Raw genomic sequence first — 214072 nt, forward strand, 5'->3', positions numbered from 1 at the left:
CTTGAGTTATGTCATTCAACTACTATCAGTACTTTTTGTTGGGTGTTTATTCAAAACAAAAGAAATGGTTGTATTCAAACTTGTATTGTATCTTCAAACTATTATTTTGTATTCAGTGTTTATACTAAATGTCTCTGCCAAAGATCTTTGTCAAAATATTGAATTTGTTTATTTTAAGTGTATGTTAAAGCAACCTCAATATCATAGTTACCATAAAGGAAAGATTGTGATTTTAGTTATATATTAAAAATGGTCAATGCTGACTCGAGCCACAAGATTTTCTGTCTTTTTATCTGTCCCTGATATCAACAAAGTATTTAAAGTATCCTAAACTAAACAACACGTAGTATTCAGAACACACAAACCCTGGTCTCTTCAGAGACTTGTTCATTGATTTCAGATTTTTCAGAAGTATTTTTGGTATTTTGAGCACCACAAGCTGAGAACCATTTAGTCCCATTAAACTGGAGAGAAGGCAGACATCTCTACGGCCAAAATCTCCAAAAGTCTGCAACTGACATCTTAAAAAAATCTAGGTGGCTAAATAGCACTACAAGCTAGGCAAAAAATACCTATTTTTAATTTTGGTCTGAAGTATCCCTTGAACTTTACTTCACCAAGCCAAAAGATGGCGGTGGATGACTTGTGTTATAGTTAATTTCCCACATTGGTTCCAGTGTATGTGTAACCTACATTTCTCTCTTGTTTGGTACACGTGGTACAACGCATCAGAATGAGGATATGATATCATGCCCTGAGACGCCCCCGCCCTGACACAGCAGGCTTGTGAAAAGTATCCAAAAAGCAGACATGCTCTGTGCCATGTTAAAAACATTTTCGTTTCATCTTTTGGTCATCAGTTTCTACTTCTCAGGATCTTAAATTTTCTTTGATGATTTGGTGCCATATTTGGCCTTAAGGCTGAGATCTTAGCTGTGTTTGCTTTGCTTGCTTCTCACAAACTACTATCACTGAGCAGGGGGAAACCGCATATCCCTCCATTTTTTCTTTTCTTTTTTTTTTAATGTGTGGAATTACACATACATTTTCCAAGTACACAAACACATGCTGCCTTGATATTAGGCCCATCTTGTAGAAATGCCTCTGTGACAGAAACGTTGCAGGTACCTCTAACTCACTGATATGTCCTCTCTTTGTTTGACCATGTCCTATTTATATGTGCTACTGCAGTGGTCTACCCCCTCAACTGGGTCTGTCGGCATTTGGTGAAAACACACAGAGTAAGAAATAAAGCAAAAGGCAGGACTTGTTATTTGGATGTCATTCCTCCATAAGAAAAGCACAGGAACTGCCTGGATTTTGCTAGTATGAAAATAAAATCTGCCATCTTTTGAGTCTGCAGAACTAGTGCCGTGGTTGAGCCGACTGCAGTACTTCTCATACAGTCAGTGACCTGTACTTTCCCAACCTCACGCTGTGCATACATGCCAAGAAGCCTTACTTGGAGAAAGGTTACAGAATATAGTTATTTGTCATGAAACTACACCCTCTGCTGGTGGACTAGAGACATGACCCTTTTTTTTTCTTGCAGATGGCAACGATCTTTGACGTGCTGAGGGAAGTGTGAGCATTAGAGCAACAGTCTGAGGTCACATTGAGATTAGTGAACACTGAATTTGAGGGATACTTTTAGATTAGTTTTATTCCTATGGGGATAATGAGCGCCCTCGGTTTGTCCATCTCTCATGTTGCTGCGCATGATTCAGGAGCCTGCTTTTTTCAGAAAAACAGTGTTGAATCCTAAATTTAGAAAACATAACAGAGAAACACATTCTGTGTCTGTTTGTTAGCTAACCTGTGGCTGTTTGGGATGCCTACATTTATGGTAGGAAGTGGTAAATAATAAAAAATGCAGCTCTGTTGGTTGGCCTGCATTATACAATTATTACTATGATTCAGAAGTAATCTTTGTTTCTCAAGTTATCCTCTCAAAATACAAGTATAAGGCTCATTGCAACATAATTAAGATACAGCTGAAGCCTACATATCACCTCTTATATTCATAATGTTACTTCAAAAGGACTGAAAATAATAACATGAAATACTTGTGATTGGGTTTTTGCTGTATGTGATGAACATATACCACTAGTCCCAACCTTTCAGAAAAATCAACAACAAGATGATGAGAAAGCAACAGAAATGAAGATGAATGTGACACCAGCATTTTTGTCAGCCAACACTGGTAGGTTTGCTCTAAATAAACTGTACCACACGTCCTGGGGCTTTATTAATAACGTCATGTCTATGTGTTTCTGTGGCCTGTCTGTCAGTGTGATTCACCTCTGATGCATGTGGTTTTCCTGAAACAAAGTTCTGCAAAATGACACTTCTACATGTCAAAGTCCATGTAGGCAGATACACAAGTGAAGTCTGTAAAGGGCACTCGCAGTGTTCAGCTTCAACATGGCCGGACGCCTGCTGTTACTCGTCCTCATGTGTAAGTTAAACCTGCTGTCAGTGTTTTTGATTGTAAATGTAGGCAGTTACACACAGATACAGATACATTTTATTCACATTTTATTTAATTTGTAAAGTCAGCCAATTATTTATCAGTATTGCAATGTTTCATTACACTTTTATTTCAGGTTAAAAGATATACAACATTAACTGGTGTTTACTGTTTATTATTATATCAAATGCTCAACAAATTTTCTTTTTTCAACAGATTTCTTTTCTGAGATGAAAGCAGGTTAGTCCCTGATTTCTGATATTACTTTTCATGGCCAGGTGCATTATTATCACAGTGTGGACAGTTTGGTATAGTTTGTAATAAATTAGAGAATTCTTACACATAGTTTGGCTGTACAGTACTTTTACTCTGTTTTCTATGCTGTACATTAAATTACAATTGGTCATTGAGATTTTTATTGGTTTAATGCAACTGTTAAGTAAATGATGTAACAAATGTTTACCTCTAAATTTTCAGCTCTACTTCCACCTAAACTGACAGTGAATGCATCGCTGATCACAGAAACAGACTCAGTCACACTGAACTGTCAGCCTCCATCATCTGTTTCTGTGTCCACGTGTTATTTCCACTTTGTAAGAGAAGGACCTGCCAAACCCTTCTCCTGTCTGAAGACACTGACAGGAACTGAGCTGCTGCAGATGTCACATCAGAGTTCACCTGCTGAGGTTAAAGTGACATGTGTTTACCTTCAGTATACTCAGTCTCCAGAGAGTGACACGTCCTCCATTATCATTCGAAGTAAGTGAACACTGCTGCTATGGACTAATATCAGGATATTTTGCTACAGTATAAACACAAACAACAAAGTTTCTCTTAACATTGGGGTGAAGTTCAAAAGCAGATTTGGAATAGGCATCAAATTTATTCATCCACATACATTAAATGCATGTTATCATCATAATTATTTTTAATTACATTAAATGCATGTTATCATCATAATTATTTTTAATTACATTAAATGCATGTTATCATCATAATTATTTTTAATTACATTAAATGCATGTTATCATCATAATTATTTTAAATAAATGCAATTTTCAGTTAATCCAGTATATGCTTAAATTTTCAGCATCTCGTCCACCTAAACTGACAGTGAATCCACCGGTGATTGACGAGACAGACTCAGTCACACTGAACTGTCAGACTCCATCATCTGTTTCTGTGTCTCAGTGCTTTTTCTTCACTTTAAGTGGAGGAACTATCAGCGACTCCTCGTGTCTGCAGACACTGACAGGAACTGAGCTGCTGAAGAATTCACATCAGAGTTCACCTGCTGAGGTTAAAGTGACGTGTTTTTATACTGTAAAGTTTGGAAACACAGATTCTCCATCTCCACACAGTGACACATCCTCCATCACCATACACAGTGAGTGACTGTTTCTACTGATATTAATATGAACTGATACAGTGTGAGCACAGGAAAAGTAACATGGTGCAGTTTTTCTGGTATGAATTTGTTTTTAGATGTTCCAAACCAAAACGGAGAGAGATTAATTATTTCTTGATATCAGAATATTTGTTATTCTGAGTAATGATAGATTTGATTCACATTATTGTATCTAACATTTTACAAAATCAGATAAGTCACATAATTATTATTTCAGTTGTTAAATATGTGTGTGGTGTTTTAAGAGTAAATATCAGCACTGTTTGAAATGACGGACCAGTCTTAATATTTGACTTTTTATTAATCTTTTTGTAGTTCAAAAACCAAAACTGACTCTTCAACATTTTCATCATGACCACGTTCTCTTCACTTGCTCTCTGCCTGGATCTGCTAATCATGATACGAGATGCAACCTGTACTTTGGAGAAAACAGTGATCCAGTTGTTAAAACAAATGTCAGGAGGGAAACAACAACCAATCAGTGGATCTGCCAGTTTTCTGTCACAACTGATGATTTGCTGAATCGTCTACGTTCAGTTCAACAACATGATGCCAGCTGTGATTACAGTTTGGGAAGTGAACCCAACTCTTTGTCTCCTCGTAGTGATCGATACAGCTTGACTGGTAAGTCAGAGACGATATGAATACACAAACTACAGTGCTACAACAAAAGTAAAAAAAAAAAAACTCTATGAAATCAAACAGATGCCAAAAAATGACTCACAAGGGTCCATAATAAAAACTTTTACTTTTTTGAAAATTAAATCAAAACTGTAGTCAACACATCAAAAACAAACATATATAAGAAAATATGTATATATGTTTTTGATGTACATATCTATGCAAGTGGCCACAATTGTAATAAAAAGAGTCTGTGACTGCACAAATACACTGACAAATTAATTTTTTTAAATCGTAGATATTGTGGAAAAATTAAGCAAGACACAGACGACAGCAACATTTGCAGGTAGGATGTTGGATGTTATATTGGATGGATATATGGATGGATGGACAAACATTTAAATATGAATCCAGAACATTATCACAGATCACTTACTATATCTGTTATTTTAAGATTTAAGATATTTTTATTTACTCTGTCTGACAGTGACCAGGCCTCATGCCTCCACTCCTGTAACTCCTGCAAAACAAACATCAGGTAACAGAGTTACTGATATATTATGTGTGACAAATAATATGTGTTTCTGAGTATTATGACTGTTTTAAAAGTTTCTTTTCTTCATTACCAGGTCGGCCTGCCACTACCCAAAGTCCTTCTGTAACACCACTGAAACCAGCATCAGGTAATTATTCAGTTTTTCAATATTTCACATTTGATATATACATTATTTAATATTCACATGTAAAACATCGAATATGTTTATATAAAGTGATTTGCTTAAATGTCAGTCAAAATACCTACAGAAGTGATGGCTGCTGACTGGCAGGGGTGGAAGTAACTAATTATAAATACTCAAATTACTGTAATTAAGTTTTTTTGGGGGGTACTTTTTATGAGTAGATTTTCAAGTCTGTACTTTTACTTGTACTTAAGTATTCATTTCACCATGTAATCTACTTAGTTACATTCACAATCATAGTTGAGAACTGAGAACAATATGAATTAATATCCAAACATTTCATCTGCATTTTTGTAGCCAAGTATTCTGATCATAAACCAGCCAATAAAAACAAAGACATACAACTGAAAAACAAAATAAAATGCTCTGCCAGCAAACATTTGGAGTAAGGAAGCTAATGATTAATAATTAAGCAATTAATTGCCATTAAGAATTTACTCAATAAGAAATGTATTCATTGATGTTTAATCAATAGTCACAGAAGTGACTGCACCTCATTTGATATTGTTTTGTCTGGTGGAGCCATTTGTTGAATAAGGAAACTTAAACTTTGACTTAAAATGAGAAATAAATGACAAAAAAATGTGTTATGTACCTTATCAGTTATTAATGATTAATCAGTTGTTAGCATTTTCAACTATTGGTTTAGGAAAACACACAAAAGTTACACCCCTAGTTTGGAGAGGTGACTGTGACATCAACGGTTTAAAGTAACTAATACTCTGAGTAGTTTTTGAGACAAATACTTTTACAAGTACTTTTACTTACGTATATTTCTAACACCAGTAGTTTTACTTGTGACTGGGTCATATTTTAGCAATGTAACAGTACTTGCTAAGTACTTGTGCTTGAGTACAGATTTTAAGTACTCTTCCCACCACTGTTGACTGGTTACTCTGTGTGTGATGGACATGCAGCTGCTTATTCATACATGAAATCAAACCTCTTGTTGTGCAGATGGTGGCCCACAATGTTCAAGTAAAATAAAGTTGTTAAGCAGCACTTGATAAACTTTTGCTGCATAGCAGTTGTGCCACTTGTCCAAATGGAAGACAAGATATAGCTCTAATGTTAATGTTTTTTTTTTCTTACAAGAAACAGATAAAAGTACGACCCCTGTGACTCCAAAATCTGGCAATGAAATAACAAGTACTGTAGACTAAAGATAATTTTCCATTATGTTGCAATAAAATACTAACATGCATTAATTTGGATGTTTCAAAAACATTTATGGCCACGGACTGACAAGGACCAAGTTTTGGTACACCTGAAACTAAAAACGGAACAACTCCACTGAAAACCACTTCAGGTGAGTAAAGTATGTGGCTCCTCACCACTTCAGTTCAGCAACTAAATTATGTTTGCAGCCTAATTTACTCAGTAGCTTTATATCAGTGACATAGCCATACTTCGCTTTACATTTTATGTTTGGTGTGCACTGATATTGGTAGTTGAAATACTGTAGCTATGCACAGTACATGTCTTCCTGCTTTTTTGTTAATGTTGTGAGAAGTGAAACTGACACTTGTTTATGGCTTCTGTTGTTTCAAAGCAGAAATGTGGATATGGAAGTTTGCAGCAGTTGCTGCCGGTTGTGGAGTGACTGTAGGCGTCATCTTACTGGTTTCAGCACTACTTTGTAAGAAAAGAAGAACTGGTGAGAACTTTTTCTAATAAAATCAGAATGTAGTTTTATTTGAGTATTCCCAGACACAACCACACAAATCATACAGGCGCTAAGAGACACTAGTGACGTAATTGGCCATGATGGCAGACAGCTACTGCAAGCTGAAGGGCTGAAGTATTTTATTTTTCTTCAGACAAACTTCACCTTGTGTATACAGACTGTGCGATATACTGTATTAGAATAATAAAGATCAAACTAGATTTGAACACCTACTGTTGGAGTGAAGGAACAAATATGTTTGTAAATGTGTAATAATCTTCATGAGCGGCCAATCTTCCTTTCTGCTTGCAACCACTTAACAGAACATGACCATGTGCTGATAGGACAATTGCACAGGTTTTAGATCCCCCTGCTGGCCGAATAGCCTCACTAATCTACACCTGAGGAAACTCAAGGCAGCTATATCACCATTCAAATGCAGAAATAGTAATTTACAAAGGTAAAGAAAAATATTAGAATGACATTTAAAACAAAATCAATGAGGATAGAATAAAATTAGATAGATGGAAATATAGATAGATAGACCAGAAGTACAGTTACAGGGCAGTAATAAGTTGTAAGCTGCCTGAAACGAAACAAAGAAAATAAAAGTGCAGTACACATTTCAATTTCTATTTCTAAATGGCTAAGGTTAGGGTGTATTTGAGTTTATCAGGAAGTTGGTCTCATCTGTTTGCAGCATAGCAGCTAAAAGCAGCGTCACTCTGGTTTGTGCTGACCTGAGGTGGTGAGCGACGTTAACCCTAACGCGCGCACACACACACACACACACACACACACACACACACACACACACACACACACACACACACACACACACACCCTGCCAAACTAAATGTGAAACATTCATCTGATTGTGTCTGTGTTTCTCAGCAGTAGGTTCTGAGGAAGTGAAAAATCAGGAGGGCCAAAATGAAAATGTAAGTTGGACAATATTAAATGATAATAACACTGACTAATAAATAATTGTAATATAAAGAGATGCTACAGATGGTTTCTTTCTTTTCCCAGTTTGAGACGTACCATTTGTACTCCACCATTCCTGAGGAGCCAGATGCACCGGCCCCGAAGCATATGGTGTACAGCACCGTGCAGACACACTGAAATGCAAAATGTTTTATTCTGAATAGAGAAAGAGAAAGCAGACAGCCTAAAGAAATTTTAAAATATGAAACCTTTTGTTTAAAATAGACTAGTATAATCAGACTAATGTTAGCAGAAATGTAGATATGGAAGTTTGTAGCAGTTGCTGCCGGTTGTGGGGTGACTGTAGGCGTCATCTTTTCTGGTTTCGGCATTACGTTGTAAGAAAAGAAGAACTGGTGAGAACTTTGTCTAATAAAATCAGAATCTAGTTTTATCTGAGACTAATGTTTGACAACTGTAATGTCTTTTCCCAAATCAACCAAACTAGATGAGCCAAACAAAGGTTTTCCAAGTTTTATATCCAGATCCAGTTTTTAAGTTAAGTACAATTTTTAGATCAAGACTGAAAATGTATTTAGATTTTCCTCATATATATATAACTGTAGCAAAGTTCACTTTATTCTTGTTTGTACCTTTTGTTTTGTTTTCTGATGTGCTTTCTGTTTAATGTTGATCATGTTTTTTAACTGGATATATATTTTTTCTGATGATGCACTTTTATGATTTATGCAGTTTAAATAAATTTACATGCATGTGCTGCTTACTGCTACTGTACATTAACTTTAATAATAATGTATGTATGTATAATTAACAATAATTCCATACTGTGAATTGATTTGTATTATTCCCATAAGTCTTATAAACTTATATGAATAAATGTTCCGTCTCTTAACTATCCTTTAGCTGCTTTTTCATCCAGATAAGTTGCTAAACAGAGAGTTAATTTAAAACCCTGTTAACCCTGAACATTTTTTAGTAATATCACTGAATTCCCTTCTATGTCTCAAAAAAAAAAAAAAAAAAAAAAAGTCTGAGTCACTGAGTCACAATAAAAGCTGTGTAACTGTTAATAGTCTAATGGGGAAACTAAAAGTGGAAATAAAATGTAAGGTTAGTGGGAAAATACAAGTCAGAATTGCATGGGGTTATTTAAAGATTACAGGTTGTGTGAGTTGGAGGAGACTCACATGAATGCGAAGTTGGTCTGAAGTGTCTGTGATGAAAAATAGCGATTGACAAAAACTGTGTGTGTAGATATTAGCTAATTCAAAATGATCTTTTTAAGTAAGAACCTGAACTAGTTACCATATTTGAATATTTAAACTTACCTTTAGTCAAATGAAACTGTTGGGCTTTAATGGAAGTTCAGAAATACGAAAGGTGAGACTATAAAATATTCGTGGTTATAGGTTTTTACTTTATGTTATGTGCATGTACCACTAATCTTGCTGTTGAACAAGAAACAAGTACAAGTAACAGTGAACAGACTTTGTGAATGTTTTAGCCAACACTGTGGTAGATTTTATCTATAGTACATATGGTACCACATATGATAAAGTTTTATAAATAGTGTCACGTGTTTCCGTGGCCTGTCCATCTGTGTGATTCTCTTCTGATACTTGTTGTGGTTTTCCTGTGTGATCTGCAAAATGACACTAATGTACGTCAAAGTCCATGTAGTCAGACACAAAAATGTAGCTTTGGAGAATAATAGTATTCATAGTCTTCATCATGGCTGGACACCTGCTGTTACTCGTCCTCATGTGTGAGTTATACCTCTTGTCAGTTACACATCAATACAGATACATTTTATTTGCATTTTGTTGAATATGTAATGTTTGCCAGATATGTATTTTATCAGTTTTCTTACATTTGTATGACAGGTTGAAGTACAAAATTAACATTAAGTGAACCTATGTGTGGTTTTCCTGCAAGCCTGTTTTGCAAAATGGAGTCTGAGTAGTCAGACAGACACGTATCTTCTTTGGAGGAACAGTCTCAGTATTCAGCTTCATCATGGCTGGACGCCTGTTGGTTTTCATCCTCATGTGTAAGTTTAACCTCTTATGGATTTTTTCATTATTAATGTAGGATATTGCAGACCAATGCAGGTTCACACTTACATGCAAACACAACATTTAAACCAATATGTTTCAACACCACACTCACACTTTGTCTTTTTTATGGTTGGTGATTTTATATTATATGTGTTGTTTCTCTGTGTTTTATATTTGTAAACTTACTTAAAAACAAATTTCCTCATTGAGACAAATAAAATATCTTTAACTTGACTCCTACCTCTGATTGACAGAATTTAACATCTTTCTGCATTGTGTCAAAGCTGGTAATGAGTTATTATCACATCTATTTACCTTGTTAACATATTGTATTTTCAACAGATTCCTTTCACAAAATTCAAGCACAAGGTCAGTCTGATGTGTTATCTTTCATGTTATCTTTCATGTACAGCTATGCCGTCACTGTGTTGAAAGTCTGTTATTAATTTGACTCTTTTTATTTGTTTGACTCTACAGTAATATTTTCTTTACTTCCTATACATTGAATTACAATTTCTCATTAGGAGTATTATCATATTGATATGCCTGTTAAGTACGTTTTATAACATATGTTTATATGTTTAACTCTAAATTTTCAGATCTTCTTCCACCTAAACTGACAGTGAGTCCAGCAGTGATCACAGCGACAGACTCAGTCGTGTTGAACTGTCAGACTCCATCATCTGTTTTTGTGTCTGAGTGTCATTTCCGCTTCACAAGTGGACCTGCCCAAACCTTCTCTTGTCTGAAGACACTGACAGCGACTGAGCTGCTGAAAATGTCACATCAGAGTTCACCTGCTGAGGTTGAAGTGTTTTGTTTTTACATTATAAAGAGTGGAGCGACATATTCTGCATCTCCACCGAGTGAGACGTTCTCCATCACCATAAAGAGTGAGTGAACACTGCTGCTATGGACTCATTTTCACAACATGTTACAATATGAGCACAAACCACAAAGTGACTCTCAGCATGGCAGTCAGGTCTTCAGAGGAAGTGCTTAAAAATTTTAATTTTGGGCATCATCTGCTGTTAAAAATGTATCATAAGAAATATTTTAAATTAATTTTTAATTAAATTCTGTTATTTAAACCTATATATGCTTAAATTTTCCGCTCTTCCTCCACCTAAACTGACAGTGAATCCAGCAGTGATCACAGAAACAGACTCAGTCACACTGAACTGTCAGCCTCCATCATCTGTTTCTGTGTATCAGTGTCATTTCTACATCGGAGAAAATGTCAAAATCTTCTCTTGTCAGAAGACACTGACTGGAACTGAGCTGCTGTTGATCTCAAGTCAAAGTTCACCAGCTGAGGTTAAAGTTGAATGTTTTTATACTGTAAAGATTGGACAGGCAACTTCTCCATCTCCACACAGTGAGACATCCATTTTTATTGCAGCGTAATTCACAGTCACCTAAGATAACTTGAAGAATTGTCATTATGAATCATTAAGTTGAATGTTAAATCATGATGACTGAGGTGTGACACAAAGACTTCTGTGAATGTGAATTTCCACACTGCTACAACTTACAGCATACTTGATAGCAGAATAGAGCTTTGTCTTTAATGACTTTTCATTAATCTCTTTGTAGGTCAGAAACCACAGATGAGTGTTCATCATGAAGATGATCCAGTTATTTTTATGTGCTCTCTGCCTGGATCTGCAAGTCATGACACAAAGTGTAACCTGTACTTTGGAGAAGACAGTCGTCCAGTTCAAACAACAACCATCAGGTGGAAAACAAAAAACAATCAGTGGATCTGCCAGTTTTATGTCACACTTGATGATTTGCTGAGTCGTCTACGTTCAGTTCAACAACATGATGCCAGCTGTGATTACAGTTCAGGAAGTGAACCCGACTCTTTGTCTCCTCGTAGTGATGGAAGAAGCTTGACTGGTAAGTCAGATGACATGAGTACACATGTGACACTGACACTTACTGTGAAATTAATTGATATATTCAAGTCACCACAGAATGTGTACATTCAAACACCACTAAGTATGTCTCCTCATTTGAGTCTGTCTTTAATTACACACACTGTTGTCAAAACAAAATTGGCTTTTAAAGCTATAACAACCAGAAAAAGCCTAAACTTTGTTTGGAGCTTACCTATAGTCTCCTCATAACATGACATCAGTTCCATCAATGTTTGACCCAAGTTGGCACCAATGATTGTGTCATTTGAAATTTTAGAATATGATGCTCTGACATCAGAATCAAGTTAATCGAGGACAGTGATGGACTTTGACCAAGTCATGGTCTGCCTGGTTTGACTAATTATATTGCAGAATAATTTGGTTGCACATATAATTTCTCAAAGGTGAAAAAACTTAAGTGATAAAGATATTTCACAGGATAAACTGACGCTGTAAAACTGCTGATAGCGTTACATGAAAAGCCCAGAGACCACTAAAGTCTGTGGGTTTCATCCTAGTAATCTAGCCAATGTTTTGTTTTTAAAAAATTCAGTTAAACCCAAGAATATCAACCTCATGGTGGTGCTAGACCAAAAGTCAGGGGATCACCAATGTCATTTGGATTCATCCTCTGGAGATCTTGACTGTCTGTACAATATTTAAGTTTAGACCAAAGTGGACCAACTGACCGACTGACTGACCAAGCTTGTGCTGAAGTGGTTGCACACACACGAGAAACAGCAGAAATGTTAATTTATTTGTACACATGAAACTGACAGAAATCAGAAGTCCCTTTCCTTTTACTATAGATATTGTGGGAAAATAATTGTGTGTGGCCCCAACACACAACAAGTTTTAGGTGACTGAATGAAAGGATGATTCAGCAGCTTCCATTGCCATTTAGCATTTTTACAGTTTTGTCAGTTTGATAATTACTTTTGATGCAGATTACACTTTATTCCAAGTACTGATTTTATTATAGTGTAACTCTCAATTACCTCTGATGACACAGACCTATCTTTATATTCTGTATTTAAATATGTAAATAATTTATTTATTGGCACACACAATAAATTGACATGTCTAAATCCATCTTTCTTTCTTTCTTCTTTCTTTTTTTAAATTGAAGACATTGTGGAAAAAGACTCAGACATGACACAGACTATGACACTTACTATGACCACAGGTAAGACGTTTTATATATCTTAATAGCAGTCAAGACCATCACATCTTTTCTATAAAAGGTTTTAATTATTTTGTGTGTATTCTTTCATTAGATTTGACAGTAAGCAGACTTGGCGCTGCCTTTGTAACTCCTGTCATTCCAGCATCAGCAAACAAAATAATAGCTGTATTACGTGTGTTAATCATAAATTATGTTTTGTTTTGTTTTTTATTGCTGCCTGATCAAGTGATTGCACAAATCTGTTGTCCCACACTCTTGTCTACTCATGAACAGACACGTCCCAAAATAATATCTTTTATTGTAGATATGGCAGAAGTCGAGTCACACACAACACAGACTAAGTTAACATCTACTATGATCTCAGGTAGGACATGATATACATTTAAAGAGAAATCCAGAACATTGTCACATCCCACTTATTTGTTATTTTTAAGGTTTTAAAATATTTTATTCATCAGGTCAGACAGTTAGCAGTCCTTGTGTTTCCACTCCTGTAACTCCTGCAAAACAAACATCAGGTAACAGAATTACTAATGTATTAAAGATGAAGTTAGTGATTCTGGTAAAAGACAGTTGATTGTTGAGTCTTATTCCCAGGTCATGAAATAGTGATATTTTTTAAATGAGACGCAACAATCAATTATTTTTCTGTCCTGTGATTGGCCAGAGTTTCCTTTTACAGGTGAGATTTATTAAAGCCTGAAAACAGAGTCAAGAGGAGGAGCAGAAGTCTAGTTTTCTCTCAGATCACTTGAATTACTAGTACGAGTATTCTGAGTATCACTGATAGTTTTATCTCTACTTCTGTAACATCAGTGAAACCAGCAGCAGGTGACATTATTATTCAAGCTCTCAGTGATGTTTAGAAGATGTTGAATATTTGTTATTTTTAATGTTAATGTTTTTATATCTTTCTTTGCTGGTATAACTCTTACAGCTGCAGGTAGTTTGACCTCTGCTGACACGACTCTTCTTATGTTTATAAATGCTTTTGACCAGTGAAACTAACAGTTTTGTCAGACTGCTGGTGCATGTAGAGATGTAAGATGCCACAGGAGTTAATAGCAGCAAGTACAGAAAACCAATTTCCAGTTGAAGTAATCCTGCACCTAAATGCGCAGCTATTGTATTTTGTTAACAAAAACCAAAATAAATATTAACTGACAAACTGACATTGTTTTATTTTTGAAATACTCACTGGAACAGCAGGATTTGCCTTACAAATAGTTAAAAACAGGTCATTAATTGAGTCTAGTTTTTCATATCAAATTATACAGTAAAAGAGGAATTACCATTAAACAAATGGTGCTAAAATTTTAAAGCACATTATTATTAGGACGATAGGTCCTCAATGAAACTGTTGTAACAATAAATGCATCTGTTCTGCATTAGTGTTGTGGTCGTGGAGATAAATTTGTGAATTTATTCAATCCTTTATGTTAAGTGTCAGTGTGCTTCTCTTATTGCAGAAACAATGATATCGATGATCGGAGCAGGTGTGACTGTGGGTGTCATCTTGATTGGACTGACACTTCTTTTTACTCAAAGCAGGACTGGTAAGAATTAAAAAAATATTACCCTAAAATTATTTAGAGTATAAGAATATTTCATGTACCTTCACACTTTACACAAGAGTAACAATAAAATATTGACCTCACATGTTTATTTGAGTGTTTAATTTGAAGCTGCAGTCATAGCAAATGTTTTCAGCTAAAGACAGCTGACATTATTTTCTGGGAACAAAACAGAAGAAAGAATAACTGCTACACTAAAAATCAGAGTTTTGTTATGGATTACTGAAGATTCTTGATATCAATAATCACTGATGGATTATTATTTGTTTGCATTTTCTAGAAAAATGTGTTTCCAAGAGGTAAGAAATCATACTTCTCAAATATTAATTATCTTGAGTGAGTACCAGTTGTGTATCTTCTTCTTCATAATTTTTCTGGTTTACATCCATAGTGTCAGAAATTCACTGGTACAGCTGCAGACTAGGTGCTTTGCTAAAGGGCACGTGGGCATTTGGCAATGAACCTTGAGGAACGTTTTGAAAAAAATCCAAGCAGTAGCAATTATTCCTCTGGACAAACTGACACTCCCAGAACAATGAAAACATGAATTAAATTCAAGCAAACAGGATTCAGAAATTACTGTAAACGGTCACCCAACTGCATTCTTGAAAAATCCACAAAATGATACAACAAATTTCAAAAAGAGGCATATGAAGGAGGATAAAGCAGAAAGGTGTAGGTGTTCACTTGAGTAATAGTGACTATAATAGTGACTCCATCTCATAATTTACCAGCAGAATATAAGATTCAAACCTTTCATTCACATCATTTAGCAAGATTAATACAGCATATTCATTTGGAGATGGGAACTGTGCTTTTGCTTTCCTCTATAATAACAGACTCTTTATAAAACATGTTTCTTTTTTTTTTTTTCTTCTTTTTTTTTGTTTAGACCAAAAGCGAACATCACTGGTAAATCAAAAGGTAAGTTGCTCATTTTAATATGCTACAATGATCATGCCAATGCAGCATCACGGTTTTATCAATGCTTTAATGTTTCATTCACAGTTTTTTATCACAGTGTATTAAGTTGCTCTTTGGTTTCTGTTTTAGCTGGCAGTGAATATATGGTAAGTGTTACAGAGAGTGGTGATATAACTCCTGCTGCCATTAAAAGAAGTAGGTTTTTCTTCATGCAGTGATTATTCTGTCTTAGATAAGTCTGCTCTCACTCTCCTCTATCACTTTATGAAATATTTTCCAGGGTGTTTATGATGAAACCTACAGCATCATCATCTATGAATGAAAACTGGTGAGCTGCTTTTTACTTCCTGAATGTAGTATCAGACTCTCAGACAGGTTGATTCACCACTTGGTGGTGCAAATTCTTGTAAAATGATAAATCTTGATAAATGCACAACATGGGCAAACAGGTACACTTCCCTGAGGGCAGTTAAGTGATTTATGTTTCTTTGTTTTCATAGAGTGACAACAGCAGCAGCTCAGAGACAGCAGCCACATCAGCCCTGACAGATACAGTGTGCAGCACTCCAAAGTCAATTTGAAATACAGTGTTTTCTCTTGCATTTTTTTACTTTCCATTTTACATTTGCCTTTTACATATATATAATTACATTATTTTTACTTTTTATGTACAGGTTAATTGATGATTGTACTATTTAGATCATTATCCTAAAAGAGCAGATATAAGAATGACGTAATGATTTGACTGAAATTCATTGAACTGACTGAAACATAATTTAGGTCAGATGATAACATGTAGAATGTGTTTCAGTGCTTTAAATAATAAAAACATTATATACAACTCCTAAAAAAGTCTCATTAATTTCAAAAGTTGAAGCTCAGGTTTATGTTTATTTTATGTAGCTCAAACAATAAACATATTTGTACCAAAGTGCTTTAAACAAGTTGAGTGATTCACAGATTTACCTCACGTGCATAATTTACAAAATGGTTAAATGTGTGGGACAAACGTGAAATAATTTCCACTGATAGCAGACCAAGGGTATCATTTCCAGGAAACTTACCCTAATCCTACCTATAACCACTGTTTGGCCAAATCCACACACACACTTGTTTACCTGGATCACTTTTGCAGACAATACACAGGCTTAAACTCATTTTATTGACTTACTGTAACCATATCAAATGATAACAAAACAGAAATTAACAAATTTAATCATCTTTCTTCACAGTTCAGCCTCCAATGTGGTTAATTCAATCTCAATGAAACACACACTAAAACTTTTAAAATGATGTTAAGTGTGTTGGTTTCTGTGATCTGTTAGTGTGATTCGGCAGTTGATTCCCAAGAAGCTAAAACTGTTCACCTGCTCCACCTCAGCTCCTCTAATGTAGGCAGGGCTGTGTGTCTTTGTGTCCTGTGTCTGAAAATCATCAACCAGCTCCTTGGTTTTGCTGACGTTGAGCAATATTTTTTTTTTGTGCACCACCCTGTTGGTGTCTTCTGTGGTCTCATCTTTGATGGTGGTGTCATAAGCAAACTTCACAACAGAGTTTTCTCAATGTTGGGGGTTGCAGTCAGGGGTGTATGGCGTGAACAGGAGGGGGCTGAGCATGCAGCCAGTTGCAGAGATGTACTCAGGCCCAGAGTGTTCAGTTTGTCAATCAACTTCATGGTGAGATCGCGTTGAATGCTCAGCTGAAATCAATAAACAGCGTTCTGATGGAAGTGTTGTTCTCCTCAAGGTAAGGTGAAGACTGAGTAGAGGACAGTAGAGACGATGTCCTTTGTGGATCTGTTGGTTCTGAATACAAACTGATGAGGGTCCAGGCTGGCTGAGATGCTGTTCTTTCTGTGCCGGAGAACCTGTTTCTCATAGCACTTCATCAGAGTGGTGTTGAGTGCCACATGGGCATTCAGACTATACACTGCTAATAGGTGTAAACTATTGTTGAACAAGTTTTGTCAGTCATTTGGTCAACATATCGTAATCCATCAGATCAAAACAACAAAGTACTTACAAAAGTGAGTACTGAGATGCAGGAACAAAGCAGCACCGGTACAAATAAGTCAGAAGTGGCAAGAAACACGAGGGGTCAAAAGACCGTTTGTGGTAAAACCAAAAGATAACACATCAAAAACATTGTGAAAAATGCCTCATAGCAGAGGAAAGCTGTGTACACAGTATGTTTACAGTTGAAGCAGTTGGTCTGTAAACAGACAGGTTGGGTAATAATTTTACTAATCATGTTCTTTTTTTCCATTTGAATAAGCTGCTTGTTTCAGGGGTTTATTTCACACCAGTATGACTGTCTGACTACTTGGCCTCTTGGAACTGTTCTCTTTAGTAATATCACTGGGTGTCCATATTTGAGGACAAGTACAACCAGGAAAGTAATATAATATAAAAAAGAAATAATAAGGGAAAAAAGTAAACTGAGTACATAAAAGCTGTGTAACAATACATGACTGGATTTCATCTTATAATCCGGTCTCTGTAGCTAACAGTAACATTCTGGAAAAGTAGCTGTAACAACAGTTTGCAGTCTGTACTACAGTAATCTAATGAAGAATTGGACCTGAGGACTGCCAAACAGAAAGCTAACCTATTGCTAATTTCAGCTAACATTACATCCAAGCACCTATGAGCTAGAGAAGACAAAAACACTAACCTTCATAATCAAACAGGTGCCCCTCAATGAAGAATTTGTATCCTTTGTTGAGTTTGGACCATGTAGTTAGCGAAAATTTGTCAATGAGTCACTGTACATCATTTAGCTGTATTTGTGGTGGAGGTTTGAAAGATCTGGAAAACTCCATTTCACCGCTGGCACAAGCATCCCGCTCTGCCAGCAGAAGCCAGGAAGTCAGCATGTAAGAAAAGCTATTTACAAAAATGTCAAAAAGCTCCCTGTCTGCATGCACCTTTGAGATGATCCCTATTCAGCTCCTCATGTTATCTCTTTTTTTTCAAGTCAAACACAGGATGTCCAGTATTACTGAACTTTTTGGGCATTTTAGGGATATATTGTCAGTGCACATCTGAATAATTCATTTGTATTTGTTTACAACTGTGTGCAGCTGTTAGCTGCTTGTTAGATGTATTTAACTATATTATCTTATTTATGTTCAACTGAAACCATTCAGCTTTAATATAATCATAAAGTCACTTCAAAGACACTAAAAACAAGACGGTGAAATATTTAAGCTTGGGTTTTTTCTTTATGTGATGTACATGTGCCACTAGTCCTGGCATTTTAGAAAAAGCAATGAGTAAAACGAACAATAAGAAAGAAAAGAAAGCAACAGAAATGAGCAGACTTTTTATGAACCAGTTAGCAAACACTGTGGTAGTTTGATTGAACTATATCACACATACTGGGGCTTTATAGATGTGTTTCTGTGGCCAGTCTCTCTGTGTGATTCTATTCTCATGCTTTTGAGGTTTTCCTGTTCCGTAAAATGCCACGTCTACATGTCAAAGTCCAGGTAGTCAGACTAAGAAGTGTACTCTGTAAAAGACATTTGCAGTATTCAGCTTCATAATGGCTGGACGCCTGCTGTTACTCGTCCTCATGTGTAAGTTTAACATCTTTTCTGTCATCATCTTTTTCTAGGCAGTTACACACCAATACAGGTACACATTTTGTTTGCATGTCTGATTAATATGTAACATCAACACATTACGTGTTGATATCAGTATATTTCATTACACTTTTACATCAGGTTGAGAGAAATACAACATTAACATGGAGAGTTTAATATTTACTATTGTATCTGTTTCTATTCTCCTATAGGTTCCTTTTCTGAGATGAAAACACAAGGTCAGTCCCTGATTTTAAAAAAGTTTTCATTGGCAGGTGTACAGTTATCACAGTTATCACAGTATATGTAGTTTTATAGTCTGTAGTTAATTTGGTAATTGTTACACAAAGCGTGCAGTACTTTTTTCTATTTCCTATACACTGTACATTAAATCACAATTGCTTGTTGGGAATTATTGTGATAACACTGTCTACGTCAAAATTTTCAGCTCTACTTCCACCTAAACTGACAGTGAATCCATCGCTGATCACAGAAACAGACTCAGTCACACTGAACTGTCAGCCTCCATCATCTGTTTCTGTGTCTCAGTGTTATTTCCACTTTGTAAGAGGAGGACCAGCCAAACCCTTCTCTTGTCTGAAGACACTGACAGGAACTGAGCTGCTGCAGAAGTCACATCAGAGTTCACCTGCTGAGGTTAAAGTGACATGCTTTTATATTCAGTATACTCAGTCTCCAGAGAGTGACACGTCCTCCATTATCATTCGAAGTAAGTGAACACTGCTGCTATGGACTAATATCAGGATATTTTGCTACAGTATAAACACAAACAACAAAGTTTCTCTTAACATTGGGGTGAAGTTCAAAAGCAGATTTGGAATAGGCATCATATTTACTCATTCACATACATTAAATGCATATTGCATTTAGAGTTATATCATCATAATTATTTTAAATAAATGCAATTTTCAGTTAATCCAGTATATGCTTAAATTTTCAGCATCTCGTCCACCTAAACTGACAGTGAATCCACCGGTGATCGACGAGACAGACTCAGTCACACTGAACTGTCAGACTCCATCATCTGTTTCTGTGTCTCAGTGCTTTTTCTTCACTTTAAGTGGAGGAACTATCAGCGACTCCTCTTGTCTGAAGACACTGACAGGAACTGAGCTGCTGAAGAATTCACATCAGAGTTCACCTGCTGAGGTTAAAGTGACGTGTTTTTATACTGTAAAGTTTGGAAACACAGATTCTCCGTCTCCACACAGTGACACATCCTCCATCACCATACACAGTGAGTGACTGTTTCTGCTGATATTAATATGAACTGATACAGTGTGAACACAGGAAAAGTAACATGGTGCAGTTTTTCTGGTATGAATTTGTTTTTAGGTTAATTAATATCAATTTCCAATAAAATGCCACGTGTTGTTGGAGATGATACAGATTATGATTTATGTTAGTTTGATTAATTATTTGTTGATATCAGAATATTTGTTATTCTGAGTAATGATAGATTTGATTCACATTATTGTATCTAACATTTTACAAAATCAGATAAGTCACAGAATTATTATTTCAGTTGTTAAATATGTGTGTGGTGTTTTAAGAGTAAATATCAGCACTGTTTGAAATGACGGACCAGTCTTAATATTTGACTTTTTATTAATCTTTTTGTAGTTCAAAAACCAAAATTGACTCTTCAACATTTTCATCATGACCAAGTTCTCTTCACTTGCTCTCTGCCTGGATCTGCTAATCATGAAACGAGATGCAACCTGTACTTTGGAGAAAACAGTGATCGAGTTGTAAAAACAAATGTCAGGAGGGAAACAACAACCAATCAGTGGATCTGCCAGTTTTCTGTCACAACTGATGATTTGCTGAGTCGTCTACGTTCAGTTCAACAACATGATGCCAGCTGTGATTACAGTTTGGGCAGTGAACCCAACTCTTTCTCTCCTCGTAGTGATCGATACAGCTTGACTGATAAGTCAGAGACGATATGAATACACAAACTACACTGCTACAACAAAAGTAAAAAAAAAATCTCATAAAAATTAAACAGATGCCAAAAAATGACTCACAAGGGTCCATAATAAAAACTTTTACATTTTTGAAAATTAAATCAAAACTCTAGCCAACACATCAAAAACAAACATATATAAGCAAATGTGTATACATGTATGTTTTTGATGTACATATCTATGCAAGTGGCCACAATTGTAATAAAAAGAGTCTGTGACTGCACAAATACACTGACAAATTAATTTTTTAAAATTGTAGATATTGTGGAAACAGAGTCAAGAAAGACACAGACGACAGCAACATTTGCAGATAGGATGCTGGATGTAATATTGGATGGATATATGGATGGATGGATAAACATTTAAATATGAATCCAGAACATTATCACAAATCACTTACTATATCTGTTATTTTAAGATTTAAGATATTTTTATTTACTCTGTCTGACAGTGACCAGGCCTCATGCCTCCACTCCTGTAACTACTGCAAAACAAACATCAGGTAACAGAGTTACTGATATATTACGTGTGACAAATAATATGTGTTTCTGAGTATTATGACTGTTTTAAAAGTTTATTTTCTTCATTGCCAGGTTGGCCTGCCACTACCCAAAGTCCTTCTGTAACACCACTGAAACCAGCATCAGGTAATTATTCAGTTTTTCAATATTTCACAGGTGAGATTTATTAAAGCCTGAAAACAGAGTCAAGAGGAGGAGCAGAAGTCTAGTTTTCTCTCAGATCACTTGAATTACATGATGCTTAAAGACTATTATGGAATTTTTGCCCAGTGACACCAAAAATATCTGAGTATTATGACTATTTTTAAAGTCACTTTTCTTCATTAGCAGGTTTGTCTGTTGGTACATCAAGAATCACTGATAGTTTTATCTCTACTTCTGTAACATCAGTGAAACCAGCAGCAGGTGACATTATTATTCAAGCTTTCAGTGACTTTTAGAAAACGTTGAATATTTGTTTTTTTTTTATGTTAATGTTTTTATATCTTTCTTTGCTGGTATAACTCTTACAACTGCAGGTAGTTTGACCTCTGCTGACACAACTCTTCTGAATCCAGCATGTGGTGATGGAAAAACAGGTAAACCTCATTTTTAATTAATGCATTAAAAATTAGTTCAAAGCAGGTCATTAACCGAGTCTAGTTTTTCATATTAAACTGTACAGTACAGGAGGAATTAATCAACACTTTACAATAAATAAAGATACCATTAAATAAATGGTGATAAAATTTTAAATGTGATAATTAATTTTACAACAAACAAGTAGTCAATAAAAGACATTACATGAATGCATGTGATCTGCAGCAGTGTGGTGGTCGTGGAGATGCATTTCTTCAGTCCTTTATGTTAACACTGTCGGTAAACACTTGTTAATGTCTTCTCTTAATGCAGACAAGATGATATTGATGATTGGAGCAGGTATGACTGTGGGCGCCGTCTTGCTTGGATCAGCACTTCTCTTTTCTCAAAGCTGGACTGGTGAGAATTAAAAATATTAACCTCAGCTAAGTTTATTTGAGTCTTTATTCTGAAACCAGCTGCAGCTAAGAAATATGTACATCAATGAAAGGAAGTTGACCTTAGTTTCTGGTAGCAAAACCCAAAGGAATGAGTGGTACATTCAGTATCTGTGGTTTATTATGGATTTTTTGAAGCTTCCCGATATCAATAATCACAGTTTGATTATATTTTTTTTGTATTTTACAGAAAAATGTGTTTCTAAGAGGTAAGAAATCTTATTTCTCAAATATTATCAGTTAACTTGAATGAATAACAGTTATACAGTTTATCTCCTTTTCCAAACAGCAGTGATAATTCTGCAGAGAAAACTAACACCTCCAACACACTGAAAACATTAATTAAATATTCAAAGAAAGAGAATTCAGAGATTGGTGTAAACATTCATCACACCAGATCCTTGTAAACTGATAAAACTTAAAAAAAAAAAAAAAATAATTAATTTGTAGATGTGACTTGTGCTTTTGCTTTTATTTTCACTGAAGACACACTATTTCCAAAACCTGTTTTTTCCATTTAGACCAAAAGCAAACATCACTGGTAAATCAAAAGGTAAGTTGCTCATTTGAATAAACTACAATGGTCATAACAAGGCAATATGACAGTTTTATGAATGCTTTAATGTTTCATTTACAGTTTTTGTCACAGTGTTTTAAGTTGCTCTTTGGTTTCTGTTTTAGCTGGCAGTGAATCTATGGTAAGTATCAACAGAGAAAGATTGGTAATCTCAAAACTCTTGTGTCTACTAAAAGGTTTTTTCTTCATGCAGTGATTATTTTGTCTTATTTAAGTCTGCTCTCACTCTCCTCTATTACTTTATTAAATATTTTTCAGGGTGTTTATGATGAAACCTACAGCACCGTCATCTATGAGTGCAACTCTGGTGAGCTGCTTTTCACTTCCTGAATGTAGTTTCAGGTTCTCAGACAGGTTGATTCACCACTTGGTGGTGCAAGTTCTGCTAAAACACTTACAAGTGGCTGGAATTTGAACAGTCATAACATGTTATTAAAAATACAAACATGTAAATGTGTGTATTCTCTGAAAAAGTTTTTATTGCGTGTGAGAGAAATTAAAGATGCAACTTTAATATCCTGAAATAATAATAATAATAATAATAATAATAATAATAATAATAATAACAATAATAATAATAATAATGATAATAATAATAATAATAATAATAATAATAATAATAATAATAATAATAATAATAATAATATTATTATCATCATTATTATTGTTATTGTTATTATTATTATTATTATTATTATTATTATTATTATTATTATTATTTCTTGTTAATCATGTACACGAGTCACTGATGGCTGTGTTTCTCTGTTTTCATAGAGTGAGAACAGCAGCAGCCACATCAGCCCTGACAGATACAGTGTGCAGCACTCCAAAGTCAATTTGAAATATTTTTTGTTCTTGCATTTTTTAAACTTTGCATTTTACATTTACTTTTTACTTCTATATTCACTTTTCAGTTTTTGCTTTTTTTATGTAAAAGGTTAATTGATGATTGTACTATTTAGATCATTATCCTGAAGAGCAGAATGACGTAATGATTTGACTGAAATTCATTGAACTGACTGAAACATAATTTAGGTCAGATGATAACATGTACAAAGTGTTGCAGTGCTTTAAATAATAAAAATATTATATACAACTCCTTAAAAAGTCTCATTAATTTCAAAAGTTGAAGTTTGGGTTTATGTTTATTTTATGTAGCTCAAACAATAAACATATTTGTACCAAAGTGAGGAAGGTGAGTCCCCCTGATGTGACTGTGTTAACAGAACAACATGAAAATTACAACAGAAATTATGAACAAATTAAATCACCTTTCTTCATAATTCAGCCTCCGATGTGGTTGATTTGATCTGTAGATATTGTGTTATTGGGACCCCCCCCCCCCCCCCCCCACCCCCAAAAAAAAAAAAACCCCAAAAAAACAACAACAACAACAAAAAAGCGCCCCTTAATGGCTCATGGGGCTTTAGTGCATATTTTAATTTAAAAACTGACTCCAGATGAAAATATCATTTGTTAAAAATGGTTCTAAAAGAAAAGTTCTGACAAAAATCTCAGAGGATCCCTTGGCACAGGTGAAACTTCACCTCCCTCATTTCACCATCTTTTATTTAAGTTAAGCACAGGATGTCCAGTATTAAAATAAATGAATAAAAATGTGTCTGTGCATATCTGAATAATGTATTCATATTCATTTATATGTTTAATTAATCTTAAGGTTTGTTCAAAAACACTAAAAACAAGACTGTGAAATATTTAAGGTCATGGTTTGGAGTTTTTAGTTTCTTGTGTTATTTTTTCTTACCTTCCTTCTTGTTTGTGGTTTCACTTCCTGTCTTTGTTTTTCCCTCTTTTTTTTGGATCACTAATTGCCCATGATTAGTTTCCCTCTGTATTTAATTATCTGTCTGTTCACTCCTTGGCTGCCAGTTTGTTGTTGTTTTCGGTGTTGAGCATTCAAGTCCTTTTGTGTGTTTTCCTTGTGCGTGTGGACTTCCATCTTGATTTTAAAGTTTATATTTTTTGCCTTTTTGTGTTTGGACTGACATTTGATCCCATAAGTCTGTTATCTATTTTCTGTTTATTAAATATTAAATTCTTTGAACTGCTACTGCACAATCTGAGTCTGCATGCTCAGGCCAGCATCTTGTTTTTTTTTAACCTGCTTGACATGTATAACAAAAGTTGGGTTTTTCTGTATGTGATGCACATATACCACTAGTCATTTTAGAAATGACAAATAAAACAAACCATAAGAAAGACAGTAAATCAGCAGAAATTCTGAACATATTGAACCCGTTAGCCAAGTCTGGTTTGATCAGAGTGTGTTATGTTTCTGTGGCCTCTGCCCGGGGATTTCACTCACGGTGCTCGTTGTGGTTTTCCTGTTCTGCTAAATGACACCTTTTATATGCAGTCAGACAAAGTGTACTCTGTAAAGGACATTCACAGCTTTCAGCTTCATCATGGCTGGACGTCTGCTGTTAGTCTTCCTCCTCTGTAAGTTAAACTCTTCTCTGTTTCTTTCATTGTAAATGTAGTTACACACCAATACAGGTACACTTTATTTGCATGTGCCAGATTAATATGTAATGTTATCTAATTATGTACGGGTATCAGTATGTTTTAGTACAATTTTATATCAGGTTTATAGAAATACAACATTAGCACGAAGAGCTTAGTATTAACTAATACATGTGTTTCTCACATTTTCTCCAACAGATTCTGTTTCTCAGATGAAAACACAAGGTTAGTCCCTGATTTTTAATATTAGTTTTCAACTAATGTTGCAGTGTCAACTAATATATATCATATGTGTACCTCTAAATTTTCAGCTCTTTCTTCACCTACACTGACAGTGAATCCACCAGCGATCACAGAGAGAGACTCAGTCATATTGAGCTGTCAGACTCCATCATCTGTTACTGCATCTGAATGTGTTTTTCGCATTGTTAGAGGAGGAACTGCTAAAACATCGTCCTGTCTGAAGACACTGACAGGAACTGAGCTGCTGAAGATGACACGTCAGAGTTCACCGGCTGAGATTAAAGTGCTATGTTTTTACACTGAGTCAAATTCTCAGTCTCCACTTAGTTTTATGTCCTCCATCATCGTACACAGTGAGTAAACAATGCCACCATGGACATGGACATGGATATTTTATGGTCTTGCTACAGCGTGAGCACAAACAACAACGTGGCTCTCAACATGGAGATCGAGTCTTCAGAGGAAGTTTTTTTTTTGTAAATTTCAGTGGGTATCTTCTGACATTATAAACATATGCTTGAATTTTCAGATCTTCTTCCACCTAAACTGACAGTGAATCCACCGGTGATCAGAGAGAGAGACTCACTCACACTGAACTGTCAGACTCCGCCATCTGTTTCTGTGTCTCAGTGTCATTTCTACACTGTGAGGCAGGAAACTTCCAAAGGCTTCTCTTGTCTGAAGACGCTGACAGGAACTGAGCTGCTGCAGATGTCAAGTCAAAGTTCACCTGCTCAGATCGGAGTGAAATGTTTTTACACTGTGAAGATTGGATACTTACATTGTCCCTCTCCACACAGTGACACATCCTCCATCACCATACACAGTGAGTGACTGCTCTTCTCATTCTTTCACATGATGTCAAAGAGTTAGGGTCATCATAGAGTTATCATAGTGTTAATGAAAACTTAGTGACAAAGTGCAAGATAGATATATTCATCATAATACAACACAGGGTTGTATAATGGGATTAAATTGTATTTCTCTTTTTTGCTATGTATGAGAATATTATATACAAAAAATATATACAGCACATTGATTGAATAAATAATAAGTAATAGAAATAAAAGTAAAACAAACTATATGACCTGGTACAGGATTTTTTAGGATTATTTTTAGGATAATCTGTAGCTATTGTTTTTATATTTGTCTGCTGTTGCTTTTGTTTTATGTTTGCTTCTTTCTTTAAATGCAGTTTCTGTAATGTTTTAAACTATTTATTGTCCTGCTTTTAGCTTTTGTTTTTAATTATCTCAAACGCAATTTTAATGTTCTTTTAATGTTTCTATTTTAATACGTTTTCAAGTTCTGTAAAGCACCTTGAATTGCCTTGTGTATGAATGGTGCTATATAAATAAAATTGCCTTGCCTTACAGTGATGAGGATGAATTAGTCTCACAGCCTGAGGGAAGAAGCTGCTCTTTAGCCTGGTGGTACGCAAGTGGATACTTCTGTATCTCTTACCAGGTCTTGGCAGTATGAACAGGCTGTGGCTGGGGTGCACACTGTCTTTTAGTATCCTCTGGGCTCTGTGTAGGCACCTCACCTCCCTGATATCACTAATGCTCAGTAGATGGCTACCAGCTTTGCAGAGTCTTTGCATCTTGGGTTAACTAGACTGTGGCCCAGGGAGTTTGCTCAAGAAATACAGCTGTTTCTGAGCCTTAACCAGGGTGGAGATGTGTGATGTCTGTGACAGGTTTTCTGTGATGTTGATTCCCAAGACCCTAAAACTGTTCACCTGCTCCATCTCAGTTCCTCTGATGTAGACAGGGTTGTACATCTTTCCCTCTTTTCTCCAAAAATCAACAAATCAGATCCTTGTTTTGCGGTTGGTGAACAGTAGGTTCTTCTCTGTGCACTACTCTGCGAGACTGTTGATTTCCTCCTGATATGAAATCTCATAGTCATCTGAAATATGGCTGATGATGGTGGTGTCACCTGCAAACTTCACAAAAGTTCTCTGTGGTGCCATATTTCAGGTGGTTTGAAAGGACTGAAAATTATCCAACAACTTCCATTCCCATTCAGCATCTCTACAGATTTGTCCTTTTGTTGTTGTTGTTGTTGTTGTTGTTGTTGTCATATTATGGTTTATTCTGAGTAATGATTTATTACAGTGTAACTCAGTTACCTAAGATGGCACATAGAATTGTCACATTGAATAATAAATTTGCATGCATTTTAAAAATATGATGACTAAGGTGTGACAGCATGTTTGAAATTGTTGCTAGACTATAACATACAGTGTACTTGATAGCAGAATAGTGGTTTGTATTTAATGCCTTTTCATTGTATTTTGTAGGTCAAAAACCACAGATGAGTCTTCAGTATTTTCAAGGTGACCACGTTCTCTTTACTTGCTCTCCACCTGGATCTACTACTCATGATACAAGATGTAACCTGTACTTTGGAGAGGCAAGTAATCCAGTTCGAACAGCAGCCATCTGGAGGAAAGCAACCCCAAAACTCAATCAGTGGATCTGCCAGTTTTCTGTCACAACTGATGATCTGCTGAGTCATCTACGTTTGGTCCAACATATTGATGCCAGCTGTGATTACAGTTTGGAAAGTGAACCCAACTCTTTGTCTCCTCGTAGTGATCGATACAGCTTGACTGGTAAGTCAGAGACGATATGAATACACAAACTACATTTTAACCTTTATTGTTGCAAGGTAGATTTAAGGTGGTGACATGGTCAAAGTAAACTATAATAATAGCAGCTATACAACACATAAATACAAGAAATTTGACGGTCAGTAGGTCATTTCTCTGCCAAGCGTAACCCCGGGGAAGATCAAGTGATGTTGCATGTGTGTGTTTGAGTGACCACCGGGATGGGGCTACTGTCCGTGTCCACAGCTAACCTCTTTTACTACTGGACCCATCAGCTCAATACATTTTGCCCACATTTATGACCATATGCTCAAGGACTTCTCATGGTTGCAGTGATTCACAGTTTTTGGGAAAACTATTTTATCGCCTGAACATATTCTAAAAAAAATTGAAAAGGCAGCACATTTCAAGTCTTTAAGTGACAGCGATAAAAAATAATTTACAAATGTTTCCAAATGTTTAGTAGTGGATCTGGACATAAGTGAAATAAGAGTATTTTGTCCTCCGTCAAGTAATAGTTAACCCAAAAATGAAATTTCACTTAATATCAGGGCCGTGCAGAGACCTTTGGAGGGGCAGGTGCTCAAAGTTAAAAGGGGGCCACGAATTTGCTCCATGGTGCTGATTCATAATCTGCCCTATATTATTTGTAGTGCTAATAATAAAGTAAAAAATAGGGGTGCTCCCATAGCTCAGTTGGTAGAGTGTCACCCCCATGTACTGAGGGTATTGGTCCTCTGCAGCGCTCGCTGGTTCGATTCCCACCTGTGACCCATTTGCTGCATGTCATCCCCCCTCTCTCTACCTCCTACAGCTGAAGATATGACAGGAATGTTATATCTTCAGCTGTACCTATCTAAAAGGCAAAAAGCCCAAAAATAATAATAAAAGTAAAAAAATAATTAAATATATAGAAATCATGTATTTAAATGTATTTGTGCTTTTATTCAGTTTGACTATCCACTTTGTGCAAGACAGCAAGGTTATAAAAGTTATATATTTTATATTTATGCATATTGTATTGAATTTGTGTGTATATATACAAATGTTATAAACAAGTACTGATATGTTTAAATGAGAGGTTGAGAAAATCACAATTCAAATTCTTCTAATTATTATTGTTATTTTTGTTGTATTTATACTGTAAGAGTCCAGAATTATGTGAATATGCATGTACATTGCATAGTTTTAGTGAAATAACAGTCTATGCCTCATTGCCTCTAGAAACAGAGGAAAAACACTGCAACTCACTTGACAGTAAAATGATACATCTCTCTAATGCACTTTGCTCAACTTATGAGGGTGTGTGCAGAGTCAGACACACACACACACACACACACACACACAGGATGCTCACGGATCGTATCACGGTTTTGAGTAACGGATCGGATAATTTTTCAGATCAGCAAAAAAGAAAAAAATGGTGGGATTAGGGTTAAATTATTTAAAAAATGCACTTGTCTTTGATCTTTGTCTGTCTGTAATTATCACCATAGTTATGTAATGTAACAATAATGATAATAGTAATGATAATGGTAATAATATTAAAAACTTCAAACGTATGCAGTGCTGTATGTACATATATTAGATCACTATACACTGTACAGTATAATACACAACTACGCTCTGTAGTCTGGCTCAATGTCCCGCCTACAGCAGCACATCTGATTGGTTAGAAGTCATGATCAATCAGCAGACACACTGTGTCACAGACGGGATGAGTCAGAGCTGCAGCGGTGAGCAGAGAGGAGCTGTGTAGAAGTTAAGACAGCTGATATCACCACAGTTTCAATAAACATCACAGTTTTATGATCTGTTTCTTTGGTGATAGCAGAGTTTCATCAGTGAAAAAAGGTCTGGATTTCATTCAGGGCGATGTGACGTCGCTCTTCACAGAGATGCGCTGCACACAGCAGCATCTGTCCTGTCTGCAACTCTGCATTGAGATTTCTGGTATTATAACTTATATAAAAGTAACAGTGGGTAAAACTTTGATGCTCACATGTGGTCCGCGGATCACACGCGTGCCGAACCGTAGAGGTCGATCGGCATGGGACACGGATCAACTGCGATCAGTTGCTTAGCAGCGCTTAGCTACAGGGCACATCTGGGCACATCTGGGCACGTCAGGGCAGTGAGGGCACGTCTACGTGAATCATGTGACCAACCGAGGGTAGATCTGAATTATTGTTATTTTGTTTTATTTATTATTTTGGGCCACAGAGACAGACTTTCTCACACACACACTTACATAAAACAAACAGACAAACAAACAAACAAAAAAACACTTTGACAAAAGGGCACTTTGGGCATCAAGGGGCAAAGGGGCAGGTGCTTCAGCACCCTCCGCCCCCCCCCCCTGCACGTGCCTGCTTAATATCTACTCACCCCTGTGCTGATGTGAGGATGGGTGAAGATCCAGTTCACAAAACACTCCTGGAGCTTCAGTGAAAAACAGCGTTGCAGCCAAATCCAGTACAATTGAAGTGAACTGTGACCACTTTTAAAATGTAAAACATTTTTAAATTATTTTTATACATATAATTATTTAGAATTTCATGGAATGATGCAAAATGGAAACGTGTGCTGTGGCCTGATGAGTCCACATTTCAAATTGTTCTTGGAAACCACGTTACAACAGTTTGACATTTTAGGAAAACCGTTAGAATACTCAACCGGCTTGCCTGAAGTCCAGACCTGTCTCTCACTGAAAATGTGTGCTGCATTGTGAAATGCAAAATACAACAACAGAAACCCTGCGCTGTTGAGCACCTGAAGTTGTAGGTCAGGCAAGAATGAGAAAGAATTTCACTTTCAAACTTCAACAATTAGTGTCCTCAGTTCCCAAAATGCTTACTTATAGTGTTGTTAAAAGAAAAGATGATGTGTCACAGTGGTAAACATGAATTGACCCAACTTTGCATGCATCAAATAAACATCTTGTTATTGCACATAAGTATTGATTTATTACAATGACAGGTCCAATCCATCTTCTTTTATTGCAGATATTGTGGAAACAGAATTAAGCATGATCCAGACAACGCCAACGTTTAGTCTGACCACAGGTACGACATGCTACACATCTAAAAGCCAATCTGCAAAACCACCACATATAACACTTATATATTTATAATTTTAGGTTTTTTTCCTTTTTTTTTTTTTTATTAACAGAGATGACTTTTACTTCTTCCACTCCTGTAACTATTGTTAAAACTACATCAGGTCAGAAAACTTCTCAAGAGCTTTTTATAAAAAGTGAATGTTTTAATTGAATATTTTTAAATGTACTTTAGTTTGCTCAGCAGGTCAGACCGTTGATACCTCAGGCGACAGTGGTACTTCTGCTTGTACTTTACTGACATCAATGAAACCAGCAGCAGGTGACGTAATTACTGAAGTTCTCAATGATTCAACCTGATGTTTCAGAAAATATTGGGATATTTTTAATGTTAATGCTTTTATATCTTCTTTTACTGGTATGATTCTCACTGCTGCTGTTTGACCTTTACTGACACAACTCCAGGCTCTGGTGACGAAATAACAGGTAAACCTAATTTTTAATTAGTGTATTAAAATGCTAAAATGCTTTCTTGGGAATGTTTATGAATGCTTTTGACTGTGTACTGTGTACTATGAAAAAAAAACCTAAACTGTTAGTCTGTCTGTTGGTGCATATAGAGTCACTTCTCTTCTTCAGTCAATGCTTGAGTTTACTGTGACGGCAGATAATGAAGCTCGAAATGTAAACAGCAGACATGAACCTGAGGTGGTTTCCCTCCCAGTTGTTTTACTCATTAAATATAATTTTGAACAGCAGGGTGTGTCTTGCAAATAACTAAAAACAAGTCGTTCTTTGATGCCTAGTTTTAGATATCGATTTGATATTTCATTGTACAGTAAAAGAGGAATTAAACAACACTTTAAAATAAATAAAGATGCCATTAAATACATGATGATAAAATTTAAAGCAAGTCATAAACAAGTAGCCAAAAGAATTTTAGAACTCAAAGGAATAAGGATGATAGATCCCCAATTAAACATCAGAAGCATATATGCATGCAGGCAAGTCAAATATTATGTAGCAATCAATGAAAAAAAAAAAATATAATAATGGAATTTGAAAAAAGATGTTATGAAACCAGTGAAACTCTACATCTATACCTTCAGTTTTAACACTTTTCCTTGATCATTAGTTGAAGAGAATCATAGTATATGACCTCCTCTTCTGTAATTTGTTCAAATGACAAATTATTGATGCCATTTTAATTAGTTATTGCACATGAATGACAGTAGATTAATTATATGTCAACTATGATTATGTGAATATTTGCTAATGTAAATAAATTATTTAATTATTACATCATTAAGTAGCGGTTTAATTACAACATTATACCAGTAAGAAATTACCATTAAAAAATGGCAGCACACAATAAATAATTAAAAACAGTAATGTAGAAATAAATAGTTCTTGTGTCCCAACATTTCCTCTCTCAAAACCCTCATGATGAGATTCATAGTTTTGAACCTCAACTGTCATACTGGGGGTTTTATGAACATTACTGTCCCTCATGTCCACCAGCAGGACTCAAAGCTTTTAGTCTTGTGCTTTGCTCTACTGTGGTGATTGCAGAGATGAATTTGTACATATCTTTAATCCTTTATGATAGCAGTTATTAATGTCCTCTTCTCTTAATGCAGACAAGATGGTATTGATGATCGGAGCAGGTTTGACTGTGGGCGTCGTCTTGCTTGGATTGACACTTCTCTTTAAACAGAGCAAAACTGGTAAGAATTAAAACTTTCACCTCACTGAATTATTTTGAGTGTTTATTCTAAAAGTCGGCAGCAATTGTAGGAAATATTTAATGTGGCCTCATGTTTTTTTTTTTTTGTGACAGTGTATTAATTTGTGATTTGGTTTTCTGTTTTAGATGGCAGTGAATATATGGTAAGTGTCAACAGTAAAAGAGTGATGATTTCAAAACTGCTTCTACTAAAACTTCTACTGTTTGTCAGCAGGATTATGGAAAACTACAGGAACAGTTTTCATGAAACTTGGTGGAATTGTGTAACATGGGCCAAGGAAGAACCCATTAAATCAGGGGCAGATACTCAAATGATTTTTTTTACTTCCATTTACACTGCGAGACAGCTCATTTGGCCTTAGAGGAATAAATATCATACATCTTTAAAATCTGTAGATAGTAGTAAACTTCAGTGGTGACAAAACATGGCTGTTTGTAGCAATACAATAACTCCATATCAGAATCCACATTCACAGGTACCAGGACTCCTCTCAGGTAGCCTGCACATGTAGATGCTCAAACTTCATAAAGAAAACAGTTTTGGAGCAGTCAGGGACGGCAGTTTCATGGGAAAACAACTGTAACAATGCATTTTTTTTCATGAACTAATGTGTGGTTATGGAAATCTAAAAACATACATATCGTGCAACTGATTATACTCTTACTATGTGAATTAACACTTTAAATGTAGATTTGTCCAACCTGTTTGTAAACAATTGTAGTACAGTATTTTGTTGTGTCTCATTTGCAGGCCGTCAGATACCGATGTTCTGGGTTGATAAAGCAACCTGAGCACAACAAATGAGAAATATAGGCAGAGGACAGGGTCTCTGCAGCACACATTAAAAAGTGGTCATGAGTGATGACTGAAAGGGATTATTGTTTCTGAGTGTATACATATTTTTTCAGGAAAATTGTACTTATTATGCCTTTAAGGAAAAAAACAGGAATTAAGGAAAAAACTCCACACTTCATGAGAACAGACAATAATTTGGGCCAAAAAGTTTGTGTTGCAGGTTTATATGTTATAGAAGAGAGGTTTGTGCTCTGTGAGTGCCCTTATAGCTCTGTTTTAGATAAGGCTGCTCTCACTCTTTGTTCTCTCAATTATTTTATGAAATGTTTTTCAGGGTGGTTATGATGAAACCTACAGTATCGTCATCTATCAATGCAACTCTGGTGAGCTGCTTTTCTCTTTCTGAATGTGGTATCAGACTCTCAGACAGGTTGATCCTCCATTTGATGGTGCAAGTTCTGCTAAAATGCTTAAAGGTGGCCAGAATTTGAACATGCATTAAAATACTATCACAGGTACAATCATGAAAAAGTGTATTTTCTAAATATGTACATATTGAATGCTTTTTGTAAAGCACAGGAACAGTTGACGGAAATACTTTATTTGGCTTCACATTCTTCAATGAAAGTACTTGACTTAACAATTGACAATAATAATCCCTGTTTGAATATTTTATTTTATTTTATTTTGTTGCATTTTCTAGGAAAATATTTTTCCAAGAGGTAAGAATCTTATTTCTCAAATATTATCAGTATCTTTTTTTCCCTAATTGCTCTGGTCTACATTGACAGTTTCAGATATTTATTCAGGCAGCTGCCCAGGACAACCACAGTCCTCTTCTGACTGGCATATTTAAAACATAGATTATAAGAAATAGAATTCATGGATTACTTTAAATATTTATCACACTAGATCAAGGTCAACAAACTGACAAAATGTCAATAAAAGGCACAAGAAGGAGGAGGCTGGGGTGCAGGAGCAAACTGCAGCAGAAAGTAGCTGTTTGGAAATGTGTACTGTGTTTTTACCTTCCTCTCTAATGAAGAGTCATTCTTTACAAAACCTGTTTTAACTTCTTTCATTTAGACCAAAAGGAAATGTCACATGTGGTAAATCGAAAGGTATGTTGATCATTTGCATAAATTACAATGATATAAATGTAATATGACAGTGTTATTCATATATTAATGTTTCAGTTTTGTTTTGTGACAGAGTTTTAAGTTGCTCTTTGGTTTCTGTTTTAGATGGCAGGAAACATATGGTAAGTGTCAGCAGTGAAAAAGAATAGATTTTTCAAACTCTGTCCTCTACTGAAAGGTTTTTCTTTCATGCAGTGACTGTCTCCTCTCACTCTCCCTTCCGTCTATCACTTCATGAAATGTTTTTCAGGGTGGTTATGATGAAACCTACAGTATCGTCATCTATGAATGCAACTCTGGTGAGCTGCTTTTCACTTCCTGGATGTAGTTTCAGGTTGATTCACCACGTGGTGGTGCAAGTTCTGCTAAAATGCTTAAAGGTGGCCCGACTTTGAACAGTCATAACGTGTACATTACAGGTAGAATCATGAATATGTTTGTATTCTGATAAATGCATAAAGGTGTCAAACATTTACAATTCACTGAGGTCTGTTATGTGTGTTTCTCTCTTTTCATAGAGTGACAACAGCAGCATCTCAGAGAAGCCAGACACCAATACAGTGTACAGCACTACAAAATCAAGCTCAAAAATCAATACAAATATTGCATCTTTGTTTTCTAATGTACAGGTTAAAAGATGTTTACATTGTTTACATCATGAGACATAGAATGGTGTTATATTTTAAATGGATGTCACTGATTTGATAGAAACTGAACTTGCATGTGTATTAATAAATAATAATAAAAAACACTGTATACAACTATTTAAAAGCTCATTAATTTCAAAAGCTGTTGTTCTGATTGGTTTTATTTATATTTCTCTTTAAAGGTGCAACAAGCGATTCTAGAGAATGATAACTGATTGTTGAGTCTCATTCTCAGGTCATCAAATATCAACACTTTGGGGTGGTGACTCTACAAAAGTGTTGGCTATGATCCTCAACAATCAACTTTCTTTCTCCAGAACTGCTTGTACCACCTTTCAATGAAAAACATGTTTTGTTTTTTTATGTGCTAGACAAGTGCTTTTCCCAAGAGGAGTGATTCACACATGTACTTTACATGTACACAAATGAAAAGAAGTAAAAAGCAACTACAAAACAACATTTCACACAAATGAAAAGAGAAAAACAGCAGTGGGATACATACAGTCCCAATGTATGAATGTAAGGGAATAATCGTTTTAGATGACTTTTAGATTTTTAGACATTTTACCAACTAGAGGAAAAACAAACAGCTTGTGCAGCACAATTTAGGTACAAAATGGTTAAATGTTCAGGACAAACATGAGAAATAACTGGTCACTTAGAGCAAACCATGAACATAAACAACAACACAGCAACAGAAATGATGAATAAATTTAGTCATTTTTCTTCAGAGTTCAGCCTCCAATGCGGTTGATTAAATCTAAATAGAAAAACTTTTACTTACTTACTGCTTTAAAAAGGATGTCTTGTGTGTGTGTGTGTGTGTGTGTGTGTGTGTGTTTGTGGTTGGCTGTTAGTGTGATTCACATTTGAGCTAGCTGTGGTTTTACTTGAGAGCAAGATCAAAAATGCACATATGTGAAAGTCCATGTGGTGAGAGACACAAGTATCACCTCTAGAAGATTCTGGACAGTCTCAGTCTTCAGTTTCATCATGGCTGAACACCTGTTGTTTGCCTTCTTCATGTGTAAGTTAAACCTCTTTAGATTTGTTTAATTATTAATGTAGGATTTTACAAACCTACATGACATTATGTATCAGCATGTTATGCCACACTGTTTACTTGTAAACTTATACTGGTACTGCAGTACATTATTAATGATTCTAGTTGTGTCTATTTACTTTGTTAACACATTGCATTTCCAACAGATTCTTTTCTCGAGATTCAAACACAAGGTCAGTGTCTGATCTGTTATCCTTCATCTGTCCAGCTGTGCTGTTATCACTGTGACAAGTTTATTACAGCCTGTTATTAGTTCAACTATTTGTCGTGCAGACGATTGTACAATATGATACAATATGTCTTTTTTTTACATTTTCTACATTAAATCACAATTTCACATTAGGATATTAATGCAGTCATTCAGAATTTGATATAACATGTTTACCTCTAAATTTTCAGCTCTTCCTCCACCTAAACTGAGAGTGAATCCATCGCTGATCATAGAAACAGACTCAGTCACACTGAGCTGTCAGCCTCCATCATCTGTTTCTGTGTATCAGTGTTATTTCCACTTTGTAAGAGGAGGACCAGCCAAACCCTTCTCCTGTCTGAAGACACTGACAGGAACTGAGCTGCTGCAGAAGTCACATCAGAGTTCACCTGCTGAGGTTAAAGTGACATGTTTTTACCTTCAGTATACTCAGTCTCCAGAGAGTGACACGTCCTCCATTATCATTCGAAGTAAGTGAACACTGCTGCTATGGACTAATATCAGGATATTTTGCTACAGTATAAACACAAACAACAAAGCTGCTCTTAACATTGGGGTGAAGTTCAAAAGCAGATTTGGAATAGGCATCATATTTACTCATTCACATACATTAAATGCATATAGTAGTGGGAAATTTACATTGTAGAGTTATCATCATAATTATTTTAAATAAATGCAATTTTCAGTTAATCCAGTATATGCTTAAATTTTCAGCATCTCGTCCACCTAAACTGACAGTGAATCCATCGGTGATCAACGAGACAGACTCAGTCACTCTGAACTGTCAGACTCCATCATCTGTTTCTGTGTCTCAGTGCTTTTTCTTCACTTTAAGTGGAGGAACTATCAGCGACTCCTCGTGTCTGCAGACACTGACAGGAACTGAGCTGCTGAAGAATTCACATCAGAGTTCACCTGCTGAGGTTAAAGTGACGTGTTTTTATACTGTAAAGTTTGGAAACACAGATTCTCCATCTCCACACAGTGACACATCCTCCATCACCATACACAGTGAGTGACTGTTTCTACTGATATTAATGATAGTGTTGTTTATTATTTGTAGCCCTTGTACAAAGGAAGAGGATATATAGTTCTAATGTTAATTTGTTTTTGTCCCTTCAAAAAACAGATACAAGTATGACCCCTATGAATGCAGAATCTACTGATGAAATAACAGGTACTGTAAACTAAAGACTCGTTCATTCCATCCAGTAGCAGGACTCAATATTTTTAGTCTTGTTACGTGGTGGTAGTACAGATAAATTTGTGCTTGTCTTCTTCATGTTAACAGTGTAGGCGGTCTCATTAATGTCCTCTTCTCTTAATGCAGACAAGATGATGTTGATGATCGGAGCAGGTGTGACTGTGGGTGTCGTCTTGCTTGGATTGGCACTTCTCTTTACTCAGAGCAGGACTGATAAGACTTAAAAAATATTAACCTCACCAAAGTTTATTTGACTGTTTATTCTGAAATGTGGCTGCAGTTGCAGCAAATATTTTATGTTGCTTCAATTTTTTTTTCAAGGAAAAGTATAGTTTACATTACGTTTCTGGTACCAAAACTAAAAAGAATTACTGCTCCATCCAGTGTCCTTGTTGTATTATGGATTAATGAAGTATTGATCACGCCAGTGTAATATGTGTTATTTATACTTTTTTTTCCATCAGCATTTCTTTTCATTGTTTATTTTGTCATTGTGTAAGTGGCTGTCTGGTTTCTGTTTTAGATGACAGGCAATATATGGTAAGTCTCAAACAGAGAAAAGTTGCTGATTTCAAACTTGTGGGTCTGTTATTTATTTATTTATTTATTTTCATGCAGTGATTATTCTGTCTTAGATAAGGCTGCTCTTACTCTCCTTTCCTTTAATTATTTTAATAAATAATTTGCAGGGTGGCCATGATGAAGTCTACAGTATTGTCACCTATGAATGCAACACTGGTGAGCTGCTTTTCTCTTCCTGAATGCAATATCAGATTCTTAGACTTCTTCACTGGGGGTGTGTAAATTCTGTAGAACTCAAAGATGCTTAAAAATGGCCAGAATTTAGGTTGCACCTAAGCACACAATGCATACTTTGTAACAAATCAAACAAAAATTAGGGCCTTTATTAGACCCTTATTTGATTTTTATTTGAGGGTAATTTGAGACAGATTACAGTAGGGCTATACTGAACTAAAACTAAACTGAAATCACTGCTGACCAGATCTAAACGAAATACAAACTGTAAAGCTAAAGGAATATTTCATCGATAGGTGACTACAGAGACTTGTTGTAATGAATATATATTTTTCTTTTTGCTCTTGCTTGATAAATTGTAGCTCCCTGCTCTATTGCCACAGGGTTTGCAGAGATATCTGGGCTGCAGGTGCTGCTGTCAGTTGTTTATCGTGATCTGTCAGATTTAGCTCTTTTTGATAAATACATAAAGAAATCACAATTTTCATTTGCATAGCCAGTTTCTTATGCTGGTGTGCGCTTGTTTGTGGTCATTTTCACAGACGGATCTGTTGTCACGAGTTTGTGAGAGACAGAGGAGTTGTGTCTAGAAACAGAAACAACAACTACAAATATATCACACAGGGACGAGGCTGGTGCTGCTGCAGCAGATATCATTAGCATGAATGAACCCACTGGCAGATTCAGGCTGTCTGAGAGGCACAGGTGAAAAAAATAAAAAGGGCATCAGACAATGTGGCATTTATGGTGAAACATCCTTGATTTTTTTTTTTTTTATTATGTGACCTAAAATACAACAACTACTACACCTCTGTAACTGAACTGCCTACATAGCACTGCGCTGTATTTTCTCCTCTGAAAGGGAAGGGAACCATGTTTCATGCATTGGAAGGGCCACCAAGAGGACATTTTTATCAAGAACTGTCAACTGGAATGGATCTTCATGGATGGATTTCAGAAAGTATTTGATGCAGTTACATATGGTTCAGTTCACATGGCTCACATCTACTAAACAACTATTGAAGAAATCAACAGCTTGCATTGAACAAATGTACAAGACCTAAAACTGAATGTAAACCACATGTGGCACACCACCACTGCACAGAGACAAAAATAACCTTTTTGCAAGCGTATAGTCCTTTTCATATTTAAGCAAACAAATCATGTGAAGAGGGACTCTAGAATTGTTCTCTTAACAGCTGGTTTATTTTATTTTGGCTTAAAGATTAAGTTGAAAGTTTAATGCTGTCCAACATGCATTATTCAGAGAAACATATTATTATTTCTACTTTGCAAAACTGTGCCGAATTTAATTGGCAACAATCTTATTTCTTGTGTTTTTCTTACTTATAGGTTCTGAGGAGGACAAAAGGCAGGAGCCTCAATAAGAAAAGTCTGACATCAGGGGCAATAAGAGATACAGTATATTTGTCTAAAATTTAAAGATATATATATATATTTTATTTTTTTTTCCCAATCTGACACATACCATTTGTACTGCCAGGTGCAGACACACACAGAACTGTAAAATTAAACCAAATTTCTACCAAAGTTTTAAAGCCAGATCCAGTTTTGAAGTTGTGGTGCAAAACAGGCTCCAATTCCCATTTTAATTTAGCTTGTTTTAAAAGATCACAGTTGAAAATGTTTTTTTTTTTTTTTTTTTTAATATGTAACTATAACAAAGTTCATTTTATTGTTGTTAGTTTGTTTTCTAGTGTGTTTCCTGTTCAATGTTGATAATATTTTTTGTAACTGGATACATTTTGTCTGAGATTTCTGTGACTATGTACTATGAATAAATTTACATCATTATGCAGTTTACTGCCACTGTGCAGTACATGCATTGTCTCTTTTGGTCTCATTATTCGTGGAGATTGAAAGCACTGATACCGATACCAGCATCGCGTATCGGTCCGATACTTTCCTCACATACTCATACCTTTAAAACTACTAGGATACCCCACACCCGATACCATGTCACGAACAGTTGCCGCTCGATACACCACAATGTAGAGTTCAAGGTGTTTTCTGATGCTTACCCTCTTTTTTTGGACACGCCATCATCATCAGCGAGAGGCTCGCTGTCCCCAACATCATCCACTAATGACCACAGCGACTTTGGAAAGTGGATGGAAAAATTCCATGTAAGTCCATGTAAAACTGAAATAAATGCACAGAGTGCACCTGTAGACCGCAGCCAGCCTCTGTCCAATAAGTGCTGGCAGGTGTAAACTAGTTGATGCCTCAGCCAATTAATCTGAAGATGAAGAAAAAACACAGCCGCCCTTTTCTTTGTAATAAGCTGCTACAAATTCTCTTTGTGAACTTATTCCTCACCAAAATGGCCTGACAGCACAGTACAGGCGACTTCACTCTTTGGGGCTCACAGCAGGTAAACCAAACTGCTGCACATGGAACTACACTCATACCTGTCCCCCCTAAACAATGACAGGTAGGAACTAATTAGCTCTTCGACAAGAGAGACATGAAGAAGAAACAAAAATATAACACATGGAAATATTAAAATACTAGGTAAATGCTGTAAATGACAATGAAATAATTATCATATATAACACCATTTAAAATAGTAAACTTAATTCTGCAAGTCCATAATAATGTGTGAATTATTATACTGAAATATATAATACACACAGTAAACTGCACAGCTTAATACGGAACACAAAATCAGTAAAGTAACATACTACAAATAACCTAAATATGTCATGTGTACAGTAACTATGGTTACACTTGTAGCACGAAACAGCAACAATGATTTGTTACATTTAGAAAGTGACCATCTAATGAAAATAAAACATGTTTTAAAAGTTACTGTAAGAACTTTAATTGCATTATTAAGTACTTGTATTGGTACTCGGTATCTGCAAGTACCCAAATGTAAGTACTTGTGCTCGGTCTGAAAAAAAAATGGTATCGGTGCATCCCTATACTAAAGTGATAATTGTGTTATGCAGAAAAGTGGGTTTGTGAGACTGCAGCTGGACAAAGAGCATAGGATGATACTTCTCAGTGAGGTGGCGTTAGTTTACCTTTCTTGGTTTTCGGGGGATGATAGTAAGAGTTGGTGTAATAATGTAGACCAGGCAGCTAAAGGAAAAGTTTTGCTTTGCTCAAACTAAGAAAACAGGCGAAAATCAAATGAGGCATTCTTGGATGAAATGATAAACTTATCCAGCCAGGGAGCAGGCTGATGAGGCAGAAGTCCAAAAGACAGAGCACAGGTTCAAACCGGCAAGGATCAGGCAGCAAACAGACAAGGACCCAGCAGGCAGAGAAAAAGGCTGGAATAAACAGCAGAGACATTAGACCTTCTGACTGGAGTTTTTGTATGTATTGAAAAGATGAAACAGCTGCTGTATATCTGTGAAAAACAACAAAGCAACAGAAATGATGAGCAAATTTAATGATCTTTCTTCAGAGTTCAGCATCAAAAGCGGTTGATTCAATCTACAGTAAATAAAACACAAATACTAGATACTTCAAAAAGGATGTGAAGTGTGTCTGTTTCTGTGACGTGTCTGCTCTGTGTGATAAACCTCAGATGTGAGCTGTGGTTTTCCTGAGAGCAAATTCATGTGCAAACTAAAATATCCATGTAGTCACACACAGTCTCAGTATTCAGCTTCATCATGGCTGGACGCCTGTTGTTTTTCATCCTCATGTGTGAGTTAAACCTGTTTAAATTTTCTCTCAGACTACAGCAGTTGAGTTAGTATTACCTTCTAATGCAGGTTATACCACACCACACTTATATTTTATCTTTTTAATGATTGGTTACTTATTAGTGAGCTATTATTTCGTCATATTCATCGTCATATTTTGAACAGAGTTCTTTCACAAGATTCAGAGCTGTCACTGACTTTGTTGTGTTATGTATTCTTATTGCTTGTGTTGTTGCTCCATGCTGTTTATTTGTAAACATATGATTAAAATGCATATAAATAGAATATATATTTGATCTTGATCTTAATCTTTTCTTCCACCTCTGCCTGACAGAATTACACTGGGTGGAGTTTTAGTCTTTCTACATTTTGTTGAAGGCATTAATGAGTTATTATTATGTCTATTTATTTTGATAACATATTGTATATCCTCTATAGATTCCTCTCATGAGATTCACAGTCAATGATCTGTTATCTTTCACATGCAGCTATGCTGTTGTCGTGTACAGGAAGTTTATTATAGTCTGTTATTAATCTGACTAATTTTGCACACAGTTTGGCTGTACAGCATATTTTTCATTACATTCTCTACATTGTATCACAATTTCTCATTAGGTATATTATCTTTTTCATACAGTTTGATATAACATTTATTGCACTTTCACATCAGGTTTAGAGAAAAAAAACATTAGTTAGTATTTACTATTACTTCTGTTTCTTTTGTTAACACCTTTTTTCTCCAACAGATTCTGTTTCTGAGATGAAAGCACAAGGTTAGTCCCTGATTTTTAATATCAGTTTTCATGGCCAGGTGTACTGTTATCACAGTATGTATAATTTAATATAACATATACTAATAACATATGTGTTCCTCTAAATTCCAGATACTTCTTTACCTAAACTGATAGTGAATCCACTTATCATCAATGAGACAGACTCAGTCACATTAAACTGTCAGACTCCATCATCTGTTTCTGTGTCTCAGTGTTATTTCTACACATTAAGTGGAGGAACTGTCAGTGCCCCTTCCTGTCTGAAGACACTGACAGGAATCGAGCTGCTGAAGATGTCAAGTCAAAGATCACCTGTTGAGATTAAAGTGAAATGTTCTTATTCTGGAATGTCTGGATCTTTAGAGAGTGACGCATCCTCCATCATCATTTACCGTGAGTCAACATCTTACCACAGTACAAACAACAGTGTAGTTTTTAACATGGAAGTTAAATCTTCACAAGAAGTGTTGAAAGAGTTTTAATGGGCATCCTTTGCCATGTTAAATTTATCATTACATTTTTCTTTTTTTTACTGTAAACATATTCAATTTTCAGTTATTCAGTCCAACATATGCTTAAATTTTCAGCTCTTCTTCCACCTAAACTGACAGTGAATCCACCAGTGATCAGCGAGACAGACTCAGTCACACTGAACTGTCAGACTCCATCATCTGTTTCTGTGTCTCTGTGTTATTTCTACATATTAAGTGGAGGAACTGTCAGTGCCCCCTCTTGTCTGAAGACACTGACAGGAACTGAGCTGCTGAAGATGTCAGGTCAAAGTTCACCTGCTGAGGTTAAAGTAAAATGTTCTTACACTGTAAAGGTTAGAGAGTTAAAGTCTCGATCTCCAGACAGTGACACATCCTCTATCACCATACACAGTGAGTGACTGACTGATATTGGATATTGATGTGTGTTGTGACAGAAAAATGGCATCATGTAATATTTCATGTGTAATTGTTGTTTTTTGAAGGAGAAAATGAAGAAGTAAAGCCTGAATTAACAACCTCAACTTCCATTAAAATGCCAACTGCTGACAAAGGTAATTCATATATGATTTTTTTTAGTTTGATTGTTTTTCGACTCCAAAATGTTTGTTATTCAAAGCATAATAGATTTAATTACACATTATTAAAATATTTTACTTTGAACTTGCAGGACACAGATGAAATAAATTATTATCTGAGTTGTTTAATAGTCAAACATGATGTGTACGGTGTTTTGGTGGTGGGACCTCTGTAGATTCACACAGACAGTACATCTGATGGCAGACTAGCACATTATGTTTAATGACTTTACAATAATCTTTTTTTTTAGGTCAAAAGTCACAGAGGAGTTTTGACCACTTTAATTGTGACCATGTTCTCTTTATTTGCTCTCTGCCTGGATCTGTTAATCATGACACAAAATGTAATTTGTACTTTGACTGTGTAAATTAGACTTAAATTACAGGACAACTGCACCATCAATCTGTTTTTAATTCTGTGTGTTTGAAAAGTTGAATTGTGGCATCAGAATCAAAATGGTTTATAACTATGTTCACTATATATTTATACAAGCGTATTATAGTCCATGCTCTGTATTAAAAATGTGTCCAAAGTACAAATACCCATGGCTGTCCCATACATTTAGGAATTTTATCATTCCACATATTTCTTCTCTCACTGTAGGTATTAAGAAGACAGAGTCAAGCAGGACCCAGACAATGTCAACATTTAGTATGACCACAGGTAGGACATTTTACATATATAAAGGAATATCAGTCCAGAAAATTATTACAAAACACTTCAGTATCAATTGTTTCAAAAATTTGAAGAGGTCTTTGTCTTTTTTTCCCTCAGGTCCGACTGTTAGCAGGTCTGCTGCTTTCACTCCTGTAAAAGTAACATCAGGTAACAACATAACAGGTGAATAAAAACAAAGTGTGTCAGTTATTAACTTGACATTTAAGACGTTAGTTAATCACAAATCATGTGTATCAATGTTGTTTGAAAAATACTTGATTCGCCATGTTGGTAGGCCAAGTACTGCCTCTGCTTCCCTATCACAAGTAAAACCAGCATCAGGTGATGTAATTATTCAGTTTTACAAGGGAGGAAATGTTAATATGTACAATACATTCACACGTATAATGAAACGTTAAATTTGTTTTAAAAGTGATTAATCTAGATGTCAAAGTACATACCAAGGTGATGGTTGCTGGTTGGTTACTCTGATAGTGTGTAATGGACATGCAGCTGTTTAGGTGAAGTGAGACTTGACTGATGTGCAGATGAAAGCCTACATTTTTCAAATAAAATAAACTTGTTTGTTTATTATTTGTAGGCTGTATAGTTATTGTGATTGGCTAACAAAACAGAGGAGAATCCAGGTCCAGTTACATAAAGGTAGAGATGAGGGTGTGTGGGGGGTGTGGAGATGGTGGGGACTATATATTAATGAATCCCTGAATACTGAATGAAAGCAGGTGTAGAGCTATATGTAAGCCATTTTAACAGGTATTTGAACTTATTGTGCAAAAACATATCAGACACAATTTATTACTTCTTGCAGAACAATTGATATCATTTAAAACATGACTGGAGGTGGACTTTGATATGTGTGTATGTGTATGTTTGTGTCTTCAAGAAACAGTTACTAGCATGACTCTTATGAATCTAGAATCTGGTGATGAAATAAAAGGTAATGTCGACAAAAGAGTCTACTCATTGCATCAAAATGTCAACATTGCTGTGGATGCTTCAAAAACAATTGTGGTTGTGCACTTATTAGGTTCAAGTGTGGGACACTGTAAAAAGAAAATAAAAATGTAATGCAATGATATATACTTTTCTGCCTATATCCAATTGAACAAAGACAAGATATTTAACTGATAAACTTTATTGTTTATGGTACATATACACAAGTGAAATTCTTTCTCATTCTTGTTTGAAATACAGCTTCATGTGCTCTACAGCCCGGGGTCTCTGTTGTTGCATTTTGTGCTTCATAATGCACATCACATTTTCAATGTGAGACAGGTCTGGACTGTTCGCAGGTCAGTCTAGTACCTGAACTCTTTTACCACAAAGCCACACTGTTGTAACGCGTGCAGGATGTGTTTTGACATCGTCTTGTTGAAATAAACAGGGACGTGTCTGAACAAGACATCGTCTGGATGGCAGCATATGTTGCTCCAAAATCTGTACGTACCTTTCAGCATTAATTGGGCCGTCACAGATGTGACAGTTAGCCATGATGCCATGGGTACTAACACGCCCCAGTGCCATCATGGATGGTGGCTTCTGAAGTTCAATCTGGATGGTCCTTTTCCTCTTTAGCCAGAAGAACACAATGTCCATGATTTCTGAAAACAATCTGAAATGTGGACTTGTCAGGCCATAGCACACTTTGTGTCAAACCATCTCAGATGTGGAGGTCAGGCCCTGAGAAGTTGGCAGCATTTCTGGATGATGTTGACATATGGCTTTCTCTTTGCATGGTAGAGTTTTAACTTACATTTGTAGATGCAGTGACAAATTGTGTTTATTAGACTGTATTACAGGTGACACATTACAACAGAATGGCACTGTAAACTAAAGGGAAATCACATATCTGCTACTTGAAAAGCCTTCTTTGTTTTTGGTGCTCACTTGGTGTTTACTGGTGGTTTATTGGTGGATGGAAACCTGTTATTATACACAGTAGATGTCTCTCTGCTTTTGTTAATTCTGTGAGAAGCAAACTGATAGTTGTTAATGACTTTACGATTGCTTATTTATGGCTGTTGTTGCTGTTGTTCTGTAATGCAGAAACATGGATATTGAAGCTTGTAGCACTTGTGGCTGGTTTTGGAGTAACTGTGGGCGTCATCCTGCTGATTTCAGCAATCCTCTGGAATAAAAGAAGCACTGGTGAGAACGATGTCAATTTATTTGTCTAATGAAATCAGAAGATATTTTTAGAATGCCTAATGGGGATGTGGTTTATAAATTCACACATACTGTTTAATAATGTAGTATAGAATTTCATGATCTAAAACCCTCCCAACAGTTTGTCTCTGATTATTAAATGCATTAAGGCTCTAGAACAGTGATACTGACTTTGTGGCACATGGACTAAATCTGGCCCTTTTGTAATTTACAATGGAAATGCAATAATAATACTAATTTACAATGAAGATGCATTTATTCACAGTGTTTTTCACAGGAAAGAGGCACAGATATATCAGTTGTATATGACAGAATAAACTGTGGCTGTGCAGTAGAATCAGACAAGTGTTAGCTGAGCAGGAACAAAGTTACACAAAAGTGAGGACAATTGATCACATAAATGTGCATTTCATACTAAAAGAGCTTAAATATGCTATTCATTCTGTCCCTGGTTGTAATAGGATCTAGCAATGTTTATTGTTGTATTAACTCTTTAAAATGTTACTGAAGCTTTTACAACTAAAGTACAGTTGCAGTTACTATGCAGTAAAATGCCTGATTTATCTGTCAATCCTTGCACCAAGTTGATTTAGTTTATGTGTTAAGTTAATTAATCAGTTAATTTGAAAATACAGAATTTCAATTAAAGATGAGTTATGAGCCTTTTAATCTTGATTCATTTTATCTGATAACTGATGTTATTATAATGTTTCTTTACTAACTGGACCCTGGCCATGTGTGATTTTGCAAAAGTGACCGCAGAGCAAAGCGAGTTGAGTGTCCCTGCTCCAGAGGTCGCATTTTTAAAAAACACTGCATCTCGAGATTTATTCAGTTTAAGAGGGTTAAGCAACTACTCAAAGGATATATGCACCTTAAAAAAAGGGCTACTACTTTAGCCAGATACAAGGAATTAGCCATTTATACCAAATACACTTAGATTTAGAAAAAAGGCTTTTCTCTTTGAGAAAGTTTTTAAAGAGTCCAACAGCATTATATGTGTGTTAAACCGAATACCAAAAACATATGGGGAAGAAGCTGGTGAAAGGAGCTATAACACATGTGTATTAGCAGAACATGAGTGGAAAGTGTCAGGTTATAATGGCTAATAGCCACACAGCCAGTGAAAGAGCTTCTGATGATGAAACATGACTGAAACTGATTATGGCAAACAGCTACTGCAAATTACTGACTGAACTTTTTCATTACTCTTCATTCAGTCTCCACAGTTGAGCTATGAACAGAGTTCACACAGGTTATAACTGCTAAAATAACTATTGTGGAAATCAACAGTTTGCACAGAACAAACACACAAGATCTGCATTTCAACCCGAAAGTAAAACCACGCGTGTGAGACCAACACTGCACAGAGAAAAAAAGATAACCTCTTTTGATTGTGTGCTACAGTCTTATATGGCTGCTTTATTTTGTTTTAGATAAACTTTATGTGAGCACATTAGATCATCAGGTTTTTTAATTCTATCACCTCTACTGAAGACTTTTAGTTTTAATCACTTTTTTTTTTCAGTTTTGGTTTGTGGGCCGGGGGTGTTCAGCTTTCATTGGATACAAGTAGGGGAGGCTCCAAGGAAAAAAGGTTGGGAACCACTGCCATAAAGCACTACACTTCAAAGTAAACTATCATCTTACAGTGTGTTTTTTCATGAGCAGGTTCTAAGGAGGTGGAAAGGCAGGACCCTCAAAAGGAGAATGTAAGTGTTAAAATTAATTTTTGTTAACTAAAGCTACTTTAAAAAAGTAATTCAAACTACAAAGTCACATGCCATCAAAAATGCCACTCAATTGAGTTTATTGCAAAAAGTTCCCATGAAATACCCCACTATTCATGGGAAAGTGTGAGGAATGTCACCTTTGATTGTGAATACAACATATTTTTACCATTATATATTTTAATAGATGCTAAGATGCTACTGTTGGTCTTCTTTTTCTTTTCCCAGTGTGACACATACCACTTCTACTCCACCATCTCTGATGAGCCACAACCTGCATCAGTCCAGAACAGTGTGGCGTACTGCACCGTGCAGCCACACTGAAACGCAAACCGTTTTTTTTAATTTTGTACAGTGATTACAGTATCATACAGTGATTTGTTAGTGAAAGCGGACAACAACAAGAGCAAATGTAAACTTTGTGTTAACGTTGCCTGGTATAATCTACAGTTTTACAGCCAGATCCAGTTTTTAAGTTGCAATGTTGTTGCAAATGAACTTTTATAGATCAAGATTGAAAATGTAAAGGTTCACTTTTCTCCTGTTAGTTAATTTTTGTTCTGTTTTTGATTGTTTTCTGTATAATGTTGTTCATATATCACAGTCCTCCAATAATAGCACACTTTGGGTTGCTCATATAAATTTTATATTCTATATAAAACATATATGATTATATCTTTTATTTTTTCAGTTTAATGCCTCTTCAACTGTTCCATGTCACAAACTGCTCCAATGAGCACGATCACATTGACACACAAACACACACACACACAGACCTAAACTATATTGGTGGGGGCCTGCAACTGACATAATGTATTCCCTCATCCTTTACACTAACCCGATCCATCTCAAGTGTCTAACTCTTGCCCTCAAACAGCCCTTTAAACTTGTGAGGTTGAGCATTTTGGCCCTACAAAGCTGGTCGGATCCCATAAGTATAGTAGGCTTCCAGAAATACACACACTGAGAAAATATGGGGAAAAAAAGAAACTGAAAAATAACACCAGGGGTAAATGGAGGAAGAAAAATACTTCTTTGTGTTTATTCATCAGCTTTCTTAAACATGAGGTTAAGAGTATGTGGTCACTTTGACAAATAATGACATTATATCACTGTAACATTCTGTCATCTTCTTCATCATGCATCTTTAGCTCGTCTGAAATGGCTTCTGCTTTAAAACAAGGAGAAACTGGCAGAATAAAGCAACTTCAAATGTTCTGTTGTCTCTCAGATTTTTTTTTTACATGATTCATATTATTACTGACATCAAAAAGAATTTAGTTACAAAATAAATTTAAACTATTTAAAGAAGAAAAACTATGATGGCACTGTCAATTCTTTTTTAGCAATTTCTTGCCAAAAAATATAGACCGCTCTGCAATATTTCCACATATGACAAAGTGCATGTTACATTCTGCAGACTTTTACATTAGCCTTCATTTTTTTCACACAACAATGAAAGAAACATGTTTGATGTCTTACTATCATCCTTTGCACAAAGAACCTGTTTTATATTTGGACAAGAAATACCTGTTCTCCCTCTGCAGGCATTCGTATTTACTGTTGACAGACTGCATTGCTTTCTCTTATTTAACTTCAGCACACATTCAGGACAATATGACAAACTGTCAGATTTGCAATGCTCTGAGCAAAGCCATCAAGCACTCCCATTATTCTAATTTTTGTTTTTCTGCACCACATCATTTCATGTTTTCTGCATTAATGGATGTGAGTGTCAGTGCTACAGATAAAGATTTTTTCTTAGAGCGCTGCCTGTTGCAGAGGTATGAGCAAATTCATTTCTGATTGGCCATGTTCTCTATATGTTTATAAGCATCTTCTTGTTGATTTAGTCCTTACTGATGTCCAGCTTTGCTGCTAGTGGTCACCTGCTGATGGTCGCTGCTATCAGAGGGAGCAGAGCTGCTGTTAGAGCACTGGAGAGGCGTGTTGCTGAACCACACTCCATGGCATTTTCCTGCAGAAGACACAGAAATTTGTGATACATGAGGAGCTGTACAGAGTATGATATTATTATTATTATTATTATTATTATTATTATTATTATTATTATTATTATTATATTTTTGTTTAGTTTATTTTTCAATGCTGGAGATGAAAGTGTGACAGCAAATCCATAGTTTCTACATGGACATACACATGGATCATTTTAACAAAAAAGAATAAATAAATAATTGAAAAAATAAATACATAAATAAATAACTAGAGATCCAATAGTTCGAGCTGTAGAGTCCCAAAGAGATGTTGTCTAATGATAATAGGATCCATTCATCAGTTTATGGAGGGGCCTTCACTTTAATACTAATAATTTTTTAGGTCAGGCCTAAAAGCAGAAGTCTTCTCTGAGATCTGATGACATTAATTATTGAATCAGTATTTATAATTAAAACATAGGGTGGAACACGACTTCCAATTATATCTGACTATTTGACCAGTTTGATTTTTCCCCTTTAGTTTCTTTCTTTTTTTTTTTTCTTTTGTTAAAGCAATATTTCTGCATTGGTGGCCATAACTACAGACTAACTAATTAAAAACATTCTCTTATTAGCACCTTTAAATCACTAACATGCTTTATCTTGTTTGTTTAATTCATACAAAACCCAAAGTGTGAAAGTTGCGTTTTTTTTGTGTTGGACTGTTTCTTGGACTTTTGCCGTCACCATGAGATTACCAGATAACCAGTGGACAAACCTGTTAGTCACTGCACCTGGTCAAAAAATATACTGTATAACCACAGATGTAGATAAACACTTGTATGCAGATAAACACACATTTTCATACCTCAGGGTGGAAAGGATGACATGAGTCAGGCTTCTTTCTGTCCTTCTGAAACTTCAGTCTGTCACATTTTAGTGACTCGTTGTGTTCAAAGGTGTCAAGGATGTAAAAAAGTGATCGGGACATGTTTATAAGTTTATAGCTTAACCAACTTTCACACAATTCATTTAGCCTGAAGTGAAACTTCAGTGGTGCATCTTAAAAAAATCATCTCTAAAGAAGAAATAAAATCATTGTCAGAGTCAGTAGCTCACTCACTCAAGAATTATGAACTAACTAATCATGAACTGAAAAAACTTCTTTGAGAAAAATGTGTTGTGTGTTTCATCTAGAAAGGATATACATGATCTCAATGGGATTCATGGTCACTGGAGGAGCACTGCTGCAGTCGCACTTATTGTCCACAACAACCATGAAGAGGTTGCTGCTGGGAATCTGCTGTATGACAAACGATCTGCAGCCCAAACAAAGACAGATACTGGAATTAAAATGTTGATATATGAAAAGTAACAGACTGGAAATCTTTAATATAGATAGCATCTGTTAGCAAAGAGGATAATTAAGTATTTTGAAGTACCTAACACAACCCTCACAGTCGATGTTGCCTGTTGTTTCTTTGATGGTGCGTTCAGAGACAAAGGCTGGGTATTCTGTATCACATGGCACCATCATGGTTTTACCCCGAGGTCTCTGAGCTGAATGTGAAACAAAACAAGTTTAACTGAACTGCACAAGTTGACAAAACCAGAGATATACAAAGTTTTCCAGCTCTCACTCTTATACTCTCACACACAAACATACATGAAAATATTTATCATCAACTACAGTTACCTTTAACTGAAAGATCGACATTCCACCAGCTGTACAGGTTGAACTCTAGCAGAAAACTAAAGACGAAAACATAAAAATCATATTAAAACAAATGTCTTCAATGACAATTATGAGAAAATATTAATTATTTTGAGTTACCCCAAGGATAAGCATTAGTTAATTATTAATAATGTCTTCAGAAAAGAGTATAAAATAGTTTAGGAAGACATTTATTAACATTTAAGCCCATTAACCAAAAATAAAGAGTATTAACTAACCATTAGTAAATGTATCTTGTTACTGGCAGACATGCTGAGTTACTATTATTAGTAGCTACTTGATAGGATGTAATATGTAGTTGAGTTATTAAACTGAAGAAACCAAAAATATTTAAAAAAAACAAATCATCAAAAGGTGATGAATATCCACTTTTGTCTCCATCCTTCAATTTAAAACTTGTTTTTGATCTTAGAAACAACATCAGTTATAATCTGATTATAACTCTTATAAAGAGCTATCACATGATGTTTATCATATCATGTCATCTCTGGGTGCATATTATAAACTTTTTACATTTGTTTTGGTTATTCTTACATGACAAGTTCAGTCAGGAGCCACTTAACAACAGAGAAGGGCTGAAAGAGAAAGAAAATCATATAATGTTAGACTGAGTCAAAAGTCAAAGTAAAAATAATGTTTCAGGTTGTTCTGTTTCTGTTCTGCAGTATGCTGATGTTCCACCAAACAGTGCAAACAGTGTTAACCACAAACCCTGAGAGAGGTATTTACGAGGTATCTACGAGGTATCTGCGAGGTATCTATGAGGTATCTATGCTGATGATTTTAACTGTGGTCAGACAAATGTTAACGTACAGTTGTCTACCACAGAGGATAAAATTATTGCTTATGTATAATGTCTCTATCTTTAAATCTACCAGCGGATGTTCTGACACTTACGTCTGATAAAGTGCGTGCACTGTCGCTGCTCCCAGCGTACTCTTTGCAAAGGGCCTGATAGTCATAGAGCGTGATCCTGTAACACAAATGCGGCAACAGAGGTTGTAATAACCATTAAATATGACATGTATAAGAACAAGCTTTTAAAATTATTAAGGTTATACTGTGTCTTGACCTTTTGAACGACCCCATTTGGAGAAGTTTGTTCATAACAGCACCCTCCACCTCTCCAAAGAAGAGCCCTGTCTGAGAGAGAAGTTATGTCAAAGCACACAGGAACAAAAAGTGGCTTATTACTAAATAAGTTGTTTAAGTTTAAAATTTTCACAGACAAATTACATCAACAGAGAAAAAGCAGATGCAAGCTAGAGCTCCTTGACATGAGCAGACAGACAGTGGCGAAGGAAGAAGTCAGATCCTTAACTTACTGTAAATAAAAGTAAAAATATCACACAGTGAAAATGCTCAACTACAAGTATGTCAGTGTACTACTATTATATATGATGTTCTTGGATTAATTAATTACTGCTGCATTAATTTGTATGTTGAATTTTGTTGCTGTACATGTTTCAGGTTGAGCTAATTTTTTGGTTTGGGCAGCACCGGCCAGGAGTTTGATTTTGTTCTCCATACTTATGTGGGTTTTGTTTGGGTGCTCTGGTTTCCCCCACCATCAAAAACATATATACTAGTTCAATTATCCAGTCAGTATCCCTGATCAAGGTCCTAGCTTAGAACTAGAGTTGGTCTCCGGACGCAGCACAGTAGCTGCCCATTGCTCCGAATCCTAGGATGGAAGGTTAAATGCAGAGAATAGTTCTCACTCTATATTGTGGTCTGCATGATTGTACATGTGACAGTGAAGACCTTTATATTCCATAAGATCATCAAACGTTTGCAGTATTGCTGTCCTGTGAGAACTATGTATCTCTAAAAAGTCAACTTTTCATGAGTTCAGAAAACAGCTCTGTTTTCAGCTTTGTGACAATGCATCTTCCATTTAATCCAAGAGGTTGGGAAGTTTTTTAAACCATCAAATAACACTTAATTCTTCAGGTTATCAGAAAAAAATTAAAGTACCACAGAAAGTAAGTAACCTGTCAGACGAATGTACTGAAATAAAAAGTACAAACTTTCCCTCTGAGATGTAGTGGAGTAGAAACATAATGTTGCATCATTTCTCTACTCATCTACCTTGAATTAGTACATTTGTGCAGGACTGGAGAAAATGTGCTTAGTTACATTCCACCACTGGACAGATATTTAAAACTTTTGAAAACTTAAAAAAAAAAACCCCACAGATTCTCCACAAAAATCATATCATACTTTGTAAAAGTGCCCTAAAAGTTTTTTTTAGGGCTGATGTTAAGGTAAGAAACAATCTTTTATGATGTTTGTCTGAAAAGTCACACAATTTACATTTTACAAGGTACTGCACGCTACAATGCAAGCACTTATATTATCAGATTGAAACATTTACTGTATATAGAAGTAGACTTTTATATAATACTTAATATAGAGCTCCTCTATGTTTTGTCCTACTCCCATCAAGATTTTTCAACTTTCCCTTTTGGAAGAATGGCCCAGTGCTGCTCGACATATGTTCAAGATTTGTGAGAAAAAAATGATGGATAATTGAAGCATTAATAGTAAATAAGGGGCATGTGTTTATGTGTTTATGAATATTTTGTTCATAGGTAAATAAACATGTATACACAAACATACACACAGTACCTGAGATTGCTCCTCTGTGACAAGAATGAAGCCATTGTTGTCAATGAGATAGCAATTAATGTCCTGCGAGACGGGTGAATAAAGAGATTATTATTTTGACAAAAAAAAAACCTGGGGTAAAAAAAAATCTAAATGCAGACTATGACTGTTCTTACCTCATTATCACAGCTAATGCTACATTTTCCATCTAGAGCTGTACACTGAGCACAAAACACATCTAGTTCAGTTTCACATCAGGAAGCTAATTTTATCATAAAACATGTTGCAGCTTTTTTTTTTTTTTTTTTGTGTAGTTACCTGTCTGCAGGCGGTCCAGAACTTCCTCTGAAAGAACTCGAGCTTCATCTGGATCCCTACAGCTGAGCACAAGACCAAGAACATAAGACACTGCACCATATCTAAAAACAGGTGTTAATATGAAGATAATAATGATACAAAAGGTTGTTTACCTGCAACAATTGGAGACTTTCTGTCATCGAGGAGCTGAATTGCTGTGCTGGCTAAAACCACACTCTTATTTTCTAAAGCTGAAGAGACGGAGCAGAAATGTTCAGGTTACACTTTCTGCTCACTAGATGGTGCTCTTTACCCAGCAGCCCCACAAGAAAACTGCAGTGCCAGTTCATTACTTTACAGTAATGGAGTCCAGTCAGAGCTTTTTTCTACAACCAGATGACTCTAATAATTCTGAAATGGGTGCTATGATTAGACATCTCCAGTTATGATGGCACAGCCTGAGTGTATGCAGTCATCATTAACAGAGGAAAGGTGGTAAATGTCCTGGAGAGTGACGCTGTATTCTCCTCCTCTGGCCGGCAGACTGAACGTGGGCCACATTAACTGCAGAAAAGCCGTGAGGGAGGTGAGCTGAGCTGTACATCCTATCAGTGGAAACCAGTAAAAGCCACAATCCATAACAGAAAGAGGGACATAGAAAAAGACTGATTAAGATGTTAAAATGCTGAACGACTAAAGCAACCAGATGGATTTTCAAACAGTTCCTTATATAACACTGCACTCGATAATTGAAAGTACATTGAGAGTAACTTGTGTAATGTACGATGCAGATAATTTAGCAGCAATTGACTAGTGTAGTTTTGTGTGAGCTCAGGGAAATTTTATTTTGTACGCTCTTAGAAATATGGGTTCCAAGATGGTTCTTCCTGAAGGGATGAGGTTCTACCCAGAATCATTTGCTTCTGAAGAACCGTTTTTTTTTTTAAAGACAGGGGTCGCCAAAGGTTCTTTCTAAGACTAAGGGTACCATTAAGAAATGATTTTGGAAGAAAGATTTCTTCAAGAATTGTTAAAGGCATGAATGTTAAAAGTTCCTCACCCTCAAATATTCAAAGTCTTTCAAATGGCATTTTTTAATATACATGTATCTGGACAGGCTACATTTCCAAACATTCCTGCTGTGCTTAACTGAGCAGTTTCTGGTCTCATCTCGAACTCCTGGGTCGGTTCTTGTTAGCACCCTTAAAAGGTACAAACAGTTAAGGACAGAACCCCCAGAGAGAGTTCTGGGTGGAACCATTACACCACAGAGTTTTCTATAGAGCCCCGTGAAAGGCCTCCAGGTGGAACCTTTAAAAAATGGTTCTTCCAGGAACAATAAAGGGTTCCCCCCTATTGTTTCTTACTGCCTAATAAGCTGGTTCTGTTTAAGATCCTTGTAATCAATGATGTCATCAACAAACTGGTTGGTTCTAAAGGAAAACTTGTACTTGTTGGGTCCCACAAGGAACCAACTTTTAAGGTTCCCAACCAGTTTATTTCTGGTGGAAATGTTTGGAATGGTTTAAAACTGGGTGCTTGAACTTGAACGGGACCAGATCCATGTTGGTGGAAAAGGCCTGCCAGGGAACAAGCCGAAGAACCCTGTGTAGTTCCTGTGGCTGTGTTGTGCATACCTGTGCTGAAGGGGATGGAGTAGACAAATGTGCCGGGGACCTGCTCTGCCGCTCTCTTGTACCACAGAGGGAAGTGATCAGCATTAAACACACCCTCCTTGTCCTCGGCTGTCAGGAAATCTCTGAGGAAGTACACAGAATGAAGCTGAGGCGATGAGCACAGGATCAGATTCATCAAGCACGATCATGGCCGCGCCTTGAGCTGTAAGTACTGATTAGAAAAATGTTGAGCAGCGGCACTCACTGATTGGAGAGCTGATCGGCGGGTACAAACAGGTTGGTTCTCGACAGGCCAGTGCGTGTGCCCAGGAAGGCGATCTCTACTCCTTTGTCTGAGTTCCTGTTGGCGTAATGCAGAACAGTGCCGCATGAAGACATCTGTACATCTTGTCAGCTATACATAATTTAGGTTTTTCTTTTAAAAGTATAATGTAGGAAATTCATGAATGTATTCACACGGTGTGGCCATTGCTCATGTAACTGCTCATTTAACTGGATGTGAAGAGCTAAGTTCTTGACGCAGCTTAAATAGCACTCATTTGGAGTGAGACTGTGTGATGTTGCATCTTCTCAAACCTGCTTGATTTTCTATTTATTCATTTCATATTTGGGGTTTTCATGGTTTTGTAGACTTGGGTCTTTGGCACCGTCATGATGTTTGATATTTTATGGACTGAATGATCAAGTTTTAGTAGAACCAGTATGATTTGTCTGAGATGTTTGCAAATGCACCAGGAGGATTTCAGGACATCAAATACTGACATTTTGGGTTGGTTAAATGTCCCAAGCACAGCAAAATTATTACAGCATAAGGAGGCAGAGGATTTGATCTCTACAGATACCCACTTCTAATGGGTCATAAGTGATTATTTAAAGATATTTTATTTATTTGAGCGTATGCATAATTTCTTTGGGAAAATGTTGCATGTTATGTCTTTAATAACAACATAATAATTGATAGAGTAATCAAAATGATCATAATCATTAGCTGCAAAACCTTATATGGCATCAGACATGCATTTTAAATAGGATTTTATACAACCTGTACATCAGGACATAATAATAGGATATAGACTGTTAAGGGATTGGTTCATATTTATAAAATTTGTCTTAAAATAGCACTTACATTTCGTGTATGGCTTCAGGAGTTCAATTAACAAATTGAATTAACAAATAAAGTTTATATATTCCAAAGTTATGATCTTTAAAGTAAAAAAAAAAATCCTCCCTACACCAGAGCACAGCAAGAAAAGCACAACGGTGTAAAGTACAAAGAGGGAAATTCATACCAAAAAAAAATGCAATTTTGGAAGATAAACTTTTGATTCGGGTCACGGATGAAGTCACATATTAACGTCTCCTGAACTGTGAAATGCATTTTTGTACAGAATGAGGAGGCCTGTGGATTTTGTCATCCCCACATCTCTTGCCACTGGTGGACACTGATTGCCCTCTTGAGACCCCCTTGGATGCCCCTATGGTAGATAAAACATGACAAAGTGCCCTCTAGGATGACCTATTGCCCAACACAATGTGAAAAAGTGCCCTCTGGGGTGCCTTTGTGTAAATACTGCCCTGCACACTAGAAGACTAGTTGGCCTCTATGTGTCTCAATGGCTAAATTGTTTCTTATGTGTTTTTATTACAAAGGTGTAATAATTATACAACAAACTTTAAATTACGTAAGAAAACTATTGTAATCTAAATCAGAGGTTTGAACTGTGTCATCATAAACACACATACAACACCGAGGTAAACACACCAAACTGATTTTTTGATAGTGGGGAGGGCAAAATGTTCTTACTCTGACTTGTTGAGGGCCAGTCCTGTCCAGTAGGCCTCCAGTGGAGCAGTGACCACAGCGTCAAACAACACCTCCTGGATCAGCTCTCTGTCACCTGCACAATGTTGCAGACCACTTTAAGAAATACATTCATTTTGACCCGTAACATCCCAACATCTGTTTCTTTAGAATTTCTCTTACATTTGAGGTGCGGTCTGCGGCCTGTCATGTAGAGCTTGATGGCTTGAATCTGGGTCAGGTGACGGTGTTCGTGCTGCTCCTCTGTGTTGCAGTAAGTCCTGTGGTCCAAACAGAGCCACACTGTTACATCACAGGCCTCAACATCCCCAATGAACACAGAGGGATAACCTATATAACGCATGAATGCCCATTCCCATAACCCCAGCGTTACCATTCATCTGCCAGGGCGACATCTGGCTGTTCCAGATCACGGAGCCCTGAAAAACACAAGTCAGTAACGCTTCAGCAATGTCAGCCTGGGAAGACTGATACAATAAGTCCTCCCAAACAAGCAGGTCAGAGTGACATGCATCTCACGTTATTCCGGCTTTTGTTAATAGAGTAAATGACAGAGTTGGAGTGACATACCGGCTTCAACTGACACATTTCCTCTGAAGAAGTACTTTCCGTGACCTCTGGAGAGAGCCACTCCAACGCTGGACACAAACAAATAAGAGAATCAACCAGTGAGCCCACACTTAACTGTAACCGAGACATAAACCGACAGAAAGTTGTTTTAGGAATGCAATAAAACTCCTTCCTCCACCTGAATGGTGTTCCTTTGATGTCAGTGTAGTAATAGTCATTGTGCATCTTCAGGACACGTCTCTAAAAGAGAAGAAAATGAAGTGCAGATGAGATTTGCTCCCTCAGTCTGGAGACAAGAGAGAGAGAGCAGCCCTGATCTGATAGTGAGACACTAAACATCTTTATCTGCAGCCTCACCCCTCTATCCACTGTCTTCTTCACCTCCATAGAGAAAGTCCCTGTCCTCCTGTTCACCATAGCGTTGCGTAGCTAAAAGATAAAGCACAAAAAGAGGCACATAGAGCAGAGGAGTCAATGCTGGGTCATTGATCCAGCAGACTGTGTATGGCCGCCATTTTACCGGGATACAGAGTCACACCTTGATAATTGTTAGACCAGTCTGAACCAACAATAATTTATTTAATCAAAGTTTATTTCTAATAATAATATTTGTTATTAGATTCAAACGTACCCAAATAAAATGAAATAAAAATGAATAATTCAAGTGCTTTTGGGGCCTAGTAGCTGTAAAACAGGGTGAAAACCATTAACTTTCAGCTGCTCTGTATTCCTTAACAAAATTTTACATTGTTTGCTAGTTAGTTAAAGCTAACAAAATGTTACATTATTTGCTATAGGAAGCTATGAAGTTAATGTTACATTGTTTGCTGGGTAGTTTAAAGTTAAAACACGGTTTGATCAAGTTTGAAAAATTCTACAAAATTTACTGGTCAAAGTAATGAACATGTAATCCTGTAATAATGTGAAATTCAGGCAATGCGTCAGTTGCAAAGTACATATAGTGTTTCATATAACACACAATGCATTTGCACTTAAGATACTATACATTAAATATTGTTTTTTTAGGGGTTTAACACGTACAATATCATCTTTGTCTTCCCACTCCACCTCAGAGAGGTCCACGCTGCTGTAGTTGGGCTTCCTCCTCTTCTGACCATCTTGATACTGCACACAGGAAGACAATATACACCATTTAATGATCCCTTTTGTGTAATGACATTTTATTTTGACTACATGTTTAACCACGCCTTAAACATGTCTGCTAATCTAGCCTGACCCAACTGTGAAATCTGCATGTGACGCATAATTTTCAAATTGATGAACATGATAAAGATATAAATCTACACAAAAAAGCTCTTCTGTAATCTGTCTTTTGTGTTTCAGTGTTAAATGAAGACTTGCTGTATGCTCTTATTTATCAAGCCTTGTTTTGGAAGTTTTGCTGTGTAATTATTTAACAAATCATCTGTGAAATTAACACTGTCAGGTAAATTAAAAATAATTAATATGATTGATAGGATATCCACGCTCAGACAAGTCAACAACGATGCATTAAAGTGTACATGTCAAACTTTGCTACTCTATGTCATGTGGTCCACACGAAACAAGAAAGTCAGTGACTACAACCACAGCACAATTTTAGCCACAAAGAAACACTCACAGAAAACCAACACAGACCAACACACACACACACAGTTGCACAGAGAGGAATAGCACTAACACTGGCACACACAGATCCACTAGCACAGCCATAGCTCCTGAGGAACCAGCGTTCCCAGGGCGAGCGGCTGTGGTCTCTGCCAGTGAGTGTTAAGTTACCTCTGGGAAATCTCAGGCCAGCCAGCCCTATGAGTGGCCTTTATCCCTGCATGCATACATCAAAGGAAAAGGTGGGGATTACAGACTATACGAGCCCATGTAGCCTCCTAACCAGATAACACATTTGCCTCTGTGTGCACTCGTTAATGGAGGCGTTCAGTTCATCATTTCCGTTATGCATACAATTGCATGGACAAAACAAAAAAGAAAAAACAGGGTAAAGTCAGGGAACGCTATGAGATTAAAAGTAAACTGGGTTACCAAAGGTCTGAGGTCCGGGTGCGTCAGGATGTAGCCGTTGTTTGTGATAGCAAACGCGTACCCATGGATTCCTAACTAGATAAACAAAATGAGATACATGAGGAAGTGATTTTAAAAAAATGAAAGTCCATAAATTAATTTATTCAAAGAAAAGCAGAAGAACAGCTGATTGTACCATATGTTTGGGGATGAGCTTCATCAGCTCCTGCAGAGGGATGTCTGTTCCTACGACTCCCAACAGAATACCCTGGTTTTTCTGCATGAAGAGATTCAAAACACACATACACAACTTTAGATGAAAACGACATGAATATTCAGTCCCTCAGCGGTGGTGGGATAAGGACTCAGATCTGCCTCCAAAATATTTCAGTACAAGTAAAAGTCCTGTGTTCAAATTCATACTCAAGCAAAAGTACAAAAATATTATCAGGTAAATATACTTTAAGTATCAAAAGTGAAAGGATGCATTACATTAAAAGTCCCCTGTCACTGATATTTTCAATTAGATTTGTTATTTAGTTCGGTTGTTTTTCTGTCAGCATTATTATGGAAAAATTTCTGGCCTGAGATTCAGTCTTTAGTTGAGTCAGCAGTGCTTTGTCTTAAAATACGCTGCAGGATCCTTAATAGTTTTGTAAATACATCCAAAGGATGCATATGGAGTGGTAGTGCTTGCAGATATGCTTTACTACAGGCTGCTGGAAGTCTGTGCTAGTTATTATATGACATGATTAGATTGTTAATACTGATTGATCAATGTGTAGCATTTTACTGTAGTAGCTGATCAAGGGGTAGCTAGTTTTATCCATTTCATATTAAAGTAGGTAGTTTAGTCCAGAGTTTCCCAGAGCTCCTCCACAGGGTCACAAGATACAAGATACAAGATACGAGGTGAAAATAAAGGAAAATTCTGCAACACAAATTTACAGGTTTTTGTACTAAAAAAGAAAACTCTTTTTGCAAAAACTTTTTCTGCACTTTGTAATGTCTAATCTGTGTTTTCTGTGAAATACTTAATAATTTTACCTCTTTTGAACAGTAATTTAAATTCCATAAAACCATCTGAGAAGTTTGGAAGTCATAGACAAATGAAACATGACAAGGAGCCCCAACTAGACACGGAGGTCTCAAGCCAAAAAGACTGTGAGCCATTCATCTTATCTTTAACAATATGTTGAATCCTACAACCATTAATGTAGATTATTTATCTGAAGATTAACAAATAACTATAGCTATGCAGTGGAGTAGAAAGTAGCAAAAAAAATGGAAATACTCACATCAAAACTGTACTAGAGCAAAACTTTACTTGAGCAAATGTACTTAGTTACTTTCCAGCTCTGTCACTCACAGTTTCATTCTTTGTGCTGAAGACGGGCATGGCAACTGTAGTCATCAGGCTCGGGCCGGCTTTCTCATTCATCTGAAAAAACAAGGCATTTCTAACAATTGAACGATGCTATTTTAGCTGAATCATCTTTTTAAGAGGAGCATCAGTATGTTCTCAGTAATACTGTAAACATCAGTCACAAGCAAAAACTACACAAAATAGAAAACATTTAAAATATATTGTGTGGCTTTAGGTTTACTCAGAATTTCTTAATTGCTGCATCTCATAAATTGTGAACAATAGCCAACACAGTTACACAGACTGTATATTATACTTCATATGTCTTTAACATTTAGACAAATAGAAACTCCAGAGTTTTGTCCTTCCACTGCTACTGCAGCTAATTCAACAAAAATGCTAAAATGATTGTAGTTATTGTGTTAATCAGTCTATGTTTTCCTAAACAGAACCACTAAACTACTCAGCAAAATCATTTGTAAATGTTAAAAGAGCAGCCATGGATATGTTAATCAGTGCTAATCTGCAGCTTCAGTACAGTTACTAGTGAGCAGACAGCTTAACTGACAGGAGATTCAATTAAAATTTCCAGATAGAAAGAGAGAAGCGTGACTTATTGAGTGGAAAATAACAGCTTCAGGACTTGACACTTACTAAGCCAAAGGTGGCTATAAATTAAAGTAAAGAACACATAATAAGAATAACTAGATCTAAACACAGAATCACTATTTAAATGTAACAACAATTACAAATGAATTCCTGCAGAATCACATAAGGTCACAGCCTCTCTCTTGTCAAACTGAACCGTGTGAGTGTGACGGCCTCAGAGGAGGAGACGAGGTCAGCTTGGTAAGATGAAGGCTGACATAATTAAGCACATGAGCACTGTTAAAGTAGGTCTGCTATTCCCTCACCTCATGATTCGACACAGCTGTGTGTGTGTGTGTGTGTGTGTGTGTGGTTGATGTCCATTTATGTATGTGCATGTGTATGAGGCGAACGAGCTGTGAACTGCAGTGTGTACTAGCGAGCTTGACAAAATGAAGAATGGTTGGTCCTTAAATTCATCACAACACACAATGGAAGTGGAAACTGGACTGCTTCAGTCTACACACACACACACACGCAGGTAAACCCACGGACGCCTCACCACCTCCTCCACCACCCTCTCTCCCTTTTCTCTCCCTCTTTTTCTTGGTCTCTCCTCCAATGTCAGTTTTATTATGGGCTTTAGGAGATAAAATGCAATGATCCACAGAATGATGAATGGTGTGTCTGAGGCTCAGATACAAGAGCACACACTCCAGAGGACAATCTCCCAAGCCTTCTGTGTGTGTGTGTGTGTGTGTGTGTGTGTGTGTGTGTGTGTGTGTGTGTGTGTGTGTGTGTGTGTGTGTGTGTGTGTGTGTGTGTGCATACAGGAAAGAAGTACAATAAATGCTCCCCCACTGCTGCTGCCCCTCAGAGAGAAGAGCCTCTTCTCACTTTAGACTTTCAAGGAAATACTAAAGCACAGTGTTGAAAAGCAGGGATAATGAATAGCTATTTAAAGGGATAGTTCAGATTTTTCTGAAGTGGTGTTGAATGAAGCACGTATGACAGCCGACATGTCCCCAGTTTGTAGAATCAGTACCAGTGTAGGAAACTAAGCAATTTACTGCTGTGGACAGGGTCAGCAGCAAATATATTTTAGCCACATAAAAAAAAAATAATGGCAGTTATTTGTACACTATGTTTAAAATATTTTCACAGCTATACCGAACCATCAGACATACTTTTCTGACATGCAACCTCTGTAGAGAAGTCAAATATTGCTCTCTCCACAGCACAATGGACAGCACAGAACATGAGAGTTGCTGGTCCACAATTGCCTTGATGAGTTTATTGGTTTGTGTTATAGTGTGACTGTAACTGTCCAAACACAAACACCAAAGTAACACAAACAAAATAAACTGATTTAGCAAAAGTGTAGTGCTATTTATTCAAGTACTGGAGTGCACCTATAATGTGCACAGGGACGCACACACTTAAATTGTGGTTCATTTCTGATCTTGTAGCCTAACTACTGTTCCTACTGTGGCAAGTTCATACACATTAGTCAACTATAACTGATCATATGATCAAATGTTAGACTAACTTATGAAGAGTTTCATCATGTTGAGAATATTACTCTGCAGTCAGTCCACGAGTGTTCTCTCCCTCTCTCTGCTGTCTGCATCACACTTTTCTACTCAAAAACAAAACAGCTAGAAAAAAGACGCCTCTCACTGGAAAAAAAAAACTGCTCTGAAAAAACTGTGTTCTGCAAGGAAAAATGACTGTTCTTGTCAAAAGAGATAGCAGTTGGCTTATATAACAGTCTTCTGGTGCAAAAAGCTGTCTGGTGGCAACATAAAGCTGTGAAAATATTCTAAATATATAGCGTACACTTGAACTGATACTGGGGGTGTGCCATCAACTGCAGGCAATACCCTTACTATGGATAAATATCTCACACAACCCTACTTCAAAAAAGGCAAACTATCCCTTTAAGAGCGCAAATCACTTGTGTTTTATACAATATGATTCACATTTAGTCTCAGTGGAAATCTGCACATGAACTCCTTCCTGAGCCCAGTACATAACTACTTCCTAGAGCATCTGGTCAGTTCTTGTACAACGAGACAACAAATAAATGATGTTTTAGTATGAATACGATGCTAACTGAGAGCATAAAGATCAGATTACACATAGATATTTACCTTATAAGCCTGAGAAAGCTGAAATGAAAGAAGAAACACATAAAGATTGAATCATCCTCTGAGTTAAGGTCTTCACATTGTGCATCGACTTGGTGGACGCAGATGTACAGCGTGGGGGGAAGATCCATGCAGACTAATGATGCTCATAATGAGGAATCATCCCAGCAGCATGAAGAATAATGACGAGACAGCAGATGCACACATGTGCACACTTACTGTATGGTGCGGGGTTAGAAAAAATAACATGAATGCAATATGATGTAATGCAGGATTACAATGCTTACAGTGTACTGTACTGTGTTGTACATTAAGGTTTCCTGTTATTTTGTCCAAACTCTGTCGAAAGCATGTTGCTGTACTATACCTACAAACATGCAGCCTCACTCATGTAAAAAAAAACCATAATGAGTAATGAATGAACTGGTAATGAGGACTAATAACTTAGACAATCAGAGGAAGTCCTATTACTGCCTCAGAAATGAAGCTCTCTAACATACTTACAGCACTGTCCACGTAAGCTTCTGTCCACACTGTGTCATGCTCGTGGTCAATGACCTTCGGGCGGCTCATGACATGTAGATACCTCATTACGTTCTCCTGAACGTCTGCTAAAGTGGAGATCTGACTGAAATACCCTGCAATTAAACACACATATATTAACCTAAAATGATGCACAGCAAACACCTCTGCCACAGTGATCTGTTCTGTATATGGACTTTTTAAGATCACACATCAAAATGATTTGGCGAAATCTGAAATTACAGCATAAGTAGTAGTTTAGCAGTATAGTATAAGTATAAGCAGCAAACAGGACCATAGCTCTGATTTTAGAAATACTGAAGCAATATGTCCATGCATGAAACCAAAGCCTGCTCAGACATCAATGGTCAATACTTCTTTGATCACAAATGAAAACCAGAGAGCTTCCACGAATAAAATCTCGCTCCTTGCCCACAGATTCTGCATTCACCTATCAGCAAAATCTAAGAAGCCATTATGCAGAACGGCCTCATTTAGTGTGTTATTGTATATAAACCTGGTTGATTATTAACATGTTAACATATAAGCAGCATTTTAAAGTTATAGGCAGGTGGTCTCTATGTGCAGGATCTGAAAAATATCTGGCTTTAGTTGTATCAAAAATGACAGACAACAATACATGTCAACACACACCTCCCCTCCTCCCAGGGTATTCAATAAATACGCTGAGAGTGATTGAGTGAAAGCAAAGAGAAGATTGCAGCAATGGTCTCCAGGTTTGGTTCATTTTTCAGTATAATGTACAGTATAACATCCAAATAATTTGAAATATGCTTTAATTGTGTTAAAAATGCTACACAATGAGCCTGTAACTATGACTTCACCTTTGCACACCTTTCCTGTGGGAGACCACCTTTATGTAAGCCAAGTATAACTGTCTCCAAAGCCAGGAGTTGCTGGTCTTTCGTTGCACAATTAGTTAATTTGTTTGTGTTAACTGTGTGACTGGGGTTTTAAAGGGTCACTTCGGATTCACCAAAGTCACACAATAACACAAACTAATCAATCGAGGGAGCAATAGACGAGCAACTCCTGTGTTCTGTGAGGTAAGATTACCACTTTTGCTAATGGAGTCTGGAGGTGTCTAACAGCAAGGTGAAGTGGTGAAAATATTCTAAATATAGCGTACACTTAAACTGATATAGGTGTTTTTAGGTGGACCTTTTTTTTGGTGGATAAAATACATTTTGCTGCTGACCCTGTCCACAGCAGTGTATTCCTTCCTACACTGTTGATTCTCGAAACTGCAGGCATCAACCATCGACTGTACGTAATACGCTGATTATAGATAAGTAGTTTTACTTTATACAACCCAACTTAAAAATGCAAATAATCCCTTTAAGCCTATGATATTATGCAGTCTTAATCCACAAAATAACTAGACCTGGTGGCTGTTAAATAGCAGAGAAAAATGCTCAATATGTCTTTCTGAAATGTAGCGCTGTATGTATGCACTAATGTACTTTATTACTCTTCACGCCTGCTAATGTCCCCGACATTACTGATCTGTACTGAACCACAGTGGAAACAGGTTTCCAATGGCTCAGCTGAGAGCGACACAGGAGTCATTTGACTTGGTGTCAGCTCCTGCTGCTGCTGACAATGCTTCATATTGGACATGTAAGGTTATTCCACAGCGGGGGTCTGCATGGGGAAGGATGTTGGGGGCTAGTCTCCCCACAGTCCCTCTGTGATCTGTTTTCCTGGCTGCGACTTTCCCTTCCAGAGGGCACTCATCCAGAGCGCTGACACGTGGGAGCCATCAGCAGCGAGCAGCCAAGGGGGAGACACTCTGACAGGAAGAGGGATTAGAGCGGATTGACCTCTGACCCCCCCAAGTGCCACTTCATTGCCTCTTGGCAGAAAGAGTCTGAGCCAGCACATACACACACGAAAACGCACATAACACACACATACACAGCCAAACCACACGGATACCCACACATCCTCCACCCATCATATCACTCTGCAGAAACGCCACATCAGACCGTACTCAACAATGTGACAGTCGCTGTCTTGAGGAGTGTTTATCAAAAAGTCTCAAACCTTTGTTGGCACAGGCCATCCATTTGAGGTTATCGGCAAACGCAGACTCTCGTCCAATCAGGTAAGGGAATATTCGCACCTGTGCAGAGGACACATGGATGTCGACAGTTACAAAGATGGAAGGATTAAAAAAACATGCAAAGTGATTCGTCTCCTCAGTCCTTTATCATCCTGTCCTGATTCTATCTGGCTTTGCCGCAAGAAGTCGCTGCATGTGTTTACATACTCATTAGGAAACACTGAGCATGAAGCTGCTTTTACACCCGTTGCTTTTCATTCTTTACCTTATATTCAGTCCATCTTCCTAATATACTTTAGTGTATTAGAAATATAATTTAAGAATAATTTGAGAATACAAAACTTATTACAAGTATATTTGTACTTTTGGTCTTAATTAAAAGTATATTTAATGTGTACTTCTAAAAAATGAACTAAATAAATGTCATTAAGTTAAATTTCCATGTCTTAAAAAAATAAAGTAATTCTGCAGTACCTAAAGTGGTATTTCAGTGTGCTTACATTAAGTATAGTTTATTATAAGTGCATTGTAAATTACACATTAGTGTACTTTTACTAAGTATACTGAATTGCAAATAAGTATGCTTACAAAAAGTGTTTTTCTATATAAGTTTATTTAAAGCTGTTCTTCAGTGTACTTCGTATGAGTCGCATAACAAGCTAAACTTTAATTTCATTAATCAAGTAAGGGCTGATGTCATTATTAATAATAATTAATAAACCCTGACAGGGTGATGCAGATCCTTGATGCAAAGCATCAAAACAGTCTATTATACATAACATCATCTGCTATACAGAAATAATAGACCTTAGAATCCTGTAATTGACCAATCAGAATTGAGTATTTACCAAAACCATGTAACAGGCATATTAGTACCTACACAGCCATATACTTTAAGTGTACTCAGTATACTTGTGGCTGTTCCACTTTAACACATAAAAGTTCACAAAATACACTTAATTGTGCTTTTCTACAATCTAATATTCTAATATTCTAATATCTAATATACTATCTGATGTACAAAATTGGTTCTTTGCAAATAGAAAACTTAAAGTTAACTAATCATTTACACATGTGAAGTATACTGAAGATCAGTCAAACTGCTAGTGGACTCAAGTATGTTAAACTTTAACATACTTTTATTTATTATTAAGCAGGGTTCGTCAGTATTTTAACAGTATTTTTTTTTAGTTTGCATTCTCTGCAGTTAAATTATTTTCCTTTGTTGGGGGTTGAGGGCATGTTCTACTGTCCTTTTAAAGAACGCTGTGTGACACTTTGCCAAACCTGCACGGCTCATTGGCTCCAGATGCTTTGCTAAGCATAAAGCATATAGAAAACACTGAATGGCTGCCATATAGCAGCCCTGAGGGTGTATGAAGGGGGGTTGGGGTTGCCTGCCAAATACTGCCCTGCACCCTGCCAAACACTGCCAACACACATATGCTTGATAGGACTGAACAAAAGCCCCTAAGCTGTTGTTTTTATTGCTGTGTGAGTGGCACAGCAGTCCATTTCATTTCAATTGCATTTAGGTCTTACAAAGGGAGGCTAACAAAAGATTTTAAAGCCAGCGTTGAGTCCAGCAGTGGGGGAACGAGGACTTGAATCTCTGAGAGCGAGCTGCTTGTACATACTCTGCCCTTGAATGCAGTTAATTTCCCATGTTTTATTCCTCATGGGGGTAAATACTCCACTGTAATATGTCAACAACACATCGAAAAACATCGTATTGACATGGATTTTACATTACAGAGTGATGAGTGGTGATGAAGTAAAAAACCAATTCCTCAAAACGTCAAGACAGGAGCTCCACCTGACACACAGTATTAAAATGTACATCTCTCCCTGCTGGACGAGAAGTGCAGAGCAAGCAGAAACTTCAGGAAAAGGACATGTTTAACATTGAAAATTAGACAGTGTGTGGAACAGAGGAGAGAGAGAGGGACTCACCTTTCGTTCTGGCCAATTGTACTTTTCAAAAACGTCGTCATACATTTCAGTCGCTCCATCAGTCACAAGCATTATGGCCTGGCTGCACACGCTGCCACGTCCAGTCTGATTAAACTACAGAAAGACAGAAAATACATGAAGATATACAGTAGAATCCCAAATCATATCTGAGTTGTTATTTAAACATTAAACAAACAGAGCCAACTCTCTACATGATGATGCTGTCGCTGCAGCCATCAGTCGATAAAATACAGATAACATCTCAGTAAATAAAGCTGAGGAGTGTGGAACGCTTTATTCTGATGCCAGAAGATGCATCGCAGTAATTAAGTGGTTTATTGACCTGTAACAGAGTGAATGTGGAGAGAAAGAGGAGCACGTAGTGACACGATCACAAGATAAAACCTGCTGAGCAGCACTGCTTTCAGATCACACAGGCCGAGCATCATCATCAGGAGGCCCTCACAGCTCTCTCACACACAACATGTTAGAAAATACAGTGGTCATAGTACCACATCTGGTTTCACTGTAAATGACAATTTGTTCTTAATGAATTGGTTAAATAAAGGTAAAGTTAAATAGAAAATAAAAATAAGATACATTCATGTCTGACAACTGTTTCACAACTGCAACAGTATTTTTGGTGTCTTAACATCCTAACATAACATTGCGTAACCTTGTCAGTGGAAACAGTGCAACACGTATCTTTGAGTTTCTGCTGTCTGAAAGCATCCTTGTCTGCTCTGCAGTGTGAGGGTGTGACATTACACAACAGTAAACAGAGAACTGGTGTGGAGCTGTCAGTAAAGCTGAACTTCAGTGAAGAAAATAACAGCAACAGAATGAAACTCTTCATCCAGATATTAAAGATCAGCTAGATTCAATCACAGTGTGTGGCAAGTGCTCTCAAAGCTATTCAAATTATATGACACTGAGTCTTAAATTATGTCGAACATTAGTAAATATTTAACTGTAAAATATAACTTTTTTGTTCAATTGCCTGTAGACTATTTAGGAAACGTAAGATCTGTGACTTGCCATAGAAAGAAAAGCACAGTCTTACTTACTTCCTTCCTTCTTTACACCTGTGCTTTTATATGTGAAAATGTCCTCTGTGAATAGTCAGTCCAGTATATGCTGTCCCTCATACTGTCCAAAGTCAGCGTCCTTGTCAAGCTCAAGAGGTGATTGGCTGACACTGAAGGGTCAACATGTGGGCAATAAAATGTAGCACGTGCTCTTTTCTTTCTTTTCTTTTTAAGCTGCTGTCTCTGCACCTGTTTCTTTTCCTTTTGCACCTCTATGCCACACATCCTACACAAACATGCATGTCTTCATTGCTAATTTCAACATACTATTGTTTTGTTGTTTTTTTTTTACTTACTTGGACTTCCATGAGCCAGAGGAGTGTAGTGTCAAAAATCATTACTGAAGATGTTCGTGCTTCTGAGTATCTGTCCTTTGGATAAGCTTTTCTGTGTTGGTTTATTATGCCATTTGTTTCAGCATTGTAAGTAAATCGGAATTAGTGAATATGTATGTTAATGGTAAAAGACAAAATCAATAACCTTGATCATTAAGTAATTGACGTTGATAAAATCTAATCAATCCTACGCCCTGGTTGTTTGAGAGGTAAGTCAATGCTCTCGTTCTAAAATCATCCAGCAATGAGGGAGGTGTCTGACACATTTTGTGATGGTAAATTATTTTATTAAAAGCTCTCTGCTTTGTGATTCTTTCATATCATTGGCTTGTGATTAGGGAGGCTTTTTCTCTGCTGCACTGCTCTCATTCAGCTGACCTAGTCTGAGTGTAAAAATGGTGCAGCGCTCTTCAAGTGTTTCCTTTTTGATTTGGTCTTTGATAGGCTGTATTCTGACTTCATTCACTGGGCAATGGTGTAGCACAGTGAATTTCAGTAGTAGGCTACTGGCTACCTGATTACCATATTCATTGCAGGGCTTTAATTAATCTGACAAATGCAGAGGTAAAAGCTGCGGTCCCTCAGCTTCAGCGGCGCAGCCAAAGCTCGCCTGAAAACAGGGAGATAAAAGGAGTGCGGCGTGGCTCCTGGCCTTATCTGCTTTGTGTTCCAATCAGCCACGTTATTAATCATTGACATTAATTAGAGCCATTAATCACGCTTCAGAATAGATGTGTCTGTGTTTGGAGGGCGGAACAGGGATAGCACTGGAGCGTTTCGACAGGCGACACACCTCCCAAACGCTCCAATATATTTGACTAGAGTGTGCGACTTTTTATGATTAGCTGGGAACATGCAGAGTGTTGTACTTGAACACTTTCTGTCACTGGAAACAAATGTGGCTTGTAAAATGAAAGTTTTCCTAATGTTTTGGTCAAGTGGAGTCTGTCGATTAAATGAAAATAAAGTGCAGTTGTGATAGAAGGGCATAAATTCATTATTTTCATGTCACATGAATCAATAAATAAATGAATCATTTCGTGAAAACTTATGAATAGTCAACAGCAATGTCGGATAATCAGTAAACAGTAAAAAAGAATTTAGTTGATCTGTTCTGGGATACATTAGGAGATTGATTATTCCACAGCATCCCTATTAAAGTGACAGTGACAGATACAGAACAAGCTCATATAACACTGTAAACAATTAATTTTAAACAGCTTACACACAAAACTTTTAATGTGCTCAGTAACTATTTTTGAGCTGGTTCGACTTAAAAATGTAATTTAATTTAAGCTCAGGTTGACACATTAGTTTAAATGCTTATTTGAGTTTTGCAAAACCAGTTGAATTAAGTTTACTAGGGGTGAGAAGATTGATATAAAAAAAAATATTGATTCTTCCAATACTACATCTTGTTTTTGAAGATCAGTTCTGGCATCAATATTGTACCAAAAAAGGGGTCAGTTTCCATTTCTCTTATTTGCATTTTACCATATGCATTTAATCAAAGCGTAGAACTGTCTGTGCAAACAATCTGATTAGTGCCTGCGCTCTTTGCTTCTCCGTATTTTTAGAACTCTTTCTTTATTTCATTAAACTATCAAAATATCTGATAATATATAATAAGTGGACAATACATGTTGTAATTTGTCTTGATTTAATTTCGCTGTATTGGCTTTATAAATTTGAGAAAAATGAAATCAAAAATCAATATCATGTTGACTTAACATAAAAATATGTCAATGTCCCAAAGGTTGTGTGTTTGTGTTAAGTGAACATAAAGTTTTCACGTCATTTTGACAGTCTTGAACATTTGTGTGGACTGTGTGGATTTTGGGTCACGAATATATTGGTGTTTACGGTAAAATTACTTTTCTGTACTGGAACTTACATCATTCAGGATTGTGAACGCTTCGGTCAGAGCTTCACCCAGCAGCCCGATCCCTTTGGCAAACAGCTTGTCCAGATGTTCACGGAAATGCTACCAGATAATGACAGAAGGAAGAGAGAACGCTTTAAAACATTATTCACACCAATTCAACTCGATACAATCCATATACATCCATCATGTCAGTTTGATTGTGACTCACGTCTTTATTGGTTCTGTCGGCTCGGACCAGCGTGCCATTTAAACAAGGCTCCACATAGTGGATCTCCTGATTATACTGAGAAAATAAAAACAACACTTTGAGAGAATGAGCTACAGTCATCTAAAATACTATTACAGACAAACAGGACAGAGAGCTAAAGGAACAGACACAAATATGTACAGACACAAACTGAGAAAAAGTGACAGTTTGGGTTAACTAAAACTCACTGCAATGATGTTGAAGAAGTCGTCATCTCCAAGTGTATCTAATATGGAGGAGACAGTCTGTCTGGCGATGGTCAGTCTCAGTCCTTTCATGCTTCCACTAACATCAACTAAGATCACAACATCCTTAGGAGACGTTGCTGCCTGAATGTACCTGACATATAACAGATTAAATATCACATTTTAATGCCTTGGCTACTGATAGGGAAAGCATGAGAAAATAAACTCTTAAGAAAATATTATGAAGAAGCAACAAGAGCAGAGTGTTTTGTCTGGTACGTAAAGGCTTACCACTTTCTGTTTCTACAGTCAAAGCCAATGACACCATGTTCATCTGGATGCCACTTCACTCCTGGGAAATAGATCAGGAAGTCAATTCAGAGAAAGTATATGAGACAGAAAACAACATTTCACAGCGGACAAACACAAGCACACTGACACCCAATATCTGAAATATAAAGATAACACAGGCCTGTTAGCTCCAGCTGTGACTGGAATCTCTTTTGCACAGTTTGCAACATTTGTACAGGATTTTTACACTTACAGCAGCTTAACTATTTCTAACAGTCTATAAATCTTGCACTGTCTTAGCAATTGTTTTGTACAACCCTGGATTTGTTGAACTATCCTGTACTGTCTGTTAGGTTTGTGTAATCTCAGTCGGGTCTGTGTAGACTCTTTTGTAGTTCTATGTAACACCATTATCCTCGAGGAACGTTGCTTCGTTGCACTATGTACGAGCTGAATATGGTTGACAAATCTATAGTCTATCAGTCAAGGCAATGCACCATGCTGTTATATACAGTATACTGTATACTGTAATGTTGTATGTATGTAGGTAGGTATTTGAAATTACCACAAACAATTTACACATTCACAGGGAGGTTACCAGAAAGGCTGTATATTTGAGAGACTTTGGCTTTGCAAATTCTTGACCAGTAATTTTTGTTTTGGATGTACTGAACTCTACAGTCAGTTGTGAAAGAAGTAATCAGATCCTTCACTTAAGTAAAAGTAACAATACCATGCTATAAAAATACTCCATTACAAAATTTTGAAGTCAAATTTTGACTTACGTAAAAGTACAAAACTATCAGAAGTAAATCTCTGTCAGTGCTGTATTATTATAGCTATTATTAGATAATTCTTATGCAATCAGATGCATGTTCTCAGTCCCCTTTTTTTCCTATGAGAAAGGTGTTCATACATGAAGATTATTATGTTTTCTTCAAGAGTTAGAACAGTTTTGGTTATTTCACATGAGAGGTACCTGTATTTTTTTGTTGTATTTTTTGTTTCTCTGGTTTTCTCACTGGTTTGAAGTAAGGATGAACAGTTGGTGTATTTTTTTTTGCTCATGTTGCCAAGTCACTGTCAATCAAATCTGATCAAACGACTCCACACCACCACAATCCTCATGAGAGTGTTGAACCCTTCATGAAATAATAATAACTACACATTTTCTTCCAAACTCTAAGTGTGATTGCTGCTTATTACCTCTGCCAATGAGGTTATGTTTTCAGATTGGTTTGTGCAATGTGTAGCAGGAGGAATCCATTGAATTTTGGAGCAATTTCTGATGCATAGGACAGATACACAAATAATTTTTCACTTTTGTTAATACTGCGTGATGAGGCAGTTGGTCTTGGCAGCTGCTCAGAAACAGACATTCGTTCAGTGAGAACCCACTGAGCCAAAGAACAAGTGAGAGAACTGGCAGCAACGGTAACAGCGTATAAAGCCAGAATATTTTCACATCCATTTCTAAGGGTTTATTTCAACCAAACCAACCAACCGTAGTTGAGCTACAAAAATTCTAACAAAGAGGGATTTGGTGAGTTTTGTTTCTGTCGAGTCTGAATAAACTGTGTTTTATGATGAGTTAACAAGGCAACTAGGGCATCTGGCCTTATAGGAGGTCTGTGTTCTCTGAGTGCCCTTCTAGTTTAGTCATGAAAATCTAAGGTTCTAGAAAAATACTTATGATTATAAACTTGGATTTGAGAGGTTTTAACATGCAGACAGTACTTTAATGTAACTGGTGAAGGTGGAGCTTTAACTGCTTTATGTACAGTATACTATTGATTACTTTAATCCATAAAAATGCCTCATATTTTATAAACTGATCATATGTTTTGTATGTTAAATCTTAATTTTAAAGGTAACTGTAGTGGTGAAATAACTGTATAGGGGTAAAAATCAATATTCGCCTCAAATTTAATGGAGTAAAAGTGGAAAGCAGTACAAATACTCAAATATGACTTACTTGACTAAATGTACGTAGATATTTTCCACTGCTACCCAAAATATAAATTATATATATCAAGGGCTCTATCTCTTTCAGTATGATCAAAATAAGAAGCCAAGAGGAATTCAGAAAACTGTGTTTTTCAGATATTTAAATTATGAATACATAAATACAAAAAAGGGTATTGAAAACCCTGTCAAAAGAAAATCTCTCCTTTATGAATTGCTCCTGACAGATTAAACATACAGAGTCCATATCTGTATGACAGTATCGTCAGTTGTATCTGTGGCTTCTCTCCAGCACTGCAGTGAGCTCACCGCCTGTTTTATATCATTGTAATGGTCTGATGACTCCAGTTGGATCCAGCAGCCATGCCATGTTCCTCCGTCCGACTGTGGACCCACACTGACAAATTCAGATTAATTACAGTCTGTATATATGCATCTCTCTGATGGTCTGTAAAATTACAACATTAGCCAAATTACCCTTTTAGTAATTCTAAATCATTTGTTCTGATCTGTTTTTTTTCCCCCTGCGCTGACGGCTGATGGCTCCCTTGAGACAAGCCTTTCTTTTCCCACACCCACACCCACACACACACACACACACACACACCCACACACACACACACACACACATAAGCACACACTGACAGACAGTGAAATAGGACATCATTGACAGCATTTACCAGGATACTGTCTGAAGAAACCTTTGGCACTTCCGAAGTACTGCCAGATCAGTGTTGGGTCTCTTTCGAAATTATCTACGAAGACTTTATTGAGAGCCTCGGACCAGTAAACTCCGTTCACTATGTCAGGATCTGAGGAGGAGGGCCAGAGATGAGCATAAATACATCAAAAAGCATCTTGTTTCAAATTACAAATACTTGTATTTAAATAAAAGAAAAAAATAAAAATAAGAAAATGTATTTAAATTGTCATTTAAAATACAAATATTCATTCTGTACAAAGTGATGTCACATTTCAGGTAGGCTGTGTGGCCAAGTGGCAAATCAGGGTATCTTGGAGGCAGCAAATTCAATTTATTTATGTGTATTGTTAGATGGTGACACAGTTCTTTCATCCAGGAAAACTGGGGTTTGAGTCTAAGTACTACTTAACCAAGTAGTTTTGGTGACTAAACCAAATCAAGCTGTAACCATTTAATGACATTAAACATTAATTTGATGTGACTTATGTCAAGTGACTTTCATCACATTGCAGGAGCAAAATGTAGCAATTGCACATGCAAAAATGAGTACTTCAGTCTAAACACCAAGCTTGTATATTAAATAGGTTGAAATCGTATTTAATATACAATCTGTGGTTGAAATGAGTTAGTTCCCCCAGCCCCCTCCTCCCCAGAGTCGGGGAAGCTCCGGTAGGCTGCAGGAGGACAAGATGAACGAAACATTGTAAATTGATAATTGTAAGCATCAACGAGCCTGACACTGTAAGTTGATCAGCTGTTTATAAAGGTCAGTTATCTGTCAATGTAACGTTAAGCCTGTTATCTTGAAAAAAGTCCACTGCTCTGAAAATATACACTCTGGGTTTGAGTTTGGTGACCGTCTGTCTCACTGCCTGCCAGATTTCATTAACATATTCTTCAGTTTAACAGTTATAAACATCTATTCCCTCTGAAAGATTATTAATGATTTCTTCCGACTCATAAACAGACACTAACTAATTCGGTGAACATCCAGCATTAATTCTCTCAAACTCTAATTGAGGTGAAACGAGCAAACAAATTTTGAAAGTGGGGACACAGTAGCCATAGCATTGTTGTCAGAGAAGCCAGTATTCTTAATATCTTTACTTGATTTCTGGTGACATATCAACCTCCTTTAAAGTCTGGCATGCCTCTCCAACCAACCTATTACATCGTTAAGGTGTAAGGACATGTTAATTTCTAGCAAGTATTATTATTTGCCAGTTCTAAAGCATATATGTTTGCTAACTGCTTGTGTCTTTCAGTAAGCTTGCCTTAGCTGCAATACCTGATCATATATTGATTACATGGCTTTATCTTACAGGATTCCATACAACAAAGCTACTGGTCATGAGGAATACAAATGAAACACGGTAGTAATTATGCAGTTATTTTTTTTTTTCAGTTTAAACCTGGTGATGATAATGTTTCTTCTTGTCTTGTCAGAGAATAAAATCACAAAAATTACATTTCAAATACATAAATACAAGCCCTTAAAGTATTTTGCTATAGATTACAAGTTATTTTTTTCTGCCCAGCAAAATACAAATTACAAAATACTCACAAAAGTAGGTAAATATGTATTTTAAATATATTTAATTGAAATATTGCCTACCTCTGTGGAGGGCAAAGACACAGAGAGGGAAGAGAGTGAATTAAATGGTGATAATGATAATCATTTTGGTCAACATTACCAAGTGCACAGTTGACCTTTGTCCCTTATTGACCCCCCCTGAAGGAAATACAATGCTCTGTGACTAAATCCTCCCCTCCCCTCCTCCTGCTGAACGAGCCTCCCTTTGTGCCCCTAACAGAGAGTTATGGGAAGTCCATTATAGCCAAACAAAAGCAGCCTTGGCAACACACAGTGAGAGGTGACATGCTCCGTTATAAAACAAGAAGCTAGCGTATGACAAACATCTTTCTCATCCCCCTTCTCTGCACTCCTTCCAGTCTCTTTGAGAGGTCTGCAGTTGCTTTCTCTTTATGTCTGGACTCTTATCGATCCCCCACAACTCCACTTCTCCCAGCCTGTGACACTGATACGGCTTCAGCTACCATTTCTCACTTTCACCACCCACTTCCCCCTCTCCTCTTCCTCCTCCTCCTCCTTGTTCATCAGCTCTCAGTAAGACTCACATAATCCTGTTTGCATGCCGCAGGCTGAGCTCTCACCTTTGTTGTACATGTTGGTGGGCACCTGCACCACACTGAGGCTCAGGTTGACTGACAGGTTATTGAAATGGTCGTTGGGCTCCAGGAGGAACTCTCCTCCCAGCTCCACATTATTGCCCATCTCGTCCACTTCATTGATCAGCACAGCGTTGAAGTATTCATACTGAGGGAAAGAGGGAATACGGCAAATGTTAACTGAAGCCTGCAGAGACCTGAGTGTGCAATCATGACCAACATTTTAGCTAAAAAAAAACTATAATAACAATGTTGATATTAATACTTAAAGGACAGGTTCACATTTTGACAAGGCTATTTTATAACACCAATCACATGCTGTGTATTGAACATTTTTTTCTTTTTTGCTGTAATCATTCAGAAATATGAATTATTCTGGGATTCTCTCAGTTCACTGTCAACTGTCAACATTGTTTATGTTGCTCTTCTTCTACTTTTGCTGCTGCTAATGTTGCAACCTGTATGCAGCATGCATGGTACACTGTAAAGACGTTTTGGACATTGCCAACAAAATATTACCCCATTTCAGAAGGGGTGACCAACATTAGAGGTGCCTATAGATCACTTCTGACCATTAGGACCTTATATTATTATATTATAGCCTGATCAATTTCTCTTGTGGCCCTCCATGAAAAATAATTGCCCACTCCTGCTGTAGACCCTCAGAAGAGTAAGGAAAAAGAACTCCTTTAAAATTAATAAAAAATTTAGAGAGTAATGGACATTGCAATAACAGGTCTTGATTCATATTTGATGAGCACTGCCTGGTTTCACAGTTCTGTCAGAGTTTCATGAGCCTGCTGCATTGCGCTCAAAATGTATGACGTGTGACTTTTCGTGTCTGAACCGTTTATGTTCCTCTCTCTGTCATCATATCAAACCCGCCCCATATTAAATACGGTTGGCTTGAGCGGGAGGGTAGGCAGACGTATCTGCCAGAGCAAATGAAACATGAGCTTGCAGATTTGTCTGGTTCTCAGGCTAACACCTCAGTGTCAATACTAGAAAATCAGTCCTTGTTCTAAAGTTCAGTCAAAGCTAAGTCTGAGTAGTTTGAATTAGCCAAAGCGAATGGATATTAACCAAAGTCTAGTATGAGACTGATGAGTTGATTGATTTTCCCCTGACACAGTTGCTGCGGAGGAAGTATAGTAACACAAAGATGGTGTCCAGGACTGATTTTGTCCACCGCCCAGAGACAAGGACACCACAGTAAAATACAGCTGGGATCCTCATGAAATATTACAGCTATCTAACAAATGGTTAAAACTATAAACCAGCACAAAAATTACAATTAAGCTACCAACATGAAAACCCTGTGTCTGACAGACACTAAAAAAAATCACATTTGCACAACGTAAAGCAGCAAACTTAACAGATTACTCAGTCCAGGCTTCATGGAAAATGTGAGTCACTACAATATTTTCGTTTGAAGCACCATTTTGATCCGTCTCCCTTTGCCCTATTAGAGTTACTGCATTATGCTGTTAATAAAAACTTTCACTTTCAAATGACAGTATAAGCCCTCTAGTGTTTCAGTAGACATTCATCACACTGTGAGGTGGTGAGAAACATAACATAACAATTTGATTACTTCTGTGATGTACTTTAATAGTAAAATAAATATACATTTTAAATTTATGGCTTGTTTTGTTTTTTTAAAAAATCTGTTTTAAAATGTAAATTCACGATGTAGTTTGGTGTCACGAAATTTCTCTTTTGAGTCTCAAGCTGAAAAGGTTTGGTTTGCTTTAAGTGGCTGGACCAGTTTTCCTCACACAGATAATTTATCAAATGCACAGTTATGTGTGCTTAGTGTACTTATGTCTTTTGAGCATTATGAAACATCAGATTATAAATCCTAAAATTAGATTTCAGAAGAGTAAAAAGGACAGAATAAAGGGGTGCAAGTATAGTGTCAGAACAGAAACAGTAAGATAATAATAAGAAAATAGCATGACTTCTCACTGTGTGGACATATCACATAACATGTTTAACATTATTTTGATATTGAGGCTTTTGTCCAAATTAGATTAGCTAAATTATTTCCCTCACATGCAAATGCTATTTGGCAGAAATTTGGGGTTCAGTGTTTTGTGCAGGGAAACTTCAGCACATGGACAGGTGGAGGCAGGGATCAGTGTACTTGCTAAAACTATGGCCACTCAGTTTGTGCAGGAAATGTTTTGTAGAATCCTTTTTACTCAGTCACATTTGTCAAATTGTGCATAAAGCACAGAAGTTATAATTGTCGAAGAGGTCTAAAAGGACCTGGACTTAATAACTGCCAGTGAAAAGTCTAGCCTCCCTGAACTGAAACCCAACAGTTTGTCTGTCCTGTCCTTCACTGCCTGCTGCTGCAGAAGAAAGACTACCTCATCCTGTGTGAGCGGCCTCTCTGTGGCCTCTGGTCCTTATTGTCTGCACTGAGAGAGAGGGAGGGAAGGAGGGAGGGCGGGAGAGATGGGTGATGGACTCTACAGCATCACACTCGGGGGAGGCCGCACGGGCATCACCATCAAGCAGCCCCTGACAGCTCATACCACGCCTGAGCAGCTCTCTGACGAGCTGCGCCGGGGTGGAGGGGATGAGGAGGAGGAGGGGGAGTCGGGCTGCGGAGGGGGAGCAGCAGGGGAGAGAAACGTGCACCCTCAGCAGAACTGATAGTGCTGTAGAGAGGCACGTTAACCACCAGGGTTATTACTGTAGAGCAGGCCATGGGACACTGCAGCTCTCCGAGACGCCCCACTGACTCTTACACCATCACTGCAGTTAGCTGTAGGCCCCACTGCAGAGATCTGCCCTCCATTACAGGCTGCTGGGCCTTACTGTATAACCACACTCCAGTATCTGGAGATGGTGGCTCTCAATAAGCTTTATTCCCTACACTGAAAGCTTTAACAGGCACTGACTTGCACTGCAGTAGTTATACGTAACAGCTTCATTGAGTCCAATGTAATTTGTCCTAAAGCTGTCTACTTCCCTGATCATATTGTTCATGAGGACATGTTGTTTAAAATGTTGAGTTATAGTAATATGTGACTAACAGAAGCTTTCATCATATGAGCAAAATACACTCTGCTTTAAGAAAAATATTTATAACCCTGTGGCATTTTGTAACAGTGTTATAAAGTGCTGTAGGAACGCCTGCTAAAACCCAGAAATAAGTTTGGAATAAGGTTGGTGGTTAACACAAAGTTAAAAGCTTTTCATGCTTTTTCTGCAACATAAAATGCATCAGTAAATATCCTGTTCATAAAACTTGAAGCTTTTACATTGCTTAAGAAAAACAGCCACTAACAAGAGTCTAAATAAGACAGTAACACTTTATAATAACCATCATTAATAAATGGTAAATTAATTGTTAATTAAACTTAAGCTTAGTTTTAGTTATTGTATATAAACATTCAAATGTTTATATATGCTTTATAAAGCATTTATTCAGAAATTGTTACCTTTTACAAACATCAGTTGCAACTTCACAATAACCATCCAGATAATGGTTATAGACAACATGTTCTCACTCAATTCAATTAATCAAATACAGTAGCTTGTTCAGTGGTCTTATACACTTCAAACTATGAGCCCATGCTTCACATTCAAGTTAATAAATATGTAGCATCCAGACAGACAAAACAAAGGCCCAAAAAGTACTTGACTACTTTAGACAACAGAACTACTGCCTCAGGTTCAGGAAACAAAACTTCTTGAGTAAGTGGAGTAAAAGATCATGTTCTGGATTAGTTTGCAAATGTATGTAACGTAACATAATATTACATATTCATGTATGTAATGTAAGTTACATATGTAAGTGCGTATGTTATCATCAGCTGCAGCATTATAATAGCCATCAAAAACAAGCTAATTATTAACACTATGTTTTACAAAGTGTTACAAATATCTGGTCCATTGCTCTATGATAATGATTTCTTAAAGGTTAACAAATCATTTGGTAATAATTAACAAATACTTAATATTGTTTGTTAACAGTGAATAAAGTATTAACTAAAGTTTAATTAACTATTAATATACCACTTATACAAACAAAGCCAAACACTAGTCACATAGTGGTGTTGATGTGATGTGTTCTGTGTTGGTGTGAAGATTATCTTGCTCGACAAAATGTGTAAGTATCATAAACTTTTGTTTGCTGCAAAGATAACTTTCTGCAAAAATTGAAAATCCGATGGAAAATCCCACTGGCTTTTTGTCGAGTGATCCAACATGTTGCTAACTCCCAGGCTTGCCTTCAAAACTGTGTCATCCCTGCAGCACTCCATTAGATCAACTCAAATTATTATGATGCTTATAAACCACCATGAGAGCAACAGGCAGTTAAAAACATAAAATCACGTGCATTTAAAATGATTTTTATTTTTTTTTTACTTCAAATGCTTTAGGGGCAATCGCAAAAGCAGAACTTTAGGCCTTTAACTTGAAGCTTTACAAAGTTTTGGCAGAAAGATTTAAGATTACAAGCAAATTTAATGCAAAGCATTTTAATTCTGTTTTTGTGCCTTATTTATAAATATGTGAATTAAGATTTTCATATTTCTGTGTTTGTTATTTTTAAAAAACTGTCAGAGGGTTTTTCTAGGCCCACATAAATGCTTAAAGTTGAAAGCAAAAGCTGTGTTAACAAACACTAAACCTAAAACTAAAAGACATATTGCAGTGAATAAATTTTCTGAACTATCAAGCAGGTTTCTGTTGCACCATCAGACCTGATCTACACACCCTTGAACCGCGGACTGCACTCTGGGTCAATGCAAAACCCCTGACTGTCCTGACATGCAGCAGCTGAGATAAGAGCAGCCGGCTTATCTCATTGTGGTCAGTGAAATGGTGCGTGAAAAATGTGTGGTGTCAGGGGAGGCGAGGTTGGCTAAATGATGCCACAAGGAGTAATATCATGACATCACATCATTATCGCAGGTGGATATTGAATTTTCCTTATTATTTTTTATGGCCTTTAAGATGAAATGGCTGTGTGGATAGGCCTCTGCTGTGTGTCAACTGCTTGAAAAAAAAGTTAAAATGGCTTTAACTTGTTAAAAGTATACAAAAAATATGTGACATATAATTCTTAAAACACACTGATGGTTGGGATGATGCTATTAAAATGCAGTAAAGATTTGTCTTTGGTAAAATATGAAAAGTAAGCAGTCCAACTGATGTTAAGTTTGCAGAAGTATTTCAGTAAACCATGTTTGTGACAAAAATAATTTTTATTAGGAATTGAATTAATGCTGGTATTTTTTATATTTAGAGTCCACATATATACATATCTATGTATATATCTATGTAGCATTGTAAACATTGAAAAGATTGAAGAGCATACAGTTTGTTTAAGAGGATTATTTACATTATTGGATTATTTATCTATTAGTGCTGCAACAAGTATTTAGTTAATAATTGATGATTGAATTAATTGTCCACCACTCTGATAACTGATTAATTGTTGTTAGTAATTTTTTAAGAAAAAAATGTTCAAACTCACTGGTTTCAGTTTCTAAAGTGGGAATATTTTCTGGTTTCTTTATAGTCTCTGACAGTAAACTGAATATGTTTGGGCTGTGGACAAAACAAGAAATTTGAGGACGTCACCTTGGGCTTTGGGAAACACTGATCATATAATTTTCAACATTTTATGGGCTGAACAACTAATCAATTAATCAGGAAAATGATCAACAGATTAACTGATAATGAAAATAATAATGAGCTGTAGCCTTACAGCACAAATTACTCTTATCATCACTGGTGGAAAATGTAAACCTTGTTTTCGTACAGTAATAACAGCCCAAATATATAAGTGTATTGAAAATTAGTCTCAGATCTACACAAATCGTGTGCAGTTTTGAAAAAGTGTGTTTCTGTAGCTGTTTTAGAAGGACAAAGCAATATAGTAGATTTATTAAAAACTAAGTAAAGTATTTTCAAGGACAATAGTTAAAATAAATAGGCTTTATATATGCAATATATTTCCTCATTAGTTGGAACATAGTAGTTTTGTTTTCGTTTTAAAGGTACAATCTACCTGTCTTGTTCAGGCTGTGTGAACAGCAGAGGAGCGGGCAGAGAACAAGGTGACTGAAATGTATTCACATGATGTAAATGCTTCTATAAACTGTAAAGTGCTGCCGTTATTTCACTGTTTTGTTGCTCGACTGGGTTTCCAATCTCGAGCCATGAAAGTGAAACAATGCGCCGCGCAAAATAGTTCCATTTATCTTTGTCCACTGGACGGAGACACACACACACACACATACACACACACACACACACACACAGCTAACAGACGACAGAAATACTGCATTCCCTCTGCAGACTCGGAGGAAGCTCAGTGTGCTCTGGAAATCCGCAATGAGAGACGTTAAATAATGTCCTGAACAGAGTCTGAGCACACGAGCATGTCCTGTGAAATATAATTAAAAGTAGGAGCAGCGCAGGCCGACTTCTTCTGTCTCCCATTTCTCCTCTCTGCTTCTTCAGTTTGCATGACCACACACACCGAGTCCAATACAGAGGACTGTTAGTACTTTAATCAAAAAATATTTTACCATGCAGTTCAACCTGCAGCACGGCCTTTCATTCTGCGTGAAAAATCGGACAATCACCGTCTCTCTGATACTGTACAGCTATTCAGTTACTGTACTGCAGCAGCAACAACAGAACAGACCTGCTCATGATTACATTTAAAAACAGTCAGTGTGAGTTATGACAAGCGGCGCTACAACCTTCAATATGTGCGGCATTGCTTATCAAAGAAGCATTATGTATCAAAGCGCTGACAGGACATCAGTGTGAAGGACGAAGCCAGCGCAATTAAAGACTTTTAGGGCCTATTACCCTTCTCTCACCTTGCAGCCGCTCCTCCCCAGACTGTCCGGCTAAAAATGATTCATCCAGCTCTAACACAATGACACACCACATTTTTTCAATAATTGTGGTCCATCTTTTCTTTTTCTTTTTTGTTCTGTTCTGTTCAAACCTCACCTGCAGGTCGGGATTTTCTTCGTGCTGATGGTGCGCTTCCTCTGCTGCCTCCACCAGCCGCTGAGAGGAAGGAAAACGATGGTTAAAGAGCTATTGCACATATTAATATGTTTAAAAATAAAAATGCATATAAGGCCGTAGTCCTTTATAACGTATATGCAATATTTACATTAGACAATACACATTTTTCTTTAACTTCCAAAAACTCCTAGAAGTTTTTCTACTCCGCTGCTCTCAATATTTCTCAGACTTGCTGTTTGCGCCAAGGGAACGAAGGAAAAAAAGGAAGAAATTACTTTTATAGTTTCCTTGGCTGGCGCGTTGCTCTGCTTCTGTATTATTTCCAGATCTCAACAAAATGTCATTCAGTTTAAGAGGAAAATGATCGAGGAGCATTTCCAGGCTTTCCATTAATCTTTGGATGGAATCGACAGCTCGTCCAGCAGCTTTTGTTTCAAGTTAAACTCTATAACAGGATGAATGTGTTGCCAGAATAACTGTTAGGCTCTCTCTTCCTGGCAACAATTCTTATATTATTTTTAAAGACGAAAATATGCATAAAAAGTGGGACACTACTGCTGTGAAATGATTGATGGAGGCAGGTTGGAGCGGGGTTTCACGCCGTGCGCCAAAGCAGCGATAGCTTCTGTAATAACTCGATTGTGTAAAATGTGCTTGGCTCTGTGTTTCCGATGAAATGCCACCTAAACGGTATAGAGTCTCTCTCTCGCCTTCTGAGCCGACCAGGTAATTAACATCTGTCACATCTGTCAAAATAACTGCTATATAAACACAACGGAGGCGGCTGAGCGGCGGTGGACAAATTCAATTGACCTCACGGTGAGTTTTCGTGTCGTCAGCAGTCGGCAAATAAAATATAATAACAAAATATTATGAAATAAATAGATTTTTCTGATGTAGGTGGAGAGTATCTATAGTTTAGGCCTGTGCGTTATTTTCCTTATTGTGAAATGTACCTGCAGCGCTCACATCCTTCACCTTCACCACTTTATTGAGGTCACCGCCTCATTTTTAAACTCGCTTTTCAATTTGGAGCAAATTTGATGAGGTCATCATATTAGGATTTGTCACACCTGACACTGTATTTCATTTTATTTATTTATTTATTTAACAACAGACAAATGTGTGCCTTTCAATTATTTTTTAAAACACTTTATTGTTGTTATTATAAGTTGCATCAATCCGTTAGATCAAATTAAGCGCTGTCCTAAGAGTGTAATTTATGGGCCGAATCGTCATGAACTGTCGCACACATGGGGATCAGGCGGGGGGAGATAAACGTTATCATTTCCCAGCAGTCCCTGCGAGGTGCAGCATTAAAAATGGTAACAGGCTCAGAGGAGCTGAGGTCGCAGACAGGCTGCTGCTGTGCGCCTGACAACAGCTCAGACCTGGACTGTAATAAATTACACGTGAGACAATATTCCTGACGGACCTTTTACACCAACATGCAGTAGAGATTTGATCTTTGGACATTGATTTTCCAACTGACTAATCAGCTCAATGTGGGACTGCGTTAAAATTAGGCCCATTGGGATGGAGAAGGACCTTTCTTTGACTTTTTTTTTTTTTTTTTTTAAGTCTTCACATACTTATTAATATTTTCCTTTGGAGTCTTACATTGCAATACAATCAATGCACAAAAAAAGAAGGGGGGGTCCCACTACTTTGTGCTCCAGTATTATGCAGTCTTATACAGACTCAATAAGAAATAATCAAAATTTAAGCTAATATTTTTGACTGAATATAACCATAATGTTGAAAAATAAAAAATACTGCCTCTGGTCTGCACAATGTTTTTGAACAGCCAGATAATGGTAATATAAAATAAAACACTACAACAACATTTTTCTGTATTCATACTTGCAAATAAATGTTTTACAATTTGAATATTGAATACTGGACATGGTAAGCTGTTACGATGCATTTTAGTACAAACTGCAAGATTCAAATAATTTCTTCAAGATTTTTCCAGAGACCTCCACAAAATTTTGCTGTAAAGGCTTTCATGGGGACTAAAAGGTCAGTCAAGGCATCTCTCATTCTGCAAGACACCCTGTATTTCATACCATGACCATGATCCCCCCCTTATATCTCAAAATAATATAACAGTGTTCCCCTATTTATGTTAATAGAAACAATTTTCACAGTCTCTAAACCACACAGTAAAAGAAGAGTTAGTGAAACTCAAAAAATGCTGCATCCTTTTTATTAACCAAACATTCCTATCAGCAAGAATCACTGCAAGGATGAGGGTCTGTAGCCTCTAAAATAATCCTAATAAAATAAAGATTTATTAGATCCAATGATGTTAGCTTGTTATGATCAGACTGTCCACCATTATTAGGCCAAACACTGGTGCCTGATAACCAGATGTGTTGGGGACTCGAAGGAGGCTGTCTCTTCTAGGCAGTGTGTCAAACAGCTCACCATTAAATACAAAAACACTATTAACTGCTACTTTTTGAGTCTTTTTGAGTCACTCCCCTCTAGTGGGAGGCTGCGGTCCATCAGGACCAAAACCTCACGTATGCCATAAGAATAGTTTTTTCCACAACTGCAGCTGGTCTCACCAACATAGCAAGAGTCCCCCACTGACACTGACTCTCATCTCTCCACACCCCCGAACAGACACTACATGTTACAACTACAGCTTAAGTCTGTGCCATCTGGCTCAATGTGTTACATTAATGCACATCTTTTTTGCATTACTATCTCGCACATTTAAAATATTGTTATATGGTATACTGTGAACTTTAGCACATTCCCTGGAGAATACATTTTGTGCACAGTCCTGCACAAAATCTGTGCAGCTCTTATAACATTGTACATATTTTTACTATATTTTCGACATTTTCCACATATTGGCAATTTTCTATTTACTATTTATGCTTCTTGACTTGAAATTCTTCTGATTTCTTTGCTTTTCATCTGTTTTTATATTTTTCTACTTATGTTTATTGTTGTGCATCAAAACACCAGGGTAAATTCCTTGTATGTGGAAAACCTACTCAACAATAAACCTGACTATCATAGTACATTTTGAAAAAAGATCCTCACTTAAGAAAAAAGAACAAAAAAAGACAACCCCTGCTCGTTTCTGACTCCCCTCACCCCCTCATTCAACCCCTCTAATAATTCAATAATGTACAGTCTCTTTCCCTCTAAAAATAGATTAAAAGTAATGGAATAAAATGCTTTTGTCAAACATCTGTTATATTTTACCTACCCTGGTGGCCTCTGCTTTTTTCCGAAACACTTCCTCCATCTTCACAGCCAGGTTTTTCACCAGTTTCACACCATCAATTTCTTCCACTCTAACTGACTTTTCAAATTCCTTATATTTCTGAAAACAACCAGAAACAAACATGAGGGATAGACAGAGGGAACAACTGTAAATGTTATAATACTGACTGGAGGAAAACATACTGCAGACTGACTGAGCTCACATGGTTGATTAACACATTATGAGTGTCTCATTAATAGGACAGGAAACAAACATTAAGATCATCATCTTTTTCTTTGTGAGTGTTTGTTCAGCAACATTTTAGAGCTCTATTGTTTCACTGCATCCCTCTCCAGAGAGGCGGGGAGTTGTTAAACAAGGCTTATAAGCCGTCACATGTTGGCTGACAAGCTGCATGCAGCCAGTCTCAGATGAACGCCTGATAAAACCCTCGCTGCAACACACAATGATTGATAGTCTTTATCCGGTTTCAGTCATTGGCTGCACATGCTGCTTCTTTTCTCCCTGATTGGCTGGAGATGGCCATGCTGGGTGGCCGCGGGGAGGGTCGGGTGGGCGGGGCTGGATCTGAAGGCTATGCATGGTAAGAGGGTAATTGAAATGGAGTCAAAGCACAGGAGAAAGATAATAACGTGTCAAGCTTGGGCGATTCTGGGTAATGAACTACACCTCACATAATGCTGATGCTGCTGGATGCACAGGACCTCCAGTGATACAGAACAAAGCCCGCCACAGCTCGGAGGAATATAACATTACATAATCCTACCACACCTGCCTGGCGTACACACACTCACACTTACACGTCAAATAAAAACAAAAACCTGATCCTCTCACGCTGTCCAGTCAGCCACATCTCACACACTTCCAATAACCTTATCTAAAAATAAACATAAGGCTTGTAACGTGCATTCAAACACATTGTGCGGACACACAAAAACACACACACACCAGTACATGAGGCGACAAATTACCTACTGAAAGGAAGAGTGTGGGCTCGCACTGGAGCAGAACAGTTCATTTCACGCCTGTCCTCCTCGCCTCAGCACCCCGTGTCCCCAGTCCCCCCCCAACCTCCCTTCCTCCTCCCTCACACTCCTCCAGTCATCAAGAGGAGGTTAGGCCCCATCCATCAAAAGCACTGATCATGATTATTGATTAGGGTAATGGCCAATGCAGGAGTGAGGCCTGCCTGCCTGCCGGGAGCCTGCCTGCATGAAGAGCCCCAGTGTTTCCCTTTCCTTTTGCAGAAATCTTGGTAAAAATCGGGTAATTCACCATAAAAGCATCTAATGATCAGCCTTAATGACCAGCCCCTAACGACCCGTCAGTTCCCTCACAGCTCACTGCTTTGTGCTGACTGGCTTGGACACAGCTCTCTCCAGACATGCCTCCATGAACAGGAACACAAGCAAAGTGCTTACATACACACAAAAAAAGGAACAAATCTGCAGGGCATATTGCAAAAAAAAAAAAAAAAAAATGTTTTTGTATAAAAGATGAAATGCATCATTTTAGCCACAGCTTCAGCTTCAGTTTTATGTTTGAGCTTAAATCAGTTGCTGTCTATATTTCAAGACACTAAGAGAGACGTAACAAGCCATACTTTGTATTAAATTAAACAAAAACTATAATTTGTTCTTTATTAGACAGTGTTAGATCCTTTATTACACTCTTATTAGACTTTATCAGAGTGTATTTACAGACACATTTCACTTTAGTTCACAGTATAGCAGTAATATGTCCCAAATGACCCTCTAGCAACCTTCTAGTAAAGTATAATCAGGGTCTAACAGTGGGAAATAATTCAATTTAGTTTACAGTACAGGTCTTATTATTATATAATAAGATATATAATAATAATTATTATTATTATACAAAAAGTATAATAAGGGTCTAATGAAGCATCTAATTTTGCCTATCTTATACTTTCTTATAGGATCATTGGGGGCACATTACAATACAACTGTACTGTAAACTAAAGTGTATTGTTTTCCACTGTTTGAGTGTAATTAAGGACATATTTCACTTTAGTTTACAGTACAATTCTATTGTAATGTGTCCCTAATTATCCTATAAGAAAGTCCATTGAAGGTCCAATGATGGGAAAAAAATACACTTTAGTTTACAGTACAGTTCGGTTGTAATGTGTCCCAAATTACCCTTTAACAGTGGCAAATAATAGACTTTATTACATGCCTTTGTGAAATTCTGATTGGTCAGTTAGAGTATTCCTGGGTCCATTATTTCTGTAGAGCAGGCCTCTGCCATATATAACAAACTGTTGCCGTGAAGACTGTTGCTATGGACACAGTGTTGATTATAGGCCCTAGAGGAAAATAATTTTGAAATCCATAAAATCATTTCAAAATTAATATTTTGTGCCTAATTGTTGCTTTTTTGGTAAGTAACTATGTGATAAGCATGTTAATGTACAGTGAGCAGGTCATTATTGTGAAATAAACCCCAACACTATGATGCAGGATCCCTTACTTAGTTTTCAGTACAGTTCTGTTGTAATGTGTCCCAAACGATCTTTTAAGAAAGTCTAATAAGGGTTTAATAAAAGGTCTAATACTAATAAAGAACATGCTATTTCTAGTTTTCCTCTAATTTGATACAAAATATGGCATGTTAATTTTATATGCGCACTGTAAAATATAGTGAAACTTTGTTTGTTTGTAAAGAACTTTCACCTCAGTGCAAGGAGGTCCCAGGCTTTGACCCTGCTGGAGCCGCTTTCTAATTGCAGTCTGAACACTCTCCCCATATTTGCGTGGACTTCCTCTGGATGGTCCGCCCTCCTCCCACAGACATGCAGCCGAGCTTTTAGGGTTAATCCTGCTGCTGCCCTTGACGGAGGTACTGCCCTCAGAGCTGGAGTTGGACCCCGGACGTGGCGCTGTGATAGCCCATAGCTCCTAAAATAGTGGGGAAAGGTCAAATGCAGAGAATTAAGAAGACTGACAGGGGTTCGTGTGCTGACTTAAGGGAAGAAAAGAGTTGTTATAGACGGATGGGTCACAGCGTACCATGTTGAAAATTGTCTATAGGGCTGGGCAGTACGGCTTATAAATAACATCTCGATATTTTAAGGCTATCTGTGATATACAATATCTCAATATACATATTTTCTCTAAAATAACACAACACAAATTCTCAAATATTGCAAACATATGATGATCTTGTAGAATGTGATGCACTGCTGTCTGACTATCCAACCACTTGGTAACATGAATAAAATTAAATATCACAGTATTTCTTGCCAAATACATTGATAATACATTGATACAAACACATTGATATTGATACTGACTGTAGGGATGATTACTGGGGCCTTAAAAATGAGATTTATGATAACTCATCATTAGTAAAGTGGATATAATGATGAAGCAGAGCAGCTATAACAGTCTGGTAAACTCAGAATCATTTCTGCCATATCAGAATATAACAATATACAAAATCTGAGATGATATCTAGTCTAATATCATATCAATATATTGCCCAGCCTTTGGATGCCATGTTAACTGAGCAACCAGAAAAATAGGAACCACTGCCCGTGGTAATGCAGTCCTGTAACAGTTTAAGTCAGTTGTCAAGGAGGAGTTGAATTGAGTCATTTTAGAGGCAGATCTTTGTGGTGTTCTTGAATTAAAATGTATCATGAAAAGGTGTCTTTAGCATTTTTTTTTCTCCTGTGCTGCATACGTTCTATCTGTGGGTTTGCTACTGTGCTCTGACTGCCTGGTGCATCATCCTAGATGCATCTATTAATCTAAGGAAGAGAGGGTCACACCCAGGAATATATCATTTAATAAACTTTCACTCTGTCGTATCTGGCAGTAGCTTACACAAAACATTTGAGAGCTGAAGGTCATCGAATGATATATTGCTGAGTGCGACCCTCTCTTCTTTATATAGATCCGTACTGTATATGTAAATGTGATTAACACACCTCTCAGTAAAACGCAGCTCAGTTTAACAAAACACCACAAACTACACTTTCACAACATACCAAAGAGCTGGATCAACATGCAAACAGCTGAAAAAGAAAAACTAAAACTGGACTTTCTCTATAAGATTATACAAACTGCAGAGTGACTGTATTATAGTATATTCTTTAAAACCCATTATTTAAACCCAGTGGTGTTCTTTTCCTAAACACAAATTTGAAGACTAAACAAAGGCAAGCATTATGCTCAACCTGATGAGTCATTTTTTTTAGTGCTGAGTAGACGAGGACTGCAACTAATGATTATTTTCACTATCAATTAATCTCCTGATTATTTTCGCGATTAATCAATCATTTAGTCTATAAAATGCTCGTCACAATTTCCCTGAGCCCAAAGTGACATCTTCTGACTCTACATTTACTATCATAAATGACAAAGAAAAACAGCCAATCCTTACATTTAAGAAGCTGGATCCAGCAAATGTTTGATATTTTTTCTTGAAAAGCTGACTGAAAGGATTAATCAATAATAAAAATAGTTGACATCTAAGTTTCTTTTGATTAGCTGAATAATTGTTGCAGTGCAAGAGTAGACAGACAAGAGATCTGAGACCTTTGAGTCTATGAACTCATTAAAAATAGATTTCAGTTACATAAAGGTTTGTTTATGGATCTATATTTCTGATTATTATATCAATGTTTGCATCTGATAACTAGCTTTATTTAAAAAAGCTCCAATTTCAGTGAGATTTAATCACAGCGTCATAGTGATTTCAGCATTTGTTAATGTTGAGCAACAGGAATTCATGATACATTCTGCATTAATTTATGCTTTAATAATCATTAGTAATGCAGTAGTTCAGCCTTATTTAAGCATATGATTTGTACCCTTACTGTGAAGTGTTACTGAGAGGGAATATTAATTTTATAAATGTACATCTTCGCAAAAGTGGTAACTTTCTGTGAAATCTTTATGCTTTTTGTGACTTGTGCAGTTTATGTCCATGTTTTTATTGTCTCTTGTATTTTCTTTCTCACCTCTAAAATCTAAGGAAATCTAAGGATATAACCAGACATCATTACTTCATTAGGTTTTAATATCTTTTAAAATGCTAGACATGAATGTAAGGTGTTTAACCTTTCATACATCTAAATATAAATTTAAAATCAGACTTAAGACATACTATAAGGATGCTGAAGGGCTCTTCTCCATTCATCCACCTGACTGGATTCTGACCACTGGAGGCCTGTGAACACAGAGCCCACCTTTTGCATCGAGTGGTCAGAAAGTTAAACTCACTGCACTGGGTCATTGCTCACTCTCACTCTCTCTCTCTCTCTCTCTCTCTCTCTCTCTCTCTGGTTTCTTCACGTGTTCCTTATATCATAACCCCCCTCACCCACTATCGAACCCAGCCACGCTCTAATTCAATTTGTCTCCTTGTCGCATTCATATCCAGAGGTTGAAACTCTTGACTCCTGAGAGTTTAACTGGCGAGATGAGACAAGAGAGGAATCAGAGCCGTGGTTAATGGGCTGTGTCGAGTACAAACACACATGCACACACACATGCACACACACATGCACACAAACATGGAGCTCTGTCTCTGCCAAACACACCTGAGTCTCCTCTAAAATAACGCATCAGCATTCAGCTGAGACACTGAAATGTCTCTGCAGCCATTAGAGAGGAAATACAGCATTACAGCCTATAATGTGTGTAACAACATGACCATCAGACAAAGAGAAAATGCATTTACATTCACACAGGACTGGGAAATATGAAGAATACCTTTTGCAGTAGTTGGGATCCAGAATATTTTGCAGAAATAGATTTAATTTCTCCACCAAATGCTGAGGCCCAGAGCTTTACGCTAGGACAGAAAAAAAAGACATTTAGGCAGCATTCTCTTAAACTTCCTGCAAAACTGCATGTAAAAAATGTAAAAAGAAACACATAGAAAGGTAAGAGATTGAATTAAATAAATGAAAATAACATTTAAGTTGTCCGAATTTAAATATGGTATTTAAAGGAACACATTTGACACCATTTAATAAGAGTTTGTGCAGCAGTCATTGATGTAGTTTTAAATCTGTTATCTCACTTTCTCCTCACTGAATACATCCTGTCCTCTCTTCACCTCTGATGTCTTCAATCTCTCCTCAGCTGTCATTTTTTAAAGCTTTATTTCTGACACAATCAGTCAAGATTATCATCAAGGCCTGCTGTCCCTGACCTTCACTCTCCTGACAGATGATAGCCTGTAATTTTGATGATCTATACTGTAGTCTTCTATTAAACTGTAAATGACTCTGACGAAGCGTGGCTGCATGGTACTGTACCTGAAATATAAAACAAAGTTGAATGTGACCGTCCTACAGGAGACGCTGCTTCAAGTACATTGTCAAGATTCAAAAATTTAGGCCAACTAAATTTTTTACAGTATGTTTAAAACAGTGTACTTAAAAACAGTTTATCAATCAGTTAATTCCTCAAACTGGAATCATTTGATCTCAGTTGATATTTTGTTTTTATACTGGTCGATAAAATCTTATGTACTCAGGATGTAATATTGTGGCTTTTAAAACAAACCAACCAGTTAAAGAAAATGTCTTGGTTCATATCTCTCTTCTTATAAAGGTGTGTAGTAGAGCCTGTTTGACATCTGACATCTGATCTTGGGAATTTAGAATTTAAACCTCATCCTACCAACAGATTTAACATATAAAAAAACTTACTGGGGTCACTGGGGACCCAAAGGATAAATTACTGTAAGAAACAACAATCACAGCAAAATATTAAATTATTTCTTCTCTAAACATTATTATTTATGTAATAAAAAAATAACTTTGGCATGAGTGTTATCCGGGATGAGATGAACTATTGGAATCTGCATTCACATCTTTGACTTTTTTGACTATTAGCTATTTTGAGTTTTCTTTAGTCTTGAATTGAAATTATTGAGGCAGAACCGGGAAACAGTATAGGTTTTCCTAAAGAAAAGGTTTTGCAATGTAATTCTTCCAATCTGCCGCATAAAATCTGACTTAAAAAAGAGAAATGTAGTATATGGAAATTGTAAATTGGAGTTAATGGTTTACACATCTAAAGGCCTGCAGAACTCTGAATTCAACAGTAACAATTTACTGATATCAGAAAATTTAGCAAAACTAATAAAAAAGACCTGCTCTTATCAGTTTGAAATAAAAAAAAAAGATTGAGATGAAAGATAAAAGATTGAGATTGCCTTTAAAAATTAGACAGAAAGTCTATAAAATATAAAAAGGTATGTATTACTTTTGCTAAACCATCTAGGGGAACAGAATTAGTTATTATTTTTGACTTATATCACATTCAATTATCATCGTCTGTTTACTGATTGTATGTAAGGAAACTACATAATAAAGTAACACAAAATAAATGATAGGATCATTTAAAAAGGATGGATTTAGTCTTAACTTCTTTGGTGAATCATTTGAACAAAAGTGTTTTGTTTTGTTTTGTTCTGGTTTTTATCTCTCCACCTTCTGTGAATTTTTTTCAATCATGCTGCTCATTTGTTCAAAACCACATCTTTTTTCCATCCACCAATATATGACTCCACCAAAAAGTAGGAGTAAAACTTGTAGTAAGGCCTTTGTGAGGAAACACAGAGGTCTGTGGTTCAGTTAAAATCCACTATATGCTCAGTTAAATGCAAACAACCAAAATAAAGACGAGTCAGATGCATTCACCGAGATTTTCACCTAAAATCCAAGCTTCCTCTGCAATTATAGCCTGTTTAAACCTCCTTAAATTGATCTAAATCTAAGAGAAATGCTGCACCTTTGATGGCTGTATCTCCTGCCTGTCAGAAACCAGCACATTAGTTATTTCCACGTGAAACAAAAGTTGCAGAGCAGCTTCTCACTCACACTGACAGAGGGATCCCTTGCTGGGACCCCGACACCTCCACCACATTCAACGAGCCGCCGAGGATCCAGAGCAGGAGGAGGCAGCTGCTGCTGCTGCTGCTGCTGCCGCTGCACATGTGCGAGATCAGGATCCTCCAGTTCCCCAACATCATCCTCATCGTTTTAGAAAAATATATAATCTGTACAGTAAAATAATCCCGTCCGTCCCAGCAGCACCGTGCTGTGCTGGACTGACTGCTGGACCCCGGTGCACCGTCTCTAACAGCACGTAGACTACTGTATATGAGAGAGAGAGAGAGAGAGAGAGAGAGCGAGAGAGAGAGAGAGAGAGAGAGAGAGTGTCACCCCCCAGCCTCCATCCTTTCCTCCGTCTTTGTAAAGGGAAACCCCTCAGCCAGTCGACTCTCCGCTGCAACAACCACGGAGCTTTTTATTCTTATTCCTGGAAACGCTTTTGCAACGAAGCCCGAACAGGTTGAGGAGGTGAAGTGTGCAGAAAATGACCCCTGGAGTCATTTAGGGGGTTCCTTTGTTCAGTTTTCAGCTGAGGGGAGCAGCATAGACAGGTGTATCGCCCTCTGAGCTGAAGAGGACAAAACATTTCACCTGCAAAAGGCTCAAAATTAAAATAGTGAACTTCGGTGTCTCCTCTGCGACGCTCTCCTCTCTCGTGTCGGCTGTTGTAAAGTTGTTGCATTTTACGCTGACGCTGCATTATACTGCACACGCTTGATGTAACCTGTACGGTCTCCAGTCTCCATCCTACACACTCAAAAATCCCCGTGAAAGTGTGTGTTTTTCTCTAACTGAAATTTGACCATGTAGTGCATTACGCAATGCCATCTTTAGAGCACAAATGTTAAAAGAAAAAGCACAGACTAAGCTAAAGGCAGATTCCTGACATAAAATGGCTCTGTGGGCGATAATGAGACTGCAGATGTTTGATGAAGCTTCCGCACCGCCAGCAGCACAATACAAGAAGGAAGAAAAACAGTTTATGGTGGCAGTCATTTGGGTTTTTGAGACACTGAGTTGAGATAATGAAACAAAAACTACAAAAATGAGATAGCGACACACGTTAATAAGTAAATCTTTGAGCAAAATCTCCTGATAACTTTGCGCATTCGTCTATGATTGGCTGAAGTTTAGTAATTTATCACTTTGGCCAATGACGTCACTCAGCAGCAACTTTTCCAAATGGGCTCTTGACATTATTCCAGGAACTGAAGTGTAGTGACGTCAAGGAAGCCAGTTTCCACTGGTAAAAACACATGGTAAGTAATATGGTAAGAAATCAAAATTATGAGGAAAAAGTCGAAACTATTAGATATATCATTATATAATTTCTGCTTTTTCATTTTATAATTATTATCCGCCATGAAATTTCTTTTTCTTGGTATGATGGAAGTGCAGGGGCGGGAAGTAACTTACTACAAATACTTCGTTACTGTACTAATCTTTTTTTAAGGTGTCTTTACTTGAGTATTTATTTTTTGACACCTTTTTATTTTTATTGCCTACATTTTTACAAAATGTCTGCGTTATTTACTCCTTACATTTTCAAAACAGTCTCGTTACTTTACGTTTAATGCATTTGAAGGGATGTATTGATTACTTTTTACTTCGCACCATTGTTTTCTTAACATCAGGACCAATTTTAGGACCGAAATGGATGGAACAAAAACACATAAGTTGATTCTTTGGACTTACGTAACAAGACGAAAATAATGATGTAACAAGACGAAAATGACATAAGACTCAAATGATGTAATATGACATAACAAGACGAAAATATGATACAAAGAGATGGAAACAACGTAAAAGACAAAACGAAGTCAACATAACAAGAAAGACGTAAAAAGGAAACAGACAGAGGGAGACTCGAAGAAAAAGTGAGGTTCAGTTAGCTGTGCACAGAAACAGTCAGTATAAAAGTCTTTCAGTGGGCTTCTTTTTCTTTTTCTTTTTTTTTTGTTCTTTCTTTTTTTAAAACACAAGTATCTGTTCTACTTGAATAAATAATGTGCGTATTTTTTGCCACCTCTGTGGAAATGGGCTTCCATATGAATTAGTGAAGGAACAAGTCCTAACTCCTCATATATGACGACATAAAGTTTTGGGTTAGTGCGCCAAATTCATCAGTAGCCTACTTATTATAAAATAAGAGCGGAGCCACCACCGTCCGCTTCAAACTGCTGATTAGGAAGCGATAATGTTGTCAGCAGCAGGCGGGTTGATGCACCACCCCTCCACCCTCCTCCACCACAGGATCTGTGTTTCGACTTGAGGCTTTTATTAGTTTAGTAATTGCATCGTACATCAAAGTTGTGAGGAGCTCGTACTGTCTGGGACGTGCCGATAAGGTGCCTGCTGCATGTTGGATGACGGACAGTATCACCCGCTCTCTCACAGCACCGCCTCCCTCAATGCTTTAATTAACTATCGACGGCAAATAAAAAAAAAGCACTTCTCTGTCACGATACTGAAGAAACTCCTCTGGTTTTATTCACCTGTTACCTGCTTCCCTCGGGGTCTTTGCACCAGCCTTTACGCACCAGGATCCAAACCACGCTCTCCATTTGATTGGATTTCTTGCATAATGCCCTGACCTCCACCCACACAGTGCAGTAAGTCAAATAAACACATTAGTGAGTACAAGAGTATCTTGCTGCATTACCAGTGACTTGCAGTAGATATTTTTCTGCTTGTGTTGTTTTAATCTGCGCATTTGAATGAGTTCCAGCAGCTTCCAAAGTGAGCACATTTTAATGAGCCCCTCCAGACATCTTTTAAGGCCTATAAAAATACTCTTGTTTTTTTTTCTCACACAAAAATCTAGAATTTCGTTGAGTTCCCCTTCTTTTAAACATGCACAAGTTATGAATATGAAAATATTTTTCATTTACAAAGTTTACCTGCTGACACAAGATGTTTTCAACTCCAATAAAAAGTCCACTCTCAGTGTATGTGTGCTTGAGGTTCCAGTTTTCCACATCATGCTTGTGTGAGCTGCATACTGGATAGAGATGAAGGTGAAAACAGAAACACTGCACATACATCATTCAGCACAGTGGAGCTCAAACATCCAAGAGAAGGAACAATGAAAAGAACACATATTAAAACTACAATTTCAAGGAAGAATGTACACATAACGCACTGTTTATTTTACACATATCAACTGCAACTTGCATATTTGTACCATATATTAAATTTCTATTCCCTTGAACTAGAATGTGTTTATTTTTCTCGTGTTTTGTAGTTATTGTTGTTGCTGTTGTTGACGATGTGGCCCTTTTGTTTTGTGTGTTTAATGTAAACTCTTGCTGCACAGCAAATTTCCCTGAGGGGATGATAAAGATAACTGAACCAAACCGAACTGAGAAACAACTGAGTCTGCAGACACTTGCTTCAAGCCTCACAGGCCTTCAGGTGCTCTCCATGGTGCTGAAGTCGATGTGCAGTGCAGCATCTGTGTCTGTATGTTCTAATCTCACACTTAAAGGACCAGTATGTAGGATTTAATGGCATCTAGCAGTGGGCTTAGAAGATTGCAAAAACTTTGCTTCACTCTCCCCTTTCTAACACGCAGGAGAAACTTGTGAAAACGCAGAAGGCCCTCTTAGAGCCGGTGTTTAGTTTGTCCTTTCTGGGCTACTGAAGTAACATGACAGTGCAACCTGGCAACCTCCATGGAAGAGGATCCATGTCCTCTGAAAATATAAATGGTTCATTCTAAAGTGATTACACACTAATGAAAACACACCTGAATATGGATTTTACACTCCAGTTCTGCCATAGTCTGTTAACAGAGCTCCCTAAATCTTACATACTGTGCCTTTAATACATTCTGTATCAAGCCTCTCAGGACTGCAGGTGCTCTCCATGGTGCTGAATTTGATTTCCAGAGCAATATCTGTGTCTGTATGTTCTCATGACACCTTTAAAGTATCAGAAAACCAATCCCAACTTAAGATCAACTTAATAACGTTTATTTCTGTGGCTTTCAACGATACCACATAGATTTCATCAGGAAATGGAGTTGTCGTGGAGATGAACCTGTTGACATGCAAGCTCAGCAGCTTTTCTTAATCCGCTGTACTTTGAGGACTTCTTGTCCATGTTTGCTCAGTCTAAGTCCATGTTTCGCCTTGTAAACAATAATTTGACAAATCAAATCAAATTCTAGGTCCCCTTCTTAACTTTTTTTTTTTGAGCTTTCAACTGGAAAAATGTTGGATCGTTTAGTTGAACAAACAGATAATGTTCACACTTACAGAAGCACAACAGTGAGCCATGTGAACGTAAATAGGCCTCAGTTTTCAGAATTCCAGGTCCTTCATCATTTCAAATAAATCAAAATGACAGGCTTTGTTCTGGACATAAAGTTTTATAATCAGAGCCAGACTGCTGCTACTGAACTCTAAACCCAAACAGTTGTAATCTCTGTCTTGACTTGATTGGACATAAACCTCTTAGAAGGTGAAACACCGGGCACCTGTTGTCATGTTAAGTATGGGGGCTTAACCTCACCTTGTGCCCTCAGCTGTGGGGGATTTAGCCCACCTACAACAGTAAACTTATTCTCATCCAGTGAACTGTGACTACAGAAATATTATAGCCCACCTCAGTGTCCAGACGTGTATATTCTTCACTGGTAATATACTTGCACAGTTGTCATAGTCAAGTATGTGTGAGGCTCATATGCCTTATTATGTAAAATACAGTTTTTATATTATAATTAACCATGCAGCATTAAAATACTGTACTTCAGTCTTGACACTAAGCTACAAACATTAGAAGTGCACATGTAGAAGTACCTGTATCTGTTTTTGTTGTTATTATTATGTGCCTAACTCAGCATGAATCTGACTCAGTGTTTGATAACATGTTCAGTGGAGACTTATATACAGCACAATGCAGTGATCAGCTTAACCTGTTACTTCATCATTTTGGGAATACCAGTGGGGTTAAATGGGATCTCGCTGCAGGAACAGGTACTTGCCTTTCTGGATGAATCTTATCTTATTATATAATGCTGTCATTCATATGCAATACAGATTATGCTTATTGACTTAATTATAATACTGCAGGGAAGGGGCGAAGAGATACAGAGATGCATCAGAATTATTGATGTAACATTGTAGTCTGCATTGTTGTTTTGCAACTCATTGACTCATTAAATGACTGCAGTGTTGCAGTGTTGGTACAGGTCGGATGATCTCTAATAGGGTGGAAGTAGCCACTGTAGTTACATGTAACGGTGTTACGCAATTTAATTACAAAACTAGAAAAGGTCACTCAGTAGAGTGCAGATTCCCGTCAGGTAGCAGACGGTAAAGGACCTACTGCACTATACATGTGTGATTCCAGTGAATAATTTCCAGTGAGAAATAAAGCTGTCTTCATGTAGAGACTATCTTTACAGAGGAGGACAGAGGACTGATAGAGAGCTGTACATTATGATGTCACAGTAACACTGACCTTTGACCTCTTACATATAAAATATCATCACTTCATCATTTTATGTGATGACTTTTGACCTTTGGCCACCAAAATATACACAGTCTTTTGTGTCAAGTTTGAAGAATTTCCCTCTAGGCATTCTTGAGATATCACGGTCACAAGAACGGGATGACCTGAATGCTCATGGGAATAAAAACATGAAGGCATAAAAGTCTTTTGGTCAAGGTTTTCAAAATTTTTGAATCAAAGGGGTCCTTCAGCATACAGTCATAAATGGCCACAAAAAATTAGGACCATCAGTCCCATAGATTCAGTATTTAATGACATTTCACATGCAAAAGGTCAAAGAACAATTTCACCATGACATCATAATGTCCAGTCCACGTTCAGTCCTCTGTACTCCTCTGTTGTCTTAGTGAAGACAGCATTTTTCTCCCTGAAAAATTTTCACTGGAATCACACATATAAATATAGTGATAACTTCCATTTTGAAAAACAGTACACTTGATAACTTTTAATAAATTCTTTCAAAGTCTGTGCTATATACATTATATGAGTCTGGGCAGACATGGATGTAAACTGCAACTTCACTGGTTAATCCAGTTAAATTATCAATTATCAATTGATGATCAGTTTAACATCACTCCTGTGCCAAACTAAGCATTTCCCATCTAGCTGCATATGTCTTGTAATTATACAATTGTTGCATCTCATTTACAGAAGGTCAAATACTGACATTTTGGAAATGAGACTCAACAATCAATTATCTTACTGACCTGTGATTAACCAAAGTCTCCCATCATGGGTTAGATTTTCTAAAGCCTGAAAACAGATGCAAAGGAGGAGGAGCAGAAGTCTAGTTTTCTCTAAGACCACTTGAATTACATCATGCTTAAAGCTTATTATGGAACTTTTGCCCAATGATGCCAAAAATAAACTGCCTACCCCAGCTTTAATAATTCCACTGTGCACTGATGTTTTCCAGCAGGTTTAATTTCAGTCATTCCCCATGTTTGTATTGATAATGTAGGAAAACAATACAATCATGCTCATCACCATAGAATTTATATATAGTATTTCAAATTACCCATAAGTATGGTCTTTGTGTTCTCTGGTTGTGCCATGATATTACTTTTAGCTGTTGTCTCAGCTGCAGCTTGTCCACCACCTGTATCAAGAAGAGAGACACCATAGTTATTATCATAACTACATGATCGCTCTTATTTTCTTGCCAACGCTGATTTACCCGTTTAAACTCCCACTGACCCCTGGTTAGTTAAAGGAAGACAAGAAGGAGAGAGAAGGGAATATAATGTATGAAATGAGAGAAAGAACTAGAAAGAGATCAACAGCCCTCATCAGTCTTTTCTGTAGTTACTACATGTTGTGACACACCTCCTCTGAGCATTTCTCAGAAAGCTAAACCAGCAGTTGGTTTATCCCTCTGTGAGGTAGGAGAGCTCAGTGAGTTTGTCGTTTTTTGGGCACTTGTGGATTAATCCTGTTGAGGAGCACTGTGGAGTCATCCTGTTTAAGTGCCTTTTCAATCAAGCAAAAGGTTAAGGATCAAGGATCATCATTTGGAGGAATTACTGGAGGACTTATTCTTAGACTCGGGGCATCTAATCTCAGCTGTCACACTTGGGTAGTGAGAAATTGAACATCTAGTGGCTCCAGGACAAGAAGACACGATCTGACCACTTTTTAAAGCTCTGCATCCATGCAACCATCTGCTTTTTACCCAAATGCTTCCATCTACCTGGGCTCACATGGGGAGCCCCCTCTGTCACGCACTGGCTTCATCATCCTCTCCATCATTATGGCCTTTTTCACTGGTCCAGCCATCATCCTCAACGCTACAGTGATCATTGTGACTCTCATGCACAAGCAGCTGAGGCAGCCGCTCAACTACGCTCTGGTGAACATGGCTGTGGCCGACCTGGGCACGGCCATGACCGGAGGGGTGCTGGCTGTAGTCAACAACGCCCAGGGGTACTTCTCCCTGGGAAGAACAGGCTGCGTGATGGAGGGCTTTGCAGTGTCCTTGTTTGGTAAGTGAAAAGAGGAGCACAGTAAAGGTTATGTATAGTTTTAACTGTTCATATTATTACTGAATTACAGTACAAGATGAATATATTTTCCTATGTAAAATGAGGAGTCTTTTATTATTTTGTACCCAAATTTTTGGTGGAACTTTATTATAAAGTAACAAGCTGTACTTTATCACAAACTGATCAAAACTAGAAATAATATGTTTTTTATTTCACAGTTTTGGATTTCATTTATACGACTTTAATAGAAGGTAATTAGGGACAGATTACAACAGAACTGTACTGTAAACCAAAGTGAAATCACATTTCTGCTTCAGCCCCATTTCAAAAATCATATGTCAACCAGATCTATCAAGTAAATGCCCAATTATATAGGCAGAAGAAAATTTTGTGGATAGGTGACTGCACAGACTTATTGTATTCCTTTGGGCAGATAATTTTAGAATTGGATTTAATCAAAGAAGTAGGCTTCATTCTATAAGTAGCAGGTTTGTGATTTCACCACAGTTTGCTGTACAGTTTTCTTGTAATGTTTGCTAGATAACAGTAGGAAGCACAACACTTAAGTTTACAGTGCAGTTTCTTTGTAATGTGTCCCAAAATATCCTCTACTAAAGTTTAATAAGGGTCTAACAGTGAAAACAATACACTTTAGTTTACATTATGGTTCTGTTGTAATGTGTCATAAGTTGCCCTTTAATATGATTTAGTCTAATCAGGGTCTTATTAGGGTATAACTACTGAAATTTCTTTTTAATTTTTATTTATAGTATTTTGTCATTATACATTGAGAACGAAGGGAAACAAAGCGGTTTAGCAAACATTTAGTAGAATGGCACATTTTTTCACTGTTCACGTTATTTTCATGTAATCCTAGGCATTTTATTTCCATTTTCATGACACTGCTTCTCCCTGTCCACAGGCATCACGTCTCTGTGCACAGTTGCTCTGATCGCAGTAGAGAGGATGTTTGTTGTGTGTAAGCCGTTGGGGCAGATAACCTTCCAGAAGACACATGCGCTTGGAGGTATTGCCTTATCATGGCTGTGGTCTCTCACGTGGAACTTACCTCCCCTGTTCGGTTGGGGCAGGTACGAGCTGGAGGGTGTCGGGACGTCCTGTGCACCAGACTGGCACAACAGAGACCCTAATAATGTCTCCTACATCCTGGCTTACTTTGCAGTGTGCTTTGCTGCTCCTTTTGCCATCATCATAGCCTCCTACTCAAAGCTCTTATGGACATTACACCAGGTGAGTATATGTAAATTTGTGTAGCAAAACTTTTCTTCCTCTTTGCTCTCCCATTAATCAAATCAGACTTATCTTGTAACTCTTTGGAGGGAGCCGACCCTAAGTTGGGAACTACTGAACTAAAGTACCTCCTGTAACTGATTATTAAATTAATCTTTTTGTGCAACACATTTGTTTCATGCTCTACTGGAACTATGTTAAATTGCATTGTCCCTATGAAATAAATTCAAAATAAGAAATTTAAAGTTAGCTTCACCCCGTCTATCACTTTTTTCTACAGAATGAGTGCTTTTATTTTTTGTTTTTTTTTTAAAACATGTTATAGTGATAATACTTGTAATGGAGTATTTTTGCATAGTTGCATTGGTACTTTTAACTCATGAGTATTTCTTCCACCACTGATCACAGTATACAGATGTATAGTTTGCCTTTTTGCAAGCAGCCCTGGGTCATTTGTTAGTTTTCTGCTTTGTAGTTTACCATTTTTGATCACTGTGCGTACAGGGGACAGGAGACATAAGAAGAGATTAAGGGTTATGACATGCAACAGTGGTACCCCGTCAGTACTGAATCACAGACTTTGCAGTCTGAAGAAGCAGGCGTTCATATAAATGGCATGTTCTTAAAAACATGGAGGGATGCTGGTATCTCTAAAATACAAGATCTCTTTTTAGTTGTAACTTTTAAATCAGATTCACAACTGAACTCAACCTTCCTCAAAAACAATTTTTCCACTCTATACAATTGAGGAGTCCCATTCAATCTATACCAATATATAATCACGGTCATTGTTCAACCACTGAGAGCTTCTTCTCCAAGGAGGGAAATTCTAAGTTAATGTTTGTTAATGTTTCTACTATCAATATTAAACCATCTGGGGGGAAGATTTTAGGTTCCACGTGGAATGCAAAGGAAATTCCACTTTCTAAATCTACATTATTTTTTTAATGGGATTAGCCTCCAATTATTAATGTAGGCACAGACTTTGTGGTGTCGTGGTATGAATAGGCCGATGGACCCCTAACTACTTACATTCTGTGTTCCAGGTATCACAGCTGGCTTGTGTAGAAGGCGGTGCAGTAGCTAAATCAGAGATGAAGGTGGCATTCATGGTGATCCTGATGGTCCTGACATTTCTGATCAGTTGGTTGCCGTACGCTGGCCTGGCCATGCTGGTGGTCTACAACCCTGATGTGGAGATTCACCCTCTGGTGGGCACAGTGCCGGTTTATCTGGCCAAGAGCAGCACTGTGTACAATCCTGTCATCTATATCTACCTCAACAAACAGGTACTGTGATACCACATACACACAATGATTGAATTTAGGCAGATATAATGAACAAATTGTAGGGAAAAGCTTGTTTCTTGGCTGTTTTGGGATGTTAGCACCATCTAGTGGTGGTGATAGATCTTAGGACAGATTTTCAGTACAGGAATGTGTGTCTCTGTAGTAACTGTGGTGTAAGACAAAAAAAATCAGCTGACTACATTTTAATGCAACAATAATCCTGAATGTTTTTCAGTAAATATTGTCATTTTATACACATATTTTAAAATGCCTTCTTGATCAAATTTCTTTATTGATATTTTTTAAGACTTATGAAAAACAAAACATTGTATGTACATTATTGTTTATTAAAAAGTAGTTTGACTCCCCTAAAACACTTTACTTTAACCACCTCTTACACAGCTTTATCCATATTTAATTAATGGTGTATAACACAATATAATGCAGTTGTAAGTAGCTATAAGGACATTTTAAGTGTTTATTAATGTACAGCATTTGTCAACAAGTGTAGCTTCTCCAGGGCCTGACCAGTGCTGGATTTTTGGAACTGATGCCAATACTGATATTAAGAAGTAAAAAAAAAATTCACCTCAGCACTGAAACAGTGAGCTTTTTCTTGGTATTTTTTTTTTTTTTAATAATCAGCCTATGAATAGTAGAAACACAAATAGAACAACTTGAACTAAGAAAATTATCAAATATATAAGAAATGGTAGCTATAAAAGTAACAAATGAAAAACTAAAAAAAAAATGTTCCATAAAAAATAAATAAATAAATAAATAAATAAATAAAATAAAATAATAATAATAACAACAGACAACATTTACACCAATACCAGTGTGACTGATATAGATGTACTAGGCCAATATCAGGCCAATAATATTGGCTGACCACTATATTGATCTGGCTCTAAACTTAAAAAGATGTATTATATGGGATTTATTTTTGTATGCAGAATAATTCACATTTTATTGACTGCTGACTGTTGTCTGAATGTTAATACATAAAAAAGAGACAGGATATCTTGTCTTGGCTGAATATTTTCTAGACTGGCTCATTTTGTGTTCTACAGTTTCGTAAATATGCCGTCCCCTTCCTGCTGTGTGGGACGGAGCGTTTTCTGGAGGATGAAGTATCTGAGACAACGGTGGAGTCAGCCAACAAAGTGTCACCTGCCTGAAATGTACACACTCCTACAGCAATCCATTAAAAAATCCTTCTGCCTCAAATGTGTGTATTCAGTTTTGTCACCTGTGACACCATCAGTGAAACAGTGTTTGAATGTTTGTGAGATGTTTTGTGATTTTAAAGCAGACGGGGTTTCTTTAGTGTTATGGATAATTCAAATAAATGAGTAAAACAGTAATTCAGCGTAAGTTTATTCAATGATGATCAATAGAAAATAATATATCAGTATCGATTCAAATAAAGTCAAGGCCAAAATAAAATGAAAAATACAAAAAAATGTATTGATACAAAACCCAGAAGGTTATAGTAAAGCGTTTGCTACTAAGAGAAATGATGTTTACTGAATAAAAACATTAAGGAGCAAATATCAAGACTTTCAAGTAGAGAACATTACCATGGGTCTTTCCATACTTTTGTACATATTTTACATTATCTTCTATTTTAATACAGCTTTCATAACATTAATAGTTGTAATAGTAATTATAATCATAACAATATGAAGAAAACTAAGAGAAACGTTCAAATCAATATGTGCTTCTCTGTAAACTGGTACTTTAACCATTTCATTTTTTTCCTGACCCGCGAACAGAGAAACAGTGCACCTTGAAAATATTTTTTAATACTCTTTCATTCCCAGCATTGTAAGGTGAGGTGTAAATGACAAATATAGATTCCACTAAACCATACACACAGTCACAAAAAGTACAAAATTGTCTCACCTTAATACACAAATCTGTTTAGAAAAAGGAGAAACAAAAGCACTATACAGTTACTTGTGCAAAGACAAACAGCTATGTGCTAATATTTAAATACCATTGGTATAGACTGAACCAAATCATTATTTTCTTTTTCTCAGGAATCCCTGACATGAGGTAAAAGTAAGTTCTTTTCATCTTTAGTTTAACACAACTTTTAAAAGTGTTTACAAAATAATGCATATCTTCAGTTCATCAGTACTGTAATTGCTACGAATAGTACAATGTGCCTGTTATGTGCATTGGTCCTTTTATATGACGATAAATCAACAAAAGGACTAGAACACATTTTTTACTCACAAACAATTCAAAGAGCCCTTTCAATGTGCACACAAAATGGAAAACCTACATTTTCATGACAGTATTCGGTTGAATTAGAGTACAGTACGCACTCGCCTACAAATCAAACACTCATGAACAACAGATCACATTAACCCTAAATATCCTTGGTGCTAATTCAAACTCGTCATGGTAATGCCTGAAAAAGCCCACTTTAGTTTATTTAATCCCTTATCCACACTGAAATAGACTGATAAATTGATAAAAAGATATTTTGTTGTCTTGTGTTCCAACTTGTGGGCTTCAGTTGCTCCTTTTTATGCATCCAGGGTGAGTTTTTCCCTCCTAGATTCATTAATAAACATGATTAGGGGAAAAACACAAAGTCCAGGTTCAATCCTACCTAATCTCTTCCAAAGACTCCACTGTGGGACACACTGTGTGACAGACAGGTAAGCTGAGACAATGATATGTTGTCACCGTTGCCTAACGAGGTATACTGTATGCAGGAACCAGGCAGGCTGAGAGAGAAAAGGGGCGGGGGGTTCGTATTGCTTAGCCTCTCTCCAGCATCCTGACACCAGGACACCCTCTGTCCTTCCACCTACAAACACCGACACGTTGGACTGTTTCTGACCTTTGGATGTGTGCATGTGTCTCCTGCCACCTCACACACTACATGAAGGCTAAGATGTGATTGCCAAGATTCAGTACAAAGGTTTAATGGAATTACACCATGATCAACAAAGAGTTATGTCATGGAAAATCCCAGCACAAGCTATGAGAAGTATGAATATATCCCTGTTATTACCATCTATCAGTTTTTCTTTCTTTTCAGCAGCAAAAAGGCATTTCAGTAGGGGCTGACAAAACCTAGGTTTGACTCTGAAACCAACTAAAAAAGCAGCATTGTTAATGCACTATGCATTTTAAATTCTTGTGCATGCCCTGCACAAAATATGCAAACAAATGTGTTTGTCACATCTGTATAAAATTTCAGCACTGGATCCTTGAGGCTTGCCTTCTAAAAATGCTCCTTTAAAGGGGGCTTAATCTTATGCAACTGGTGTTGGTGTAATGAAGTAACACGTGTACCTCTATGCTAAGAAATCAAAGCCATTTGCATATCTTGTGCAGTAGTGTTGTCACACAAGCAGAACCTCTTAAAAATGTTGTTTTATAGGCAAAATAAAGGGTGCATATTAGCAAAAAAATAAAAGGCAAATGAATATCAGAATATCGTCCCTAATAAAATAATGCAAGTCTGCTTTTTATAGCATAACAGGAGTCACAAGGGTCCATATTGCTGATCTTTTAAATGATACATAATTACAAAATATAGAATATCTCTTTACAAAGTTTCTTTTGTTATATAATACAATTTACAGCATATCAACTATGAAATATTAATCAGGCTATTCTAAAAGTTTAAAATAACCTGCCTGCTAGTGCATTTATCACAAATGCTTTTGTCGCTTCAAAAGTACATATCTCAAGTTGAATGATGCTATAAGTAGGACAGATAGTTCCTGCATAATCTGGTACAACTCTACTGGTGCTCTTCACTTTTTGACTCAGCTGTAGCGATCAATAAACGCTCTGTTCTAACAACAAAGGGATCAGGTTCGACTAAAGACTACGGGAGGAGATATGCCTTTCTATGCTTGCATTGAAAACTTGCATGATATGCCAAACCTTAATAAAGTGACCGAGGTAATGACATCGTACATCTGATTGTCATCACCCTTAGAGACCCGCCCTCCAGAGTATCTCCCACCTCTGCCAATTGGTCCATCTTTCACTGGCATCAATGTCCTCATCTATGATTGGCTGCAGGCTGAACCGAGGCCTGTGACCAGAGGGTGCAGTCAGTCCCTCTGTGCTCAGCAGGGATGTTATCTGGCTCTGTGCTGTCACCTCCTTCGCTGGCAGGTGGAGAACAATTAAATGAACAGGACTTATGTGTCTCTCTTCTTTATGCCTTTTCTCTTCAATGTAAAAGGCACTTCTTTTGGTCAGAGCCAACAGATGCATTTCATTTTTTTTTTAATTTTCACTGATTTTTAGTCTGATAAAGTTCTAATTTGCAGATTTCTCCAGCCACTGCTATAAAGTCGTGATGCAGATCATCTCATCTGCCAGGTCCTCCTCGTAAGGAGCTCTCGGTTCTGTCTCTGGCTCCTCGTCACTGTAGCTGGCTGCCGTGTCCTGCAGTTCATAGTCCCTTGGAGTCAGAATGGGGAACACATTGACCCCGTTGACGCCTGGGGCCATCCCTCCGTTCAGCAAGTGACTGGCTGCGCTCTCCATCTCATCTATCGTCATCTCACATGCATCTGCTATCTCGTGCTTTGTGGCAGCGACGAACTTGGGGTCCTTTGCGTATCTCCCAAGCCCTTCTGATATCAAAACCTGGTTGACAGAATGTGAGAAAAAATATGTTACGGTGTATCTCTGCATTCTTGTTTCACTTATCTTGCTTGTCACATTTTGTTTTGCAGCATGAATCTAAAAAGGTGCCAGTGAGAGAAAAGTATTTGGCAGTATTGGGGGTAACTGCAAGATCTACCGTTGCCTGCACCAGTCACCAGAGGAGACTCCGAGGGTGTGCTTTCTGCATTTAACAAAAAGGGCAGCCAAATCATTGTGCTTTGCATTTTATTACTGGCTGTGGAAATCGCACACACAACTGTATTCTGTATGCCACTGCTAAACAGTCATCTCTGTATGTCTGCAGGCTCTCTCATTGGTTGTTTTTTATATATAAATCTATTCTTGGCCTGGTTCCTTCTTATCTGTCTACACACATGTGTAGACACATACTCCCATAATATTCTAGAAATGCTGGTCCAGAGAGTGAGAACAGACTCAGCAAATATGCTACTCCTTCATCCTGGAATAATTTATAGAAGGATCTGAAATGGCTGAGCTGATCACTGCAGGGCAATTTAGTTTTTCAATGTGATCGTGCCAAAGTTTTTACTGAAATCGTTTAAGAAATCGTACCTGCATCATAATTGTTTTGTCGTTGACCTTGTATTCAATATTAATTGGATACTGTGGTTTCACTCATTTGTTGTGTGACAGTTTTATATGTCTGTTTGTATTGTTGCAGCTTGTAGTGTCTGTCTGTTTCAGACAGATATTTTAGTCAGGTAACTGTTCAGTACCATCAGGATTTATCATCAAAAAAGTTTTATATCAGTCGGCACTTCACACACGATCCCCCTCTCTCCCTCCTCTCTGCTGTCTCTCTCTAGTTCTTCATAGTTATGATAAATCAACGGGGAGTAATTAAGTATTTAAAAGTACACAAATGGCACTTGGAGCAAAAAAAAAAAAAAAAAAATCACACACCACCAAAGTGTACAGTAATATTATGTTTCATGGCCATAAAAAGTTTTTAAATCAAGTCAGCACATCTGTCCATATTCACATGCTCTCTCCCTCCCTCACTCTCTGCTGCGAGTATTTTTTTTTTTTTACCTGCTTACAGGTGGAGCTAAAGCTCAATCACACTTGCTCCTCACATCCATGCCTTTTTTTTATTCCATTGAATTCTCCCCAAACACGAACTGCAGCTGCAGATAAAGAAGCCCTGGTCCTCACTCACGTTCGGAGTGCGAGCGTCAAGTCAGTTTGACATGTGTCAAGATGCTTCCAGTGCGTGTTCTGCCATTTAGAACAATGGGTGCACTTCAAAACACGAGCGTCAGATGCCTTTAGTACGTTTTGGCCTTAAGGCTTGGAAATATTGTCAAAGGAATCAAATATCTGACAAAAATGTTTTGAAAAACTTTGTGTCCAGCATTATAATCACCACTTTAAGAGTAAATTGGAGACAACATTGGTTGGGTGAGTGTATGTGATTTTAAAAGCTGCAGTTTGTTATAGTTTGTATTCAAGTATATGTTTTGAAAAGCCTATACTTTTATAACATTCAACAACACTAGCATTTTATCAGGCACATCTCTTCTCTCCCTACATCCCAACCAAGCCCCAAACTCACCGCTTCCACAAGGCTGGTGGCACTGCCCCTCTTCTGGTGGTACTGGTTGTGGTACTCAGGTGGCACCTGCAGATGGACGGGCGAATACGTCCTCTGGGAGAAATCGGGGTCGTCTGTGTACCAGGAGCTTTTGCGCACCGACACTTGGCTGCTAGCAGCGCTCTCCCTGTGTGGGTGGTCCACGCGGATGAGAGGGGTGTAGTAGGGCGACTGGTCTTTACTGGCCGGTGTGGCAGGGGGAGTGGCCCAGGAGCGGGTGGAGCGGGTCGGGGAGAGGCGGTGGGCTCTGCTGGAGTCCAGGCCTGCTACAGCCATAACCTGAAGGGTCAGGAGAGACAGATGATACAAAGTTGATACACAGCTGTACAGGCAGTACAGTTCTACTACTCCACTACTAACTACAACTGCTACTGCTACTCCAGGGGGATGCATGCACAAATATTAGAGGGAAATGAAAAGTCTGTTTCAATTTAGAGACCGAGGGAAGTAACAGAATAATGTGACACAGTGTTCAAGACAATGTAAGCGAGCAAAAAGTATAGATGAGACGTGTCTGTGTTACCTGGTGCTGCATAAGGTGCAGTGGTAGAGCAGTACGCTGATGTGGAAGCTCGTCCTGGCTACTTTGTCTGCGCAGACACTCAAAGTTGAAGGATGGCCTCCTGTTACCTGAAGTGAGTCAGGAGTGGACCAGTGAGTGACCGCATGCAGGAAACTTTGACAGCATGCAACGCAGCAAAACACTCAAGGAATATGAAAGTGGGTGAGTGGATAAATCATACAGTGAGTGCAAAGTGGCTTCTCATTGCAGCAAGCACTCAAGGCACTGAAACTAATATTTGTGTTTCTTCTTAGTTATATGCTGTCATACAACCTATGCTAGCTACATGAAATGAGAAATACATTTAATTTTTGAAGTGCATTCAATAGAGTGATGAAAAAGAAAACTGTTTTGTGGCATATTCTATTGAGACATGCATATGTAACAGTCCACAGCTGGGCTACAGCCTAAAAATAATCAGCCAAGTACATAATGTGTCATTATCTAAATGTTGATATGTCATCATATTTGCTCATATTCTGTTTAATTAAGATTTACTCTGAGTGCTGGCAATTATATTTTAATTGTGTGTGCAGTGGGGTACAAATCCCTGGAAGGAAGGAGGGGACATGTCCACCCCACCTTCTAAAAAACATGAAGTTGTCCCTGCCAATAAATTATTTATAAATAAATTGTGTAATTGAAAATATTTATCTAATAGAAGCCAACTCCTCTTTTGAAATAATTCACACATAAACAATGTGCACGATGACAAAACACTGGCCAGGCCAGGCAATATGTGCACTGTGTGTCTGTGGCAAACACTTCATCACGGGTTAGTTAATGATGCTACTGAGTAAATGAGGTGTGTTGATTGTGTCTGTAGGTCAAAGCACATCAGAAAACAGTATTTGTGACGATGTGAAGTTTTTACTTTGAAAAAATACGGCACTACCATAAAACATCTGCTTTTATTTTGGAGGTTTAACAGTCTGTCCACCTGAAAGACCACTGGTAGTAAAGGGCATTTCAATGTGAAAAATTCACATAAATTAAGCTGACCTATGTTCTAATAATGAATCATATAAAAACCAGAAAGTAAAACCAGAAGTGGAACTAAATCCGAGCTGTTTTCTCCTTCTCTCTGCTCCTTGTAAAAGTTCTCTTAATAAGCACAAACTGCAATCAATATAGAGTCAGCAGCTACACCCCTCTGTGCTCCGCTTCACTACTCCTCTGCAAAAAGTAAGTCCAGGGCAAAATGTCACCACTGTCCTCAACTAAATTATGAGACCTGAGCCCTTGTGTGTGCATGAAGGATAAGAACCAACTGTCAACTATGCATGGAGTAAGGAGCAAATGTTTAAATTTGTCATGACTTCTCATGTTATGTGGCCTCTGCGAGATATTTTTGCATTTTACAGTATATTACTTGGAAAATTGTGAGTAGACACATATAAGGTAAACTGAAGAGTTCACTTGCAAAAACAGATAAAAAAAACTTTCTTAAAATTAAAAAACAAGACCAGTTTGACTGATATTTCCCTGGAAAGCACAAAACATGACTAGGAATCTAAATAAAAAACAGACATATGTGTTTTTGCAACTTATACTGCATGATACACCAAGGTAAGATACCTTGAGGCGTGGCAGGAAGCAGCCGTCTCTTTGGTGACCTCCGTGAATCGCGGTAGAGAGGCTGCTCGTCATCGTCATAGTAACTGTCTGGGTGATGGTAACCTTTGGGAGTCTCATACTCTGTATCACTGTTCTGATACCTGTCAACATATAGAAAAAAGATCTTCATGTGTTTCCTACTCTGAGCAGGATACAGGTGCATATTAATTCTGCTACATGAGCTCAAAATGCAGTCAGTGGTTATACCTGTCCCCTGACAGCATACTGTCGTCTTCATAAAACTCCTCCCCACTGTAATACTCCCCAGAGAAGCGGTCTTCATCAAACTCCTCCTCCCTGCGGATGGTCGGGTGGCGTCCATCTCTCCCATGGGACCTGATGAGAGGTCAGGGCACAGGGGTCATACTGTGCACGATGCTGCTGTTCAGAGGGGTTACTGGAATAGGGCCATGCACTGCCATGCAGACGCAAGCCTCCAGGGGGCAGCAATGCGACTGACCACCCTCATGATACGCATTAACCACAGCCAAACCAAGACAACAGGCAGCATGTTTTGGGCTGAAGAGTATCACTCTGTCATCTAAACATCCCATCCACTGTGTGGTCCTTCGTTAGACTGATTAAAACACAGATCGCTTCTGCTTAGAAATCGTGAAGTGAATTAAACTAGTGGAGACTAGTGGTGCGATTTTTAATAACATTCTCATACACTTTCCATGTTTTCAAAGAATCTGGGTCCTTCTTCAAAGCAAGCACGTCACTTTGACACATGCATAAAGCAGGGCTGTTCTCAGCGATATGCTGGCCACTAACATTTGCATTACTTCTCCTTTTACTTTAAAGCATCAACACAACTGCATCATAACAGAGGCAGCTGATAACCTGACTAAATAACTGGCCAGCATATAGCACTTCATAACACTGACTGAGCAAGGATGCAACCATTCACTGATCCAAAAAACCAAGTCAAAATGAGACAAACATGAAAATAAAATCCTTCTTTTGCTGTTGAGACATACTGCTGGAGCCAAACCTAGAAAAACAACATACCTAACATAGGTCTCATAGTAGCGCCTTCTGTCCCAAGAAAGCAGAGGGATGGTTGAGAGAAAGCATTTGGTTAGGAAGGAGAAAGGGAGGAGAGAACACAGAGAAAAGGGCGGAGAGAGTGTGACACATATATATCATACAGTATATGAATCATATACAGCATTCTCATATATATGCATGAGGAGGAGAGAGTGTGATGGCAGACGTTGACTCCAGTGTTGGTGGACAATTCTATTTTCTATTTTACAGATAAGAGCCAAACTAAAAATCATTTCTCTTTAGTAAAGTGGCAGCAATGAAATTGTCCCCCAAATTTATTGGGCACAAGAGAAAAACCAGACCCAACACTGGAGCAGCTGACTAAACAGAGCATGGTGAATCAGGAGATAAGTGTACAATTGGTCACTTATGAAATTAACTGTCAGCATGAGAGTAGGCTCGTGATCCATTATGGAGTGAAGGGTTCATGATAAAGGTTTGTGAAATGAGAAGGTTTGATAAGAAGCTGGGTCCTGTTAGTGGGAAAAAAAAATACTTATGCAAAAGATTATGTCCACAGAGCTTCTCTCTACTACAAGCACTTAAGGCAAAGAAACTAATACCATTTTTTTGTTGTTTCCTCAGTTATTTGCTATCATACAGCCCAAGATAGCTGGATTAAAAGAGAACATTTTTTAAATCTATCTATTCTAATTTCAGCCTAACACTTACAGAGAAATCATTAATCCATATCTAGATATCTTGAAACTCCTAAAACTGCCATCACATGTTAGCTAATATGAAGCTGTAGATTCATATTAAGAATACCATACATATATTAGCGTGGTATCAGTCTTATCATCTAACTCTTGGCAAATGTCAGACTAAATGTTAGACAAGTTCTATAAGAAGGAGTCAAATTGTTTATCATAATCCATAGCTGGGTACTTTGAACTCTTAACACTGTCTGTCACATGTTATCATTGATGTCATCACAAGTATAATAAGTTATTGTTAGAAGACCTTCCTAATTAGGAAAAACAGAAATGTAACATATTAATTAATGAGCTTTAGAGGTGCTTTTAGGTGGACTTAATTACCTTTTAACAGAGCCAGGCTGGCTATTTCCCCCTGGTTGCAGTCTTAATGCTAGGCTAGGCTAACAGTTTCCTGGCTGTAGCATCATATTTAGGCTACCATACAGACTTCTTATCTCTCACCAACTCTTGGCAAAAAAAGTGAACCTATTTCCCAAAATGTCAGACGAATTCTATAAGAGGAGGTCAAATAGAATGTTTATCATAATCCATATCTAGATAATTTTTCTGTCAAATGCTGCCCTATGAAGTATTTTCGATTTATTATTTTAAGTTATCTCTTAACTATTTATCTCTTCATGTAAATTATGAGAAAGCCTTGCTCAGGAAGACTGGAGACAGTGGTAATCAGATAGTCTCTAATGTAACAAGATATATAATGAGTTAATTAATGGCTTTCAGATGTACTTTTAGGTGTTCGTATCAAGGTTTGTAGCAGGCAACTGGACTTGAGAGAGTTCTTGAATAGAACTCTATCAAGTCCAGTTGCCTGCTACAAAGCTTGATACGAATACCATGACATGGATGACTGAGAATATTCACAGACACCTACTTTTAGGTGGACTTTATTACCTACTGTCAGAGCTTGGCTAACCTTTTCCCTGTTTCCTGTTTTTATGCTAAGCTAGGCTAACCATCTCCTTGCTGTGGGTTCATATCTTCAGTACGCACATGAGTGGTATCTATCTTCTCATCAAACTCCCTGCAAAAAAGTAAATAAGCCTAGTTCCCAAAATGACTAATTCTATGAGAAAAAGAAAAATTCGATGTTTTTAGTTAAAAGACACAAGAACGATCTTCAACAAATTATATAATTTTACCATAGAGAAACTCGTGGCATATTGGACTTCAGAAATAGAAGGGATTTCTTTCTTTCATCATTGTTTGCGTTAAATTTTTGACCCTGCTGTCATTTATTAAACTAATTGTAACATGAATTTGTCATTACTGCCCTACAGATCTGGCATGTCTGTTCTACAAATAATTTCTCTCCGCATGAATGTGCAGTCTTGACCGAGTGATATATCTTGCTTTCAGTGTTAAAGCTAAAAACAACTTGCTCTACAAAAAAAAATCTGTCATCACTGTGTTGGAAATACCTTGATGTGATGTCACTTTACATGTTAAGTTCATATGTATTATCTAAATTTGACAGGATCAGGGACAAGAACACACCACAAAACCAAATGTGCTCAGAGATCTCACTCTACATCTATTATTTGAACCATTTCTGCAGCAGATCAACAGGCTGATAATCAGCATGTAGATACCTTTGACCTTGGGGTGTCCGCGGCTTGTCGTAGTCGTAGTAGGTGCTGCGGAGACCCGGGTAGCCATTGGGAGGCGCGTGTTCATAGTAACGATGGTGTCCTCCATTGGGCAGACTGGACACGTTGGCATTGTTGAGGTTGATGTTGGTGGATTTGGGAGACTTGCCATAGGAGTTGTGATGGCGGTGGTGATGGTGGTGGTGGTGATGATGGTGATTGGGGTGGGACATGGCGTTGGCTCGAGACAGGCGTCCCACCGGCTGCTCCATGTGGGCATAATGAGGAGGTGGCTGCACCTGTAGAGGCCGCTGTGTGGCGTTGGTCTGATGGCCGTTGGATCGCCGATGACCACCGTTCATGAGATGGTTACCAAAGAGTCCACCGTTACGCTGTGGAGGAACGCTCAAAGTAAAACCACCAGAGCTTCTACTTCATACAAGGCAGCAGAACAAATGTGCTATTGATGTTAAGTTTTCTTTTCAGAAATTAGATGAGCAAAAAGAAGTTCAGAAGCTGATTTCATGGCACATGATGAGAGCAAAATGAATGCATTGTTTGTAGTTTGTTTGAATTGAAATGGAAGAAAAACAAAAGAAGCCAAAATGAACAAAAAGCTACGTGTAGTAGCAATATATAGATAGAGATAGTACATATACTTCATATTTAGCTGATTAATATTTCATTTACTTTTACTTTAGCTTTTTTTTATATGTACATTACCATGTAAAACACCAATAAGCAACTTTACATGTACAATATTTAAATTTTAGCCACAAACATTCCTCCTGTCATGTAAAATTAAATCAGTTACCCTATAAATTTCCTCGTCTTCCTCTGGAATAAAGTCTACTAGCTCGTCATCTTGCAGATCACATGATATCGCTCGGCGAATTTCGGGCCCGATATCATGCAGCGTGCGAAGGCCAGCCTGTAACCATGACAACAAGAGGACTAAACGCTACAGCGGGGACCTTCATCTCACAACTCAACAGAAGGAAATCTGACATCAGCACAGTCACAACCACCACACACACTGGGCATACACACACCTGTGTTGGAGTAATGCACCTGACATTTACAGTACTGACAGACTGTGGGAGATGAGAACACGCAGACAGACAGATGTGCTCTCTTGAATGCAACCTGCTGGGGGAACTACTTAGCGGAAATATCTTGTGCAGCATCCAGCTGTGCTTTGTCTCACATATGCTGGAGTGAATGCGATAAATTATTATTTTCCATCCTTTCCTTCCCTTTGTAGGTGTACTTAACCAAATTGGCACAAAAGATACACAAAAATGTCATTGTAAATGAACTAAAAGCTGGTCATGTTCACTATCTGACAAAGATATATGAGGATTTTTGCTGCCATCAAATGGGGTCATGTTTACCGTGTTTACGAGAGTAATCCATATGAATGTCCCCCTCTTGTGGTATTCATGACCTCTCAGTTGTGTTTGGTGATGTTCTCAGAAATGGCGGAGGCAATAAACTTAATTTTTCAGTGGATGGCAAGTTAATATATGTATACAATTTCAGTCATATATGTTTTCTTAGTGATTTTATAAAAAATAAAATGGGAAAATACTGATATTCTCAGCATCTTTTCAATATGCCTTTGCATTTCTTGCGTTACATCACCTGCTCGCCTGCTTGCTAAATTATAGCCTCTGTGGCTTCTAAACACAGTCCTGCCGTCAATTTTGCTGTTGCATAGCAGCAGTGTTCCCATGATTTAACCACTTGAATGTCAAGCATATCATGTTCACCACTTCTCAAGTAGTAATCACAAGCTCATCAGTTGCATTTGAAGGCAGCAATATTGTAACCATATATCGTAGATCATAAGGTAACAGAAATGGTAACAAGCTTTGGATGTGAATTTCATGAGTGGATGAGTGACTCGTGATGCACAGAAAACACATGAAGTGATGGCTGGAGACGATGACACACGCTTAACATCAACATCTATGATATTTAAAGATGCAGAGACACAAAAAAACAACTTCACACATTGGAAACATATAAATCACAGATTCATACTGTACACCAAGATCATGAATGTCCTGCTGGATCATAAACCATAACATTAGCACAATTAATGATAACTGAATGAAATGCACAAAGACATATTTAACAGACAATGTTCATAAATCCATGATTTCAGACAACCTCTCTTCTCTCTCTCATAAATAAGTAACACACAGACACTGTGGGACTCACCTGCAGAGCGATAGCTGTGTTGTTCTGGGAGGGGTGAGCACCCACCAGGCCTTCCTCTTTACGTTTCTTGAATTTCCTAAAGTAGTCCTGTATCAGGAAGGTGGCATAGAACTTCCCCACGGTTACCTCATCATCTGAGTGAACAGACCACACAAATGCTTCCTGTGTCAGCAGGTCACTACACACAGCACCCTGGGAGAGAGAAGGAGAGACTCCTCTCCTCCCATCCACCGTCCGTTCTCCTTAAAAAAACACTGTGGGTCCATTAGGACCGCAGACATGTGAGGCACTCTTCAACCCCAATCAATCAAAAAATGTTTTAAATCCAAATTATATACATCCATCTTGATGGTGTATATACTGTACCTCAGTATGCACCACCTGAAAGATCCTTCGCTGTGTTTCAAAAAGAACAGAAAATCAAATATTTGCTACAACATCTTCATGTTGTGTTTGAGCATCAAAACTGAGATCTTCTACACTATATGTATGTTTGATTTTAAACTGAGTACACAGTATCTGTGTAATACTATAATATCAATCCATTAATGCTGAGAGTGACTGATATTGTAACTTCTCTGTCCTGTTTTCCTTAATGTTGGGCTACTGATGACGAGGACAGAAAATAACATTTATCTTAAACAACTGCCATCTTTTGACACTGCTTTGGTTTAATTTCTAAAATATTTTTTGTTTGGAGGCAGAGGCTGTATTACAGAAACTTCTCATATTGAGTCTTAAGTTAAAATAGGATTTTGCCCAATTTGGTATTACAGAAGCAACTATAAAAATCTTATCTTACTTCCTACATGCTCAATCTAACATCGCTTATCAACTTTTATGTCTGTTTCCTAACAGCCAATGCTACGTTTCTCATATTGTCGATCTAAACAACATATTAACCATGGGTTTTTCACATTGATATGTAACATACTGTACACCGAAACATAGAAAAATGGAGCAAAAACAACCACAGACACTTAACTTTAAGACAGATGACTTAGAGGTCTTGGTAGCATCAGTAAAGAAATCCAAATATGTTTTTTTTTTTTGGTGGGAAATTTAAAACTAGGTGGTCTAAGATAGCAGACAGAGTCATACTTGCCAACCTTCCCAATTTTCCAGGGAGACTCACATTTTTTATTGACCTCTCCTGGTTTCTCCCTGGAGTCATAGTTCCCCAATATTTCTTAAAATTTATAACAGACTTTCACATTTTTTCCCTTTTTGTTACTGTATTCTTTTTTTTTTTTTTTTTTTTTTTTTTTTTTACTGAATTCAAGATTCTTACAAAAAGATTTAAAGAACACAGGATATGTTTTGTGTTGACACAAAACATGTTTTTCTAAGACCAACCTAATTAACATGCCCTTAGAAAAACATAACACTTTCTGTGTTATTGTAATCACATTTGAAATTGGACTAGATAACATCCAACCTTGCTTGTGCAATACACATCTTCATCACCATCATATCTTAGGAACTGCTCATCTGCAATGTTTTTTTTTCCTAAATTAAGTCCTAACCCTAATTGCCATGGTTACAAAACTCTAAAAGTTGGATGTGCAACTTAGGAAGTTTCTGTAATACGGCACCTGGTGAGTGTATAGAAACAACTTTTTTTCTGTTGGAAAATGCAATTTAATTTGCTACTTTAGCACATGCAAGCAAGCAGATCTACAGTATGCGTCATACATGTCAGTATGTTTGTGTAAATTCATCGGTTTATTCTCATGTATGTGTGCTAGCCCGTATATAGTACTTTAAACTTTGAGTGGGCATGTTTTTGCATGTATTTTTGTATTGTTTTAATTTGAAGAGTGTTAGCAGGAGTGTGTGAGAATCATTCTGAAGCAGGGGTCTGAATCACTTTGAACAAGCACGCTGGGGACAGAGATCGGAGAGAGAGGCAACACTAGTTCCATGCCACCACCCTAAAACAGAACTGCTTCAGAATATTCTGAAGTGCCTCAGAGTTTTGGATACAGAGATATAAAAGTGTGAGAAGAAAAAGCTGTGGAAGCTCAAGCAGTGAGAGAAGGACAGAGATTAAGACAACAGAGAGAAATAGAGACAGAAGAGAGACAGATAAAGAAGGAACAAGAGACAGAGAGATTAGTGAGAAAGACAGAGCATGCTCTTGCACAGTGGTCTACAAGGCCATGCAAGCCCAAAGCCCAGCGGACAGTCAGTGGCCTCCATCAGCATCCAGGCCAGGAGGGAGGAACACACATAGATAGGAAAGACACTGCTGAGGGGGCAACCAGGAGAAGATGAGCAGAGCAGAAACAGCACGATATAGCTTTACTTGTGTGTGAGATTTTATGTGTGTGATGGGAGTTTTTATGTCAGGATATAGTAATTATGAAAAAGCAGTTTGGAGCTTCCTGTAATTTTATGCAAACAGCATGTGGGCAGCATATGGTGTGTGTGTGATTCTGTACAAGCTGCTCTACTGGTGTGTGTGTCAAACTGTAACAGAAGGACTACGAGGTGTACTGTGTGTGATTTCATGGATAGACACAGGTTGATTCCACTAACCACCAGCAGGGGGCACGACTTGATCCAGCAGCTTCATGCTGGTTCTCTTCCAGATTTTCTTGATGACGGCTCGCAGCTCTTCGTTGGCCTGCTCTAGATTACCTGCACCACAGAGAGACAAACGTCCCTGAGAAACCAGCACTGCAGTTCACAGCCATTTTAAATCCAGCCAAGCTCATAATTACAGGTAACAGAGAACAAAGAGTGAATGCATCAGCAGATAATCTTTTTTTGGAGCAGAACAGTGAGGTTCATACCTTCTGTTTTGATCTTCAGGGCGGTGCGCACCAGGGCAAACAAAGTGGCATTGAACATGACAGTGCCGTCACTGTTCAGAGGCATGTTCATGGCAACCAGCCTCTGAAAGAGCAGAGAAGGTAGACGCTTTTAATATGGTAGAACAGGATGGCTTCATGATCAGTATTCTGTGTGCATTTTGTAAATGACTACGGATGTAACAATATATTCAATACTAAGGTATTAAAAAAAATAATGTGACAATAACTCCTGTGATATTACATGATTAATTGTTTGATTTTTGTTTTTTTTTTGTTTTTTTTGCCAAAGACAATTCATGCCAATTTCTTGCACGTGCTTAAGCCATGGAAGTATATATTTTTTTTATTCAATTTTATTGAAGAAGGAAAGCAGAAGCACTTAAAGTTAAAAGGAAAAACACATTTTATATAAATAAATTATGCTGTACACATCAGACTTATTAATTAATAAAAAGCGTTCTAAATTCATCGTATTTCGTGTTTTTTTTTTTTAATATAACAATAACCATCGTATTATGGACCTTTTATCATGGTGTTATTGTACCTTGAGGTCTTGGTATTGTTACATCCCTACAAATTAGATAATAAAAGAAGCAATGAGAAGAGACCTTGCATGCGACTCTGTGTGGACACAGTTTGCCGAAGCCGAGAGGAGGCTGGATACGACGGAGAAGTGTCACAACATCCAGATGTTTAATTCTGCCCCTATGTGAGAACAAAACAGATGTAAGATGTTAACCATCTATGTAAAATGACTGCACAGAAGCATGAACGTGAAATACTTTTGGATACTGTAGGCAATAAAGCGCATACTTTGCCTCTGGGTCATACTCTGACCAAATTCTCTTGAATTCATCAAGGTGGTGTGGACCAAGAATCGACCAATCACGTGTTAGATAGTCAAAGTTGTCCATGATGACAGCCACAAACAAATTGATAATCTGGAGGGGCACAAGAAAGTTGACATGCCTACATTTGTTCACCGTCAAGCACAATCACTTGGCACAGAACATTTTTTGAACTGAAGCAATCTATGCAGTAGCTTAAAATAAATGTAAACTACAAAATTATAGTGTAAATATTGATTATCAGCCACTTTAGAAAGGGCTATGAATGTGAGTTTTACAGACTAGATCAATAAATAAATATAAATAAATAAAAATATTAGACATACATTTTATGGCATTAATGGTGAGCAATTACATTGTACTTTATTGGAAAGGATGATTCTGTCTTTCTTGTTACTCTTAAGAGATTATGGAGAAAAATGGTTGCTTGTTGAGTCTCATTCCCAGGTCATCAGATATTGATGCTTTGAGTTGGTCACTCAGACTGACCTGGGAATGAGACTACCTTTTTCCATAATTTCTTACTTCACTTTTAATATTGAGTTATGGCAGTTTTTGTAAACCACTTTGTTAAATTCTGTCTTATTATGGGGAGCCATGTTGTTAACAGAATATCTGGAGAGTTTCATGGGTCTCAGTTATACATGATATGAATATGTAGAGCTATGTTATTGTACATTTATCATACTGTAGGAATGACATGCATGCAGAGGCTAAAACTGAACACTATAAAGTGAACTATTACTAGGCCAAACACTGATTCATGTTTGTGTGTACCAAGAAGGCGCAGAGCATGTAGAAGGTGATGAAGTAAACTATTGCAAATCCACTGCCACATGTCATCTCCTCCCCGGGGTTGTAGTCAGACTCTGGGTCGCACAGTTTCCCTGGCATGCAGGCCAACATGATCTCCTGCCACGCCTCTCCAGTGGCACATCTGGAGAACAGACAGGGTCAGAATTAGGTTTATTGCCAAATGGTCTTACATATACCAGGCCTTTACCTTTAACATGGTAAGAAAGTAAGAAAAATAGGAGAAAGATAAAAGCAGGTAGAACAAGTCAAGAACCTGACAGACACAAATAAATCCCTCAACAAGTAACCCACAAAAATGTAAAAACACAGTAGATCAGTTTCCTAAAACCCTTCACACCTGAAGAGAAGCAGCACAGCCTGAGGGAAGGTCTGGAAGTTGTTGTTTCTGTTGATGTGTGTGCCGTCCACCATGGCAATCTTTCCAAACACCTGAAGCACAAATATTGGTCATATGAATTTAAGTGTGACCTTATCAACACAGGTAAGACATTTGATGACACTTTAATCGAAGGAGTGGGCACAAGACCATCATTACACTGTCGTGAACATTTCTGAGACAAAGTTGACAGTGTTTGAGATGGCTTTGTCATGACAACTTGACTTACCAAACTTAAAGAAAATGTTAAAATCTATGTTATAACATCACATTATACTGTCATATGTGGTTGGTTTTGACACTGGCTGTCATGAGACTATTAGAAGTGAGTCATGAATACTGACTTCAAGTAAAGTGGTACATTTTGGACTTGTCATAAAGATGTCATTATAAGTTCTAAGGCCAGTTTGACAAAAGAGCACAGCACCAAGGTGAGTTATCTGATAGACAGACAGCAGTTAGCTAATTTACTTGTTACTAAAGTAGGCTAACCACTGTCTGCTGTTATCTCTAGCTAGCATTAGCTACAGTAGTAGCCTTGGAGGTGGTCACCTAATTATGTGACTCAGCCAGGGGTACCAGGAGCCAAACTCAGGAGCAAGAAAACCACCTTAGTTCTGTATTCCCTGTCATCAAACTGGCCACCATCAGTCTCGGAGACTATAGTTGGTCCTCGTCCAGCCGGGATGTCCGGTCCAGCCAGAGTCAGCTAGATGCTGATGCTGCTAGCATGGCGGGGGAAAGTGCCACACAAACAATTCAACAGAGATGAGAAGGAGGTGAGACGTGTCACTCCTCGCTTCAGTGGTTCTCAACATTTTTTAGTCACAACTTCCCGAAAAAATCAGGTTAGTGTTCATGACCCCTGCATATGAAAGCTACCAAACTCATTATATTATCGGTACAGGTGATGTAATATGGAAAAATTTGCCAGCCTAAAATACGGCTCTCATTTTTATTAGTGTTTGTGTTTGTTCAGAACATGGTGTTTTATGTTGGTAGGTGTCATTTATATGCTGTTTAACAGTTTTAACCATTAGATAGGTAGCTGTTAGATTCCTTGAGGCCAGCTGTATTTTGTAATTTGAGTGCCTGTCCCTTATGTTGAATGTCATTAAGGCGCTGACATTGCTGAGAGCAATGTTATGTTATTTTATTCTTCACAACCATCTGGTTGAGAACCACTGCCTTAATTAACTCTTCATCAGCTCCAGAAAAACAATGTAATTAATTCAGATTGCTATTAAGACTTTTTTTAAACGGAGTGCATCCAGAAAAGCTGTTTTTTAATGAAACATAATGACAACAGTGTCATGACCCGGGTCACGAGGGAATTTGTATTGTATGGCAGTAAGATTTGTTCTTGGTTTCCATCTCCTTGCCGGAGGATGATGTTGTTCTCTTGTTTGTGTTTTTTCCCCAGCATGCCGGTGTTGGCTGTTGATTGGCTTGGAGACCGAGGCTGTCTACTTTAAAATGGCACCTGCCAGTATCAGCATCATTCCTCTGTTTCCTGACTCCCAACCAGGCAGCACCACGCTGTCCAAACCATTCCAACTGCATTGTGCTGTTTTGTGAAAGCCGGCATTGTGATTAACTTGTCCTCTTCTCAAAATACAAATACCTTCTAAAAAAGAAGGCAGTCCTGGAAGCTGCAGGGCATGAAGCCCATTTGTTTTTAACTTTTCCCTCTTCTCCTGTTTATGTTGGGGAGTCAGGTAAGATACCTGTCTTTCAGTCTTATGCACACCCATTCAAATACAGCCATTTTCTGTCACATTTATTGACCAACCTGCATGCCAATGACAGCGTAGATGAAGAACAGCATGGCGATCAGAAGAGCAACATATGGCAGAGCCTTTTATGCAAAAGAAAGGAAAGAAAGCAGATTAATATGAGTGACTTTAATATTTCCCTCAGTCACTGATCAGATAGTTGTACTACGCCTGCCTCACCTGGAAAGATTTGATGAAAGTCCAAAGCAGGGTGCGAATGCCCTCCCCTCTGCTGAGGAGCTTGACTAACCGCATGACTCGAAAGAGACGAAAGAAGGTGATGGAGATGCGAGCACTGTCCTCCGTGTTCTGTGGAGACACAGTACAGAGTCAGAGGACAGGAGGACAGCAATGTATATAGTGGACACAGAGCATCTGGCTGTGCTTTACAGGATGAAGAGGTCTGAACTGAGACCCCGGAGCCAGATACATATGGGCCGAGACAGCAGCACTGCATCTTTATGTCATGGAAAACTGCACGTTTAGAGCATTGAATTTGAGTATTAATTAGTTTTCCTATCGATTAGAAGTCCAAAGCATAGTTTTTCTACACAGCATGTCCAAAGCTGTTTTTGACATAGCTGCTTTTGACATTTTCTGGTCAAAATATAATGAAGGAGAGTGTCTTAAGCAGTGTAGCTGCAGCTGATATGTTTCTGTTAGTCTGCGTCCAAAGCACTGTCAGGAGCCCTGTCACTGTACAGACCTACAGGGGAGGAAGCAAGGAGGCAGGCATGCTGGAGAAAACCTTGCCATACTTGACAGGACACATCTGCACAAGCATGGCACCCTCAGTCCAGAGTCACTGCATGCGGAGTCACAGTGGGGCCAACCCGAACGGGTCGGCCGGGAGGTTCACAGAGCAGGTCAGAGCTGAGTGACCTGATCCCAGGGGTCATCCATGGGTCACTACCCCACTCAAAGATGGTGGCAGAGACCATGTAGCTGTGTCAACAGTACAAACGTGAGGAGCGGCCCTAAACCGCTCCCACCTAACAGGACACACAGCGTCACGTTTGAGTGACACACTCTCCTTAGAAATAACTCCAAACATTTAGGAAAATGAAAGCAATTTTTTTGAGGATATATGCAAAATGATCAAACAAAACAAATGAGAGAAAAACTGAAAAAGAATACAGAGAATGGAAATCTTACCATGAGAAAATAAATGAAACAGAAATAAGCAATAGATCATAGGAGATGTTGGAGACAACATAAAAATACTAAACAAAGAAATGCAGATCTAAACATGGCCCTAAAGGGGGGCGTGGAGCATCTTACCCCCAGTTCATCCACCTGAGGAGTCTCCGTTGGCTTTAAAATCAAAGACCTGTGTTAATGACTTGCACAGAGGCTGCAGGTCTCACACACATTGGGGCCAAACACGTAAACATTACATTTGAAAAGTCTCAGTCAAGACGTAGACAGAACAGAGTCACTACTCTTCTCATTGACGGGACAAAACTGTCTTATCGTTTCACTATGACGAGGACAGACATTTATGTATCACTGTCTATGTACACTTAATATAATGACAGACATAAGACATTATCTTAACACTTTAAAAGACTGCTACACAACAGGTTTACAGCTGAACATTCTCTATGTGGGACTTGTCAGACTGACGAACAACATGAAATTACTTAATTACTTAGCAACATGAAAGACTGGCACACAACTTTATCACTCCCCCGGTGTGATGGTCATTACTGATGGACTGATTAAATGGATTGTATGGTTGAGATGTCTTTGTTGAGCTTTAGACAATGTTAATGATAAGCTAACTGACTGGCATAACAAATGTTATGAATTCATGTCATGATAAAAGCACCATCTCCTTTTCATACAAAGCCTCGACTCATACAGTTGGTAATTATTGTTTTTCCTGTATATCAACATTTAGACTTCAGAGTCAGGCAGGTACACATCAACATATAAAAAAGCATACATTGTGTGCATCATTAAATGGATTGTTTGAATCATTTCAAGTGGTTTTCTATGAAGCACTTATCCATAGTCAGTGTATTGCCTACAGTAGATAGCAGTCGATTAGCCCCAAGTTTGGAGATGCAGAGAGGAGCACCGGCATGGAAGCAAAGCAATGTACTGCTGTGGACAGGGTCAGCAGCACAATGTGTTTTAACCATTTCAAGAGAAAAATTGGCTCTCTTCAAGCGGGTGTTCAGTCAGTGTTGATGGTAAATGTAGTCATAAGCAATACATTCCCCAGTGTGTGCTATATTGACCAGGAAAGCTGAGTCCTCCTGCTCGCAGGGCCGTGGTGGCAGTGCCTACATATACCAGAATGCCTTGGGTGTGAGGTACTGACTCCCATGCACATGTTGCTGTGTATCACCACCTCAGTTTATAACTATTACGATGTTGGCCAAAACATTTCATGAATATTTTCACCACTTGCCTTCAGATAGCCAAATAAGCCAAACATTGCTCTTACCTGCTCAACCAGTCTCCACTGGCGAAATCAGTAATTTCCAGAACATGTGAGTTTCCTCAATCTGCTAGTTTGTTTGAATCATTCTGTGACCTTGGTGTTTCAAAATATTACCAAGTCACACATTAACTACGATATTTGGCTTATATAATAATAATAATGGCTGTCTGACAGCAAGGTAAAGTGGTGAAAATATTCTAAATATAGTGTCCATTTAGACTGAAACTGAATTTTTTAGGTGGATGTTTAAGTGACTAAAATATGTTTCGTTGCTGATCCTGTCTGCAGCAGTACATTACTTGGCTTCCATGCTGTTACTGCTCTCTGCTTCTCCAAGCTGGGTCCATGTCTACTGCCATCCACTGTAGGTAATACACTGACAATTGATAATTACCTCATACTACCCCACTTCAAATAATCTGAATTATCCCTTTAAAAGCACCCATCAAAGAAGTGGAGTATATGTAGGACAGCTGCAATCCCACTCTCCTCTGGGCTGCAATGATTTTATGTCAACCAAGTATTTTGAAAACAATGGTTTTTCAGTGGCTGAAATGAAAATGCTTGAGAGGATTGAGCATAAAAAATAATTTGATAGTCGCTCACACAAATCCACACCCATACACAGTCATTGTCTGCAATTCATGTCATTGACAATAATAAATTATAGAATATCAGCAGTATTCAGCGAGCATTTGTACACAGAGAAAATCCAGGTGCAAAATAAAATAGAAACATCAATCATAGTGGTGGTGGTTAGACACAACCTGTATAATGATAATGTATTTTTTTGCAAAAGGATGAGATTAACTCAGCACTCGTATCAGAAGGCTTAGCACTGAAAACAAAGAGATACTCCAGACAGATATGGCTTCATTCAAATCCCTCAGCACAATACTCATCAAACCGTAAGTATGAGGTGCAAAATGAGCAGAAATGATAAATAAAATGTAGAATTAGCTTGAGGAGGTTCTTTAGGTAATCCTGGCCACAGCGTTGATGGAGCATGCGTTCAGCATTGCCACGTTGCTGGGGAAGCACTGCACGCACACGCAAGACATTTGGATGATGAGGAGGAGCCGTTGGTGAATTCATAGCAATGCAGCAACTCATGCATGTCAGTAGTGCCCCGCAACAAGCAGGGCATAGCAGGGCGCTCTCACAGTCCGGTGCAGAAAGAAGTGAATGAAAAGGAGAGAAAAAGACAGAGGGAGGAGGAGGAGACCAGAAAGAGACACTAATACTGGGATAGAAAAAAAAAAGCCAGACAGATTGAGTCATACTGAAACAGGAAGAGAGGAGAGGCAGAGAGGTGTGAAGAGGGAGTAGAGAGTTACTGTTGGAGTGTTCATGCACCCTGACTGGAGTCTACACACCTGCACTACACATGAGCTCCATTCTGAGCTTTAAGAGCTCACTACAGGAAGACAGAACAAAACACAGAGACAATCACTCACAGAGACACAAACACAAGATCATCAAAGAACCTCAGACTCAGCTGCATTAAACCACCATCAGTGAAAACGTACAAAAATAAGGACTAATTTAGCGTCGTCTGATCCGCTGACGAGATTTCAGTTCACAGATTCTTACCTGATAACAGTACGGCGAAATGATGCTCAGACTTTTACTTTAATTTAACGACTGTAACTGAAGCCATTACACTTTATCTAAAGTGGGCACAAGACTGTCATCACACTGTCATAATCATGTCATGACACTGTCATAACCAAATCATAACATCTCTCATGAACATGAAGGAATCTTTGTGGAAAATTTATTACTGTTGTCATTAAGTGTCATTCGCTCGATTATGTCATTTTTAACACAAAGCTGAAATTGTTGGAGATGTCTTTGTTAGGATAAGTTGACATTATCAAGACAAAAATGTATTTGTTATGACAACTTGACATTAATCAAGATCAAAATACCTTTTGACATAAACCAAGATGAAAATGTCTTTGTTATGACAAATTGACAATAACCAAGACAAAAAACTCTTTGCTATGACTACTTGACATTAACCTTTTTTAAATTTATTATTTATTTATTTTTTAAAAGAAAAACATCCTCTGCATGCAAAGAATATACACTTTGAATAAAAAAAAATGACATAATTGACGGAACGACACTGGGATTCATAAAGATTCCTTCATGTGCATGACAAATGTCATACATGGTTATGTCAGTATTATGACATTCTTATGCACACCCCTTTAAATAAAGAGTTACTCTGAAGCCTAATTTACTTTTTAGTTGCTGAAAAAGCATCTATTTCTATCTAGTTCATACCATGACATATCTGTTTTACCTCATATTGATGCATTTAAATCAACCATCTGTGAAGCTGCACAACTACACAACTTTAAGGAAAGTTAAAAAAAAATGGCATTTCAAAATTTTCATTATGGTTTTCAGCTTTTCAAGTATTGACTGAGTTTTACAGATTCTGCATTAAAATTGTCCTTAATGTTGTGTAGGATGGACGTTTCCAAGCTCTGAGCTCCAGGGCCATTCTGTCTGGAGGATAAGATCGAGGGGTTATGGCAAGAGAGAAAGGGCAAACTTCACAAGGCTCTATGGAAAAAACTGACCGGAGGGGAATGGAGCGGGTGGCCAAGCGCCATCTGCGAGAGGCGGGACATGGAAAGGACGTTAGGGGATGATGTGAATGACACCTCCCAGCATGCATTGGGAGAGGTCACAGTGGTCAAGTGAGAAATTAAACAGCTCATGACTGGGATGGCAAGCAAAAAATTAAAATGCAAACCAACTGTAGATCAGCTATTACCAATGATTGAATGGAAAAAGTTCAATATCTGATCTCATCAGTTTGCTGCATGACACAAACAGCATCAACCACATGCGACACAAACAACAAATAAATGTAAATGATGGATGAAAAGTGCCTCACAAGAACCACTATGAAAGCTCTTGTGAAATCAACATCATGTCCCCAACATTCATTACACACATTCATTCATTCATTCATACATACACAGCACAACTTGAATAACAAACTTTACACATGTAAAAAGCACACATGCATAACAATAATCCACCACCACCGTATGTTTTAAACAAAGTTAGTGCTTGTTTATACACTCATGCAGACGCACATTTTGGAACACAAACTGGGAAACACAGAAATCATGAAATATAACTCCAGAAAAACAGCACTGCAGCTCAGACACCAGAGCACTCAGGAGGTGGGAGGGGGGCAGGTTGAGCAGCGAGTCTTTGGTACACTGCACTTCTAAAAAGCACCTTCGTCGCCATAACTATTCCTCAGAGCATTCCTGGGGTTTTGGACTACAAATCTGACGACCTTTACCATTTTTGTACCAGTTGAACTCAATTCACAGCACCAAAGCCTCAAAGCAGATCACTGACATTTTGTCTTTTTTATGTGTTTTTGTGAAGAGCCAAGCTGTAACGAGGAGAGTATTTTTGTAGTTGGTTGTAGTGAAGTAGTAATCCATTATTTTATGGAGCCTTGACATGAATTTTCAAATCGACTGACTGACTTACTTGGAGCAATACTAAAATAAGCCTTCCTTTTAAGATTAAATCTATGTGTTACTGTTCAACAAAATTACAAAAATCTATTTTTGCCTGAGTCAATAAACATTAATGTCATGGTTTTGGGTTTTAGTTTAGTTAGTTCCTGTTTTATTTTGAAGCACTTGCCTCTCCTCTTGTTTGCTTCACTTCCTGCCTTTGTGTTTTTCCTGCCTTTTTCGATTACTGGTTAGTTTCACTTGTCCATGAGTCTCTCCCTAGAGTACAGTGTGTGTTCATCTTTGTCCCTGAGTCATCATCCTAGCCACTGTCCAGTGTTTCCCCCTGTGTTGAAGTTCTACTTTGTGGGAGAGACCAAACTAACTCAAAGAAAGTGCATACCCAGTAGTCCTTGCATTAACACCTGCCCCGACTCTGACTCTGATTGGTTATAACCTTCCAGGACTGGGATATGAGAGCGCGTTAGCCATGGCAGCTCATGTTTATGTTCCCAGTATTGTCTCAGAGTCTGGCTGCCCTTATCCCTAACCCTACCCAGACACAACTGATGCATCCTTCGTGGATTTGGTGGAGGTAGGTGCCATTAGAGCTGCAAGCTTTGAATACAGGTAGCTGGGTTGTAGATAGAGATATGACTTGGTGTAACATACTTCCAGGGTTATGGTTGGGGTGATGTTTAGTTAAGGGGAAACACATATCAACTGGGAGACTTTGCACAACACCTGGAACAAAAGATATCTGCAGTTGTGGCTGAGTTGCTCTCCTGCCAATCATAACTAGTTTGTAGCAACATTTAGCATCATAGCTAGGCAAACATTAGCATTTAGAAGGCATAGTCAATCACAGCAGGGTGGAGTGTGTCTTCCTGCAAGGCATGTTGGGTATGCACATCCAGAGAGTAAATTCAGACCTCCCTCTATTTTTTTGGACTTTCTGCCTGTTTATATACTTTGGATTTTGTCTGTTCCTTTGGATTTGCTTGACTTTGATGGACTGATTCTGACCCAGGGACAGGTGAAACTACTCATTATCCAAAAAATAGGAAACACAGAAAGGCAGGATATAAAACAGCATAAACAAGAGGAGAGGCAAGAACTTCAAAAAGCAAAAGCAGAGACTAAACTAAAGTAAAACCCAATACTAAGACAATTAGATGACCAATTTAGTTTTGAATCCACTGTACAGGGGTCCCGAAGATAAAGTTGTTGTACACAACAAGTTACACACAGAAAACATTTTTTTTTTGTTCATTGTCATACTTGCCTCTACAAGTTTCTATGGAAACAAAACGAACAAGAGTAAGAATTAGACAACCACATCATAAATCATCCTGGTTTGAACCAAACACAGGCCTCAGTTCACAAAGAAATGTGAGAGACTCCTGTTTTTGACACTTATTTTCACTGCCAAATCCAAGGGTTAAAAATCAGCATGTTCATCACAAAACTTTCTCATGATTCCTGCAACAAACAGTACTGCAACACATTGACAATAAAACATTTAGCATAAGCGAAGTTCCAACAAGTCAGACTATTCGAATAATTCAGGGTGAATTTAGTAGTAATAACAGCAGGACATGAATGAAGGTCAAACTGAAGCTTTACAGAATAAGCCAATGACATTTCAATAACTTTCTACAAACAACAATGCTAAGTTTTACCATGCAAAGTACCATGACAAATATGGAAGTTCTTACTTGAGTTTTGCAAGTAACATTATAAACTGGAGATTAAAAATGAGCAGACTAGAGAAGTGGTTTCACATCACTCTAGGCTCCAATAACAGTTGAGCAAGCAACCGACAGAACCTCGGTCAACGTTCTCCTTTCCTGTTCCCTGTACTTAAATTGGCTATATAGAAAAGAAAGCCAAATGTTGAAGATGGTCAAAAGACGTTGCTGGGTGACCAGTAAAAGCAACATACTGTTAGCTAAATGCTAGCTAACTGGCAAGCTAATCTACATCAATTGTTAGCTCTAACTAGCTAGTTAATCTATATAAATCGTTAGCTAGCTACAGCTACATCTTCTAGCTAATGTTAGCAAAACACTAGCTAGCTAGCTAATCTACATGAGTTGTTAGCGAGCTAGTTAGCTAACAATTAGCTAATTAGCTAACTTAAGATGTGACCATATATGTTGCCTTTATAGTTCGTCCAGCAACATCTTCCATCCATCTTCAAAATTCGTTTTTCTTTTCAACATACACAAACCGAGCACATAGCATATCTATGTACAGGAAACAGGAAAGGAGAAAGTGTTCCGCTGGGTACCAGTTTGCTCAACTGCTATTGGACCACAGAGCAAAAGGGGAATGACTTTTTTATTCTTTTGAAGGCCTCTAAAACAAGTTTTAAAAAAAGAGAGAGGAAAAAAACACTCCTTGATTAACCTGCTCTTTAGTCTTGTCAAGAGAGAAGTTGACATTTTCAACGTCCTCAAGACAGAAAGATTGGGAACCACTGCACTAGAGATTTGGAACTACTGCACGGCACTATTAAATTTCAATAAAAAAATGTCTGCCAGTTGCCATGTGGCTTTCCTGTAAGGCTTCAGTTCAATTTGGGAGGCAGAAAAAAGTAGTACTTACATTAACTTCAGTGATAGCGATATCAACGACGCTACCAACAACAATTAAGGCATCAAATGTGTTCCAAGCATCAGCGAAATAGTGCTGTTAATGCATGGCATTACATGTAAGGGTAAAGATGGGAATGAATGAGAGAGACCGTGAAGAAGACAGATGATCAGGGAAGAGCAGGAGGTAAAGAGGGTACGAGCCGGGGGATTTAATGAAATGACAGGGTCAGGGGAGGACAAAAGGAGAGAAAAAAGGAGATAAAGTATTAAGAGCGATCAGACAAAAAGCCAGAAATCTGAGTCCTGCTGTGGAGACCTGCAGTGTGAACTGAACAGAGAGAGGTCAGAGAGCAGCGGGACTCGTTGTCGCTGAGCTTACTTACATCGATCTCACTGAGCACAATGTCTACTATGCTGCCAATCACAACCAAGGCGTCGAACACATTCCAGGCATCCCCAAAATAGCCCTGAGTGAGGTGGAGCGAGTGGTATGCAAGTTGGATGTGAGATCAGCAAAAACAAAAAGTCTTTACTCTTACATTGAAATGTATACAGATGTTATCTAGTCATTTAAAACACACGGGAACCCCTGCTGAAGGGTTGATGATTGTAATGCGTCAATTTATAAACTGCTGTTGAGGATCTGTTAACACTAAGCTTACATGCAAAGACACTGCTGCCAAGAACTTCACAAGCAGTGAGGACTATTTGACTACAAACAAAGAACAAAAGTCAGCACTGCACCCCACACTCTGTCTCTTACTAGCATCCTGTCCTTCTTCTCAACAAACAGCTGTTGGGCAGCAGCACAGTTGAGGGGGAAATTTGAAAAAAAGGAAAAACATTCACTGACTGAATCCACTTCTCCATTGAAAAACAGTTGCAATAGTTAAACATTTCGTGAAATCTGCTTTTTTGCTCATTTGCAGAAAGTTAAACGACAGCGTGGAAACCACTCTCACATCCATCTACTAAATATGAAGCCGCAACCAGGAGTTAGTTAGCCTAGCTTAGCATAAAGACTGGAAACAGGCTGAGCCACCATAACATGGCCTTCATACATATCATCATATTATAATGCCATTATCACAATTTTTTTATCATCAAAAATCCAAACATTATGACGACATATCATGAACAATATGATATGGCACAATCCTAGTTTTATGTCTTTGTGCTAGGCTTAGCTAGCTGTAGCATAATTTCAACAGACAGATGTAAGGTTGCTACTGATCCTCTCATTTAATAACTCTCTGTAATGTTCTTAAAGTATTCCTGTAATACAATAAATTAATCTGCATTAATAAATGTACACTAAAGGATCTGTGTGTTTATCAGTATAGCATCTATTTTAGTTAGTGTCCATTTGAGCTCTGCTGGAAGAGGTTGTCTGTGAAGGCATTTGCGGTGTGACTCACCCTGGGTTTGAAAGCGATGAGTTTGAGAACCATTTCCACAGTGAAGACAGCAGTGAAAACCATATTAAGAATGTCCATTACATAGTTAAAGAGCGCTGACTGGCCATAATGCTGCAGAACAGAGACAAAAAGGGACAGTTAGAGGAACCTGAAGAAAAGGGAGCTGCTATTATTTCAAAATATGCTCTTTATTCATTTTAGACAAAACAAAGATTCTGGTCAAGAAGTCAAAAAAAGAAAATAACACACCTGCAAAAGTAAAACAGTAAAAAATTAGAAAGAATATTTAAAAAACAACATTTAAAGCCAGTAAGTGTATAATCTTTATGTGATAAAAGTTTAGTGCTTGTTCTTAGCGGGAACTGCTGGGTCTCTGTAAATAATATAAAGAGTAAAGTCTAGACATGTTCTATATGAGAAATACCCTAAGATAACTTCTCTTATGATTTGGGGCTATATAAATAAAATGGACTTCACTCTACCACACTGTTCTTCAAATGATTCTGAAGGTTCAAGTTTGAAGAAAAGTAAAACAATCTGGGTGAAAATTGAGGGTGTTTGGATTCAGTCCATTAATCTCAGTGTCCTTGGGTCGGCTAGCATTGATGTTACATGGTGTATTTTTTGACATTACCACTAGATGATGCCAAAGCACACACAGTACCTAGGCAAAAATTGCACGGTAAATATGCATGAAAGTATGGCAGACAGAAAACTGTTATTTAACTTGCTGGTGACAAAATAACTTTTTTAGAAACTAAGTGGTTTAGTCGAAAATGTGTTTTGTCATATGACTGCACTCAAACTAATGTTTGATACTTCCTAGTCTGGACTCAAATGAACTTCAAAGCAGATGTTTAAACACATATAATATATGTACATATAAAGAAAGCTGCAACGATAGTTGATTAATTGATTAGTGGTCAACTATTGATAGTCGATTGATTGTTTTGATTTCCGGATTCTCTGATTTCAGCTTCTCAAATGTGAATATTTTCTGGTTTCTTTAGTCCTCTGTGACAGTAAACTGAATATCTTCGGGTTGTGGACAAAACAACTAATCAATTAATCCAGAAAATTACTGACAGATTAATTGATAATGAAATTAATCATTAATTACAGCACTAATACTTGTATACTTGCTGTCAGGTATAATCTTTTGAACAGACATTTAATTTTAATTTTCACAGAGCTGGTTGGTAGTGTAGGTACAGTGTAACTTCTTACCTGTACAGCCAGACAGAGCGTGTTGAGCATGATGAGCACAAACATGATGTACTCAAACCCAGTGGAGTTCACCACATACCAGAACTTGTACTGGTACGGGTTCTTAGGGATGTACCTCCTCAGTGGACGTGCCTTAAGTGCGTACTCAACACACTGACGCTGCACAGAAATACACAAAAACACACTTAATACTCCCATTTGAATCCAACCTGAACTGCGTATATGAGCCACAGTTAGTCTTTCCATGGAATAAGTCTCTGTAAATAAATTCTGTAAATAAACCTCAGAGAAAAAAAAGAGATTTCAGCACTCAACTTAGAATATTAGATCAGCCTATTTAAAGTTCTCCTAAACTTCTCTTTAGTTTTTGACCTAATACACACACAAACACACTGCATCTCCACACACACATTTTGGGAACCTGCTGACTGACCTGGTTCTTGTCCAGCTCACAGTTTTTGTACTCTTTCTCTCCCTGTTCCTGAAATGTGACGATCACAAAACCTACAAAGATGTTCATCATAAAGAAAGCGATGATGATGATGTAAATGATGAAGAAGATGGAGATCTCCACACGGTAGTTGTAAATGGGACCCAGGTTCTCCCTGTTGGAGTCGATAGCCTTGTACAGTAACCTGAGAAGAGAAGAAAACAGAATGCATTTGATGCCGATTCTCAAAATACAGACATCATCTGTGTTTTACTTGAGTATCTCTCTTTGTTTTTCAACTTTACCATATGGTGTTGATTATACTGACAACTGACTTCTCTTATCATTTTCAAAGCTTTAAAATGGTATAAAAAGTCTGAATCTTACGCAGGCCAGCCTTCAAAGGTGGACACAGTAAACAGAGCCATCATAGCCATGAGGACGTTGTCAAAGTTGAAGTCGCTGTTGTGCCACAGTCGTTTGTGGATGGTCGGCTGGTTCACGTCTCCATCCTTATACAAGATGTAGGTGCCTCTGTATGAACATGACATGGAGCATGCATGGAAGTTAACACTGAAACTAGGACGGTAACTGGAAGTAATTTTCTGTGAAGGAGCAAGATGAGTAAAACTAACTTGCACTCCTCTGGGCTGGACTTGGCTTCATCCGTGCAGCGATAAAACTTTCCCTGTGGAGGAAAACAAAACATTTTCACTCTAGAAATGCCTATTTTAAAACTCTGGCCTCACGTGTAATATTGATGTTTTCAGCCTCACTGCTGCTGACCTTAAACAGCTGCACCCCGATGCAGGCGAACATGAACTGCAGCAGAGTGGTGACGATCATGATGTTACCGATAGTTCTGATGGCCACAAACACACACTGCACCACGTGCTGTAAGACAGAGACATGCAAACATTTACACATTGTGATATCCATACTGAACTGATTGTGGTTATTATTGTGGACAAGCTGCAGGGTGACTTTGTGATGAGGTCTCACCTTCAGGCCTTTGGCTCGGTTGATGGCCCTCAGGGGTCGAAGCACACGGAGAACCCTAAGAATCTTCACCACCGAGATGGCAGAGGACCTGAACAATGAAGACAAGTAGGTGAAGTGTTAGCTGAAAAGCAAGATGTTCTATAAAAAAGACAAACAAACAACTAATTTGGTACTGCAGGAATTTCTCCAAGAGCCCAGCGAATGATTTCAGGATCTTTACTTGCTTTTCAATCAGAGAAAGCAGTAACTAAATTAAGTTTTCTGCCATACCTCCTGGTGCCAAAAAAGATCCTGTTCAGGGTTAGTACTTTCTGCTGGGTGGGAGTTTGCAGGACTGACCGTTGCTGACTGTTCAAACATCTTGCTGCTACAACTTGTTTACAGCTTTATTCGCACAATAAAGAGGCACTGAGTGCTGCTAGAATCAGTACTAGGAGAAGGGTGAGCAATTTCTTGTAATATTCACTGAAGACAAGCAAAGTTATGTTGTTGTCTTCCTGACTAATGTAAAAACATGCATGCAGCCATTCATTACACACATTCAAACATCAGAGTACAAATGTGCTGTGGTTTTACAAGTCCCAAATTTAATGGTTGTTCAGACGCAGAGGACATACAGACAAGAACGCTCCAAGGAGACTTTTCGTTCCAATGTTCCAACTGTAGTTTAGTTCCTATGGCTCCATTGTTCCTGCAACTATTTGGTCAAAGGTGAATGGATTAATATTTCAGCTATCAGTGATTGGTTGAAGTCCAGCGCTGGTTAGTTTTTTTGGGGGTGTTGTTTTGGGGGTGATTTCTGTCATTCATTTTTGCTGATTTAATGGTCTGACAAAGTGAGCATCACTGCTCAGCTGCATGCTGTCATTCAGTGGCACTAACCAAGACTCGGTGAGTTTTATTCTGTTTCTGCTGAGTTTAAATATGATTCATGAGGAGTTAGCAAGGAAATTAGTTGAGTAGAAGACAAAACCTTATTTTCAGATGTATGGTTGAAAAGACTATTTCCTTCCTTGATATTTTGCGCACTTGTTTTTGGTTTATTTATTGGATGTAGCAGCCAGTTGTTACAATGTGACATGCCTAACTGAAAACGAAAATGTGTCTGCGTTTGTTTGTGCTCACTGGATGCCAAAGGAGACGAGGGAAACCCCCACCACCAGCAGGTCTAGGAGGTTGAAGTAATTCCTACAGAACGCTCCTTTATGGAGGAAGGCTCCGTATGTCGTCATCTGAGGAGAGGACAGAGGAAGTTAGAGGAGCAAATGACAAAGAAAAAAAACCACACATATTTCATCCAACACACACTGGACACACACAAATACAGAGTTACACTTACGCTCCACACTTGAGAGGACACAGACACACGTACTGCACAAACATGTTAAATAGAAGAACTATTTGCTCACATACATCACTTTCAATCTTGCACACGCGCACACTTCTCCACACTCTTTTAGATCACTCTGATTTGGGGTGGCGAGCTCAGAGCAGTGAAAACAGGAGGCTAAATCTACCATCGCCACCCCCACGGCCCTTAACTACATGAATGTAGTAGTAAGTCATTCATTTCGCAATCGACTATGGGATGAGGCAATAAAACATGCATTTTGTTGCCACGATGTCAGGGATATTTACTACCTGCAAGAGCTCTATAGTTATAGTGATTGGAAAGTAGAAATGGCCTTACTGTCACATTCATGTGGACCGTCATCTTAAAGCACATTCCATTATGTTCTTTAATAGTTCAGAATAAAAAGGGGAAGCAGCTCCCAATTAAAACTTCAGAGTTCAGCAGGCAGAGAAGAAAAACCAGCCAAAATAACTCTTCTTCAAATAATAAAAGTAAAGGATTAATTTTCCGAGTGTATGTAAATGTGGAGCCTCGCAGAGAGACGGAGAGAGGAGGGTGCTAACCAGGAGCATCAGAGAATGTGAGGAAAACTCGATGGGCTTTTTGGCTCCTGTTTAACTCCACATTTCTATGCACTCAGTCAGGGAAAGCAGACTGAACCATGCTCGGCAGGAACATGGTTGATTTTGCCCCCTCTTTTATGGATAATCTGAAGAGCAGTCAGTACGAGAGGCATGGAGTCAGCTTTGACTGGAGTTGACTTTACGTCTTCCGTACGCCTCCCTGGAGATGACCTCAAACTCAACTTCAGCCAATGCCTTTGAAAAATGTCTGAACAGCCCATTAAAATGTGTTGCATCGCACAGAGGGTTGCATCATGTTTTCATATCTGCATCATCAAAATCATTTCAGCGATGACTGCCCCAATGACGTGACACCCATGTGAGTAGAATGTAATGCTGATGTGATGTTTCCTTCCCCCAGCATGAGTTCTTTGATTAGTGCAATTGAAACAAATCTTGTGTTTGTGTTTGTGTGTGCAAAGTAGCAGATCCAATATTTAGTTTTTGCTTTTTTTTTTAAAAGAGGTGCCATGAAGAAAAAAGTAAATAAGAGAAAGGAAACAAACAAGCCAGGTTGTACTGAGTGGCAGGTGACACACAAGGAGAGAATGCAGCAAGGCTCTCGTTGTCATTTAAGGGGTTACCTTCAATATGATCTCAAATGTAAACATACTAGTGAAGACATAATCTGCATAGCCTAGGACCTGGAAGGCAACGAGACGTTTGGAGTGTTATTGGGGTGAGGTTAGTCACAGCACGGACAGGGGACACAGGGCATTTACCTTCAAAACGATCTCAACAGTAAAGATAGCCGTGAAAGCATAGTCAAAGTAACCAAGTATCTGCAAAAAGCAACGTAGATGTTTAACAAAGACAGTTAATCATGCAGATTCATACATCATACAGTATGTCAACAAGATGAATGAGAGAGAAAAACATTTGAAGGTTTTCTGGAAAGAGATTGTTAGAGGAAACACAGTGCATTTAAATTACATGCAAAAGGTATACACTGACTAGTTCTCCATCGTTTCTTATGCAGTATATATCATTAATCAACTAAAAGTCAAATATAATCAGTATATAATCAGTTTGTATAATCAGTACAAAGCACTGAAAATGAAAAACAAAGATCCCTGAAGACCCCTGGGTTGTTTACTTTACAGAACAGTACCAGTGTTTTTGCTTATTTAAGCTCATAAAATATAAATTGCATATCTTTAACATTATTGCAAAGTGTACCATAAGTTCAAACCTGCCAGATAGCAAAGCATGGTGTTCTCACCAAATTCAAGCATTGTTTAATCATTTTCAGGCTGCATTTTCAAGATTTTCCAGGGCCTTACAGATAATTTCACCTCTTCGTCACATTGAAATCAGTGATAGGAGAAGAGATACAAATTTAGGAAAACACAACAAAGTCTGATTTTTCAATATGTGCATGTGTCTATAAGCAGATGTTGCATCCCTTATAACCTGGCTGAGCCAAAATAAAACAATCACTTGACAAATACATTCAGCTTCAATAAAATCTTTACTGCTTTACTACAGCCTCATGACGACCTACACCAGAAGTTGACTAGCAGACTAACATAAAACAGTAAAATAAATCTAGTAGGTTACCCCTAAAAATGTTATACATTATGCTACAGTCTTCAGAGAGGTTTGAGTAGAGTGAAAGGAAAGGAGGGTGAAAGGAAAAAGTAATTAGGATCTCTGGCTTATTTTACTTCTTTATCTAAAAGATGATTTTAAATAACAATAAAAACATATTGAGTAAAAAGACTGTGCCAAGACAGGTTGATTTATTTCCAATACAGTACAAAACCCAATGTACAGACAGTAGTTTCACGTGAAGTACATCACAGTGAAACAGTCGTTGCCTTATTTTTTATTTATTTACTATTTTTGGTGCATGTTGTGTCCTCAATGAGTTAATGCCGACAACATCTTTAAAAACTCTCCTTTATGGTGCATTTAAGGACAATCTGACATCTGCGATGGGTGAGTCATCCGCTAAAAGCATTGCATTCATAAAGCTATGTTGCTGGAAAAAAAACAATTCCAAGAGACAAACAACATTGTCAAAAAGATAATGTGAATTTGGTGCTGTAGTTTCTTGGATTTAAAAGGCTGCTGTTGACTACCTAACCCTTAAATCATGAAGGCTGGAACAAGCCAGCATGAGCAGGGTCATCACATGTCGCCATTAAGTTTGGACAGCCCATATCTTCGAGCATTTATCCCCGTGTCCTGACAGCAACAGTCTTTGTCCTGGTAATTACAATTGAATGAATGTTTTTGAGAATAAACTGCAAGCAATCTTTTTGAAATGTGTTGTCGAGGACATGATAGATTACATAGAGGAGAAGAAGCTCTAGATTTTCTCTTTCTTAATCATCTGTTCCTCCCTTTGTTTCTTTTGACCTCACTAAGAACTGCAGCAGTGGACAGAAAGTGTCAGCAGAGAAATTACAAAATCTGTATAGGCAGATTGATATTGTGCAGACTCGCAGATGCAACAGATAAATGCTGCTGAAAGCATATAATCGACATTTCTCTGAAAATAAATCAAATGCATTCTTTGTTGCTTCACATATTTTTGTGTGTACTGAAAAACACTTTAAACCTGCTTAGACAATGTGGTTCACAACCTGCACATCAATTTAATCAATTTAATATTAATAATAATTTTATATAATTCAATAGTATTGTAAAGTTGTAACAGTGGAAGCTTGTTTTGCTGTCTTCATTAGAGAGCCTTGTTTTTTTTATCGACCTTGCCTGTTGATGTGTATAAAATCTTCCAAATAATTATAATTGTTTGTTGTTGTTTTTTGTTGCTGTTGAAGAAAGTGTAAAAATAGCATTGCTTTTATGTAACAAGGTGGAATGTAGCAAACAACAACCTGCAATAAAAATATTCTAAGTAATTAAAAGTATGCAAGTTATAATAAATGGGCTAAACATGCAAAACCACCGGTATGGTCATTTAAAGGTACGACACAAAAAATTATGACACAACTGCATCTCAAAATGCTTAACTACACTATAAAATAATATAATAATGAAGTGACTTATCAACTTATCTCTGTTAGTTAGTTGCCATAAATAAATTTCTATTGAGGGTTAATGGACTTACAATATTGCGAGCTGAGAAGTTTCGGATTGGATCCTCAGCAGCGAGTGAGACGGAGCTGAGCATGATGAACACCAGGATGAGGTTGGTGAAAATGTGATGGTTGATAAGTCTGTGGCAAAACACGCGGACCCTGGAGGACAAAGGAAACACAACACAACCAGAGAAAATCAGTGTGATATAACAGGAAGAAGAATAAAATATAATTTAGTTCATTTATACGATGCTTATCAAGACGAAGTGACAAAGTTCTTTATATGATCGAATCAGGATTAAAACATTTCAAGAGTGAGGCACGTGAAATCATGCTACTGAAATAATATCAAAATGAAATAAAAATGTAGTATGAAGTAACCCCTAGAGTTAATGAATGTTTTGAGAAGTGATTTAAAACATTTACAATAATCTAAGCAAAGTAAAGAAATAAAAATATGGATGATCTTCTCGAGATCAGGCCTCCTGTGTTTATGTGTCCATACTGTATGTGTAAATGGAGCATGATGTGGTTGTGTTTCGTACGGGTTTGTGCTGCTGAAGATGAAGAAGGCGCTTCCCTCTGGGATAGGAGTGATCTTCTCCTTCTTTACCAGCTCGGAGATGACCGGCCGAGGCCCCGATGGAACTTCAGGATCCTCTTCCTCCGCTGCTGTGTCGTCGTTGTCCTCTTCTTCCTCCTGACAGACAAGCACAAAGTGTGTCAGTCTACATATATATCACAAACTGTAAAGATAAGCTGCTGATACCTAAGGATACCTTGTCATCTTTGTCATCGTCCTTTTTGTCCCTGGGATAAAGAGAGGGAGTGTTATGCATGGTAGAGTATGAGCATTAAAATCTCTAATATTTCTAATAAATAACATATAAATAATATTTGTCACGGAGAGACAGACCCTTTCTTGTCTCCTTCGTCTGTGTTAAGAGACTCTGCATCTGCCAAGTTGTCCACAGCGATAGCCAAGAAGACATTCAGGAGGATATCTGAGAAAGGTGTTTAGTAAAAGACAACTGCTCTGTAAAAGCACTGATTCATATTCTACATACATCAAATGTTGAATGTAGGTTCTCTCATGCATTTGCTATTTCAGCAGTTCAGTGTTTTTGTATCAGTGATAGAGGATACAGTTTCCACAGATGAAGAGGATGATGAAATAAAAGCAAACGATCATGCCGGAAGACGAAGGGCCTCCGTACGCCATGATCCCATCGTACATGACAGCGTTCCAGTCTTCTCCTGTCAGGATCTGAAATCAATCATAATATTTATTTTGTGGGAGATGACTCAGCAGCAGTGTGTCAAGCTTAACGATTATAGAGGGTATGTGTTGACCCTTTAGCACATAATACAACCCCCCTAATCCCAGCTGAGTGGCCACAATAAACCTGTAACAGCTGCTACAGATGGACAGAGGTAGATGGATGTGTGTGATGACATGTGGCAAAAGGCACATTTCATGATGCAACTAACTTATATTTACACTGAGGTAATAAACCAAACAATTTTACAAATTGTCAGCAAAATCAAAATCAGTGGCATCGAGACAGCTGATACACAATTAATTCACTTCACTTTTATGTTGTTGGTCATTGGTGATTTTATTTATATACGCCTATTTTTTGTGCACATTACAGGCCTGATTATTCTTTATTCTTTACCTGTATTTGTTCAGGTTTGTTGTCATTGTTCTTAGCTGTATGTAAGCAATGAAAACTTGTATTTAAAGCTCCCCCATAATTCAAACTATGGTCATAATCTTTTGTCTGTATCGGGATGTGAATACCTGAAACACAGTGAGGAGGGCTTGGGGAAAGTTGTCAAAGGTGCTCCTTTTGGTCTGCGTCTCATCAAAGTTGAACTTTCCACCAAACACCTGCATGCCTAGCAGGGAGAAGATGATGATGAAGAGGAAGAGCAGCAGCAGCAGGGAAGCAATGGACTTCATGGAGTTGAGAAGTGATGCCACCAGGTTACTGAGAGACTGCCAATGACTGCAGAGAAACATGGAGCAGGAGAGGGAAAGAGAGCCAGGTGATTCATTGAACTCCACACATACACACTGGATACACACACACACACACACACACACACACACAGCATGACAACGGTCTTACCGTGTGACCTTGAAGATCCTCAGCAGGCGGACACAGCGGAACACAGAGATACCGAGGGGAGACATGATTTCCAGTTCGACCAGGATAGTTTCAGTGATTCCTCCGCACACCACAAAGCAGTCGAAGCGGTTGAACAATGAAACAAAATACGCCTGCAGCCCCAAACTGTACATCTTCACCAACATCTCACATGTGAACAAAGCGAGCAACACCTTGTTGGCCACATCTGACACACAAAGAGAAAAAAAGAGAGGAAATTAAAAATATACAAATTACTTGAGGGGAGACTTATGGTGACTGATAAGGGAGAAAACTTTGGGCAATAAAATAAATGCATGATTTACAGAATCTGTTAAAACACTCAGATCATACACCTCTGGCATGGCTGCATAAATATAATCACTACACAAAAACATAGCTATTTAATACATTAAATAAAATATAAATACAACACAAATATATATAATATATATATATAAATTGTTCACTCATACTTTAATCATATTCAGTTTAATCTGCATCTCATTCTAAATCTTCATCAAAATCGGTGGTGGAAAGTAAATATGTACATTCGGTTATTTTGAGGTACTTGTACTTTACTTAAGTAGTGAGTATTTTATTTGAATATTACTTCTCTTCTACAACATTTGGGGGGCAAATATTGTACTGTTTACTGTACTTCTACTGCACTGCTTTATGTCATAGATAGACAAATAGTCCTCCTCCACCGCACATCAAAATACATACAGTAATAGAAAATCATGATACATTTTATTAGCATTCATAGTAAAACACTGAACATGTTCCATAATCCATCATCATGACATGCAATATTAAAAATCCTTTATAATTTTGGTTCTCCTTGGCTCATGGTTGAAATTTACACCTAATTTCATTGAAATTTGTTAATATGTCTTTGATATCCTACAAACTAATGAAAGAGAAAAATGAGGTAATTAATCAAAAGGGTTTTCAGCTGCCACCAGCAGCTCTACAGCTCGTTCTGTTGGTTGGTTGATCGATCGAGCCACAAAGATTTCCCCACCCTAGGAGGCTGAAATTGGGCGTGGAGGTCAAGTGTGTTTGTGTGCAGGTGTGTTTTTGTGTTAATGCTGATTGGCTAAAAGGAGGGGGGCTATGGGAGCGACCTCTCGCAAAAAGGACCATAACTTTCGAAAGGGATCCACAAACTTGCACAAGACTTTGTGGAAAGGTGGCTCATGAGCCAAAGGACAGATGATTAGCTGTTACTGCCAGATGACATAAGAGGGGTGGCAGCGGTAGTGACCAATAAGAAAAAGGTGCATAACTTGTAAATTTGTAGAAATACACTCACACACACAGATAGACAGAAATGCACAGACACACACAAATACCATTTTGCCACATTCACATAACTCCTGTGTGATGTGCTTTTTTTTGCAATTTTTTGCAATTTTTATAGACTAAACAATTATTCATGAAAATAACCAGCAGGTTAATCAATAATGAAAATAATCATTATTTGCAGGCCTAATATGCATAGCTGTACAGGATCGAAACTATTGCAAATTTAAGACTTTGATGTGTTTGTGTCGGTCTGCTGAAGTGCTGTTCATACCCTGCACTTGTGTGAGCCACAAAGGCTGGTTATAATGCTCTGATGATATGGTGAGAGTGTTGAGGAACACCAGGATGATGACCAGCCAATAGAAAGGCACCGATTTGACAGCCAACCGGCACTTCCTGCGGCAGAATCTGTTCCAGCGGCGCCAGCGCCGACTGTAGGAGAAGAAATCAACGTCAAGACAAAGAATAACTGTTGTGCAACTCTTTTACTCATAAAATGGTTTAAAATAACACAACATCTGGTCACATCGATAATACTGTCTAAACAACAGAATAAAAACATCACCTCAGTGTTTTCTTGTTTTTTTTTTAAAGGAAATCACTACAGTTTGTTTCCATTAACAATAAGAATGCAGAGGAGTGAAGGGGGAACAGCCACGAGGGAACTGCATCAATATATTTTCTGCAAGTCATACTGTACAGTAAATGAGCTGAAAAAGACTGCGTAAGAGTATTCTCTAAAAATACCTTGTGGTACATGCTGACTTTAAAAAAGCTGTTGATTTATCGTCCCTGGTAAAGTCTCATTAAAATACAGTAAAATGAAAGCAAAGCACTTACACATAAGAATCTGTATATCTAATGCAGGCACAGACCCCTATGGTAATAAGCTGTATGCATCATGCAGAGACACAGACTTATTAATATACTGACCTGAACTTTGACTTTGAAATTTTTTGACTGAAAGAAAGAAGAATTAGTCAAAGTTTACAAATGCAGGCTGCAGCAGAGGTTGATAGGAGCATTGACAGGTTAGTGGGGTTAATTTCTTACAACATAAAACATGTCTCACTGCAGAGGTCTGTGGCATTACAGGGTAAGAAGACAATATGAGCATGTAGGTGAGTTGTTTGCTTTAACCATGACCATTGTTCTTTTACCACAGATCAAAAGGTAAAGAAAGTAGCATTTAGAGGATAAAATGTGACATGAGAGTCTGACAGGCTGAACTCTGTAGCAACAGTCGCACCACAAGGGGCAGCAATCTGATGTAGGGAAACTAAAAGTAATAAGAGTGGCTGTGTGTTTGAAAAGGCTTGTGCGTTCTCACCACAGAGGTCCGCAGCACGGCGTCTTTTCATCCTCCCCGTTTTGATTCTCAGTGTTCACGGATTCTGTTTCGCTGGCTGGAACGCTCGCTGCGGCAGCAAATAAAGCAGACATTTAAAAAAAAAAAAATCATATGCACTTTGCAGTGGCACAATATTCTTCAGATAAAAAACAGTGCTGTGCATCCCAGGGGGAAGAAGTAGTGTGAAAAGAAATAAAATGGAGGCTGCCTGCATCACATCAGGCAAATCTGACAGGCAAGAAGATACACTAAAGGAACATACTTTAAAAATTAGTGAAGCCAAAAGGGATTACACTCCAAAAACATCCAAGTGCATCACAATTATTTCATTGTGATTTTAAAAGAAGAAAATTAGATTGCACTTTATTTTACAGTACAGTTATAAGCAATAAGCCATACTTTGAATCAAATGAGACAAAACCGGGGTATAATATGTTCTTTATAACACAGTATTAGACATTTTTAAAACCCTTATTAGAGGATTGTTAGATTAAAACAGAACTGTACTTTAAACAAATTACCCTCTGATTAAGTCTAATAATGGTCTAACAGTGGGAAATAATACAGCTCTGTTATAGTGCACCCCCTACTTTTACTCTAATTAAGTCTAATAAGGGTCTAACAATGGGAAATAATTCACTTTAGTTTACAGTACAGTTCTGCTGTAAACTGTCCCTCTAATGAAGAAAATTACAAAAACATAATTTCTAGTTTTTGTCTGATTTGAAACAAAATATGGCTTCTTACAGTTTATTTGTGTGCTGTAAAATAAAGTGTGACCGAAATGTTTTGTTGAAAATCTTTCATCTCCAAAGGCACGCTGCAGCTGCGAAAGTTTCGAGCTCACAGACAGGAAGGAGCTAAGCGCTGTGGCTGTGCATCACTGTCATCATTAGTATCATTTACCAAGTCCTGAAAGGGAGCTGACATGGGACAGGCGAGTGGACAGCTGCTCTATGAGGGCTGACTGATGCAGACAAAGAGGAGCAGAGGGAAGAAGGGAGCAGGCCGAGGAGGACAGAGCTCTTAAAGCTGGCTCTGAAATGCTACACTCAAAGTACTGGCAGCGCCGTGGAAAGACTGTGTGTGCAGACAGATGATGATTAACTGTGTGAAACGTCTCGGTGCTTTAACTCGTACGAGGGAGCGTGGTGTGTGCTGCCACTGCTTAGCTTATGTAGACGTGTTGGCTTTGATTCCTGAGTGGTCGGACAGCCCTCAGCTCTGAAAATAGTGCTGACTGCTGGAGTAGTGATCTGGGTTTAGCCCTGTTTCCTATATTCATACTGAGCCCCTGCTTTTGAAATAGGACGTGCAAAGGAAATGGGGCGTGCCTGCTATCAAACACAGCTGTATTTCTACTCCATCTCAAACCCATTTAATGGGTAAACACAAGGCTTTTTTTCTATTTCTGACCAGGAGACAGTTGAAGAAGAAAAAAAAAAGTGAGGAAAAAAGGAGAAAATAAAAAAAATTAAAAAGGCTGTGATGCTTGGACACAACATGTTTAACACAATAGTAAAGCACAAAGTGATGAGGTAGTACAACAGGCTACACACACACACACACACACACACACACACACACACACACACACACACACACACACACACACACACACACACACTCACACACACACACACATAAACACACACACACACAAGACCAAGAGAACACTGAAGGGAAACCACAGGATTTACCATGAGTGTCGGACGACTGGCTGAACCACCCAAACCTTCCTTTCTTCTTCTCAGTAAGGTCAGCCAGAGTCACCCCTTCATGTGTAATGCATGCAAGTCCATGCATTCAGACACAACGGCACAGCAGAGGTACATGGGGGGCGAGAATGGGCTGCTATCAAAATGGGTCAGAGCAGACAAGCACCACAGGACAACAACAGTATTCAAAATATCAATATCCAACAATGACAAGAGCAGCAGGAGGAGCCACAGGGGCGGCAGACACTGAGGAGGGCAGAAGAACAACATGGAGAGCTGTTAGTCACTGGAGGCGCCTGCAGGTGACGAAGCCCTGTACTAACATGCTACAGTGCCATTTAAAGCATTTGCATGTTAACATGTCAATAGGGGCTCATGTATCATCGACGGACACCAAAAGCCGGGATGGATGTTGAAGTAAAGCAGCATGGACCTGCCTCCTCACAACACACAACCTCCACAGCTTCAACTCTCACTTCATGGTAAATGTTTGCTGCAATGAAAATTATAAACTTAACATCTAACTGTACACATGAAGTCCAACCAGAGGGAAAGACAGGTGGGAGAGGCAAAAGTAAATGGACAGAGTACATTAAAGATGAGGGGATAATTTAATGAGCAGACAGAGAGCAGAGATCCTACGCTCCAGCTATAAGGTGAATCAGTCACAGTTTCTCTGTTCTGCATCATGTGTGCTGCTGCTTATATAAAGAGGATTTGGATTAAGACTTTTTCTACTGCTCAAGTAATATAATTTTTTTTTTCCCATTTCCCTTCTCAGATAAACTCTAGTGGTGCTCACAGCATGCTCCACTTCCATCAGTAACATACATTGAGTGCGAAGATAAAAAATGTACAGCTATGCTTCAAACACCTTTCATGTGCTCATAGTGATCTTGAATCTCTTAGTTAACACATGCCTCTACATCATATTGATATTACCATATATTGATGTAGATATTTATTACATGTGTTGATAATTTTGCAATGTTTGGGGAAAATTCATAGCCAGGAAACCAAACAAATCTGCTGAGCTCATGTTTTCATTTGCTCTGGCTGATACATCCGGCCCCACTTCCTTTCAGACAGAATTCAATCAGCCATCGATCCAGTCAGGCCAATCATAAGCATTTTTGTTTTTTAATATTGGTTGGGGTCTATACGATGATTGACAGAGGAGCGTCACCTGTCCAGACTTGAGAAGTCACATATATCACACATTGCACTGCTCTGATTGGTTGTAGGTCTATCCATTTGCTTCCAGTAATGACACCCAGACTGCAATTACAACTGTGGGCAGTGTGGTTAATCCACAGATCTGACTTGCTAGGACATTCTAACTAATAGAAAGAGAAACACAGGGTAAGAGAGACGCTGTGTTTGCATTTACACACAAGGCACAGCAGCTCAACTTCACTGATTATTTGATTCTGTTTCTTCTGAACAGTTTCCTCTGTCCTGTCAAGTTTCTAACAACAGTTTTTAGCTTCTCTTCTTAAACTTTAACAGTATTTGCTGCAGTGACATTACATTAGAGGTGTGGGTCTCTTCATAGGAGAAAATAATATATTTGGGAGGTGGCCGATTTATCCTATTGCGTCCGCAGGCTTGAAAATTGAAAATGAATTGAAAGGTTCCAGAGTAATTCACATTTGTGCACAATGCCAGACAAGAAAACTTCATCATCAGTTGTTACTAATCAATACTAATAGTATGAGAGTTATTTTGCAATTACCTGAGCTTAACTAACCATTAAATTGCAGCCACATTTGATCAAACTGCTTCATCTACTTCAGCTTCAGTAAGTGATTTCCTACAATACCCAGAATGAGTTTTGAAAACTTAATCAGACCCACAGAAGGCTTGAATTGAATTGTGTTGTGGACTACTAATGCTACTCTTTGTAGGGAAGGTTGAACTTCTCTCCTCTCTGGAGGATTTTGTTGAGAATGACTGTTTCAAACTGCAAAAGTCAGGATAAAAGAATGGAACACTTGAGCGTGATGTTTTATATTGTCGTCTCTGTTTCCTAATTAATATCCTGTGTATCGGTGCTACATTTGTCTGATGATTGACCTGGGGCAATAAGAGAAATAGGGTGCTTTACACTCAAATAGACCGGGGAATGAAAGGGAAAGTGCCTATTCTGTTTTAAACAGTGTTAGTGGATAAATATTTCTCCTCCAGAGAGAAACAATCTTTTAGCTAATCCACTTTTTTTCTGTTACAAAACTCCCACCATGACATATTATAGATTTCTGGAGTTCAAACTCTTTCATATGCTGATTATATAAACAGACCTAATTATAGTTGCAGAAATCACAACCCCCTCAAGCCAACAATAAAACACACTGCTGGATATTTATCTTAATGTGGCAGGAACAGATTCGATCAGCTTGCCGTATCGACGGGCGCATGTGATGCCAGTGCAGCAATACTCCTCGCTGCATGGTGGAGGGGGTCGGGCGGGAGAGGGTGCTTACGGTTGCGCTTGCTCTCCTCATCGGCCTCATCCTCGTTGTCCGGGTCAATGTCTTCAGCCTGAGTGATCCAGTCCAAGTAACCCTTTAGATCTTCCTCCAGCTGCTGCTTCTCACGCAGCTTCTGGAAGTCTCCACGAGCTTTGGCCTTCTCTCTCTCCTTGGAGAACTCTCTGCAGATGCACACAAGGACAAAACATGCAAACGCACACATATATAAAGAGGTGCATAAATGACCAAAAACACACCAAGAGACACTCACTTTCACAACAAACAACAAAAAGATTTTTTTTTTCACACAAAATAGAAGTAATACGAAGATGATATCCTGTATTTCCTGTGTATATTCTCTTTGCCCATATTGTATTCTACATATTCACACACTTCAATCACAACCTCTCAGTGCCTTGTGTGTTTTTGTGAACCGTAGCCACTGGAGGGAGATGTACACCTTTGAAAGACAACAGCACTATATTTAGAGCCAACAGTACAGTAGCTTATCCTTCAGGCAAACATCTTAATCATACACAAAAGGCAATTTAGGTAGACAGATGGTTTCAAGAGACATGCAACATTTATGCAGCATCTAAATTCATACATTATATTAAACAGTGAGTGTGGAAACTACAATATGTATTCAGAAGACAGGAGGTTAAATATTCAGTGCATGCTGAGATGTTGACATTAGCGAGAAAAATATGTATTTAAGCTGTGATAGTGAAAAAGTCAAACAAAAACAAAGAAAATTGATGCCATTTGTACAACAGCATTTAGAAAGTTAATGCAGATAAGAAATGATGCCGATCTAAAGCAGCCAGCAAGATTGAAAATTGTCTGAGTTGATCATTATGTTAACCTTGTTGTTTTTTGTTTTTTTCTTAAAAATCAAGCTTTGCTGGCTGGTCAACCATCCAGAGTTAATTCTACTGTAATACCCCACCCCCACCCCACAGAGCTGGGAAAGCAAACTGGGGTTTGAGAGAGCTTAGGAGCGCAGAGGGAGTGAAGGGCGAGGAATAAGATTAATTTCTCTCTCAGGAGGTTGGGTGGGTTGAGGATGGGGTGGGGGGAGGAAACGCTCACTTTGCAGTTGCCGTGGAGAGGACGTGATAGTTTGACGTCAACAGAGGTCAGAGAGAAACGCCTGAGAAAGAATATGCATTTATCTCAAGGTTCTAACGCAGAATAGCCAATCACAGGTTTGATATCTTAATATTTTTGTATAAAAATTGACAGGACTGTGCATTTGAGTGGCTATAAAATAGGCCTGGGCAATAAAACAGTAGTGGTATGTATCAGCGACAGACATTTCATCAATAGCAAGAAAACTGTTCAATAAAAAGTTCAATAGTTTCATTTAAATGCAATAAATGCAAACTGCCACAAAAGCACATAAAGATTATGCTGAGGCTCATAAACAGGTCATAAACTTGATATTCCTTGATAATGGAGAATGCTACAAGTGACACTAAAACAGTCAATCATTTAAAAAGTGTGCTGTTCAGTTGCACCGTTGAAATGTGGCATACAGAAGCATGAGGTGCGAGAAGATGAGTGCAGACGGTGAGGAAATTCTTGGGTGCAGATCACAGGCTAGAATGGAGGGGACGCATCCACCCTAACGCCTAAAAAACAGGATCCACCCTAATGAATTATTCTGATATAAATTATGTAATTGAAACTATATGTTTAATAGAAGACGACTCCACTTTAGAAAGAATTCACTCATGAATACAACACTTTTTGAAGGTTTTGTTTATGTCCTTCAAGTATCTATCCTGCTCAGTGATCTGAACAGCACACATCACCTTTGTCTGATGATAACAAGCAATATGGTGCCAGCCCAGAGAATTTGTGTGGTTAACTAGTTAATAGTTAGTGTTCATTCGTTCATTCATTCATTCATTCATTCATTCATTCATTCATTCAATCAATCAATGAAAAAGTTAGGTTAGTTAATCATGTTACTGAGTAAATGAAGTGTGCCTGTAGATCAAAGTTAATAAGAAACGAGTCTTATTGATGGGTAACTAAAGTTTTTATTGTGAAAAAATATGGCCCTACCATAAAACACCTGCTTTTAGAATGGAGTTTGGTTTTGACAGTCTGCCCAGTTGAAAGACTGCCCAGAACAGAGGGCATTTTAATGTGATTAATTCACCTAAATTGAGCTGATCTACTTTTTAATAATGAACCTTGTGAACTGCATAAAGTAATGTAGGAAGTGGAGCTAAAACCGACCTGTTTACTACCCCTTTTGGATCATAGTAAACGTTTGCATAATAAACACTTGAGTAAATTATTTGAAAAAATGACAGTATGGCAGTTTTTCTATTTAAAAAAAAAAGTCTATTAAGTCTATTACCCATGTGCCTGATAAATAAAGTGGTGAAATTCAAAATAAAGTGGTTAAATTCAACGTTTTTTCTTAAAAATGATCAATAATTATAGGTATCAACTGAAACAAAACATTTTATTGTGATATACTATATCACCCAGCCCAAATTACTAGCCAAACATAGGAGATATTCCAGTAATTCCACAAACCACTGCATACATGCTTTGCACACTGCAGACCAATAGTCACTGCACACGTTGCCTCTTACCCACTGAGTACACCCAACACAAGGTTCAGAACAAAAAAGGAGCCTAGTATGATCAGGCTAACAAAATAAATCCAAGGTGTTTCCCATCCGATAGCGTCGTTGACCTACAGGAGCAAAAAGTAGCCGGTTAACAGACAGAAACACAAAGAACAGAGAACCTCCAGCCTGAAACCAGGAAGGAGGCCTCTGTCTGCAAAGAGAGGAAAATGCTTACCCGCTCAACACACCCAAAACCAGGTTAAGAACGAAAAAGGAGCCGAAGATCACAAGACTGACAAAGTACACCCATGGAAGCTCAAAGCCCATAGCATCGTTCATCTGGAGGAAGAAACGCCATCACAGTCGAAGAAGAGGAGCAAGAAAAGAGGAAGAAAAGAGTGAAATAAACGGTTAAAGGTAGAAACTGTCAGAAAAGAAAAGGAGATGCAGACAAATAGAAATCTTGTAGGAATACTAAACGTGTTGTTATTGTCAGTTGTTTGATGCATTCAATCATTTAGTCAATCAATCATATTAGAGTGATAAGAGCCGCCTGAGGAAATGATCAGCAGCCTCATCATCAGAATGTCACTCACATTATTGTTGTGTGTCTGATCTGAGTAGACATTTAAAGCTGAAGGCGTGTGACAGTTGCAGGATATTGAACTGGGAGGGCAGGGCGGGAGCACTCACCCAGTACAGCACGTCTGTCCAGCCCTCCATGGTGATGCACTGAAACACAGTCAGCATGGCAAACAGGAAGTTGTCAAAGTTGGTGATGCCACCGTTGGGACCTTGCCAGCCTTCCCTGCACTCGCTGCCGTTGATGGGGCATTGGCGCCCGTGCCCTGAGATCGCACATGGAGCAGGTTCCTCCTCTGCTATCGCATCTACAGCGAGAAAGGAAAAAAGGAGAAAACTGTTGGTGATCATCAGGATCTGTTAAGTAATTCCTAAAAATGACTGAATTTAAAGTAATAGATGATTTCACACAAGGGCCTGAAACCACTGACAACCTCAGACAACTGGGCTGGGACCCCACCATTAGGGCATTTCCATGGGCATTTTTGCCCTGCCGAGTCACTGTGCTGTACTGATTTGCATTTCCATTACTCCCTTTAATGCAATGAACTGTACTGAGACATGTTATAAATGGACCATCTCAGTAGTGGGGCCAAAGTGGGCCTGACCCTACTCCAAGCAGGTTAAAAGTGTCTGTATTTTCAGCTTCTAATTGAATCTCTGTGGGTTGAAGTTTCATTTCTCTCTTGTGTTGTTGTTTCTACTTTGAGGTATCTGCTTTATTTTACTGTTTCTTGTTCACTTTCAGCTGGATAGGAGTCGGGTTAAGTTACTGCTGATGACAACTCGGCATCTCCTGATTTTATAAATAACTGGGGCTCTTATTGTGAAGACTTTGCAGAAAATTAAGCATGTTTTTCCACCGTTTTACACCTGCTTGACTCATTCAGTGGAAAGGCTGTAGACTGCAACCAGTTTAATACAACTGGCCTCATCCCATTCTTCAAACCTCATAGAAGAACCTACAGTGGCCATGAAACTCGCACACAATGTGAAAGGCAGTATTTAGAGCCAGTGTTTGGTTTGTCAGTTCTGGGCTACTGTAGAAACATGGTGGCCTCCATGGAAAAGAACAGAGCCCTCTTAAGATATAAACATTCTAAGGCAACTAAAACCTAACAATTCTTATTTTCAGGTGATTATACAGCAACCATAACATACTTGTATTATATTCAATTTTTTTTGCCATATTCTTCTTACACATTGCCCCTTTAACTGTGGATCCTGCCAGCATAAACACCTCCTATGAGCAACAGCACGTTACTTTTTCTTGACCTTGAGACAAGTTTCAAGAAAGGTGGACATCTTTTTATTTATCATGGAGTGTCCCTTCTCATGTGCAAGGAGAGAGCTGCTGTTCTGCATTAAAACATTCTCAATCTGTATTAGTCTAACGAACATGCAGAGCAGTGCCATGTTAAACCAACAAACACTTAATTATTTTTTATGCAAAGTGTCTAAGCAGCCTGGCCAGTGGCCACCAGGTAATTTGAAGAGCCATAAAGTACACAGGCTACATCCATAATATAGGAGTGTGTCTGTCTCCTCATGGTGTTGCAACTAGAAATACACTTTTGATGTTTTAATCCCTATTTGAGACAAAATTATTTAAATAAAACTGTGTCAACCTGTCTTGATGAACTGTTTAAAAAATCCTCTGCACACCTGTTGAGACGGGCTCACATGCTGTCAGATTAAACATGAGGCAGATTTCACCTTCAGAATCAAGTCGAAATGCATCTTGATATTTGTTGAAAATATGATGATAGTAATAATACTAGTAATAACACACAGCCGTTTTAAGGTCAGGCTAATTTCACCATGAAATGACTGCTTGTAAAAGTATTGAAAATACAAGATATATAGACTAGAAAGTTGACCTGATTTTATATATAAAACAGATAATGAAGAGGACCCTACCTGAGCCAGGAATATAGCAGGTTGCGTGCATTTTACCGATGAAAAGCTCCAGGCCGATAATAGCATAGATGATGATGACAAACAAGACCAGTAGGGCGATGTGAAGGAGAGGGACCATGGCTTTAATGATGGAGTTCAACACCACCTGTAAACCTGAGCAAGGAAGAAAATACACTCATTATATGACGCTTGGCTGTACAGGCGCGTGCATCGATGTACAGTAAGAAAATACAGCTACAAATCTCACAAAGTCATCAGTCATAATCCTGTTCTTATTAAACAATATTAACTGTTGCGTCTCCAGATGCTCCAGAGGTTAACCCTGCATGATCTTGTGTGATGTGTTTACTGTCTAAATCCAGTTAAGAACGCAGGTAAGTGGACAAGCTCACATTTATTTAATGAATGATCATTACTGTGTAATTATTTTGCAGATTGTTATAAGTATAAGTCTAGATGGTTCATAATATTGCAGGCTGACAGCGTAAATATAAAACGTTAAAATATTTATCAACAACAGCTGTGCACATACAGTATGCGTGCAATGTAGCCTACTGTATGTTTCTCCCACAAGAAAAAAGACATGTTTTTCTATCAATTTGATCCCTGTTTCAGTGTATATTTCAGTATATTTCTAGGACCGCATATAGTTGATAAATGTGTCAGAAGTGTTTACTCTGAGTTTGTTTGTTTTGATTACATCCTCAGCTCATGTCTCTAGGGCGCTGATGTAGATGTTGAATAGATGTTTTTGAAAAACAGTCCTCAGGGATGGAACATCGACCATCTGGAGTCATCATGTGTAACCCTTCAACCAAGACTATTATAAAGTGTATAAAATACAGTGAACATGCGGTGCTGGGTTGTACTGGGTTTTCACAGGCTGCCTGTGTGTTGCTGTGTGGAGCTCAGTAGTTACTCACTGGGTACTCCTGAGACCAGCCGCAGGGGTCGCAGCACACGGAAGGCTCGAAGGGCTTTAACATCAAATCCACCTGGCTTACCCCCGTGCCCGTGCATTGACGGATGGCTACTTTCTCCGTCACCATCTCCCTTCTCCTCTTTGGTCAAAAGCTCCAAGACAACACTGAAGAGTCTGTCAGAGAACAAAAAGAAAGAACCTCTATTAGTCTGCAAAGGATAACATGCTAATATCTGTATCTGAGCTGACATGTTGTATATTTCATGTTCCAGAAGATCCTAATCTCATGTTTAGTCCATTTTCAAGGACAGAAATGCCAGATATTTAGCACTGCCAGCTTCCAAATGTGTGGATGTGTTATTTTTATGTCATGTATGATTGCAAACTAAAAATCTTTGGGCTTTGGACTGTAAAATCGGACATAAGCAATTTGCAGATGTCACCTTTCACTCTGGAAAATTATAGTAACAACTAACCAAGAAATCAAGAAAATTCACAAAAAGTTTGCATTAGACAGTGTCTTATTTTCATATTTCAACAGAAATTTTTAGTAAACTTGTAACACAAAAAAATAATTGTCACTTCAACTGAATGTGATTTTATTTACTCTATTCACCTGTAGTGTGTGACAAAATGTATGGAATTTCACAGTACATATCTTTAATTGCCTTTTCTTATTCCAATCTATATTCTGAAGGGTTTTAGAGAGGGGTCTGTTCATATATCATTCACAGCCTGATTTATATAACATTAAGGCAGAAATTGTTTTTTTTCATGGCTGTTGACATTATTTCTGATTTATGGAGTGATTTGAAGTGAGTGCAGTTGTTTTATGGAGTCAATAAAATGAAAAAAGAAACTTGAACCTGGCTTTATCCAATGATCAGATGTCTGTTCTAGAAATGTATACAAATCAACACATATTTAATTAGGCAATTAATAATTTGCATATTTGAATACAATATTTCTGAGAACTTGTAACAAAAAAAATCTTAATGTAAGTAATCATCTGGGGAAGTTTAACAGTGACATCTATTTTTTTTAAACCATAATCACCTGTAGTGTCTCCCATTAATATTCTAATACCTACTCTCTTAACTAATTGTAAGAGTAACATATTATAGTACATTAACCAGCTGATAAGATGGTGGTTTAAAAAGGCATAAAGGCTCTAAAAACAAGCTGGACGACGAGCTTTGTTTGCTTTCTTGGATGTTCTCTCACACATTAGTAATATCATTCATAGGAGTCTTGGTGGTTTCAACATATACCTTTAACAGTAACTGAAATATCCCGATAGAATTATTTTTTTGGACACAGATTCTGTCACAAAGCTTTCTGAGACTTGTCGAACTCATAATTTGCTTTTATTTTACTGTGTTTGATCACTCAAAGTACAAATAAGCTGTGAAACTATAATGTAATATGTGTCATCAGTTTACTTTACAGCCACCCACAAACCATACTGATATCACCAGGATACAGTTGGATTAATACAACAACACAAACTGTATATTAAATACAGTGCATGTTAAAAATTGGTCACTTAGCACTGTACTGGTAGGTTGCACCTGTTTTAAGACCTAAAATAATAATTGCCAGTTATTTATTTTCATTGTAAAACCAAGGGAAATATTGAAAGTGCACAATTAAAAGTACATAAGCAGCATATATGTGCATACACCAAACAAATGTAATAAGAATTGTTCCCTGCTGTCGTCACAAAGTGAAATCAGCGGTGACCGAATGTCTCACCAAGAGAGAGGACACTTCATTACATTCAGTTAAGACGTTCCTCACCTAGCCAAGAGGGGAAATCATCTCGACACATTACATCAAAGCTGTGGACTGAAAGCAGTGAATGAAGCTGCCGATAGGGGCTGAAGGAGTTCTGAGGGCCTATAAGCGCAGTCTGCTCAGACTTATGTTATACTGAGTCACAGCTGTAAGACTGACCGCCTGCCACTGGGCCGTCATTACTCATCCAGTCATATTCAACAGAAAGCCAGCCTTCACATATCGACACCTTTTCACTGAACATACCTCTTTACCAGTCAGGCTGCATACATTTAATGTGTCTCCTCACTATTCAAGGACTCAAACAAGTGGTTTTACATGTTATAGCTTGTTTACCACAAGTCACATGTTCTCAATCATTTTATCATTTAGGTTTTTTTTTTGGTCACTGTTTTAGGCTTCTGTTGGTTTTGATGTTTTTCTGTGTTGTATGAAAATCAAGTAGCAGGCTCTTGAAATTCTTTCATGAGGCTGCTATTGATTTTCACACTGTATGGAAAAACGTTAAGGAAATGTACACCCAAATATATAAAACTGATTAATATATTCAAAAATTGACCTATTATCACCTCATAGATTTGTTGTGGTGACCTGCTAACAAACATATTTATATATCCAGCAGCAACAAGGCAGCATTAGCATCCATTTGGACTGCTAAATGCTCCATTATGTACACCAGGAAGTTGCTAATTTTGTGCTGTATTTGTTGCTTTCAGTGGGTTTATCTGAGCTCTTTGCTGAAAACAGCTGCCTGTTGAGGCTACAAAGAGCACTAGGAGAGTGGTAGGAGTGAAACAGAGTAAAGCTGTGGGCCATAAAACCAAAATAATGAGCTAAAAGACACTAAAATGCTCTCTAAAACTGAACGGAGCTGCAGGTTAGGGTGAGAGATTTATTTGGGTTTATCACAATAAATTTACCCTTACCCATGTTAGTACTTATACTTACTGATGTTTTTAAATTTCTCATTTTGTGAGTCTAAAATCAAATGATAAAAGTAAAAAGATATTCATTCATTCATTTAATTATTTAATTTTTTTTTTATCAATTGCCCGGTCAGGCAAACGTGTTGCCAGATTTACTTGCCCCAGGCAAGTAGGCAACCCTTATTGTTGAGCCCTGAAAGTGTGTTTACATGTGTATTACAATACTGGTTATGAGGCTTATCCTGTTCATATTGATCATATTCAGGATATGGCATTTACATGACACATGAAAAACCTGGTTATTAATATCACTGTATTACATGATCATAACATCCAGGTTTCTGAATTCTGCCTGCAGGTGTATCTTGACTTTTCATCATCTCAGGTGTTTCCTCAGTATCCTGGAGAGCTGTGTACATGCACAAAACATAACCCTCAACATACTCAAAGAAACTGATCATAACCAGGATACAACTGTTCATGTAAACACACTCATGGTAATTTAATTCACTCTTCATATAAAAATATTTATTAGTGCAGATTTTAGAATGAATTATTTGTCATTTTAGACTTCTAAACACACCGATCTCATAATTACTCACCTCTGACTACCCTCAAAATTTTGTCAGAAATTCACAAAATGTTCTTTTGCACAACCTTATTGTTACCTTTTTCTTTGTTGCAATTCTAATTTGCATTTCTGACACCCACGTCCTTTTAATACAATGATCTTTTTAATACATTTCTCCCCACTTGTTTTTTTTAACTTTTTTTCATCAAAGACAAGAGGCTTTTTACTGTAACACAACACCTTTACAAAACTTGTTTTTCTTGAACTTCAACACTTTCCTCTCTATGTAGAACATGAGTGATCAGAAAAAAAAAACATTCAAGCTGAATCTTCAAGCGCCTACAACCTTTTTCCAACCTCTGTTAAACCATAATATATATAATTTATAAATACAAGATGCACAAACATACATACAAGAAGCCCATTGTGAACTTTGACTTTCAACATGAATTTATACAGCCTTTTCAGAGCCATATACACACAGCTATATTTTGACATCAGAGCCCAGCAGTTTTATTTTAGTGTGGCAGTTCAGTGATTTAGCAGCAACAGTCACTCTTCATAGCGGGAGCAGCCGTCTTTGCATCTGACTGCATGGCAGATCAACCCTGCATGCTGCATACAGACGGAGATCTGACCCAGCTACCCACTGGACTGTGTGTGTGAGAGGAGAGAAAGAGGGAGGAAGGAGGATAGAGAGAAGAGAAGCTGCGATGAAGATGAAGACAAGGAGAGGGTGTAGGAGATAGCAACGAGGGCAGCGTGAGGTGGGGAAGTGTAAAGCATAGAGTACAACCATTTGAGAGATCAAAATGGAAGGGGGGGAAAGCATAAGAAAGAGCTTCAGAGACAAAGCAGAGTAGGATGGGAGAGTGTGAGAGAAAGACAGTCAGCGAGCGGAGAGGAGAGGGAAAAATGGGAGGGAGTGTTGGAGAAGAGATGAAGTATGGAGAGATGGTGACTCACTCCAGTGGTGGTAAAGCTCTGATTTATTCTCTCTGTCTTTTCTGGGTCATATACTGTGGGTGTATGAGGGTCTCTATTAGCACTTGGCCGCTTGGAGCAGAGGCTTAAGCAACTTTAACTTTAACACCAACTGCCTCCCTCAGAAACACTGTAAACTGCAGCTGTCAAACTGAAATCAAAGTGCAAATCCAAACCTCAAAATAACAAAACCTCATGACATGTACCTGCAAAAGAACATGTTGTTTGGATAAGCTGGTGTGAGGCCTACTAGAGCAGGTGAGAGGTTTAATTAAAAACATCACACACTATAAAAAAAAATCAAAGGCATTCCCCTTTAAAACAATTGAAATGCCTTTATTGTCAAGTCATGATCATGTTAGACCTTCCTACTGCGCAAAGATACGTCTAAATACATCCTCTTGTCGTACGTTGAATTGTCGTCCCCTGAGGAGCCAGAATGAAAATTTTATTACGTCTTTTTTTGCCGCAGGAGCGTTAGCCCTGCTTCAGCACATAAACCTCTTTCATGCATTCTCTCTAGCCAATGAAAACAATAACTATGTTGTTAATACATATTATTTATTTGTTAAATTACAAAAAAATAATAATTAATCTCATGATGATGTCCTGCACCTGTTTTGCACGTCTTCTTCTTTTTTTTTATGATTTCTGAATGTATTGTTTTAATTTCTGACCTGTTTTTTGTATCTAGAAATATCTAGCGCTTATTCCTTCAGTTTGATGCTAACACATAATGGGAATTACCATTAGCATGCTAATGAAAATTAGCAATGCACTCGCATTAATATTTAAACCAACAATCTGTTTTACTTAACATATAAAGTAATATATGCACTCACACTTTTAGATGTACATTTACTCTGTGGAAAGAAACTAATAGCTGCTGACTTGACATCTTGCTAACTCACTCTGGCTTCAACATGCCCAGCTGCAGCAACATCAAAGGGTCAAAAATCAAAGTCAAAACTCAGTTTGAAAGCTCAATTTCCTGTGACGGAAAATAATTTGAAGGCTCTTTGTGCTGTGTGAAATTTTTACAGGCTCTATCCATTTTGATTTAACATCTTATTTTACTTATTATTTTCTTATAGCCTGACGAGCAGGAACAGTTAAATGTAGCAATTTACCATAAAAAGTATGTTATGTGCTATTTTTACATGCAGTTTTGCAGTGGTGGTGTTGAAATAAAACTCAGAAACACTGACGGACATGTGATGTGCATTGCTTTCAGAAATGTGATATGCGGCCTCTAGAAGTGGATGATTTAACTTTTTCATAATATCAAAACGCAAATCTCATTTTTATAACATCATTACTTTTACCAGTCACAAGTAGTGTAAGGAATTACAATTTTCAAAAGAGCGATTTTATTACTAATCCAAGTAATGCTGTGTTACTGTGTTAGACGATTTGTATGTGCAGATGGGCTCTGAGTAAATCTGCATAAATCATCCACCTGCCACCCACCCAAACATAGTATTTTCCCTAATTTTGAGATCCGCAACCATCTCTGTAGGCTATATTACCTTTTAAACCTGTTTACCTGATGTTGAATGCGTCACTGCAGCAAATATGCAGGACATTCAAGCAGCAAAACTAAAAACCTAACTTTACAGGACGGAAGAAACTCTCCAGAGGACACAGAATTAAATATTCAAAGAAGTTACGCTGCTGCCTCATTGTGCATAAAGACACAAACAGCCTCTCTCTCTGGGGAGACGCACACTCTTTCCCAACCACGACTCATCGGCTGTTTCTCTGGCTTAGCAGTTAAACTCTGGTGAGGCCACCAAAAGGGTACAAAAGTAATATAGTAATATATTAATAATAGAGTAATAAGTAAAATGTAACTTATTACATTCCTGAGTAACTTGCTTAACACTGGTTAGGAGATAAGTTTTGTTATCCCAGCCCAAGATGAAACACGTTGAACTGTGTTTTTACGGTCTAACATGACCAGGCTATTTTCATTGTTTTAAAAAAGAGCGTACACATGCTGCTTGTCTGAGGAGGACCTCAAACATTGGCCCTACCACATCGTTTTATGACTCTGTAGTAACTTAAAGTAAAACAAATAATTTGAAATGACTGAATTGGAGGACTTACCCAATGACGACAATGACAAAATCCAGCATGTTCCAACCGTTTCGCACGTACGCGTTCTGGTGCATCACCAAACCATAAGCGATAATCTTCAGAAAGGTCTCGATTGTGAAAATGATGAGGAAGGCATACTCAACTGTTTCCTGCAGACACACAGAGAAAAAGAGGACAACAGATCTTTAATAGGAAGTAGACGTATGATTGATTACCATAAATAAGCACAAGCATGTTGCTGATACTGTGTGTTCTGTGGACAACACACACACACACACACACAGATACAAATGTATAAAGAAATGAAACTAGTGTGAACATTTCACTCCAGCTCTGTCGTGTTTAGGAAAGTGTTCAGTGGAGTAGACAAAGAAACTTTTTGTGGGCACTCCAGGGACGACGATGGAAATCAATCCAGGAACTTACTGGGTAACTTTAGAGTACTGCCCACAATGTACAGTGTACTTCTTGTTATTTTTTGTGTGCCAGTACAGTTAAAAATACTTACAGTAGATATTGTTTCTCACTTGGTGATACTGTACCTGGTAATATTGGAATAGATACCTGTTAGTTAAAAGATGCCTACAGTATAATTATTTTTGAACTCCCTCATTATCACCCCCTTATTCCCTGATTTCACATCTTGTTCAATGTACCTGCATGTGTATGGATATGTATAGCACTAGTACACTATCAGTACAAAAATAACAGTAAATTTGGAGAAATTATGCTGTATGTTGCAGGCTGTATTTTAAAATATTGCCTCTTTGTTCTATACGATAAATTATCAGCCAGTAATGGGAAATTCATATCATTATTTATCATTTTAATGACATTATAGCCCACAAACATAATCTATAATAATATCTGTTTTGACATGTTATGTCAAATAATGTAATTTAGGTAAAATGCTCTGTACAAGCCATAGTATATTTGTGAAGTTTTTGATGAGCTTGAAAAAAATCAATATTGTGCGTCCCATATTTATTATTTTTTATCTTTTTTAAAAAATAAATCTTAAAAAAAATAAAAATACATAAAAATAAAAAGGTGCATGTTATTTCAGACTTATCTTGCCAAGTTTGTCGAACTTGCGAATAGGAATAGGAAAAACAATCTAGTTCACCAGTGTCATTGTTTTTCTTTACATTTTAAAATCCAATCAGCTCAAAAGGTATTCAGGTGTACTGCGTCTCTCTTAAGCATTTAACAACATTCCTTAACCAGAGCAGCAAATCTCACCTTGACCTCATTCTGATCTGATTCTCACACTTGCCAACACTTGTCTCAGCACATTTTCACAGAACACTATGAAAACCATGACAATATGAGAAACCTGTGCTCGGTGCAAAAGATTCTTTACATCCTGACAGCAATCAACAAATCAAATGCTCTGAGAAAAAAAAAAAAAAGAAGAAGAAAAAAATCAGGTATCGGTGGCTGTTGTAAGCCCATAAGATGATCCAATCATTTAATTTGGCCTGAATGAAATGACTGGATGTCCTCTCTGCATGTCTACTTACATATTTGCCTACCCACGCACACTCTGCCTGTGCACTCAATGCACATATCTTGAGTCTTCCACGAGGCTAGGCAGACATAATGCTAATGCTATAGCAAGCAAGCTGCACAAAAATGACAGAAAAGTGCAAACAACATTTCCCAATGCTAGCTTGACAGCTGTGAGTAGTAACACTTGCCATGTTCATTGTTAAAGTTCATTATGATAATGTTTGTTAAATGGTTAGCGACAACGATGAGCTGCACTCTTCTCCCACAGTGGTCAGATAGTGTGCATTTAAGAGAAGGGGTGGGATTTTTTTCAGGTAAATAATTTTAAAATCTAGCTTACACTTGTGGGTTTCTCCAATGTTACCAAGCCCAGCTTTAACACTAAAAAGGCCAGAAGCCCGTTGACTTCATGATTTAAGTGTTATGGCCCTGATACGTCAAGTCAACCGAGCAAGAACACACAACAAAGACAGCCAACCACTGACATACATGTACTTTCTGAATAACAGTAGTCACTACTAGTAATCCAAAAAGAAGAAAACAAAAGCTTTTATTACTAGCTTGGAATATTAATTGGTAATATTTGAGACTGAGGTGACATTTTGCTTGGCTTTGCACAGGCATTGTCAGCCAATAATCTTTTGCAACTCGGCACTGTATCTTTCTGGAAGAAAAAAGGTACCAATATGGAAAAAATGGCACAGAATCGGCGAAAACAAATGCTGCATCCAAAATTCCACACAAACATTCTATTTAGTATGCTAAAAGAGTATGTGAGAATTTCGAATAGAATAGAATCTATGAAAACAATAGTACGTGAGGCGCTTTCTCTGTCTGGGGAAACAGGACAGTATGCAAGCAGTGGACACTACACCAGCACCAGTATCAAAAATGCAATGCAAGGCAGCTCTGTTTGACATTTTGGGAAATATGCCTGTGACCTGTAGACTGTTACATTATCTTAGCATAAAAGCTGGAAGCAAGGGGAAACAGCTAGCCTGGCTATGTCCAAAGGCAACAAAATACATCTACAAACATTTTTGAAGTTCAATAATTAACATGTTATTTCTTCTTTAGGTGGTCAGAACCAAGTTAGCTGTTTCTCCCAGTTCCAGTTTTTGTGCTAAGCTAAGCTAAATGGCTGCTGGCATTAGCTTCATATTTAGCAGACTTTAGAAGTCAAACATTCTTATACTGTAAGATGCAGCTCTGCCGTAACATAAAATGCTTCAGTTTAAATCTAAGTAAGGTTTCTGTTTTCTAGGTGTGATTTTTTTTATTTTAAATTAGTTCATTGTTGGCATTGGTTACCATGGTTATACATCACCAACCAGGGTGTGTCCACAAAGACACACACTACTGTTTATTTAGACAAAAGTATGTTGAATTTTGGGTATGTAGTCATCTGTAGTATGTGATTTCAGACAAAGAAAATGATTCAATAGACTGAACCACCAGGCAGAGATCTCTCACTCACTGATGCATGAATATATCTGAGAGGTTAAAAGAAGGACAAACATAGTTTGAATAAAATGACGGTTTTTTAGAGGGCATGCAGAGATTAGAACCAGTGATGTAACTCTACATTGTGCCTTTTTCCGGTTCTTTCAAAGACAAGCGGAACACAGGAACATCAAGGTTAAGGTCGATTGAGAGCGAAGCGGACAGCAGAGGCACACGCAGCTTGATAAAGGTGGTATGTGCATGTTAGTGCATTGAAACGTGTGAGATGCTGGAGGTGGACACACCACAGGGTGACTCAGCTGTTTAGGACAGTCCTGGGACCTCCCTGGAGATATGACACCAGAGAGAGGCCCTCTTCATTCTTTATGCATGAGGCAGGTCGATGTGAACTCTGCACACAGGCTGGTTTTCATAATATCTGTCCATCAACACAACACTCATTTAACTTCTCACATGGGATGCCCACTGGGCTCTTTTAATACACAATACAGACAAAAGCTAAGAGCCACACACACATACAGTGTTTTATTATATACATAATAACCTCTTCCGCCTGAGGGAGTCCTTAATCCCTGCTCTGTGTTCTCCGCGGACACCATAAATGCAAGAGCGCTGTGGGCTGCGGGGCTCGTTTTCCCAACAGTTAACTGCAGACTGTGAGAAGCACTTAGCCCACAATAAGAGACATGGGCCTCTTTGTTACTGAAGTAAAAGGTTGCGTTAAGCTTACGGCTGCTGCCTCTATGACAGAGCCAGTTCAGGCCACAGGGAGCAGAGAGAACAGAACGATTCATACAAGGACGGAAGGAGAGTGACGGCGAGACAAGTGAACCATTTTGGAGACATTTACAGACCAAAAGGGCCAATAGGAAACTGTGGCTACAGTAAAATAGGGCAAGAATGAAAAGAGCTGTCACAATATCAGAATTTTAAACTTATGCTCAATGCCACACACCAAAAACAAAACAAAAACTTCCCGGCACACAATACAGGTGTATTTTTGATTTTTTTCTTTCTTTTGTTTTCAAATTAACAGCCTGCACACAGTGCTGTTTCAGAAGAGTCACTGAACACTGTCAGGGTTTGCTGAAAGGCAAATTTCAGGCAGGACAATGAACACTGAACTGACCTGAGGTCTTCAATAAACACTTAGATGCATTTTTTTTATAGCTTCAGTACCTTGAAAAATTAGTACTGCAGTCCAAATAGCGAGTTGTAAGCCATAGACAATATATTAAATAGGTTGAAGCGAGTTGTTTCCCCCCTGCCCCCTTCTCCCAAGACTCAAAGCTCAGCAGGTTGCTTGCAGGCTGCAGGGACACTGAACCTACACAAGCACAACATCATACTTTGATAATGATAAGCGACAAGTCCTAGGGGTTAACATTCAATATATTTCAATATATTGGTATCTTGTTATGTCATTTTTGGGAAACTGTTATAGTATAAAAAGGACACCATATGCATAAAATCTTTAGAAGTTTAAAGTTTACTTTTTATGCAATCAGGTCAGTGAAGATGGATAACAACACTGCTATCCAGTGGTCAAGGTTTAAACACAACACACAATGAACCACTGCTACAAATCTTTGTGTGTGTATTACAATTATCACGGTAGAGCATTTAAGTGTATCAATTAGGGCTGTCAAAATTAATGCGTTAATAATGCGTTAATGCAAATTCCTTTTAACACCACTAATTTTTTTGACGTACGATTAACACATGTTCTGTGATATTGGCCTGACCAATAGTTTGAATCAGCAGCTGGAAATAAATCAGCTTGCAGTCGCGAAGATGTGAGCTTCTGTCTGTTCAGGCAACTGGTTCAGTACAAAGAAACAGAAGTATAGGAGGAGGGAAAGGAGAGAGTGCTGATCGAGCTGCAGCTCCACCTGAAACCAGGTAAAAGTGAAAATAAGGCTGACCCACAGCAGAGAGAGAGGGGGAGAGAGAGCGAGTGAATATGGCCAGATGTGTCAACTTGATATAAAAACTTTTTATGATCATGAATCATAATGTTACCGTACACTTCCGTGGTGTGTTTTTTATTGCAAGTCTGATTTGTGTACTTTTAAATACTTAATTACTTCATGCCGATTGATCACAACAGCAAGGAGGAGGAGAGACGAGCTGCAGAGAGGAGGGAGGGAGGGAGAGCGAGTGTGCCGACTGATATAAAAACTTTATTGATGATGAATCCAGATTTTATTGTACAGTCCTGAGGTTTAAACTATAGAACTGTCAGAGTGACACTGATGAAAATGATCCTGCTGCCTTAATATAAAAACATGAATATCGTGCACCGTTATATCATTGTATTGACTGAGCAGAATAAAAGTGAGGATTTTTCTCCTCAGAGGACAATATTTTATTAAAAAAATAAACTATTATTAACAATGAGTAAACTTAGTAAATAAATAAATGCATATATAAATAGCAACCTGCTGGTTCTGTGTTGAAATTTTAAATCTCAAGCCTGCAGTGCACCACAGAAGCTTCAATTGATTTTTCTATTAAAGCTTTTAGTGTGTTTTGGCCTTAATGTTAAATTGAGCAGGTTAGTATGCTCATCTGTGCCTGATGGGCTTGGATCTGTCATGTTATTATTTGAGCATTTTTTTTAATGCCAGTGCAGTGCCTTTGGGTGTTTCTGGACAATATTCGTCATTGTTTTTGGTTGGTACATTTTGAACAAATAAAAAAGGTGTGATTAATTTGCGATTAATTGAAATTAACTACAGACACTCTTCTGATTAATTGCGATTAAATATTTTAATCATTTGACAGCACTAGTATCAATACTTAAGTGTATCAGTATTTTTTACACCCCTACCCTCAACTGTAAGTTGATCAGCTCACACACTCTGGAGTCGGAGTTCAGTGGCTGCCTGCTAGACTCCATTAACACATTGCTCAATTTAACCATTATGATATTTTTAAAAAAAAGTCATATTGCAATTATCTTGACTGAAACAGCAAGAGCTATACAATTAGTGGGAAACATCATTTTTGCATAACAATTTTCAGTTTCTCTGAAAAACAAAAAACAAAAATTAAAACCATGATGACGTGACAGTTGTTGGGGTCTGACTTGTAGGCCAGACAACACAATTGCAGAACTGTTGAGTTCTGTAATTTAGATATTGCAGTGGCGATATTGCATTTTCGATAATATTGTGATTAATTGTGCAGCCCTAGTTATAAACGGCTACTCCTTCTAAGAGATTAGTAATTATCTGTTACAACTTACAAACAGATACTCATTCTGCATTAAACTTTACACTATGTAAAGTGAATAAACAGGAAAACAAAAACAGATTTTACAGACCAGAATATTTCTCCTTAAAGTACAAAGGAACAAAAATTATTCAACCTTTTTGTTTGTCTGCAAAAAATCTACCGTGATGTACAAAGACTTTTACAATAAAAAAAAATATTTTCTCTGGTGTGGTCCACAGAAGTAACTGAGCAATGATTGCAAGTACACTGAAACCAGCATGTAATACGTTGTCAGAACAGTTTTTAGCTTTCCCAGGCACAGTAAATTTATGCAAATTGACACTTCCTGCTTCGTGAAAGCATGTTAAATATAATAGCAAATGATCACCATTGGCTCTCAATTAACCAGCAATTTATTCAATCATCAGCACGTTAAACTGTGAGCAGAAATAGAAAGAGGGAGAGAGACACACACAGAGAGAAAGAGAGTGAGGAAAGAGGCCTTTGGGGATGACCATAAATATCTCTCTGACTCATCTGAGTTTATTTGTGCTGTAAAGAGCCTTACTGTAGTATGTTTCCTGTTCTCATACAGTATATGCATATTATCAGCAACTAATATGCTTACTTCATCTGTTGCTCTTCTCTTAGGTATACATCACAACATGATACATCACGCACACATACATATCACGTCTATATCCTACAATGCACGCTAACTGCACTTAATAAACGTAATAAAAGCAGGATACCACACGGCATAATACAGCTACACAGACCCTGCTCTGCCATAGGGTGAGTGTTCATGTCCACAGGCGCGACTCAGTTCATCTCACACACTCGCAGAGCTCAGATCACCATATGACAAAGAATGCTAACCCGCTGAACCATGCATTCTTCTACATAACTCGCCATATGACTGAGCCAGGCACACAGCGGCGATGTGCACCTATTAACAATTCAGGTGGGGGCCACGCACAGTGTTCATGAGGCTCTGTGTATCTTCCTCCAGAAATCTCACACTCACAGAAAATCACCAATTAAATTTTGTGCATACTAATAAAGAGTGGAAATGGAGTCGTAAAAATACAATAAAACAGCTTGTCTGGCAATTACAGCACCATCATTCACTCATTATTATTTATTATCTAAATAAAGGCAGTTTTTAACTGTAGCCTCCTGAAGTGAGACAAACAGTTGCAGAATACAAAATTTAAAGGAATAGTCTGACATTTTGGGAAATATCCTTATCGATGAGCTCAATCTTAGCGGACCACGTTTTCATTTATTTGTTAGATGACTGCATGGTGGATTGATACAACACAAATCACAAAATGCTTGAACTAACGACTGCTAGTTGATCGAGAAAATCTTAAATTGAAGCATCCCTGCTAATTAGCATGTTATATCTCATTCATTTAATCCATACAAAAACTGAAATGTATAACCAACACGTTGTAGTTATAGGTAGCTTCTAATGCTTTACATTTTTCTACAAATTTAACAGGATGCAAAATGTTAATTATTGAGCTTTAGAGGTGCTGGCAGCAGGATTTTTTTTCACCTCTGGACTGAGCCAGGCTAGCTGTTTCCCCCGAGTCCAGTAATTGCACCAAGCTGAGCTCAATGGCTGTTGGGATTAGCTTCATATTTAGCACACAGATATGAAAATGATATCAATCTTCTTGCTTAACTAAAGTACTTACAGAACTCTACTTTTACTGTATTTTAATTTACAGTAAGAGGCAGAAAAACAAATATAAAGTCCAAACACATTGAAGATAGAACAAAGCCAAGCAACACTTTATTTAGATTTAGATTAGCTTCAAATGCAAAATTTATAACAACATAGAATATGTAGGGCTGTTTGCTCCATTATAGTATAGACCAAACTTTTTCTGTCATGCTCCCTTAAGAGGCAGAAAAGTTTTCATTCCCAATCCCACAATTTTTATCAGTAATTAAAAATAACAGAGGAAGCAACTAAAAAAAGGATCCAAACTGAATTTTAGTGAAATAAAGGTCAGTACAATAGCATCAGCAACCCTGGTTTGTTTATTTTCCCTGCATAATTCAACTTAGTTTCACTCCTTCCACAGCTCTGTGCCCTCCTGCCCCTGAGTTCGAGGACCACTGATGTAGACCAACCACAAAAACGGATGAGCATATGAACGAATAAATTAAGTCTGCACCTTACTGAGTCTGATCCCTAATCTATCATTTTAAACTCACCAGGAGTTACTGAGTCATTCAACTGTGAAATGCTGTGCATGCAATAAATTACATTTAATGTAGACTGTATTGAAGTATATTTGATTTATTCTGCTTCAGAGACGTAAGAAATAAGCCTGAAACCACAAACATATTATGAGCACGGACAGGACGCAAACTAACAAATAGACGATGTACCAATAAATTAAATGTATAAGCCAACCAGGCAGGTCAGTCAACCTGAGTGAAGGTCTGTAATAAATCTCAGTGCTTTATGTTAAGTAGTGAAGGCATGAAGACATTCAGAGGAGGCCTGTGGCCATAAAATATCTCCATGTTTCTTTACTGGCATGACACTCACTAGAAAAGAGAATGGAATGACAAAAAAATGGAAATCAATTACTCCAGAAGTTTTTTTTTCTTTGTTTTTTAGTGATCATAGCAGATTCAAGGTTGCTAGGTAACAAGACCACAATATTAAGCCAATTTGAAAGTAATAATCTCAGATAAGGTTTTCTCATCAAATTCATGTTTCCGTCTCTAGTTGTGCAGGAAAGCTGTTCAAGATGTCAAATATCTACCAGAGACCAACCTAAGCAGTGTGTATTAATCTCTCTTTTATTTTCTCTAAGTAATTATCAATTAATAGCTGGTCTATAATGGCAATTGTCCCAGTTCAAAGTGATGTCTTTAATTTTCTGGTTTAGTACATTCTAACAGTCCAAACCCCTAAGACATTCAGTTTGTCAGCATAGAGAACTTAAAAAATACACAGAAAGTATTACTATTTGAAAAGTTGGAACAAGAGAATTTCAAGACTCTTTCTTAAAAAAAAAAAAGAAGAGAGAACTATTAATGCAGATTAATCTTCTGTCATAAAACTAAATGAATGAGATGAAATTGATTGCAGATATATTACATATATATGAATTGTAGACCAAATACACTGTGCTATTTATTTCATATATTTCTGATTACATGACCACCTGAGTGTTACATGTGCATGTATGAGAAGCCACATCTGAGCGTGTGGCGGCTAGCCCACAGTCACATGAGTCAGAGTGACATCATGCATGTTTGATATCTGTGTGCGACCAGAGTGCTTACAAGCAGAGCAAACACAACAAACTACAAGCAATAATACCAATGTCAGTGCACGCCACATGCAGTACAGTCCAGAGTACAGTACATACATACAACACATGCACAGCACGGCACTGAAACAACACTGCAGCCAACAAATAACTGTAAACCAGCCAAAACTCTGCAGCAGGACAGTTTGAGAGCTTCAGAGCGTCACATAAATGTTATAATGTCATTTTGCATCTGATTCTGCATGTAATGACAGAACATATATTCTGTAGGACTTCCCACATCACTCTCCTGCTCCATCCCCCTCCTCCCCCATGCTCTCTCCATCCCTCGCTCACTCTCGTTCCTTCCCTTGTCTGTATGGATCAGTCAGAGTCATCCAGCCAAGCCAGGGGGGGGTGAGGGCAGCCAGCATTTAGTGCTTCTTCACCGCCTACTCCTGCAGGTTTGCACAGTAAATAAGTGTGCTGGAGAGTGCAGTCTATATTGGGATGCCTGTTCAAGTGTGTTATACATGCGGTTTGTGTTTATCTTGTGCGTCTTTGAATAAGGCCTGCTGCATTACCAGCTGTTCCTGCATGCAATGATTTCACATTTTATTAGGGCGGAAACTAGTGATTTAATTGTCAATTAATCTATTGACTATTTTCTCAATTAATTGATGGGTTGTTTGGTGCATAAAATGCCAGAAAATGGTGAAAAATGTTTCCCAAAGCCCAAGATGACGTCCTCAAATGTCAGTATTCAGTTTACTGTCATAAATGAGTAAAGAAATAAAAATTTCAAAAGCTAGAATCAGAGATTCTTTGACTTTTTGCTTAAAAAATCTATATTTTGTCAGTTCATTTCCTGCTACTTATATACATATTTTGGTTGTCTGTCATATACTTTATACTACCCTCATATGTCTACCTTGTATAAAATCATATCTATAATTTGAATCTTATCTGTTTATATACTATGTCTTTCTCTCCTTTACTTAAAATTTAACATGCTATGTTATTTCTTTTATTTTGCACTATATGTACACACTCAGTGCTGCTTGATTATAACAATAATAATAAATTCACTTGTAGCACTTTTTTTAAACACAAAATTTACAAAGTACTTTACATACAGAAAAATCCTCCACCCCACCAAAACATACAGCAATAAAATAATAAAAAAAAATACAGGATAAAATGTAATATATGAGGTAAGCAGATACAAAACTAAATACACACCAACAAAAAGAAAGAGTACTTAGAACAGGCCACAAATTTACAAGCAAGCATGTGCCCTAAACTCATTAAAAGTAGGGGTAAATGGTAAAACAAATAAAACGCAATAAAAACAAAGATTCTTGAGTGATTCTAGACTCCTGAGTGGCAAAGCATAAGGTGGTTTTCATAAATTATGTGCTCTAATGTTCCTAATTCCTCATTTTTAATTTTTGTTTTGTTTTGTTTGTAAATCATTTAATCTGTAAAGCCCTTTGTGCTTAAGCTTGAAAAGTGCTATATAAAGTAAATTATTTTTAATATTATTAATAATATTCCTCCTCAGGAAATAGAATAGTGTTTGCAGAAACTCATCCTCATTTCTCTTTGTTGCTTTTATTGTTCAAATGTGTTTAATACTGAACTACTGACTAAATCCAACAATAAAACAATAGCAGCGATATGGAAATGTCTTGTTTCTACTTGAGTGCATTAAATGGTAATCCAGCAACTACGGTACAAAATAAAACAGGATGTACAGCACATCTGCTCTTCTGCTGTTTTCTTTATTGCTCTATATATCTGGGCCCATGTGTTTGTGTGTACAGTATATAAAAGTGTCTTTGTGTGTGTGTGTGTGTGTGTGTGTGTGTGTGTGTGTGTGTGTGTGTGTGTGTGTGTGTGTGTGTGTGTGTGTGTGAGAAACACTGTGGGGGTGGGCAGGAGTTGTGTGAGGATGTGGATGTCACTCTGCCAAGGAAAACACTTGAAGCGCAGGTCATCTTACTGTAAGCATACCCACACTACCAAGTGAATGTCTCTACAAAGAAAAGAAAACATCACACTGAATACACCAAGCTGTTGCATAAGCTTGGTGATGTATTTCTTAGTTTTGGCCTAAAGTTATACGATCGACACAGTATTGAACACCACTGTAGTTGCTGAATTGAGTTTGTAAAGTGTTGCAGCTGTCGGAGGTCAGAGAGTACACAAAGTGCAGTATCACTTGTACCATAGTATTTTAAAGCAGTCGTGTGCGATACAGCAACGACCTGAGCGGAGCAGCCAGAAGGATTTGGTCTGCTGAGGCTGTAACGAGGTTTTCAGAGTTCAGATAGGGATGTGTGGAGCTCATTAGCAAAACCATCAAAGCTTCTCTTGATGTTGTTTCATTGTGACTGTGAGTGCATCTGCAACCTGAATGCCTCAAGTCCTCACTGGGAATAAAACATGTATTCTTATTTCAGTCAAGCCCACACACTCCTCTATCACTCTCAAAAGTATGGACACACACACACACACACACACACACACACACACAATGCAAATATGGGCTGGAAATGAAGCGATTTTAGATCTAGATGGTGATCTGAGGCTACCGCAATCGACTTTTCAGGTGAATGGTATAGCTCAAGGTATTTTGGTCCATTAATTGGTCCATTGCTGTTTACATTGTACATAAATAACATAATTCTTCAAAATCAGTCCTTCAGTGATACAATATTATTGCCATCCCAGCCCGGGTCTTGAGCCGTCTTCATAGACTACTTTTAAACGCAGAATAGACAAACTACATTTTATGCTCCACTTCCTCCAGTGACTCTGACTATCCCACCATTAAAACTTTAAATGTCTTACAAATACCGAGATATCAATCAAGATTCTTGTACAGAATTAAGAGATGTCCATTTCCTTCAAACAGTAAAATCATTGGGCAGCCAACCTTCATGTCAACCTGTAGTGTAGTTCACTGCAACCTTCATGCAGTGAACTACAAACTGGACTCAAACCAGAGTCTTATATTCCACTTGGAGATTTTAAAGCTTTATTATCTGATGTACTTTTGTTATTCTTGTAACTGTTTTTATTAATTCCTTTGTATTATGTAGTTGTGATGTTCTGTTTGCTCATTGTGTTCTTGTGAGTGTTTTTTGTTCTCAGGTCTCTCTTGTAAAAGAATCTCAATGAGATTTTCTGACAAAATAAAGATTAAATAAAATAAAAACTGAATGTCTTCTCTGTTTCCGAACTCTACACAACCTTATTGACTAGCAGATCCACGCTACATGAGTGAACCAATAGAATGATGCAGCAAAGTAGATGGCAATGACCGTTGGGCTTCTTGAAAAGTGTTATTTCATGATTATGTTATCTTTTGGCTTCGCAACTTCAAATTAAATTCAGGTTTTAATTGTCATTTTGAAACCTGTGTAGTATCTTTAATGCAACATTTTGTTTCAGTGGTGCAAGTAGAGGAATTCATTGTCTATTTCAAATCTAGTTATAGTCTACAGGGCATTTCAAAATTGGGAAAATTTAGAACATCTATTGCAACTGCAATTAAAAAATATGATAATATTTTTTGGGCCAGATCACCCGCCCCTAAATGCAAATTACAAATGACTTATGATCTACCCCTTCACTCCATTTCTTTTGTTTCTTTGTGGTTCATGCAAAGTGTACCTGTGAATCTTATTGCTCCACTACAGTAAATCTACAAGAATTCATATCGGTGCTTCCAGATGTGTGGCCATGGCAGAAGGCACATATGACATACAGCTGCTATCATGGAAACCAAAACAATGGCTGAACTCAGGAAATTAAAGAAAGATCCCAAAAGCCAAATGTCCGCTGTTCAGCTCCACAATGATGACACCCAGTGAGTTCAGCTCTTCAGCTTTACTGAAATTTCTCTTCTGTTGCTTTTGACTCAAGCAGGCATAACTACACAAAAGTCAAATATTTAAAAATGAAAAAGTTACAGACTACGGATTCCATGCAGTAAATGCAGTATCTGCACTGATGTGAAGTTATTGGAATATCAGCATGACATGATTAATGCGGACTATTAGGCAAGACAAAAAGTACAGGTGCCTCCATCGCTCTGTCTGGGTTTGCGACTTGTTCGGCTCTTCCTGTTTTGATTTGGTGTCATCCTCAGTTATCAGGCCTCGCATGTTAAATTCATCTCTCTCACTCTGTCAACTTCAGTCTCACTCACACACACACCATCCCAAGCAGGAGCACAGGCACACACTGGGAAAGTCAGCCAAGTGAAAATAGAAGTACATATTTTAGTATTTTAGCTTTAGTTTAACTATAGCAAATGTTTTGATAAAATATGTACATTTAAAAAATTACGCACTATTTTGCATGCTTTTGAGTTGTCTGTCAACAGTTTAGACCCACAGTGTGACCCAGACACAGGGAACCCACTTGGGCGACCAAAAAACTTTAGGTTTGCACATGGGCACTTTATGTAGTCTTTTGTAGGTTTATGTATGTTTACTTAGTCTTGTGTAGGTCTATGTAGTCTGAGTTGGTTCTGTGTTGTCTCTTGTGTTGTAGCACCATGGACCTGAAGGAACGTTGTTTTGTTTCAGTGTAGCTCTGTATGACTGAAAGTGACAGTCAATAGTCAAATTTGGTCCATTTCACACCTGCATTGTGTGTGATATGTATTAAGCTCTTCATTACTGTAGTGTCATATGTAGTATATGATACAACTTTTAAGAGTTGTAATGATCAGTCTAGATAAATATATCAGTACAGTCTCCAATGATGCAATATGATCGATGTAAAGTGAAAATATCAAACTATATTGCCATCTTTAGGATACGCCCTTATTTTGAAATTCCCATAGCATGTCTGCGTCACAAATGTCAGACCTAAAATTGTTGCTTTTTGTGAGTTGACATAAATTTAACTCAATGTGTTAAATGGACAAATGATATAGATCGTAGGCCCCTGAAGTGAATCAAACTGAAATCGAATCGAAGACTTATTCTTGTCCAAAGAATTGATATAATGTCATGTCATGATGAAACTCATCATTTACACCACTACAAGGCTACAACTACTTTATATGCAATGTCTGTTATCCTTAAACAAAAAGTGTACAAAAAGTAAACTAAAGACAGGAGAGAAGCAAAAGAGCATTCAAGTCCACTGTCTGTGAGCGGTCTCACTGAGGTGTTCAGTACATGTACAAACAAATCTTCAACAACAAATCTTCAAATTGAACTGACTACACTGAATCACCATTGTCACCAAATGAATCAGTAGCTTTTAGCAGTGGAGCTCCTTCATTGGTGACTGAGAGTGACGTTGTCAGCTCAGTCGTGACACACACAGTACGTTGTTTCACCCTTAAAAATCTATTCAAAGACTCCACAGGAACTCATAAAACTCAAGTCAAAAATAACATATTCCTGCTGTGCTTCTTTTGTTTTCTACTGAACTGAACGTGACAGACTGAACCTACGACTGAACTGAAGACATTTACTTAAGTGCATCTGAACTATGGATAGTCAGTGATTATAAAAACTTTTAACTATGATTCGTGAGCTCCACCGCTACATTTTACAAGTTTTGTATTTCACTCTCATGCTTTGCCATCACCTGCTGGTGGAGCAGTGCCCTCACCCGAGAGAGGTTTAAGGTGACGAGATGAGAATGGGTGAAATTTGGGACAGGAGACATATCATATCAAAAAACTAAAAAAGTATAGAATAATTTACAGTAAAATATTACTCTAATTGTGATGGCCAAGGCCACACAAATGGACAGTTGAGGGTAAAACCATGCACACACTCACCTCACTTCTTTGTTCAGTGCACAGGTTAATTTAATTTGCAGTCAGCCACACCCCAAACAATTCAGGTCCACAGTCCTACAGTTTATTTGAGTTATAATTTCTTTATTCTCCTTTAGCTTTACACTGTTTAAATTGAGTGCACACATTTTCACACTGTAAGGTTAAATCTAGTAATTTTCTGTTGTATTAATCATTTTTCTTTGTCTTCTTCTGAGTTACCATGCTGGTGGGGGTGGTTTCCTCCTGGACAGGCAAAAGGTGTGTCCAAGGGGTGGAACCTGTTAAATCCTGTGGCCAGCTCATCAGGTCATACCATCTCCAGCCATGTCAGAGGGGGTTTTGGGTTTAGTTAGTTTTTCCTGTGTATTAGTTTTAGTGGATACCCATTTTGTTTTTCCCTTTTGTGTTAGTTGGTTTGGCCAAGCCAGTATATATGTTCCCTCATGTTTCATTTTGTTAGGTCAGTTTGTTCAGTTAACACCTTGTTTTGTTGCTGTCATTTTGAGTATAATTATATTCTGTTGACCTCTTTTATAGGTCTAGTTATTAAGTTCCTGGTTTGTATTGTTTGGCATTTTTTTTGGTAAATAAAAACCCTCTTTTTCAACAAATTCCTGTTCTCCTCTTTGCCTCACTGCTTGGTCCCTGACACTAATAGTTTGTCATCAATATTATGAAGAGCAGTTAGATTCTGAGGGTTACACACAGGTGACAGGTGTGTTACAGTTGTTTTAAAAGCCTTTTCAACAGATATGTTAAGCTGTAGCTTTACTGAACTTACTGTAGGTTAGTTCAGTAAACCGCGAAAAGACAGATCAGTAATACTCGTACTTGTACATATTCTACAAAAGGAAACAGGACATTTTAACTTACAAAAAGCAGAAATTATTGCCTACATAAATAATTTGATACAGCATACAGGCAGCTCTCATTATAGCATCCTCATATTTTGTAATACTACAGGCTAACAGTTCATATTCAGGACAGAGAGGACAGGATTTGAGACAAATGCTCAAAATTTGTGACTGTCCTGAATTTTTCCAGGTATCTGGCCACCTTAGAGAAGACCTTCATCATAAATTCATCATGGGTGTATGTTTACCAACAAGGTGAGCAAAGTAACACGACATGACCATCATTATTTACACAAACTGAGGATAGACCAAGGATAAAACACAGGCAGACTTAAAAAGTCAAAGCAACTTGTGTGCATTTTAGGACTATTAAAGATTCAGTGCACCATTGTTTGTTAGTGACTGTCTTCTTTTCTAACATGTTGTGATGTTACTTACTTTTCAACTTACTTCGCAATAGATTGGAGTGAAATTCACATGTCAAAATGTGCAAATTTGTTAGCTGGAAAATGCTATGACATAACATTTACATTATTGAAAAATTGAATACATTGAGAGTATTAGGGCAAAACAACAAAAGAACAAAGAAAAAAGTAGAATCACTGTATACATTCGTTGTTCATTTCAATAAATTCATAGGAAATCGTACATGTTATTAGAGAGCATGGGAAACATTAATTAATTCATAAATCTCCTGTCGTTCCACTTTAAGACGGCCTGTTTGACGCACACACTGTGAACATGCACCGCTGCTGCACTTTATCATGGCTGCACTTTTCACACAGCATCCACACAAAGCTCTGACTCCCTTACTTTCCCTTTGTCTGCCTCTCCCTCGCACACACAAACAAACAAACACACTCTCACAATCGCAAGCACATGCAGAAATACACATTCAAGATAACAAGCAGGGACAGAGCTGGTGTGAGCCACAAATGAGCAGTTACGTTAAGTGACTAAACACATACTTCTACCATCATCTCTATGGGAGTCCACAGTCCAGACGTTGCCACTTGTGCCAGCCATTACGCACACACACACACACACACACACACACACACACACACACACGCACACAGCCAACTGCTTCATCTGTCACACACATACACATTTACACTCTCCCTTAGACACGCCACCAAAACAGTCCTCATATGGAAAAACATGTCATCAACTCCCCCAGAGGAGACTGGAACCATACAGCATGATTACTACATCAAAACAAAGACTGTGGCAAACAGCAACATCAGGAACTTTCTATTCTGTGAAGGTACAATATGCGTTATTCAACTGGCACACAGCCTGAAGAGAGCAGGGAAAGAGTGCAGTAAAAGATAGATGTATAGTATGTGATTCGCTATTGTGATCGTGATTTGACTGTGAGTTCAGGGTATAACAATTATAAAACCAAGACCAAAACAGCAATACAAACATCCAGTCTAGAATTCTACCATGTAGTGCCACACACACACACACACACACACACACACACACACACACACAATCTTAGGCAATATACTGTATATATCAGTCCCTCAAGGAAGTTTGTGATGTCATGATCACAACAGTTAATGCAAATTCAACCGATCCCCGTGAATTCTTCAAAAACTTGCAATTTTGTCCAATTATTGTAGTTCCACCAATCATCATAGTAGTTCTCCATGCAAAGTTCACACATGGTCGTCTCCATGAACTAACTCTGTGTTTTATTATTTGTGTTTTTTGTTTTTCTTTTGTTTTCACTTGCCACAGCAAACAAACAAACAAACAAAAACAAACAAAGGAAGATTAAAAATATTGCATGCATATGGAAAAAATACTTAAAAATATTGCAACATGCATTGCAACTTTTGGCAAAGCTGCCATGAATTCAGCAATTTTAGGCAGCAACAAAAATGCCAAAAAAACGCCACTGAAATCATGGGAGTGACTGATATATCCTCTAGACTGGTCTTACAGTATTGTTACTTTGTTTTCTTATGTAGACTAGTTACATTGTCCCCTAAAGTTAATCTACCTTAATGTTCTTTGGTATTCTTGATATTCCAAACTGTAGTTGATTTAATAAAACCAAGAAAAAAAAAGACAAGCAACAAAAAACTATGATATGAACTGGAGCATGGATTTGGAGAATCATTACACCCGCTTCTATGACTGATCTATGAATTGATCTGAATAAGTTTAAAAAAAGATGGAGGACATTACAGAGGCAATGATGAATTATCAGATGTCATGTCAGCCAAAAAAAAACTTTGTTGTATGGAGCATCTGATAATCTTTGACAAGAACCACTGCAGTCTGGTGGATGCCTCTCAGTGGCTGGTTGTCACGCTGAAGCACTTGGTGACTGTGATCAGTCAACAGGCTTTGGCTGCGAGTCACTATTTTGGCAGTGTGATGGTTGTTATTATGTATTTACATCACAAATGACTTCTTCTTTGTTGGTAGCTGCTCATTTTGCGGTTCTCAGTTTGTGCATTTCATGTCTATAATGCTAATGTAACGTATATTAACATTGTAGTTGGGGTTAATATGTGCATGTGAACTGACTCAGCCATACTGCATTTTGCTGTCAGTCACTTTTTCTCCTGCTCTGTGTGCTTCACCAATCAACACACACAGAGTGGAGCAGAGGAAAGACAGGTGACATTACTCAAGCTGGCAAAAACTCATTACATTATTTTATGGACAATAAAATCCTCACAAAAAGAGCAATTTATTAATGTGACCCATTTAACACCAAAAATAGATATATGTTGATCCCAAACCAGTTGAGCAAAAGCAAGAGAACTAGCTAGCACCTCCCCCTCAAACAAGCATGTGTTGCCAGGCTCAATTCACGTCTGTGTAGGAGACCGGAAAGAAAGACTGTCAGTACTTTTGTAGCTTCTAACTGAAACTCTGTGGTTTGAAGTTTACCTTCCCTCCTGTGCCTCTGTCTGTATTTTCAGGTATCAGTTTTATTTTACTGTTTCATATTCGCTTTCAGCTGGATAGGCATCATGTTAACTTAATGCTGATGAGACATTTTCTGATTTTGCTGCTTCATAAAAAAATAAGTTTTTAAGTAAAAAATCAATGGGAGAATTTCATTGTGAATAATTCATAGGAAATGCGTGACTTCTTGATACCAAAAAATATAACAGCCATGTTTGGTGTGTGTTTATTTTTTAATAGATTAATATTTACTCTTATAAACAGAGTCATTCTGGGATATTTGCAAGAATGTAATTACTAGCATGGAAATTAATGTAACATATTTCTACAAAGCCTGTCATCTGCATGAAATATGCTGCTAAACGAGCTGTGTTGTCTGACTGTATGTCATAGTGAAAACACAGCTGCATTACATTACTGCAAGATGACAAGCATGGAAGTGCCATTACTGTAAACAAGTTTCACTTATTAATCTTAAACAGAGGGGACAGTTGTTCTCAATGACCATCTCTCAAGACCCTCTTCAGGTGTAAACTACTTATTTCTCCTGAGCAGGTTGCGACACTAAATGTTAACATCTAAAATAAATAATTTTTCAGAATTACACAAAATCCAGATATTAAATAAGGTACTCAATAAAACCAACATGTGTAGCATGTGTGTTTGTGGTAATCAGTCATTCATACCTATGTTTTTTTTCTTCAGTTATTCACATAGAAGATAAAAATAACAAAATGATTCATCTTTTAAAAATGCTGACATCCTCAGTTGTGACAGCATCCAAATGTGCAGCAGATTAAAAGCTGTGAGTTCTCTGTTGGCATCAGAACGACCTCTCAAATGGTTTGTGAGGGGACATTTCACTCTTTACATGTTTGTGTCCTTTTGTCCCCAGTAAAATAAATAGCTCTGCAGCTCCAGAGTTATGCAATGACAGTGGTACGGGCAAACACTACATGATACCAGACGCAATTCGCTGCGTGTTGCCTTACGAAGGATGAGACGTATGAATCATATTCACCATGAAAAGGTCATTGTTTTGCTCAGCTACCTTCAGCAGGAGCTGCCTGGGGTGTTGAGTCTCAGATAGATAAGTCAGAAATGACCTTAAAGCAAAGGCAGGAGGCTTGTAGACTATTTGTCTGTCCCCTAGACAAGGTGTGTGCGAGGAGACACAGTCACGTGCAGGAGGGGTTGTGTGTGTGTGCTTCTTACTATTGCAGTAAAATGACTAAACAAAGAAGGAGTAGTAAAGGAGAGAGCTGAGAAGGAGAGGAATGAAAGAAATGACTAGAAGTTCTAGACTAGTGTGTGTGAGGGTTTGTACGTGTGCGCGCTCGCTACATCCTGTTACTCACTTGTGCCTCCTGGTGGTAGCAGGACCCCAATCTTTTGCCCTGCGTTCCGCCTGAGGAGGAAATTGCTTTCTATTTATAATGAGCTGCTGCATTTAACCAAGCCTTACTAACAAGACGGCAGACTCATGCTATTAAAGGCCTCTATGACTTTGCAGCATTGCCCTGTTCTAACTCACAGCAGCTCTGCAGCACCTATAAGGACTGTGTGCACACAGTGTGGCACAAGCAAACCAACAGATTCAGTACTTTTACCTTTCATGGGTTCATGTTAAACAGGTTATACAGTTAAATAGCTGTAAACTAAATTACATTACTGTACTGTGATGAAACACATCAATGCTGGTGTTAATACTGACATTTCTTACTTATAAAAATCTGAAATTAGCTCACCCCCTTTTGAATTATATGCTTTGTGAGGCCAATGCTGATGTAGAACTGACCAGACTGTTTGAGTTGCAATAGTTGTGACCAACTATTTCAACATACATATGCACATGAATCAACATGTGCATGCATTCACACACTTACACACCCAGCCGCTTGACCAAAAGTGTAAGAAGTGGGATTAAGTCCCACCAATGGAAAAGGGAACTCTGCCGATGCCTGCCACAAGGATCTATGACAAACTGCCCATGACATATGGAAGGGGGTGTGGCTTGAGTATAGGCTAGCTTGCATCAATGAAAGAGGAACAGCTGAGTTTAGTGATGCCTTTCTCAAGTGTCTATGTCAAACTGTTCATGTCCTCTGCAAGGATGACACGGCAAAGTAAAAAATTAACCCTGCTCAGTCCAATGATGACTCCTAAGTGCTTAAAACTAGCAGGTAATGAGTTACTGAGGGGGCGTGGCTAATTTTTAGGGGTCGGTCCAATTCACACCATTGAAACTCACTCTCTGCTGAGACCAGTGATGCCTCCCACTAGGGTCCTGCACCATCCTGAGTCTAGCCTTATCAGCCAACAAGGTTTTATTGTGAAAGTCAACAACAGAACCTTTGACCCCACATCCTGCCAAACAACGTGACATCACTGTTTGATTTGACAACAAAGTAGGCTAACCGACTGAAAATGGATCAATGAAATAGATGACATAAAAGCAAAAATATCCAGGGGAGAATACCAGATAGTGAAGAGTATATAAAACTGAGCCAAATCGAATGTGCAGAAGTTTGGTGTGATCAGAGACTGTGAGAATGTTAAAAGTAAAAAGTGCCAAAAAATATTAGTTTTTGACAACCACAAACTAGGTACACTATTTTTCAATTTTGGTGCTTTTGACAGACACACACACACACACCAGAGAGGTTCTCTGCCTCTCTAAGCTGCTAGCATTAGCTTGGCAAGCTACAACACAGGTACAACACAGAAAGTTTTTCAAGAAGGGTCCCAGATGTGCTTCTAGTATCTGTCAAAGCTCCAGCTGACTCTCTGTCACGGACACAGAGAGCATGACAGCAGCTCCGACTGTAAGCTTTTACTACTGCTACACTGACCAATGTTCAGGGAGTGCTGCAGAAATGAGTTTTAAACCCTGGAAATGAGTTAGCATATTAGCATTTCAAGCACTTTTATCTTAAAGGATTTGCCTAAAATAAGGTCTGTGTTTAACACACACTTAAGAGATCTACGATATGAAATCTGTCAGTAAATATCACAATTTCTACTACAGTGTACCTCAGTGGGGGCGATGTTGAGTCATGTGAGTGTGGTGTAGTTTAGTTTATAGCCTAATGTTAGCTTTTTACCTCTGGCAATTGCATTTACACTTCAAACATTATAAAACTGTTGTTAATTTGTGAAGAGTAGTTTGCTGAACAAAAAGCATCATACACTTTTGTTCGTTACAGGGCTTATTTTCTGCACTAATCCAAAATCTAATCCTTTTTATGGCAGGGACCAGTGCAATGCTAACTTCCAAGTTGGTCTACAAAAATACGTCATCCCTGCAGTGCTTTATTACCTACATAGCCACCAGGCCAGTGGTAGTCCTGTGCACCCCAGCCTGCCCCCATTTCTCAACCTTTTAACACGTTTTAGCATTTTTCAAAAGTATGAGCAGAGCTAGGCTCAGACCTAGGACACAGTTACACTTTAACCAACAATGCGCCAAGTGAACTGTCTACACATCCACAAGCCCAGACGTCAGCTTGTCTGTACGGCAGGTTTCAGTGTCTCTTTGCGCTGAAAGTTACACCGCTTCTGAATGTGTCACAGAGTAAAAAAAAACTGCTTGCAGCCTAGTGATATAATTTGATCCTTGCTTTACACATCAGGCCTCTCAGCACCCCAACTCAGGTTTCATATCTGCTCTCTCAGTCCACCTGTGAGGCTGCAGAGCAGAGTCGTGTGAAATGGCTATCTTCACTACAGCTTTACCCGCTGGCCGACTGCTATAGCAAAACTAGCTCAGCATTTTTCTCTCTCGTGCTCCTCCTGTGACTACAGCATGAGTGCTGTAGAACAACAAGGCTAAGCTGGCACACCTGCCCTACAAACTATTCTATTGTTCAACCTCTGCTGAAAAAGGGAAAAGATGCATTATTCACCCTCTGCTATCTGATTTAATGTTGACACTGCAGAATTAAACCAAAGTTCCTGTGCAAGCAATGTAGTGTGCAGCTTGACAAGGATCAGTACCATGATCAGCAAAAACATAATATGGTGCAGTTAAAGAAGAATCCATACAGCCAGGGAGGCAGTTATACATTTTCAAAAAGTTAAGCTTTGTCCTGACTAGGGCTGCACAATTAATCAAAATATTATCAAAATCGCATATGTCAAAGTGTAATATTCAAAACGCAGAAGCTGCAATTTTTTTTGATAAAGAAAAAATGTGTGACAAAACAGAAATATAATGTAGAGCTGCAGAGATGCCCTAGCCTACAAATCTTCGACTCCAGGTGTAAGAAAACATGTTTGGTTCAGACTCCAACAAATGTCAAATCATGATTTTAATAGTTTTTCAGTTAAAATGAAAGTTGTGATGCAAAACTCACTAATCATGAATCACACTGCAATCAAAATATCTGTCAAAATAATCACAATATCATTTTTTTTCCATATTGTGCAGCTCTAGTCCTGACTATACTGAAAGGAAGCCACTTTATGATGAAATAAAAAGTTTATTCCTAATCATCATCATGTTTTCTCATCTCTACTTAATGATCTTGTTCATGTAAACTGCATCAACGATGCTGCTCAGTCCTACAAACAAACTCATACAAATGCACAAAATGTAGCATTCTGGTTCATTCTAAATGAGTGCATCCAAAAACTTAATCTGACACTAATTTTTAGAGAAGGGATGTGAGCAATAAGTCCTCAAGTTGATAAAACGTTTCCATATTTTCTGTCATAATAATGACTATAATAATGACAGCATGTCAAAGTAATCCTCGTGAACAAAACATTCAGGTTTCTCATTGCTCTACTCTAAATGCAACATTTCCTATGTTTTTCTCTTCTTTCAATGATGGACTGATGTTGGCACTTTGTGGATTTCTTTAAATGGTCATGTGCTCCAGGCACGCCCACCCACTCAGACTGTCTTCATTCAACCACTCTGCTCAGGATTATGTTCATGTTCAGTCTCACAGAAAGTGCTTTTTTGGTTGTCAAGGAGTTGCATAATTCCTAGTTTTCACTCTGATGTCCTCCAGCTGCTGAACTGGTGATATACAGAGTTTCTGAAGGAAAGATATCTTTACTTGTTGTTAATGCAACAAACCACTACTGCTAGTTGGCCACACACTCCCCCAGTGTCTGAGCTCCCAGTTCGGGCAGAGTCGGCTGCATGGCTAAGTCAAGAACGGATCTGATCGTACGAGTGGTTCTTGCATTAGGCCCAGTGAAGGCAGCATTAAAAAGTGTCAAACCATCCATCACATCTTTATACTTACAGCTTCAGTTTACATTATAAAGGCTGAGACTAATTTAGTTTGATGCAATTTGCTCATTACTAGAGTCAATACTGAAACGCTCCCAGACTTTCTCTCTGCCAGAAACTCTTGGATGTGATTTGAACATATGAGGAGGATGAGAAAATACATGAGGAAGATAAGGAAGCTCTTAACATATGAACAGAAATTCTGAAAATGCTCCGAATGTATTAACATAGCAGTTAGGCTAAATAATGGTTCACTGAAAATCTGTTAAATGACCCGAGCTTTAGAGGCTACACAGTAAGTCACAGGTATGAAATAAGCACCTGTCAGCACGATACACACACACAGTCCATTATCAGTCTGGGGCACAAATTAGTGAGTGGCATCTGTCACTGAGAGCTGTTCAGTCATCTAAAACACCACAAAGCTGCTGTCCAGCTGAGACTATATTCTTTTAACACTTAAAGAAACCTCAAATGAAATATTAATTTCATACATTTCAAAATTTTGTCACACATTGTACTCAAAGACAGAAGAAATGCACCAATGTGACATTCCCTCCCTGATACTGAAACAATGATACAGAACTTTGTTCCCTAATTTAAAATCAGTAAACGCCTCTGCAAACTATCAAATAATAACAAACAATCAAATGTACACTATCAAGTAATTTGTGGTAACATTTAGCTATCCACAGTGATCAATATCAACACCTCTGGTTTAAGACATTGAAGGAAGAGTTTGGATTATTTGAAGTGGCAGGTTGTTATCCATAGCCAGTGTATTACCTACAGTAGATGGTAGTCGGCACATCCATGGTTTGGGGAAGCAGCATGAGTACCAGTGTAAGAAGCTAAGCAGTCTACTGTTGTGGACAGGGTCAGCAGTAAAATGCTTTTTAGCCACACAAAATAGGCCCACCTAAAGAAATAGGTTTTAATGTGTCATAAGCTGTTGTAACCCTGTCTCCGAAGCCACTGGACTCATTTGGCAAAAACATTTTACCTTGCAGACCACAGGAGTTGCTGCCACTGACCTACTGGTTAGTTTGACCCTGGTGAATCTGAACTAACCCTTAAAAACACCAAAATCACACAATCACACAAACATACTAACAGATCAATGCAGCAGTAGACCAGCAGCTCCCATGTTCTGTGAGATAAAATGACTGTTTTTGCCAAAGGAGTCTGGTGGCTTTAGAGAGAACAGTATTTGGCTCATATAACAGTGATTTCCCCTCGGAAAATGCTGTCTAATGGCAATGTAAAGCAGTGAAAATATTCTAAATATAGTTTATACTTAAAAAAAATGATATTTTTTTTAGGTGGCCCTTTTTCTAGGTGGGTAAAATATATTTTGCTGCTGATTTCAGTACATTGCTTAACTTCCTACTCCTGCTGCTTCTCCAAACTGGGAACATGTTGACCATCATTTACTGCAGGTAATACACTAACCACTAATAAGTGCGTCATAAGATCCCACTTCAAAAAATCCAAAACTATCCTTTTAAAATCACCCCGCCTCTCTGTAGAATTAAATGACAACTGTATATACTATCAAGTAAATATCGATAAATTTTGCTATCCTTAATTGTCAGTATCAACACCATTAGTTTGAAGGCCTAAAGACATCAAAGTCTTCATATTAAAAGGCAATTAGCACACAGTAGCGTTATGCATCAAAATGAGATCACCACAACAAATCCAAAACCATATATTGCTTGTTATGGATAGGTAATGTCTGGCCAATATTTGATTGACTTTATAAGGTCAATGTGAGGACAGATAACAGGTCAGATTGGTGCATACATAAAGCAAAGATGGAAAGAGAGCTGGGGTGAGAGTATTTGAACTCTTATTGTTGCTGTATTTATAGTCACATTAGAGGAGCAGAATGCACAGAAGTGTGCACACACCGACACTATCAGGACAATCCGGCTCTTTAAAACTTCACTCCCGAACTAACCCTAACAACATACTGTACTGTATGCACTGTATAAGACTCTGTAATGTCCCAGATGGCCCACTTTCCTCTGTTGCACCACCACTGTGTAAACAAGCACCCTGAGGTCACCCTCCGGGAGGTCAAACTGTGAAGCAGTACACCTTACTTCTCTAAAGTAGTCCAGACACACTTTCCACCAAAGCTGTAGCTTATCTTTGCACAGCAGGTTCAGCATCATAACACACAGAGAAACACTCCTGCCGGTCCTTTACAGCAGGCTGGTAACCTTTCTCTAACATGTTCCTGCTCTCAGACGAAGCTTTCAAGAACATTCAAATGTCTGCAGACACGCTGTTGATATGCTGCTCATGAATCATTGAACACTACCGCTAAATTCTGCTCGTGTAAGGACCACATTCTGCGTGTTTGTCTGGCTGCTGGAGAGTGCACTCATCCTCAGCTGTGGAACAATGCTTACAACACTACATCACCCATAATTCATCACACAGACATAAATGCACAAGGTGCACACAGAGTGGTGCAATGACGAGAAAGTCTAAAAATAGAAAGCTGAATAAAAACCTCCATACAGGGAAACTATGACATGATAAAGCACCGATGAGGATAGTTGTCAAAGTGTTTCTCTGTGTAGGCACAGCAGATATTTCAAATCTGCATGATAAAGCAATATGCTGAAGACACAATCTGCATGCAACATCTCACTGTTACTGCAAAATCTCTGACTGTGTCTGCATCTTGAAAGAGCGACACAGTCAAAATAAAGCAGAGGACAACAACAGACACAAAAAGAGATCATCTTCCATTCTCTTCTCCTTATCAAACCACAACACTAAATCCTTTATTAATATCCCTAACAAAGATTTTATTCAGTCATTTCACAGATAACAACCCTTAATTCAAGCCAGACAATAAGAGGTTTTGACCATTTGAACCCAAAGACTATGACTATGACTAAACACTATGCAGAGCAATGTGAGCCTGTCTTTGATTGCAAGCAGCACCAACAGGCTCAGACTGAATGAGTAGATTTTAATGACATATGCAGACTACTCACCAGGTCATGGTTTGTGGAGTTGGAATCATCTTCTGGGAAGGGGACATAGACAGCTAAGGCCATACAGTTGGCAAAAATAGCAATTAATATAAAGATATCAAATGGCCTGAGAAAAGAAGTTAAGGAAAACACAGAAGAAAATTATGTAACATTCATAGCAAGAAGAATTCATAAATAATATGGATACAAAATCAACTTGTCAAATCCCCTGCTGTGATAACCTATGCAGTATTTGTAACTCATAAACTATTTACAGACCTAAACAAGTTGGAAATAAAAAAATAGACATTAAAGGTCCCTGATTCTGAGTCTTTGATGGATTTTTCCAGGACTTCAGCTTTATACAGTAATCAAGGCCATAAATGATCTGTGTGACTTAATTTGGATTATCTTTGGTGTAACCTGCCACTGTTTAAGCTGTGTAATTGTGTTTGTTTGAGTGCATACAATGTAAATCACTCATTCCCAGGCTTGGGGGTTAAGGGTTCACAAGTAACATTTAAGGGGTCACAATATGATCAATAAGCTGCCAAAACAGAGAAAACATACTTGTTAATTACTGGAAAATTTCTTCTTCTTTCTTCTTCAGATCTCTAAGAAGTATTAGTGTAAAACTTTGGTTGACCTGGTTTGATTCCATAGACCACTGGTTCCAAAACTGGGGTCCAGGCCCCCCTTAGGAGGGTGCCAGTAATCTCAGGGGGTCCCCAAGACTTTGTTTGCTCTGAGGTTGTCAAAATCTGATTTCCACGTGTTAACTAAAATCACAATCTATACAAAGGTGTGTGTACAAAACTTTTTTAAAAAGAAAGTCTTTGACCTCAATTAAAAATAGTAGGCTATTTTTTAGGCTACTTAGTAGGCCACAACTCTGTGACCTCTCCCTGCTCTGTCCTAATTTATCATTATTGTTCTTTTGGCGAGGATGGGTGTGTATAAGCAAGAAAAGAGACATTTACCAAATGTAAAGGTTGTAAGAATGGAAATTATTTAACTCATGTTAATTATGAACAGTAATGCTTTGTAATTAGATACAAGTAGGGGGGACATATGTAGCCTTTGAAGAGGTTAGCTTTGTGCAAAGCATTGTTTTAACGGGGCATTTATGATTATCTGAAGTGGTACTTGATGAGGTATTTATCAATAGTCAGTGTATTACCTACAGTAGATTACAGTTGAGACACTGGTTGCTTTGGAGAGAGTGATTTTTTGTTCATGTAACAGCAGTTTTCTATTGGTAAAGGCTGTCTGATGGCAAGGTAAAGTGGTGAAAATGTTCTAAATACAACTGATAATGATTTTTTAGGTGGGCCTTTTTAAATGAGTTTAATGTGTTTGTTAATTGCTTAGCTTCTGTGCTGGTGCTCTTCTCTGCTTTTAAACTATATGCAGGTTATATGCAGTCCACGCAGGATAATTTGATACAGCCACATCTGCATTTCATCAAGTGTACCAGTCTGGCAGTAAATCCCCTTTGACTTTTTTTTTTTACCAACAAACACACAAAGGTGGATTATGAAATGTATCTCTATGCTTCACATTGGACAATCTCCTTTATAACATCTGATGGCTTTTGTGATGACAGCATCTGCTTAAGCAGCAACAAACTCACCAGACTGTCACACAGCTGTGTTGTTCATGAGTCCCTCTCCACATACACTTCCAGTATTTTAAGATTCAGTGACTTCCACTTAATGTTTTGTGCAAGAAACCTGTTTATTCTTGCACTTAGTGTAAAGAGACAGTTTCCATAATCTGTGTAATACCTACAGTAACCTGTAACCAGTCACCTACAGTGTGGGAACTTAAGAAATTATAATAATATATTATATTATATTATTACTACCGCTGCCTCAATCAGTTTGTTTGTTTGTGCTATTGTGTGACTTTAGTGAAACCAAACTAACCCTTTAAAATACCAAAGTCACACAACGGCACAAACACACTAACAGTTCAGAGTAGCAGTAGATCAGCAACTCCTGTGTCCTGCAAGGTAAATAAAGCATTATTTAGTTTATACAATGACAGTTTCCTGTCAAAAAAGGACAGGAAGTTCAATCAGGACTCAGGCTCACTCACTCCTCTCCTCTCCTGTTGCCTAGTATCAGCTGATTAGGGGGCATTTAAGGGGCTCTTTTAGTTAAACCAGCCAGATTTTGCCATGACCTCTGTCAGCCAATCATCACTTTGCTGTCAAAATTTTAATCTGCTCTTGTCTCTGTTGCTATCAGCTGTCATGTCAGGGCCAATTGTTACGACCCTCCTCCACCCCATTCACCTCCAGTTCATCAAGTCCAGCACCCAGGTCTGAGCTCATCAGCTCATCAGCCTGCTCTTCTTCTCATCCATCCTCTTCACACATCTCCACAACCATCAGTGTCTTGGATCCACTGAGGTCATCGTACACTTCTCACAGCTTCACTGCCCCCTTTAAATTATGATAATATCACAAAGTGGTCTAATCACTAAACACGTTCCTGTTCAGCATCTTTACTGCGTCCGTGTCAAAAAATAATTGTTCACCAAATGAAGTCTCTCCTGATTGAATTACAGCTATAAATAATACACTGACCTGTGGAACTTAGAGAAAATGTCTAAACCAAGATAAAGCAGGTCTTTTTTTTTCTCTTTTTGTCGCCTCTATAAGCCGCCTGAGTCTGATTACCATATCATATGTAGCAGTCACATAATTACCTCAGCTAAAATCCAACAAAGGTACACACACAGGAGCTGTGAAGAAGTAGGTTGACAACTAATAACCATTTTCATTATCAAAAAATGTGGCAATTATTTTCTTATCCAATCCATAATCCATAAGGTCAGAAAATAGTGATAAATACCCATCACGGTTTCCCAGCAGCCAAGGTGACATTTTAAAATGTCTATTTCTGTCTGACCAATGAACAAAAACCTAAAGATATTTGATTTGCATTGATATAAATAGAAAGAAGAGAACAATTCTCACAAAGGGATAGTTTCATATTATTTGATGTGGGGTTGCTTGAGTTACTTATCAACAGTCAATGTTTTACCAACAGTAGATGCCAGCAATGCACTGCTGTGGACAGGGTCAGAAACAAAACATAGTTTAACCATCTAAAAAAAATCCACCTAAAAAAATCAATACCAGTTTGAGTGTGCACTATATTTATAATATTTTAACTTCTTTACTTTGCTGTCAGAGATACTTTCTGATGGAAAACTGCTTTTATAGAAACCAAATATCCATCCATCCATTTTCTGTAACCGCTTATTCCCGAAGGGTCGCGGGGGGGCTGGAGCCTATCCCAGCTGACATTGGGCGAGAGGCAGGGTTCACCCTGGACAAGTCACCCAAACCAAATATTGCTCCCTAAAAATCAACCAGACTCCATTGGCTAAATCAGTCATTTTACCTCACAGAACATGGGACTTACTGGTCTACCGCTGCCTCGATCGGTTAGTTTGGTTGGTCTGTGGTGTGACTTCTGTGTTTTAAAATGTTAGTTTGGATTCACCAAAGTCACACAATAACACAAACAAACTAACCAATCAACTCTGGTAGACCAGCAACTCCTGTATTCTGCAAGGTAAAATTGCTGATTTCACCTATGGGGTCTGGTTGGTTTGAACAGAGTGATAATTGACTTATATAACAACAGTTTCCCCTTGTACCTTGTACAACCCCACATCAAATAATCCAAATTATCCCTTTAAATGATAAATAAATTAGCAAAATAGTTGCCAATTTCCTTCAATCAGTTCTTTTCAGTTGTATGAACAAGTAATGGTCTTCAGATCTCAGCCCTCAGACTAGCACCCACCACCACTGTAAAGGATACTTCCACTCCACCAGACTGATGCAGGCCCTACGTATGGGGTTGTTGAGGTTGAGGCAGAACAGGGCCCTCGGTGGCCTGCTGTTGGCGTTACTGCCCTGTTTCTTGCTTTTGGCATACTGCTGTCGCTTCTTCTGTGCCAACGCACCTACCGGGATGGTAGTGGACGCTGGAGCGGGCAGGGCGGGAGGAGCGGGTGGTGCCGCGGGAGCTGGGGTTGGGGCCGCAGCGGGGGCAGGGGTGGAGGCGGGAGGGGCCTCTGGGGCCGCGGGGGCTGGGTCTGGGGCGGGCCCGTTGGCGCTCATGGTGCGGGCGTGGCTCTGTGAGGAGCATCCAGCAGCATGGATCTGCCAGGGTAGACAGGGAGGCTAAAGAAGGGCAGAGCAGTCTGACCAATGAGCTGGCACGTCACCAGGGGGAGCGACTCTGGTGCTGCTGGCATAATTTGCCTCTGAGAAGAAGAGAAAGGTGAGAAGAGATGGTGTCAGTATATTTTGCACTTTTTCCAGCAATAAAAGAATAATTGATATTGCTTTTAAGTGAGAGTAGAGCACATTACGCCTGTCCTAAAATCACCACACTGGCTTTTGTAATGCACTAAAATAGACTTTAAGGTCCTTCTGCCTGTCTATAAAGCTCTGAGTGGCCTTACCCCATCATATATGCTAGACCTGCTTAAAAGCTACTGTGAGGTAAGTAAGTGCACCTTTATTTATATAGCACCTTTTAAAACACAGGTTACAAAGTGCTTTACACTAGCATCAGTACGATGAGCATAAAACACACAAGCACGCAGCACATACAAGGTAAAACATTCAATAATACACATTGGAAAATACATAAAAACATTATGTGCATACGACCAGTAGACAACATGCAGCATTAGTCCCACTCTTGGCACACGGTTTAGCCAACAGGTTTTGATTGGTTGACCTAAGTTGTTGCTCTGTGGTGTAAAGGTTAGTGGTTTGGAAATATAAGCAGGACCTTGGCGGTGAGGTGCCTTGTAAGTGATTAAAATAATTTTAAATAAGTCCTGAACTTCACAGGAAACCAATGCAGCAAAGCTAAGTTAGGGGTAATGGGTGATCTATGGCCGGAAAGTGGCATTGCAGAAGTTGATCAAAGTGTGAATAATATGTTCTTGATCAAAAGCTGATAATACAGGTGATTTTAGGTGATATTAGAAGAAAAAAAGAAAGAAAAAAACAAGCCTGAACTAATTTGTTAACAATGTGTTCAAATTTTAAATGAGGGTCAAGTAAACACCAAGATTCCTGGATGGTGATTCGGCGTAGGGGAGGAGCAATATACTGTACAACGCCATTTATAGCATTCCAAACTAGAACTTACTATTTTACAAAATATTAACAAAATAAGATTTCTCATAATCAGCCATGTGAATATAATGACAAGGTGGGTAAAGATAAATAAAATAATAGCTAGAACAGTCTGGTAAGTTCAGAAAATGACATCACTTTACTGTGTGCTATGTAAATAAAGCCTGTCCTGCCTTAAAGCTGGGGTAGGCAGTTTATTTTTGGCATCTCTGAGCAAAAGTTCCATAATAATCTATTACAGCATCATGTAATTCAAATGATCTGAGGGAAAACCAGACTCTGCTCCTCCTCTTGGCTCTGTTTCCAGGCTTTAGAAAATATAGCACATGATGGGAGCCTGTGGCAAATCACAGGTTGGTAAACCGGTTATTTATTAAGTCTCATTCACAAAATGTAAGTATTTGACCCCAGCAACCTGATGTGCATTGGCCAACAGTAAAGCAGGTGTTCCAAATGGGCTCAAAGGCATCAGTGAGGTAAAAAGACATGAGGGTCATCCATAATGTTGTATACAGCACATACTGGCATGCAATTAATGTTTAAGGATTCGCACCTAAAGGTCCAGTCCCTGAATCAAACTAAAACGATGATTATACGTAGTTTCAGTTTTTCAGCTGGTCCACTTTGTGTTTGTGTTTCCAGGTTTGACCCTCTCCACATTTTAGTAGCAAACACACTAATAGTTCATCCGTCATCAAAACAGGAACAGAAAACATGTTTTAACTGATAAAATGGCACATAAAAAGTTACGCCTAGGGTGTTTTCACACCTGTAGTTTGGTTCATTTCGTCCATTTCATTTGGACCAAAAGAATAAATTATATATTGCTGCATTTCTGGTTCCAGCTCACACTGACTTTTTACAAACCAAGAGGAATACATATGAAGCTATGGACTGAGAGGCAGGGTTCCATGGTTTAGAATTAATTGTGAAAGTGAAACATCACAATGGATGATGATGTTATTGTTGCTGGAAACATACTAACAGCAGAAAAGAAATAAGGCATACCAGAAAAAGAAAACTGAGACATAGTGCATTGACCAGCAGCCACAGCTTCTTATATTTTCTCTCCCACGTCAGAAACCAAACTTCGCAAACAACTCACAGCAGCAACACCTGACAGAACACACCACCTAAAATACAGAGGACTTTTAAATCATGATGTTACAGTGGTACAGGGTTCAGTGGTCGACTGTCAGACATCACAGCCCAACACTGACAGGTTAGCCTGATGGGTTAATCGTTTATTGGACAGTTGTGGTGATTGTCGTCCTGCATCAACAGATGGATTTAGTAGTAGATATTATGCAATCAGATATCTGATATCATACAATCGTGTGGTTGGTTGGTTTGTTTTCATACCATAAACAAATCGCACCAGAGTGTGCTTAAAACCCTCTTCAAGCAGTCTCTGTCCAGTTGTTTGGTCCATACCAGGATTCAAATGACAGCTTTCACAACAGCCCAAACACACCGCACTAACCAGGCAAACGCACTGGGGTGCATGTTAACCAAAGCAAACAGGTTAGGTGTGAACGCACTCTTAGTTTAGCTGAGACACAAAGGAGTCTTGTATAGTTTATTGAACTGAAGGGTGAATAAGCTGATAGTTTCTCAACATGCAAATAAGATTATTCCATAATATCATCGTAGAATCGTCTAATATGCAGTGTTTCCTGGTGTGCGCTTCAAACAGTGATAATAATGAAATGTGCAGCTGAAGCTTCTCAAAACTACAAGAAATATGGCAGGGAGGCTGGGCTCTGATGTTGCCATCAAGAGTCTAAATTTAGTATAACGATCCAAAATCTCCTGAACCTGAACATATTCTGTGAGGAAAAACACTAAGGCAGATGACATGCAGCTGAAGCCAAACACACACACACACACACACACACACACACACACACACTAAGCCTGTAAATTCAGAGCTGCCACTCTCAGACATCACTTGGTCCCATCAGTTGTGTAAGTCCTTGAACTGCGAGCAGGCCCCGCAGAGGAAGAAACAGAAAAGGTCACATTGCAGTGAAGCTCGGAGAAGAATGCATCTGCACATTGCAGAGAAAAACCTGATCTGAGTGTTATTGTGATGTAAGACTGCACATCTTGTGGTGGATTCAGGCTGCCAGCTCTGCATCTCCTTTGTGCTGCGATGCTGCTGCTGCTGCTGCCTTCATGTAGCCGAGGCTAGTCAGTGCGAGCAGCTCAGTATGCGAACAATACGCGTTAAAATGCGCTCATTTGGGAATATTAAATTCTCACTGCTGCATCGACAGCGTCGACCGTGCAGCCGCGACTAACGTGAATGCTGACATTTCCATGAGCGATTCGTTACAAAATAAGCCCTCATCAAGCGTCCTCACATTTCTCCTTGGACACCACCAAGGTAGGATATGATGATGGTGAAATCCCCCCCAAAAAATGATGTGAAATGACAGCCTGACTCCCGGCGCTCATAGTGAAAACTGAGCATCGCAGAGCCGTCAGATGATCCTCTGCTGCTCAGCACAAACAGCTGTTATTACAACAAACCTCAATCAGTGAGGGCTAATATACTGTAGTGGACAGTCCACATGACCAGAGCCTACCTCAGTGTTGGAGGAAAGGTATGTGGCCATGCTCTGTTAAAACGCATTTAAATGTTAGTGACAGGGCGATGGATCTGCTCTGAATCCACCAAACATGACAGCGTCGAGAGCAAAGTGGCCATTAATAACTGCTGTCCTCTGACAATAAAGAAAAAGCCATCATCACTGCCTGCATGCAGCTATGCTAAGAGGCTAACTTCACTACCTTTTCTGAAGACTTTACGGTTCAGCCGCGGTCCTCTCCGCCCGGTAACACGGCTCCAGAGCTTCGGGGGGGCGAAAAACGCAGGTCCGGGGTCTCAAAATTCATCGGCTCCGGGAGCAGCGGGGACACATAAAGCCTGTGCATTAATTAAGCTCTTCCATGGTGATCGCTGAGAGCTGGAGACAGGAGAGTGCGCACCAGACAACAGAGCATCCTCGTCCGCTGCTGCCTGCTTATCGTCACGGCGCCAGTGAACAGTGAAACGAGTGCACATCACAGAGCAAGAGCAAGCTCTCCTCCTCCTCCTCCTCCTGGCCCCGACAGACTCTCCTCCTGCTCCTGATCCTGCTCCTGCTGCACATCAAATAGACCTGTCAACGTTACCTGCTCCTTGCTTCTTCAATGAAAGGTGACACCTTTCAAACATGTGCAGCATTCATTAATCACGTGAAGGTCACTATGAGATGAGTATTGAGAGGACTACAGTCACTGTGAGCCTGTATTTATTATTTGGAGGCTACACTTGTGGCACTATGGATGGGAAATAATAAAACACAGGGTTAGAAACTCAATAAATACAGGCCTCCAGGGTGCCATCTGATAAGGAACATTCTGAAAGAGTTAGAAGCAGACAAATATATTGGTCGGCTGATATTATTGCCCAATATTGGCCTATCTGTATCAATCTATATTGATATGATGAAACTTCTTTGACCAAACAAATGGTATTTAGGTTTTTCATTTGACGTGGAATTACATGTGGATTGTGTACTCAAAAGGCTGTTTTCTTAAACAAATAACTTTATTAAAGACTATTGTATGTTTTATTTAACATGTTTTAGAATTTAACATATGCCAACTGATAGAAACACTGAGACAATAAACGCTGAATAAAAATAAAAAACTAAAGAAACAGCAGTACTCTTAAGTATCAGTCAATTGCTGAATATTTTAATGCTGTCAGTCAATTACTTAGAGGCAGGTTGTAAAACAAAAAGCAGCTTATATCTTATCCTGTCCTCATAAATGTTTACCATTGTGCTAAATTTATATCACCCAAAGCATAATTTTCTGCTGTATATGTTCTGTTAAAAAAGTTTTCATATATATTTATAGTAAATTTTATTTTTAGACTGTAAAATATCCTGCCACCATGACATATCTTATCATATAACAAGAAATCAAGTGTTAAGTGAGCACATTTGAGGGATAATTACAACATCGATTATTAGATATACTGATATCGGAATTTTTTAAACTCCCCTATATCATTAGCAGCATTGGCCCCAGAAATTGGTCTTATCCCGTGTTAGTCTATTGTTCATAAATCAGTTACAAATGCTATGTAGATCATTTATGAGTCATTAATAAGAACAGACTTTGTATTGCCAAGTTGCAAGAATTCCCACTGGCAGCTGTTTTTCATTTTTGTTTTTCAGTAATGGAGTTAAAAATGTTAGTAATCCATTAATAACTGCTCATGTGTTTCTAGTTTCTGACAAGCCATAGTGGTTAGAAATGGTCTGTAGCTGTAAGTGTGAATAAGTTGTCCATACGTTGTTGTTTTTTTTTTTTTTTAATATGAGATTAGAAAGTGGTGAAAGGCTGTAAGGGATCTGAGTTACATTTCATCACTGATTACATCCTAAACAGAAAAAAGCAAGAGTAATTACACCAGGTAGTCACACAAATCATGTGTTGAATGAGCACTTCTCTCACATGAAACATGCTGTTTTCTCAAAATAATCAATAATGAAAATGCAAAGCCTTGCAACCAGGCCTGTAGTTTCATTATTTTGGGGGCAAGGCTACTTGGCCTTTGGTGTTTTCAATTTTTTGAGGGCACAAAGGGTCAAATGTCATGGCAGCAAAGCCATCAAATAAAACAGTGATTTAGTTCCACAGGAACAATGAATTTAACTTGAGCGTTATGGATGATTTTATTTTTATATGCTACAAATACTATTTTTAGATACTGTCTACTAAATAATGAGTTAGTATTTTAAAATAATGAGTTATTATCTAAGTCATTAGGAGAAAGTTTCTCTTAATAATGAGTCACAGGATCTGTAATAGGGAAAGACAGCAAATTGACAGCAGTCCAACAGAAATACAGATGTTTGAGTGTTGTATATATACATATATATACATATATATATATATATAGTTAAGTTGGAACTACATGGTGTGGTTTAGTTGATCTTACTAAATACAGCTGAGTAACAGAAGTCCAATAGTTAAATTACATTTACATAAGTGAGTTAAGTCAGTGTAATGGAATATCTTTATGTTGGTATTAATAAACACAGTTAAATTGGCTGGACACTTAACTATTAATTAAGTCTACGCTGACCAGATAATGATGAAATTACTTTATACAGTCTTGTTGTTTGCACATAAGTTAGTTATTACCAAATTAATCATATTATTAAACTATTTCTAACTCAACTCAGTTGGTGGAAATTGTTGCCATAACTATATAAAGTTGTGTAGTGTACAATAAAATCACATATAATATAAGTTGTGGTCTTGATATAATGATGGATATAATGAAGGTCTGTATGTGATTCAGTGGCCTTTCCACAATTATAATTCTAGCAATAATGATATTCATGGCTCTCCTCCCAAAGTCAGTGAAAATGTGTCGTTTCCTCTGATAATATGTTGCCCTCCTTCATATTGCTCCCTTTTGAACTACATTTCCCATTTGCCTCCAGTGTTCGTGTTGAGAAAGTAAGTCAACACCACCCTGCCTGATCTAGTTGTAACACACATACCTCTCTCCCGTTACAGCTGTTCTTTGTACGCTAACAAATTCTGGAATAATCCAGATGTAGATGAATAAATTCAACACTATCCATTTATCTGTTTTATCTTGAAAAAGAAATATATGGGGTGAATTTGAGACTCTTTTATTTCCAGAAAATATTTTGTTTTATAGCAGCTTTTAGTCTTTGGGTTCAACAAAGATTTAACTATTAACATAATTTTAGAGGGTGCTTCCCATAAAAAAAACATTGTCACCATCATTAAACTTTGTAAAAGAGTTAATTATCAGTCTAATTCATTAATTTATCATCTCAAATGATGCCGTTCAATTTGTGAGGTTAGTTTTATATAAGGTATAACCTCTTTAGGTAATTTTTAATATTCTACTGCTGTAAAAACTGCTTATTTGTAAGTAAAAACACAGTCTGGTAAATGCAAGCGCATTACAAGGTGCTTGTACATCTGTCACGCATACAGTACAGCTACACATTAATCCCACCCTTATGAAAAACTAATGACCAAATGATAGCTTTGACCCACAGAAGACCCTTTAAAAACTCCCCGTTATTTTCAGTCGCTTGTTACATTGCTTATGTTTAATAACATTGGCAAGCAACTTAAAGTATTCAGTTAAAGTCAGTAGATTAATGAATTTCCTTTTCCACATTATACTTACATTAATATCTGCTATCATTGTAAAAACAGAACGTGATACAATAACAAAAAGTTTTAGTTGCAGTTTTCTCAAATAGCAGTGACCACCGTTCAGTACTACTGAGCTATTATTGTCAGTGTAGTGAGAATCCTACCTGCCAGAGCAGAACAGCTGAGCCGAGGCGTCTCTTTCACCTACATGTCCCAGCAGACAACAAAGAGCAGAAAACACTCATCTTCTTCCTTGTCGGGCCGGTCAGTGAGTGAACTGCAGCATGAAGTGTTTGGTTAGGTGGAGGATGACAGGGCAGGGACGGACGAGGCTCCCCGTATCAACTTACCTGTCTGCCCAGGATAATGGTTTCTTCTTGAATCGTCTTGAATAATTCACCTATGCATGAGGTGGTGTGTGTGTGTGTGTGTGTGTGAGTGTGTGTGTGTGTGTGTGTGTGTGTGTGTGTGTGTGTGTGTGTGTGTGTGTGTGTGTGTCCATATGTTGCCAGTAATTGTGTGCATGTATGTGTCAAATGGCAGAAAATGGTTTGATCACATTTATGTACGTATTAAATACAAACTGACACTTGTTGGTTAAGTAGTTTGAGGGCAAATAAGACACACATTTGGACAGTAAATTTCAAACTCCTTGTCTGGTCATTGATTGACTATGAGGATTTTGTTATCTTAAATCCTAAAGAAAAAAATACTCAGAGAGGATTGCCTAAGACAAAATCATCTCAAATTGGGGGTCAGTGGTTTAATGTGCATCTCTTGTGGGGGTCCTTGGCAGGAAAAAGTTTGGAAACCTCTGCCTTAAGAAATATACTTTGTAAAGGAGCAGTGATAACAACTGGGCCCCTCAAACACAGACTGAATAACAACTCATAGAACATAAACAAATGAAAGAAATTAAAAAATATATTTCACAACTGCGGTTTTTACATTTCAGGGGGGTTTTGTACAGATTTAACAAACAGGATATAGTATAAAATGATAATGAGCTTTAGAGACACTGCTTGTTTGTCCCTTTTAGAAATATCCACACTAGCTGTCCCCCCTGCCTCCAGTCTTTATGCTAAGCTAGGCTAATAGTTAGCTGGCCCTAGCCAAGGTTATTATAGTTAACTAAAAGTAAAACTGAAAACTGAAACTAGGTGTGAACATATAGTAAAGTGAAATAATAATAAAAAAAAACTCTGGCTCTTACTTCATGTTCAGCATATAAATCTTAGCATAACTCTCAACAAGCAAGCAAATATGTGTAAAAATGTTTTTTATGATGATTCAGTGGTTTATAATGTGTTGACAGCCTTCCTATCCAGGACATTTGAGGTGGTTATCATTTTTCATATATACATAGTATTAGCAGTACTTTGAACTTCATTAAGAAAATATCATGACTGTTTCTTTTCCCAACCTAACCCTTAAGAAATGTTCTCCTTTTCTCTCCTGTTGTTCTTGACCTGGTTTCCTCTGTGCTGATGATTTCCCTACACAGATTGCCGTATGGTAGTGAGCATGGTGGAAATAACAGTTACATGTTTCAGTGTTCAGTCACCTGGAACAGCTGATGCTCATGTATCCGTGTGTGTTTGTGTTTTTTGTGTTCAAACTCTGCGTCTCTCTTCCCTTTCAAACACACACACAAACCCGGCCTGTGTGTAGTCCCCAGTAGGAAAGCGCAATGCAGTTCATTTTCACTGAAAATAGAGTAAAAACACAGACAGAGGGTGCAGTGGCCCCCAGGGACCACTGATGCCATTTGGCTCAGTACAGCAGTCTGCCCCCACCTCCAATTTGATCTGCTTCTCTACTCTTATGCGCCACCAAACTGTTCAAACCAAAATTAACATTATTCAAACATGGTGATTCACTTTGAACCCGAATCATTCAACAAAGGAACACTATAATCTTACTTTCTCAGTTTTTTTTATTTTTGGCTTTTTTTTTTTTTTTAGTATTTTCAGTATTATTTTTCCTATGAAGATGCTTTGTCTTGACCAGTGTGTAATCCGTGCATTAGAAAATGAGACAAATATAATTTATCATGCACAAAGCAGGTCTTTACTTCACTGTGTTAAAGGTCCCATGTAAATATTGTGTTTGGTCAACCTCTAAAGGGATTATGATGTGTTGACTCAATAAAAATGTGGTTAGTTTACAGATGCAGTTCACAGTGAACAGCTGTTATGTTTTTCTATCTCTTTCTAAATGCTTTTACACCACGTCCTTTATCCCTCAGCCTCACCCTCCCTCTCACCCCTCCTCTCTTCCTGCAGCTCTTTATAAATCTGATTGCAATAAATCTATGCAAGCGCTCCACTCATGTGCTCATAAGCTGCAAAACTGCAATTTTCTTCCTCATGCCGCTGTCATTTTAATCTCAAACTCATTCAGCATTTCTTTATCTTCACTGTATCTTCTTTTTTTTTGAATCATATAGAGGTAATGAAGGCTTGAATTATTTGAGACGAGTTTGAATATTAGCACGTGCGACTTGAAGTCTGATTCCCCGGCCTGACCAGGCATACAAAACCTGGTTAGAAAGCACTGATGCAAAATCACTGATGCAACAATCAGTGCTTTTGCATGTTTATGAGAGCTGTGTGTGTCTTTGTGTGTGTGTCTCTGTGTGTGTGTGCATGTGTGTGTGAGGGAGTGTGTTGGTGGAGCTGCTTGAAGGAGAGCAGTAGTGATGGAGCCTGAAAGCCCTGCAGCGCAGCTGTTCTCCCAGTGCATCGTCAACTTCACTGCTGAGCCCACAACACACGCTCAGCCTTAACCCCTGCTCGCACACTCTACTCCTCTCTCTGAATCTTCCTCTTTCTCTCTTTTGTTGTCTTTCCTTTTCTCTTCATCCACTCTCTCTGCTTATCTAAAGCTCTTCATCTGAATCTTTACATATCATCTTCAAACTGCTCCTTCATCCACTTTTCATCCAATTACCTTACTGATTCCACTTCTGTGCCAAGGCCAAGTCATGACATTTCTCTCAGTTGTTTTCGCTTCTTTTTTTATCCAATGCGTTGTGTTGGGTATCATTTGGATTTTAACAATTCTGATTCTGCTCATCAATTTTGGTTCTTAATGATTCAGATTCTCTGAGTGTCCTCTTGCATTTTTCACAGCAGAGTTGTGTGAAATGCTAATTAACACAAATAAATGTTACCAGCTTACAGTAGCTGTTTAACCATAATGACGGTCTCTTTTCTGGTTTCTTGAATATTTTGGGGTCTACTTAGGCTGCTTTGCTGTAATGATAGAGGAGTATCCCATCCTTGGGAAGCATCAACTGGCAGTGGGAAAAGGCACAATCTTCTATTTTTAGTGAGTTTAGATGTGTTTATTAAAAAACTTCATATACATGCTAATTTTGGTTTAAAAATGGTATAATGTCTGTGTGTGACAGATGCAGTCATAATAAAATGGAGGACGTTACTACGCCTGGCTAAGAAATAATTCCAGCACAGACCCCCTCATAAAACCACAACTTTACATTTTGATTTTTGGATGAATTAAACAAAGAATATATAACGTATTAATTATTGAGCTTTAGAGGCATTAGGAAATCCCCCCCCCCACACCACCACCTTAGAGTTATGTAGGCACATTGTTTCCCCCAGCCCTTATGCTAAGATAAGCTAATAGCCTGCAGGCTCAAGCATTTTGTAGCATAGCATTTGCTAGATTGAGGTGATTGTTAGAGTATTTAAGCAGTTTGTGCTTTTCCCGTGTAAGTCACACAACTTAGCAATGGCTGAGTGGGTCAATTTAATAAGATAAATGCATTAGGAGAAGAGAAGACATGCATGCACTCAACTCACATGTCTGCAGCAATGACTAGAAATGACACCTCTCCACTTCTTTCCATTACACAAAAATGAAGCCAAAATATCCCAGATACGAGCGCTGTATAGTAGTAACCAGCGTTAGAGCTGCAGTATTAAGTTCCCGCCCACATATTTGGCTGACTCAATTGTGAGCAGAGCTCAGCTGTCAATCATGGTGTAAAACCATGTTTGTATATCCTCAAATAACTAATTAAAATAAAATTGATCAGAAAAAAATAACACTTGAACATACATACATACAATGAACATACATCAGTGTGTTGAGAACTACCTAAAATGACAGAAACCATCTTTGGGAAAAATGTATTTGATGTTTAGTATGGCCCATGTGTTATCTATTAACCACTGGGAGGCAGGATTTATGACTTGTACTGTACTGAGGAAACAACAACACTACAGCCAGCAGGTTCTCATCTCAAAGATCAATTCCACGCAGGATTAATGTTTTTGTTTTCCCATTTCACATATACATTTTATATAGAGATAAAATTTATATAAAATGTTCCTCTACTAAGTGTCTGTTTATGAGTCATCAGAAATCATTACTAATCTTTTAGAAGGAGAAGATGTTTATAATGGTTAAATTGAACAATATGTTAATAGTGTCTGGTAGACAGTCACTGAACTCAAACTCCAGAGTGTGTACTTCTTGTTTTCAGGATAATGAGCTTAGCTTTATATCAATAGGCAAGTGTCACATATAAACAGCTGACCAGCTTACAGTGTAGCTCTCATCGTTGCTTGTTATTGTCAAAATACAACGATGCACTCACCTTGCACTCCTGGTCAGTGTTCCTGCAGCCTGCCTGAGCTTCCTCGAGTCTGGGGAGGCAGGGAGAAACAACTCAACCATAGAGCATACATTAGATCAGGATTCAGTCTATTTAATATACAATCTATGGCTCCAATTTGTTATGTGGACTGCAGTACTTACATTTCTTAATGATTCCTTTCAAACTGTCATTTTTTTAAAATCAGTTTTCAATGCTCAACCCTACCCACTGCAGACCCCTGCTTCCAGGATGATCACCCAGTCCAGCTGTGAACAGCTGTATGATTGAATGATCTGCTGATAACTCAATCATTACTCCTATGTTCTCTCATGCTCTGTCAGGGGGGTGGGGCCTTTGGGAGACAGACAGCTCTCAGATAGAAGGGCAAGCAGTATGTCATCATGGTGACTGCAGAGCGATTTAAGGAAATGGAGTGATAAGAGCAGAGCGGAAGAGGCTCCAGCCTGAAGGAGCAACTGGCATTAAAGCAATGTACCAAGACTCATGGATGTGTGTGTCTAAGACTCTATGCATATGAGTGTGAAAATATTCCTGACTCCATTTGTTGTGTGTGTTTGTGTTCACACGTGCAGATGTCAGCATGCCTGAGTGCAAACATAAACACATCTAGGCCTCTATATGTGCATGTGTGTTGCATATCTACATCAAAATCCCACTAATCATTCAGGTCTAGCGATGCTAAGCGCATTTTTGTTTACCTGAGCTTCGCAATGTGCTGGAGGAGCCACACACATGCTCTGTGTTATATTAAGGCATTGTTTCAAAAGTGGTTGCTTTGCTCCTCTTTTTCTGCCAGAGAGATTAAAAATAGAAACATTCATGCTCTCTGAATGTACTTTCCCTCCAGGAAGTGTGCAGTTGTGGGTGTCTGACATTGGCTGCGCACCATCACGTGGCGTCTTCTTCCCAGGCTGCCATTGGCTGGCACCTGTGGGGCTCTGTGAAGAAAAGCTTTTCTGACAGGACCCAGGAGCCCAGAGGAGCTGCTGGAAACTGGGAGAAGGACAATGTCGGTGGAACCAGGAGAGCAGTGGGGGGCTGGAGAGATGGCATCACCATGGCTGTGAGTGCCGAGGTGCGGGGACGTGACCTCCCAGCTACAGCAAAGGGCAGGAATCCACAGAGATGATCACATGGCTGGAGAGGTGCAGAGGGACATGAATGAGGGACAGGAGAGGACGATGTTGTTGAGCAATGACACTCAAAAGAAAGCACGTGTCACGATCATATGTTCAGCTTACACTTAGATGTGTTGTCGTCCTATCTCACTAAAAACTTTACATCCATCTACGTATGGTTTCACCGCATAAGGAAATCATTTAAAGTGCATTTTATCTCAAAATTTCATTCAGTATTTATTGTTTTAATATACAATGAACAAATTTAAAAAAATCCCCTCTCCTGAATAAATGTGTTATGGCTCTATTGATTGTACTTCAGTTATTGGCTAATAAAGTGGATGGAAGTATGCTATAAAGCATCATTTATGGAGGTTGTCATCCTGCATTTCTGGGGAGACAGTGTCCTCTGGTGTTAAATGTTAGGAATGCAACTGGCCTGGCAGGAAAGGACGTCCAAAATGGAGTAATGAAACATAGTGAATGCTCCTGCAACGCATGCAGGATCACGTCTTGCTGATATTTCTATATAACGCTTCACTGATCTGCTGTGACCTTTCATGTCAAACAACAGAGAGTGTTGTCTGATTCATCTATTATAGCTCTTATAAAATAGATAGGACCAAAACCCTAAAAGACATTGGATGCTGTCAGTGTTTAATGTGTTCATTACAATTTTCTCACTGCTCACCAGCAAGAATGACATTGTGCAATGATTTTAATGCTCCCCTCTCCTCTGTGCAGTGGAAGATTCTGGACTGTACCACGTCAGCAGCAATGGACTGTTGCAACTCTAATCTGTTTCTGAATAATCCTGCCATTCGTGGACAGTTTGTGCTTTATGTCTTTAAGAGAATATCATATTTTACCAAAAGGTCCTGGACAGAACATTCTAAGTTTTCATTTGGCTCATAATTTATTGATTCTGTTCCTCTCACATGTTTGACACAGCAGGTGACCAGTGGAAACAGGTCAAACGTACCAGCAAAGATTGTCCTCTAGATGGCAGGCCAACTCTGTTCATGATGTCTTCATGCACACTTCTGCAAAGGCTGCAAATCAAAAACCAACAGTTTAGGAAATATTTAGTTGTTGAAATTTGAATTGAATTGAACAAATATGTGCAAATATAATTTTACAGCTTAAAACAAGAGTTTAAGCCACATGGGAAGGAGGAGGGTGATGAGGGTGCAAAGTAAAATTTATGATCAGTGGTAGTATTGATGGATTTCAATATTTATTTTATTCTGTCTCTTTTTCTTCTTTTTCTTTGTATTTTGATAAGTGATTTGCTTAAATGCATTCATGCATCAATATTCTTATAATGGGTCTTGTCCTGAATTACAGATATACATACACTATTTATTTGTACTAGTCCACAAAACACAAGAAAACAGCATTACAGAATCTCCCAATGGTGACTAGTTTTCAAACATAAAAAACAACAGAATAAAAACATAAAATGCCTCCATACTGCTCGTCTGCTGTAATACAGGTCTCCTAAAGCCCCCAAATGCCAAGCTGAGTAAAAAATATTACTTACACCATATTTTTAACCTGAATCTTCACTGTAGATCATTTGCTTGGAGCCACATTCACATTCACTTGCACACTGTCTGAACTGTGTGTGTGTAGTGTTACAGTGTGCAAACAGTATGTTGGGACTTTCAGAGACTTGATCAGTATGGAGGCATTTCATGTTTTTTTTTCCAGTTGTCCTTTACGTGTGAAGACTGGTCACCATTCCTTTATATTGTTTGGGAGATTCTGCAACACTGTTTTCCTCTGAAACTCCAGTGTTTTGTTAGTCGGCAAAACACTGAGTTTTGCCGACTAACAAAATAAATCCAACCCTCAACTGGCATGAGAGTGAGTAGATAATGACTGAATTTTAAGTGAAGTGAGGAATCAGCAGTCAGTATAGGTTATATATGGGTTTTAGATTATTAGCAAAATTTGTCTGGGCCAATGACTTTCCACACGACCCACTTACACTCAGCTCAAATACAGCGAAGAATAACGGGCTACATGATGGTCCAGATGTGGTAGCCATATAGCCACCTTCCTTTCTCTCTTCATATCACCTCTATCCTCCACTCCCCTCCTCTCTTCCTCTCCTCACCCTTTCACAACTGTACGTTTAATTGTATATATGGATAAAATAAGAAATTTAATCAGTGAACACTTGGCCTGAACATTGAACCCTTAAATCATTGCCAAACACACACACACACACAC

General features: G+C 38.0%; 9 protein-coding genes and 4 long non-coding RNA genes across 16 annotated transcripts; 11 read left to right on the forward strand and 2 right to left on the reverse strand.

Moving 5' to 3' along the window:
* Positions 1-2424: 2424 nt before the first annotated feature.
* Positions 2425-8053, forward strand: LOC146331706 (uncharacterized). The gene is made up of 10 exons (XM_084743134.1): positions 2425-2458; positions 2948-3229; positions 3561-3857; positions 4194-4502; positions 4987-5037; positions 5129-5182; positions 6335-6388; positions 6795-6896; positions 7803-7846; positions 7938-8053. The coding sequence occupies exons 1-10, from the start codon at positions 2425-2427 to the stop codon at positions 8028-8030; spliced, it is 1320 nt and encodes a 439-aa protein (XP_084599260.1). The 3' UTR covers positions 8031-8053.
* A 1531-nt stretch (positions 8054-9584) lies between these two features.
* Positions 9585-11317, forward strand: LOC146331707 (uncharacterized). Its single transcript, XM_084743146.1, has 4 exons — positions 9585-9618; positions 10253-10279; positions 10510-10803; positions 11025-11317. Exons 1-4 carry the CDS (start codon positions 9585-9587, stop codon positions 11315-11317), a joined length of 648 nt encoding a protein of 215 aa, XP_084599272.1.
* A 1742-nt stretch (positions 11318-13059) lies between these two features.
* On the forward strand, positions 13060-23709 carry LOC146331708 (uncharacterized). The gene is made up of 7 exons (XM_084734667.1): positions 13060-13382; positions 13477-13536; positions 14488-14574; positions 14873-14891; positions 15485-15516; positions 23312-23328; positions 23466-23709. Exons 1-7 carry the CDS (start codon positions 13325-13327, stop codon positions 23535-23537), a joined length of 345 nt encoding a protein of 114 aa, XP_084590793.1. The 5' UTR covers positions 13060-13324; the 3' UTR covers positions 23538-23709.
* On the forward strand, positions 19063-23323 carry LOC146331709 (uncharacterized). The gene is made up of 12 exons (XM_084742582.1): positions 19063-19096; positions 19315-19341; positions 19551-19832; positions 20064-20360; positions 20747-21059; positions 21519-21595; positions 21687-21740; positions 21945-22019; positions 22133-22192; positions 22506-22592; positions 22821-22839; positions 23152-23323. Exons 1-12 carry the CDS (start codon positions 19063-19065, stop codon positions 23198-23200), a joined length of 1374 nt encoding a protein of 457 aa, XP_084598708.1. The 3' UTR covers positions 23201-23323.
* Positions 23710-25617: 1908 nt separating the features above from the next.
* On the forward strand, positions 25618-32007 carry LOC146331710 (uncharacterized). The gene is made up of 7 exons (XM_084734656.1): positions 25618-25667; positions 25890-25916; positions 26003-26287; positions 26464-26760; positions 28240-28554; positions 31557-31616; positions 31845-32007. The coding sequence occupies exons 1-7, from the start codon at positions 25634-25636 to the stop codon at positions 31967-31969; spliced, it is 1143 nt and encodes a 380-aa protein (XP_084590782.1). The 5' UTR covers positions 25618-25633; the 3' UTR covers positions 31970-32007.
* A 3011-nt stretch (positions 32008-35018) lies between these two features.
* LOC146331711 (uncharacterized) lies at positions 35019-35863 on the forward strand. Its single transcript, XR_014771782.1, has 4 exons — positions 35019-35273; positions 35397-35413; positions 35542-35590; positions 35810-35863. It is a non-coding gene; the product is annotated as an uncharacterized LOC146331711 (long non-coding RNA).
* A 1469-nt stretch (positions 35864-37332) lies between these two features.
* On the forward strand, positions 37333-38231 carry LOC146331712 (uncharacterized). Its single transcript, XM_084734678.1, has 2 exons — positions 37333-37682; positions 37927-38231. The coding sequence occupies exons 1-2, from the start codon at positions 37379-37381 to the stop codon at positions 38229-38231; spliced, it is 609 nt and encodes a 202-aa protein (XP_084590804.1). The 5' UTR covers positions 37333-37378.
* A 53-nt stretch (positions 38232-38284) lies between these two features.
* LOC146331713 (uncharacterized) lies at positions 38285-40628 on the forward strand. Of its 2 annotated transcripts, XR_014772491.1 has the most exons (4): positions 38285-38389; positions 38543-39154; positions 39715-39877; positions 40035-40628. It is a non-coding gene; the product is annotated as an uncharacterized LOC146331713 (long non-coding RNA). The 2 variants fall into 2 exon arrangements; XR_014772490.1 differs by having other exon boundaries at positions 39715-40628.
* Positions 40629-42805: 2177 nt separating this feature from the next.
* LOC146331714 (uncharacterized) lies at positions 42806-44099 on the forward strand. Its single transcript, XR_014771783.1, has 3 exons — positions 42806-42856; positions 43602-43628; positions 43740-44099. It is a non-coding gene; the product is annotated as an uncharacterized LOC146331714 (long non-coding RNA).
* Positions 44100-47247: 3148 nt separating this feature from the next.
* Positions 47248-50034, forward strand: LOC146331715 (uncharacterized). 2 transcript variants are annotated; one of them, XR_014771781.1, is made up of 4 exons: positions 47248-47524; positions 49071-49139; positions 49214-49254; positions 49501-50034. It is a non-coding gene; the product is annotated as an uncharacterized LOC146331715 (long non-coding RNA). The 2 variants fall into 2 exon arrangements; XR_014771780.1 differs by having other exon boundaries at positions 49071-49254.
* Positions 50035-50282: 248 nt separating this feature from the next.
* On the reverse strand, positions 50283-97883 carry LOC146331716 (voltage-dependent calcium channel subunit alpha-2/delta-3-like). Of its 2 annotated transcripts, XM_084734716.1 has the most exons (39): positions 97579-97865; positions 95456-95537; positions 92408-92632; positions 89697-89813; positions 86447-86506; positions 79436-79598; positions 77238-77369; positions 74593-74653; positions 74305-74455; positions 74078-74152; positions 73879-73968; positions 70562-70675; positions 68590-68668; positions 66505-66638; positions 66004-66021; positions 63266-63337; positions 62093-62173; positions 61918-61992; positions 60919-61002; positions 60235-60306; positions 60056-60117; positions 59878-59945; positions 59681-59726; positions 59470-59567; positions 59290-59383; positions 57730-57825; positions 57486-57607; positions 56022-56099; positions 55870-55931; positions 55728-55772; positions 55573-55635; positions 54014-54084; positions 53839-53914; positions 53476-53516; positions 52903-52958; positions 52649-52766; positions 52412-52525; positions 52075-52156; positions 50283-51250 (listed from the first exon to the last, which is right to left on the reverse strand). In XM_084734716.1, exons 1-39 carry the CDS (start codon positions 97734-97736, stop codon positions 51158-51160), a joined length of 3528 nt encoding a protein of 1175 aa, XP_084590842.1. In that variant the 5' UTR covers positions 97737-97865; the 3' UTR covers positions 50283-51157. The 2 variants fall into 2 exon arrangements, 1 of the variants encoding a protein (XP_084590842.1); XR_014771788.1 differs by lacking the exons at positions 50283-51250; positions 52075-52156; positions 52412-52525; positions 52649-52766; positions 52903-52958 and having other exon boundaries at positions 54014-54080; positions 97579-97883.
* A 6661-nt stretch (positions 97884-104544) lies between these two features.
* Positions 104545-108857, forward strand: LOC146331717 (parapinopsin-like). The gene is made up of 4 exons (XM_084734732.1): positions 104545-105092; positions 106015-106343; positions 107390-107632; positions 108706-108857. Exons 1-4 carry the CDS (start codon positions 104762-104764, stop codon positions 108811-108813), a joined length of 1011 nt encoding a protein of 336 aa, XP_084590858.1. The 5' UTR covers positions 104545-104761; the 3' UTR covers positions 108814-108857.
* Positions 108858-108995: 138 nt separating this feature from the next.
* Positions 108996-202996, reverse strand: cacna1da (calcium channel, voltage-dependent, L type, alpha 1D subunit, a). The gene is made up of 49 exons (XM_084734743.1): positions 202652-202996; positions 198519-198966; positions 194698-194803; positions 167363-167502; positions 160977-161149; positions 160054-160206; positions 158245-158441; positions 157787-157890; positions 154970-155139; positions 152469-152543; positions 150748-150835; positions 150351-150377; positions 149689-149849; positions 148089-148314; positions 147758-147965; positions 147100-147220; positions 146870-146957; positions 146733-146763; positions 146499-146653; positions 145983-146112; positions 143488-143547; positions 142052-142158; positions 140927-141014; positions 140711-140818; positions 140560-140612; positions 140312-140458; positions 139928-140129; positions 139495-139653; positions 138268-138378; positions 136860-136943; positions 135535-135546; positions 129579-129611; positions 128478-128606; positions 128315-128380; positions 126484-126575; positions 126108-126267; positions 125296-125423; positions 125091-125187; positions 124462-124564; positions 124205-124306; positions 121664-121797; positions 120252-120368; positions 119441-119829; positions 117094-117120; positions 116290-116418; positions 116044-116183; positions 114427-114533; positions 113865-114182; positions 108996-112267 (listed from the first exon to the last, which is right to left on the reverse strand). Exons 2-49 carry the CDS (start codon positions 198818-198820, stop codon positions 111962-111964), a joined length of 6363 nt encoding a protein of 2120 aa, XP_084590869.1. The 5' UTR covers positions 198821-198966; positions 202652-202996; the 3' UTR covers positions 108996-111961.
* Positions 202997-214072: the final 11076 nt, after the last annotated feature.

Source organism: Lutjanus erythropterus, chromosome 2 (assembly GCF_056507025.1).
Source record: "Lutjanus erythropterus isolate fLutEry1 chromosome 2, fLutEry1.hap2, whole genome shotgun sequence".
Lineage (NCBI taxonomy): Eukaryota > Metazoa > Chordata > Actinopteri > Lutjaniformes > Lutjanidae > Lutjanus > Lutjanus erythropterus.

Coding starts and splice junctions, on each gene's coding strand:
- LOC146331712 (XM_084734678.1), top strand. CDS start 37,379: ATGTTTACCTCTAAATTTTCAGCTCTTCCTCCACCTAAACTGAGAGTG. Junction 37,683..37,926: donor GTCCTCCATTATCATTCGAA/GTAAGTGAACAC, acceptor TTAAATTTTCAG/CATCTCGTCCACCTAAACTG.
- LOC146331710 (XM_084734656.1), top strand. CDS start 25,634: ATGGCTGGACGTCTGCTGTTAGTCTTCCTCCTCT. Junction 25,917..26,002: donor TTCTCAGATGAAAACACAAG/GTTAGTCCCTGA, acceptor CTAAATTTTCAG/CTCTTTCTTCACCTACACTG. Junction 28,555..31,556: donor TGATCGATACAGCTTGACTG/GTAAGTCAGAGA, acceptor CTTTTATTGCAG/ATATTGTGGAAACAGAATTA.
- LOC146331708 (XM_084734667.1), top strand. CDS start 13,325: ATGGCAGAAGTCGAGTCACACACAACACAGACTAAGTTAACATCTACT. Junction 13,383..13,476: donor AACATCTACTATGATCTCAG/GTAGGACATGAT, acceptor TTTATTCATCAG/GTCAGACAGTTAGCAGTCCT. Junction 13,537..14,487: donor TCCTGCAAAACAAACATCAG/GTAACAGAATTA, acceptor CTCTTATTGCAG/AAACAATGATATCGATGATC.
- LOC146331707 (XM_084743146.1), top strand. CDS start 9,585: ATGGCTGGACACCTGCTGTTACTCGTCCTCATGT. Junction 10,280..10,509: donor TCACAAAATTCAAGCACAAG/GTCAGTCTGATG, acceptor CTAAATTTTCAG/ATCTTCTTCCACCTAAACTG. Junction 10,804..11,024: donor GTTCTCCATCACCATAAAGA/GTGAGTGAACAC, acceptor TTAAATTTTCCG/CTCTTCCTCCACCTAAACTG.
- LOC146331716 (XM_084734716.1), bottom strand. CDS start 97,736: ATGAGGATGATGTTGGGGAACTGGAGGATCCTGATCTCGCACATGTGC. Junction 74,456..74,592: donor GACTGTAGAAACAGAAAGTG/GTAAGCCTTTAC, acceptor GTTATATGTCAG/GTACATTCAGGCAGCAACGT. Junction 54,085..55,572: donor TCACAGAGGAGCAATCTCAG/GTACTGTGTGTA, acceptor CTTCTCTCTCAG/ACAGGGCTCTTCTTTGGAGA.
- cacna1da (XM_084734743.1), bottom strand. CDS start 198,820: ATGAGCGCCAACGGGCCCGCCCCAGACCCAGCCCCCGCGGCCCCAGAG. Junction 160,207..160,976: donor GCTGGTCTCAGGAGTACCCA/GTGAGTAACTAC, acceptor TTCCTTGCTCAG/GTTTACAGGTGGTGTTGAAC. Junction 146,113..146,498: donor ATCTTCAGCAGCACAAACCC/GTACGAAACACA, acceptor TTTGTCCTCCAG/GGTCCGCGTGTTTTGCCACA.
- LOC146331717 (XM_084734732.1), top strand. CDS start 104,762: ATGCAACCATCTGCTTTTTACCCAAATGCTTCCATCTACCTGGGCTCA. Junction 106,344..107,389: donor TCTTATGGACATTACACCAG/GTGAGTATATGT, acceptor TCTGTGTTCCAG/GTATCACAGCTGGCTTGTGT. Junction 107,633..108,705: donor ATATCTACCTCAACAAACAG/GTACTGTGATAC, acceptor TGTGTTCTACAG/TTTCGTAAATATGCCGTCCC.
- LOC146331706 (XM_084743134.1), top strand. CDS start 2,425: ATGGCCGGACGCCTGCTGTTACTCGTCCTCATGT. Junction 3,858..4,193: donor ATCCTCCATCACCATACACA/GTGAGTGACTGT, acceptor ATCTTTTTGTAG/TTCAAAAACCAAAACTGACT. Junction 5,183..6,334: donor ACCACTGAAACCAGCATCAG/GTAATTATTCAG, acceptor TTTTCTTACAAG/AAACAGATAAAAGTACGACC.
- LOC146331709 (XM_084742582.1), top strand. CDS start 19,063: ATGGCTGGACGCCTGCTGTTACTCGTCCTCATGT. Junction 19,833..20,063: donor GTCCTCCATTATCATTCGAA/GTAAGTGAACAC, acceptor TTAAATTTTCAG/CATCTCGTCCACCTAAACTG. Junction 22,193..22,505: donor ATGTGGTGATGGAAAAACAG/GTAAACCTCATT, acceptor CTCTTAATGCAG/ACAAGATGATATTGATGATT.